The sequence below is a fragment of the Chenopodium album genome, chromosome 5 (genome assembly GCF_948465745.1).
Source record: "Chenopodium album chromosome 5, dcCheAlbu1.1, whole genome shotgun sequence".
NCBI lineage: Eukaryota > Viridiplantae > Streptophyta > Magnoliopsida > Caryophyllales > Amaranthaceae > Chenopodium > Chenopodium album.
The window spans coordinates 8,153,325-8,415,202 of record NC_137838.1 but is presented as its reverse complement, the minus strand read 5'-3'; the positions used below and the strand labels follow the sequence as shown (position 1 = coordinate 8,415,202).

Genomic DNA, 261,878 nt, shown 5'->3' with positions numbered 1-261,878 from the left:
TCAAAATTTAATAGGACATGTGCACGATTCATTGGTCCAAGTATGATGTATCAACCTAATCTAACACGATACGAGAGCCAAGACGTACATGAGCCGGCCTAAATGACACCTACTTGACATGGCACGATTGTTTCTTGGCTTGATACATGCAAATAATACGCTGGCCTAACAAGTGGACTTGCACGGGTTGGCTCGTACACAACTCTAATCAAAGTCACTATTAATTAACCTTTTTTTTTTTACACGGTAAGATACAGGGGGGACCCTTTCTATTACAGGAAGGAGTGGGGTGAGGATTGAACCCAGGTCACTCTTAGGAGAGATAGAGGTACAAATTGTCCCCCAACTCCATGATCCTCAATTAACTATTGGATTTTACGCGTAAATGATACTGTAGTTGTTAATAGACTATACAATAATCCAATGTCTGCACTTTCTACAAATCTAACAAAAGAAGATTCCAGTTTTCTACCACTTAGCCGACACTAACAGACTGAGGCCTCATCGTTGATTAAATGTAGTGTACTCTGTAGTAATTATGATACTAGGTGCTGTACCAATTTTATGTTTGCCCCATCCTTGAGGGAATAAAGACATTTGGTACGGTATACACTCCTGCTACTGGACGGAGTTAATTACGCGTTTCTTAATGTCCGTTTGTCAATGTAATAGTTTAACCATTATTAATAAGATACTTATATAAAACGAATTGTAACCTGCCTATATATATTATAAAACGAAGTATATAATACTATAATAGATTAATAGCATTATACTATATTCTTTTTAACAAAAGTGGATGATTTAAGTTTATAAGCAAGACTCAAACACGTAACCTTATTTTCTTACACTAGTGTCTTACCACTATGATACTCCGTACATCATATATTATGTTCTCTTTTGCTATCTGATCTTAGTAAACTTCCTTTCAAACACTTTTTAATACATACAACTATACGTATAGATTGCTAATATCATGAAATGATACAAGGCATGCTTCAAACCTAAATACTACTTGTAGCTAGTTTTATTTTTTTATTATTATTTTTTTTTTTTAAAAGATTTTAAAGATAAGTAGATAACACACTTTAGGAGCAAATAAAAAACGTGATTTTCACTAATGACTAAGATATAAACAAAATTCGATTTCCAGGGATAAGTGGATAACACCTCAAAATTTACCAAGTAAACCAAATTTACCAAGTCAATTGTTGAATGAATCATCCTTTAAAAAAAAAAATATTGAATATTTCTTTTATTGTTTTGTGTAGCAAGAATAAAAATACAACTTTAAAAAAAAAAAAAAATCTTTAGGTGCTTAGCGGTGACTTGATAATTATTAAAAAAAAAAAATATTTATATTGTATATTTATAAACAAATCATGCACGGACAGAAGGCTAGTTCAAGTTATAATTTATACACCAATATTGATTACTCCAAATATGAAATAACATTCTAGTTCGAACCAAATTTGAAGTAAATTGCACCAAATATGAGTCAAACCAAACCCGATTTAATCCGTACTAATTACCCCATTATTTAAAAATCTTGATTTGTGACACAAAAAAAGAAAGAGTGGGGGCAAAATCTGTTGGCGGTAAATAGTTGAACAACAAATGCAACAACAACAACCGTTGAATCGTTACACCAAAGCTAGATCTAGAGTCAAGTCATCATTATCAACATTATGATTTAAGAAAACCAAACAAAAATTATTGTGTATTTTTACAATTACAATACAATTTCCAACCAATTTCTTCTTTTTCTTCCAAATTCCTTAATACTATATCTCTCTTTCTCTCTCCTATCAATCTCTTTCTAAAATTAATTGCACTCTTTCTCTCTCCTCTTCTCTCAAAGCTTTTAGTGTGAGGGTTTTTTTAGATCCCTCAACTTCTGCCCCAATTCTTTGTGTCCTTTTCTTGAAAGGTCGTTTTATATTTTATTTATTGAATGAATTTATTTTTTATGCATATTTTTGTACCTAACCTAATAACCAAATAACTTGCCAAATTTAAGGTAAAGTTGATTTGAGCATACTGGGTTTTTGTTTTTCTGCATTGATATCCTCTTTTAATCATCTGGGTACTTGAAATTCTTCATTTTTGATGTAAATTTCAATATTTTTAGGGCTATAATTAAGGGGTTTTGGTGAATTTGATCTGGGTTTTTTGTGGGGATTTTAGTTTGTTCATGGCGATATTTTGGTTTATGATTATGGTATTTAATCAAATGGGTACATGAAATTTCTTCCATTTATGTAAGAATTTGAAAATTTTGAGGTTTTGATTGGATTGGTAAAGTGAGGGTTTTTGAAAATTTGAGCTTAGGTTGTTAAATTGTTGGTTTTACAATGGATTTGAATGGTGAAGAGTCAAAAACTAAGCCACTTATTAGTAGCTTGAAGCCTGAAAAGGAAGCTACAGAAGGTGTGGAAGAGGATGATGATGAATCAAAGAGATTGTTATCGCCTCGAAATGGCGAAATTGCAAACGGTGATTCAAAGATAAAGAAAGTTCAGTGGAATGATACTAATGGTGGTAATAAACTTGCTGAAATAGTGGAATTTCAACCAAGGTAGTGAGGCATTTCTAATCACTTTTTATCTATTTATGCAATCTTATGGTTTTACCTTATGTTGTTTTTGGATAATGTAAATGATGTGATAAGCTTGTAGAATTGGGATTTCGATTTTCGGCCTAGGTAGTGCATTGATAATCTCTTTATGTATATGTTTGTGACTATGATTTCGATTGAGGTAGTTATGCATTGATGATTTTTCTATGCCATTCAGTATCTGTGATCTTATGCTATACAACTATACAAGTATATGTTTTTGGTGTACAAGTGTTTTTTTTTTTGGTTTGTAAGCTTCGAATTTCGCCTTAAAACAGACCTTTTGGTCTTGAAATGGAGGATAGGAATCGTTATTGCAGTTTTTTCAAGTAATAAGACATATAAGATGAAAGATCAGAGGTGTTAGCCTTGTGCTGAGATTGTTGTCACTACTTAATTTCGAAATTGGGATTGAATTATCGCTTTGGCTGTTTTACAATGGATATAGATGGGATTTTAGTTGGGATTTGTGTTTAGTCCATTTTAACAATTATCCCTAGGCTTATCTGCTGCAGGTTTGGTTTATCCAAAGTTCATTGTTTGTGGAAGAAGATTAGCTAAAATTCATACCTTACAGGAGTTATAGATATGAGTATTACATATCAGACAGACCTCTAGCAAAGATTGCTGTAGCAAGCTTCGTTAAGTGGATAATGGATTGGTTTTGGTTTGATTTCTGTTAAATTAAAGTGGATACTTTAGGTGGTAAAGTTGGAATTTTTATTCGATGAGGGATTTTGCTAGCTTAATTCTTCAATTGCTGTAGCAAGCTTCATCAAGGAGGAACTAGCTTGTGTTTTAAAACATATTGAACCCGTAATTCTCATCAAGTTGTATTCTAATACGGAGTACTCAAAGTTAGGAGTTTGTCTATATTGTGCATATCAAAAATTAACTTTTGGTTGAAGAAAGTGAAAATGAATAAGTATAAGCTTGCTAGGTATAAAATTAGATGTGTGAAATAATTCTTTGATGTTGTGATTATTGCGAATAAAAGTTTTAGATAAATGTCTGGACTTAAAGCTACAATGCCTTCAAGCAAGGAAAAGGATTAATGTTAGCTTTAAGTTTCACCACCTGCTTCATATCACTCAAAACAGATATTACAAGCCTATGAACCCAAAGATTTGGTTACTTACAAATAAGACAACTGATATCAATCAAATGATAACTCTTTTCCTCTTGGCTAATAGTAGGGAAAAAAATATATATAGTGCTGATATTAACCAAGCATTAGCAGCAGCCCTTTCAAATCATTGGATACTGGAAGTTTGTTGAAAAATTATATGAGTTTATGACTGTTATTTCATTGTGTAATTGATATTTTTGGTCTGGCTCTACACTATAATTCCCTTGACTTGATTTATATCAAAAGAGGGACATAGCTTAACTTGCGATATTTTCCTCTATGTTTGGTAGTAAAGCTAAATGCAATATATGCAAGCATGTGTTTGATGGTAGGGTTGCTGAACTGGGTGTTTGTCTGGAAGTGTCCAATCAAGAAAATCTGAATTGACATCAACAGCTCATCAATAACTTCTAGAGGATTTTATAGCCACTATTTGCATTGCTTGTTTCTTGGCTGGGTGCTTATCTGTTTGTTTGTGCTCATGATCAAGAGCATCGAATAATCTATGATGCATGAAGTAATATCTGCTAGTTTCTTGAATGACATTTTGCTGCCTAAATTTTCTAAAAGTGTTGCTTGAGGATTTCTTTCTATAGAAGTCCTGTTGGAAGTTATCTAAATTATTTCTTAGTCTTTATGGAAATTTATGTCAAAGTATTGTATGGTAATATAACGTTTTATTGCTTTTGAATGGCAGATTTGTTTTGAAGATTTGAACCTTCCATTTCCAATCTTTTTACCTGGCATTATGTAAACTTTTCAAAAATCATCAAAATTTAACTTACTTTTGCAAATTGTATCACTATTTATTGACAAATGTTACTTATTTAGTTATTTACTAAATATGAGATATCGCTAGTAAGTGTTTAATCGCCTGTAATCTAGGGAAATGAAGGGCACATAAGATTATAAGCTGTATACATTCAACTATTTGCACCAGCTAGTATTTAGGTGCAAATTTAGCTTTTTATCGGTCTTTATATACATTAATAGTTGGGGGGACAGATTGTGAACAAGGCAGGGTGTGGCAACTGGAAAGGGACATCTTTAATCTGCCAACTAATGAAAAATCATCCTCATAATTTCAGTAGATTGCAATTACCACTTTAGACCATTGTTGCAGATGCAAGGTTTTTTTTTTTATAAATAAGAATTATATTGCAAGTGCAAGTTATATTTACGTGGGTTTGATGCTGAAAAATTATGATTATGCCTATCTTAATCTTTGATCGACTACTGAATACTGATCCAGCTTTTGGCTGCTGATCTAAGAGAGACTCTGTTCTTGGTTATTCATTAATATAACTACGCCCTCCCTCTGCCTCTTTTTGATTGTCCCATTTCCTCGTAATCACTTTAATAAGGCTTAGGCAGAGAAGCAAAGGGGCACCCTAAAATGGTATACGAGTATATGGGGACTAGCTGCTTGGCTATTTCATTAATTGTGATTGATTGGACCGACTCATGTTTAATGAAGAGATTCTTTAAGTTGTGGGTGATTTAAGTGTATTATTATTGCCCTGAATAATTTGCTTTTCTTCAAGACTCGGTTTTGCTAAATATATATACGCACATAATTTAAGATTCTGTAGGATTTCTTTTGTTTGAAATATTGTTAATAATTGATTCTTCCTCGTGTTAAAGTGAATTGGAATGTGTATGTTGTACATGTCCTATTTTTTTTTAATGATTATTGATTTCATTGGAGGATTTTTTTTTTTTTTCTGGTGCAGTGATGTAAGCGACAGTGATGACGATGAGGATTCAGATTCTTGTTTCTGTACAATAATGTAGATTTTACTTCAATACCAATACCAGTTTGTAGATTCTTACTCATTAGATGTTATTCTTACACCCACCATGGGCACCAATCTGCAATATTCTGCTGGAATATTCCACTGAGTTTGTCATTTCCTAATTCTGATTTTTGAATCATGAAATACAACTTTACTTGACTGTACTTTATCTTGAATCTTGATTTCAAGATCACTGAGTTTGGGAAGCATTCTTTTGCCCATGGAAATTTTTGCTCATAGGCATCAGCTTGCGCTTGCGACAGTTGTCTAGTTTTACAGAGCTTAATTAACTTAACGGGTATTGAAGACTGATGCAGAATGTAAGAAACCACGACGACACTTGCAGCATGCCCTCCTAAAAGTGAGGTAGATGCAAAAGATGAGCTTTTGTAAGTTTAAGAGTGTTTATTTTCCTTTTTTTTTTTTTTTTTCTTTGGTTTGTCAGTGAAAATACTTTGTACTTCTGTTACTCTGAAACAAATTCCAATATATAAATCTTTTGTTCTGGTTGTAGAATGACACTAACAACTTAATGGATCTCAAAGTTTTCACTCTGCTTTTTTCTTGTGATTATTGTTAATGCTCAGAATTTTATTTCCCGTTCCAGATTTTGCTGTTACATTATCAGATTTGCCGACATTTCCTCTGTAACATCTCTGTTTATAGATAATTCTGCTAAAAATTATTTTGAACATAAGATCGTCTTAAGTAAACATAATCATTCGAGATGATTCTTGGTAATTCTGTAGCATGAGACTCGGTGCTCTTCTCTTGTTGCAGTGTGTAAAGATGTTTTTATAGCCGAGAGCATTCCCTGGGCTATTATATAGAAAATGTAATCCTTAAGTCAGATACTCTGATTCTTGTTAGCATTGGTTAGCTGTTCTGGTCTCATGGATGAGAGTGATGGGAATGATGTTGCCCATCATCTGACTACGTAGTGCTGTTTTCGTGTTCTATACTGGTATCGGTAAAGCTTTGGAATTGTTTTACACCCAAAACATTATTCTTTCAGGCCGAAAATGATCTGTTGATTACAGGAGGGGAATACTGGCTGTATGTTGATCAGTAAAAGTTGGCCAATACACAAACACACAAACAAAATAATCATTTTGTGAAATAGGAAAATGAAATCATGCAAACACTCACACTCAAAACTAGCATTTCCTTGTTTTGATCGTCTTCCACTGAGAAAGGTTCTCTATTGGGTTCAGCACTGGTACAATGTAATGGCTCCTTAGTCGAGCGTTTGTTGCAGAACTGATAAGAGGCACAGAAGAGCAATCGCGAAGTTCATCAGTTACTTTCTCATTGTATCTGCTCTGTGGATCAATCGTGCAACTATCATCATCTTCATAATCATTATCAATGTCGTCATCATCATCTTCATCATCACTTAGCTGACCATAATCATCATCATCCTCCTCAACCTCGTCATATTCATCTTCACCATCATAACAACAGTTGTATCTATAGTTTGATGTTGAAATAGTTTTACTGAGAGGTGCATAGACTAGACAGGCTTCTACTGCTGCTGCTGCTTGATCACTTTCTTCGTCGCCTCTTTCTTCCCAACTGTTATTATCATGTTCATCCTCCTGTGAGCTCAGTGGTTCATAAGTTACCACCTCCAAATTAAACCTCACTTTCTTTCTGATCCTTGTCTTTGTCTCATCTTTCGGCTTCTCCCTACATTATAACAAACCATTACTCCGAAACAATTCACCTAGGATTTCTTACAGCATTTGAAGAAAAGAACATGAATAACCTTGTGCTGCTGAGGGTTTGTGATGCATCCAGCTCTTTAGAATTATCCGACTGCAATGGTTCATATCCTCGAATTCTCTGTAATAAACCAAATGCAAATCAAAACATATACATATCTGAGTTTCAAACGGTTAAAAATCTTGGGAAAAAATTGAAAGAAAGGAAGTTGAGATAAGATGTTTAACTCTTCTGGTTTTGGAGCCAAATTTAGAGGCTGACTTAGGCCGCTTTCTCTTATTTGTACCACCAAAACATGCAAATAAGGTCCACCCCATTACCCTTGTCAACTCTCTCGAGCTCGCTTGCTCGAACGCTTGATCCCTCTCCTGCTCTGTAATGGAAAGAGGGAGCTATGTGTGTTTTGTGACTATGATCAAATGGGTGATAGTAAAGGTAGAACAAGTGAAGAATAAGGGGTTAGTTGGGAGTAAAAGTGACACGGAAAAGTGATGTTATAGAAAGGAAATTTGGCTCCATTACAATTTGGTTTTTGAAAATGGGAACGTTGGGATTTTTGGATTAAATCATTGCAACAACAATTAGTTTACTTTCTTCTTTATTCCAGACTGACAAATTGGACAGCTCTTTCTTTTTTCTTTTTCTTTTCTATTCCTTCCCCTTCTAAATCTCCCTTATCATCCTTTTTTTTTTTATTCGGCTGTTGTTGTTAGATGGTAAGACACTTCGTATGAAACTCCTACTATGTTGAATTGTTGAGCATGAGATCAACCAAATTGGTGTGGGAAACGAACAAACTTTACTAACTAAACTACTCCGTATTTAGCTTTTAACGTACGTGTGCCTAAAAATTTACTTTCGAATTATGATATTTTTTTTTTTTTACGGTTTTCTTGATAATAGGTGATAAAACAATTTTGAAATTTTTTTTGGAGGTAAAATAAAAAAACCTTATTAGTTTTGGTGGTAAAAAAACAATTTTTTGATTTTTTTTTTGTTGATAAAAAGTCACAAAAATCCTTAATTTTTAGAATTTATTTTTAGTCTTACTAGTTACTTTGTATTTACTTGGTTCTACTCTTGACCTTTGGCGAGCTTCACTTTTGCTACGAAAATGCACAATTGGCTATAAATTCTTGGCAAGGAGGTGTTCTTTGTAAAGGGAGAAAATAAAGGCATCTGGCCATTCCTTCCATTCAGATGAAAAGAAACAAAATCAAGAATCAATGAAAAGGCGAGAAAGAAAATACGAGGTGTTGAATTCAAAGAATCCATGGCTACGAAACGATATGAAATAAAGAATTCAGCCAATCCATGGCTACGAAACAATATGAAATACACCATATAATGACTAATCAGTCTTTCCCATTTCACACCTACAGAGTACTACACCGATGTAACATATACGAACAGGTAGTGTCAGTGTGGCGTGCGCAGAGTCCCCTAAGAAACCAACTATGAAATATCCAATTACCAAATAAAAAAGCTCTAGATAGTGAGGCGACCAGCTCTTAAAGAACAAACAACTAATATAAGTTTGATGAGAGAAAAAAAGTGAAAACATGATCTCTTTAGTATGTGATTCAAAAGGTACTATGGATGATTGTAATCAATCAATCAATCAATCAATCAAAGCCTTAATCCCAAAAGTGGGGTCGGCTAACATGAACCAAATTTGATTATTCCGTGTAGTCATCAACATAAATCTTTCTCCTCCATCCCTTACGATCCAAAACTTCATCCTCACGTAAATCCATGCACTTCATATCCTTCCTCACTCCTTCCAACCAAGTCATCTTTGGTCTCCCTCTTCCTCGTTTAATCCCTCCATGGTCCCACTCTTCCACTCTTCGCACCGGTGCACCCTCGGGTCTCCGTCTTACATGTCCAAACCAACGCAGACGATTTTCCCTTAATTTATCTACAATGCCCGCCACACCTACTTTCTTGCGAATAACCTCATTTCTGATTCTATCTCTTAAAGTGTTTCCACACATCCACCTTAACATGCGCATTTCCGTAACCTCCATCTTTTTAATATGCTCTTTCTTAGAAGCCCAACATTCTGTACCATAGAGCAACACTGGTCTTATGGCAGTCCTGTAGAATTTTCCCTTCAACTTTAAGGGAATGCTGCGGTCGCATAACACTCCCGTGGCCGCTCTCCATTTAAGCCACCCTGACTTAATCCTGTGGGTCACGTCTTGATCAATGTCACCATTCTTCTGGATGATCGACCCTAGGTACTTAAAACATTCACTCATGGTCAAATCCTTTCCATCCAAACTCACCACTTCATTGCTTGTCCCCCTCTGAGTGCCAAAACGACATACCAAATATTCAGTCTTACTCCGACTTAGCTTAAACCCTCTAGATTCCAACCTTTGCCTCCATTGCTCCAACTTGACATTAACCCCATCCTTAGTCTCATCCACCAAAACGATATCATCTGCGAACAGCATACACCATGGAACCTCATCTTGAATTGGTCTAGTTAATTCATCTAGAACCGTTGCAAAAAGAAAAGGGCTTAATGCAGACCCTTGATGCAATCCGATTGTAATAGGGAAATCTTTTGTCAACCCTCCGCATGTCCTCACATTTGTTGACACATCCCGATACATATCCTTAACTAGGTCTACATACCTTCGTGGGATACCTTTCTTCAACATTGCCCACCAAAGTATCTCTCTTGGCACCTTGTCATATGCCTTCTCTAAATCAATAAAGACCATATGAAGATCTTTCTTCTTTACCCTATAAAACTCCATCATTTGTCTTATCAAATGGATTGCCTCCATAGTAGATCTCCCAGGCATAAAACCAAATTGGTTATCTGAAATGCTTGTGCATGCCCTCAACCTTTGTTCAATCACCCTTTCCCACAACTTCATAGTATGGCTCATAAGCTTAATTCCTCGATAGTTAGAACAATCTTGAGCGTCTCCTTTGTTTTTATAAACCGGGACCAAGGTGCTCTTCCTCCAATCTTGTGGGATCCTTGTAGCCGTCCATATCTTGTTGAAAAGGTTTGTTAACCAATCAATACCAATCTTACCCAAACACCTCCACACCTCTATCGGTACCCCATCAGGGCCAACCGCCTTCTTAGGTTTCATCTTCCTCAGTGCAATCTCCACCTCTACTCTCCTAATCCTTCGCACATACTCCATGTTGATTTCTTCATCACTCATAGAGGTATCTCCTATCACAACTCCATTACTTCCATTAAATAATTCATCGAAGTACCCCTTCCACCTGTCCTTGATGCCCTCCTCTTGCACTAGGACCATTTGGTTCTTATCTTTGACACACTTCACCATGCCAATATCCTTCCTTGCCTCTTGTCTTCTCTTTGCCATCTTATAAATGATCCTTTCTCCCTCCTTGGAATCAAGCTTTTCATAAACCTCCTGATATGCCTTTTCTTTTGCTTGGCGAACAGCTGCCTTTGCCTTACTCTTAGCCTCCTTATACGCTGCAAAGGTTTCATCACTCCTACATTTTCCTAAGGCTTGATAGCATTCCCTTTTTTGCTTAATTACTGCTTTCACCTCTTCATTCCACCACGAAGTATCTCTCTGTACCGAAGTTCTTCCCCTTACTTCCCCTAAGACCTCTTTGGCCACTCTTAGGAAACAGTTCTTCATTCGTAACCAAGTCTTGTCCGGATCCACCTCTCCATCCCAATCCGCTTCTTCAATTACCTTTTCTGTAAAAACCTTAGCTTTTGCATCCCTTAGGGTCCACCATCTTATCCTTGGTTCTTCTTGTCTAACTTTTTTCTTCGCCTTCTCTTTCAGACGAATAGTCATTACCAATAGCCGGTGTTGGGTGACCACACTCTCCCCTGGGATAACCTTACAGTTTATGCAACTTTGTCTATCTATGCTCCTTGTGAGCAGGAAGTCTATTTGAGTTGCATTTGCTCCATTCCGAAAAGTTATCAAGTGTGAATCCCTCTTCTTAAACCAAGTATTAGCCAAAATTAAATCATATGATTGGGCAAAATCCATAATAGCTTCACCACCGGCGTCCCTCTGCCCATACCCAAAGCCTCCATGGACACTCTCATAGCCATCTCGGCTCGCCCCAACGTGCCCATTTAGATCCCCTCCAATATATAACTTCTCTGAGTGGTGGACACCCTGCACCACCTCGTCTAGGTCCTCCCAAAATTGTCGTTTCTCTTCTGCATCTAAACCCACTTGGGGAGCATAAGCACTGATAACATTCACAATCTCCTTGCCACATAGCAACTTCAGCCTTATCAACCTATCGTTCTTCCGATAGACCTCGATCACCTCTTTTGCCAACCTCTCATCGAGAACCACACCAACTCCGTTCCTAGCTCCACCATTCCTTGTTCTGTGGCTCGTTTCTTGCCCAACATACCATACCTTATACCCCAAAACCAAGCCTCGAGCTCCTTCTCCTGTCCATCTTGTCTCTTGGAGGCACATGATGTTCACGCGTCGTCTTTTCATTACTTCTACCAATTCTGCTGATTTTCCCGTAAGAGACCCCACATTCCAAGAACCAATCCGCAAACTAAATTCTTTTCTCCCACGCTCCCTCCTGATCCCAACTCCAAGCCCTTGATTATTTGACACCACAATTGGGCAATATGGCGCGTCGCTTCTGGGCGACGACCTAGCAACCCTTACATACTTATCACTGCACCCGGGTCTGGGAAGTGCAGCGCGTCGCTCAGTAGGGAACGCCCCAATGGCACGCCCTTGCTCATTTGACACCACACTCGGGCAATGTGGCGCGTCGCTTCTGGGCGACGACCTAGCAACCCTTGCATACTTATCACTACACCCGGGTCTAGGAAGTGCAGCGCGTCGCTGAGTAGGGAACGCCCCCACGAAAATATCTGTTTGGCTCATGTCATGGGATGTGACGAAGTTTTATACTGGCTGTCACTGGCCTACCGTAACCCTCCTCCTTTATCCAGGCTTGGGACTGGCAGCGGGAAACCCACTGGCAGCGGGAAACTATGGATGATTGTAATATGCTCTGCATATTCTTGCTAGCAGGGAAACTCTAGTACAAACTCTAACTTGGCTTAATTCTATGTTCCTTTCTACCAAAAAAATGTGATGGAAAAATCACAAGAAAAATCATAATACGCTATGACTGAGTTGAGAAACATACACCCACTTAAAGAGTGGGGTAGACAGGAAGAAAAAAACAGCCATCGTAAAGGATATTAAAGTGTAATCGTTGCATATCCTTATTTATGAGGGATAAGGACAATGTGACAATATATTCCTCAAGTTCGGAGTATAATGCATCAAAAGACTAGCTATCGACAAGAGACTAAAAAAATTAAATTTAAATTTTAATAAATAAAACAAGCTCTAATGGAACTAATCCGTACTAACTCACTACTTCAAAGAGAGAAAGACTACTTCAGCAGGACAAAATACTAACCCTACTTCATAAGGGCAAAGGCCCACTAGCATCTGTATTGACTATATGTGACAAACTATACAGAGAATTCCTCAAAATTATTCTATACGACACATACTTAGCTTGCATCGTCAAAATTTCCTACTAGGATAGACAAATTCCTCCACCAAATGCGAGGAAGGAAGGAAATACCCTAAATTAAACTCAACATACCAGATGGAGATCAGCTTAAAATTCCCACCAGCCCACCACACGTAGACACTTGACAGAAGATTGGAACAGAAGAGACCTTGCTTGGGTTGATCAGTCCCATGAATTCATTACGCCATCAGAACATACTCACCATAAAACCGATTGCATGTTTAAGATTCCACCGCAAACTTGCATTTAGCTGTGTGAAGCCCACCCATATCAGAACTTGAGCACCTCTCCTGTACAACAAGGGCAAATACAGGGAGAAATTGATTATTGCCAGGAGTTAAAGCTTCAACTACCACTACGTTATCTCTATCCATTACGAACTGATCAACCCAACTTTGTCTACAGCTCCAATCTCTACCAGTACGAGAAGCTTCACTAAATCTCTGTTCCTACTTCACAGGTCAAACACAAGGTAACTACAGAAGATTTAAGTTCATAGACACATGCATTCATAATTACCTGCTTACCTGATTTATCAAGGCTACTACAAGGAACAAGCAAATCGATACAGTGCTAAAAATATACCAACCAAATAAACGGATTCAATATAAGCTTATACAGCTTAATCACTAGTGCAGTAAAAGTGTAATAGAGCAGCGGTAACAGCAAATAAACATCAAACAGCACGCCAGATACCAAACTAAACTCAAACAAAAACAATAGTAAAAAGAAGCAACTAGTACTCCAAAAAAAAACAAAATTATTATTAAACGCTAGCAAGATAACTACTGCAAACTACTGGGAATAAAGCAAGCCAACCAGTCCAACAGTATGCTTGAGATCGAAATAGGCTATCCCCCAGCAACTCCGAAGGTCAAACTTCTATGGTCCATGATGAATCAGTTGAAGCAGAACTATGACTACTGCGCTTGTCTAGCCCCACCATATCCACCGCCATATCCCATTTGAGCACCATGAGGTCCATTTGCCTGAGCTCCATAACCTCCAGCCCCATATCCTCCATGACCATTGGCATCACCATAGCCCCCTTGCATCTCTCCGCCACCACCAGCAGCATTGCTACCAGGGGCACCTCCAGCACGATTACCTACGCTACCATATCCATCGCTTCCACCATAATTACCATATCCATAGCCTTGGTTTCCATACCCAGAGGCTCCACTTGGAGATTGACCAGTTGGTCCACCACTTCCAGCACCAGCGGCCCAAGGACCTGCACTTCCATAGCCAGCTGCACCGTAACCAGAGGCTGCCTGCGCAGCATTCCATGAACTTCTTTGTGCATTGGCATTGGGGTTTCCATAAGCTGCAGCACTGGCAGGGCCACCATAGCCAGGATTTGCACCTCCGTATCCGGCATACCCACCATAGCCCATGCCAGTATTGGCAGGACCATATCCATAACCAGCTGCACCATAACCAGAAGAACCATAACCTGGAAACGCACCTCCTGCACTCTGAGATTGCATAAAACTATTAGAATCCATTCTGCCACCATATGCATTTTGGCCACCACTAGAATTATAACCTCCACCGCCACCACGACCACCCATACCAGGGTTGGCATCCTTGGGTAGAGCACGCTTCACCTCAACTTGCTTACCATTTAAGTCATGGAAGGTATTCTGCAAAACTCTATCTACAGCATCCTCATTGTCAAAAGAAATGAATCCAAAACCTCGGGGTCTCTCTGTATTCTGGTCATACATTATAACTACATCAGTTACTTGGCCATAGTTCTCAAAATACTGTCGAAAACCATCGTCAGTCAAAGTAGGAGGCAACCCCCCAACAAAAATCTTCTTGGTTCTGAAGTTTCCTCCACCACCTCCGCTTCTACCACCATTGTTGTTTCCGGTTCTACCAGAGCTCTGTTGCTCCTCTCTCGACATAGCTCGCTTCGCCTCAACCTGGATTAAAGAAGAGCATTTCCCAAAAATTCAACTTACCATAGCATTCATCACATGCATTCATACATTTTCGTTACACAATCCAATAAATACAAAAAATTGACTTTAGTTTAAATATAAGCAAACCCAATACAATAGATCAATACATCCAATAAAAAATAAAAAATAAATAAATAAAAAAAACAAATCTGGATAAAACCCTAGGGAAAAAATTATGAATAAAACAGCAAAAAACATCATTCAGTACCAAAAATCATACAAAACCCATATCAAACAAGAAAAAATCAACCCAAATACAACAGTAATCCCAAATGAAACATCTGAATCCAATTAATCATAAAACCCTAAAAATCAAAAATTAACACAATACACAAGGAATTACACAAATTAAAGAAAACCCCATAAAATAAATGAAAAGAAAGAAGAACTTACAGGTCTACCATCAATGGTATGTTTATCCTGAAGAACACGATCGAGAACAGAAGGATCTGAAAAGAGAACAAACCCAAAACCTCTAGGTCTACCAGTAGCTTTATCTCTCATAATATTAACCTGATAAACATCACCATATTGTCCAAAATAATCTTTGAGCTTTTCTTCAGTGGTTTCCCATGAAATCCCACCAACAAACAACTTCCCTTGATCTGAATCCATTGATTTAAATGAATACCCTTTAGAGATTTGCACCCCACTAATCTCTTTTCCCTGGAAATAAATTGATGGGGTTTTTGTGAAAAAGGGGGATTAGGGATTTAGGAGAGAGAAAGTGGGGTGGAGAGAGATAAGGGTTTGGGGTGAACTGGTGAAGGGTTTGGAGGAAGAGAGAGAAAGTAAGTGGTGAAGGAAAGGGCGGATTTTGGGTGGTTTTTCAGAGTACGTGGGAAGTTGATGGGTGAGATTTTTTCTATTGACGGTCACGATTCTATGCTTGTTTTATTTAGGTTATTTTGGTGGATTGATTGATAGAGGGTGCATCCGTGCATGTATGCAATGTTTTAGCTGGGTGCTACGACAGACTGATAATTACTCCTACTTTGTAGACGATTAGGGTTGTACACAGGTTTTAAAACGGATTGTAATTAACTGTGTGTTATAATTAGGTGCATAGTAGACGACTAGGGTTGTTTGGACTGGCATTGACATGATAGTGGATTGATTGATGGAGGGTGCATGTAAGCAATGTTTTAGCTTGGTGCTAAGACAGACTGCTAACTACTCTGTACATGATTAGGGTTGTACACAAGTTTTAAAACGGATTGGAATTAACTGTGGGCTATCATTAGGTGCATAGTAGACGACTAGGGTTGTTTGGACTAATATTGACATGTTGGTTAGCTATGGATTATAATTAGGCGCATAGTAGACGACCTGGGTTGTTTGGACTGACATTGACAAGTTGGTTAGCTATGGTTTATAAGTAGGTGTATAGTGGACAATTGGGGTTGAGCACATATTTAAAATCGAATTGGAATTGACAATGATGGTTGAGTTTTAGCATTGGAATCGACCATAAGAGCATAGCCAATGGATGCCCAAGCTAATGGTGGTCATCATATTTTTTATTACTTTCTCTCTCTTCCACCTCATTTATGCCCAACTCACATGCCCATACACTCACATTGGTTGCCCTCCAAATTTGTGGGTATTGATTCTCCTTTCCTTCCATTCCCACGTGAGTCTTCATCAATTGAAAAAAAAAAAAACTAAACCTCCTCTCTTTGTTGGACAAGTGGCGAAATACCACTAAATGCCCACACTCAACAAATGGTCATGGCCATGACCTGGTCATGAACCATTTCTCACCAAAAGTACAAATTTTTCATTTTTTAAGCTTTTTTAATTTTTCTCTCTCTTCATGCCCACCCAAAATGGGCAACCATTGGCTATACTCTAATAGTTGATTGTGTAGCATTAGAGTCGACCATGTTGGTTGATTGTAGATTATTTATTAAGTGCATACTATATGACTAGGGTTGTGCACACATTTAAAATTGGGCTGGAATCACCATGATGCCTAACTATGAATTGAACCAGAAAAATTATCTACTCGTAATGGTTTGGTGTAGATGAAATTTATATGAAAATTAGGGGTTATGCAATGTGTATAGGAGGAGAATAGGGGTTGGTGGATACCTACCTTTTTCGACAAGTAAGAGTAGTTGTTATGTCGTGGAGTAAATTTCCCCTGTACGCTTTTTAAATGTCGTGGAGTAAGGTATTTCTCTCAAGCATTGACTTGTATAGATAGATTGTGTTAACTAAACTATAAGGGGTGCTAAGAGTGTTTGTAATATAGCATGTATCAAAGATGAAATTTAATAATATAACAGAACTTTAAGACATCACTTTTAATTGCATTTCTATACTCATTTTGAGATAGTAAGATATACGAGTAGATAAAATTTCCCTTCTTACCTAGCTAGTATTAGCGAAACTCATTAAGGGGTCGTTTGGTAAGATCATTTGGCATTGGTTGGAATGAAGTTATAATCCATTCCATCAAATTTTTTTTGTTTGGTTGAGGTTTTTAGTAATAGAATCTCATACATGAGGGGTTCTAATTTCCTTCCCCCTATCCCTCCTCCTCCTAAGATTCACAATAATCCATTCTAACAATAAAACCAAACAACTTTCCCTCCTCCTAAGATTCACAATAATCCATTCTAACAATAAAACCAAACAACTTTGGACTAGTATGAGTTTTAGAATCAGTACGAGTTTTAGAATCCACACCTCTCTATGAGATTTCAAACCAATCAATTCCAACTTGATGAACCAAACACCTCCTAAAACTCAAACCTATTTAGGGGATGAAGAAGAACAACTTTACTCGTGATTTGGTGTTGTTTTTCTTCTTATTGCTCTAGTCTTTAGTTCCAAATACCCATGACTAAAGGGCGTGTTCGGCACTAGCTTTTGATTATCTTTTAGGTAGCTTTTAGTGGTTTGACTTATTCAAACCACTACATAGAAAAAATTATGAATGTTTGGGAATGTAGTGGTGGGGGTACAATTTAGTGGTTGAAGTAGCTTTTGTGAAAAGTTAACATTATTAACTTTTATGAAAAGTTAGGTACCTGTTGAATTTTCTTCTATTTTTTTAGAATTTTACAGGTAACACCTAGTTTACCAAACACTCATACTGAATTATTTATTTTCACAGCTAAAAGCTAGTTGACAGCTAACAACTACACATCACACCTAACAGCCACCATCACAGCTAACAGTTACCTCTACAGCTACATTTTGCCTAACACGCCCTAAAGCTGAAACCGATTTAATTTTGAATACGTACAACACCGATTAATTTTATTAAAAACAAGTCATTATATTTTTAATACTCATGTGTATATATACAACATATAACCAAAAGCAAAGTTAACTACATTGTTATCGACGACGTGGAATTTATTGCTTCTCAACTTTGTTTATTTATTACTCTGTCATATACTATGGGTCTGTTCTGATTTACTGAATTGATCTGAACTAAACTAAATTGATTGGAGCTTAACTGAACTAAACTGAGTTGAAATGAATATTTTATGAGAAAAGAAAATTAGGAACTGAATTGAACTGAACTGAAATTAAGCTGAAGAAAAACGACCCTATATCACAAATCAATCAACAAATTTACCAAAAGGTGGGATGATGCAATTTTTATAATAACATCAATAAATAGTCGATGTATCAATTGTTCAAACACAATCAATACTCCCTTTGTTTTCTTTTATTTTCATCAGTTTAACCGACATATTTGCCGAGATGCAACTTTGACTATTAATATCTTTAATTGTTAATTAGTAAAAATTATAACAAAATTATATTAAGAAATTAGACATTATGACAAATTTAATGATATATATATAATGGCATTTATTTATTTTATAGAGGTGAAAAAATCAAGTCAACCATAATATGTGAATAGTGCAAAAATCAAAGTGATACATTAAAAAAAAAAAAAAAAAAACAGAGGGAGTAAAACATAAAGCGCTAAGAGCAAGTTTAGCCCCAAGTCTTAAGACTTGGATGTAGCATCATTTTTGGTGGTCCCCATTGAAGATGATGTCATCAAATTCTTGTTAAGACTCACTAAGACTTACACAAATTTATCACTTTAGCCCTAAGACTTAAATATTTGACATATTATATATATACAAGCGAAAAATAAAGGAATAATAGAAATAAAAGTGAAGTGGGTCCCAATATCAAGTCTTAAGTTGAGTCTTGAAATTTCAAGTCTCAACTTGAGACTTGCTTAAGATTTTTGAAGAAAAATGAAAAAAGTCTTAAGTATAAATCTTAAGTATAAATCTTAAGACTCAAAATAATGATGTCACCCCAAGTCTTAAGACTTGGGGCTAAACTTGCTCTAATATTTGAGATAAATAAACACATGAGTTAGTGAGTTACAAAGAAACAACAAAGCACTAATTGACAATTGATTGCAAACAAGCTCAAAACTTGTATCCCATGCTTGCCTAGACTCCAAACCCCAATCAAGCCAATATTTTTGGTCGAAACCAAACCAACTTGAGTACTTGACCAAGACCACAATTTCACCCTCATTACTTATGCATACGATAAATAAATGTAATCCCTCCGTTTTCAAATACTTGCTCAATTGTTTTTTTTCTCGACCGTTTTTAAATACTCTCTCCATTTCTTTATTTGGAAAGGTTTTACAATATTTAATCTATTTCTTCCACCTAGTGAACCGAACATAAATCATATTTTATTATTTTCATAATCTCTATCCTTTACAGTTTGTTTGGATAAAGAAAGGGGAAGGAAAAGAAAGGGATGAAAGAGAAGAGGAGGGGATGAAAAGGAAGGGGAGGGAAGAATGATGAGTTTTCCTTCCAAATCTCTCCATTGTTGGAGGGATCAATTTCCTACATTTTAATCCTTCCATTTCTCTCCCCTCCAATTCCCTCCATTCCTCATTTGCTATCCAAATGAAAGATACTCCATCTCTCCATTTCTCTTCCCTTTCTTTTCCTCCATTTCCTTCAATCCAAACACACCGTTAATTCTCTCCACTACTTTTGTTTTTTTATTCTTTCACCTACCCCACTATCTCCATATTTTATCACTTTCTCTAATTTCTCCTAAAAGTTCACGTATGGAGAAATAGGAGAAATGGAACAAATATTTAAAAATGGATAGAGTATTTCAAAAGTTCGCCTCACGTGTAATCTCGTGAAAATCACGTGGGGGACACCAGTCAGCAACGGACTTCGACCTCCAGCTGTCTTAACTCGTAAGCATCAACTTCTTCGGTACAAATGATTTTTATATTGCAATAATTTAACCCCTTAAACAAAACTAACACATTTATTAAAAAAATAATAGTAAAAAATCTTGACCGTTAAAAAAAAAGAAAATGAAAAAAAAAAAAGAGAATCTCAGTGAATAGCAAAAACAATACTCCTTCCCCAATCCCCTTTCCTCCAAACCCTCCGCCTTGAACTCTTATCTCTCCTCCCAAACCCCCCAATCCTCTCTCTCTACTTTCTCTCTCTAGAAATTCTCCTCCATTTTCACCCAAAATCCAATTTTGATCAGGACCCATTAATTAATTTGAAGGTAGGAGAGAGAAAGAGGGAGAGGGGGGCAAAATTTTCATAAAAAAAGATGGATTCAGATCAAGGGAAGTTGTTTGTAGGTGGGATTTCATGGGAAACAACAGAGGAGAAGCTCAAAGAGTATTTTGGGCAATATGGTGATGTTTTTCAAGCTAATATTATGAGAGATAAAGCTACTGGTAGACCTAGAGGTTTTGGCTTTGTTCTTTTTTCAGATCCTTCTGTTATTGATCGTGTTCTTCAGGATAAACACACCATTGATGGCAGACCTGTAAGATCATTTGACTCTTTTTGATTGATTTTGTTGGTGTTCTTAAGATTAGTTGATTTGGGATGTTATTTCTTGTGCTGAATTTGATGGGTTATTAAGGGTTTTATGATTTTGATTTGTTTTTGGTCATTTTGTTTTTGGAATATTTTTGAAGTTGCTATACTTAAACTTAGCTTGAAATTTTGGCGTTTTATAGTCTTGGGTAATTGAATTAAGTTATGATCTCAAGTTTGCATGAAATTTTGTTGTTTTAGTATATTATGATGCACATGATGTTTGCTTGAGATGGTTCGTTGTATAAGTATTTGGGGGAATGCCTTTGTTGAATTCAGGTCGAGGCGAAACGAGCTATGTCGAGAGAAGAGCAGCAGAATTCCGGAAGAGCTGGAAGCAACAATGGTGGTAGAAGTGGAGGTGGAGGGGGAAACTTCAGGACTAAGAAGATTTTTGTTGGGGGATTGCCTCCTACTGTAACTGATGAAGTATTTAGGGAATATTTTGAGAATTATGGCCAAGTAACTGATGTAGTTATAATGTATGATCAGAACACACGTAGACCTCGAGGTTTTGGATTCATTTCTTTTGACAGTGAGGATGCAGTAGATAGGGTTTTACAAAATACCTTTCATGATTTGAATGGTAAGCAAGTTGAGGTGAAGCGTGCTTTACCAAAAGATGCTAACCCTGGTATGGGTAGTCGTGGTAGTGGCGGTCTGAATGCTTTTGAAGGTAGAATGGATTCTAATAGATATTTGCAACCTCAGAATGCTGGAGGTGCATTTCCACCTTATGGTTCTTCTGGTTATGGTGCAGCTGGTTATGGATATGGGCCTGCTAGTGGCATGGGTTATGGTGGGTACGCCGGGTATGGGGGAGCAAATCCTGGGTATGGTGGTCCTGCAAGTGCAGCTTATGGAAACCCTAATCTTTCAAATGCCCAAAGGAGTTCATGGAATGCACAGGCTGCCTCTGCTTATGGTGCAGCTGGGTATGGAAGTGCAGGTCCTTGGGCTGCTTCTGGGGCAGGAAGTGGACTAACTGGTCAATCTCCTAGTGGAGCGTCTGGGTATGGATATGGTAATTATGGTGGCAGTGATGGATATGGAAGTGTAGGAAATCGTGCTGGAGGTGCCCCTGGTAGTAATGCCTCTGCTGGTGGAGAGATGCAAGGGGGCTATGGTGATGCCAATGGTCATGGAGGATATGGGGCTGGAGGTTATGGAGCTCAAGTAAATGGACCTCTTGGTGCTCAGATGGGTTATGGTGGTGGATATGGTGGGGCTCGATAAGTGCAGCTGCAGTGGATTTGCTCCAAGCTGAATCATTGAAGCTTGCCCTTCCCAGTGGCAAGGGGATAGCCTGTTCGGATCTCAAGCATACTGTTGGACTGGTTGGCTTGCTTTTATCCCAGTAGTTTGCTGTAGATTATCTTGCTATCCCTTTTTTTTTATTTTTTTTTTTTTTAAGTAATAATTAGTTTTTCGGAGTACTAGTTACTTCTTTTAACTACGTCCATTTGAGTGTAGTTTGGTATCTAGTGTGCTGTTTGATGTTTATTCGGTGTTACTACTGCTCTATTATTTCTCTAGTTTTTGAGTTGTATAAGCTTATATTATGTCTGTATGTTATTTGGTCGATATCTTCTATGCAGTTAACTGAGTTGCTAGTGTCTTTTACTTTCCTGAATGAATCAGGTCACCAGGAAAATATATGTGCATGCATTTCAAACAAGAATTAATCCTTTGTAGTTACCTTGTGTTTATCCTGTGAAGTAGATATCACAAAGATTTAGTGAAGCTTCTCGTACTGGTAGAGATTGGAGCTGTAGACAAGTTGGGTTGATCAGTTCGTAATGGATAGTGATAACGTAGTGGTAGTTGAAGCTTTAACACTGGCATAATCACTTTCTCCCTGTATTTGCCCTTGTGTTGTACAGGAGAGCTGCTCGATTTCTGAAGCAAGGTGGCTACATGCAGCTTAAAATCAGTTTCTGCCAGAGCTTTAAAACTTGCTGTCAGTTTTATTCTGATGAGAGATTGCATTTTGTGAGACTGATCAACCCAAGCGCGTGCTTTGTGGTTCTAATCTTCTATCAAATTGTGGTGAGCTGATGGAAATTTCTAAGCTGATCTCCATCTGGTATGTTGAGTTAAATTGAGGATATATTCTTCCTTGGTTTATCCTATTAGGAAAATTAGATAATCAAAGCTTTTTTTTTTGTCATATAAAATAGAAAAAGGAGTGTTTTACATGGTTTATAATCCAAGTATATAGCTGCTTGTGGCAGTTGAAGTAGGATACAACCCTTTTCATCTGAGGAAGTCTCTCAAAATAGTTGATTAATATTAATTAGTTCCATAAGAAACTGCTTTGTCTTAGCGTTTTCTTTTAGTTTTCTGCAGATTGTTAATTGTTGAATCCATTGGATCTTCATGGTGTTTCGGATCATCATATATAATATATTGATGTTTCACATTACATTCATTTTTTCAAATTTATGTAATCAATTAGTTCATAGATTAAACCATGCCTCATAATTAAAGTTCCTTTTATTTTGGTTGATTGGAAGTTATATGAGGTATCCTTCATAGATCTTAGTAGCTAAAGCTGACGTTTATTGGTGTGATTGTGGCCTTGTGGGTAATATGAATGTGTGATCATGATCTGGGTAGATTAATGAATGATTTTGGACACGTATTATTTAAGCAGTTACTTAGGCTTAGTATCCGGACTTGAGAATCCCAATATGATATCTGTATGTGGAATGATGTCTGGAATCGTAGGTGATATGAAGACTGGTAACCTAATGTACTTACTTTGAGATTGTACATGTTATATTTAGAACTTTCAATATGTCGGGGTTGTAAGGGTAAATACCTTGAATTTAGGGTATTGCAATACGTCTTCTGAAGTCCTGTCATCTTCTGTTTGATTAAGTCCTGTCATCTTCTGTTTGATTGGGTAGAGTTGATGAGAGACAAAGTTGACATACCAAAATGTAGTGGTTGTGAGTAGGGGTGTGCAAAAATTCAGGTTACCTTGACCTAGAGCTGGAACTTGCTAGGAACCTCATGTTCCGGGTAATAAAATTGAGAATCTGGTGCAACAAGTTTTGGTTTTTGGGTAATAAAATTTTGGACCCAGAACCTTTAGGTTCCCTCTAGGGTACATGAAACCGGAACCTATCATTGAAGTCCAAATATAAAAGCCCTATACCAAATTTGTATAAAAGTCGCTACTTACCTCTCTCCCTCCTCTTATTCTTTTTTCATCTTATTCTCAAAGGTTAATTTTGTATTCAATATTCCTAGACAATTACGTTATATTTGTAGTACTGTATTTAAGCTGTAAGCTTTTATTGTGAACATTTTTTTTTTTTTGGTAACAATTTATCAAGTAACTATTAAACATACTTTGAAATACAGGATCGGAATCGAAACTTGCGGTTCCCAATTTTTAGGAACCTGTTGAACAGGTTTCGATTCCGGTTTTTATTTTTAGGAACTTGTTGCAACAGGTTCTAGTTCCGGAGATTTTTAAAGGGTATCTTGCTACGCTCACCCTAGTTGTGAGTGTAAAGTGGCAGTCCTTACGGTTACTGTATTGGGCAAAACTCACGTGGACAACCCAAAAAGAAAATAGAGGCAAATCAACAGAGACGGAAGGAGTACTACCTATGAAGTGATGCAGATTGATGGCATTAGGACTTGGTTATAGGCCTTATAATTAAGGTGATAAACGTCATTTTTGTATAATTAAGGTGACTAAATGAAAACTGATAGAGACTTGTGTCTGATTTCTCCCATTAAACACAACAAAATGACGTTGGATAGCAGTGTAGTGTGTTATAGCTTACGTAGTTTATATTGATAATCTAGTGTACAGTACTACGTAAGGACTAAGCTTAAGAGATAATGTAATTTACACACTTCCAAAGTTCTTTTGTCGCCTAATAACTCAAATTATGGTTTTCTGTATGATTATATAAGATGCAATCAATTCAGATGACGTAATTGTAACTAACACTATCATTTTCAGTACAATTGATGAATCCCATCTCAATAGTATATTTAGAATTGTCATCGTGACATACATTTTGTGGTTAGGTGACACATTGATCATATCATAACAACGACCATTCTAAATATTCATACTCTTATTTTTTTATCGTACTTTTACTTTGGTTAAATTATTTTTTGGATTTTGTTTACTACCTCTGTTTCACAGTTGTTGCAAATTTGAAGGGTGCACGGACTTCTAGGCAAAGTTTGTTTGTAAGTTAAAGAGAAAAATAGAAATGCATGTGATGAAGAGAGAGATAGAGAGAAATGATGAACTAAAAAGGAATAAAATTTTAGGTAAGTAATTTGAGCTTGTTCATGTGTTTGAATAACAAAAGCGAGTAGCCTAAAATTTCTGGGTTTTTTTTTTTGGCTCGATTTAGTTCAGCTTACGACCTTTAATTGTTCCTTGTGTTTACCCTTGAGTAACATCTGCATAATCAATGTATGCAGTTTCAATCTTAATTGATGTTTGAATGATCATACACTGATATTTTCAATGTACAACCTCATTTGAGGAAGCTGTGAAGCTCTCTTAAAAATTGAATCAATCAATGGAACTAATAGAGTGCCAGGAATTCTAGCAAATGGTAATGCAATCTCAAATGTGAAACGAAAAATGGTCGACGCTAAGGGTGTTCTGCATGATCTGATGAACGCTTGTACCGAGTTCAATGAGGTAAGGGTGTGCCTGCAAATGGATCACCAAATGCAGCGAGATTTCCAGGTCGCGAAAATACAATCTGCAGTACACCAGACCTCAAGTTAATGATACATTTCAAAACGGCTCTTTGTTAGCATATCAGCAAAATAAAGGACATGGTATGTTCTTTCTTTTACCTGGTAATTCCCTAATGTCCGTGTCTTGAATCCTGCTGCACAATAGTCAAAATAGTACTCCCATGTTCTTATGAATTTCTCGTCGAAGCCAAGTGAACGAATTTTGCTGGAGATCCAGAAGTAAAAGTAGTTTAGCAGTAATAGCTAGTAGAACAAAGGCCGGAGTGAGTAGAGGTGACTGACTAACCTCTGATGCTCTAGAAAATTTTTTCGCCAGCATCTTAGTGTTTGATAGTAGTGTATCCCAATGTTTTCTATGTGCTCCACACTACAAAGTAAGCAGTTTTGAGTATACACAATTGGTTTCTTTCTTTGTTTTATCACATATATCTTAAGTTTTCGCTAGTTTGCACATACCAAAGTCGAGAGGCAGCAGCCATTGCTGATGTTACTCTGCTCAAGCAAGGTAGACATCCGCCTGGGAATATGTATTCTTTAATGAAATCTGAGCTTCTCCTGTATTCATCATACCGGTCATCCGGTATAGATATGAACTGAAGAATAGCAACTGCATCTCTTAGCAAGATAAATGAAACAAGCAGGAAGTTCTAAGAGGCTAACAGATAACATGATCATCTTCTCTATTGAGCTCATGTGTGCTATTACCTGAAGGACAAGAAGACCGTTAACTGCCAAGATGGATTCGGAACAATGGAAAAATTCCTCCATGAATTCATGGCCTACGGCTTCAAGCATCTCACTGTGCAATATGTAGCAGCATATAAATTTTTTTCAAAAAAAATAAAGATGATACTAACCAACAAAGAGCTAAGCCAGGAAGGGCTTAAGGTCTTACCAGGAGATAATTCTGTCAAATTTATGGGTGCCTGGCAATTGACGATAATCACAGAGCAGAAATCTTATACGATCCTGTGAAAGCTCATGTTAGATTGAAGCAAGAGAAAGAAAGCATAGTATACACTATACAATGTAACATGTTAAAGATGCAATTGACACATTCGCCACTGCATCACTGAGGTAATATCCTGGTGCTAATAACAGACTGTATTACCTGTAAACCAGCCTCTTTCACCCTTTGTTCTGCATATCTGAGTTGTTCTTCTGAAAGAGTAATGCCAGTATATCTGCATCCAGTTCTCTTCACCACTTCGATAGCTAGGCTACCCCAACCACAACCGATCTCAAGCACCTCATGATGTTTCTCTACCCTGGCCTACATCGATGTACTGATAAAATTTAGCTGATGGACAAAGGTTCATGGAATAATTATGAAACTGCAGGAGACGAGCTTATTACCTTTTCGAGTAAAAGAGAGATTTTCCTCATTTGTGCAACTTTTAAGTCTTCATTTGCAGACTATTAAATATTGAGAATCATGGGAAGAACAGTTATAAATTGGAGACACTTATTAACAACACACAACAGAGTTTATGTTTTGATACTAAACACTGATTGTGTTGGAGACTTTAGTTCTGACCTCAAAGACAGCACAAGAGTAAGTCATTGTCTCGTCCAAAAAGAGGGAAAACATTTCGTTGCTCTGATATAAAAAAATAGATGAGGAAACATTAGAAGCCGATATATGTTGCAAGCTAAGCATGATCATGTCAAGTACAAGCCTCAATAGATTGGCCAGCTTCTCATACCAAGTCATAGTGGCGAGAAATATTTCGACGAGCTTGTGTTAGTGTATTTTGCCTAGAAACATGATAGTAGAAATACTTTGCAGATGCAATACCAGCAGTGAAAAGCATTGGTGTCCACCAGCCCCTGAAACCGTTTCATCATTGAAAATTTTAAACCAAAGTTGAAGTATATAACCTGTTCAATGATACCTAAAGATGTAGGCAAGGAATTGATCATGCTTCCATTTAAGCAGACTTACCTCTTTTTGCTGATTTGTGAAGCTGAAGAATTTGAATCTCTGTTGGCAATAAAGATCTGCATAAGGAATTTGGAAAAAACTTAGAAGGAACCGCAATAAATGCAGTATGGACTATAGAGTACTATCTTGACACGAAAACAGAAATGGCTATATTACCATGAAAAGGTTAAGAAGACCATCATTTTTGTCAACAAAGGAGAAGTCTCCATTAATAAATGCATCTGCAAGGCCTAAATCTGCCTGTGTAGCTACCTGCAAGAAGATATCTGAGCTCATCAGTTCTGTATATAGCTACTGTCTGCTCGATTAAAAGTTAACATATACGCAATACTATTTTAGAATGTCCGAATGGTAAATTAACATACTAGTTTATGTTTTTCTCCCTACTCTGTGTAGTACAGCAATGGTTCGGAGGGACTAGACATGAAACTCAAGAAGCATACCTTCCAGTAAAACTGAGGGTTGTGAACTCTTATAGCAACTTTCAAAGGACATCTTTTGCTCGAGCCTTCAAATTTCAAAATAGTGCCACCCTCCTCCAATAAACTGTCATAAGACAAGCTAAGGTTATTAAGAGCAGAAACAAGAAGATAGCATTTCAGAACTCCATTTATTGTAACACTTATTTTGTTCAACCTCAATCAGACGATCATTTGTAAGCCTAACAAGAGCAAGTATTATACTACAAGCACAAGACAAAACGATAACAGATAGAGAAATGGATGTGAAATGTAGATTAATGAACTTACATCAAACAGCCAGCTGAAATAAACCCATTAAGGAATCTAGTTACAAAAAGTCTAGCAGCTGTTTCTGTCAAAGAAGGCACCATCTGTTTCGGGTTTGTTAGAATGTTGAAGCTTTTTCCAAGCACACCTTGTGCAGCAACCATGCCAGCCTAAAAAATAACACCTTACATATCTTCAGAAACTCAACTAGTTCACCTATGTATAACAAGAACAACATTGTGTTATCCACTCTAATGTGATCTGCCTCGTTTAGGAGAGGGTAAGGTAAGGTGCTCACTGCCTTAACCCTGTATCAAATTTATTACGCAAATTGTTCTCGAGCAGTACTAATTATGTGAAAAAGAAAAACAGAAATATACCTTCAATCCATCCTCATGAAAGCCATAGCCTGAAATAAAGAAAAAGGAGTAATAAGAACAATTGATTTGAAATTTATACAACCTTTTCCGGTCTAGACTACTGTAACAATTTTTCGAGGCCTCACCAACCTTGATATGCTCCACAAAACCATATTCCTCTTGTTCCTTGAATATTACCAAGGTCAAGGGAAGCCTTTGTTGCCGCGACAGAGGGTACAGGATGACCAGTTGTCCATTTAAGCAACATATTTTCTGGTTGATGAGGTGGATTAAGAGTCACAAGAAAAGGAAGGCTGGACTCGATATTCTGCATAGTTAAAAAACCAAGGAATGAATCCTAGGATGATCATTACAAAACTTACTCACTCAAATATCAAAACTGGTACAGGAAATAAAACAGAATTATATGTACCTGTAGTACATTTAGCCAGTATGTTAAACACAATTTGTTGTCAATGGTCCCAAGAAAATTCCACGCGCTCCACGCTGCTGGATTTTTGGGCATGAAATTTATATCACGATGGAGATATATATCACTGTGAATATGAAGTCCAAAACCATTGATTTCAATTAGTTAATATGAAAAAAAAAAAAAAAAAGTTCAGCTTCAACATCTTATACATGATCCACACTTCATCAGAGAAAATAGCGCGATCACAAGTGGATTTATCTTAATAACACAATGTCATTCATCTGTTTAAGTCGAAAAGAAAAGGAAATTGAACCTGTAAACATATTGGAATGCACCCAATATACTTCTTTCATCATATGTTGCTTGGTTTCCTAGCATTTGTATGGCATCTGGTGCATGAACCGCTATGATGCATCTGTCATATACGTCTTTTGAACCATCACTACATAACAAGGTACAACCTGCAAAAGAATTAATCCATGAATTTAAAATTAAGGCTCTGATAATTAGTCTCAAGTATGAGCTCAATCTGCTGCTGTTAGTATGAGTTACAGTCTTTAATAACAAGAGTTGTATTAAGCTAGATATAGTTTTGTTCATGTGACAACTTTAGAATTCGCGGATGCAAATCAAGACACCAACTAGACAGACATAATCTTAATATACAGATCACGGTAATGAGTGATTTATTTAAGTCCTTAAAACGAAAACTGCAATTATAAACTGTTAAAACACAGGATCACCATGAATTTCTCTGTTTTAGTGTGGTCGCGGACTTAATAATGATGTGTCTACTCACCCTCATCACTCGTTGAAACATAAATCACCTCACTACTGGTTTTTACTTGAACTCCTTGATTCTCTAGCTCCTCCCTAATCTGTAAGAGACATCGTAGATAGCATACCAATGATTACAAGCATTACAAGAGAAGGGTTACACCTTTGGTTTATAGATTAAAAGCTAGAATGAGACCTTATTTACATAACAATGTGAGCGCCCTTTCACAGTAAGCCATTGTGGACGGCCAAATAGCTGTCAGAAACAATTGTTCAGCTTATCAATGAGAAAGGCAAAAATGTGCAATAGTATAATAGGTTGGAGAAATGAACCTGAAGCAAGTGGTGGTTACGACAGAAGGAAAGTATGGAGAAAGCCGAAAAGTTCATCACTGTCTCTGAAGGGCAAGACCAGATTGAAGCACACATTGGAACCTACAAATGTTAAGTAACAGGTCTTGATGAATAATGCATACAGAACACTGACATACACAAACAGAAATCGCGATGAAAACTTTTGTGAATCTTACAAGATAAGCCTTCTGAAACAACTCAGAGTAACCTCTAGACTTGATAAATTGGCCAAGAGTTTGAGTCCGATCCATCTCTGGGTTATTTTCAAGCTCTTCTAGGTACCTTAAGAGAAATTTGTCAATGCCATAAGTGAAAGCAATACAATAACTCATTTACTCTACAATGAAGTGCACGCCGCCTGTTATGGCTAGCTACACATAAGGCCATGTTTGATTCACCTGCAGAATTGAACTGAACTGATGCAAGTAATACTGATATTTTTTTTTAATGATCACAACTGATTTTTATCGATTATTAATCAATTGACATTCATATTCTTCATAAAATTCGGCTTACTTAAAAGGAGTCATGTTGAAAAAACACAATGGCTTACATGATCACTTCATTCTTGAACTTGATGATTTCCTGGATCATTTTCCAAAAGTATGGATTTACTGCATTAGTTTTCTGAGCAAACAAACCACTTATACCATTTCGACTTCCCCATTCACATCCGCGGCCTTTATCTAAACTAACAGAAAATGACATATCAGAGTCCTCCATTTCAATGCCAAGGCTTTCAAAGAGCTCCATCATATTTGGATATGTAACCTGTTCAATGATATCATAATTTCCAATATTAGAGAATTCAAATCACATCATCATAGTTGATTAAACCATAATTTACTTGTCAAATTAAATTATCATATCAATTTTTCCTAAGAATCTTAGCATGTTGAACTTAAACTTTGTGATTGTAACCTTACATTAGATATTTAGTTCATTTTCCCAGCAATTCTTATTTCTTAAGAAGGAAGTATTAAGTTAGAGCTAGATGGGCCCAATTTATTTGAATTTGGGTTCAAATTTGGCCCAATTGGTCATGCCACTTTTAGAGACTTGACCCTAATTGATTTTTATTAATAAGAACAACTTATTGTAAGCTTTAAGTAATCGATCAAATGATAAGGTTTGTACTTTGTATGAATTATATATCCTATATGACTTGATCTGGGGTGAGCTACCACTCTCAATGAATATGATTGACTACAAGAGTGTCCGTACTTGACTAGAGAGACTTATAAAGTAAAACTATAAAAGGTCGGGTCAAAATCAATTGGATCATTTATTCATCTTACATTCTTATCAACTTTTTTAAAAAAAAATTATAAACATGTTACACGATCGTCCAAAGGACCCCATCGAGTGAAGTTATTTTTAGCTTATTGTCAAAAATATTTAATTTACGTTAAGTCACTTTCAATATCTCTTTCTTTAGTCCAATAGAGAAGTTGATTAAGGGGACACAAAGAAGGAGAAAAGGGCACATAAAAAAGAAAAGGACTTACCCGATTAAAGACCATAAAACCTAGGTCCAAGTCAATGCCATCAAAACGAACCGTTTTGGCATGTCCACCTAAATAATCTTCTTTCTCATACAACACCACATTTATTCCTGTTTTTGCAACTTCATATGCTGCTCCTAGTCCACTTATTCCTCCACCTACCACTGCAACTCTCATCTCTTTTTCTTCTTTATTTTCTGATTTTTCTAATTTTAAAAAAAAATCAAATTCACAAATTAAATCACCATTAGTATAATAACACATTGGCAAATTAAGATTGTTACACATAGCTATTGCACCTTAATTTGGTATGTAAGCACAATTAACAATTGGAAAACTCGGGGGGGGGGGGGGGGGGAGGAAGATTTGAACTCTTGACCTATTAATTGGAGCAAATTAAAACTAGCTAGTTATACAATTTCACCAATGGTTATATTATGATGGTAAAAAAATGTGTAAGGGTTAGGCCACGGATATCTCTTAAAACTTCCACCACTAATGAGTAAATTTTATATTATAATAAAAGTGAATTTGTCGAAACTAAAAGTACATATAGATATAGGTAGTTACGAGTCTTACGACTGCTTAGAAAATTAAAAAGTTGTAAATTGTGATTAATGTATACAAGAAAGAGAAGAAATAAACTTGAGACATCTTTGGATCAATACTTTCATTACAAAAATGAGAATTTATATGAATTCAACTATACATTTGCATTTATATATAAAATGAAAAATAAAATATCCCAAAAAATAAAACCAATGTAAATTACCTTAAAAAGTTGTAGTAACTTCAAAGTTTAAGCGCAAACAACATACACCAATTCTGTAGTTTGGAATGAAAATGGAGTGTGATTATTGATTAATAATTTTGAAGGATAAGAAAAATCTTTGTGGCCTGCAAAAAACTTTAGAAATCACAAGAATGAAAGAAATATATACGACATATAGTGGGAAAAGATAAGCCAATAAGGACATTATTCATTGCATTGGGATGGGTCTACAATATTGCGATATGAAGAGATAGTAACACTTTTAATGTGCTCATTTATACTTCTCACGCGCTCATGCCCAAATTTTAAGGTGTAAGTATGGTCGATCAGGTTGGGTTCAGTTCAACCAATGTAAATTTTCAGATTTGAATTGAAGTGATTTATATATGTACGGAGTATGTTTGTGTTTATTCGTTATAGTGAATACAGTATAAAATAGCATTTATCTTGTTCGGTTTTATTTTATTTTTTATTTTTTTGAACGGTTGTTTGGTTTAATTTATACCAGTGCAAAAAATGTAATTTGTATAATTTTGTCTTTAATCAATAAAATTAATTGTGCAAGTAATCAATTGCAATCAATTATAATCAATGCTAATAAATAATACGGAGTACTCCATATATTTGCAATCAATAAATTAAAATTACTTAAATTTAATTTGAATAATTAATTTCATTTTAGTAAGAATAAGTTACAAGTAATTGATTATGCACTATATATACTTATATACACTAGACTAGTAAGGTAGCATACGTATTATAAAAAGGAAAAAAAAAAAAATATTTGTTCATAATTTACTTCAAATCAAATACAAATAAAAGTACCATAAAATATTGATACTCCTATTATTTAGGGTTATTATGTATTTTTAAATGTTAACAAAAAAAACAAAGTTGCTTCTCGTTATTAAAAAAAAAAAAAGTTTACTTCTGGCTAACACATTGAAATTTTTTGACGTCATTCACCTCTTTGATTCTTTTTGTTTTCCTTATTTAGTTTTTTTTTTTAAAAATAAAATTAGTGCAAAATAATTAAAAAAAAAAAAAAAACTGAAGGAAGTAATATTTATAAAATCAAATACATTGTATTGTCCGTACAATATTATTGATGAAAATGTTTGATAAATAATTGTATTATGTATGATTACTATTTACGGAATACTAAACAAACATCAAAATTGAACCAACTCGTGGCATGAAACGAAGTCTAAAAAATCAGTGACAAATAAAGCACCACGTAGGGCTTCTCTTATCCGATCCTATTATTGCCTACAAAGTACAAACTATTCCAAGATCCAAGTTGGTAGAAATGGTTGATTATAGAACTTTCCAATAAATCACAACGTTATTATTATTATTATTATTATTTTTTATTTTTTTTATTTTTTATTTTTTTTTTGGGTTCAAGTTCTAATAATTGTGAACACATACATAGCAATTCAACGTGGTTCACGAGTAACCCCTTACGTGACCCATCCACGACTATATTATTTCCTCCTTATTTTAGTACTTGTATATTTTAGAGTTTTACATTGTCAATTTATCACATTCTCTTCTTAAACTATAATTTGTGATTTATGGAATAAAAAAATGTAGACATTTAAAGATTACCAAGTATTCCATTGAGTAGTTGTTAAGGTATACCCTAAAGCTCAAAACTGTTAAACGAAGCCCAAAGCTATGAAGATTCGGGTTTCAAGTTTGAGTCGAGTGAAACATCATAATCACATTTCTTGGCTACTAGTGAACTAGTCCGATACAACTCATACAAGGTACTCTTGTACTCCCGTAAGTAATTAATATACAAGTAGTTACAATACAATGTACTCACTCAATCCCTTAAATTCGCCCCTTATTCCAACGTTCACTTTGATAACTCTTTCAAGTATGTGACAAGAAAAATAGGTTGATGCGATTCTATTGACAACAATTTAGAGAGGGTGGTGTGATAGGGTGATGATTGATCGAGTTGATGGTAGGATTGGGCTTGATGAGTCCTCCCCTTCTTGGGCCCTTATTTACCTCTAGACTTTTCCCTTGATCAATAGTACGATCAAAAAAGACATTTTTTAAACTAAGAGTGTATATCAACTTCCTTTATGATTTTAGGGCATGTTCTCATTGACTGAATTGAATTGAACTGAAATGAATTGAGCTGAACTAAACTGAACTGAAATGAATATTTTATAAGAGAAGGAAATTAGGAGTTGAACTGAACTGAACTGAACTGAACTGAACTGAACTGAATTTCAACGTATGAGAAGAGGCCCTTAAACTAAGAGTGTATATCAACTTCCTTTATGATTATCATGATAAACTGGAGTTTCCTCAAATATGGGAAAATCTCTTACATGTATGTGGGTAAATTTCACTTATAGTTAAATTAAATGTGAAAATAGTAAGATTTAGAAGTTTACTAATCATTTTAGAGGTAACATATATATTAAACTAAAAAATTGGTGTTATAATTAAACTTTTATATCGGAGTCTTTTTTTGGATTACTTACTTTTATACTATAATATAATGAAATCTATATTTCAATTACTACTCCATATCAATTTTTAAAACCGGCATGTCTTGGACATTATTTAGTAAGAGTATAATTTTTGTACACACTATATGTAACTATTCTTTTCATACCTAGAAAAATTGAATACACATGTTTAAAATATTGCTGTACTTCGTATCAGTATTACTCCATCATTTACTACATCCGTTTCATATTATTTGCAACGATTAGATATTTTTCTCTTTACTTTATGTCAAATCGTTGCAAATAATATGAAACGGAGGTAGTATATACGTTTTCATCATGTTTATTGATTGCTAACTAATTGTTACCTCAAAAAAGAAAGAAAAAAAAAATGTTCCCTTGTTCTATCTATTTCTTCTTTTGCTACTTGACCTTGCATTGTATGTGTTTGCGTGAACTCTTTTGAGTTAACATGAAAGTCCTAAAAATATATCTATACTTTTTCCACTTTTGCAAAAAAAATGATAGTTACAATGTTGCAATATAATATTCATATTATAATGAAAAGCATGCATAAATCTTGTTACTATCCTACATTTAAGGAGAACAAACACTTGGATTTCTTAATGAATTTGCTATGTATGTCAACATCATAATTAACACCTTTACTTTCCTCATTTTCCTCAAAAATTCAACGTTGTTTTATCATGTCAAAATTAACCATCAAACACTTGTATGCTAATCTCTCTTCCCATAATAATGTCTTTCTTTGTCCATGCTCAAAATTGTTGTCATATCCCACAATACAGCTAGCCCACCCATATTTTTTCATACACACTTTTTTTAAGGGAAATGCTCTATCTCTTCCTCCCCTTTTGTCACGCCGGATAATTGACGTCGATTCGTGTTGTTCGAGTCCGACTACCACCCCTCGAGTCGGTCTTGTCCCACCCCACCCCTACTAGACCCCCCATTGATGGGTTACCAAAGCCGCCGCGACTCCCAACCAAATCTACCCTCTCACCAACGCCAAGGATCATCATGCTCCACCCAAGACCTAAACGTTGACCTTACATGGCCGTTTGGAAAGCTCAATGGGGTCGATAAGGATGACATTCGTGAGACTGCCTACGAGGTGTTTTTCACCTCGTGCAGGTCTTCCCCCGGGTTTGGGGGAAGAACTGCCTTGGCATTCTATTCACATAACAACAACAACAGCAACAGCAACAGCAACGACCATTATGATAATAATAATAATGGTCATGTTAATAATAATAACAATGGTCCAGGGTCACCAAGTTCACCAGGGTCAACCCGCGGCAATGGGGTGGGGATGGTGACAAATAGTAAGATAAAGAGGGCGTTGGGATTGCGGACTCTTAAGCGAATGCCTTCTAGGAGATCATCCCTTGGCGGAGCCGTTGGTGCCACGGGGTCTAACTCGGGTGCCGGTCCATCTTCACCTCATGCTTATGGACATGTTGTGCATTCACATAGTGCTAGTATCCCCGGGATTTCATTCACCGTGCCTAGTAGAACGTCTCGAAAACCTCTAACATCCGCGGAGATCATGAGGCTACAAATGAGGGTCACTGAACAAGGTGATAATAGGCTTCGTAAGACGCTTATGAGAACTCTTGTTGGCCAAGTATGTACTATATTTATCTATTTTCTTTACATTATTCACTCTTATTCACCAACATAATAAATTAATAACATTGCTACCCCTTTTTCTCTTTCATTTTTCCAATTCTCCCTCGTTTATAATAAGTAGATATGTTTATCAGTGGCGGAGCTAGAAACTTTCATTAATTATATAGACACGTTTATGTGTAAAGGTTCAAATCTCGACTATATGTATTGCTAAGGATACGTATGTACACCTTTTTTGACCCATTACATACTATCTAATAATTTTGTCAACAAATTAAGCTAAATGTTTTTGAAATATTCCTAATATACAAAGGAGTATACAGTAAACTAAAGAAATTAATTCCATGTACAATGAGGCAATCAAATTTCTACATTTATTAATTAGGACTATGATTGTGTATGAAAGTGCATTTTAATGCTTGTTTTGACATGGATGAGAAACAAATCGGGACTATAGGCTATTAAAATACAATCTAGAAAATTCAGAGCATGAAAATGTATTATGATCAAATTGTGTTACATTAGTTGTTTAACACTTTAATGTAAGCTATGTATGTTAAAAACTATGGTTGAATTGAATTTGTAACAGATGGGCAGACGAGCAGAGACAATAATCCTTCCACTTGAGCTACTTCGCCACTTAAAGCCATCAGAATTTCGAGATCATGCAGAGTACCATTTTTGGCAAAAAAGACAGTTAAAGATTCTCGAAACAGGACTAATTCTCAATCCATCTATCCCACTTGAGCAACGTAACTCTTGTGCTACGAAATTAAGAGAGATCATACGACTCAATGAAGACAAACCTATTGACACAAGTAAAAATTCAGAAACAATGAAACAATTATGCAACTGTGTGTTGTCCTTGGCTTGGCGTGGGGCGAATGGCAATACTACTGATGTATGTCATTGGGCTGATGGACACCCACTCAATCTACACCTTTACATTGCATTACTACATTCGATTTTTGACATTAAGGATGAAACTGGTGTTTTAGATGAAGTCGACGAGTTAATGGAGTTGATGAAAAAGACATGGACTACCTTTGGGATTACTAGGCCTGTCCACAATTTGTGCTTCACTTGGGTACTTTTCCAACAATACGTCGTAACAGGGCAGACTGAACCTGATCTTTTATGCGCGACATTAACTATGTTGGTTGAGGTGGCTAATGATGCTAAGAAGCCGGGAGATAGAGAGGAGGCTTATGTGAAAACATTGGCCTCTGTAATGAACTCGATTATTGGATGGTCAGAAAAGAAACTACTTAATTATCATGAGGGAGTCTGTAAGAGTAATGCTCATGTAATCATGGAGAATCTACTCCCTTTGGTCTTGCAGGCGAGGAAGATATTAGATGAAGATGTATCCGCTACCATTGCTGCTAGGCAAGAACAAGGAGAGGGGACGAAGGAAACACATGAGTTGTCTGGTAATCGAGTTGATTACTATATTCGTTCCTCACTACGAAATTCATTCTCAAAGGTACATAGATTTCTATTCAGTAAAAATAATTTCAGTTTAGTAAATTAATTTCAGTTCAGTAAATAAGATGAAGAGAACAGGGTCTTATTACAGTCATAACTTAGTAGAAACTTATATGCAAGCTTAACATATTATGACATGCTTCAGATAGCAGAAGGCATGGATATAGCAAACATGCAACTAGAGGGAGAAAAGGAGGTGAGCGAAGCGCTAGTAGCCTTGGCACAAAAGACAGAGGAATTGGCTGCAAAGGAGAAGGAAACTTACAGCAACACTTTAAAAAGGTGGCACTCAGTATCAGCATCAATAGCAGCAGTGACATTACAAAACTGTTACGGCGCTATATTGCAACAATATTTATCAGGGGTATCGATGCTCACAACGGAGGCAATAAATGTCCTTAATAAAGCTGGAAGGCTTGAGAAAGTTTTAGTGCAAATGGTGGTTGAAGACACTGTTGATTGCGAAGATGGAGGGAAGTCCATTGTTAGAGAGATGGTCCCTTATGAAGTCGACTCTGTCATTATAAGGCTTTTGCGAAAGTGGATCGAGGAGAGACTACAAAAAGGGAGAGATAGTATTCAAAGAGCCAAGGAAACTGAAGTAAGTTCAAATACACATTCAAAGATATATACTACTACCTCCGTTTCTGAAAGTTCGACTCATTTACTATTTATGTGGTCAAAATAAAATAACTTTGACCACATTTTATGATTTTTACAATCAAAATAAATTAACAAGTTTGATCTTATTAGACTCCCTTAATGATAAAATTTTCAAATATCAACTATTTAAAAAGTTTACTTATACATAGTCAAATTTATTAATGGTTAGTTAAAGAGGTTCATTGGGGATCATGCAAATGCAAAGTGAGTCGAACTTTAAGTAACGAAGGGAGTAGTTTTTTAGGCCAAAATTATACCCTTAAGTTCATATTCAATTCAAAAATTAGTAAACTTAATTCCTTAATAAAAAAAATTTAACATTAAAACCTTATGTAACCTATCATTAGAGTTACTAAATCAAATTTTCTTTTTCAAAAAATTAGACATGGAATCCAAAGTCTAAAGCAGAGCCATTTGCACAATCAGCTATTGAGCTTATGAAAATAGCAAAAGAAACTATTGATGATTTCTTTGAGATTCCAGTTGGTCTTTCTGATGATCTAGTCCAAGATCTTGCTGAAGGTCTCGAACGTGTAATACGAGATTATTCAAGCTTTGTTGCTAGTTGTGGTAAGAGCCTTTTTTTTTTTAGTTTCATTCAACAAACATGAAATTCATTCTTTGTTGTAACAACATTTTGTTAACACTTATGTTTTTTCTTTTGTTTTATTATGACAATCTCAATATAGGAACAAAACAAAGTTATATCCCAACACTCCCTCCTCTAACTAGATGCAATCGAGATTCAAAATTTGTCAAACTTTGGAAAAGAGCAGGTTGTAGTGTTGGTATGCCAGATCTCCACCATTACATGGCTGCTATCGAAGGTCATCATGCACGCCCATCGACTAGTCGAGGCACCCAACGCCTCTATATCCGCCTCAACACCTTACATTACCTTATGTCTCACCTTAACTCCCTTGATAAGACACTTGCCCTCTCCCCGCGAGTCAATCCTAATACACAAAAGCGTTATCCTAATAGTCGGAGAAACTTGGGAAACTCTGCTACATACTTTGATCTTGCTCGTACCTCAATGAAAGGCGCGATACAACATGTTGCTGAGGTTTCAGCCTACAGACTAATCTTCTTAGACTCAAACTCCATTTTCTATGAAAGCCTTTATGTTTTTAGTGTGTCGAATTCAAGGATTAGGCCTGCTTTGAGGATCCTGAAGCAGAACCTAACTCTATTAGGCGTGATTTTGATTGATCATGCTCAACCACTAGCAGTAAAAGAGGTGATGAAGGCATCATTTGAAGCATACTTAATGGTGTTTCTTGCAGGAGGGTGTACAAGAATATTTTGTAGGTCGGACTTTGAGATGATTGGAGAGGATTTCGAGAGCTTGAAAAGGGTTTTTTGCACTAGTGGTGTAGGACTAATAGCCGAGAATGAAGTGGACAAAGAAGCCGAGGTGGTGCAAGGAGTGGTTGATCTTATGGGACAGTCCACAGAGCAACTAGTGGAAGATTTCAGCACCGTGGCTTGTGAGAGGAGCGGTATGGGAATGAACGCGACAGGGAAGAAACTACCAATGCCACCAACAACAGGAAGGTGGAATAGATCAGATCCCAATACAATACTGAGAGTATTATGTCATAGAAATGATAGATCAGCAAATCATTTTTTGAAAAGAACATTCCAATTGCCTAAAAGAAGATGATAACAACAACAACAATAATGTTTGTAGCTTGGTGAGATGGACAATTTGTAAAGTCAGGTGGTGTTTACATGAACATTGATAGAATAAAAATTGTTGTTCTTTTAAACAATTTTGCTGAAAAAAAAAAAAGATATAGTTTCAGTTTGCACCAGATTATTGTGAAGGAAATTCAATTGTACAAAAGTTTATTATATCAATTATTGTTGATCAAGTTTCAGAGCATTAACCCTCCTATATAGTTAATTTTATATTTTTCGTGATTCTCTTATGTCAAGGATGAGAAGCTCAATATTATCATTGAACATTAAGCATATTCAATAGTCTTAAGCAATAAGCTAGGATTGATAAAACCTTGTAAATATATGTTGAATTATCTCTACTTTTTCCCTTTTCCTTGCAATTAATAACTATATTTCATTAATTGAACTTATGCATTATACTCAACAATATATCAAAAAAGTTTGCGTACTATATATACTCGTTTGATGCAGAGTATCATATATAATTTAAGGGTACTTGTAGTAAACATAATACGATCCTAAAACCAAACAAATACCTTAATTTACAATTTTAAGCTAATTATATATTGAAGTATTAATCTTTAAGTACTTCCATGGAATTGGAAATTTCAGCCTTATAAACATAGCATCTAGCTATAACCAAGAAAAGGAAGAAATTTACCACATTAAGTATTATGAATAATCCATAGTAATAATCAAGATGAGAGGCATTAAGGTTGTTCAAAATCCATCCTTGATGTCCATGTTGTGCTGTGAGGCGCGAAACTGTTGATAAGAGAAAGCTGCTTAGATAATTTCCTATACCAAGAGTTGTAGTTGAATAGGCGGTTCCAAGGCTCTTCATTCCTTCAGGAGCTTGATCATAGAAGAACTCGAGTTTGGCCACCTCAAGGATTGCATCGGCGACCCCCATGAGCATGAATTGAGGAAGCAAAATAAAAATTGACAAAGGAAGTTGAGCACCACTCTCAACCAACCCATGTTCCCTTGCAACACTTAGCCTTTTCCTCTCTACCAAAGATGATATTGTCATGATTATTATGTGAACGATTAGTCCTAGTCCCATTCTTTGAAGCAATGAGATCCCTCTTGGATTTTTGGTCACTTTTCTCATCAATTTCACAAAGATTTTGTCATAAAAGACAATAAAGATGAGCATTGAGATCGTCATAAACCCTGTTAGGCTTGCAGGGGGGATGTGAAACTTGCCTATGCTCCTATCTAGGGTAGTCCCTTGCTTGATGAAAAGGGTGTGTACTTGAGCTACCATTGTACTTGGGACAAAGGTAATGATCAAGATTGGAATCATTCTTAGCATTTGCTTTGTCTCCTCCACTTGTGTAACCGTGCATAGCTTCCAAAGGTCTTTTGAACTAGTGACCATCGCGGCTTTGTTAAGGAACCTACACAAAGTTAAGGAATCAAACATTCTTCTCATTATCCATCGATATAGGACTTAGATTGTTACATGTATTCGTTATGTCAACTAAGATTATGTATCATTGCTATGAAAACAAGTTAAGTAAAGGCGGATTAGATTGTTCACTAACCTCAAGGAAGGAGTTAACTCGATTTTGAACTTTCCATGCTTTGCATACTCATCCAAGTCAAGCTCATACAATTGCTTAGTAAAAGGCGCTTTTCGATTTCTTATGGAAGCCACAATAACCTTAGCCATCCTTGTAACAGGACTACCAGTAGGCAATTTATGCCTATAAAATGGAGTTCCAGCTAAAAAGATTGAGATTGATATTGCAAGCCCAATAGTAGGTAGTCCATATCCCAAAGCCCAGCCCACATTATCTTGGATGTAGACTAGGATTGTGTTAGCAAACAAGGTTCCAAAGAATATGCTAAACATCCACCAATTGAAGAATGATATTTTATGGGCCTTCTCCTTGGGCTCAAAATCATCGAATTGGTCCGCCCCAATGGTGGAGATGTTGGGCTTTGTACCACCAGTCCCAATTGCTAGAGTGTAGAGTGCACCATAGAACACACCTAGTTGGAGTGGCGACGCCTTCTTACAATTGGACATTTGGGCTTCGTTGCACGGGGGTGGTTTTAGTCCATGGAGTGAAACCGCTAGGGTTAGTACCGACATTCCCTAAACAAAGGGAAAAAAAAAACGAGTAATAATATATATGTTAGTCAAGTAACAATTATAAAAAAAAACTGAGCCTTAAAATCTAGTGGTTGAAAATAGTGATCTTACTATACCGAGAGATAAATGGCACAAGAAATAAGGAAAGTCCAATAACGTCCAAGGTAAGCATCAGCGACATAAGCACCTAAAATGGGAGTCATCCAAATGGTACCAACCCAGTTGGTAACATTGTTGGCTGATTGCACAGTTCCTTGATGGAGTTTTCTTGTCATATACAACACCAAATTTGATGATATACCATAGAATGCCATTCTTTCAAACACCTCATAAGCTGCCCAATCACCATTAACCAAAGTCAAAAGTCAACAATTGTTAGCCATTTCTCCTACCTACCTACTCAATCATTATTACTTTAATTAAGTTAGTATTAGTATTCAGCTTCGTCTATGCATCTTATGTAGTTTTAACTTCTTATCTCAATTTCTACGTGTCTTTAAACTAAGAAGTGCACAAAGTAATGAATGTAGAACTGTATGACAAAATCATACATATGTCGATCCTTAATTTAACTTAATATATTCACATTTAACTTAGTAGTCCGTATATTTTTCTTATTTTTACGTAATAATCAGTCAAAATAACCCCACCCCAATCACATCCACCAATACATAATTTGTCAATTGGTCAATGGTTATAGTAAATGCGTGCTTCTAATTTCTAACTACGAAGAACATTCCAAAGTTATTGTGGTAGTGGAGTGTGGACCAACTTTAAAATTGACTAATCGCAGCTTGGTAAATGCACAAGAAGATAAGTCCATAAAAAAAACAAGTTAATTGGTGGACGGTTAGGAAGATTATTCAACTTGATCAACAAGTTTGGAGAACTTAAATGGCATCAATCACTCAATTAGACAAGAATAATAATTTTATAAATATATACTCATTTTTAATGTAAAACACCTTATGATTCTCTTATATATTTAACAAGAACACATTGGATTGTATCTGGTATATTTAGCAATATAGTATTCAAGATTATCATGCACCAAATAGAATAATATCTTCCTATCATTTGAATTCCGATTACATCAATTGAGGCTGACCATAAGAGGGTGACTATTTAACATTGTCCATTTTAGTGGGGTGAAATTTCGCCGATCAACGACAGTAACTTCAGTACTCTTTTTGAAGCTTAAAGAAAATATTACAGCTACTTAATATTCGGGTCATCTAATAATATAGCACAAGGGAAATTTTATACTCTATATCTATCAAAAATGCAATATTGATTTTTACATTTATATGTACTTCTACAAAATTATTGCCTTATTATACCATAAATTATTGCCAAAATGAAAAGGTGAGAAGAAATTTCGTTTGATTGATCAAACCATAAATTTAACCCATTATACCATATTAGCAACCATTGTTTCAAATTATATACTCCGTATGTATGAGCTATTTGAATTAATAGAGTCTTTATATATCTAAATTATATGAAGATTTATGGTTTGTTTGGATAGCAAAGAAGGAAGGAAAAGAAGGGGAGGGAAAATGGAGGAAGGGAAGGGAAAAGAAAGGGAGGGGGAGGTGAGCTTCATTTTCCCTCCAAATCTCTCTAATTTTGGAGAGATTATGGTTATTAAAGAGAGAGGGAAAATTGATCCCTCCCTCTCCTTCCCCTTCCTTCCCCCAATCTTTTACCTAAATAAGAGATTTTGTCCCCCTCCATTTCTCTTCTCTTCTTTTCCTTCCATTTCTTCCTATCCAAACAAAGTGTTGAGGTTGAATATCAATTTCATCGATCTTAAGTGACACCCATGCCCTTTGCAACTCTCTATACAACATAACACATATCATTAATCGTTTGATTAGTGTGACTTTTGAACTATATACTCCATAATATTTAGTCATTTTCTCTCCTATCATACATAGATTCAATATTCCAAAGAAATAACCAAAAAATTATGTGGTACAATTTAGCTTGCATGAGTTTTGAATAAGGTAGTACACTAGTACAGTTTGTCTTAGACTACAATTTGTTATCAATACCCAAACAATTTTAAAATACACCAATATTTTTTATGAACTCAAGGTTGAAGACAAAATCATGAGAATTAGATAAAAACTAGAAATTCATACACTTGGTTACTTCGTACTGTATTTACCAAGAAACAATCCTACACATTTCAAGATTTATTTATTGTTAAAAAATCTAAACAAACAATAAAAAAAAATTAAAAAAAAATAAAAAATAACGTACCAACAACAAAATAACAAGCTTTCCAACCCCCACGTTTGGATCGACGAACAGGGTTTCCTCTAAGATCAAATGTTCCATCCTTGGTGTAATCATCATCACCGGCTTCTTCCACCGCCATCGTCGCCGCCGCCATTATTGACACTATTAAGTAGTGGCTAAACTAGCGTAATAGAGCTAGTAAATGTAAGTTTTTGTGTACATGTATTTTGTAAGTAATTTCAAAGTCGTGTGTTTGTTTTTTTCTAGGAAACTCGTTCATTTCATGGTTGTAGGAGTTTATCTCTTGCTATTTGTACTCTTTTGGCTCTTAGTAGGTTTGTAGCATCTACGTACGTCTGTCTACATACGAGTACATCCACACTGTACATGAAATTAACGCCCCTGACCCACCTATTTATAAGTCTAACACACTTGCAAAACCTTAACTTTACATACCCGACTATCTATAGAAAATAATATTTCCGTACTACTATATATAATCCATATAACATATACGGAGTATTGAGTTGGTGGGGCTCGAACTTGTGACTTCAAAGTCACAAGGTTGAGCCCCACCAACTACAAAATGTTGAGAAGTAGGGGGATTCTCTTACATCCCCATCTACTCTTAAGTGTCGGCGTGTGGAACTGGGCTGGCTAAACCTATGAAAGATGTCAGATTAGTTGGATCTTTCATCTTACCTACCAAAAAATAAAAATACAAAATAAAATGATTTCTATGTACAGTATATTTTATCATGGTCAAAATTATTTTTGACTACTGTAATCAAAGGATGTGTTGGCCTTGCTACGCCTACAATAATGTGTATTTAATTATATTATACTATTTATTAGGCTTGTATATCAAAATTTTACTACTACATAATTAAAGATTATTGAGAGTGAGAAATAGCTTAAGTGATTAGAACTCCCCTTCTAATTCCAAGATCTTAGGATCGATTCTCATCATCTATCTAAAAAAAAAAAAAACAAAGACTATTGATTAATTTCACATTTTCCTTATTTATAAAGCTTTCCGAACTTTCGAAGACTAAAATAAAATTACTATGTCATGTGTATTAGATATTTCACGTTAATTTGGCTTAGGGAATCAGTTAGGCTTAAATTAAATTGCCTAAAGCATATTTTTCTTCTTTTAGTCAACAATTCAGTTCACAAGGGAACAATGTGGAGTGGAGTTGGGTACAAAACCAAGTAAAATATCATCGATGTATGTCAACGACTAACTTAGTTTATTCAAGTCTTTACAGATAGTGTTCAATTCGTTAAATCAATTCTTGTCTACTTGTACGTCAATTATTTTTTTTAAGTAAAATTCTATAATGTCGATTTCAAATTATGTGAAGGCAATTTACATTTCCAAATCCGGTGTTTCAATAATTGTCATGAAATAGTCGTCATTGATGCAATTCATCTCTAAGCACGTCCAATGAATCGGAAATTTCAGCCCTATAAACATAAGACCTAGCAATAAGCAAGAAAATGATGAAATTTACCACATTAAGTATAACAAAGAACCCATAATAATAATCAAGATGAGAGGCGTTAAGGTTGTTCAAAATCCACCCTTGGTGTCCATGCTCGGCTGTAAGGCGCGCAACTGTTGATAGGAGGAAACTACTAATGTAATTCCCAATACCTATAGTCGTAGTTGAATAAGATGTTCCAAGACTCTTCATTCCCTCAGGAGCTTGATCATAGAAGAACTCGAGTTTTGCCACTTCTAGGACTGCATCAGCAACCCCTAAGAGAACGAATTGAGGGAGTAAAATGAAAATTGTTAAAGGAAGTTGTGCACCACTTTCAACCATACCATGTTCCCTAGCAAAACTAAGTCTTCTCCTCTCTACTAATGATGAAACTATCATGATGATTGTGTGAAGGACTAGGCCTAGTCCCATTCTTTGAAGCAATGTGATCCCTCTTGGATTTTTGGTTAGTTTTCTCATGAATTTTACGAAGATTTTGTCATATAGAACGACACAAACGAGCATTGAGAATGTTGTAAACCCGGTTAGGCATGCTGGTGGGATGTGGAACTTGCCTATGCTCCTATCCAATGTGGTACCTTGCTTGACGAAATGGGTTTGTCCTTGTGCTAACATGGTGCTTGGGATGAAGGTCGTAATCAAGATTGGAAGCATTCTTATAATTTGCTTCGTCTCTTCCACTTGTGTAACCGTGCATAACTTCCAAGGATCCTTTGAACCAGTTACTACCGCGGCTTTGTCTAGGAACCTACAAACAGCCATGTATTGTTATTTGCAATCATAGCCAATATTTCATCTACATAACAGTCCATCACACAATATGGTACGTTGAATATAATTGTCATAGTATATAACAACTTAATGCTACAATAACACAACTTTATAATTACATGCTTACTTAAAATTGAGATTGAATTTCAAGTCATTATTTATAATCACTAACCTTAAGGATGAAGTCGATTCCACTTTGTACATCCCATTTTTGGTGTACTCAACCAAGTCAAGCTCGTACAACTGCTTAAGGTCACTAGGGAACGACGCGTTCCGGTTCCTAATGGCAGCCACAATAACCTTAGCCATCTTTGTGAAGGGACTTCCAGTAGGCAATCTATGCCTATAAAAGGGACTTCCAGATAAAAATATTAAAATGGAAATGGCAAGCCCAATAGTCGGTAGCGCGTACCCAAGAGTCCAGCCCACATTGTCTTGAACATAGACTAAGATTGTGTTAGCAAACTAGGTTCCAAAGAAAATACTAAACTCCCACCAATTGAAGAATGAGAGTTTTTGGGCCTTCTCTTTGGGCTCAAAATCATCAAATTGGTCTGCCCCAATTGTTGAGATATTGGGCTTGGTCCCACCTGTCCCAACTGCTAAGATATAGAGTGCTCCATAAAAAACAGCTAGTTGAAGTGGTGAGGCCTTCTTACAATTGGATAATTGGGCTTCATTGCAAGGAGGTGGTTTCAGCCCAGGAAGTGAAACTGCTAGTGTTAGAAGTGACATTCCCTAATCAAAAAAATGATGTTACAAAAATTATTATTTTATGATCTCTTCAACTGAAATAAGATAAATTGATTGGAAATTTTTCGAATGTTTGGTATGTATAGATGGTCTAATCTGATAATTTGATTGAACTTTGACTATATTTGTACGGTTATGTTATAATAAAGATGTTATCAAGTGGGTTAAGACTTTAGAGATTAGAAAGTTATATTACCGAAAGATAAATGGCACAAGAAATGAGGAAAGTTCGATAACGTCCAAGGTAGGCATCAGCGATATAAGCACCGACAATAGGACATCCAAATGGTGCCTACCCAATTAGTTACATGGTTGGCTGACTCCACTGTTCCTTGGTGAAGTTTTCTTGTCATGTACAACACCAAATTTGATGATATTCCATAATATGCCATCCTCTCAAACACCTCGTACACTGTATACAGTGCATAATCATCACCCATAAATTATCAATTGTAAGTAATTTTTCAAAAGAAATCTTCATATAAACAGAAGTCTATTAAACAATTCCCTAGCAGATTTGAACCTGTGGTCTTACAACTTGACTATCAAAGTATCAATCACAACAAGATACGTAGTAAAAGCTAAGGATGTCACTTGATATGCTAGTTGTATACATTGTATGTATATCATTAATCATTTGCTTTGGTAATTATCTTTAATTTTAGTAATTTGTTCATTCTATCCTTCATTCCTATCCCTTAGGTAAAGATATCAATCAATATAGCTGTAATCGTTGCTTTAGTCATAAACTCGATAATTAATAAATGAACTTGAGACATCAAATGACCAATTATTCACTTATTTCAGTCTTAATAAGTTCGGTTCACATAATTAAAAATCAGATGAATAGAACACACCTGTAAGCTTTTAATTGCATATTTATTAGCGTATACTCCATATAATTTATTTCCAAATATGCAATGCCAACAAACACCATGAGAAAGAGAGAAAATTTCAAAAGAACTACTTTCTCCGTTTCATATTAATCTTACTAATTTGACTAATTATATTTTCACAAAAAGATTTCAAATAGGAAGAACAATATGAAACGAAACGAGTAATAGACATATCGTTTTGAGAGACTCTTTTCTCTTTGCTAGCTAGCTTGACTACTCCTTATAAATGGATTATTCGCAATAAGAATAAGATAATTAAGAGATAAATTGAATACAAAAACATACCAACAAAAAAGTAGCAAGCTCTCCAACCACCACACTTGGATCTACGAACAGGGTTGCCTTTGAGATCAACTGTTCCATCTTTTGTGTAATCATCAATTCCTGCTTCTTCAATAGCCATTGATAATAGATGACTTTCAATTAATTGAATTATTGGCTGTCTAATTAGTAATTAGCATATTAAAACAAACTAGGTAGCACCGTAGCAGCTAATGTGGGGATACTTAGTTTTTTTTTTTTTTTTTTTTTTTTTTATAAGATGCTTACGAGATAGCGAGTATCATGGGATTCCTAATACTACTAATCTACTATTAATGTTTTTGAACGGATGTAGCTCCTTGGTTTGTTAGACTTAGAGGTTATATACTATATTATCATTGTTAGGATTTTTGTTTTGATACTCTCAATATGTGTGCATTTATTTATCAATTATTATATCACAGAGTCACCTCATTTAAAGCACCTATTTACGGTTTATAAGCTTATGACACGTTTAGTAAAAGAACAAGAAATAAAGATAAGCAGATGAAATAAAATATAATAATACTGTTGTAAAATTAAACTAATTGACATGAATTATGGTTCGAATGGCCTTTCATGACATAGATTTTATGACATAGTTCATGGCTTTGAACACCATCATTTCTATTCATTGCCACTTATTGTTTTGGAGTTCATGGTATAGTCAAATTGGTTTAGTTAGTTTATGTTTGTTTCCTCGATTTTGGGATGTTTGTTATTATCATAATACAAGTAGCTCCTCAATAATACAATTAATAAATGCAGTTTTTTTCTATCTTTTCTCTCAAAGCTCCTCAATTATGGCTGCTCATCTTCTTCTCTTCTTGCTTCCTACTTACTCAGAACATGCCATAAATGTTATTAGCATACTAGCGGTAAATATGTTGTATATATATGAGCATATAATTTACTTGAATGTGATTTATATCCTTGTTTCATTACGAGTTATGACCTATAAAGTACATTCTTTTATGAAACGGCAAATTGAGTTAAGTTTACATTGCTCGATCTTTTATCTAATGAATACATCTTGTTAATTTGAACTCAACCCTTTTGTGTCTAAAGTTATCGGGATGTCGTTTTTAAACGGTCGCAACACGAGTGTACAAACCAAACATTGGTCAGACATAGCTTTCGTAGTAATTTTGATAACTATTCCTTGACATTTTAGAAGCAAGAGTAGCAAAATTTATTACACACACAATCACACTACATATATACTCGTTATCATCATTCATACTTTCATTCATTCATCTTCACCATAAATTGGTATACCTCAACCTCATCCAATAACCTCACTAAACCCAACAATGGCGTCTTCAGCATACACCTTATCAGTAGTAGAGAAACTTCAAGAAGCCAAGAAAAAATCTGGAAAATCCTTCAACCAAATTGCTTCTGAAACTGGTCTTACCAACGTTTATGTAGCCCAGCTTCTTCGACGCCAAGCCCAATTGAAGCCCGATACTGCCCCTAAACTCCGGGCTGCGTTACCCGAATTGACTGATGATCATATTGAGCTTATGATGAGACCTCCTTTCAGATCTTATGATCCTGATTTGACCCAAGAACCCGCCATTTATAGGTCTTTTTCTCTCTCCTATTGTCATGAGATTTTGAAATTTGGTTTTGATTTTTCTGGGATTTTAGTTTTATCATCTGGGTTAGTTTTAATTTGTTGATTATTAAGGGATTACTGATTAAGTTGGTGGTTATTGAAATTTGGGTATGGTTTTTCTGGGTTATTAGTACATCTGGGTTATGGTTTAATTTGTTGATTATTAAGTGATTATGTTGTTGATATTGAATATTGGTTTTGGTTTTGGTTTTTCTGGGTTATTAGTAATATCATCTGGGTTATGGTTATATTTGTTGATTGTAAAGTGATTATGTATGTTGTGGATTGATTAATTAATAGCCCTATGTAATCCAATTGCATTAAATTATTTGATTTTCTAATTAATTTTTCTGGGTTTTTGTGTTGATTGTATGTTGTACTACCACTACTGATATCCAATTTGGGGTTTATTTTATTTGGGGTAATTTTGATTGGTTTTGAAGGATTAATCAATTGATTTGCCCAAGTAGTAGTTATATGGAGGTATATATGCTTAATTTTTGTACAATGAAGAAATTTTTGAGAGAGATGGAAAGTTATTTGGATGATATTTTAGTATGTGCTCCAATATAATGTGGTCATGTGGTAAATTTGAAGTATTCATGATGGATTGAAGAAGTTTGAATTGCTCTATAAAGTTCTATTTGTTTGAGCTCCTGAAAAACATTTGTAGTATTACTATGCACCCGAGTTTGGCTGATGAAAAGTTTGGCTGGAAGTTTCATTGAATGTTATAGTTTGTGCTACTATTAAGCATGGCTTTGGTGGTGTTTTGGCTTTATTGAATGGAATGTTTTTGTGTTGTTTTATTCAGTTGGTTACTTGTTGGTATATATATTATTTTCTGTTGCCGCCATAGAAAAGCAAGCTTAACCATGCTAAACATGTACTAGCTAGAATCTCCTTTCTCTGGTGATCTTGATATCATTAATATGCCTGTGGTTTGGAATGGGACGATGAAATTCCTTTGATTATCTTTGATAATTGTTTGCTGGGTGCCTGGGTCTTGCTGTAATAATGCATTACCCAATTACCCTATGGACTTTTTCTCTACCACTCCCTCTTCCTCCAAATATATAAAAAAATTCCTACTTGTTTATTTTAAGACTAATATGATCAAAATTCTTGATAAAATATAAAAATATTGGTGCAAAACTTTGTTTCAATCTTCCTTTTAGTTTGTTTCCACTATATAATGCATTGGTTTCAGTAAATTCTTTCCTTTTTAATAATGCCATGTCTACAGGTTGCATGAAGCAACCATGCATTTTGGTGAGAGCATAAAAGAAATAATCAACGAGGAGTTTGGTGATGGCATGTAAGGATCTAACTATACTCTTGCTCTTAGTTCATATATACTAAATTTGTGCTCTATCTCTCTTCTCTTGATTGCTATATTCACTCTGTTCAGCTTATCTTATTGAGGAAATTTGAGATGTTCGCGTATAGTTGACTATCCACTTTTTCTGTTTCCTTTGGACTTATGCGATTGTAAAACTATCGATGTTTAATCCTAATTGCTGACTAATTTAAGCTCCTCCAAAATAAGAGGGTTAGGATACGAGATAATTCATCCCTTATTGTAATTTTAATTATCATATACATCGTTTTGCAACTAGCCAATGGTATAACCATTATTACTTTTGGGCCATCTTGCAGACCTTTTTTTTAGTCTCTATTTTAGATTAACACAGGCTCATTCAGCAATTCATGTTCACTAATCATTATACAATCAATTGAACTCTTAATATATTCTGCATCCACTAGACATGCTAATCTATCATACCTTATGTTATATCTGCAATGTACAAAGTGTTACCCTTGCTCTTAATATGGCTCAGGATATAAGTTGGTCATTTGTTGTTGGCTTGTCATTGATTTACTTATATGCCATGCTTGTTTTTTGTTTACTGACATTTTGTATTGGTTGTTCATTTGACTCTTGTTTAGCATGTCAGCCATAGATTTCTATTGCTCGGTCGATAAGGTTAAAGGCGTTGATGGAAAGGACAGGGTTGTGGTTACTTTTGATGGGAAGTATTTGCCATACACTGAGCAGGTCAGTTGGATTTATCATATTCACTCTTTTTCTGGATAAAAAGTTCCATTGTAAGTTTGAACATTCTAGTACCTTTCTTGTTGTAGCTTGATACTAAATTTTTAGATGGGAACACCCAAGCACTAATTATGTACAAAAAGTGGTTTAAATGGTTAAAAAGTTGCAAATTTGGCCATTGTAATTAGATTCATATTAGAGATTTAGCTAGTTGGGAAAAAGGTAATGGATTTTTTGGTTGTAATTTGGTGTGGGATCTTTCATATGGATGTCACTACCTCGCTATCTTAGGATGTCTAAGATGGTGCTTTACTAGCAACGTCACTTTGGATTTGTCGATATTCTTCAGCGATCATCACCATTAACTCCTGTATATTTACCTGGTAATGAGTTATAATGTAATTAATGAAGGAAATGCTTCCTTCATAGTGGTGATACCTCTTCTTAGACCTTCATGCTAGGATTAGGTCGTATTACGCTATTTTTTTTGTCGCTATTCCCTGATACAGAGCATATTATTACCTTACTCCAAACATACTATCTCTATTCCAGTTTGCTTGAATTAGTTTTGTTTAAATGTTGTTTGATATCTACTCGAAGTTAACATGTTTGCATTTCTCTCGCTGCCAGAAGTCTGAGCACATGCTATCAAGACCAAGGAATTGAGGATGATGAAGAATCCTTGTACAAAATTGTTCTGCTCTGTCATTTGATGTAAATGAAGTCATATTCATCAAGAACGTTGCAAGTTCTGCGAGTACTTAATTGCTGTACCAAAAACATTGTTGTGTAGTATCTACTTAAGTTATTTTTGTGTAATATCATTGTGTCAATAATGCTATTGCCTATTGGAAAACACTCATGCAATAAAAAAGAACTCTTGTTCGTACTTGTTCCTTCTGGTCTTGAAATTAAAATGGTGTGTCAATGGTTTTGCCCATGTCAATATGTCATGCTCCCTTTTGAAACAAAGGCCTTGTTTGGTAAAGAGCTTTTAGCTTATTTTGCCCAATTTAAAAAGCTAATTTGGGTGTTTGGTATAGCTTATTAAAAGAGCTTTTAAAGCTCAAAAAACTCTTTTAGAAAAAACTCATTATAAGAGCTTTTTAAACAATTAGTTCTTTGGCTCTCAAATACACTAAAACAGCTAACAATTAACAGCTATTTACCGAACACTTTTACACAATCAGCTAATTATAGGCTTTATAGCTAGCTAGTAAAACAACTAAGATAACTGGGCTAATACAACCAGTTATATCAATCAGTTACCAGCTAATTACTAAACAGAGTCAAACTCCAAAAAGCTACATTTGAATTACATTTTGGTTGAAAATGTACACCATAATAGGTTATGAGACTCACCCTATACACGGTAAAATGATCAAAGTCGAGTTGGACCAGATCATGATTAAAATAAAAATGGTCATATTTGAGTTTTTTTTTTTTTTTTTTGGGTTAAGAGAAGGGTCCTATTAAGTCGGAACTTTTCATAGGTTCTCCTGACCCATCTAAAGGATAAGGGAATCCCCACCCTAAAATGCCTCTAGTAAGATTTGATCTCACAACCTTAATATTGTGATATGCAAATCTTAACACGAAGCTATATGTTATTATTTTTTTTAGGAAACACGAAGCTATCTTTTTTTTTTTTTTTTTTTGAGGAAACACGAAGCTATGTTTGGTACTCCTATATTTGAATATGGTTTTGCAAGTTTTGGATGAAATTGGGCTACTCATACTCTTGTTGATAACTTTACCTCCAGAAGCTTTTAAAAAAAAAATAAATACTCCGTAATAAAATAAAATAAAATCGGGTCGACCCGAATCCAATACAGTACGGAAATGTTTGTTTCTCATTGATCCCTGAAACCCTAAAAAAAGCGCAGCTATATAAGTTCTCCCCTTAAACCCTTTCTCAATCAGTCGTCTTAGCTATCTTCATCTTCTTAGCTCACTCATCCCTCTCTTGCTTAAACTAAATCCAAAACCCATTTTTTCTTCTTTAAAATCTTAGCTTAATCTTTTCAATTTCTTCAAAAATAATTTTTGGTATGATTAAAAAGATAGATCTAGTCCATCTTGGCAAAGCTAGTCGGCCTTTGGCGATGACTAATTTTGAATGCTAATGGACTTACATTAATCTCAGATTTTTACATCTCCTCCCTGTTCTGATCTTCTAATTATCAAACGAGGTTTCCGATCATTGGAGATGATACATTTTTTATTTAAATTATATTTGGGAAATGATGATAAAATATCGTATTTAATCTGAAGCATTAGCTTTGTTGATTCGTATTATTTGCACGTCAGTCTGATCCCTTTTTTTTTGTAATTTTATTTATTTTTACAAAAATGAAAATGAAAATGAAAAAGTCCATTCTCAGCAAAGCAGGAAAATTAAAGATGAATAGCTTTGGATTAAAATGGACTAATATTACCATGTTCACTCTATAACTGTCCTCTTTTTCTTTTTTTCTGTGAATCTGTTGGTCAGTAGAGTTGATACATTTTTTTTCTTTTTAATTGTTGAATTATTAATGCTAATTTATAAATGGGTGTTTTTAAATAAAATTGTTTTTACCTAGTTTGATTAAGAAATATGCATTTCAAAATTTGGATGAATGTATTGGTACTTTCATAAAATTATGATAAATTATGAGAACGAAATTAACTTATGACATACTAGTACAGTGGATTGGCATTGATGGACAAGCACAATAAAGAGCGAAATGAATACAAAAAAAATAAACTAACAAGATTGTTAAAGAGACCTAAAAAACCACATTTTCTTAATATGTGATGAGAAATTGATATGTGAATAATGTGATGAAAACCAATACTTCACTTAATTTCTATTGGAAGATATAGCAAAATTACCAAGCAATGGAGGCCATGATTGTAGGAGTTGTATAACTTGTATTGGTTGTAATGCAAATCAGAAGCTTTTCTTGTGAGCATAGCTTACTTGATAACCTGGATGCTCGCATTGTTGTGACAAGATCGAGCTATAGTTCACAAGCGATATATATATATATATATATATATATATTTTTTTTTTTTTGACAAAGGATACAAACAGATTACATATTAATAGAAAAGCTAATAAAGTTAATCATCGCTTCTGTAGCTATAAGATGAGCTCTTTGAACGCGGTGACGATCCGCCTTATACACAGTACAGGACTGAAAGGATGTGCCAAGGTGCCGAATCTTGCGGATGAGCCATAGGTAATCAATGTTACCCTGACCATCCCCCCCCCGTAGAAGAGAAACGAGTTTACATGAGTCAGTGAACACCGTGAGAGATTGAAACCCACTATCAAAAGCCCACTATAACCCGTACAAGCATGACAATGCCTCTGCATGTAAAGCTGAAGAACAAACCCCGAAGTTACTTCCACCAATGATCCGATCATCCAACGGATCCTCATTATCCACGCACCACCCCATCCCGGCATGTCGAGACTCCTTGGACCAAGACCCATCTATTTGCATAGACCGTAAAGAACTCCCTTGAGGATTCATTCCAAGCTGAGCTCCGAAAAAACCAGGTGGAAGAGGGGAACCACCATCAACCCGCTCATCAATTGGGAGATTAGCAAATGCTTCCGAAGCTACAAAAATTGAGTGCGATTCCATGACCTCTGCGAAGCGAGAATCAAACGGGCGAGAAGCGGACGAATCCATAAAGACTCTGGAATTCCGACATAGCCACAAACTCCAAAGTGTACCGACAAAGGTACCTAAGCGAGTACTAGAAGGCCCATCCTGACTAATAAAAAGTCGGATATAATCTAGGATCCAATCTGAGAGAGAAAGGTCTCCATAAAATTCTGAGCGGATACCAAGGCATCCACCCCTCCAAACCAATCGTGTTGTAGTGCACATTCTGAAAAGATGCTGCAAGTCCTCTGGTTCTGAACGACAGAGGTCACAGAACTCATCGTGAATCGGAACACCTCTGTTATGGAGCTGAACCTTAACTGCTAGAGCCCGATGTAGCAGTTTCCATAAAAACAACTTCCACTTAGGTTGTATCTGGAGAGACCACAAAACTTTCCAGAATGAATCAGTACTAGAAGGTGCAGAAACAGGAGAAAGTTGTTGAAGCATTGCATACCCTGTTTTCACCGAATATGTTCCAGATGGGGTGCGCGCCCAGAACTGGAAGTCATCCTGAGTCGTGTCTGGTACCTCCATTGCGAGGATTGTTGAGGCGGCCATTGGGGTAAACCAGTCAACAACCTTAGTAGTATCCCACAAGCGATATATTGAGTGCTAGCATTGTTGTTGAAAGGTTGAGCTATGGCTCGCAAGTGAGCGAGCGATAGCTCTAAAGCATAATTGCTTGCGGCAGGCCAAGATATAACCCACAAGCGAGCGAGTTGGAGGATAAGTTTTTTATTGGGAAATATAGCAAATTAGCACCAAGACTTTAACTCTATGTTCAAATTACCCCCTTAACTTTTAATTATAGCAAATGGACCCCAAAACTTAACATATCGTGCAACGTACATCTGAGCATCATTATTTAACAATAAATTCATCAAAACATGCTAATTTTTTGTATTAATAATAAGCATTAAGAGTATTATACATGCGTTATATTTCTTACCATTTCAATTAAATGTGAGCAATTGAAGAGATTAATCAAGTATGATGGTTTGCTAAATTCAGTTAATTTTTTCGCCCTTTGTCATATTTCAATGTCGATAATTTCTATATTTTATAGTATGTATTTAATATGTATGATAATGTATATGCACAATATTTTGGATGTAATTAATTTTTTTTTAACTTTTTTTTGTCTTTTATTGGAGTATATTTTATGAAATTTATATATTTTAATGTGATTTTGCTCAAATTTGATGTATAGGTTTTGATTGCACAATTATATTAAGTTGTGGGGTTAATTTGCTACAAGTAAAAGTTATGGGGTTACTTTACACCTGCAATAAAAGTGTTGGGGCTAATTTGCTACTACACCCGTTTTTTATTTGTTTCCTACATTAATTCTCTTAAGTCTCCAATCTCCATATGCATGATGCGAAAAACATTGAAACCTTAAACACACTAAACACAAACCAACCTATTTGAGATTTGAATAGTTCTTGTAAAGGTTCCATCCTTTGACTTCGAGTACACGTATTAAGAGAGGATTGGCGTTAAACTTGGGAAGGGTGCATTACTAGGAAACTTGTACTAGTGGTGACGTATTTCACTTCTAGGCATTTAATTTTATTCCGCAACGAGGCTATGGTATTGAGATCTTCAATCAAGTTTTTCCCTTTCACCATCTTTTACTATTGGAATCAACAAGTTCCTTTATTATTAAGAAGAATATTATAACTAAATAATACAGAGTAATTAAAAAAAAACATATAGTGAAAGAATAGGATCAATTTTTTAAAAGAAAATGATTAAAATAAAATAATTTGGAAAAAGAAAATTTGAAATTTCAAAAGGAAACCTTGAATTATATATAGTTGAACATAATTATACATAATGAAATTATGAAAACTGAATATTTTTGAAATGATTTGACATTAAATGCGTGGTAAAAATCAATTATTAATTATCTTCTACCTTTTTTCACAAACTTTTACATAGAGATAAGTTGTGTTCTTTAAATTTTAACGTTGTGGTTTTTTATAAATTCATAATGTTCGTTACAATTATAAGCCATGTTATTTCTGCTCAATCCGGGTGTACCATGCACCCAGGTGCATGAACCACCTATTGCATGCATAACACACCATGTTGAATTGGGTAGATCGAAAATAGGCTATTAAGTTATTTAATATAAGGGCTCACCCTATGTAGTTGTATAAATTTATTAATATTGTTGGCACAATGCTAAGTTGCACAATGATTCCAAAATCAAGCCAATAGGAGATAGTTGGGTGTTGAGAACCCAATAATTAACCGAACGTTGATGGATAAGCCATAAAATCTTTTATAATGTTGTATTGTGTACCTTTTAAACCCGCCCGCACTTATATTTTTGAACAATTTACTAACTTTGAAATGAAACGAGAATAATCATGTTATAATTATTCATCAAAAATTCGATTGAAGATTTACTTCAACTTTCATATTTTGAATCAAATAAGGCTTTTTTTAGTTCACCTTAGTTCGGATCTAATAAGTTGATTTCAAAAAAGTTTTAATAAAGCCTAATAAGTTCAGATAAGGTTAAATAACTTCAGATAAAAAGTTTAAATATTACGGTAGGTATTTTTAACCTTAAATAAATTTGAAACACGAAAACAAAGATTAGTACGAAGTAAAAATTAGAGTTATGATAAAGATGTCGATTAAACGATTGCCTCTAACTCGAATACGCGAGACAATAATAAAATCCCTATATCACACGAGTTACCCTATTGTAAGCCCTCTTAAGTTCTTAACACAAAACCCGAAACCTCCGATAATCCGATCACAAAGTTGGTGTTAATAGGATGCCCCATTTTTAAAGCCCCACCTTTCAACATCCATCTCACCGCAAACACAACACCCCATTTCCTACACTGCCCAAACCCACGCCCTCTTTTTCTCTCTCTTCGCCGGCGTTCGTCCAATTCGCACCTCTTTCCAGCTTTCCGCAAGGTCAGTTCTTCAGTTTTCCTCTAAATTCTAATTTGTTTTTTATAATCATTTAACTCCAACCTCTAATTTGTGCATTATTTTGTTGAATTTATTTGTGTGATTAATGTTACATTTCAATTGCAGAATGTTGGGTTGATTTTTAAGTTGTGGGTTAATTTCATGGGTTAGGGTTTTCAATTTTTGACGCTGAAATGCAAATTCTTGAATGGGTTTCTGTTGATTGTATGATTATAGCTGACTGATAGGTTTTTCGATTACTTTGAATTCAGTTTTTGGCATGTTCTTTTGTTGAATTAGCTGCAATATAGGTTATTTGGCAAATGAATTGGAGCATGCGATCTATTTATTTTACTTTACTGATTTTGGGTGAGCGAATGATGATTACTACCCATCAATTTTACTTAGGAATTAGGATAGGGTAGTTTCTGAATTATTTTTCCTAGCAAATTATCCCTTTGTCTGATACGAATCGTAACGTTTTGTTCGATGGAGAGTTCCCTACATGTTAGAGGCCATAGAGGGTTATAAGAAGAAAGAGAAGCATTAAAAGAAAAAACTGGTCCGTGCCATTTTCCGAAGTGTTGAAATTTACATGGGACGTGTAAAAATGGGAAGTGTTGCAATTTACATGGGACGTGTGAAAATGGGAAGTGTTGCAATAAAGATGGGACAGGGAGAGTAACACATCATTTTATAGGTATATAAACCAGGGTAGTTGGCATATGTTTGAAGTTTGAATAATGGTGGTTATTTGGAGTTTGCTTTTTTTGCAATGAGGAATTGTGTTGTGTGGGTGCGTGTGGTGAATATCAGACTATCAGAAAGAGAGCTTCTGATGAGACCGATGTAGGTTGTTGCATACTGGCATTGTAAAGGTTTGAAGGCATTATATTTGACCCAATATCTTATGTTGTCCTCCTTTGTAGGCTTTTGAATTTTATTATTGTTAGTGTTCCTAGAATAGTGGGTTTTGCTTGATTGACTAGAGCTGAATTGGCTGATAGTATGATTATTTAGAGATGAGCAGTGTCATACTTGATTCTCTGGCATTCAATTGGCTGTCACTTTTTATCATCTTATAATTTATCTAATGATAAGGATTTTTACATACTTCAGGTTGACGGTTGTTGTAAAAGAACTTCACTGTGTATGATGTTGATTTGAGCAAGATGAGTGGCTCTACTCGGCGAAGGTTAAAATCTGCAATCATTTGTGAACATATAGTTGATGATACGAGCGAGGAATCATCTGCTCGTACAAGACCTTTAAGCTATGATGAAATAATGCTTAAAAGAAAAATTAAGAAGGAAGTTGAAGGTTCTGTTGAGGAAGCACATGAAGCAGAAACTACTAGACATGAAGAAACTGTCAGGAACCCTGATCGTCGGAGCAGGGATACAAATGGTGCTGCCATGAAAAATTCACGTGATTCTCAACGTGAAGTCAGCCCCCAAAAGAAGGTGCAAAAGAGTTCAAGGGCAGAACATACTCATAGTAAAAGTGACTTACAAGATTCTCAACGGGAATTCAGCCCCAGAAAGAATGTTGAAAAGAGGTCCAGGACAGAACATATATATAGTACAAGTGATTTGCTAGATTCTCAAAGGGGAGCTAGCCCCATAAAGAATGTGGAAAAAAGTTCTAGGACAGAACATACTCATAGCAAAAGACAGGAATTGAGCCCCAGAAAGAATGTGGAAAAGAGGTCCAGGACAGAACATATATTTACAAGTGATTTGCGAGATTCTCAAAAGGGAGCTAGCCCTATAAAGAATGGGGAAAAGAGTTCTAGGGAAGAACATACTCATAGCAGAAGTGATTTACGGGATTCTCGACGTGAATCCAGCCCCAAAAAGAGTGTGGAAAAGAGTTTCAGGACAGAACATATCCATAGTAAAAGTGATTTGCGAGATTCTCAACGGGGAGCTAGCCCCATAAAGAATGTGGAAAAGAGTAGGACAGAACATACTCATAGCAGAAGTGATTTACGAGATTCTCGACGGGAATCTAGCCCTAGAAAGAGTGTGGAAAAGAGTTTCAGGACAGAACATATTCATATTAAAAGTGATTTGCGAGAGTCTCAACGGGGAGCCAGCCCCATAAAGAATGCTGAAAAGAGTTCTAGGGCGGAACATACTCACAGTAGAAGTGATTTACGAGATTCTCGACGGGAATCTAGCCCCAGAAAAAATGTTGAAAAAAGTTCTAGGATGGAACGTACTCATATTAGAAGTGATTTAAGAGATCCTCAACGGGAATCCAGCCCCAAAAAGATTGTGGAAAAGAATTCAAGGACGGAACATATGCATAGTAAACGTGAGAACAAGGAGAGGCATGATGTGGAGAGTAGATCAAAGCATAGACATGAAAATGATGTGAGGAATGATGCTGAATCTAAAAATGACAGGCAAGGTCGCATAAAAAGCAAAATAGAGGAACATTCTAGGGGTGATGGTAGGTCTAATCTAGAAATTAAGCATAATAGTGATTCTGTTGCACAGGATAGAAACATTGAAAGAAATGGAGGAGCATATGAAAGAGAAAACAAAAGGAGAGATAGAAGTGGAGATGATGAAAAACATAGAATGAGGGATCCTGTCAAAAAACTTGACAGTGGAAGTAGGCGCATCTCTGAGATTTCAGAGAGAAAGGAGAAGACGGAGCTCCCACGCTCGCAGCATGAAGAAACTAGATCCAAAAGAAGGCGGTCTAGAAGTCAAGAGCGTACAAAGGACAAAGCTAGGAGGTCCAGATCATCCTCACCTAAGGCACGGAAAAATGTGTTAGATCCTGTGCATGACCATGGTGAGCTTTTGTTACGTTCTGAAAGAGACAGGTCTAGACGCCATTCTGATGTTGACCGGAGCAAGATTCCCATTGATGGTTCCAGCAGCCATCATCGACGACATGGTGGCTCTTCTAGTGGGCTTGGGGGCTATTCACCTAGGAAAAGAAAAAGCGAAGCTGCTGTTAAGACTCCTTCACCTATTCAGTCACCTGAAAGAAAAAGTGCTGGGTGGGATCTTCCACCTTCTGGGGCAGATAAAAATCTCAGTACTGTTGTTTCATCTGGGGCACACCTAATTTCTCAAACCAAGCCTTCAAATATGATTGAGTTATCAGCTGGTTTTTCCGTTGCTCCTGGCATGGGAAAGCCCATATCTTCAATTTTGTCCAACAGTCTATCTGCATTTAAGCAGGCCTCAATAGACTCGGTTCAACTAACACAAGCCACCAGACCTATGAGGAGGCTCTACATTGATAATATACCAGGCTCTGCCACTGAGAAAGATATTATGGAATGTTTCAATTCTTTTCTGCTCTCTTCTGGCTCCAATTATATCCGAGGCACAAGTCCATGTATTAGCTGCATGGTAGGTGGCTTATATATTTATTTCATATTGTCTGCAGCACTTTCTTGCTCTTTAATGCATGGGATTTATGCGATAGAATCACGCTTAATAGTGTTGCTTGATTTATTGCAGATTCACAAGGAAAAGGGGCAAGCATTAGTGGAATTCCTTACTCCTGAAGACGCCTCTGCAGCGCTGTCTTTTGATGGCAGATCTCTCTCTGGGAGCATACTCAAAATCAGACGTCCTAAAGATTTCGTTGAAGTGCCAGTAAGAATTGACTACAATCTCACTTTTGCATTTCTCGTTTGAAAATGCTACTTTTCTACTCCTCCCGTTAAATGAGTTGTCACTTTTTCTGTCATGGATCCTTCTACTGAATGTGTCAAGTTACATATGTTATTAACTGTTATTCATTGCCTTCTTATGCAACCCTTTTCTCTCCTCAGAGCAGAAGTCAAATTAGTATTGAGGTTTATCGTTGAACCTAGATCATTTTTACATATTTTCTGTTGATTGTTGATGATATGAACTTCTACTATGTGGCCAGATTATGCTAACTTGCAGCATTCCATTCGTATTGTTTGCTTGTCTTTCTAATATAGTGAGATACAAAGCTGTGATTGAAATGGTGAAGTTTTAAATGCTTGCTTACTGCAGTGCTGATTATACGGCACCTCTTGTATCTTAGTTTTATCTTCTGAATGTCATAAATTTGTTTTTTAATATTTTGACCCTATTTCTAGATTTGATAAATTTTCAATTTAAGAATCAGCAAGGTTTAGGATTCTTAGTTTCTGAAATAACTGAATAAGGTTTGGTAGTTGCCTTTGTTGCTGTGAGGTATATATCTGTTATATGGAATTATGTTGCTGCGAGTGTTCTATTGTTGCTTCTCTATACTAGTTGTTTGAGTATTATCTCCTTTGTAGCCTGCCAACAATTGCTGTCCTTTTTCTGTCCATATTAAGTTTACCCCTTTTGTGAGTCTTGGTAATGACGTAAATTTTAATTGGTTATTAATATTATTGTTCTTTTGTTTGAGGCAGCATTCTGACCACATGTCAATTTGTCACTACTACTTCCCACTTGGTCCTCTGACCCTTTAGTGCCTTTCTTTCTTTCCTGTAAGATTAGTGTTATCTGAATACTAGACTTGAGCAAGATTAAACTGGCATCATTTTCTGTTAGATAGAGAGATCATGCTTTAGTGGGGCCTAATTGAAAGAACTCTGCTGATAGGGTTGTTCATTTATTACATCCTGGTCCATATTTCTTCTGTACTTTCAGTGTGGTACGGGGGTTTTTTTTTTAAATTAAATTTTAGCAGAACTAGGGAATTTGTATTCTGTAGTTTTCATTGTAAAGATAACTTCGTTTTCTTTGTATGTTTAGTTTATATTGACCAAGAAACTATCACAATATCGAGAGAAATTCAAGGGAACCCGCTTTTTGGTCTCATTAAGCTTTTAAGTTTCAAAATCTCACTATTGCTCACGACAGTTATCCTGTTGCACATTGTATGAGAAAGCACAGTGCTAGGCAAATTGGGTACACCACTTTTTTGCTAGGCACATTTAAGAAGCAAACCTTGAAGCCCAAAATGTTTATTGTACTCCAAAAATTTCTGACTTTATTAAATTGCGCCTCACAGCCTCACTTTAAAAAGGCACACGCAAGGTGCCTTTAATTTGATGAGGCACACCCAGGTTGTGCCTTGGCACGGCAGGCCCCTCATCACCTCAGTGCATTTTGGATTTTTCAATACATTGCTGTAATAGTGATTCATGTCATTCTTTATTTAGTGCCTTTATTGGGGTTTTGGCATCTTTGGCTTTGTATATCAAGAATCTCATGTAGATATGGTATTGACATACACCGCTTTCACTGTTTCATTATATTTATTCACCATGAGAAGTGGCTTGTAAATCGGTAAAAAGAGGACTTTAGAAGATTTTTGGGATCAGGTAACAGGATTGGTAATATATCGAGGTCCATAAAATTTTATGGATGATAGTGATTGTGAAAAGTAAAGTATGTGGGAATATATGAAATGGAAGCATCTTGAGTATTTTAAACAAACCAAGAAAAGGAGCAAAGTAAAGTAGTTCTGGACTTAATCATAAATTATATAAATATCTGAATTCCAAAAAAATATTTTTTTTTTATATCCTATCAAGACTAAAGACATACTGCAAGTTAAAAGAATGGGCTTGTGAGAAATGGGGGGATTGATCATTGGTGAAGCTATTTTCATTATTCTGTTAGTTAGAATGGGCTTGTACATGTTTTTCTGAGAGTGTTGACTGATGAGATACAGAAGAAATCTGAAACTATACCATTGTGAATTTGTGATTGGATGGAAACAAAGATGAGGCAGGATGTACTAGTGCTCACACTGCCCAGGATAAAGTGGTTTTTATCTGGCTATTTTGACTTTTCTATAAGATATTTAAGATTTGGATTTTTGTTTGTTTGGTGGAGGATATGAACACTAATTGGGGATGGTAAATAGGGTTGAGCCTATTATGATGGAAGTAGAGTGATGAGCCACAGATATGGGGTAAAGACTAGAGTGGCATATTGTTATGAATGTTATCTATGGGAAATAGTATGGATTTCTATGATTCTATCTCGCAAGAGACATATTAGCAAGAAGGCTAATTGAGAGATATTTATGAGGCACATAATTTTTTATTAATCTTAAAGGAAGGGAGTAATCTAATTTCTGCTTATGAAAGGCTTACCTTTAGTGTGTTTTTAAGCTATCAAGGTTTGTGTTGGCGGGCATTATCTTCCACTATGTATCAAGGTTATGTTTTAATGAAAGAAGTGGTTGCATTAAGGCTCTGTATAATAAGTTACTTTGGGCTCTTTTGCGTCGTAAATTATGAACTCTCTTAATTCTTTTTTTGTACAATCATTGTTAGATGTCAATGCGAAGTCTGTCAGACAAAATTATAAATTAGAGGTAAATCATTTTAAACTTTAATACTGGAAGTTTTTAGTAAAACATAGAAACGGAATTTTTAATTTATAGAAGAAAATGAAATGGAAACAAAGTGTTTTGTCTTGCATATACTAGTATTGTAATTTTACCAATCATATATGTCTTGCATATCCATAATCTCTATGCCTTCTTGGATTTCTTGATTTAAAAAACCTTATTATATTTATGGGTTTGAAGAAGTATAAGTCTGGGAAAGCACAATTGCATAAATCATGAGAAATTCTAATTGAAAAATAAGTTACTCCTGTTACCATATAGGGAGCTATTGGATCTATATTTTGGGGCATAGATATAGATGCTAACTACATACTGAAATCAAGTCGGTTATGTTGTTGATTTATGGATTCTTGTAACATTATTATATTCCATTATACTCACTCCGTCCCCGATTGATAGTCACTTTTGAAGAAAAATCACGGGAATTAAGGAGAACTAAAGAAAGTACATTGAAAAAGTAAATTTACATTGGGTATGCAAAAAAGTAGAGAGAGAAAGTAATTAAATTACATGGAAAAGTAAAATTTACATTGGAAAGTTAAATTTGCACAAATATTTTTGCAAATGTTAGAGAATTTTAGTAAAAAAATAATATTAGTGGTACTTGAAAAAGGCAAATGTGACTAACATTTTGGGTGCCCAAAAATGGCATAAGTGACTATCAATCGGGGACGGAGGGAGTATTAATTGAAGCATTATGTACTAGTGTACACTCTTAATTGCTTTGAATGCTTTTGCAAATGCTGAGGCCTGAGGGGATGTATGGGGTATGAGATGGAAGGTATTGGAATTGAAGCTGATTATGGCAAAGGATAAACTTTTGGCTTGTGAACTGACTGCAAATGGACAAGCTAGGAGAGGTGAACAGTTGGGAACTATGCTTTTAAAAAGGAGAGAAGGCCAATAAGGAATTCAAAAGGATCAATTAAGTGTGACCCTAATTAAATTTCTTAAAAAGGGCATGTTTTGGATGGCCAGAATGGCAATGAAGAATCTTTGAGACTAACTTCTTTTGGATTTCATCCCTATTCTTTCTAATCCTCTTCAGTTTAGTGTTTTAGTCTATGCAATTTTTAAAATGGACATTTTTTTGTTTGTGCTTCTACTTGTGGATTTTCAGTTCTTTTGCTTGTTAAGAATCTCTGTTGCTCACTCTTGATTAGGTGGGTCAGTCGCCTCTGACTCTCAATCTTGCTGGAACTAGTGTAAAGACTATAACTGTGAAAAGTACTATGGGAAGACTAGGTTTCTTGGGATTTTTTTTTTCCTCTGGATTCTTTTGTTGTCTTATGCTGTCTTTACTTTTTGTTGTCAAGTATGAGATAAAACAGCCCTCTCCCACAACCGAAAATATTAATGGTTAATATAGATAGAGCTGCTTATTTGAAAATAAGGATTGATGGTCGTTAATCTGACTGTCCAACTTTACTTGTTGGCATGCTGACAATCTTGTGAGTATCACAAAAATTTGAAAATAAACTCCATTTATGGATTTGCATGATGTGCCTGATGTTCTGTAGTGTTTTTGTGAATGTAGATATGAACACAATTACGATATGTTTTTTAAGAATGTATTGTGCTTTTAAATTGGTGTTTCTACTGATTGTGCTGTTAATGTTTTCATAAATGGTTGATGCTTTCTTTGTGGTAACTTCAAAGAATTGCTTATTTTACGTTCCTATGTTCTGACTTACTTGTTGGAATCTTTCACATAGGGTTTGTATCTTGGGTGTGTCGTTATTCACCATTTCATCTAAAGGATGGTGAGGAAGCTGATTCATAATTAAGAAGACTCCAGATGTAGTGACAATTGACAAGTCTGACATGTTTGCAGCTTTGTTCAGCAAATTGTGGGGCCCCTTACTGGACTTTTAGAAATATTATTCCATTTTATTACGTATACTAATATTAATATTCTTATTTGATGCTCAAGGCTTGCAATATTGTGAGTCATATCATTTGGTGGTCGTGGCCGACACAAGAATTACTATTTCATGGCTGACGCAAGCTTAGCTTGCATCTGATAGTAACAATTCCTGCAAGTGTCTTCTGTTCCTATTAAGAACTCCAATTGCGAAACTTAATGATGATTAAAAAAAAAACCACAGCATTGAAAGCTGATTTATGTAGAAGTGGTTACCAATTATTTTTTCTGACTACTAAAATGATGAACTTATTAATTAAAATCCATACAGTTTATATAGAACTTTGTGTTTATATCCACTCTATAAACTTTGTGTTTATATCCACTCTATTAACTTTGTGTTTATATTGACAAAAAGAGTCTTAGGCCTCAAAGCCTCTATCTCTCTCTTTCTTTTTTTGACTGGTTTTCAGAAGTTGTTTAGACCTTCACCGACTATATAGAACTTTGTTTTAAATTTGGTTTCTCAAATGTTTAGTCTAATTTGCTCAGGAAAATATTTTGAAATAAAAAGATCATTTGATTCAATAAGAGAAAGGTGGATAAAAATAGATAGAGGGAGTAGAAAAGTGGGTGTGTGTAAGAAAAAAAAAGTAAATGAAGTGCTGGTAAGGGGGGTAAGATGGTAAAAGGCTTTTTGTATTAGCTTGGGGTGCATATTTATCTTAAGCTCTTGTTTGGTGGGTTTATTTCATGTTTTAGCTACCGTGAAGAATGCTTTAGCTGCGTGACTTGACAGTGAATTGATTGTTCCAATTGCTCTGACCTGTTATGATTTATTTCATACGAAGTATAAGTTACTTATTGCCTTGGTGTCATATGTTTCTTTTATGGTTTCTAATAGCTCCTTTGCACAACTTTGAGCAAGAAAACTCTTGTTTTGTGGTCCTATATCCTGCCCCTTCTTCCATGGTGTGTGACATTACTTCCATTATTTTCTTAAGTTGATGCTGTTCTGTTTTAGACAAAGTGAAAAACATGCCTGAATTGGAGCCTGCTTCCAAGCACTTTAATAATATTGATAGCTTAGTTGAAGTCAATTCCCACCATCTACAGTTAGTTATCCTTCTATCACTAGTTCATGGCAAGATGGTGATTATGAGTCGATAAAAAAAGAACTCTTTAGCTCGGTGATAATCTTAGATTCATCCATTATATATTTGTGGAATACTGGAATATGTTGGCATCTCTTAATATATATATATATATATATATATATATATATATATATATATATATATATATATATATATATATATATATGTATATATATGTATGTATAATGAGAAGTAAAGATGTATATACGTATTTGGCCAATCTACTTGAACTGTGAAATGAGCATATGACACAGCAGCAATATGCTCTTTCAGCTCTTAAGTCTTGTCTGCAGTTAGGTCCATGATGGGAGGGGAGTGCTGTTATTTTTCCATGTAACTTTTGGTTCTGTTACTCTTCTTTGTCTTGCTCAAAATGTTTTTGAACGTACCTTGTCATTGTATTCTGGGTAACAGATCCAATAGAAGAAAAAGAGGGTTCCAGCACCATCTTATATTTCTGAACAGATTTTGGGGCTTCTTGGTGAAATTATGTATTTTAAGATGAAGTGGTTCTACTACTTTTGCAATTTCTGAGGTATATTTTGGTTATCATTCATGAAGCAGGTTTTCAGACAGTTGCTATTTTCATGCAGAGTGGATCTTCAGAGACTTCTAAAGCTGGAGCCGATTTGATAAGAGTTGATTCAATCCGAGGCAATTCAATCAGGGGCAATTCAATCAGTGAAGTTGGTATTCAGGCCATAAGTGATTTTGTGCAAGATTCTCCACACAAGGTATGCAAGTGACGGCATTTAGGCAGTGTAATCTATTTTCATTCTTTGTTTTTTCTTATCTTCTATGGATCAGTGGGTTTCTATTAGCCACTGCTTGTTGCTTTGGAGGTGCAAGACCGATTGTAATTTGCATTTTTTTTTTTTTGATTTCTGAGAAGCCATTTTAATAATGGTGTTTGATTACTCCTGGATGATAACACATCTGAGATGGAATTTGAATGATTTGGCCTTGTGGAAATATCTCTTAAAGTTAGGTTTGAAAATCAAATCTTGAAAAAAAAATAAAATTCAAGCTTTTATTTCCTTTGAAATGTATGAAGCTTGATAGAGCCTTCTCTTTTGTCAAACTCACAATTGGTCATTAGATGTGTATTCTTATATACTCCCTCAAAGTCCGACTCATTTTGCATTTGCATGGTCTCCAATGAACATTTTTGACCATGAATAACTTCGGCTATGTATAAGTAAAAAATTTAAGAAGTTGGTATTTGAAAAATTTATCATAAGAGGAATCTAATAAGATCAAACTTGTTAATTTATTTTGATTGTATAAATCATAAAATATGGTCAAAATTATTTTATTTTGACCACATGGAATAGTAAGTGAGTCGAACTTTTAGAAACGGAGGTAGTATATACAATTGACAATTGTTTATTTGAATGGTATTGGAGATTTGGAGGTAAGTTGCTGGTTTATCTACTACTTTGTGGATAAATAAAAATCAATAACTTGCTGATTTAGAAACGGAGGTAGTACATCCTTTCATCTTTTTGCATGATTGTGAAGGGAAGGACAGTTGCAGATGAAGATAAATGCTTCTTTCTAGAGAAGATATCGATAAATAAAAATCTTTTCATTAGGTTGTTAACATGCTGCTTCCTTATTCTCATAATTTGATGATGACATAAGCTTATATGGAATTAAAAAGCTAATTGTCCTTCCACAGGCAAAGGTTTCAGCTTGGTATATTGTAAATGCCTTTCTTGCTGGACAGTATAAGTGATCCATGTTTTTCATTTGTACTTTGACTATAAACTAAGATGCCTTTTCTAATTTGTGATATATATGGGAGATCACAATCATCCATCTGAATTTTCATTGCAGAGTTTGCTTGTGATTCTTTTATGCTATATTTAATTGCTCTTTTAGTGTATATGATGTTTGTTCAGGTTTTAAATATTAATAATAGTGTAGTAGAAGTTGCATTAGTACTCTTTTGCTATTATTTCTTTTAAGTGATATAAACATTTTAGTAATATGAATAGCCCGACATTAGTAAAATGTTTCTATTACTACTGAATCTTATGCTCCAACTCTATCAAAGTTAATAGATGCATACTTTGATTATTCTTTGACATCTGTTGTAGTTTCCCTTTTCCTTTTTCTGTGTGCTCTTTGTATTGAAATCCTCTCTATTAGTCATTAAATAGTTAGTCGTAACACTGAGTAAAAAAAAAAAAAAAACACTTATTTTTTTGTTGCAGTAGGATAAATTTTGGGTTGTGATTTTTATTTTCAATCTGTTTACTCAGTATACTTATCTTTGGTTATGGTAATGCAGATCTTTGTTGGTGGAATTGCTGAAGATCTTTCTTCTGAAATGGTAATGAGCTCCAGCATTGGTCTGGTGCTGTATCTTTATGCATGTTTTCAGAAGCCAATTGTCTCCTGGATCCGGACTTATAAGCTTAATAATTTCTTCTCAGATTGCAGAGATTGTTAGTGCCTTTGGAACATTAAAGGCATACCGTTTTGAAGTCAATGCAGATCTCAAAAAACCATGTGCTTTCTTAGAGGTATTCCTTGTTTTTATTGAAAGTTGCTGCTCACTTTTTGGTAATTGACTGTCTGCTTTTGTTTTTCTATGTAAATTCCTTGTATATGACCTTATAAGAAGTTAGATTATATGTTTTCTTTGACACTTGTTGATTGCCAAAATTGGCATTCTCTAACTTGAATTTTCAATTTCCTTGCATTTTTGGGGTCCATTATATGTTTGGAGAGTGGATGGAGAAGGGGGAACTTTTTTTTTCGATGGGTTTTTGAATTGCTGTGGTGGGAAATTGGAGTTCAGTGTTGCCCATCACTTTGCCTGAAATTACATTAAAGAAATCAATTATATAATTCGTTGCAAACTCTGCCCTGTCACCTTTTGCTTTGACACAGGTCTTGTGTTAGGGGTATCCTTTTTTTTTTTTTTTTTTTTTTTTTTTTTTTTTTTCCTTTTTGAATCTGCAATTTTGTTGTAAATGGTTTAGCATGAGCAAAATGGCTTTGTACGAAACTTCTTTTTCTGAGTGTCTTTTGATTAGAAGTCAGGTTCATCTATATCCGTTTCCTGTGATTGATACCAACAAAGCTACACCATTAATGCTCAAATGCCCTCTCTAGTTGAATGTGAATATATTCACTTATGGTCTTTTCACTTTTTGTTTATTGCAGTATACAGACCAGTCTGTCACGTTGAAAGCTTGTGCTGGCCTGAATGGCATGAGGTTAGGCGGGAGAGTTCTGACTGTAGCCCAAGCTGTTCCTAACACAGAATCAGTGGTATATAATGTGTACACTATACTACTTTAGATTGCTTAAAACTATCTTGACATTGAGCTAATTTTTTATCTGCATTCATATATATACTCTTTAGGGCATATGCCTTGTTGGTTGATGAAGATATGTTGATGTTTTTCCAGGAAAGCTCAGGAATGTCCCCATTTTATGGAATACCCGAGCATGTGAAACCCCTTCTTGAGATGCCAACACAGGTCCTCAAGCTAAGCAATGTGGTGAGCTCTGTCTTTCAACTTGACTATTTATTCGATAACCTTATGATTGGTAAGTGTTCAATCTTCTGACAATCATTTTTTTCTCTCATATTATTTCCATAGCTTGATCAGAAGATCATGGATTTGCTATCTGAAACAGACTTGGAAGAAATTGTAGAGGATGTACGATTAGAATGTTCCAGGTACTGATCTGAGTTCACACTCATTTAATTTGATTCTTGTTTGTCTGTGTTGTTTGACCTCGAGGATACACACTAGTACAGTCATGCATTAAGATACCGCTTTCCTGTGTTCTGCCTGATTTTGGTATTATTGAAGTATCCTACTTTTGTGTGATCATGTTTTGTTGTCCAAGCCTCCAAGGATTGAATCTTGGTAGTTGGATTGGAATGAAAGTCCATGCTACGTTGATCCTTAATTTCTTATGTTGTGCAATACTTCTACATATCTAATCGTATCATCTTTACAGGTTTGGCTGTGTTGTGTCCATTAATGTCGTAAAAGGTGGCTACACAAATACTGCCATTTCAGAAGCACAAGAGGTTGCAATTAATGTGAATACTATTTTGCCTCCAGAAGAAAGAAATCACCATTTGATTGAGGATCCAATAGAAGTTTCTACTGACCATGATGACAGGGATGGTAGTAATGAAGAAGCTCCAACCAAATTCAATGAAAATCATGCAATGGATGGTGTTTTAGTTGATAAGCATGAACTAGTCTCTGCAACTACTAACCCAGTTTTTGAAGGAGCTGCTGAAGTAAGAACTGTTGAAGAATCAATAGAAGCCGATGAAGACTTGCCTCAAAATGCCGATGACAAACCTGATTTTGACCGACTAGAAGCTGTTGTGATTGGTGCTTCTACTATTGATGACATGGAAAGTGTCAATGATTCTAAGGGGAACCACCAGGAGTCCATCCAGGAGAGTGGTGTATCTGCCGAGTTAAATTCAGATGGGAGTATGGTTATTGAGAAATCAGGGAAGGGTGAAACTCTGTGCGCTGAAGATGTACCAGAGTTGGACAAAACTAATGACACACTAGAAGCTGTACCAGAGTTGGACAAAAATAATGACATGCTAGAAGCTGTACCTTTGCTTACCATTCCAGGAGCTACTGAAGGTCTCACAAATGAATATCCTTGTGATAGGGGTAATAACTTGTTTGAGGATGGTTGTGTATTGGTGGAGTTTAAGAGGACAGAAGCTTCATGTATGGCAGCACATTGTTTGCATGGACGTGCCTTTGATAACCGTATCGTGACAGTGGAATATGTATCACTGAAGGCCTACCGAGAAAGGTTTCCAAAGTGAAAATATGGTTCAATATACGGAATGGTAGAATTGTAGTCTTAAGTTGGCCATCAGCAGGAGAAATCCTGTTCTGTCTCAGCATGCAGTATGATTCAGGGATCGTTTTGAAATCCCCTGTATTTATCTTAGTTGATTAGTTCTCCAACCCTCCAGAAAGAACTTATGAAGAAAATTTTCTTTTACGAACAGAAGGCGTCAAGGATGTATGGCCATTGTTATGAGCATTCATGTTTCAGCAATGTGCTCATATATTTTTTGCCAATGCTGTTAACAGAATCTGCTTACTCATTAACCTGTATACCAACAATGGATTCCTGGCGCTCTAATATACAAGTACTAGTTATGATGAGTTTAGTGTATTGGTAACTTCTATTTTACTGTCCTCTTTAGCAGTCCTTTGTTCCTTTCCCTTTCTCTGTTTTCGCCCTCCAATTTATATTGATTTGTCGAATGAGTGAATGCTACTCAGTTTCTGTAGGAGCAATTTTATGATAAAAGTAAAAGTGGCTAACAGGTGAGCTTGTTCTTTGCTGAAACTGAATTCCTGGACAAGTATTGTTCACGGCCTGTATAGATCAAATTTTGAAGGGAAATTTGCAAGTGTAGTCAAAAGGTTTTTCTCGCTTTCTCTTCTTTAATGGAGTATTTTTTTTCTTCCTTGATATCTCTTGTGAACTCTCTTCATCTCTTTTAAAAGGAAGTATTTACCCAACCTAATCGTGGTAGTTTTGCATCGATTGCAAGGTGGGGATATGGGTGTAGATGCAATCTGAAGAAAGCGAAAGTAGTTCATTAGAAGGGAAAGGAGAAAATGGAGGTAATTTGAAGAACAAGGAGGATTGTGATCTATGTTAAAAAAGACGGAAGAGGAGGTAGACATATTACAATGTTCTTTAGGGTACAAAACTAAAGTGTTTTTTTTTTTTTTTTTTTTTTTTTTTTTTTTTTTTTTGAAAGGAACAAACTCACTCTTAATGTACTACGTATATAAATACTATGAGAGGATTATAAAACAGAAATTCTATACACCAATTTGGTAAATCCACGTGTTTATCTACAATCTCTGTCCCTAAATACTTGAAACACTTGTGTTTGTGTGTAGTTTCTAAAAGACTAGCGAGTAATAGCTATAAAATGACTATATTATATGCAATGTGAATTTCTTTTCCAATGGGGTTAGTATAAATTAGTGCAAGTGACATTAAGACAAGTACATTATAAAGTGTTTAGAGGCCGAAAGACACAAGTGTTGCAAGTATTTAAAAAACGAGGAGAGTTACGGTGCTACCCTCCCTTAACTAGATGGAAACGACCGAAACAGAGCAGTTTTACACTTGAACATCATCCACCTATCTCAATTTCCAACCTTCTAAAAACAGATAACGAGACACTGAAAGTTTTACAGGAGAGAGAAAGATGGCAGCAGCTTCAGGAATGTTGATAAGCAACCCAACCAATGTGTGCTTCCGCAAACCCCAATTCTCATGCTCATTGAAACCCAAATCAACTGTTTCTGAGCTAGGGTTTCTCACTTCCCAATTGAATGGCATTCAAATTTCTCAATCTCCATTTCTCACCACCATTAACAAACCCATTTCTGCTCCTTTCAAACCCTCGCTTCAACCTGTTGCTCGTAAGAACCCTTTTCTCACTTTGTGATAAATTCTCTGTTTTTTGAATTAATTATGGCTTTAGCTTTGTGGGTTTTCAATTTTTCTGAGTTTTGTTGCTTTTTTTTTTCTTAGGATTCTTTTGGGTTTCTGGTTAATTTGTGTGTCAATCTGTTGCATTTTCTTTATCTTAGTGTCTGCTTGATTTTATAGCTGTGGAATATGTAGCATTTGTTAATTTGCTGCAAAAAAGAGCTGAAATTAAGAGCATCATCTTCAATTTTGCTGTAAAGAATGGAGTTTAAGGATATTATTTTTGTAAGTTGAAGATTTTTGGGTGAAGGCTGCTTTAAGTAGCTCAAGTAAAGGTGGGGTGTTCTTGGTTTTTGCCAATTATTGTGGGTTGAACATGTTTTTGATCTTGGTCTGATGCTATTGCTCTACCATAACATTAGCTTTACCATCAGATTGTGATAAACGTTTTGCACATAAATTATGTTTGGATAACTTCATATTGTTGTATAGATATTTTCTCGAGTATTGTTGTATCGCCGTTATCTGTTTGAGTATTGTTGTATTGGAGAACAAGAAGAAAGATTTTGTTATCTTTCGAGTTTCAGCAGTGTTGTTGGATGAACAGTATGGAATATGTAATGGATGATGTCAATTGAAATTTAGCTGCCCCAGAAAACTAGGAAGGAGTGAGTTTTAACTTTAAAACCTTTGTAGATTCGCCCCATAAAGACCTGATAGAAGTAAAGATTCTTTTGTTCTATATCTTCCTATGCCCCCCTTCTGTTGCTCGAGTCTCTACTTGTTATTGTAATCTTTGCCGAGGCATTAACATTGCAGAATTTTGATATTGGAGAGAAATGGAGACTAATGTCTAATTTAATAATGGGAACTTTTTCTCTCAGAACTTGATTTGTCTAGCCTATGAAACTACTCTGTTCGTTTTTCCTTATCTCTTGTAAAATTGGTCAATTACAAAATGTTATTGTTCAGCTATGTCTGAAATCAGTTACTGTGGAAAGCTAAAGCATCAATGTCCAGCTAGGTACGAGGCAATAGCTGGTGGAAATGATAATAAAATTATACAGAGCATATATTTTTGTAACTAAGTTATTTAAATGTTATACCAATGTCTATAGTATTACTTGTCCACCCCAATGTATCCCTTTCTCTTCATGGATTTTCATTCATGAAATGCATTACTATGGGCATTGAGATGGAACTTATCTTAACAAAGTTACATATACAAAGTATATTTACTGTTATTGCAATCATTCATTGTCGGCAACAAAACTGTCCGTAAATGGCTGTGGCAGAGGTAGTAGTATTTGAGCCCATGAAACTGGATGGTATATGAAGCTGAACAATTGTTGATCAAAGATCAATTGCTTATTCATTCCCGGTTTTAATATCATTTTATCTTTACATTGGCTGTTGAATTTTGAAGTATCTAATATTTGTGACTCTTTGTACCTACATTGAGGTTATTAAGTTTATGAGTTAATTGCTTGTCAGGCCGAGTATGTCCATTCACCGGAAAGAAATCAAACAAGGCAAACAGGGTTTCTCACTCCAACCACAAAACAAAGAGATTGCAGTTTGTGAACCTGCAATACAAAAGAGTCTGGTGGGAAGCTGGTAAGAGGTTTCTCAAACTTAGGTTATCTACCAAGGCTTTGAAGACTATCGAGAAAAATGGATTGGACGCTGTTGCTAAGAAGGCAGGGATTGACCTTAGCAAGGCATGATAGAACAGAAATGTTTGTAAAGCAATGAGAACGCTAATTTTCTTGTTTTGTAATCCAAAGTTTTATGGTTGTCTTATATTGATTACAACTTTTGCCCTAGGTTTTTGAAATTATTTGTAGCATATTGAGCAAATTAATGAAAATGCAAAATCCAAAAAAAGGAGGTTCATGGTGTTACAATATCTGTTTATCTTGGAAACTATTCATGTAGTGCTAATATTTGATAGAACTCAATAATGAGTTATTGGCCTGTGAAAATTGTTCTGCATAACATATTGCATTTCTCATAAACATGTTTCCATTGTAATCATATAACCATGTAAAGCCAGGTGCTTTTCGTAAAACGGACTCCTAACTAAGTTCTGTTATGGCGGATTGGCGGTTCTTCTCCATGGGAACTAACTAATTTATGTTAGACCGGAAAACTAAGTCAAATTTTCCCTACTTGTCCCTAATTCTGGTGAAGAATGGGTTAATGGGGGGCCTGATCTATGCTACATATGCAAGGTTGACTTAAGTTAACAGGGATGTACAGTTGCAGAACTTCATCCTTGTTTCTCTGCCGCATGTTAAGACATAGTGATGAGTGTATGTTTTGTTATGACTCCTTAAGTCTAAATGGGAGTTACTTAAAACCATTTTCTGCGATCTAGGAGGTTAAAAAATGTCTGAACATCAATGGTTTAGAAGACTCGTATGTATGGATCCTCAAGTGCACAAATAGAGCTTAAGTATGGTTGAGAATGGGACAAAAAGGCTCTCAGGAGGCCTGCATGTGTCTGGAACCATCTTATTATGCATTGGCCCACTCCTCGTTACCATGTCTTAAGATTTCTTGCCTTTTGTTATTTTGTCTTGTCTTGGCCTTTTGTGTTGCTTTACCTTGGCCCTAAGATAAGCTATGACACTACTCTCAATGACCAAACTCTTTCTTGAGACATTATACTTCATAGACTCAATAATAACCTTAATATGGTTCCAAACCAACTTTTATGACATCACGAAACACCCTCCCCCATACTCACTTCAATTTTGGAAAAAAAAAATCACAAAATCGGTCCAAAAGCGTAGATTATAGCCTTTAATTTTTGACAATACACAACTTTTTCGAGCTTATTCATGAAATCAATCCAAAAGCATATATTACAGCTAGAGCTGTCAATTCGGGTAACCGGGTAGGGTTTGGGTCAGATAAGAGTGTGTCGGGTCAACTCGGGTTGGGTCAATTCAGATTAATTTCATAACCTATGCGGGTCGGGTTTGGGTTGGGTCATGCTTGAGTCGGGTCACGTCGGGTCATACTTCTTATCGGGTTTTGGTCGGGTTTAGGCCGGGTTAATAACAGGTCGGGTTACATTCGGGTCGGGTAAACAATAGGTCTGGTTTAATTCGGATTTTCACGGGTTAAAACGGGTTAGGGTAATTCTCGGGTTCGAGTCGGGTTTGGTTCAAGTCAATAATTTGCGGGTTAGAATAAGGTCGGGTTATTCTCGGGTTTGAGTCGGGTTCGGTTCAAGCCAATAATTTGTGGATTATAATCAGGTCGGGTCATTCCCGGGTTCAAATCGGGTTCGGTTAAAGTCAATAATTTGAGGGTTATAATCATATTGGGTCATTTCCAAGTCGGGTCATTCTCGGATTCAAGTCGGGTTATGTTCAATTCAACAATTTGCAGGTTACAATCAGGTCGGGTCATTTCCAAGTCAGATCATATTCGGGTTCAACTAACTATAAATAGATAATCATCATTTTTTTCAAGCTAATTATTTCCTTTGAATATAATATATATGGCTATATACTAGAGAACTATAATCTATAATTTAGGAAGATAATTATCTCCTTTGACTATACAACAAATATATACGAAGTACTATATTTAACACTTAAATTTGAGGATGATGCTCCTTTTTTTTGCTAGCCTAGACCGACTTGGTCTCCCAAGACAAAATGCTTTGATAAACAATAATAAGGTGGTCTAAATTGCATTTAAGGTGATTTGAAATCGGGTCAGGAACAATTTGGGTTGAATTTAGATCGGGTCAATAACAAGTCGTGTTAATTTCAAGTCAGGTTAGTAACAGATTGAGTTGAATTTTTGGGTTAGGTTAGTAATACGTTTGGTAAAATTCGGGTTGGGTCAATAACAAGTCGAGTTAAATTTGGGTCAGGTCAATAACAAGTTGGGTTCATTTCGGGTTGGGTTAGTAACAAGTTGGGTTAAATTCAGGTCGGGTTAGGAACGGGTCGGGTTGAATTCAGGTCAGGTTAGTAACAAGTCGGGTTAAATTTGGGTTTTGACGGTTTAAAATGGTTTTGGGTCAATTTCTGTTCAAGTCGAGTTCGGTGCAGGTTAATTAAATTGGCCGTTGTAAACCGGTAAATCGGTGCAAAATGTAAACCGATAAATTGGCCGTTTAAAAGCAAATTAAATGGTTCCACACACCCAATTGGACTCCTGGAGGGTATTAGGGATAATGGTAAACATTTCGACAATTTTTATTTCCAGGCAAAAAATGTCAAAAAATTCCAAAATTGAAGGCTAATATCCACGTGTTTTGAGAAATTTTAGAGGTTTCGAGGTCCGATGTCGAAAAGTCTCGAAATTCTATGGGATACATCTCAGGGTCATATAATGCCGTTTGGAACCTATATGATCATTATTTGTTGTCATAAATGTTCATGGTAGGCTTGAATTAATGAAATTGGTGCAAGTTGTAAACCGGTAAATTGGTCGTATAAAGGCAAATTGGATGGTTTCACCCACACAATTGGATTCCCGGAGGGTATTAGGGACCATGGTAAAGATTTCGGCAATTTTTATTTCCGGGCGAAAAAAAATCAAAAAATTTCAATATTGAAGGCTAATAACCACGCTTTTTGAGAAATTTTGGATGTTTCGGGGCCCAGTGTAGATAAGTATTAATATTTTAGGAGATACATCTCGGGGTCATATAATGTCGTTTGAAAACATATATGATCATTACATGTTGTCATAAATGTTCGTAGTAGGCTTGAGTTAATGAAATCCGTTCAAGTTGTAAACTGGTAATTAAATTGGTCGTTTAAAGGAAAATTAAATGGTTCCACACACCCAATTGGGAAGCCGGAGGGTATTAGGGATAATGGTAACATTTCTGCAATTTTTATTTTCGGGCGAAAAAAGTCCAAAAATTCCAAAATTGAAGGTTAATATCCACGCTTTTTGAGAAATTTTAGAGGTTTCGGGGCCCGGTGTCGAACAGTCTCGAAATTCTATGGAATACATCTCGGGGTCATATGATGCCGTTTGGAACCTATATGATCATTATTTGTTGTCCTAAATGTTCGTGTTAGGCTTGAATTAATGAAATGGGTGCAAGTTGTAAACCGATAAATTGGTCGTATAAAGGCAAATTGGATGGTTTCACCCACCCAATTGGATTCCCAGAGGGTATTAGGGACCATGGTAAACATTTCGGCAATTTTTATTTCCGGGCGAAAAAAAATCAAAAAATTTCAAAATTGAAGGCTAATATCCACGCTTTTTGAGAAATTTTAGAGGTTTCGGGGCCCAGTATAGAAAAGTATTAATATTTTAGGAGATACATCTCGGGGTCATATAATGCTGTTTGGAAACATATATGATCATTAAATGTTGTCATAAATGTTCGTAGTAGGCTTGAGTTAATGAAATCCGTTCAAGTTATAAACCGGTAATTAAATTGGCCGTTTGAAAGAATATTAAATGGTTCCACACACCCAATTGGACTCCCGGAGGGTATTAGGGATAATGGTAAACATTTCGGCAATTTTTATTTTCGGGCGAAAAAGTCCAAAATTGTCAAAATTGAAGGTTAATATCCACGCTTTTTGAGAAATTTTAGAGGTTTCGGGGCCCGGTGTCGAACAGTCTCGAAATTCTATGGAATACATCTCGGGGTCATATGATGCCGTTTGGAACCTATATGATCATTATTTGTTGTCATAAATGTTCGTGTTAGGCTTGAATTAATGAAATGGGTGCAAATTGTAAACCGGTAAATTGGTCGTATAAAGGCAAATTGGATGGTTTCACTCACCCAATTGGATTCCCGGAGAGTATTAGGACCATGGTAAACATTTCGGCAATTTTTATTTCCGGGCAAAAAAAAAATCAAAAAATTTCAAAATTGAAGGCTAATATTCACACTTTTTGAGAAATTTTTGGAGGTTTCGGGGCCCAGTATAGAAAGTATTAATATTTTAGGAGATACATCTCGGGGTCATATAATGCCGTTTGGAAACATATATGATCATTACATGTCATAAATGTTCGTAGTAGGCTTGAGTTAATGAAATCCGTTCAAGTTGTAAACCGGTAATTAAATTGGCCGTTTAAAGGAAAATTAAATGGCTCCACACACCGAATTGGACTCCCGGAGGGTATTAGGGATAATGGTAAACATTTCGGCAATTTTTATTTCCGGGCGAAAAGGTCAAAAAAATTCCAAAATTGAAGGCTTCGGGGCCCGGTGTTGAAAAGTCTCGAAATTCTATGGGATACATCTCGGGGTCATATAATGTCGTTTGGAACCTATATGATCATTATTTGTTGTCATAAATATTCGTGGTAGGCTTGAATAAATGAAATGGGTGCAAGTTGCAAACCGGTAAATTGGCCGTATAAAGGCAAATTGGATGGTTTCACCCACCCAATTGGATTCCCGGAGGGTATTAGGGAACATGGTAAACATTTCGACAATTTTTATTTCCGGGCGAAAAAAAAAATCAAAAAATTTCAAAATTGAAGGATAATATCCACGCTTTCAAAAATTTCAATTGGACTCTTGGAGGGTATTAGGGATAATGGTAAACATTTCAGCAATTTTTATTTCCGGGCGAAAAAAGTCAAAAAATTCCAAAATTGAAGGCTAATATCTACGCTTTTTGAGTAATTTTAGAGGTTTTGGGGCCCGGTGTCGAAAAGTCTCGAAATTCTATGGGATACATCTCGGGGTCATATAATGCCGTTTGGAACCTATATGATCATTATTTGTTGTCATAAATGTTCGTGGTAGGCTTGCATTAATGAAATGGGTGCAAGTTGTAAACCGGTAAATTGGCCGTATAAAGGCAAATTGGATGGTTTCACCCACCCAATTGGATTCCCGGAGGGTATTAGGGATCATGGTAAACATTTCGGCAATTTTTATTTGCGGGCGAAAAAAAATAAAAAATTTCAAAATTGAAGGCTAATATCTACGCTTTTTGAGAAATTTTGGAGGTTTCGGGGCCCAGTGTAGAAAAGTATTAATATTTTAGGAGATACATTTCGGGGTCATATAATGGCATTTGGAAACATATATGATCATTACATGTTGTCATAAATGTTCGTAGTAGGCTTGAGTTAAAGATATCCGTTCAAGTTGTAAACCGGTAATTAAATTGGCCGTTTAAAGGAAAATTAAATGGTTCCACACACCCAATTGGACTCCCGAAGGGTATTAGGGATAATGGTAAACATTTCCGCAATTTTTTCTTCCGGGCGAAAAAAGTCAAAAAAATTCCAAAATTGAAGGTTGTAAGGAACATTTCAAGCATTATCCCAAACTTGAACCCCGTTGTGATCATACACTAAAGTACGGTGGCGTCCAAATGGAAGGAAACTAGAGCAAAAGAGTCGCCAACAAGTTTTAGGAACTTGTAAACCGTTCACAGGGTGAAGGTTACACCCCTTAACGATCCAGGAGATCGTCAACTCCAATTGGTCTGGAACCATGACTGGTAGTTCGGGGATGAAGGTACAAATTCAACCTAAAAGAGATTGAATCTGCCCTAATAATAGACCTCTACTTTATTCTGATCGTATTCATGTGCGCTTTCTGACTAACATGCAATCAATAGGTTTACCCTAAACCTGTTTATCTATGTTGGTTGAATATTAATGCACAAATAAATCTATTATTGGCGATCACTTGAATTATAATCATATTATCCTTAAACAAGATTATTAACTATCTTATTAAGCGTGATTATAAGTACAAATTCCCTTTAAACATGCATAAAAGGTGTGATCAAGCAATAACAATAAATATCAAGCAACATAATAATAATAAATCATAATAATAATAATAATCATAATAATAATCATAATAATCATCATGTAAAGTATAATAATAGCAAGATCCTAGGCATGATACTAACAAGATTAATTACAAACCCTAGCATGTCACTAAGCATAAAAATCAAAGCTTTAACCCTAACATGATACTAACATGAATATTAGGAAGAGAATAGGAAGCATCGCAGGAATCACAATTGTCATATTTGATATTATAACCTTTTCCCTAAACATAATACTAGAAATCATTGTTGTCATATAAAACATCAAGCATTTTAACATGATACTAGGAATCATAATAACAACCTAGACATGATTTCTACATCATAATATCAATAAATCAATTAAAGTATTTACTTGGATGCCTCGTATCTCTTTCTAATAACAAAATACACGCGTTAGCAACTTCAAGGAAAATAATAATCAAAACAATTAAATTAAATAATTGAAATAAGGAATTAAAGAAAGTTTAGACTAGATTTGGGACCAAACCCTCAAAAATTCACTAGTAGAATAAACGTGATGGGAAGCCCCAATAGGCAAGCGGTTTTAAAAATCCGCTTGTCATTCACCCTTTTTTTTTTTAAACCTGTAATATGAAATGGCAAGCGGTTTTGGCGCGAACCGCTTGCCAATATATGTAATGACAAGCGGTTTGGGGTTGAACCGCTTGCCATTACATATATTGGCAAGCGGTTCAACCCCAAACCGCTTGCCAATTAAAAAAAAAAACCCTAAAAGCGCTTACCCCTCCTCTCTTATTTCTCCTCCTCTTGCTTACCCCGGGCTGCTCTCTCTCTCTCTCCTCTTTCATTTCGCCCCTTTCTTCTTTCATTTCGGCTGCTCTCTTCTACTCTCGTTTTCCCTCTCTCTCCTCTTCCCTCTAACTCGCCCTTTCTACTTTCATTTTCTCTTTTCTTTGTTCTTTCTCATCTCATCAAATTTGAATATAATTGGGTATTTTCGAGCTAATTTCGAGGATAATTTCAACCAAATTTCGAACAATTTTGAACAATTTCGAGCAAATTCGTGCATGCATGTGGGTGTATAAGTTTTTTAGGTCAAATTCGACCATGAAAACTCTAGATCTAGAGTTTTTATGGTCGAATTTGACCTTTAAAACCATAATTTGAAGCCAAAATCGGGTTAGATTGATGGTTTTTTTAATTTTTATTTCGATTTTAGTTTTATTTTTTATTTTAATTTTAATTTGATTCGTGGTGGGTGGTGGTCGTGGGTGGAGGTCGTGGTGGGTGGGGGTCTAGTTTGGGTTAGGATCGTGGGTGGGTTGGGGTCTGGTTTGGGTTAGGGTCGTGGGTGGGTGGTGGTCGTGGGTGGAGGTCGTGGGTGGGTGGGGGTCTGGTTTGGGTTAGGGTCGTGGGTGGGTGGGGGTCTGGTTTGGGTTAGGGTCGTGGGTGGGTGGTGGTCGTGGGTGGAGGTCGTGGTGGGTGGGGGTTTGGTTTGAGTTTTTAGCTTTAAAATTTTGTTGTTTATAATTTAAGATCTGAATTTTTTTTTTTTTTTTTTTTTTTTTTTTTTTTTTACACAAAAGATCTGAAATTAAGTTACTTATTGTTGTTTATTTTTTCAATATATAATGTTTGTGTTTCAATTTAACCACCACGGGTTAAGGTGGTTGGTGGTGGCGACTGGTGGCGCGTGCGGCTGGAGGTGCGCGCGGCTGGTGGTATGTGCACGGCTGGTGAACAAGAGCAGCTAGCATCAGTTGTTATATGCTCGAATTTTTTTTTTTTTTTTTTATGAAAATGTAATATTACAACAATTAATTAATAAAAATATTAATGTTTTTGCATATATTATGTTTATGTTTCAATTTAATTGGAAAAACTGAAAAAAAAAAAAATTATTTTTTATACCCATAATCGGCAGCGGTTTGGCGCCAAAACCGCTGCCCTTTCACTACAAATGGCAAGCGGTTCAGAACCGCTTGCCATTTAAAAGGCTAATGGCAAGCCCCCCAATGGCATGCGGTTCAAAACCGCTTCCCATTAGGGGGTTTGAACCGCTTCCCATCACGTTTATTCTACTAGTGATTAAAACCTTTCACGTCTAGGGCGAAGGCAACTTCGAACTTGGTTAGGTGTGTTTAGTGCTAGTTGGTTTAGAAAGAGAGAGAGAGAATCAAGAAATTCTTGATAAGAGTTGGTGAAAGAGAGAATTAGAGAATTGATGATTTAAAAAATGGGAGATATGACTTCTATTTATAGAGAAAAAAGAGGGTCGAAGAATAAGAAAAGAATCCGAATTCGAAACGAAATAAAACTCGATGGACAACAGTTTTTGTGGATTTTGTTTTTATCATATCTTTTGATCTAGAAGTCCAAATAAGGCATATAATATGTAGTTGGAAAGCTCTTAAAGTCTAATTTCCAACCCAATTGGAATCAGATTAAAATCTTTTGTAGATAAAAAGATATGCCTGAAATAGTGAAAGGGTCTCAGTTTTGGATAAAGTTTCATATCTCATTCATATCTTTTTCGTTATAGCTCGGATTTAATATTATAATATATCATTGGAAAGATAATTTCAAGATCTATCCAACCATATAAAATTTGGATAAATATTATGAGGCATAAAAATAATATTTGACTGTCTTTGAACATCTTTAAATTCGAATAGAATTAGGATTTAAAACAAAGAACTAAAAGGAAAGTTTTTATTTAACTCAAATTCTTTAATCTTATCTTTTCAAAAAGGATAATTAAGATCTTTTAAAAATTTATATAAGCTTCTAATTAATCCTAATTAGTTTAGGAATAGGATTAAACCTTTGGACCCTCCACATGATCATTGGGTCGTAGGTAAAATCCGGTTTGGGCCCACTTTAGTATTTTGGCCATAACTTCCTCATTATTCATCGGAATTGGGCTTATAATATATCGTTGGAAAGGTCTTTTCAAATATCATCCAACTACACTGTTATTGGACCCATATCATGGACCAAACTAAAATGTAATGCACGTTTTTCAAAAATAAGGTAAGAAAAGAAATATTTTCAAAAACAGAAAGAAGAGATATTTTAATAAAAACATCTTCATCACTAGATTTTTCACACTTTCGCTTTGTTCGATAATCAAATGACATGAAAGGTATTCATCACTGGGTTTGGTTTTGGGGAGACAAAAATGGGTGTCTACAAAGGCTAATATCCACGCTTTTTGAGAAATTTTAGAGGTTTCGGGGTCCGGTGTCGAAAAGTCTCGAAATTTTATGGGATAAATATCGGGGTCATATAATGCCGTTTGGAACCTATATGATCATTATTTGTTGTCATAAATGTTCGTGGTAGGCCTGAATTAATGAAATTGGTGCAAGTTGTAAACCGGTAAATTGGTCGTATAAAGGCAAATTGGATGGTTTCACCCACCCAATTGGATTCCCAGAGGGTATTAGGGACCATGGTAAACATTTCGGCAGTTTTTATTTCCGGGCGAAAAAAAATCAAAAAATTTCAAAATTGAAGGCTAATATCCATGCTTTTTGAGAAATTTTGGAGGTTTCGGGGCACAGTGTAGAAAAGTATTAATATTTTAGGAGATACATCTAGGGGTCATATAATGGCGTTTGGAAACATATATGATCATTACATGTTGTCATAAATGTTCGTAGTAGGCTTGAGTTAATGAAATCCGTTCAAGTTGTAAACCGGTAATTAAATTGGTCGTTTAAAGGAAAATTAAATGGTTCCACACACCCAATTGGACTCCCGGAGGGTATTAGGGATAATGGTAAACATTTAGGCAATTTTTATTTTCGGGCGGAAAAAGTTTAAAAATTCCAAAATTGAAGGCTAATATCCACGTTTTTTGAGAAATTTTAGAGGTTTCGGGGCCTGGTGTCGAAAAGTCTTGAAATTCTATGTGATACATCTCGGGGTCATATAATGCCGTTTGGAACTTATATGATCATTATTTGTTGTCATAAATGTTCGTGGTAGGCTTGAATTAATGAAATGGGTGCAAGTTGTAAACCGGTAAATTGGTCGTATAAAGGCAAATTGGATGGTTTCACCCACCCAATTGAATTCCCGGAGGGTATTAGAGACCATGGTAAACATTTCGGCAATTTTTATTTCCGGGCGAAAAGAAAAATAAAAAAATTTCAAAATTGAAGGCTAATATCCACGTTTTTTGAGAAATTTTGGAGGTTTCGGGGCCCACTGTAGAAAAGTATTAATATTTTAGGAGATACATCTCGGGGTCATATAATTCCGTTTGGAAACATATATGGTCATTACATGTTGTCATAAATGTTCGTAGTAGGCTTGAGTTAATGAAATCCGTTCAAGTTGTAAACCGATAAATTGGCCGTTTAAAGGCAAATTGGATGGTTCCACCCACCCAATTGGACTCTCGGATAGTATTAGGGATTATGGTAAATAATTCGGTTTTTATTTCCGGGCGAAAAAAGTAAAAAAAAATTCAAAAATTAAAGGCTAATATCCATGCTTTTGAGAAATTTTGGAGGTTTCTGGGCCCGGTGTCGAAAAGGCTTGAGATTTTAGTGGATACATCTCGGAGTCATATAATGCCTTTTCGAACCATATATGTTCATTACATATTGTCATAAATGTTCGTGGTAGGCTTGAATTAATGAAATCGGTGCAAGTTGTAAGCCGGTAAATTGGCCGTTTAAAGGCAAATTGGATGGTTCCACCCACCCAATTGGACTCCCATAGAGTATTAGGGATCATGGTAAACATTTCAGCAATTCTTATTTCCAGGCTAAAAAAATTCCATAATTGAAGTCAAATTCACGCTTTTGAGAAATTTTGGAGGTTTCAGGGCCCAGTGTCGAAAAGTTTTGAGATTTTAGGGGATACATCTAGGGGTCATATAATGCCGTTTGGAACAATATATGATCCTTATATGTTGTCATAAATGTTAGTAGTAGGTTTGAGTTAATTAAATTGGTGCAAGTTGTAAACCGGTAAATTGGCCGTTTAAAGACAAATAGGATAGTTCCACCCACCCAATTGGTCTCCCAGAGGGTATTAGGGACCATTATAAACATTTCGGAAATTTTTATTTTCGGGCGAGATAAAGTAAAAAAATTCCAAAATTAAAGGCTAATATCTATGTTTTTTGAGAAATTTTGAAGGTTTCGGGGCTGATGTCGAAAAGAAATGAGATTTTAGGGGATATATCTGTGGGTCATATAATGCCAATTTAAACCATAAATGATCATTATATGTTGTCATAAATGTTCGTGGTAGGCTTGAGTTAATGAAATCGGTACTAGTTGTAAACTGGTAAATTGGCCGTTTAAAGGGAAATTGGATGGTTCCACCGGACTCCCGGAGGGTATTAGAGACCATGTTAAAAAATTTTGGCAATTTTTATTTACGGGCAAAAATAAGTCAAAAAATTCAAAAAATAAAGGCTATATATCCACGCTTTTTGAGAATTTTTGGAGTGTTCGGGCATTGTGTCAAAAAGTTTTGAAATTCTATGGAATACATCTCGGGGTCATATATTGTCGTTTGGAACCATATATGATCATTATTTATTGTTATAAATGTTCGTGATAGGCTTGAATTAATTAAATCAGTGCAAGTTGTAAACCGGCAAATTGGTTGTTTAAAGGCAAATTGGATGGTTCCACCCACCCAATTGGACTCCCGGAGGGGATTTGGGACCATGGTAAACATTTCGGCAATTTTATATCCGGGAGAAAAAAAAGTCAAAAAATTCCAAAATTGAAGGCTAATATCCACGCTTTTTGAGAAATTTTGGAGGTTTTGGGTAAAGCTGTCAATTCGGGTAAACGGGTCGGTTTAGATCGGTAAGAGTGGGTTGGTTCAACTCGGGTCGGGTCAAATCGGATTAATTCCATAACCTATGCGGGTCGGGTTTGGGTTGGGTCATGCTTGAGTCGGGTCATATTTTTATCGGGTTGGGGTTGGGTTTAGGTTGAGTTACATTCGGGTCGGGTGAACAATAGGTCGGGTTACATTCGGGTCGGGTTGAATTTTTGGGTTTGGTAAGTAATAGGTTTGGTAAAATTCGGGTCGGGTCAATCACAAGTCGGGTTGAATTTGGGTCAGGTCAATAACAAGTTGGGTTGATTTCGGGTCGGGTTTGTAATAAATTGGGTTAAATTCATGTCGGGTTAGGAACGGTCGGGTTGAATTTAGGTCAGGTTAATAACAAGTCGGGTTAAATTTGGGTTTTGACGGGTTAAAACGGGTTTGGGTCAATTTCGGTTCAAGTCGGGTTCGGTTCAGGTCAACAATTTACGGGTTACATTCGAGTTGGGTCATCTCCAAGTCAGTTCATGTTCGGGTTTGGGTCTCACATACTCGGGTCTAGGGTTGGTTTCAGGTCGGGTTAGGTCGGGTTTAGGTCACCATTTTTTCGGATTCAAATGATTCGGTTAATAATCGGGTTTGAATTGGTATTTTGGGTCGGGTTAACTTTTGACAGCTCTACTTACAGCCTTCAAATTTTGACAATATTTGGCTTGTTCGAGCCTCTAAAAAAAAGAGTTAGGGGTGCTTCCTGCAAACCCCACGTGATCCTAAGAGGTCATTTGAGTGGACAAAATCATCCAATTTGGCTTTCAATATTGATTCAACCGACAAGTACACACTTCCCTATTAACTCGAGACTACCGCATGCCTTTATGTGATTGACTAGTGGCCATATACAGTTCCAAACAATTTTATATGACCCTTGACTAGTGACCATATACGATTCCAAACAATTTTATATGACCCTTGATGCATCCCTTGCCATAATTTGAGATTTTATATACTAGGGCTCGTGTATATAGCCTTCATATTTTGGCTCGAGAGAACATTTTTGAACCTGGTAAATGTTCCCTGGATTTTCCAAGGGGCCTGAGCGGACTACTTGGTACCCAAAACTATCTTACTCATTCTTCAGCAATTCAGCCCACCTCTTGTTATCCAGTTAAGAACTACTGCACCTTCAATGCATACCAAATCAAGGTGCATTCCTCTCATGACCCCTGTGGAATATGTGGGATTTCATAATTGGTTGCAGAAAATAATCAATCAATAACTTAATACTAAAAGCGAAACCAGTGATGACACATGTCATTCACTGGTTAAAAATTTTCCCTCCACTTTTATCTTTCCTTTTTTCATGAAAAATATTTATAGCTTATAATAATATTTACTTTCCATATTGGCGATAATATTTTTCCATACGCACTCAAACGGAATTTTTTATATGTATATATTTTACAGTAATTATTTTTCTATTATTTTAGTATATAATTGTTATATTAATGTTGTAATTTAATATGTAATTTATTAAAATCCGTGCATTGCACGGGACTTTAACTAGTATAGTATCCACAATTGTAGCATTTTTTTTAATAAAGCGTATTTCGTCGCCTTTTTCAAAAAAAAATTGAGATTCATTGTCATCTATTGATCTATATTCACCTAAGGCTGCCCTAGGAAATTGCTTGGGACTTCATCAAAGCATTGAGACTTTATTAACATGCCTTTTATGTCAAGACTCCAGCAAATATGATTTGTAGGCATATTGTAGCCTTTCAAGCGATGAACCTGCGTTACGGACAACCTTAAACACTACTATGGATCAGATTAAAATCCTATAATTTTCTGAAATTTCTATTCAAATCCAAGATCTCATTACCAAATAGTAAGGGTATGATTGGTATAAGTGATTTATGATATTCGACCACTGCACTAAAGCCAGTCGATAGATATCCTAGGCTATGCATATCAATCAAAATACGATGCATATCTAAATTACTTGCAAGTTTGCAACCTAATTGGGGCAATTGCTATCCAAAACTGTGGTTTATGATAGATTGACTTTCAACTGTGGTTTATGAATCCCTATGTTAGAAAACCTTCCTGGCCCGAGAGCCTGTGAGTTTCCTGCAGAAAATTTTCTATAACAATAAGACCTGTACAACAGGAGAACACCTAACTGAACGGTTCAACAGGAGCAGTTTCTTGAAGAAGAGCAGCAGCCTCAAAACATTCAAGAGCTTCAGTTGTTGCTGCACCTTCAGGTTCAGATCGATGTAGCAGCCCGAGAATGTGCCAGGCTTTATGATTAGTCCTGTCAAGACGAATTGCTTGCCTAATAAAGGTTATGGCAATTGGCAGGGTTTGATCTCCGAATTGCACGAGACTTTGAGCCATGGAAATCAAGCTAGGAACATGGTTGGGATCCTGGTCCAGCGCATCCCAAAATGACTTCTGAGCTTCTTTTTCAAGTCCCTTTGCTAGGTAAAGTAAACCTTGTGCACAATACATTATACACACAAGCATCAGTACTGATGACAAAATCAATCACAAAGCTCGTCAAATGACAGGTAAGTACAGTGAAATAATTTTTGAACAACTACATGTTGGACAGCCACAATCACTACTAATGGCTTTGGACCTGGCCCATCTATTCCAGCTGTTATGGACAGCCAATTAGAAGCACTAGCATATGAGGGGGAAAGAGAATAAACTTCTCTAGCTATGCTTAATGGTACTGGTACACAATACATGTGAAGAAATTGTGGATGAGATGAGGGAGGCAATTTTCAAGCCTGGACCCTAACTCACAACAACTAACTGCAATCGTTATTAGATGCTTAGACTTTGTAAGACATTGGTCCTTACAGTTCACAAACAAAAACCTAAATCTACAGCTAATGGCTCCTTGTGCTAAAGATTTTTGAACACACTACTCACATGCCACTCAATGCTAGTTGCTCGCTTGCTCAGTCTATCAAGCAGTTAACAAGGGATTATGGATTATGCAATGGTATCTAAAGTAAGCATATAGAAGGTCATATTTTCATTATCTGCCAAGCATCCAATGGAAAAAGACGAGGTTCTTGTCTCCAATCAGTCCAACCAAATATGAACATACAGAAGAGAGGGGCTGGGGAGGAGCTACGTCAAAGGAATGGTAAAAATGGCTGCAAAAAGTAGGTATCAATTCCTCATTTTCTATCAAAACTATCAATGTGGGCCTGCAAGAGAAATGATGGACTTGAATATATCATTTACCTCTGGAATGACATCTAGAAGCAGAATGAGGACATAGTGCCTCTGATTTTGAGAGGCAGACCTCAGCATCTCGCCATTGTGATAGGCTTGTGTACACGTTGGCCAGGTCATGCCATGTCTCCATCTCCAAGATTTTATCTTCCTCCTTCCTCTGTCATCATAATTTCAATGTATAGTCATCCCACTACGTACCTTACCAGAGCAGACACTATGAAGATTTTCAAATAAATGGTTTATCTTATATGCTAAAATTCAATTATGGTGTCTTGTCAAAAAATAATATGGTGTCAAAACAAAACAACAAAGCTTAACAAAGAACACATCAAGTACATTGACTTGCAGTTCTTTTGGTACAATCAGTACAAAAATGTCAAGTTCTTATGCTGATCATTATTCTTTTGCAGTTTAGAATACTTGTAAAAAATATGTAGGCAGAGAGCACAATAGTGGCCAAGTTATAGCTCTTTAATCGCAATCGTCATGATTTATGAATTTCTTATTTCAGAGTGATTATCAAATTTGATGATTTACAACTGACAAAAATAAATATTTTCTTACAAAAATAATTACGAACCAAGAATAAGGATCTGACATTGTTTGCAATGAATATTCAGAAAATCAATTTGGACTATTGAAGTTATCCAGAATAGAAAGGAGAACAGTCACTAGGAAATGGAGTTAAATAAGCAACAGAGAAATTTACCTCTATAATCTTTTTCTTGATGCCAAAAGGCCCGCTACTTTTCTTCCGAACTTGAAGAACTGCAAGAAGATGAGTATATGTCTGTATGGCAATCTTAGTTTTGCCTTGGGCAATTTCGAGTTTTGCTCTGGTTCTCAATAATTCAGCATGTTCCCACTTCCCAGTTTGTTCCAAAGCAGCATTGATTATAGTTTCTGCATCAATGTAGCGCTTCTGAGCAGAGAGTATACGACCCAGAAGAACCCATCCTGCAGTACCTGAACTAGCCTCCAGTTTCAGCAACTTTTTTGCATACGAGAGTGCGATATCCAACTTCCGCTGCTCAGCATTTTCTAAGGCAAGATGATATATGACATTTGCGTCTGTTTCATTCGTCATTGCTTCAGCAGTTCCCAACAGGTCTAGAGCTTTAGATTGCATCCGTGCTCTTTTAGAGTCAGAAGTAACCGATTTGGATTGTGCTGATGACAAAATACCTAACAAGCAGGTGGCTTTACAGGACAGTTGTTCACAGTCTCCTTCCAGTTTCTTGATCGCTTTTCCAGAATAATTGATCCCTTCTTCAGCGAAATTTGAATCTTTAGCACAGATTTTCGAAGCAAGTAATAGTTCATGCGTGCAGTTGTGAATTTCGCGGTCATTAAGAAGATTCCTCAGTAGGTTTAAGCTAACCTTATCTTCTCCTAGTCCATGATAACATAGCGCAAGGCTGCTATAATTCTCTTTCCTGTCAATGGCACCAGCAGGTAATTCTTCTAATTGACGAGCTAGGATGCTTAAATCTCCAGATGTAGATAGCGCAAAGGAAAGATGATCCACGATTGATGGATCCCAGTCAATCCTTCTCTGAAGAAATTTCTTCAGCAAGAGCAAAAGAAGTAGAATTGCCTCTTCTATATTGTCACTAGGAACATATGCCCCTTCCACTTGAAAACGAAGTGTTGGGGGGCTTGCATCAGTACCACTATACAATAGAAAAATTGCAAATTCTTTTTCAAGCCTTGCTTGAGTTCCCATGTCAAGATTCCAATTATAAAGTAATGCATGACGATATGATGAAATTGCTTTATTGGGGCACAAAGCAAGTTTCCACAACTCAGGTTGCAACTCCACTGTACTTTCCAAGGTCTCTTGCATTTTACAGTGGGTGGAAAACCGTCCGTTCAAACCCTCTGGTATTGCAGACTCTATAGTTTCCACAATCACCTGGCATGATTGAGCAGCTTCTGCAGAAAGATACAGATTACAAAATTAGTCTTTAAACTAATTCTACAATCATGAGCAATTGTCTATTAAATTATGCCACGGGGGAAGCCCCACAGGTTTATAATACTATGCTACTCAAAGAACAAGCACATTCACATAATGCTATTTTAAATCTATTAGAATCAAGCATGTAGGACCTAGTGAAGTTATCTTAACCACATGATCATACTGAGAAACAAACTCTAAGCAACGTGAAAGAGCTTCACACTGATTCTGATGCGCATGTTGGGGTGGAAATCGGCAGAGTAAAAGGCAGTCAAAGTAGTTAGAATACAAGAGCCACAGCAAGTCTGTAAAATGGATACATTGAAGATAATCCTGAGCCAATTATGTTCTATTGGCATATACTCCCTTCATCTTGATTTAAGATGAAATTTCCCATATGATAACGTCCCAAAATTAATTTAACATCTGGTTTTAACATATCTTTTACTCTACTCTTTTTCCAATGTTAAAGCTGGGTCTCATACCCACTTTACTTATTTTTCTCTACTTTTTCACCCTCCTTAATCTCCATGTAAAAGGTAGATGTTAGCTTTAAGATGGGATGGAGGATAAGTCTAATTTCTTGCTCCAAGTTTTACATTGTTAGGACTATGGTCAACTTGACCATGGATAGACTCAAGTTTTTCAACTTCACAACATTTTATTCATGCTACTTGATCTTTTCTTTCTTTGAGTTTCTGAAGAGCATTGTTATTCATGGACTTTTAGTAGTTCATGACATGAGATTTCAAAAATATACAAAAGTTTATGGCTGAGAAGATATTTTGAATGGCATGACAGAGTCAAAAATATGATTTCTGTGAAATAACTCATGCCTTGGGTCATGTGTATGTGGGTTTGTCATCAACCAACCCAAGCACGACACATAGCATTAGATATTAGCCCATTACACTATTAATTTAGGGGTTTTTTTTTGTCCAAAAACAAATAAATAAAGAAACTTTTTACCAATAGTCATAAATTTTTTAGGCTTCAAACATATCGGTATATTTGGGACAAATATGCTGAGAATTTGAGTGAAAATGGAATGGGGGTAATTGTCCAATTGGGAAAGAGTAGGAAGGAAAATGATGACAAAAAATCTTGTCACAAATAAGGTGAATTTATGTGGGAAAAAAAAATTTGCCACGTCAAGAATGATGTGGAGGATTGAGAAAGGGGTATAAAGAGAGCCATGAACAATTTTTCTAGGTTAATGGTTGTGCATGCTCTAAGTGAGATGTTTAGGATACTTTAATCATATAATATGGCAATTGAGTATTTATATGGACCAACTTAACCCAAAATGTATGCAATGTAGATTCTTTAGATCCTAATTTAGGTGCAAAGAACTATTCGTCATATCCAGCATCCTAAATCCTGATCCAGATCAATTCAAATCATTACTGAAGCATACCTGCATTGGCTGCATACTTATATGAGAGCAGTGGAGCAATTAAGGTAATTATCCATCAAAAAACCTGTTCATCCTAATAAACTTATTTTAGGGAAAAACAATTTAAAAAAAGGGCTGACAAGTTTAAAAAAGTTTGCTTAAGTTCCAAACTTCCAATAAAGGCTACCCAAGCTCATTTCACAACTACATTGTATTCAGATAAGCTGTTATAAGTGGATTTCAGGAGAAAATAACACACTATACCTCATAACAAGCAAATCCTCTTTCCTAATGTACTGCCTATCATATGAACATAAATCTTTTTGTTTCACGTCCGTATTGCATCTAAATCAACCTCTAAATTTTAGGATGTATCCAAGGTTCCACCTTACCCTCAAGCTTTTACATACAAATAAACCATTGAGTTGCTTAAATTAAACCCTTAACATTTCTGTCCTAACTCCTGAGTCCCTCATTTCTCAGCAATGATACATCTAGATGCCAACAAGGTAAAAAATCCAATAGATACCCAACCATAAAAAAATTCAAACTTTCCACGATCACTTTGAACCTAATGTACCATCCCCAACCCATCAATCAAAAACATCATGACATGAGACTTCCCTACAACAACCAAGCAAGAAAAAGGCCAACAGGGTGCCAGGACAGATTTCTTACAAATAAGTTATGAACATGTTGATCACCCCAAACTAGCATCTGAAGTCCAAGATCATAAAAGTATGAGAAATAAGAAGAAAATAAATTAATAAGTACCTTCAAACCTTTCAAGGGCCTGCAATGACTTTGCTTTGAGAAATATTGCTTCAATAAGGATACTAACAGCATGCATTGACATGGGCAGCACTACATCACTCTGTGAATTGCGTCTTTGCAGATCACATCTCCCGGCTAATGAAACTTTGATATTAGGCATAACTGCATCAATGTCAATACCTTCAAAAACGCGAAGTGCTGCTGCTATGTTTCCCTTCTGGTACTCAAGCCTTCCTAACAAAGCTCTGGCTTCCTGTACATTGTAGCAGCACTCATGAGACATTGCAGCAATTTTGTTTTCCAAGTCTAATAAAAGCCCAATGTAGAAAATTATTATGTCAATGAGGTATTTAAAGATAAAAGAAAATTCCTGATTTTTTTTAAAAACAATTCTGTAAATCAGCTCCTCAAAGTCTTGAGACGGTGTGCATAAAGATGATTTTCTTTCCTTCCTTTCCAAGATTTAGTATCCTCTCTTTCTTTGTTTAATAGAAATGAATAGATCTATTTCGAAAAAAAAATGTGGGAAGGAAGGAGAGTGATCTAATTCTGCAACCAATAAGTACCAACCAGGTCTCAAGTTGGTCACTATATGGAAATTTCTTCTGTTGATACAACGGGGGGATTTCTTTCTTGTTTAATTATACAAACCAACAGAGCCTAATAAAACATAGTTATACACAAATCCTTGAAAGCTTTTTCATAAAAATATGATTATACCAGAAGACAAAGTGTTATTGTCGTAATAACTCCAGATGGAGGACTGCTGCTTTTGTGCCATTGGGCAAGAAGGGGCATAGAGGAAAAACAGTTCAGGTAACTTTAACATAGTATGGGTGTGTGCAATAAGATAGCCCAAGTCCACCCATGCCACTAACTCGCTAAGAATCACCCCATGTTACCAAGTCCGACTATATACGACTAAGAATCACCCCATTGTTCATATTGCATAAGAAATGAAGTCTCACCATCCATCATTTATAAGACCTTCTCTCATGGAAAAACTACAAAACCATGGTCACAAGTTGCAACAATTCACTAATTTCACCCAGATGTGGGTCAGCTGATAGTTCCTACTTCACAGTATTTAATCAACAATAAAGACTCGATGATTAGAATAATTCAGATTAATTAGTCCTTCAAAAAGTAAACCATTGATTTTAATGTTCCTTGATTTTCACTATCCAAGACTTATGCTCTAAAAAAAGAAGCAATATGGTTATCAATCAATCTGCTTTCCCTCTGCAAAAAGAAATGGAGAAAAGTGAAAAAAATATTCTAGCAACTGGATTTGGCTGCAGTTGGGTACATAAGAACTAAGAAGCACCTTATAAGCAACCAGATATGCCATCACGAGGAGCTTAGGAGTAGGGGAGCAGAAAGATTAGGATATCCAAGAATAAATGGTGATTATGTGACCTTTACAATTTCTTTTTCAATTAACAAGAGCTTCCTACTTCCACTACACTTTTTTCAATATTGGCTTTTATGGCATTTCTCACTCTAAGCTTACATTGGAAAAGCAATGTATCAAAAATGTAATCTCTTGTTTCCAATCGCCACATAAGCATCTTGTTCATGCGGCTTTACAATCTTTAACTGGCTTACTTTATTTTATTATTTTATAATTTTTTAACTCGTCTACTGACCCTTTCAAAGATCTCCAAGACTGTCATCAAATTAAGATTCTCTGATTGATGTAGAATCTTTTAGATTCATCACTGCTGCAGCCAAAGTTAACTATATAGCACTAAACTGAATCAGTCCCTAATTATCTCGAGAGTCCCTATCTATCAAGGCCGTTTCATTAGTATCATTATGCATAACTTATCTAAATTCTATTTAAACCAAAGTTAAAAATATCATTCAAGTAGCAACAATATTACAAGCATAAACAGAACTTCCCACCCAATCTCACAATCACAGATAATACTCCAGAAATGAAACACCTAAACTAAATATTTTCAACATATAAGCATGCCAAACAGTCATCTGCATGTTAGATAAAGTGTTCCTGAGACTTTAACCATAGGTAGTTTCAACACTGCCTTTTGGGCAAGAGCACAAATTCTGTCATAAATTGCAAAGTCCTGCATTCTAACATGTGAAAGAACTCGTATGACATGAGAATTTTACGCGAGAGCTCAGTAGCCAACCACGAAACAAGGGGATTTTCTATAATTTGAAGATAACTTACAGTAATGTAAGCTAAACCCTTTACATTAAAGTAAGCTAAAGTTTGAAAGGACGGGCAGAAAAGGACTCCCTTTATAGAGATAGGCTATGGCCACATTGTAAACAATTAACAATATTTACTGTTATCTCTTACTTCTATTACTCCGAGAGTGAGGGGCAAGGGAGAGGAGCAGGCGTCAAGTTACCAGTGGGTAGATTTTTTACTTGTAAGCCTCAACATGTAATGCAGGAGAAAAGATATTCCAGGGATTAAAAACAGCAAATTAGGACTAATTTCAAGAAACATCCTGCTTCTTCAACCAATTTATTCTACTCTTTATGAACACTTCTAGCTTAGATGCAGGTTTAGATTCTTGAGAAGCTTCATACTTAATTAGCATTCCAAAAAACGGTCTTTTGTAGTTATAATAGCTGAGTACAGATATTTGGACAGCCAGCCTAATTATTACTCATCAAACAATAAGTGATATACAAAGTTCTACGGCAAGAGACAATTTGACCTTTTACATGGTTATAAAGCTTCATTGATAAAACTAAACAGTGTCTCTACCTTCTTCCTTGATCTTTAAGAACTACAATGCTACATTACTTGTTAGAACTATCCACATATGCAAGATTTGTTTCATATAGAAATTAGAGACTCTGACCTTCTTATTCACAGTTGCATGCATAATAAGTTTAGATGAAACCCTACAGGCTACAACACCATCAGGTCAAATGACTCCAGTAAAAAAGAAGAGTGATATAATAACTAAGTAATCATACCATAATCTAACTTCAAAAAGTGAGTTTTTAGCAAATCAGGAATCGAAGAAACCATTTCAAATTTTAGAAAACTTGAATATCTTAATAATTAGCTTAACAGAACAAAAACGGATGATGTATCATACACAGGTTAGCAATGCATAAGCTGAATTAGGTATAATCTATCAATTAAAACCTCTTAGATTTCATCATTACCCCAAAATAATTACGAATAAATGATTTGATACTTAGAAGAGCATTGATAAGCTACCTCATAGTTCAAGTAACCACTTGCACGAAGAGATAGTTCAGCTTCTTCAATGGTGCTCATATTCGGCTTTGGGACAACCTCCCCAGCTTGACCTGAAAAACCACCGCTGGCTGAATAATCCCTGGTAGCTAAGGAAGAATCTGATGATTCAGCTGCTTCATCTTCCCTAACTTGCTTCCCTAAGAAAATGCACTTCATCATCTTCTTTAATCCGCCTTTACCACCGTTTCTCCGACTCTTCCTCGAAGGTTTGGCTTTCATATTACACACAAATACTTCTTTACCACCCCGAATACACATAATAAAAAACGTCAGATGAAAAACTTAAATGATGCTGATACTATATCTCTCCTATAAATATACAGAACATACAGAGTTTCTGCAAACTTTGGCCATCTACATTGAGATTTTTCTAACCTCATAACAGAAAGGCAAACTTATACAAAGATGTTAAGATTTCAACCATCATAAACAATTAAAAATCTGGAGAAAATTACAAAACTGCAAATTTCCACATTTTCCAAGAAATGGACAAAAATTCTTCACATTACATTTTTAATTCCAAAAACCTTAATCTTATATCATAAACCTTGAAAATTGAGCACATTCAAACAAGCTTCAAATTAATCAGAAATCAATAAAATCCAAACTCCAGAAACCCAGTTTCTCCCCCAATTATTAAATAAAAATAAATTAATAAATAAAAATAAATTAATAAATAAAAAATAAAATTAGAACATAAAAACCCACCAAACTGAAAAACTCAATCAACACCCATTAATCACAATGAAATGCAAAATTAAGCATCAATCACCAACAAAAAGTCCTATAATCCAAAATTCAACATCAAAAACTCAATTAACACCCATTAATCACAGTAAAAGCACATAATTAAGTTATCAATTAGCAGGAAAAAGCCCCTGAATACAGTACTAAACAACAACAAAACACTACATTAAAGCAAACAGTGAACTGAATAAAAGTAGGAATCAAAGTCATAATCATAGGAATAAAAAAGAAAAAAGAAAAGAGAAAAGTATACCTGCTGTTGATTGAGAAAAAGCAAAAAATTGTTAGACCCAGAAAACATTTTAATCCTCTGCAGTATATAAAGCCTCCAAAATGCTAGAATTGGCCTATAATCCACAGACCCACCAACCAAATTGCCTCTTTTCATATTACACCTTTATTATACATGTATAATATATGGTATGAAATCACAATTTAGCAAAAAGAAATCTCTAAAATAGCTAACAAATCAAACTTTGGTATATATTAGAGTAAATAAGAGGTTGGATAATGAAAATATATTCTAAAATTACCAATAAAAATTAAATTATTTTCTGGGTTTCTAAGCATGAGACTGTCAATTGTGAGAGTTTTTTTTTCATAGATTTTTTTTATTACAATAATTTTAAGAAGAAGAAGAAGAATGTCCTGTATTTTTGGGGGTCCACTTTAGTCAAATATGAGTTCTTGGATTGTCATATATGGGTCAACTACGTGCTAATTGACAATGATTTGTTTAATTTTTCGAGTTTCATAATTATTTATACTTCTTAATTTAATTATGAAAATGATTATCCAATGTGAAATTGGCTTGGAACTTGGGCACTTATGCGTAGTCTTTTTTTGTACAAACATCATTTTTTTATGTTTGTGACTTGTGAGCAACTTGAAAAAATTGTGATGCATTTGAGAAAAAGACATAAATTGTACTTGTAGCAAATGATATAATTATCGCGAAAATTATAGATTTGTAAGGAGTGCTATTAGCCCTAATTTAAACCCTTAATTGCATAATGATTGTTATAATATGGTTTTAAATTGCCTCTCGAATGTGATTTTCTAAAACAAATACTTGTTAGTGTCATATATTCAACTCTTAACCTTGCAAATAAAACATACGGACTTAACGAAATGTATATAGAATAACTAATCAAATAATAATTTAGAAGGTCGTTCCTCTCCTTTGTCTAAGATTAATTACGATAATATGATTAATAATTAATAAAGTAACTATAAATTGAGTTCTTGCTTGTCGTCAGCTGACAGTAAACATATTGACAAACCTTGTAACGAAATAAAATCATATCATAGTTATTTAAAGTGGAGATAAAATACCATAATTAGTTTAGAATATATTTGAGCTTTGTTTAAACTGTTTTTTCAGAACGTGTATTTACCAGTTAGAACTTGATTTCACGTTGTCATGTATACAAAAGGACTTAAACAAATGGAGTAGTGGTTGAAGTGTAATAAGTATTGCACAAACATGAGGCAATAATTTTGCACACAAAAAGTCATAAGTTATAGAATTCACCTCAAAAGAAGTTAATAAGAAGTTGGTGAAATCATTAGTACATGTACATGAATTGTACAAACATGCATTAATTATATATATTCATCTTTCTTTGCAATGTGAAGTCATGGATATTGACATACTATGCTTCTTTGCTCTGATTTTGTCATTTTCTTCATATATTTTTGTTTTGTTATGTGTTTATTTATACAACTTCATATGAAATCCTTATCCTCTTTCTCCCTCTCTTCTAACCACAAGCAAACTAATACAACTCGACAAATGTTACATTTTTTCAAGTTGTTTGGATCTTCACGGTTTCTTCTGCTTTGTAATTTTCCATCAACTTCTAATCCTAGTTGGACAATTTTAAATAGTACGGATTGGTACAACGGAAGCAATATATTATAACGTAATTTCTCTTTAAGGTAGCAAACGAGTTGTTTAAATTGGAGTAGAATAATCTATTTTTTATGAACTTTTTTATATTGAAAAGATTTTGTAATACTCTATTATGTTATCTATTTGATGCAAAAGTCAAGACTCAAAAGAGAAATATAGTAAAAATGTATTCCTACCTTTTATTAAGGGTTGAGAAGAAATATCATTAGTCATAAATATGCAATTATGATATGAGCAATGTCATATTAATTGTAAAATAATGACTTAAATAATGCTACGTATCATTTAATTTTTCGTTTGACTTAATGTTGTTTTCTTTGTTTTTAAAAGAAAAATACTCCGTATTTTATGTACATTAAATTTTAATTTATACATTGTTAAAATCCGTGAAGACGAGATACAAATTTCACATCAACTATATTAAAATGGATATGATGTTGGTATCTCAATAAGACGAGATTATTATATTATATCCTTCGTAGTTATTGAATGTGTATGTCCTCGGCCTTTTTACCCGTTTTTCCAAAAAAAAAAATGTGAGAAATGAATTATTATTGTGGATTTGATGAGATATATAGTTAAATAATGTTAGTTTACGTGTAAAAAAAAATATTAGTTTGAATATTTAAAGGATCAAACTTAATTTTACCATAAGAAAATATTTAAACGGTTTTTTTTGGCATCCTACGAGTACAAATGAATATGCATGGAAATTAAAAATTAGACAAGGGAATATGCAAGTATCTTAATTATAAGCGTAAAACATTTTTTATACTCCCTCCGTTATTACTCGCAACAAAAGGGTATTATTTTAAAGACATAAAATATTCCTTTGTTACGAGTAGCCGAGTAATTTGTAACGGAGGGAGTATAATACTTTAAAGTTATTTCATATCTTCTCATGTAGTCATACACGAGTAATAGGCGATTAGCTGGTAAGCAATTAAGGAAAATTAAAGTTAATCTTTTTTTTTTTTTTTTTGACGGGAAAAAGTTAATCTTAATATGTGAAAACTTGAAAAGCTTTGAATAATTGATAGAGAACACATTAATTACTTAGCATTTAAAAATTTGGGGCCAACAAGGGCAACAACTTAAATATAAAATTGACAACTAGTTCACTGATTATTTAATCAATACAACAACACATTGAATCCGTTATGATCAGCAGTACAATTGTAGTAGCTACTGGAGTATAATTAAAAAGAAATTAAGCAAGTTTATCTAGAAACTATAGAATGAGTTACACCAAATAATCAACAAACCATGCTTATAGATAATGATAAATAAGAAATACAAGTACATCTTTTACTTAGGCTCTTAATTGGCAACAATACCAATTCAGCTCCATGCATGTATATGGTCGCTCATGCATGGAATTCTCTCTCGTGTAGCATGCGGTTGATTAGAAAATGAAGTCTCTACCTTAGTAGTGTCCTCCAATCCCGCCGCCACCACCTCCACCACCTCCAAATCCACCACCACCACCAAAGCCGCCACCAGAGCCTATTCCTCCTCCAAATCCACCACCTTTACCGAATCCTCCTCCTATACCACCACCTTTACCGAATCCTCCTCCAATGCCACCACCTTTGCCGAACCCTCCTCCAATGCCACCACCTTTACCAAATCCTCCTCCAATACCACCACCCTTTCCAAATCCACCTCCGACTCCGCCCCCTAATCCTCCACCTTTTCCAATTCCACCACCAATACCGCCACCCTTTCCAAACCCACCTCCGCCTCCAAGTCCTCCACCTTTTCCAATGCCACCACCTAAACCACCACCCTTTCCAAAACCACCTCCACCTCCGATTCCTCCACCCTTTCCAATGCCACCTCCAATTCCACCTCCCTTACCAAAACCTCCTCCACCGCCTAGCCCTCCACCTTTCCCAATTCCTCCACCTAATCCACCACCCTTTCCGTATCCACCACCAATGCCTCCTCCTTTTCCAATTCCACCACCAATGCCCCCACCCTTTCCAATTCCACCACCTAGTCCACCACCCTTTCCATATCCACCTCCAATACCTCCTCCTTTACCAATTCCACCACCAATGCCCCCACCCTTACCAATTCCACCACCTAATCCCCCACCCTTTCCATATCCACCACCAACTCCGCCACCAATTCCATGGCCACCACCAACTCCACCACCTAGTCCTCCACCCTTTCCATATCCACCACCAACTCCGCCACCAATTCCATGGCCACCACCAACTCCACCACCAAGTCCTCCGCCCTTTCCATATCCACCACCAACTCCGCCACCAATTCCATGACCACCACCTAGTCCCCCACCCTTTCCATATCCACCACCAATCCCGCCACCAACTCCATGGCCACCACCAACTCCACCACCTAATCCCCCACCCTTTCCGATTCCACCACCAATGCCGCCACCTTTACCGATTCCACCACCAATTCCATGGCCACCTCCAATGCCTCCACCAATTCCATGTCCACCACCAACTCCGCCACCGATTCCATGGCCACCTCCTAAACCTCCTCCACCACCACCTCCTAATCCACCACCACCGCCGCCACCTAGTCCACCACCACCACCGGCACCTCCACCAAATCCTCCTCCACCGCCATATCCTCCGCCACCTCCAAATCCGCCACCTCCTCCACCGCCACCACCTCCACCTCCACCGCCACCTCCGCCAAACCCTCCACCAAATCCACCTCCCTTACTAAAAAGAAACTTCTCGTCCTCATTCTTCGTTGTCTCCAAACTTCTTGCACTCACACTTGATACAAAAACATGAAAGCAAACTAAAAACAACAAAGAAAGTCTCTTAGTCCCTCCCTTCATATTGGAGATAGATAAATCAAAATCAAAATGTATCACAAATAATAATTAAATGAGGAGGATTTTGTTTTGTTTTATGTTGAGCAAAACATACAAACTTTGAGGAACTTTATATAGAGTTTGTAATTGGCTAATATCATTACAAGTGCATTAAATTCTATCAACAACCAACTGTTGTACGTAGTATGGTTGATATTATTTGATAATTTTACATTATTTCTAAATTATATTATCACCGATTTTATTCATTATCGTGCATTTATTACTTTCAAGGAACGACTTCTTTTTTTATGCTACTACTTTTAGCACGGAATTGAAAATCACAGCTACTTGTACTGTTGCATTGTTACTGATTTTGATTGCTAACCAATTAACACCCCTTTTGTTGTATACTACATACGATGCATGAAATTTGTGAAAATTCACTACAACTAGTTTCTATTTATCTCCTTTTAGTTTAGGCAATTGCTTTTTGGTCAATTCATATTATGTACCAACATGTTAATTTATTAGACCACGTCTTATCATAAAAAATTATAATGCACCACACTAATAAGACGCTAATATTGGTGAATCATGAATGGTGTTACCGTACTATATGTTATAATATTGATGTAGAATATTTTGGGCTTGAATTGCATGGTCACTTTAGAATATGTGAATATCAATGATCAATGCAATATAATTATCAACAGGCTTATATTCAATAAGTATATGTGTAACAATTTATTAATACTAGTATATGGTTATATATGAACATACATAACTTTAAAAGATATTTAATTTAGTGGAGATCATTCTTATTAATCAATATATTTTTTTCCTATGTATAAAATCTCGATCCTAGTCTTGATTCCGATAATCCCATTATCGAAAAACTTGAAATAGTTTTTTAAACGTAATTAATTGTTAGTTGATGACAGGGTATGTAATTAATGGCCTGCTTATAAGCTAATTAGCATGCATGCATGAACGACCTGAGCAGTGGATTTTTAAGTACACCTAACCATGCATGTTGATGTTAGTTACCAAAGATAGGGTTTTACATTATTCTCTTACAAAAAGTACCAAAAGTAAATAAATTACAGAGATAGATGAAAGTTAAGAGCCTGTAAATTCGTTATATATAATTCAATTGGAAGAAATAAAATTACAGTACTTGAGTTAATAAAAAGGTTTTTACACTCTTACAAAAAAGTACCAAAAATTACAGTGTTTGTGACAAAGTAATGAGTAAAGAGTAATGACATAAAACAAATTACTCCGTAATTATTACGAGTATCTTTAACAAAACCCTCAAGCTAATACATACAGTATATCACTAATTGTTTTATTATCTAAGATATGTTGATTAGAATTAATATAAGTAATACTCCGATCTGTACTAAATTATGAATACATGTAAAAACTTCAAAAAAAAAATTACATGCTCGTTATTTTGTACGTTAAAAAGGAATGACTACAAATGGATTTTATAAAGTTATTAATTTGGATGTCTTAATCAAATTACTACTTGTAGAGAAGGAGGAAACAACAGTGATGTTGAAGCTAATTACCCTAATTGTCCGTTAATTATTAGAAGGTGTTTGTGCAATCCAGCTAATCAGGAAATGTTCAACTTCACTTCTTCTCTGTAAATTTTATTACTACTCCCGTTAACTTTTAGTTGCAACTTTGGAATATTTTATACCTCACAAATAATACCCCAAAGTTGCAACTAAAAGTTAACGGAGGTAGTACATCATCTACCATTAAGAATATTAATATTTTAATAAAATTATCTATATTATATTTAATTCATATACTAATAGTGAATTGACTGAATTCTTAGTAAATTATGGCATCGCCCAAACAAAAAACTACTAGTATATTAATTTATATTATGAGCTACAATTAAATTAGATTTTTGCTTTTCAATTAATCAGGTGACTTTATATATGTTGGAATAAATTTCCAACATTAATGTTATATGTGGATGATGAATTCTCCCACGTGGAAAAGGTAGTAAGTGGTTTATATACTAAACCCTTGAATATTTCCTTCAAAAAAAAAAAAAAAAAAAAAAACTAAACCCTTGAATATGAGTTATAAAATGGGCTTGAGTGTGGTTTATGGTATTGTAGAAAAAATGTTGATCTTGTTCGGAGAAATTAAAATTAAAACATCAAGGAATAAAAATGAAAGAATATAAATTGAGAACTTCTTTTTTGAACTAGTATACCGAGTGAGCAATTGCTTGTGACTTGAAATATACTACATAATTAAATATGAATTTATACTAACTTATTTTTCTTGAAACTTAACTATCCTTATTAATTAATACTATGGGCCTAATCTCTTCAGCTTATTTTCAGTTCAGTTCAACTCTAATCAGTTCAGTTCTTTATTTCCTTTTCTCATAAAATATTCAGTTCAGTTCAGTTCAGCTTCCATTCCATAAGTTCAGTTCAGCTTCCATAAGTTCAGTTCAGTTCAGTTCAGTCAATCAGAACAGGCCCTACGTACATCATTTTATTTTGTTGATTGCTATTGAATTAGCTATACAAACCAATGATAGCTTGAGACTTTGAGACAAGGTGTTTGTTATTAGTTTGTGTAACAAAAAGTACACTAGAAAAGAGAATGAAGCAAGTGTTGTTTTGGTAAAAAGTGCATGTTGTAATAACTTTAGTCGTTTGAAGAGAAGCTTTAATAAGAAAATTCTAAGTATTTTGGTATATAATTTTAAGTCGCTTCCTTTACTTTCCTACCCATACTAAATCATGATACATATTATATACGTAATTATTAAATCGAGTACATTAAAAGTTTGTTTGTTTTTTCTTGGATTTCAATTGATTAGTTCTTTTCAAACAAGCTGCGAGAACCTTCACCATGACATTCTTCCATGTAGTTCGTTAGAGTATAAGGTTTGCCTAAATTCGGATTGCTAAATGTTGTATGCTTTAATTTATTAATGAGTATGATAGGAGGATTTGCCAACCCTAGATGACTCATGGGCAGCTCACACCATTATTATTATCATTTCTATTTTTGAAGAGGATAAGTCTCTTACTTGTCGATCTCAAAGAACTTCTTCTAGGAATAGTACGAATGATGAGGTTTAATATTAAGGTGAATTTCTATAAGTTGAACATATATAATAACGCGTCAAAAGTCAAAAAATGGTCCCAAAGAGTTAGATTGTCCATAATTATTAATAAGTTGACTTTGTTTTAAGTCTGAAAGCAAATGAAATTTTATACAATAATGTTTGCATGCATCAAGTTAGTGTTGCAATCTTAATCTTCTTTAACAATTAAGAAGGGGTTTATCTTGAAAGTTGGATATAGACAAAACATAATTAAGACTTTTGATTGGTTGAAATGTAACCATTTTAAGTGTTCTTTGCCACGAAATACTTCACATATCCCCCATTCGCTATATTTAATTAATCTACTACGGAAAAATGTGATTCAGCCTAAGCTACCAAAAAAGTTTAGCCACTCTCCCACGACAGACATGCACATGTAAATAAAAAGTTATTCAAGGTAGCTTGTATAGAATAAATAAATAACCTTCGATAGAAACTATATCACTCTAGTAAGATATACGGTATAAATTAAGGAAAAATCAAGTCCAACACTCATTTATAATTTCAACTTTCGGCTGATTAAGATTTAGATCAACCATTTATTCATTTATTCGTACAATAATAATTGTAAGCTATAGCTAAATTTGCTAAAATGAAACATGAAGAGAAAAGTTTGCACTTTAATTTGCCATAAAAATTGGAACCCTATGCATTATTCGTTATTGCTTTATGATATAAAGAATTCCAATTTAAGAAGATAGAACAAGTATACTTACCATCCATGGACCAACTAGAGGTTTTTGGTTGAATAACATTGAATGCAAAAAAAAAAAAAAAAGGATTATTTTCAAGATCCATATTAATTCTATATCTACCAAGCACATGAAATAGGACCCCACTATCATATTTTCTTCATTGTTTCTACTCGTAAAGTAGTTATTAATGAATTGATCTAGTTAGCATTATTTATAAAGTTGAATGGAACACTTTTCTCTGGTTGAATGACTGCATTTTCTGGTTCATTAAAGTCTATTACAACGCGTATGTATAATGCAAACGTGAGGAGTTGAGGTCCTTGAAGGTGCATGTGCTTGTGTGCTACCTCTTGTTTCATGAGTGGGTCATGGTGCAAAAAGTCTTTGCTAAATGCTCATCATCAATGATCATATTTGCTTATAATGTTCACTATTGGTGAGACTCGATTTGGATCTCAAAAATCTTTTTTTATTACGAATTTACTTGTTTTTCGGTATCAATATTAAAATTGAAGAATGATTTTACAACTTAAACTTAATTTTTAAATTATGTGGTGTACAAATTTTTTCTTGATTTTGAAAATTGGTTTGATTCTGTATATAGAAGCTGAAAAATGAAAGTTGACTTTCACAAACATATGTAAACACTATGGTTGTGGACTTAATTGTGTTAAAAGTAGTCTTAAAAACCCTTTTTATCAACAAAACATCTAGTTACAGTAGTTAGCGATATGGGTCTAGTCAGCCCCAAGAAATGTGAGTTGAGTGTTTGACACAAGACACGACTCAACACGACCCACAACCATCTTTAAAGAGTAGTATAAAATTAATTCAAGAAACAATATGTGTATGTGACGTGTATGTAGTACTTTATATTCTTTAATTACCAACAATTATACAATATTCAATAATATAAGTCCTTTTGTCAATAAGGTTTTGATTTATAAGCTATTTTAAGCCAGAAATTAAATACCCAAAATTTCTATTAAATTGGGTTTTTCCAACTATTTTTCTTGATTGATTCTTTTTTTTTTAACATAATTGTTTGAGTCATTTTTTTTTTTAGGAAAGCACATATGGGATTATTGTTAGTCAAGTTTTTTCAATTAATATTGTATAACAAATGTCAAATTCTTTGCTCACTAGTCACTACCAACAGAATCAAACAACAATCAAATTTAAAGCTACAACAAATCACAAAAAAAAAAAAAAAAAAAAAAAAAAAATACATGAAAGGCATAACAATATATTGTGAAATAGGAAGGGCATGAAAAAAGAGATAAAAGTCTAAGGCTTGTAATAATTGTGTACAAATTATAGGGTTCTTGATGTAATTAAATCGTATCTAAAGCTTTAGCCTGTTAATATCAGTCTTTTGTTTTGTGTTAAAAAGGAGAAAGGCCATGACTGAGACCAAGTCTTCTAAAAATAATATCGTCAGACCTAGTATATATCGTTTATAATTTAATTTTATTAGTGTATTGTATCCGTCAAGGCGTCAATTAGCATATATGTTAGCTTAGCTTTCTCAAACAACCAAAGCAACCAATCAAAAATTAATGTTTTTTACTTCCTCCGTTTTTTTTATACATCAATTTTATAATTGAAAGTTTCAATTTAGATGCATCATTTTTCTTTTTAATCAATAAAGTCTCTCTATTTCTCTCATATCACACAAGTCCTTTTTATTTTTCTTTTCTCTAAACTTCAAAAAATTGCCTATGAATTTCACAATTCAAAAGTAATACAGTAATAAGTGTAGTAAGACTTGGTTTGGAACAAAAAAAAAAAAAAAAGTATAGTATGACTTCAATTACAATTTTATTTTTTTATTTTTTTTTTCAAATCTTGTTAAAGCCCAAAAGTAAAGCTTTGTTGAGCCCAAAAAACAACCAATATCCAATCCTAAAGTTCAACTCCATTTGAGCCCAAACCAAATCAAATTAATAAGTCCAACAAATGCAAATACCAAATTAATACGTCCTAGTTGCATAATAAACTAATAACACTAGTCACAAATATCGCATTTGAGATTGTATGGGAAGATTGGGAACCCTTTAATTTTTTGTCAACAAATACAAGATTTGATTCGTTTATTATTAGTGATAAGTCATACAGAGTACATTTTATATTGTTACAACACTAACAAGAAATGTGTAAATATCCGCGTGTTTAGGTTAGTTACTTAACATTATTAATGCGGAAGAACAAGTTCTTCATAGTATAGTAGTATAGATTTCATTTATTTGTTTATGTGAAAAGAAAATGTGTAAATCATTACAGTTATAATCGGGTCAAATCTCAATGGTATTCCTCAAGTAACTAACCAAACAATGATAAACTTAGGGTAAGTTTATCCTTAAAACATAATTCTTAAAACGAAACATAAATCTTTATCATCAACGATTAATAAAGTTTCATTTTTATTTTCTAGTGCATGTGTGCATCAAAAAAAGTAACGATTGTATGTAGAAAGATCAACTAGAGACGAAGGGAGTACCTCGTTATTATCAGCGAGATTTCAGACTCTTATCACCGCAGCATTATCAATTTATCATTGATCAAATTCCTTCTACTGAATAATACAACATGTATTAGTAAAAAAAAAAAAATTAAATAGGAAACCTAAATGAAAACCAACCAAAATTACTGTAACTTACAAATTCCAAATCTGAAAATTAGGGTTAGTATACGATAACATCAATCCATCTATAAATGCAACCAGATCGATTTAGAAAAAATATATATATGATGGTAAATTGAAATTAAGCAAAGTTTCACGAACTCCATTGTTTTCGATTTCAAATTCATGAGTTTATTTCATCCAACCACTGTTTTGCGGATTAAGCCTCTGCCAATGATTTCTCCGATTCCCGTAATTTTAATTTACCCCCATTTTTAAACTCTACGCTAATGAGTTGAGTATAGTTTCGAAATTTCGTGTAAATGTGTAATTGTATTATTAGGGCTTTATAAGCGCAAATAAAGGAATGCTAACAAGAAATTATAATTTAAAGGGTTTGAAAAGACTTGAATTTGAATTGCAAGATAATAATAATTTGTATCAAGTATCAACTTTGGTTACAAATTTATAGATCTCTATCTTTTGTATTTTTTTGGTTTTGATATGATATACTCGTATGTTTCAAAAAAAAAACTGATTTACTCACTCTTTGTCGCCATTGTGAGCAGTTTGTAGAAAAGTGAATGATGAGGGGAAACAAAGCAAGAGAATTAGAGTTTAAAAAAATGTAATTAAGTGTTAGAAAAAGGGGTAAATAATGTAAGATACACTGAGCGGTATAGTGTCAAAATTAATTACTCGTTCTTAACCACTCCAAAATAGAAAGTGAATCAAATTTTTGGATGGAGTATATCAAGCATGTTTGTACTAGAATAGATTGAAAGTTATTGTGATTTAGGGTCTGTTCTCATTTACTGAGCTAAATTGAACTGAACTGAATTTATTAGAGCTAAACTGAACTAAATATTTTATAAGAGAAGGAAATTAGGAAGTGAACTGAAAATAAACATATGAGAACATACATATACGGAGTAATTGATGTGAGTCATGTGACACAATAGCAACCTCGACAAGAGGTTTGGTTCAAAAAAAAAAAAAAGAGTCAAGTGGTCATATTGCTTGGTTGAAGTTTTGAAAAATTACATATCAAAACTTAGGATCAAATTCTACATTTCTACCGAAATCATTATTTTTGCGGCTTAAAACAATGATTAATTTTAACAATGCTAAAATTATTTATAAAATAAATTTAGGATAATACCAATGTAATATAGATAATGTCACATGTTTAACATTTTCTTTCATTTACATTTTCAGAAAGCAAGAAATTGATATTATCCAAAATTCCAAATACATCCATCAATCATTCAAAATGTGCAAAATTAAATGTCAATTACGAAGTATCATTTTGCAATCCGCCAGGCCGCTATTGAGGAAAGGACGAATGACGAATGTACGTAATGACATTGGGCTTGGGCCAGTCATTTACAAAACTGGCTACAAGTGCAGTGCACAATAGACATTTCTTTTGCCAAACTTTTATACAATGGTGTACTTAATACTTCTATACGTACCATGAGTATAACTATTTTCCCAGATTTATATGAAACTTAATTACAACTATGTAAATACGCATGACAAATGCTCAAATGCAATGCCATTTTTTTTTTCTCTTTAATCCAATTCCACTTTAATACCTCCATTTTTATACCATGACGAATTGACAATTATGGGTTGGCGTAAATTTATTTCAAGTGAAGGAATTCGAACTAGCCATCATAAAATATATACTATAGTCGTCAATACAAACACGATGAAAATAAGATGCATATAAAAATAAATTGGTGCTTATACATAAAATAAAAGTGACTAAAAGAAGAACCCAAAAATATTAGTTCGAGATTCTTTTGTTTTTAGATAAAGGTAATACAGTATGAAATATTGAAAAGCAATAAATTAGACTTTAGACTGCCCTATGTCTAGAATTCTGGGTAGAATCTAATTCTCATTTCATAAGATAAAACTCTATGCATAAATAGATACACTCTTCCTCTTTGTCTTTTGTTACACTTTAGATTTTCAACACAATATCCTACGGAATACCTTTAAGTTACTTTTAATTACACATAATATCCTGTTTGATTTTTGTTCCTACAATAATAGTGTAAGGTATTCTTTCAAAAAAAAAAAAAAAAAAAAAAAAAATAGTACGTGTAAGGTATGTAACATAATTAAACAAGAACGAATGAAATTACAACTCTACAAGTACATACGGAGTAATATAATAATGTGATAATAAAAAAAACAAATGGCCAAATTAAAAAAATAGAAACAAATAATTAAATACAAACAACATTGGTAAGTTTCGATTACTTATAGTTCTACAGGACTACGGGCCTGTTCACATTTACTGAACTGAGCTGAACTGAACTGATTGGAGCTGAATTGAACTGAACTGAACTAATTGGAGCTGAACTGAACTGAACTGAGCTGAAATGATTATTTTATGAGAGAGGGAAATTAGGAGCTGAACTAAACTGAACTGATTGGAGCTGAACTGAACTGATTAGAGCTGAAATTAAGTAAATGTGAACAGTCCCTACGTCTAACTAGGTCTAGTACTCTGTTTTCAATTTGTCATTAAAAGAAAATCTTTTATTTTGAGTTTCTTGACAATAAAACAATTTTTTGGGCTTATAATCATTAACTTTTATTATTTATTTATTTATTTATTTATTTATTTTTAAAAAAAAACCACAAAGAGGCTACTCAATTAATTAAATCAGCCGAAGTATGTTCATCAACAATAATACGATTAGGGATTACATTCGTCCACATACGTTGGCCAACCTCTCAAGGTTGAAGACGATGAGCCAATTCATGGGTTATTTCAATATTTTGTTCCCTTCTCGCTTAATAAAAGACTAAACAATTTTGGCAAAACTCAAAAGCAAGACTAAGGGTCTGTTCTCTTCATCTTAATTTCAGCTTCAATCAGTTCAGTTCAGTTTCTAATTTCCTTCTCTCATAAACAATTCAATTCAGTTCAGTTCAACTCCGATCAGTTTAACTCAATTCAGTAAATTAGAACAGGTCCTAAGCTAAGCTCTAAGATATCAGCTAGCAACAAATGGAAGGAGCTAAACCATGTACGTAGCAGCATCACTAATACGTAGAATCTAAACAAGAATATATGATAATGCATTCATACAAGTATTTTAAACAACTTAATTAAAAAAATAATAATTACTGAAGTTAAGTAGTTTAACATTTTGGAATAGTTCGGAATACTTATACTCCGTATGAATCAATTAAATTTACAATACTTTGCAAACATTAAAAAGATCAGCAGTATAATACCAAGATAAAGAATTAACAAAGATGATTAGTTCGTTGTAGCATAAGTATTGGTTAATTAGTACGAGTACGTAGTACTTCGTATAAGTCACTCTACGTGGAAAATGTAGAATAGCGAATAGTTGTGACTTTGACCTCCTCCTTCATTTTCCACGTACATTTTAATTTGGATTAGCTATAAAGAACATCATGATCATTCTGATCATGATGATTATGATTCTACTGCAGATAATCAAGCTGAAGATGACACAGCAGCAGTCTACCCTTTTGTTCAATCAGAAAATGAAGATGAATCAGGCAGCCTTTACTTAGCTGTTCTTCTTTGAGTTTTGGATCGATGAGCTGGCAAATTCTATTACAAGTTGTATGAGCTGGCATATTCTGTTATTACAAGCATTCCCACGTTTTTAGTGATGTATAGAATTTGTTAGAGATTCTGTTATAAACAAAAGTGCTATATATAGCATCTTAGCTTGTAATATGTAATCAGTTTTTACAATCTAATAAAAATCTTTCATCTTCTCTCTATTTCTTTTCCTGTTTTTCTCTCTATTTTTCTGAGTTCAAAATGAAGAACTCGATTATGGTATCAGAGCAGGAGTTTTTCTGCTAAAATTCCGCACAAAATTTCAGTAAGATCATACAATTTTTCTGTTGAATCAAATACTACAATCTGTTTACAGAATTTTTCAAGCCAAAATTCAAGAAGTTTTGAGCAAATTTCATTTTAAAATTCAAAGAATCTGAACTCAATCTTTTTCTTATAACATCAAAAATGGTGGAATCAATCAATTCAACTCAATCAGTTACTTCAGATCCTAATTCAGTATATTACATTCATCCAAGTGAAAATCCAACAGTTTCACTGGTTTCAGAGAAGTTCAATGGTGACAATTATGCTGATTGGAAGAGAGGAATGGTTTTGGCGCTCTCTATGAAGAACAAAATGGCGTTTATAGATGGATCCTTGCCTAAACCAAATGCTTCAGATCGTGATTTTAATGCCTGGACAAGATGCAACAACATGATCATCTCCTACCTCCTGAGGTCACTGGATAATACTCTTGCTAAGAGTGTTCTTTACTTTACTACAGCACATGAGATCTAGAAGGATCTGGAAGACAGGTACTCAATTATTTCTGGACCTCAGTTGTATTCTCTTCAACAATCACTAGGACAAATAAGTCAAGATAATTCATCAGTTGCTGAGTATTTTACTAAAATCAAAGGAATCTGGGATCAAATTAGTGCAGCTAATCCTATTCCAATTTGCTCTTGTAATGGTTGCTCTTGTAACTTGACCAAGAAGTTTCTGAAGACTCAACAGGATGAAAGATTGGTTCAATTTCTTATGAAATTAGATTCTAAACATTCTGGTGTTATAACTAATATACTGATGATGAATCCTCTTCCTACAATATCTGTTGCTTATAATCTGTTGATTCAAGATGAAAGGCAGAAAGAGATTACAGATGTGTATAATAGACACTCTGGCATGGCTTTTGCAAGTGGAGATAATCAGAGGTTCAATCAAGGAACAAGTTCAAATCAGAGGTTCAATCAAGGAACAAGCTCAAATCACAGTTCTCAGATGTATACAGGAGGTTACAAGAAGAATAACTTGTGCTGTGATCATTGCAAAATGACTAATCACACAATTGATAAGTGTTACAAGCTCAAAGGCTATCCACCAAGATCTGGGTATGGAAAGTTTACCAAGGGTAAACGAGTTGCAACTGTTGTTTATGGAGATGATGATTCAGACACAGATGAATGTGATGCAGCTCATATCTCTAAAGATCAGTTCAGCCAGTTTCTGACTTACATCAAACAGAACAAAGCTGATGAAGCTGAAAAAGTCACAGGCATGGCAAACATGGTAGGTATTAACACTTGTCTAATCACTTGCCTAAATTCTAAATGGATTATTGACAGTGGAGCTACTGATCATATTTGTTCAAGATTAGATCTATTTGATTCACATGTTCCTTTTGATAAATTGCCAAATAAAATTACTGTGGCTGATGGAAAGAAAGTTGAAGTGCTGAATATAGGAACTGTAAAGTTTGGGAATGGAATAATCTTAAAAAATGTGTTGCATGTCCCAAACTTACAGTTTAATCTGATATCCACACACAAATTATGTAAGGATATGAACTGTGAAATCATTTTTACTCATGACAAGTGTATGATTCAGGATTCCCAGAAAAGTTCCCTAGTTCTTGGTAACTTGGAGTCTGGTCTTTATGCTGTTGATAAGGATCATGTGGAGAGCAGTTCTTCTGTGAATTTGGCTATAACTGAAGAAGCTAAGTTGTTACACCTAAGACTAGGGAATTTGCCATTCAATAAATTGCATTATTTGAATGCTAGTCTTCCTACAAAGTGTTGTATAGACACTGTTTGCCAGATTTGTCCACTGGCTAAACAAACTAGGAAACCCTTTCCAGTTTCTAGTTCTAAGAGTAATAAGTGTTTTGATTTGTTACATATAGATGTTGGGGGGCCTTATAAGGCTATGACTCATGATCATTGTACTTATTTCTTGACTATAGTTGATGATATGTCAAGGCATACTTGGACCTTTTTAATGAGAAATAAAACAGACTCAGTTGATATTCTGGAGTATTTGTTTGCCTTGATTCATAATCATTTTGAAGTTCAAGTCAAGTCTATTAGAACTGATAATGCCAAGGAATTATGTGAAGGCAGAATTTTATCAGTTTATGAAAAGTTTGGGATTTTTCACCAAACTAGCTGTGTGGACACACCACAACAAAATGGTGTTGTAGAAAGGAAGCACAGACATCTCCTAGAGACAGCAAGGTCTTTTTTCTTTCAGTCAAAATTGCCTGTAAAATATTGGGGAGAGTGTCTTCTTACTGCTACACACTTGATAAACAGAATGCCCTTGAGTAGCATTGGTTTTGTTTCACCCTATGAGAAATTGTATAATACAAAACCCAATATTGATCATTTAAGGGTTTTTGGGTGTCTTGCCTATGCAAATACCTTGAAAACACATAGATCAACGTTTGATCCAAGAGCCTCACCATGTGTTTTCATTGGTTATCCAACTGGTCAAAAGGCTTACAGGCTTATGAACCTTAAAACACACAAAATCTTTGTTTCCAGGGATGTTACATTCCATGAGAAACACTTTCCTTTCCATTTTTCACATTCAACCCAAACACCTGACCCTATTTTCTTACCTGCAAACACACCCTTTAACTTTGGTACAGAATTTGATGTACCTGATATTTTTGTGCAAAACACAGACACTGACTCAGGAACAGGACAACTTGACTTTTCTGAACTGAGTAATTCTACTCCTGAAACACCTACACAAATTTCAATCCAAACACAAAACCTTACCCAAACACAAACCCAAACACAAAACAATAACCAAACACAATATTCAAAGCCTACAATTCGAGAAAGACAGTCAACTAGACCAACTAAAAGACCAAGTTGGATGGACAACTATATATGTGTTGTTACTGGTTCTCCTCATTGGTGTAATTTGGTGAGTTTTGAAGAGCTCCCTACTCCCTGTAAAGCTTTAATAACAGCTTTTTGTTCACACACTGAGCCTGCAACTTACTTTGAAGCTTCTCAACACCCTGAATGGGTAGCAGCTATGAACAAGGAATTAGAGGCTTTAGCTGCAAATGGTACTTGTGAGGTTACTGATTTACCTAAGGGGAAGAAAGCAATTGGTTGCAAGTGGGTGTTCAAAATAAAGCTCAAAAAGGATGGAACCATTGAAAGGTTCAAGGCAAGACTGGTAGCCAAGGGTTACACACAGAAATATGGGTTAGACTATGATGAAACTTTTTCACCTGTAGTCAAAATGGCTACTATTAGATGTCTGTTGGCAGTTGCAACAAGCAAAAAATGGCCTCTACTTCAACTGGACATCAACAATGCCTTCTTACATGGCACCCTTAATGAAGAAGTATATATGAGAATGCCTCAAGGTCTTCCTAATCCTGGCAACAAGGTCTGCAGGTTACTAAAGTCTCTTTATGGACTTAAACAAGCTAGCAGGCAATGGTTCACAAGATTAACCTCAGAATTGCAGAAGAAAGGATTTATACAAAATAAGAATGATTATTTTTTATTCATATACAAGTCAGCTACTGATCTGTGTGTTGCAGCTGTCTATGTAGATGACATAATCCTAACAGGAACAAATGTCTCTATTCTGGAAGATCTGAAACAGCATTTGCATGATGTTTTCAGCATTAAAGACTTGGGTGAGCTTAATTTCTTTCTTGGGATAGAAATAACTAGAGTTTCTAATGGGATCATTCTTAGTCAAAGAAAGTTTACAAAGGAACTCTTGGAGAGCTGTGAGTTTGATGTTTCCAAAACTGCAAAAACTCCCTTGCCTGTGAATTTGAAGCTTTTTGCAGAAGAAGGTACTTTCTTTGGTGATCCTAGCAGATACAGGTGTTTAGTTGGGAAGTTGAATTTCCTAACACACACTAGACCTGACATTTCCTTTGCTGTCCAAAATCTCAGTCAATTTTTACAATCTCCTAGACTTCAACATGTTCAAGCTTTGATACATGTCTTGAGGTATATAGCTGGTACTGTTGGACAAGGAATCTTATTGTAGTCTTCTCAGCAGCTCACTCTCCAGGCCTATTCAGACTCAGACTGGGCAGCCTGTCCTAACACTAGAAGATCAGTAACAGGGTATCTTATGTTGCTTGGTAAAAGTCATGTTTCCTGGAAATCTAAGAAACAGTCTACTCTCTCCAAGTCTTCTACTGAGGCAGAATACAGGGCAATGGCAGCAGCTTCCTATGAGATTACTTGGTTGGTCAGGCTATTGGGTGATATAGGAGTGGATGATCTAAAACCAATCAAGCTGAATGTCGATAATTTGTCAGCAATACACTTGGGTAAAAATCCTATTCATCATGAAAGAACCAAGCATATTGAGCTTGATTGCCATTTTACAAGGGAGAAAGTGCTGGAAGGTTTGATTGAACTGTCTTATCTTCCTACAAAAGATCAATTGGCTGATCTTTTTACTAAGTCTCTGCCTTCTCCTCATCTCAAAGAACTTCTGTCCAAGCTAGGGATGACTTCTCAGCCACCTCCTAGCTTGAGGGGGGGGTAAAGAACATCATGATAATTCTGATCATGATGATTATGATTCTACTGCAGATAATCAAGCTGAAGATGACACAGCAGCAGTCTACCCTTTTGTTCAATCAGAAAATGAAGATGAATCAGGCAGCCTTTACTTAGCTGTTCTTCTTTGAGTTTTGGATCGATGAGCTGGCAAATTCTATTACAAGTTGTATGAGCTGGCATATTCTGTTATTACAAGCATTCCCACGTTTTTAGTGATGTATAGAATTTGTTAGAGATTCTGTTATAAACAAAAGTGCTATATATAGCATCTTAGCTTGTAATATGTAATCAGTTTTTACAATCTAATAAAAATCTTTCATCTTCTCTCTATTTCTTTTCCTGTTTTTCTCTCTATTTTTCTGAGTTCAAAATGAAGAACTCGATTAAGCTAGAATATAGTTAAGTCATATTTATTCATTCTCTTATTTTCAAGCTGAAAATTTTCAATTTCATTGAGAATATACACAATTGTATCTCAAACCAGGGTCATTTTAAATGTTTTAGAGGTCTTGTACTATTAATAAAACTGAATGCCTCAAAGCCCTCCACGAATAAAATAAAATAAAAATTGAGACGATTACAACTTTTACAATCATTAATAATTAGACATATGAACAAAAGAGTATAACTTTTACAATCAAAACAAAAAGTTTTCTACATTCTTGATACAGGTAATACTCTACCATTTTAAGCTTAACATGAGCCGTGATTTTCATTGATTGTCCAGTAGGATTTAGATTTCTAGATATACTTACATTAACAATAAATAAATAAAAAAGTAAAGCGATGGATGATTATATGTCTATGTATCAAATTAAAGTACGAACGTGCGTGAAATGTTTTGAGGATTATCGATGTCTTAGACGATGATGCTTTTTTTTTTTTTGAAGGGACGATGATGCATATTGAGATGTTGTATAAAAGAAGTTTGTTGTATTGTGGTCAGAATCAATATAATGCATGACTCATGTACTATGGATTACCTTTCAACTGTGTAGGTAATTAAGACCTACCATTTACTATTTATGACTTTGACTAGGAAACAATAAATCTACACAATCCATTTTAAATTAGAAAAACATTTATTTAAATGAGATTTAGAAGGACCTAAAAGACACTCATAATAGAATCACTCTTATTTGAAAACAAATAGGATCACTAAGGGTCTGTTCACATTTACTTAATTTCAATTTAGTTCAGTTCAGTTCAGTTCAGCTCTTAATTTCCCTCTCTCAGATCATAAAATATTAATTTCAGCTCAGTTCAGTTCAACTCCAATCAGTTCAGTTCATCAGTTCAGTAAATGTGAACAAGCCCTAAGTTGTAAATATTAACACGAGTATAAAGTACCATCAAATAAATAAATTATACTTCCTCCGTTTGTTATATTAATAATTGCAACACTTTTCTAAGAAGAAAATATCACAATACTTGCGACACGCCATAAATATTAATATGAGTATAAAGTACCATCAAATAAATAAATAATACTCCATTTAATATTATAGTGGTATAAATAAATTTCTAATGGTACAATTAAGTATGTAAATCATCAAATATTATATATCACTGTGAGATAGAATAGTACTACTATGACAATTTATAATAACGAATTTTATAATATACATGCGTAGTTACACAAAAAGTACCATGGTAACCATAAAAAGTAACATTATCAATGTCAAATGATCATTTTATCCTCTTATATGCAAAGAAAAAATATAGGCTTTATGCGCTTAGAAGGACTCTTTTTTTTTTTTGAGAACCTCCTAGAAGGACTCCTCATAATAACTAGGGTAGTTAATTCGTACGCTATAGCTAGTCATGTCTAAAGATCTATTTTGGTTTGACCTTTATGCCACAAATGTAGTTATTGGCAAGATTATTAAAAAGGGATATTATGTAAACAAATACTTCCTCTGTTTTTTTATAGTTGACATCTTTCTATTATCACACTTGCCAACGCATGTTTTCAATGATTAATATCTCTAATTATTACATTTTAAAACTATAAAAAGTGGATATTAATAAAATCACATCGATACGATTCAAATAAGATCCACATGAGTATGTTTTATCGTATCTATAAACCACAAAAGCGAGTCAAAGCGTGTTTGTGTGAATAGTGTAAAAGTCAAACGGTGTCAATTAAGAAAAAAAAAACGAAAGAAGTATTGTTTTTTGGGTATAAATGTTCAGACACTTATCTTAAGAGTTGGAAATAAAGAGATAATTAGCATTAATGAGGGCAAATAAGTAAATAGTTTCATTGTTCCGACTCCCGAATAGCTAATACAGTCAAACTTTGCACACATGCTAATGCAACAATTTGACCTTATTTTATGTACTCCGTATAGTTTGGAAAAAAAAAAAACAATAGTCATCAAAGTTAAAATATGAATAGTGAAGAAAGTTAACATGTCAATTATTGTAGGATGGAGGGAGCAAACATTTTAGAGAATATAATTGTCCAAACAATATTTATTAGAGTTATCTCAAACTTTGTTAAGAATTTTAATTGTTTTTGCAAGAATAATGATTGTAAATTTTGCTATGGTAAATCAAGCATCTCAAGTTCTCAACAGTAGTTGAGTGGTCATTGGTAACACCCCCTTGAAATATCATTGCCTTTTTACAAACATTGAATTTGAGAAAAAAAATTAATCTAATTAAATTATATGGTTTAAAATTTAACCAACACAAATAAGTATAATTCAATAATTTGATCAAATAAAGATGAATCTATGTATTTATCATACCTTCAATTCATATATAATCACTCCGTAAGGAAAAAAAAAAAACACATAAGAATAGCGGTAAGGAAAAAAAAAAATATATGATAACAAAATTGCTGTGAAACACTTACGGGGCATTTGGTAGGGGGGGATGGGATTAAGTGAGAAAAGGACGTGGGATAAAAAGGTGGAATTAATAGATGAGATTAGGATATAAAGGTGTATTTTATTGTTTGGTATGGATTTGGGTTAAATTTGAATAACTAATAAAAATACAAAATTACCCTTACTATCCCTTCTTCACTCTTTTCTTCTTTCTTTTTCATTAAAGGTAGAAATGTCTTTGTAGTTATTACTCCGTAATTTGGAGGGATAACTCCATATTTTATCCCCCTCCTAATCCTTATCCCTCTAAACAAACAAAAGACTTCTTTAATTCCTCCTCTTCTACCCTATCCTCCCTCTTCTATCCCTCTAACCAAACACTCTCTTATATAATTGAAGATTTTACTCAGCTCCGTCCAAGTACATAACAACTATAAATCAATTTACATATTTAGAGTTAACCTTAACGATTTTTAACTTGCAATATTACATGTAATATACTAATACTATAGCAAATCACACCTTAAAATTCACTTATTGTAATCCAACAACCCTAATTTGAAAAGCAAACAAATCATATAAGATCCACCCCCCCAAAAAAAAAAATCAAAGAAAAAGGTGAGTGATTTTAATTGGATATATCTATGATATCCCAAATACAAGATTCGTTTCAAAATCATGTCGTTACCAAATTATCACATTCATATTGGATTGGACCACATCTAATTTGGGCCTAACTCAAACAACATAATAAGGTCAATTTCGTCCTTTTGTCATCATACAATGGCATTCTCGATATTTCTTGAAACAACAAGGTCATTTAATTACCCCATCTTGTATAAATACCCCAACCTCTTCCGTGCTCACATTCTTTCTATTCCCCTTCTCCCAATCTTTTCTCTCTTCTCTCTCTTCTTTCTCTCTCCTCCCCCCTCACTCTTTCTCTCCCCCTATTTTCCGGCAACATTTTGTTTTTCTTTTTTTTAAAAAAAATATTTAGGTTTTTTTTTTTTTCTTAAAAATAAAATTAAAATTTATCCTTTTGTTTTTTTTAAATCGTTGTGAAATTACGGTTTTATCCAAAAAAAACGCCATTTCCCTGATGTAACAAATACACCCCCTATTTTCTTATTTTAAACCACTACCCTCCAAAAAAAATTAAAATAAAAAGGGAAAAATCTTTCGAGGTGAAATTACTCTTATACCCTTGAAATAACGGACGGCGAGGATGAATCACACGAGTCGTAGCGTGGTAACAGCCACACGAAAGCGCAAAGATAGAGGAGAATTAGATAATTCATCCTTTTACAATCACAAGGGTAGTTTCGGAAGTTCACACAAACCGCTTTTAGTGGGTAATAATAATAATAATAATATTAACCACAACAGTACGACGTCGTCTTCACCAAGAATGGCCGAACCGAGTTCGGGTCAGGGTTCATCGAACCGGCTTCTGGCGGGTTACATGGCCCATGAGTTTCTAACCAAAGGGACCTTATTCGGGCAGAAGTTTGACCCGGCCCGAGCCGAAGCTGTCCCTGTTTCAGCCGCTGAGCCCAAGAGGAAGCCGGGTCAAACCGGGTTCGGGTCGGGGGTTAAGCCCAACCGAAGCTATGCTGACGTGGCGCAACTGTTGAAGAGTGATGGGACCCATATTCCTGGAATTGTCAACCCTACGCAACTCGCTCGGTGGATCCAGATGTGACCCGATTGATTGACCCGGACACGTGGAGGGTTTGCATTGGTCTGTCACGCTTTCTAATGACACAGGCAGGTGAGGGAAATTCAAATTAACCCCCTTCTCCATTTTGATAAACTTCAACAACACTAGTTCAGTGAGATTCCGGTCGCCGGAAGATGATGACGTCATTTTCCGGCAGTTTTTTTTTTACCTTTCTCTCTCCTCTGTTGTTAATATTTATAAGAAACAGAGACGTAGTTTTTTTTTATTGTTTAATTAAATTATAAGCTTGTTGTTGAATCAATGTTACATTCATCCATTATCTATCTATATAATGTACTAGTTAGTTTTTTTTTTTTTGTTATTATTATTATTAATTTTATGTATTACATTTGTGGTTTCTCTGTTTTATTTCAGTATTTACTGAATAATTTTGGGTATTTTAATTTATTGATTTGTTTATATAATTAATAAATGATTGGTTAATGCATGTGGAATTTGCATATTTTAATTGTAGAGATGATCGATGGTGAAACAATGCATGGTACATGCATGTGTTATACTATTATGTAGGTGATTACGTTTTTGATAGTGGGAGTAAATCAGCTTATTTTGGGTGTAATTCAATATCGAATGTCATGTACCTTCTCGGGTCCAACCCGACTAGATTTAAATTACACTATCAACGTGATCACGATAATATTGGGGCGGTTTGCGATTTTGATTTCATTCACGTCTTTCGATTTTACTAGTTAATAGTTATAATGTTGCATGTCAGGAATTAAAGCTAGTGTATAACTGTATAAGTTTGTAGAACGGTGATGATTAGGTTGGAAATTTGAAATATGGAAATGCAATTTGATGACTAACTATAAAAAGAATGGTAATTGGCTATATTTTAGTGATTAAATTGCTAAAGTATAAGTTCATGTTTTATTGGTGTATAATGTGATGATTAGTGATTAACCATGGTGGTTATCGATAGGACTTGGGAAGTTGGGTTTTTGCGATTTCAAGACATTGTCAATGGTCTCATATATTAGATTTTTTTAAAAAAAAATTAACGATGATGGTATGATTATGAAGTAAGACTAGAATCAATTGATTGGTATCTTACTATCTTAGCTTAATTTCTACTCTTTCTTAGATAATTTTTAGCTTGATGCATGTCATAAGTTATGGTTTCTATTACTTTCTAAGGCAAATGTAATTATTGTACCTTTGTTTTTTTATACTTCCTAATTATATGGTTAGGATTTAGGATACTTTGATAGGAGAACTATATTGGATTATTTCGATGAAAAGCGTTATATAAATATAGAGCATAAATGAGTGACATAATATTTGTAATTTCTTTGTGGCTCATATATAGGACCATCATAGTGTATCTAGGTTAACGATGCATCCTGATACAAGTGTGCACATCACAAAGAAGTCGTTGGTATGTACGTGATGACATTGTGCACAATACACCACAAGCAATTTAACGTTCATGCGTCATGAGTGCATCACACAAATGTTGCGAAAGTGTGTGAAGGTGTGATGTATCCTTATTCATTTTTTTTCCGCTAGTTTGGTTTAGTCATATGATAAAGATTTAATTTTAAAAAATGTTATTCATGATTCTTAACAGTAAATTTAAAACATGCTCAATTGAGATATTACTTTTCTTTCAACATTAAATTTGTAAGTTTTTAATGATTTTTTTTACCTAATTAGGCGGATGTGAAGAAGATTTTTATTTGATTTATATTATATGATTTTTATTTATATTATATGATTTTTATTTATACTATTCACAATTTATTTCGGTGATAGAAATAGTTATGTATGATATTATTAAATTCTTCTCATTGTATATTATAAAAATATCACTCGATTTAGTTTCGTTATATATAATTATAAACTTCGTATCTATTAAAGGTTGTAAATATCCGTTGTCAAGTGCAAAAACAGAAGCTAGTATTTAATTGAAGTAGGGATATTTGTTGTTATTTTAGCAAACGAAATTTGGTGAGACTCATGCAAGGTTAGGTTGTGAGGTCATTGTTTAAAATCAAATATGAAGACTAATTTTTATTTTTTATTTTTTACTCCGTGTTACATGATACAGCCCATACAGGTATATAGTTTGGGATTATCTTACTCAAAAGTCTCAAATATAAAACAATATTTTTTTCTTTTACAACTAAATAATTCGTATAAAACATTTTCAAGAATTATTTATATATGTTCGGTTTTCCGGGTAAGGCGAAGAATCCTATTGAACCATCACAGTTCACAGATTAGTCACACCATTAAATAGATCAACTCTTAAAAGTAGGAGTAGAAAAGAACATAGAATAAGTGAGAAAATTCTACAGAGTATATCATCAAGAATTGTCAATCGTAGTACAAATATGGAAAAAGAATAAATAAAAAACTGAATAAATAAAAACTCTCATGCAAGTGACAAGGGAGAAGAAATCCAACTATACACAAAAAACATAAAATAAAAAACAAGTTGTTAATGACGTTTTTTGGGGGGATTTATGAATTATGAGGGATGAGAAGTTATTAAAAACACAAGAAGGAATATGTCATCATCCACCTTTGGGTCCTTTGCCAATTTAGGTGTATTGTTAGACTTATTTTCCTCCACTCTGTTAAACTAGATTTTAGAATAAATGATTGATACATCTATAGAATGTCTTAGACGATGCCTTGAGTTTCTAGTGATCGAAGCAAAATTAGCGTGACGTGAAAATGAATTGCATGATATTTGAAAAGAAAATAAAGGTTTGAGAATGAAAACTTAAAAGTTAAAACTTCAAAGTTAAAACTTCAAAGTTAAATCTTATAATTAAAAAAATCTTTTTAGGCCAAGTCCATTGTCTAAGTCTAGTGACCTAAAATTCTAAAAATATCCCTCCATGATCAAGCCCATCATTAACCATTGGAGAGTACAGATTTACCCCTAATCTGTCCAACTATGTACAATTTTGCCACCTGAAAGTACATCTATAAATAGCTCTTCAATCGTTAATGAAAGGGATTTTACTATCAACATTTACTAGGAGAGGTTACTGAAAGAGGTTACTGAAAGAACTAAGGTGAACAAGAGAATTCTTTAGGCCCTAATTCTCTCTTTGCTCTCTCTCTATAAGTACACTATCTCTACTTTCTCTCTCTAGAAAGTATATTTGCTGACTTAAATATCGGAGGGGCTTTCTTGAGTCACACCCCTGGGGCAGCTAACCTTCTCTGTTTGGCAAGCCTAGCTCTCGTACATACCTATGCAAGGCGGAGCTCTCAGACATACCTTGGCTAGGTGGAGCCGAAGGACGTTTGGACAATAATTGGACTTAGTTTCTAGGACATCTTAGTACCCTTACCCTAACACCCCGAGGAGTATTCTGTTTCCAAAAACAAAACCTACAAGATACAGAGTATATTATAACTTAAAACTTTAAACTAAATGTTATGCAGCTTGAGCAATACCTCAACGCATTAAACTAGTCTCACCGGAATAATTACTATAGGTGTATAGCACCTATATGTTTGCTACATATAGGATGACCTTCTTGAAATTACGTGCATAATAGTACACAAAGTGTATTATTAAGACAACTTCTACTTAAAGTTACATTATACATGCATAATAGCACACATGGATGTACCACTATAGCATAATAATACACATAAATATACCACTGTAGAAAAAACATCAAATGAAAACCCCAAAACGCCCTCCTATATACATGCTTATAAATAGGTGCTATGCACCTACATAATACCCCTGAGGTATTGACTATTCCACGTTGTGCCCCTCCCTTTGAAAACTTCCACGCTGTAACCTCAAGGTTCCAAAAGTGATTAAACTATACCCTTGCCGTTATCCCTCCGTTACATGTTGCCGTTAGTGGGGCCCACTTTACACCTATTTATTTTTTTCTCGATTTTCGTGCTAAAAAATGTCCCATTAAAGATTTTAGGGGTTATTTTAGGTTTAAAAGGACCAAATTGAGCTCAGATTTTGCAAAAAAGTAACATAAAAGCCCCGTTTTGTGAATTTGAATTCTCATAGTTAAATTTAAAATTCATAAAACGGGGCCTTTACGTTACTTTTTTGCAGAATCTGAGCTCAATTTTGGACCCTTTAAAGCTAAAGTGACCCCTAAAACCTTTAATGGGAAATTTTTTAGCACGAAAATTGAGAAAAAAAATAAATAGGTGTAAAGTGGGCCCCACTAACGGCAACATGTAACGGAGGGATAACAGTAGGGGTACAACTTAATCACTTTTGGGACTTTGAGGTCGTAAAACTTTTCAAAGGGAGGGGTACAACGTGGAATAGTCAATACCTCAAGGGTATAATGTAGAATTTTCCATGTTTTATTTATTTTTTCAATGTGCCCCACTTGAAAGCTACAAACGGTACCATATTTATTTTTTCTTACACAAATTCCACTTGCTACATTATATCTCCTATTTTCCTACTCGTACAATAGTTTCCTTGTACATGCAAACATGCCCCAATTGTTACACTCTTTCCTTCCTTCTTTAATTTTTGTTTTACTTCACCTAATTGTTAAGACACTTAATTGCAATTGAAATCTAAAGATGTGCATTTTTAGCTACAGAATTCAGATCTCACTCATCTCAGCTTTCTCAGGAATACATTTTTACCAGCAGGAAAAAAAAAAAAAAAAAAAAAAAAAAAACTGAGCCAAAAATAGAATTCAATCAGACTGAAAAATTACTAAACTTAGAATAATTTGTTTTATGTATGGTAGTTACAAATTACTCAATACAAATACTGTAGTTTTTTGGCTCCCCATCAACTCCTGTCCCCTCATGGTCTTACAAAGCTCACATCAAGTTTATCCCACATGAATAGGGTATTTATTTGGAGACAGGCTAACAAAATAGAATTACAAATCATTGCCAATAATACAAGTATAATTAAATTCATGATTCCTGTACTTATTAGCTTCAATTATTCCTGAACTTCTAATTAAACCCCGGAGCTACTACCGTCGATTGGTTTCTAACTTGAGAAACTGATGAGATGACTGTAAGGAAAGGACGAAAGGTAATGAGACTGATCCGTGTGTATTGTCTAGGCCTTCTTGATGGCGGTAGATCTTGCTTTGAGGTTAAGGAAGATTGCCCTGCAGGTAAGCAAATAGTAAAACTATGTGGAATTGTGGATATAGTCCATTTTAGAAGCGCGTAACCTTTTTATCTGATAGGTGAAATCGAGCTTTAAACATGGGTATGAGCACGCAAAATATAGGAAAAACACAGTGTGATGCATAGTATGCATGAAAATTAATTTTCCAATGGGATTCATAAATCATGTGTGAGAATTTAATTTAAGGCATGTTCAGTAAGACAGTAATACTGATTATTTCAGATTTTGATTTTGGGACTTCAAAATTTGATTAAAGAAACCTCTTTGTATAGGTTGCATGATGAACTTAAATTTAGTCCTGCATAAACTAGTCATATTAATTTACTAATTGACAATAGAAAATTGGAAACAATTATTTCAAGTAGACTTTTTTTTTAATCTAAATCTAAAAAAACCTTTTAACTTGTAATGATAAAAAATACAGTGCTAATTTCAGGCATCCTCAAACATGTACTGATGTACCCTAAACTTCTTATATGTATTTATGTTGTAAAGAATAGTGTGCTTACTGCTAAGATATCTTACTCTGCTAGCTAAATCAATCAGAACAAGATCAATACAGACCATATGTCTATGTATCAATCATTCAACTTTTGGGACTCAATTATCTTGAAAGGTTCTCTTATGCAGAACTCTAACAAAAAGGTAAGAAGCTTGCAACAAGGAGAAAAACAAGAAAAGAAATTCCATAAGATCAAAGAGTAACTAACCAGCAAGAGGCAACAAGGCTGTGAAACAGAACACGAAGTTGCAAAGGCATATATTGATAGTTCACCCAGTTTATAATTGGCCAAAACTGCAAAGGACCCAGAATTTATCAGAGCATCACAAATGCAAATCCATATCATCAGCATTTAAGAAGATACCCTAAAAAACTACAATATGACAATAAAATTCGCAAGGATAACTCGTGAAAAGAGCATCAAATACCTTCCAAGAAGTTCGCTGTACAGGAGGGTAGTCATTCTTGATCTTAGTCTTGACCAGTGGCCACGTTCTTCCTGTTAGAAGTAAGTTTTTAGTGAACTCGAATCAGAATTGACATAATGCAACAAAGTTACACACTTTTTCTCAAGTTTATTTGGGTACAGGCTGCATATTCTTTCCTCAAGTTTGTTTGAAAAGGAAGGCACATAGTCATACACAATCCCTGCAGCTCCAGAAAAGCAGTATAATTTTTCTAGCTAAAAATGGAACTGTAATTCAATGAATTGCATGCTGCCATATTCAGGTTTTACTTTCTCTTTTAATTTCTTTTCCTACTGGCACTTTATTGAACATTCTTCCACGAGTGCATACTCTACATAAGAAGAGAGATTTACAAAACACAATTGATTGTTATAGAAGACCTAGCCTCTCTACATGCAGTAGGGAAACTATAGTTGGTAGGATTTCTGCTATTCAAAGACAGAAAAAAATTGCTAATCCTACAACAAAGATGTCTGTAAGATTAAGTGTATAGTCAAATACTCAAATGTAGTTCTTGCTATAGATCTTATTTTGAGTAAGAGAATATTGCTATGCATATTCTTAGGAAACAGTTTACAGATTATAGCTTGAAATTAGGCTATATGTTTATTCTGCATGACAGGCATATTAGGCACTTTCATTTTCAAGTCTCCAAATTGACCTTATAGATGATTTATAATTAGAAGCCTTTCTTGATCAACTCTTCAACGAGCATATTCTTGGTAATTCAACAAGATATCATAACCCAAAAGTGCAAATCGATTGCAACATACTGTACATAATGGATTAATGGGTTCAAATCATAAGATCCTCAATATGGATCCTTACATAAACAAAATACGGCATCCATATTCCTAGAGCGTCCAAAGCTTGATAGACTAGACTAGGGACCAAATTTATTAGTCGAATGTCATTAATTTCAAGCAACACCAAGAAATTTTCAAGCAAACCAAGACTCCTTAACTCATAAAAACAGTAAGAATCCTCACTCAATAACATTACAGGTAAGTCAATAAGATCTGGCACCATGGTACAGCATAGTGATAATTCTGATAAACCATTATAATAAGCCAGATGAATCCAAGAGGATAGCAATGCTTAATCAGAGAAGAAAATGACAAACCTTCAACCACAAGACCATAATACATCATGAAAAACAAGTTATTCCATGGACTAGCTGTTAATTGTTCCAGTATCACCTTACAAAAAGAAGAAAAGACAAAGCATGTAAAAAGAAAAAGTCAACCCTCAAAACATCAAAATCAAAACCAAGAACAGAATTACAAATGGGTTTTTATACCTTCTTTCCCACAGTTGTGCTTCCTTTCTCTCCTTTAAAAATCTTGTCCATAACTTTGTGCAAAAAATGCCCAAATGGTCCAGAATAGAAGAACCCATATATCTATAATCAGCAAATTCAAAATCAGTAAATTTAATGGTAACAAAAACATGATCTTTGATAACAAAGACAATCAATCAAAAAAATCAAAATGATTACTTACCATAATAAGGAATAATCTCTTAAATTGAAGCTTTTTAATCCCAGAAATTTTCTGGGCAGCAAAATCACTGCACCCAGCAAGAACCCCAGAAGTAATTGCCTAAAATCATCATAAAAAAACAGAAAAACTAAATCAGAATAAAACCCATATTAAAATTACAACAAAAATTGCCAATTTGAATAACCTTAGTTCTAAGGGGGTGGATTTGAAGCTGCAAAAGATACTTCTTCCAAACTTCAGTAACAATATCAGACATGGCTGATCAAATTTGTGCTTCTCAAAGATGCGTACTTTGTGTTTGTAGAAATGCCGCAGAGAATGAAAAGCATGAGAAGAGTGAACAGAGATGGGTTGACCGAATGAAAATGAGAGAGAAGTTTAATGGTAGATTATTCAATGCAACGGTGTTAGGTGGAATCATGACTGAGAGCAGTGATGAGAAGCTCAATTTTTTATGTTTTTGTATTGACCTATTATTATTCAGCAATACCTGTGTTTTTCCCTCCATAAACTGCACTCTAAGCAACTCCTGCCAAAAATACAATTACTCCCCCAATCCCTTATTATCTCGACTTTGTATTTTAAAATCGCAATATATCCCTACTTGGTATTATTATATGTACCCTAGATTGAAATGAGTAAAACAAAGCTACTTAAATTCTTTCGACAACAATATAGGCATTCTTTTGACAACAAATAGGCATTCTTGACTACACATACATGGTTAATTGGTTAAGTCCTAAGCGGGAACATGCATTATACATACATATGACTGATATGAGTGAGGCTCACACGTATGTGTTTAATTACGCTCTTATATTACAGCTTACAAAATAACTACATAAGCACCCTACTCAATGCTAAGCATATTGTATACTTGTACTCCATAACTTTTAGAAAATGCTAAAACCTATCTCAAAGGAGACAACCCTACTTCAAACCTATTAATATTTTCTAGTTCACTATTTTACGATTAAATAAAATTGTACTATTAATTGTTGCTAGTTTAGCAATTACCATTTACAGTTTTCCCCAATTTTGAGAGGAATATACAATACGGAGTACAGGGGAATGAAAAATTGAGAGAGAAAGAAAGAAAAGGAGGGAAATATGGTGAGAATTTAGTTATTGGCCCCTACATAACATCATACTTCAGTTCAAAGGAAATAGTTGTAGGTGATATTGTTAAACTAAGGTCATGTTCACTTCACTTTAAAAAAAAAATATTAAGTAAAAATAAGGAAATTTTGTTTTTTACCACCTCACAAAAACACGAAAATCTCTTTTACCACCTCCCAAAAAAAGTATTTTACTTTACCACCTCATAAAAAACACGAAAATAGGTTTTACCACCACTTAACGGTTTCCATCCAAAAATTCCGTTAAGTGTGGCCCACAGTAACACGTGTCAGCATTTTATTTGTTAAAAAAAAAAAGAGAAATTAAAAAAAAAAAAAACAAAAATCCTAAAACTACTCCAGCCAACACCGCAGCACCACCCCCGCGCCACCGCCGCCTTCCCCCCAACTCACCGCACCCCTCCCCGAAACCACCACCCGCGTCGCACCACTAGCCCCAACCCACCTAAATCCTCCCCCTCCCTTCCCCACAACCGTATCGCCTCCAAAAACCACCAAACCCAAAACTCATCCCCCCAAAAACGACCACGAATTTGACCTTAAAAGGCTGAAATCGGCCGATCAAGGCCACTGAGCCCCAAAACCGGCCGATTTCGGCCATTTGTGGCCAGATTCGTGGCCGTGGTGGGGATCTAGGGTTTTGGGTTTGGTTGTTTTGGGGGCGACGCGGTTGTGGGAAAGGGAGGGGGAGGGTTCAGGTGGGTTGGGGCTGGTGGTGCGACGCGGGTGGTGGTTTCGGGGAGGGTTGTGGTGAATTGGGGGGAAGGGGGTGGTGGCGCGATGGTGGCGCTGTGGTGGTGGCTGGGTAGTTTTAGGTTTTTCTTTTTTTTTTTTTATTTTTTTTATTTTTTTTCTTTTTTTTTTTATTTTTTTCTTTTTTTGGCCAATAATAACACGACACGTGGCTTTATGGGCCCACTTAACGGATTCCTAAACGGAATCAGTTCAATGGTGGTAAAACCTATTTTCGTGTTTTTTATGAGGTGGTAAAGTAAAATACTTTTTTTGGGAGGTGGTAAAAGAGATTTTCGTGTTTTTGTGAGGTGGTAAAAAACAAAATACCTTCAGTTTAGTAAAAATAAGTTTAGTTCATCTATACTTAGATAGTATTTAAAAACTATAACCAAAAAATTAAGAAAGACACATGTGCCCATCCATTCTATTACACTTCTCTAACCATAGTGCCACATGTCATCTTACACTATTAATTTTTTATTACACCATTTTTTAAAATTCTTTCATTAAACTTATACTTCATCTTTCATACACACTTTATCTCTCACCTTTAATTCAACATTTTTCTATTCTCTCTTTAATTTTAGCCCTTCCACCTTCTATTTAAGCCTCTTTTTCGATTAAAGTTAAAAAATTTTAATCTCTTTAATCATGTTTTCGATTACATATTATACCCTATAATGACTTACTGATATTTCCTCACTTATCTCTCAATACAATTTTCCCGATTACATATTATACCCTATAATGACTTACTGATATTTCCTCACTTATCTCTCAATACAATTTTATATGAATAACCCGTGCATTGTCCGGGCCAGAAGACTAGTTAAAATTAATTTAAGTTCAGTAAAAATAATTTCATTTCAATAAAAATAATTTCATTTAAGTTCGGTTAAAATTCAGTTTTCTTAAAAAAAAGAATTATAATACAAAATCAGTAAAAATAATTTGAGTTTAGTAAAATTCAGTTTTGTTAAAAAAGAATTATAATACAAAATCAGTAAAAATAATTTCACTTCAGCAAAAATAATTTTGTTTCTGTAAAAATAATTTCAATTCAGCAAATATAAGACTAAGTGAATGGGCGTAAAAAAAATCATGAAAAAGATAAAACCTATTTTCTCCAAAATGGAAAGACAGCAACAAGAACAAGCTCTGCTCATGCTCAGAAACAGGTCAGTTCTTTTGTTCCTTTTTCAAAATTACAAATTTCATTCTGCATAATTACATTATCATATATTGCGATGATTTTAATATTATTTATCTAAGAATTGTAGTTTATTGCAGTGATTTCCGAATATTGATATCATATGTTATAATTTGTTTAATTTTAGGTTTGATTTCAAATGATGGGGAATTTGTATTTCCCCCTTCTATTTCTGATAACCCTAATTTTCAATTGGGAAGATAGCTACTTGATGATTGGGCCTGAGGTAATATCAGAATTATATATGATAGCTTTGGTATTTGTTTGCATCGATTATTTATGTTGTTGAGTTTAATATTTGAGTTGGTTGGTCTTTCTTTACAATTATTGGATTTAATATTTTAATTTATTCCTGCTTTTGAGTCAATTGTATTATTAATTCTATTATATGAATTCATAGTTTGGAGTTGTTTTCTGCATTTTTGTTGTTAATTTAACAAGCTAGTTACAGTAAGGCAAGTTTGTCGGTTAGAATTAGGATGTTGATTTTAGTGTTATTCAATCCATAATTTAGATAAAGGAAGGGTGTGTTGAGCCGAGTTTCCGGTAATTGATGTAACATAAGATTCCCTAAGTACTGTGATTGTTACCTTCAAGATGCTTTGTCGTTTTAATCTCATTGTGTCTTTTGCTTTTCTTTTTACACTCGTGGAGTCGTGGGATTGAATTTAAGGATTCGCGCTATAGTGGCTAACTGGCTATTACTCTATTATTCATAGATTGGGAGGATTTTTTTGGTTAATTTTAATCCTTTCTTTGTTGCGAATATGTATCATGGCGGGTTTATTCTTGTGCATTTGTTACTTTGCTAGCTTAAAGTATGTAGGTTGAATTGGAATTTGTGTAGCATGATTGTCTAGGTTGGAATAGTCTATATTCTTTAAATGACTACTTTTTTGTTTTTAGGATAAAAGCACCATGGTAAGATAGGAAACTTTGATAAGAAAGTAAGCAAATTTGACTAGGAAAACTAAGGCCATGTTTAGTTTCACCTTATTTTTACTTATTCACATCAGATCGGAAAAAAATTTAGATCAAATGAGAAAAAATAATTTCTAACATACTCCATTGTTTTATGTGCGGCTTTTTATCGCTTAATATCAATAGTTAAGAATTACATGTTGAAATACACATTGTTACGAATTTGACAGGATCTCACTTGATATTTTTCCTTATAGTTTAGGCTACGTATAAGTTCAAAGTTAAGTCAAATAAGACAATTTGATCAGGTCACATCAAGATCAAATTAGAAATAATAAGCCCAAATGAAATCAAATAAGAATTAAACATGCACAAACCCTAAGTTTACATAGTTAAGTTAGGCCTTATTCAATCTGCTTGATTTTTACTAATTTTAAAGTTTGAAATTATATTCATTGATTAAACTTATAATTGACCTTTACTTATTAAAAATTGATTTTTAGGGCCTAAGCTACACACTAGCTATGGATTAGATGAGGAGAAGGGTAGATAAGTGTTAGCATGAGGAAAGAGAAATGGAAAAAGTAGGGATCTCTTTGTCATATACGTAGTAATAGTGTGCAGAGTAGAAGTTTCAGGTGAGTCTAGGCAGCAAGAAAAAGGTTGTCGCCGATTGATTCTTAATCCAATATGCGACGCCTACCTTCTATATTACATTGTAATATACAAGTAGATAAATTAAACAATTTGCAATTAGTTTATTATTATACCAAAAGTCAAAGAACATTTTTTTTATAATTCTCTCATAAATGGAATTGTTGTGTATTTGTGTGATAAAGTCTCAATCACATATCAGAAGATCTCTTGGGCCAGAAAATCCTTATTGTATGATGAAATTATCTAATTAGTGTAGAAATTTATAAGATTTATACAGTAGGTGGTTGAAGTACAAGCTGATTTTGGAGGTGTTAAGAAATATTTAAGATGTTACAGGCTGATGTTTTGATTGAGTTTTTCTCTGGATGGCAGCACTTCTAGTTTTTCATATAGAAACATATGAATTTTAGATGTTGGTTTATTAAGTACTCAATATTCTTGAGTTATGAATTAAGGTAGGATACTGAGGGCTCAATCTATTAACCTTAGTCAGCATTGCAGCAAAGCTGACCAGATATACGGTGCTTGATTAACATTGAAGATTAGTTATTTTTCCTTGTAGAATAGTTTGCAAAGGTGTTTTAGTTTATGAACCTTGCTTGTCTGAAGGCTTGATCTAGGTGTTGGAAAGTAGCTCGAGTTTTGCTAAACTATTATGAGTTTTGCTGTTTAACACCTTTCGTTGGCAATCATTATTTCTTGAAAGAAGCTGGATCATGTTTGTGGTCATTGGCTAGAAGCGAAGCATTTTATGCATTCATGTTGAACTTATAAGGTTATCGCTGAACCCCAGTTGTGATTTGTGGGAAGACTTGTAGTTTATTGATCTATGATTGGTGTAAGACAGTTGTGGTGGACTTGTAACTTTCCATAAATGGTTTAAGTTTGGCCTAATCCATGATACTTTTTGGGTGCTGGTGGACCTTCAGACTACAGGCCCAGCAAGTTGACAATTTATGGCTACTTGGATGCCCAAATTTAGCTGAAAAATTCTAAATAGTAGGTGTTGGACCTAAAAGTCTCATTTACCTTGGGCCTATGCTGATTTTCTTTCACTGGCTGCACTTTAATCATCAAATTCACTCCTTTTCATTTCTGCATGTGACACCTATATAGACAGGCAGCTGAGCATAGGTTCCCTCACTTAGCTTAACATGTTACACTTCAAAATATCAAAGATATCGCACTAAGATTTCCATGGTAGTGAATATATTATTTGAATATGGCCTAATTAGGAATTAAAAGAAATATTTGGAATTCTGTCAAGTAAACATGGTGGGTGATTTAACTTTAGCAATTACTGGTTGAAGGCATTAATTATCAGGAGCTATGTCTAGTATCATTGAAAGCTGTCAACTGAGATTTGCATTGTGCTCCGCATGTGTTATGAAAGAATGGTAGAGCGTATGGAATTATTTCATATCTAGCTTCTAGGATGAAAGAACATCACCGTCTATGGAGGCCTAGAAGAGGAAAGGGGGTCATAGAATGACATCTTTTTTCTCATTTCTTGATTCAGGATGAGAAATCAACGCACGAAAAGTGATTCCAAATTTGGTTTAAAGGATAAAATTTGTTGACGTTACACCTGCTTTGAGTAGCTAATATTCAAAGGATGATATGCTAATACATATATGACTCGTTTGTCATCTATGCCATAGACCTCTTAGTTATTAGAATTACTCTTCAGATTGAATGTATGATCCAGAATGTGGAGGATATCAGAGTGTAACACTCTTTTTTCTATGTCGGATCATTCAGGTACAGAGTAGGGTTGTTTAGGATCCCATATGATGCTAAATAGGATCTTTTGAGGTCTCAAAGCTTCTTGTCTTTCTTGCTTTGCTTATCTGTTGGTTTGCTTTTAGAAGATTTTTTTTTTAAAAAAAAAAAAATTCTCGGTATATCTATTTACAAAATTGTCTAATAAAAATATTTTTTGAATAAACCCAATCCTTATGAGTATTATACCAGTCTAAAGTAAAAAATTTAACTCTGACAATCTTGATGTATCCAGTTTGAGTTTGTCCATGAGCTGCTAGAATGATTGTGGTTCTAAATTTTGTGTATAGATGTGAAGTGTAGTCACATATATAGAAATAAGCTCTTACTACTAGCTCTTATATGTGCTTTTCATTGACCTATCAAATGATTACTTTCAGTGACAAATTTCTAGACTAAGCCATCGTGTCGTAACTCTTATGCCAAATTGGTTTATTATGTCTGATGTAACATTTATGGTGTTGGGAAGAGTAAGTTATTTATAAATGTCTAAAATAGCCAACTGTATCCTTTTCTTAATTAAGGGGGCCTAATTCATGGAACTACCTAAGTATTCAACTTCTTAGTTTTATTGTAGACAGTACATGTTACTGCAGTCACTCTTTTGGTTTAATCTTGATTGGCCAGTCGGCCAGTGTCTTGATTGACCCACACAGAAAAGGATCTACAGTAACCAACTTCAATACCACTAATTTCTTTGTTTCCCTGTTACGTGGTTGCTGTGCTGGTAGTGTCTTTGTCAATGTTATCTTAATTTAGTTGCATGATAACAGTTTTCCCATTAGTATTGTAAAACTACATCTTCTAGCTCTCTGCTGTTGCCTGTAGCGGCAATGATTTCCCTCCTCATCACTTTTTGTCTTGCAACTCTTTTTAAAAGGTAATATGGCTCTCTGTGTAGGTGGTACATCTTGAACCACTTAACATTCTTTCAGCTCCCAACCATCTAATTTTCTATGTTTATTTAGTTAGGCTTTGCCAACTTCAACCAATCTATTGTTAAATTACCTAGCAAAAATGGAACTTAAAATACAGAAAAGGTTAAGTAGAAGAGAAGTGCACAAGCACTTGCTTTCCAAACAAAACTCGTGGAAAGGGTCTCTTAATTGCTTGATAAATTATTGTTTTTTCAAATAGGCCAATTGTTTCTCAAGTAGCAGTTAGGTTGCTTCATTTGTGATGGTGATGCTAATGATAGAACTTTGAGTCCTTATCTCCTTTTATCAATTGTGTAAATTAATATGGTCCTTGGAATTCATGGGTGCACTGAAAGTAACATACTTCACTGTACCCTTGAAGTCCCAGTGGACTATCCCACTTGGAAATTTGAAGCATAGAGCAGAAATTCGAAACCTACATAAAAACATAGAAGAATATGCCAACACCTGGCTGCGGCTTAGTTACCTATAAAGGGTGGCAAGAGATCATTCAAGGTGCTATAACAATTAACTGAATTGTTGTTCCTGAGTTTAGGAATACTTTACAAACTATTCCTTCAAACTTTTGTCTTGTTGCAAATGAAACTATGCTCAGTGACTTACTGTTTACTATTCATTGAATTAAAGTAATAGTTGACTTATCTTGATAACAATTTATATCATAATCAAAGCTACTGGTTGATTTAGAAATATTCTTTATTATGGTATCCTTGCTTCATACTAAGGTGAAATTGACATTGTCATGGTGGGAGGTCAAATAAAGATAGTTTGACATATTGGCCCAAGACCTGGTAATCTTTGTCATATGATGGGAAAAAAAAATAAAAATAAAATTGTTTTCTTATTCCCACTATTTGTTCACAACCTAATCCCAACTGTTGCTTAATCTAAGCAAAAAGAGTATGTTATCTCTTGTTTTAAAACTTTTTGAACCCTAAACCAACTAGCTAAATCAGCTTGAATGGGAGAGTTCTGGTGCTCTATTTGACCACAGTAACTTATTAGTTCTAGTTTGCAAGAATTTTGTTTTTGGCAAGATTCGGAAGGACACTATACAGCCAGGAGTATGGGGCATGTCACAGAACCTGAAAATGACAATATACGGAAGTAAGAAATTCAAACATGTGTCTGAGATGGGTCAATGATTGCTTGTGGAGTGTAGGACATGCCTTTTTCTTTAAGTTTTTGTGCTACTTGAATTATGACAGAGGAACTAGTGGCAAAAGCTTTCAAATTATTCCAGAAGGTGAAGAGTTTCTGATACATCCTCAAGCACAAAAGTATCTAAGAGTGAGTGTATAAACTGCAGTTGCTCTCTAAGACCTGTTAGTCCATAATTTGAGACTAATGTTATGAAACGCGGTCTTTATAATATTTAGGCTCTGAAAATATTGAGCTTTTCAAATTGATGTGGCCACAAAATTTGCACAAGGATAATTATTACATTTACTCCATTGGCTGGACAGATTGCACCTGTGATTCAGTATTGTTATCATTGTTTTGATTCAGGTGGTCAACTTCATTGGTTTTAGCTGTGTAAACTGTAAAATATCTTTTGCTTGATAGTTGTGTTGTGTGGACCTTTTGAATAGATATTTGTAATTTTAATGTTGTGACTGACAGAAGTTTTGGTTATCTGTTTCTGCAGGCGATACTCTGATAGCCTGATACATCAGGTAAAAAAGTCATTTGGATCTCAGGGTATAATACCCCTTTTCTTTCAGTATTGTGGTTTTTTGCTATGAATCCTCTTTAACCTTTTATGGTAAGTATCAATTCATTTACTTCTTTTCCATTCTTGTTAGCTCAGATATGTATCTGTTGTCTGAAAAAAGTTTAGTGTGCCTAATTAGTGCTTTTCCTTGGAATTCATGTGTGCACTTGGTAGAATCTTAAAATTTTCTGTAGTTGGTCTCTTATTAATGTTATTATTGGATTATTGATGCATACTGTGAGAGTGTGAGTGTAGTGGACAAGGTAATGGTGGGGTCATGATATGAAAAAAAGAATTTAACTTTACACTAATGGCATTTCATTTTATAGGATATGATCTGACCCTTTCAAGGTTGAAGCCATTATTACCGTTAATACTGTGCTGATGTGTGCTACAGCTATTGGCATTGTTACTTAAGACGATTTGCTAATGAACTCTCTTTACGTTTTAGGAACATGAACATCTCCTACCTGTTCTATTCTAGATGTATTCTGTAAAAATTTTCATGAAATGTCGTGTATCGCACTGATGGCTAACGGTGTGCTTGTTTGGCACTTGTGCTTTATCTGTTGATTTTAAAGCTCTTGGTCATGCTTTATCGGCGGCCTTGTGAAAGCCTGCCTAATAACTAATTACAAGTATTTAATTATTTAGAATCAGTTAATTAAATAACTAATGTCATATCGGATTTCGTTTATCCAAATAAATATGTCGAATGAAATTAGTTGAGTACTTAGATGGAACTACCACCAGATTTATTTGCTGAATAGATATACAAATTCTGAATATAATACTAATACCATAGTACTCATTTGATAATGCATTTTATCCACCTCAATGTCCATATTCTAAAATATTGGGCCCGTCAATATCAGTTAATTTATTTGTAATCTCTCTTTTATTTTCTGCATTTTCTATTTGATTACTCTTGACCTTGGTGAAGCATGCTAAAATGCTCACAGGAACTTTTGATGTGTCTGCGCAATGAACTTGTCTACGCGTAATTTCTTAATGACTTAATTAGATTCGTAACCTGAGATCCTTGGGGGTAAAATATACTTGATCACTTTCTTGCAGGAAAATGTGAGTTTTTCCTAATATAGGCACTAGTTGCAACTGTTTCTATATATAATTTCTTGATGACATAGATCAGAAAACTTTCTTAACAGAAATTGTGTTTGTTTCCTGAACTATGCAGTATATGCAACTGTATCAGACCCACTACCTGGTGAAAATTTGGAGCAGCCAATCCTGTGGGGTCTTCATGGTCTCGCATTGCAGCTATCGCCTTTTTGGTGAGTCATATTGCAATATAATTAAATGGATTATGGACCACTTAGTGTCTAATTATCTTTCTTAAACTATCTTTGTGGTTTGGATTATGCTAATGGATCGTGGATTAAGATAAAGATACGGCATTCCAGTCATATGAAGAATTACATTATTACCCATTTGCTTCTGTTTTCCCCCCTGGTTTTAACTGGAAAGTTGTTGGAAACACCCCTGTTGCAGAATTGGAATTTTCTGATAGAAAAATAACTGTTGTTTTCAATGGAAAGATGACATAGATAGTAAAAGTGATAGTCAAACAACAATGGAGGATTTATTTTATTCTATTTTATTTATTTATTTATTTTTAATTAATTTCAGGAGCTGGATTGAATGTATACAACTACAACAAAGCCTTAGTCTCAAAAAATTGGGTTCGGCTACATAAATTGTCATAAGAAACCGCCCGAGAAGAAAAAAAGAGCATATAACAAAATAATTGGCTGAATTGAATGTATATACTTTTATAAGTTTATTTAATTCATGTACAAGTGTAGTGTAATTTTGTACTGAGAGCTGACATTTGGTTAGCTCTTTGTTTCAAGAAGGGTCATATGATCCCTATCAAGTTTTTTGTGGTTAAATCCACTTAAGTCAAAAAGGGCCCATTGAATTGCTTGCAGATTTAGTCTTTAATTACTAGTATTTGTATTATCTACCAGCTTCATGGGGCTGCTTCAACAATTTAATTTGCCATTAATTTCATGTAGTTGTATTAACTTTTGCTCGTTTTGTTGTAAATTACACGATCCCTTATCTAATAGACCACATTTGTATTTTTGTAATTTTTTAGAGTCGTTTGGTTGACAAATTCAAAAAAAATATATAGAATTTTGTCTTGTTGACAAAAGTACATGCTGTAAATGAGAACATAAAAGTAAACTGTATAATCTACTTGCTAATTTGCTATGAATTTCATTACTTGTCTTCTTCATTTCCGGATAGCAATTGCCACCACATTTTCAATGAGATCCGAATTGGGACATTGTAAGTGAAAAATGGAGCAATGTAAAGTTTTATCATGAGAACGTCGGACCAATGCATTTATCACGCCCCAACTTCATATAGCATATGTATCGTGAACAATCCAACAACACAAATTCTTATATGTGGCTGACCACTGTTGCCAACCATTAATTATAAAGGTTACTTCGTTAGAGTAAAAGGAGTTACTTGGTCAGTTTTAAAGAGGTTACTTTGTCAGTGTTATAGGGTTACTCGATCAGTGTTTCATAGGGGTTACTCGTTCAGTGTTATAAGGGTTAAATAATTTGGCAAGATGGTTCATACACTCCTCGACCCTTGAAGAGCAACTTAAATGTGTATATTTCGAGTCATCTATTTCTAATGTACAAGTGTATTAGGTTTTTTTTTTTTTTTTTGAGAACTACTACTGTATTAGTTGGTGTAGCACATACATACTATAATTAATTAATTAGTGAAGAATGCATCATACAGCCAAACTATCTTTAGAATAATAGAGAATAAACGATTGGTATCAAATAGTTCTTGGTCCCCTGCCCAAAATCTCATATAATGGAAACCTTATACTACATACACGTTACGCAAATTATGAAACTATACACTAATAAATCACTAGTTAAAATTTTATTAGTGGAGAATAATGTATTTAATGTTTCCTACGTCATGTTCACTAATCAGAAAAGGTGTTGGCTAATATTTGCTCTAAAACACTTGCTTAAACCAAGCAATTTATTCCCCACCACATGCCTATCTACCTTTTTAATTGCACTTACATCATTAGATCAACAATGAAATAGAATTATCAAAATCATTTATATTTATTTCTTCCTTGTTTTTTTTAAGTAGTTTATATTAGTAAATGGTCTCCCCTTTGTAAAAGATAATATATTAAAAAAAAAAAAAAAAAAAAGTATTGTAAAATGATCGAACTTTGTATAATGTTTTTGGTGTGTAAAGACTAGAGAGAGCTTCAAAAGGTGAATGATGTAGACTTAATTTGATCATAAGTCTCATGCCAAACCCTAACTGTACGTATTATATAAACTTATAATTGTATGAAGTTGGTTAAGATGAGCTTACATAAGTTCATTTTAGCTTTTGAGTTCAGTTCAATTCAATGCACTTTAATTTTATTCAATTTGTTTTGTTTAATCACTATGTATCATTTACGTATGTATTTCTTCTATACTCTAAATAATACCACAACCTTAATGATGATAATTGTAGCCCTTATTATAGCACTATTAAAGATTATACTAAACCATAATACTAGCTACTCTTCAATCTTTATATAAGATTCTTGCATGGAAGGTTTTGACCTAATTATTAATAATAATCAAGGTGTGGAAAATACTATATATTACAACTTAGGGTCTATAGTTTAATTGTTGTATGTATCACCTCTTAGATCATCCCTTTTCATTTTATAATATAAATAAGTAATTATTTTATAACCCATTTGCTTAGTGGTGAGCTTATAGTATTATCTATATATTGTGGTACAGTACAATTTACAGATCAAGCAAGTTAATAAGTAATTGTATATTATTAGAAACATTAATGTTCCTCAAAACTAATAAATTAGTATAAAAAAATTGATTTAATTTACAACTCATTTGCACATACTACTGTGTATTGTGGTGAGCAACTCTCATATACTTTTTATCAAAGATTCTGAAAATTCTTTGGTTGGCAAGGGTAAAGCTAGTGTATATTCTGTAAGCTAAGACTCTTGAAAGAATCTTTACACGTGAAAAATTCCCATGATACTCTCGTCCCTTTAATTTGACGATGTATTAAAATACCTTAATCGTATTAGTTGTATAATTTTTTTTAATGAATAGATAAAGATATTAAGGAAATTTTGCGAATAACTATCATTTAAATAACCACTTCTGAGAACAACTACCATTTAAAATTTTCATTTGAAAAGACTACCACAAAAACACAAAAAGTTTGAGTAGCACTACCACATTTATTGTTTCCGACAAGAATCTCCGTTTTTGGGGCATATTTTATAAAATTTCCCTCAAAAAACCCAAATTAAATGATAATATTGCACTACATTAACCCTTAATTGGATTATAGACTTCAATTGCCCCAAATCCCCCAATTTCGTAAAGCTCTTAATTCAATTTTTTGACCATAAACCCTAATTCTAAGATTTAATTGAGAAATTAAATAAACTATAATGCAAAATTAAAGATAATTGACCTATAATTGTGTTTTACTATCGAAATATCTTGTTTTCTATACCACAATTGATTGAAATTTTATAAACTATGCTTTCTCAACCGGAAATTCTTCCCGGAAATAAAACGTGGTAGTGCTACTCAAAGTTTTTTGTGACTTTGTGATAGTTTTTTTAAAAGAAAATTTTAAATGGTAGTTGTTCTCAAAAGTGGTCATTTAAAAGGTAGTTGTTGGTAAAATTTCCATATATTAATGACTAAAATTATATACCGTGCACTTAGAATTGATAAAATGACGAGATTATTATGAGCATACACTACATTAAGTAGTTGTTGGCAAAATTTTCATATATTAATGACTAAAATTATATACCGTGCACTTAGAATTGATAAAATGACGAGATTATTATGAGCATACACTACATTAATGATCTAATTTAACCGCGTCCCATAATAGTAATATTGTACATTGCCAAACCTCCTTAGGCATACCTCTATATCCTAATTGTGGGTATGTTTCATGTGCACGTACACCGCAAACACCCTAATCGTGCACAAAACTTATAGGTACATGCATCATAAATCCACATATATAATATATTAATGTGTAATATGTATAAGATTATAGGGTTTACATCAAACAATCATCTTGTTAACTCCTAAACGGAGTTTCCTTAGATACTAGTGTGCCATGAAGCTTATGAATTTTATTTTTTATTTTTAATCTTTTTATTCACAAAGAATTAGAGAATAATTTTAACTAGTATATGTATGCCAAAATTAACAAGCATACTATAATCAAGGGCCATAATTGGTGTCAAAAATAGATTTCTTTTAACAAATGATGAGTTTGAAGAATGCTTTAGATTAAAGACCTTATCTTTCTCCTTTTTTTTTCTTTTTTTGTTTGACGGACTTTTCCTCCCTTTTTATTGCATAATTTAGCTTTTTGGAAACAAGTCAAAATGAGTACTTTGGGAGGTTATAATCAATTTCACTCCAATGAAAGAAAGGATTTTTTTTTTGGGTAATGCTATATGCAGCCTTTAGGGCTGCATATAAGCATTTAATATACTTCTTTTTTTAGTATTAAGTTGGGAATTTATCGACAATTCACGAGTAAATCGGTGTAATAAATGTTTATTTATTATCAACTCTTTCCATTTTTAGCTCCTTAGTGTCTTAATAAGATAAATATATAATGGGATCAATGATTATCAAGAAATGTGAAAATATGTTATGAGACATTTTTACAATAACTTATTAATGTAAAACTAAGGTAATTTTTACTATATTTTAGGAGTGAATTAATTAAAAATAATATAATTTTTTCGAATCATAGTGTCTTGACTTAAATGATGCAACTCACACAAGAATGCCTTGTTCTTACATCTTTACAAAAAAAACTTATTTTTTCCCTCATTAAGTCTTTGATTATTACTGTACATTTATATTGTCCTTTAAGGCTTTATATAACTTTCTTTTATTTCTTACCTTTATCAAATCAATACCAAATTATTGTGCACATACAATGTATCATGCCATTTATCATGCATATATACTTTATTCTATGAGTTTTATATGATTAAGTTAAGCACTTTTGTAAAACAATTACATGGTATTATTTTTAAGGGACAATTACATGGTATTAGTATCACGTGAGAGATTTTATATACATTAAATAACAATAAAAATATATAGTACCTCTAATAAAGGCTCTAGTATGTACATTTTCGCCAAACAAAATTTTTAGTAATTAATTATTAATTCTTGCAATTATATATATTTTCCATTTGTTGATTAGAGCAATTGTTCTAAAGAGCTTTAAAACCGAGTACGTATTAGTCATAAGACTCATAACTCGATCATAAAGCATATTGTGACAATATTCGTATGAATTTAGTGGATAAAATTCTTTCTATTATTATATGAGTGACCAAAATAGACTCAATTGATAATATAATAATGTTGATAATTTGGTAAAAGGCCATTACATGTGGCGAGTTGATTATGTGTGGTGATTACCTTGGTAATACAAAGTAATCCCAAATTGGAGAAAGAGAAAATAAATAAAGTACCACGTCGTAAGATTGAGAAATTAATTACTTTACTTCTACTATCATTAGACCTATTGGTTTTAGTATGGTACATCACCTAATCGATAAGTATAGTAAAACCAAGTACGTATATCTTTGTCACTGTTTTCTCATTTTATGTTTAAACACGGTACGTAATTTGTTGTCTAAGTTCCGAATAATCGAAACACCAAACCTACTACCCTTCTATTATTCATAACACCCATAAAGGAGATCAAGCTAGTGCAATGGTGCAACTTGATAAAGAAGAGACATAAGAATGATTAAATAGTTGATGAATTGAACTATACATCTCACAAAGCTTAGACTTAATCTTTGAAATTGCTGTCTTATCCTCCACTTTGTATTGTTTCATAAGAATAATATTCTTTCCTAGGGATATTCTTTCTAAAGATACCAAATTCCTTAGTTATATGCTAAACCATAAATTTGCATAATGTTACACTATACTATGATTGTGTCATGCTCTATCTATCGGGTCCTTATCTCATGATTACAAATCTTATAACAATTTGGCTAATTTACTGTTTTCGTTAGTAGATTAGACAAATGATTTTAATGTTCAACTATTATATAATTAAGTAATCCACTGTCATGCATACATAATTATAGTATATCTTTTTTTGAATAGCATATAATCATAGTATCTAATATACTATGTCACGTTTTATAAATCCAATCAATAGTTTGTTATGATACTACATATGTACATGTATGTGTCTATGGGGAATGTTGTGTTGACCTTTACGACTTGTTTGGTAATTGGTATACGATAATGATAACGGGTTTAAATGTATGTCACTATGTATGAGAAGTCCATGATATGTATATATAGGGTGATATTAATTAGTGAACATACAATAATGTTTGTTTACAAACTCAAATAGACTCAATTCCTCCTATAGTAAGTTGTGATTTTATATGATTGTTTCATAACTAGATGATCTTACATGCACGCATGTATATGATTGTTTTATAACTTATTTACGTTTTTTATTTGGAATGAAGTTTTTTTTTTTTTTTTTTTTTAAAAATTATTGTTTACATAGGATCGGTTTGAAGTTAGTTATTGTACAAGAAATTAATTATATAGAATTAATATTAATTTTAGTACGTGCTCTTTGATTTATGACTATGGTATATATCCAATAATAATTAAACTATATATTCAAGTAATACAATCATTTTATTCATATAGCTAAATGCTTTTTGTTTACGTTAAGGAAACCTTGGGCCGAAAATGATACCTAGTTGGTAGGAGATTTTATCCATAAAATCTTATTTATTTTAAGTAAAGATCCATCGACTAACCTAATGACCTCTTAATTAATCAATTAAGTTTTTCTCAAAATAAAATAAAAAAATAAAAGGTTAGGCTTTACCTTTATTCTAACATTTTTATAATCTAAATTATCAAGAAAATTGCATGATATCAAAGTGGAGTTAGCTTTCCTTTTTTAACCTTTTAAAAAATAAATTGGCATGATACGCATCTATATTAATATAGTATTATATTATAGAGGGTGGGACAAATAACCTCACAAATGTAACGGATGAAGGCAGCCTCTAATTTTTCTTTTTAGAAGACCAATTATGAATCGATTAATAATTGTAAGATGGATTATCTAACAATGATTGATGCAATTAAAGGTAACACAAATTAATTGTTTTCATTGTTTTTCTATAAAGGGAGTAGCACTAAATGGATATGTATTGGTTTAATATATAAATTTTTTTAATTAAAACACATTTATCTTGTTTTTAAATATCGGTACAAAAAGTTATAAATTTCCCCCTAAATTTTTAAAGTGAAATGTCTTGATCTACTGACAGATCTCTTGGACCGGTAGGGAAGCTCTAATCACTTAAGCTATCCATTACTCTCTCACGAAGTATGTGATAGTTGATAGTGTTTTATAAATTTTTGACAAATTAATCATTCAAATCAATTAAAAACTAAAAGGTTATACTTTGGATCTGTTCTGATTTACTGAACGAAACTGATTGGAGCTGAAATAAATTGTTTATGAAAGAAGAAAATTAGGAGCTGAATTGAACTGAAATTAAGCCGAAGAGAACACGCCCTTCGTGTATATGGATTTATAAAACCAATGTCAATTGAAAAAACAAAAAAAGCAAACAAAGTATGTATGAACGAAGATTGGATTCTATTTGATGGATTGAGCCTTACATGGGCCAAAAGGCCTGCAAGTAGAGTTACATAAAAAAGCACGCACGAAACAGCCTAACGAAAATTAAATTAGGCATGTATTTCAACACTTTAAGCCACACTACAAACAAGTAAACAACTCTCACGTTTGACATTTGTTTTACTGAATTACGACCATATTGTCATTCCCACTTTCATATTGGTGTTCATTTGTGAAGTTTGGACTAGTTTCCATATTTGTTATATATGACATAACACTACGTATAAATCTCCATTCACGAATTTACCTATGATAGACTAAATTTGATCCAAACTCATTTTAATACAATTCCATCATGTAAAATTAAATGTAATGGTGAGATTCAAGACAAATTAAAATCAAATAAAGAAAAAGGGTAAGGATCGAGAATAGCTAAATTGAAGAAATTAGGTCATTTTCGATCTAAGAAGGCAAATAGGGAGAGGGAAAGGGAAAGGCGGGCATTTGGGAATAGGTATCACTAGCTAATTTATGAGATGGTCATTTGTCAAATGGTGTGATAAAACATTGTGGTTAAGCCAATTCACTTAATTTACAGAGTGATTGTATATTTTAACTTTAACTACGGAGTATTTATTTGTTTGGCTAGTACACTTGTTCTAATAAAAAGGAGTCTATTACACCGTTTTTACATTTTAATGTCTTAATACTACACATGCCCACTTGACTGGAAAACACTACACAAAAATTACATTGCAAAATGATGCAAGGCGGCAACAGCTTCTATATGGGAATGAAATTGGTCTAAGACTTGGATACAACAACAAAATTGTGGAATGTGATGCCTACAATGTGGTGGCTGTTACTAACAAGGAAACAGTTGCCTTTACTCCTTGATCTATTTCTGTTTTATGAAGACATTAGTAAGTCCAAAGCTTTGTTTATTAATAATTTTGGATGTCATCATGTTGCTAAGAGAGCTGAAAACAATGTGGTTCACCTTCTAGCTTGATGGGATCCGGAGTATTAGATCAGATAATGGTTATGAGTCAATCCAGCATAAACCTGACATGACACACAAGAGGTGCAATTTTTTTAGCCCGCTTTAGGCACACCTTGCTTAAGCATGAGAACACAATAACACGTCACTTGAACCTACACGACACGAAATATTTCCGCCTTAAATTCCCTCAAAGTATCATCGCCTCGACAATAGTTAATTAAAAAAACTTTCCAATTTAAGTTTAGTTTAAATTAATGCCTTATTGTTATTTGCCTTCTCTCTAAAAGTATTCTACATAAATTATTTATTTTTTAAAAATTTTTTTTAATAAAATCTTTCCAATTTAAGTTTAGTTTAAATTAATAAAAAACCCCATATGCCAAAAAAAGTACAAGAGTACTAGCCCCACCAAGCACCAACAAACTTTTCTTAAATTTTTCTCCACTCTATATATATAAATAAATCTACTAAAATTCTCTAATGCCATCTTCTTCCTCTTTCCTCCCCTCTCCTCTTCTTTGTTTTCATACAACAAAGAAGAAAGAAAAAACAAAAAAGAGGGGCTAAAATTTCAACCAAAAAAAAAAAAAGATGGTTAAGTTTTCAAAGGAATTGGAGGCACAACTTATACCAGAATGGAAGGATTATTTTGTAAACTATTGGCAGCTAAAAAAACATATCAAGAAAATTAAACTCTCCCTCAAACCAAAACAAGCAGCTCAAGTTTACACTTCCGGCCATTGCTCCAGCTTCGGTCACTCGGTTTTCGATCCCGTTCGTTCCTTCGTCTCCATGCTCTCTAATAAACTCCATGTTGGTAGCTCTTCTTCAACAGGTGATAATGAGGTATACATAACTCATTTTCGAGTTTTCGAAAAAACGTTAACCATACTTACCATATTTTTGGGGTGGTGTGGGAGGGTTAAGGAACACATTAATCTTGATTATTCACGTGGATTTTAAGTGATTAAAGGCTTTAAGTTAGGATTAAAGCATATACTTTTTGATGATTACTTTGAAAAAAAAAAACTTGCTAATGTTTTTCTTGTTCTTAATATTAAAGGACTATTTCATGAAGGTTTTTTTTTTCCCCTCTTAAGTAACGTTGCAAAATTGAACAATATAATATTAGTAGTCATTTACATCTTTATTTAAACATAAAAAAGAATTTAATGTTTTAATTATTTTTTTACATGGTGGTTATAACCTTCATGGTATGTTACACTATATATATCCATATTTTCTTTTAAGGCATCAAATTAGTCACAGAGCTGGGATAACATAAATTACAAATGGGGGCGAGACAAAATACGTGTTAGCTACAGTTTAAAAGGTCGTTTTTTAGAATTTGGTTTTAGGGCAAAGTTTTTTGAGGTATTCATTTCATTAGTTTTGGACACAATTTTAAAACATAGCTAGGTGGTAATGATTTTTTTTTTTTTTTTTACTATATATTGTTATACTTGAATATCCCGTAATCTCGTGTTAAAAAGGAATATCCTTGTCATTTGTGGTGGCCACCCGTATCTAATTTGTGGCAAGGAGTAAATATGAGTGTTTAACTTTTGTTACCTAAACTTTTGATTTTAGATGCACAAATAATGATGTATTATTGGTGTAATGGCTTTTTGGTGTGTGGGAAGTGGGGACACATTTTATTAATCAAGTTGAGTATATTAATGGCATCAATTACATAATACTAAAAGCGAATCTGAGATGACACCTGTCATGTTCTGATTAAAAATTTTCCCGCCACTTTTTTCTTTCCAATTTTTTTCTTTTTTGTACAAAATCTTCATTACTATTATTTTATATATCCTATGATATTTAACTTTCAATTTGGCAACTATATACGAAATATATTCTATATGCATATCTTTCAAATTTTTTATAATAGGTATTTTTGTATAATAAACAAACACATAATAAGGTAATATATTAGAATAATAAAATGTACTACTCCCGTACTTCGTATCATTCTACAACGTATTTTTTCTTTGAAAGTTTTTTTTGCTCTAACCAGGATTTGATACTTTAGCTATTATCATTTTTTTTATTTTTCTTTTTTTATAATACTCCATTCGTCCCCTTTTGATAGTCCCTTTATGGACATTTTTCACGGGAATTAATAAGTACAAATAAGAATAGTAAAAGTACATTGAAAAAGTAAATTGACATTGGGTATGAAAAAAAGTTGAAAGAGAGAAAGTAATAAAAGTACATAGAAAAATAAAATTTACCTAGAAAATTTAAATTTACACAAATATTGTTGCAAATTGGAGAAAATTTTGGTAAAAAATTAATATTAATGGTTGTTGGAAAAAGCAAATGGGGTGAACATTTTGGGACTAAAATTTGCCCATAAGAGACTATCATTTGGGGACGGAAGGAGTAATAACATTACAATTCAATAACTATAAACACAAATATAAAACAAAATGAAAAAATCATGATTATTAAATATTATAAAAATTAGTCAATTAAATTTGTAAAACATTGTGCCAGTTATAGTATGCTACTCCGTATAAAATATTGTGCCGGTCAAAACATGCCAACAAAATAGGGACATATGGACATATAATTACATTGCACGAGTTATAATTATAAATTGCATTCTCATGTAAAACACTATAATCATTAAATTTTTGTGTTTTTTTAATGTTTAATAATCAATAACTTTTGATAACAATATAATATTAATTCAAGTTTTTTTTTTTTTTTTGAAAAGAAATTCAAGTATTTGTTTCAATTAAAAATATTGTTTTTTTTTATGGAAAAAAAAATTATTGTTGTATTAACATTATAATTCACTGATTCATAATTTGATTAAGTAAAAACCGTGCGTTGCACGGGATTTAAACTAGTATTATAATAAACAAGAAAACAATCTTTTCCATTTAAATAACATAAATATTGCGAGTAGAAAGTTATAAAATTTAATTATTTATATAAAAACTTTGGAGTTTTAATATATTACCGCACATAATTATAATATAAGAAAAATATAATAAAAATGAAAATTTTTGCTTTTATAAGTTTTTTTTATTTATTTTTTATTTTTTTTTTGGTTGAAAATAACAATTTTTTGTGAATTAGTAGTGTTTGTGTGTAACATAACTAACATCAACATACAATAACATTGATTATAAAATATTTTATATATCAAATCTTAGTTTCATTTGTAGTACCTGATGGAGTTTACTTCTATTTAGAATATTCTTTCAATATGAATGATGTGATGAAAAATATAGAGGTTTTAACATTAATTAACCAATAATTAAAAAGAAATCCTAGCTTGTTCTTTTATAAAAAAAAAATAAAAAAAAAATAGAAAAAAAAAATCCTATGTTTCTAATTAAAAAAAAAAAGTGAGAGAATAACATCGTCATCTAGAAAAAGCTTTGTAAACATGTTTTCTCCCCGTTCATTGGACATAAAAAGAAAAATAAAATCGGACCCTCTTTTATTTGTATTTATTAAGGTAAAAAATATATGTTATTAAGCACTAGGTAGCTTAAAAATGCATTCCATACCTTTCGGTTTCTCTTTAAATTTTTGTATGTTGATAGCAAGCAAATAGGTCACTTTCTCTTCTTTTTTAGAAGTTGATGTAAAGACCAAAATTTTGTCCCTTTAAATGTTGTCTGTTATGCATGATTATGGGGCCATTTTTATGGTATAATAACCATCATGCACGAAATCATCGTGACATAAAACTACTAAATCATGAAATTAATTAAAGCAATATAATTTCCTTTATTTTATTTTAGAATTTAAAAGAGTTACAAGTATAACAAGGTAACAAAAATTTTTACAGGCAGTGAAGAGAACATCTATAGAAGAGGAGGATGATCAAGAAGATCAATTACGCGAAGAAAATGAAACAGAACTTTCTCAACTCTTCTCAGAAGAAGATGAGGTAAAACGATGTAACTCTTCCTATTAGAACATTTATTGTCATGTATATTGTATCGAACTGTACCTTATAGTCAAAGGTTTACCATGATCTTAATTTTTTTAAAAAAACCCTAACATAGAGATCGATAAAATTAATGATGATATAGGTGAAGATGTTTTTTGATGTGTTGGACGAGGAATTAGAGAAGGTAAATCGTTTTTACAGTGCTAGGGAAACTGAGTTCCTAGAGAGAGGAGAAGCTCTTCTTAAGCAACTACAAATATTACAAGACCTTAAACAAATCTTAGAACAACGTCGTCGAAAGAATTTCTCATCACCAAAATCGTCTTTTCATGGAGGATTTATGTCTCGTTCTAATTCTAATTCTACGCGAAATTCGGACACTTCTGGTAAGTTTACGTACAATAATTTTTCATTTATTATGAATGTTATTAACATGATTTTGTTACATAATTACACTTGTATCTTTCTTGTTAACAAAATTGACATGAATCTTATATTTAATAATAATAAAATAACGTTAAAATAATTATCCTATTGACTACTCTTATATCATGCATGTTAGTATATGTCTTTTTGTGTGTATATATATATAATATGCATTATCAAACTTAAATATGAATATGTTTTGATCAAGACCTAACACTAGTTCCATTAACAAATTAAACTTTGCTTACGACACTAATCCAATTTTCCACTAACTTTCCTAAACATGATAACTTTTTTGTGAGATAATACATAAAACTTTTTGAAATTTGGCAACCAAGCACAAATAATCCATTCAAATAATTTTACTTGATCGAGAACAAACGTCTTTTTACTATGAAAAGTTATACACAAATCATATTCCGTAATTATATACTAAGTGTACACAAATGTTTACATAGTCATAAGATACATAGGATAGAAATAAATATCGAAATCGTTTACATCACTACCTAAAATTATATGTATCTTTTGACACAACAAATAAGTCATAAGATTATAGTAATATATAAGATGACCTTGAGTAGACGTACATGCATCATGCATGAGTACTAAAATTTCAGTGAAGCACGCTTTTATTTTTTGCTTTGAAGTTTACAATTATAGCAGTAATACGAGGTCATATCATTTCTTAGCTTAATAGCTTTCTCATATTTTTGCCTAATTTCTTGTTTCTAATATCTAATATAATACTAATGAGACCCCATTAGTTTTTAATACTATTAGATTATAGAGATTAATTGTTCCACATAATTACACATATACAAAATAGATTAAAGTATGGAGTACTAATGCAAGTATGCAACTTAGTTTCACTTCTTCAAAATTCAAGCCAATTTTGTAAGGGAAATGTTTAGTACTCGGTAAAAACTTGTATACAATGTACGTGTAGACGTGTAGTATACTTTGATCCGTTTATATTCAATAACTCTATATCAAATACAATTAATTTCTTCAATTGAATAAATTTGACTTATCAATTATACCCAATACATTTATTATACAAAGTATACAAGATCCATGCAAATAATTACGTGCCAAAACAAACCATTAATTAATATAACACTTTAAAAATTAAAGAAGCAACTTCAAAATTAGCGGACTACGGATGGTTTAATTATATTATTGACCCTACATAAAGTAGTGTCCAATATATATTCATATATATAGCTACATATAGTGGGTTGTTAGTTGTTAAATGCTTAAAAACAGTAAGTAATAGTGTGTCTTTTGCCATATGATAAGAAAAAAGAAGTTAGTGGGATACGACGACTCTCAATAGCAAAACAAACAAAAATGGCAACTTGAATAGATTAGTGGCAACTACTAATATTAATTACAAGTACTTAGTATGTTATTTGTGGTAGCTAGGTTGGTAGCTGGTTGTTTGTACATGAATTATAATTTAAGAAAAAACGACGGTGCAAAACTCATCATGTAACTATAAATTTGAGGTCACAAGTTCAAATATCACCATCTCGGTCTACTAGCAATGATGTTGGTTAAGTAGGAATTTTCTCCTTACAAAGTAAATGTTGTAGATAATTAAATAAGCTTGGTTAGATTATAAGTTCGATTATAATTTAATTAAGTATATATTTATAGTGGCAGACACCTGAGTACAGTGCCCCTCAAAATGTTACTATATGGTCCAATATAACATGGTTGCTTATGTAATGTAGGACATTATCATTAAATTAATTCATTATCATGGACTTTATAATAGGATCTCCACTATACTCTTTTTAGTCTTCATGTCCTCTGACTTTTTATGTTGACCTTCTACTTTATTATACTATTCCTTTTGTTATGTTATTGGTTAGGAATCAAGTGGATTATTTTCACCAAATTTCTCATGCAATTGTGGCCTCTAATTTAATATTGCCACATCTATGTTTTTAAATTCCATATATCAGTATTGTACTATTATAAGTACTCCGTAATACTTTGTACTACCTCCGTCCCTTATCTAGAGGGCTATTTAGATTTTTTTTCACAAAATTTAAGAAAGTTGTAGATTTTATAAAACTAATGATTGGGAGTACTAAAACACATTTTTCAACAAAAGTTTTAGAAATGAGCCTCTGAGTACTCCTAAATCTACACACCCGAGTGTATGTAAAAAATTATATGAAGTATATCCTTAAGCCTATTTAATTTTAGTTTCGCATTTTTAGAACTAATCCATTGATCCTATTTACATTTCACCAATTCACATTGCAATTTTTTTTTCTTTTTCTTTTCTATAATTGGTTAATAATTACTTTGATTATTTTAAAGAAAGTAAAAAAGTAGTACATGTCATTCATACAAAGTATGAACCCTAAGAAATCTCTACATTCTCCTAATTTAATTTGACATTTGTTAAGAAAAACACAAACATAATAGCAATCGTGTGGAACTCTAAACAAAAATTCACCTAGATTTTTTAGGGATTAGACACCAACTAATTTAATTGCTCTTCACCCACAAAACAAAAATCAACTGTCTTAATCAAATCTTATTTCTTTTGTTTGTCTCACCACTTTTGATTACTTTTCTAGTATAATCTAAAGTTTCCACCTTTTTTCCTACTTACCCATCAAATGTTTTCCAATGATCTTTGTTAAAATTGATGTAATATGTGGTAATTTTTAATTTCTGGGATTTGATTTGGTGGGTTTTATCTGGGGTTTCGAGTTTTGAAATTGCACACAAGGTGTTTGTTTTAATTCCTCAGAGAAGTATCTGAACTTGGATTTAAGGACTGCTTAACTTTGTTGTATTACTTGACGTTGAATTATGAGAAATTTCATATTGATTCTACTAAAATGAATTGATATAGCAGTGATTTGTTAGAAATTCTATACTTCTTTAACTGGATTTGATTACTAAAAGAGGATGGAAATCAATAATTTGCAGAAAACCTGTCTGATGCCAATGAGGGTACAGAAGCCTCATCACAGACAGATGAGGTAGTAGCAGCTCTTGAAAAGAATGGGTTGAATTTTATTGGGGCGGCTAACCGGTCTAAGACCAAGAAAGGGAAGCCAAAGATGGCCCTGAGGATTGACATTCCAGCCACCACCCCAGCTCGGACAATCTCCGCTGTAACGTCTACATTATGGGAGGATCTAGCCAACAGTACTAGCAAGGACTGCCCTAGGGAGATGATTAACAGGAAGAAAATTCAGTGTGCTGAAAAGATGATCAGAGGGGCTTTTGTGGAACTTTACAGGGGTCTTGGCCTTATAAAAACTTACTGGTATATATATGAAACTTATGGAGTTTGTTTTTATTTCTTGTTTGATTGCCTTATTTCGATATAGCTGGTGCATATGTAATGATATCCAAATGCTAATTGTGGTCTACCATTTGACAGTACACTGAATTTGGTAGCATTCACGAAGATTCTCAAGAAGTTCGACAAGGTATAACACTGATTTAAATTATTATGGACTTGTCATCTAAGTTCTAACAATCTAAGAATGGTTGGTTGCTTAGTCACTTTCATGTGTAAAAAATGATGGATTAATCGTTATCCTATCACCATGCTGGAGTATGTAACAATAACAGCTGCACCCACATATCTGAGCTACAATTTACTAGTTGCATCAATCATGTGGAAAACAGAAACACTTTAATTCTTCATCCCAATATCCATCATAAAATGGTGTGGAACTTTTAATCAGCATTTTCACCAAAGTAGTTATTGGATTCCTTAATTCGGACAGTATTCTACTTGGGAAGGACACTAAAAATAGATACCCCTCTGCTAAAAAAAAGGTATACTCGCCTTTTCTGTTAGAATGTCAATATGCATACACTGGGGTAAAGAGACATTGTGGTAATATTGGTAAGTGTACTTTCAGAAAGTGCAACTGGTAGCTCAATGGATCCAAATTGCTTTTAGTTATCCAAATGGACTTTTCTTACAGTTGTTCTTGGAATAAAATCTAAGCTAGTGGCTTCGTTAACCTTTTTCCTAGCAAAATATGCTTGTGTAAATTTGTATGGTGAAATAATTTTTCTTATAAGGTAAGTTTTGATCAGTTGTGATTAATGTGAGAATTCTCATTTGCTTGAACAGGTAGCGAATCGACAAGCATCTGCTGGTTATCTGAAAACAGTGAAGAGTTCCCATTTCATGAATTCTGACAAGGTGTGGAAATGATTTTTTTTTTTCCCCCTCTATGTGAATCATAATTTGCTTTCTGTAGTTTCTGAAATATTCTAGCGTATTGGTTAATAACATGTAATGCTTTGAATTGAGTCCCTTAAACGCATCATTTTCCACCAAAATGTAGAGGAAAAGTAGATTGAACTTGGAATCTTTCGTCGTAAAGTTGGATAGTCTGAACATTATGAATATAAGATTGCAAGAGCAATAGGCTATAGGAAGGATTCAAGATCCTGTTAGGCAGTGGCTGCTGTAACTTTTGAGAGTTAAAACATTTTGTATTGCCAACTTGTTGATTGTGCAATTGAGTTTATGTTAAAAAAAAGTTATCTAATTGAGTTGCTATTTTTCATGGTGGTGTCATAAAGGTGGTTAGACTAATGGATGAAGTGGAGTCCTTATTCATCAAGCACTTTGCCGACAACGACAGGAAAAAGGCTATGAAGTTCTTGCGTCCTCAGCAACAGAAAGACTCCCACATGGTTACTTTTTTTGTTGGTAAGTTTATCTTGCACCTAATGCCCAAGAAAAAAAAAATAACAGTTAATTATATTTGACCTCTTTATTCTTAGATAAAATGTCATTCTTTCATATCACAATACACTCTGCATATAGATGTTGTTGACAATGCTGCCAATGATATAATTGATTCACAAGTTTGTTTACCGCTTGATTAAATTACATACTTTTATGTTTGCAATTAGCATTAATATAACCAATTAGCCTTTAGTTGAATTCAATTTTGACACGTAGTTTTTCTTAAGTGGGTGGTTGTATCACATGATTAATCATTTTCCACTACCATTTTAAATTAAGTTAATAGTATACTTCATATGTGTTTATCAATTATGAAAGAAATTGCAGTTATCTATTACTCCCACAAAGACCCTTCTTTTCTCATTCTTTAAGCTCCATACTAACTGTTTTTTGCTCCACATTAGTTATCAGTTTAGAATACCAATGCACTATTATTTGTTTGATTTGAATACCAATGTGATCTCAAATAACTCTCACTAGTCATAGGCAGATGAACTGAAACTGTTGTGTCAATGATAATGATAATTTGACTAACATGATAATTTAATACAAATATATGATGAGAAAATTGTCTATAAGATTGAGCAACTTATTACTGAATAGATATCTTTTTGAACCCATGAACCTCAACAATAAGAAAATTTCATGATTTTTAGCTGGTTCATTAACTCTTTTTGGTTTGTTTGGAACAGGGTTGTTTACGGGCTGCTTTGTGACCCTTTTTGTTGTATATGCTATTTTGGCACATATTTCTGGTATGTTTTCGCCTGGAAGCAAAGATGAGTCTGGTTACATGGAGACCGTTTATCCTATTTTTAGGTAATCATCAAATCTTTTCTTATATTTTTCAAACTCTTATTGCCTTTGCCTTAGCTCCCTTGAGAATTTAATTATTCATAAATCATCAGGTTGTCTTGAATATATTTCTTAAACCTCTATTTATCTATCTCTAATAGTGCGTTGAGTACTTGGAATTGAAACTCTAATTGAAGGTCTGGGATGGTACCTAGAAACTTACTGTTTATTTTAATTTCTTTTGACATTGGAGGCCCAAAGGGCATTGGTGAGACTATCAACCCTGTAGCATATATCATAGGATGTGTCACATAGGCTTTATTGTCCTTGATTGTCCAGAGGGAACTCATGCATAATGTAGGTGAAGTACAGCCCAAGGTCACCTAAGCGAGCTAAGAGATTAATTCTCTGAGCTAGATTCTGGCCTGTCCAACTAAGACAATCTTCTTCTTGTGTGGTTCATAATGACCTAAATCACATGACGTCCTTTTGCCAATCTTAGACTTTATTGACATATGTTAACTGTGGAAAGCACTTCCAAAGTTCCAAGAACCGCATGTGAGACTTTCACCCAAGACTATGAAGAAAAAAAAAAGGGGGGGGGGGGGGGGGGGGGGGGGGACCTTTGTAAAGAAAATGAAAGAAAATGAGAGAAATAAACTTATTTCTTCAAGATCTATACTTATTCAGTCCTGCAATATTTGCAAATTTTGGAAACTGTCACTCACAAAATCATGAATCATAAACTCCAAAAGTTGCAAACATTTTGGGACGAAGAGTGCAAAACTGCAAATATACGCCTCCTATGCCCATTGACAATAGTGTGGCAAAGGACCATGGAATTCCCTAGTGGTGTCAAGCCACTTGGTTGTTACCCTCGGCCCTTGATGGTCCCAAAATTTATTTCTGGAGTCCTCAGGCCCTAAGGGGTACCTTCTGTTGTCTTTTTTTTTTTTTTTTTTTTTTTTTGGGGGGGGGGGGGGGGGGGGGGGGTATTGTTTACACTTTTGAATGATTAATATCCCTCTAAATTATTCTTTCATCAACTTTGTGGTGCAGCACATTTGCTCTGCTGAGCTTACATATGTTCATGTATGGATGCAACTTGCTTATGTGGAAGGCCACTAGGATCAATTATACATTCATATTCGAGTTTTCACCGAAGACAGCTCTCAAGTACAGGGATGCCTTTCTTATATGTACTTCCTTGATGACTGCTGTGGTCAGTGCCCTGGTCATTCACCTCATATTAAGATCTAGTGGTTTTTCTGCACAACAAGTTGACGCCATTCCTAGCATACTTCTCCTGGTTAGTTATTGTTACAAATATTATTTTCCTCCGTCTTCTACTCTTCTTCTACTACAATCATATTATGTGCAATTGTGATGGTGCAGTGACCACATATGGTCAGAGGAAGAATATAATTTTATTTTACCTTGGATTTTCAGATCTTTCTTGTAATCCTAATCTGCCCCTTCAATGCATTTTATCGTTCAACTCGATATAGCTTCCTCAAGGTTATACGTAACATAGTGTTCTCTCCACTGTATAAGGTAATATGTTTAACTAATTTATGCTTGCTTGAGATCTTGCTATATGGCTGTTCTTTGATGTAATGACTTACAAAGTAGGTATATAATTTAAGCTGACCAGTCTGTTTTGGAAATCATGTAACAGGTTTTGATGGTAGATTTTTTCATGGCTGATCAGCTGACTAGCCAGGTACTTCTTGAGAGTGGAACCATGATGTTATCAGCTTAACTATATTATTATCATTCATGAGCCCAAATACTAATCAAATGTGTATTTTTTACAGATTCCGCTGCTTAGGCACATGGAAACCACAGGTTGCTATTTACTTGCTGGCACTTTCAAGACACACCGCTATGATGTATGCAAGAAAGGAACAATGTACAGAGAGCTTGCATATGTCATCTCCTTTGCACCATATTACTGGCGTGCAATGCAGGTACCTAGTTCAATTATTAATGATTTTCTGCTGAACACATCATAAGTGCTTTCCATACTTGTCCTTCTGCTCTGTGTGATGCAAAGAGCAGTATTTCCTGCTCTAGCACCTCTTGAGTACACAAGAGTTTAAATAAATTGTTAACCCCCTTTTTTCTGTTTTTGGTGTCTTCCCTTTTCATGACCTTCAAGTGTGCCAGGAGATGGTTTGATGAATCTGACCCTAAGCAGTTAGCTAACTTGGGCAAGTATGTTTCTGCCATGGTCGCTGCTGGTGCTAGGCTAACATATGCCCAGCAACAAGAACCTACGGTTATTAGCACAATTCTAGTCGTGTTGACTTCTGTTGTGGCCACAATATACCAGCTATATTGGGATTATGTGCAAGACTGGGGATTTTTCAATCCCAATTCCAGAAACCAGTGGCTAAGGGATGATCTTGTTCTGAAGAAGAAAAGTATCTACTATATTTCCATTGTAAGTTCACATCTTGCTCTTTCCCCTTCTTTTCTTTTTTACATGTCAAAAAGAAACCAATTCAAATGGTAACTTTCCTTGTAGGTTATCAATTTGGTCCTAAGAGTTGCTTGGGTGGAGAGTGTCATGAGGTTTATAAAAGTTGGAAATATTGAAGCCAAATTTTTAGACTTTTCTTTGGCTTCTCTAGAAGTAATTCGTCGAGGACATTGGAACTTTTATAGGTAAGCCCTTAAAGAGTAGCTTTTCTCACTTGTGACATTTATCTCAGAATTGTAACAGGCTCCTAACCTTTTGTGACTTGGTTTTTCTTATCTTCTTTCAAATAACAGAGTGGAGAATGAGCACCTAAACAATGTGGGCAAGTACAGGGCTGTAAAAGCAGTTCCTCTGCCATTCCGTGAAACAGATTCTGACGGCTAAACTGTCAGCTGAAATCTTGTACAGATATCTCAAGTTCTTCAGTGGTGGAAGAAATGCAATTTTTTGTTTGTCTTCCACAGAACTTAAAAGAGCTGCGCTGAAGTATCCGTTACAGGTGAAAACCTCTCGCTCATTATGCATCTGAATATATACTCATGCAACCTGCAAAGCCCATTTCTGTACAGAAGGTGCACCATTGAATTCAGTCTCCATAAACTTGGAGATTTTGTTTCAGCAATATATATTGACCTAAATGTATGTTTATTTTTTGTAACAATGACATACGATTTCTTAAATGCAATAAATTTTTGACGCATTTGGCCGAATAGATTTCTGGATAAGTATCATCTGAGTTGATCTTATGTTCTTTTTTCTGCTTTTATCTTGTGAACCTGTCACCTATAGGCTATAACATTGGAATATAAGAATGCATATTCCAAGTGTATTCATGATCAGATTGTATGGCTGTCAAATTACGCTGGTTCATGATTCTGAGTTAGATTTTGGAACTGCTGTATTGGTGAAAAATAAAACAGTTTATCTATTGCTCAACATATTGATCTAAACTTCAAAGAAAAACCACACAGTTAAAAAGCAAGAGTTTACTCATACATCCCTACTTCTATTTGAAACAACCTCTCCTAATTTTAAATTTATTAGTAAGTTAGAAATACAGATTACAGATCGAAAACCTATCTAGATGTTAAACTCCCCATTCTTTAGAGATTCGGCAAGCTTCTTTGCAATACAGTAAGCAGTAGATTGTATAGTGATCATAGGATTAACACCAACAGCACTAGGCAGAACACTTCCATCACATACAAACAATCCTTCTGCTTCCCAACTCTCCCCATTCTCATCAACTGCACCTTCATTTTCTCTCCTTCCCATCCTGCAACTTCCCATCTGGTGGGCCGTGCAGTAAACTGCCCAGAAACGAGCTGTCAAAGGCCCTTTGGTAGCAGAAACTGATCCTAAAAATTCTTCTATTTCATCCTCACTCTTTCCTTTACACTCTATTCTCTGCCCATCACTCCTATAAGTCCCAACCTCAACAGCACCAGCTGCAATCAGAATCTTCAAGGCTCTCCGAAGCCCTGCTGTCATATTTTCTCTGTCCTCTGCACTTAACCCATAGCTGATCCTCTGCTCTGACCGGACTTCTCCAGACCCTTTGTCCCTCACCATCACAAACAAATTGGCAGTCCTAGAATACCTTAACATTCTCCTCTTTATATCACTGCCTGACTCCCATGGGCAGAAGAGGGCAGCACAAGCAGCTGGCCCTAGGGCAGGTGTCTCTATCAAGGCCCTCGGCATGGAGTTGGACATTTGATCTGGTGCCACTTGATGTGCAGATGTGATCAGCCCACCTTCATAGCTCTTTCCCTCAAATTGTGAAGTGGGTCCCTCTGGAAAATATCCCCACACCATCAGGGATGGATGGAGGTGGAGGTTCTTTCCAATATGTCTGTTCCTCAGTCCACTTGAGATCAGTAGCGGAGGTGTCAGTAATGACCCACAAGCTGAAATGGTCACTTTGGCTTCAAGCTCAAACTTTCCCGAGATCTTCTCATTTAATGATCTCGCTAAAACTCCAACACATCTTTTCTCTCTCTTGTGGCCATTTTTTGTGAAGAGAAGCCTCTCGGCTTTGCAGCCAGTGATTATCACTGCTCCTAAGTTGACAGCATCAACGAGCCATGTCACATCAGTCCCTTGCTTGTCCGCAGTCCTGCATCCATAGTAGCAGGATCCACAGTAGTGAGCCTCAGAGGAATTCCGTGGGACTTGGTCGACCTTTATGCCTAAATTCTTACACCCTTTTCTCAGGACCTGGTTCTGAAATCCTTCCTTCACACACTCAGTTGTAACACCAAGCCTTTGAGTTACACTCTGCATGGCAAACTTGTACTGTGGACTACCAAACAAGCCTAACCCTTGTTCGTCAGCCCACTCTTTTAAGACAGGGTCTGGAGTGTTCAGGGCAGCAGACCAGTTGACAGCAGTCCCTCCCCCAACAGTAGACCCTGCAAGTAGCATGACAGCCCCATCAGTGGTAGGGATCATTCCTCCTTTCTCCATGAGCTCGTTCATCGTGGGGCCTTCAAGGGAGGAGTAGTCAGGGGCAGTGTAGTAGTTTCCTTTTTCGAGGACCACCACCTTTTGGCCCGCTGCAGCAAGGATTGCAGCTGCCACTCCTCCCCCACAACCAGATCCCACAATGACTACATCACACTTGATCTTGTAGAGGTCATCTTTGGGATCCTCTCTGACATCGAGCCCTTTACTCGTGAGAGATTGCAATAGGGTTAACGGAGTTTCATAGAGGGTCTCGACAATGCCACTTTCTAGAGGCCGCCCTTGGTTGTTTGCTTTGTTATCTGTGGTGGTGGTATCAGGTTCGTAGTCTATTGCCTCCCATACCGCGTTATGAGAGTTATCATCCACCTGTTCATCATGAATAATCAGTATTGCATATTCTGATTTGGTATGCTACATTATAACACAACAAGCAATGTATAGATCTAAAACGATTTCAATTCACCCAAGACTTGCTCTTTACATTTGGACGGTAAAGTTGATAAATGTTGTTCCATCAAGCTAATTAACGTACTATGCAAATAAATTACTTGTACAAATTAGTACTCCGTACTACTTTAAAGAACCAACCAATTATTAGGTTTTCTCTCCTTCCTTACTTTCTACTTCTAATGACATGCAACAGTTAACTGAATGTAGGTAATAATGACGCGCACGCATACGTGATGTATATCTCTGTAAGATAGTTTTTCACAATAGAACGGAATAATCAAAATTGATTAATATCACATATAAGTTAGGCTATGTTCAGTTCGGCTTATGTAAGCAAATTTTAGTTTATATAAAAATGACCAAATTAAAAGAGACCTTTTCTTTTCACTATTAGTCTTTTTTTTTTTTTTTTTTGAAAACACTATTAGTCTATTATATCATAATAAATTATTAGCGGTGCTCTAAAAGTTCATTAAATATTTCTTTTAAAAAAAAAAGCTCATTAAATATTGCAATGAACTTGCTTGACTTATCTATATATAATAACCATCAAAATTTACAGTAGTAGCTAAAGACAGTTGACCAACTTAGGATTTTTTTTTCTAATGAAAAATTTATCATTTTCAAACTTCTTTTATTTAATTCCTTACCATAAAATAAAACCGAATAGTAATTGGATGATTAGGTACGTTTCTCGTCCCTTCCCAAAAATCATAGAATACTGTTGGGAATGTGTGATAGAGAATTAAAGGGAAATTTTCAGCTAGATTAGTGATTTTTATTTTGAAATTTTTTTTCCTAATTATTTATTTTGTTTCCTAGCTCATGTATTATTATACTCTTATGGAGGAATTGGACCATGCACGAGAAGAGCCCTATACGATAAAACAAAGAGAAGGGACAAAAAAATATGGCACTTCCTCAAATAAGTAAATTCCGAGCACTCAAACTTATTATTTGTAAAACTACATTCCATTCTATAAAGTTTACGGGCCAAACAAAGAAAAATGAGAAAAATAACATCTTTGAAAATGATTATCTTTCGGACCAAATATCTACTCAAAGTCGACCTAAGTAGATTTAATAGTATGTCAACCCATGTGAACACTATATTTTCTTGGAACACACAAACAACATAGAGTATAATATTTCTTCCAATCTTCTATCCCGCGCTAATTAACTTTACACTTTTTTCGTTTTTGTCTATCTCAAAATACTATTTTCCACATACTACTTATGGTGTTTCTCTATCTTTAATTTACTTTAATCACGTATAACTACATGTAATCTTTTAACAAGTGTACATCTCGAAAGTATAAAGATAAAAACAACGTTATATTCATCATGATTTTGATTGACAAACAATACAATTATATATCTAATAATCTATTTACTACAACAAGAGAAAGCCAAAGTTATAGTAACTAAATGGACTAAATCCTTAAGCAACATTCAAAGCTTATTATTGTATGACATAAATATCTACTATTTGTATATCATTTAAATAAAAGGCAATCAAATAAACTTATTAGAAGTATATATACAGAAAAAATAATTAAGGATAGAAAGATTAATTACCAAGGAAAAGCAGAAGTAGAGGCACAATGACTTGAGAAAAAAGAAGACCAATCTAAGTGGACTAAAGAACTTGTGACATGACCAATTCTGTAGAATCTTCTCTCTTCTTTCAGTTGCTAAATGAGAAAACTTTGTTATGTAAGGCCATTCTTTACCAAAACAAAGAGATCCACATAACAAAAGTGTCCCTAATCTTGTTGATAGTAACCATAATACTACCCTTACCAATAACACTGCCTCCGGCAATCCTCTATCTTTCATCACCCCCGCTACCTAAACCACAAGAAAAAAAAAAAAAAAAAAAAAAAAAAAAAAAACCCTGATAAGTTTACACTATCAACGTGACTATAAAATAATAGACAGAGAGGAATTAAAGTATGTACGTATATGGTAATTGATCATTACCTCGAAAGGTATGGGTTTTTGAGATCCAGAGGATCGATAGAAGGATTTAGTAGAGTTATCGATTGGTTGATTATGATCGAGTTTAGAAGGAGGATCAAGTGGAGGGAAGAGAGCTTCACAAATACTTGTTAAGGAGTCCATTTCTGAGGAAGAAATTATCTGTTCATAGGTTTTATTCTCCCATGATTTTCTTAATCTAGGATGACTTTGGTTTACCTTCTTCATTTTTTTTTTTCTTGTGAAAATATTTGTTTGCTAAAGTGTGTGTTTTGAAATGTGTATGGTTTGTTTGCTTGTATGCGTGCGTATTTATAGTATTAGAAACTTCATATAAGATATAACGGTTGCAAATAGCAATATTATTGAATTTTTTTTTTTAATCATACTAATTAAGTTTAAGCATTGTTCTAATCATATTTATCACAAAATAGACTCGACAAAATTGGTCGATAATTAATTGCCTAATAATGCATGTGGGACTTTAAATATCATATCTCAACGCCAAAAAATGAGGACGAGATGTAACTTTTATAAAAGTATCTACTAATAATTTTGTGAAAAAAGGGGTTTGATAGAAAGTACTTAATGGATAAGATAAAGATAATTAATTTCTAAAAATAAAAAGAATTATCCTAATGTGAAACGTCACACTTATGGATGGACTTAGTAATGATGGCTTAAATATAAAAAATATGAAGATAAGAGGATTCGAACCCAAACCACTTATAGTAAAATTGACTATTTAGGCCCTGTTTGATTCACCTTAATTTTGCTGAACTGAAATTATTTTTACTGAACTGAACTTATTTTTACTAAACTGAACTTATTTTTACTAAACTTAAATTATTTTTACGGATTTTCTATTATAATTCTTCTTTAAGAAAACTGAATTTTACTGAACTGAACTTATTTTTACTTAATATTATTTTTTTAAGGTGAAGAGAACAGGGCCTTAGCCATCTAAGCTAATTATCAAACACATTATATATATATATATATATATATATATATATATATATATATATATATATATATATATATATATATATATATATATATATATATATATATATATATATATATATATAAACCACATGATTTAATTATTTTTTAAAAAAACACATATTTATTCAAAGAAAATTAAATCATAAATTACAATGTATATTAATGATAAGTTAGTTTCATATACTACGTATAATAATCTGGGGCATTGCCCAGGCCCAAAAATTAGTTTAGGTGAAAAGAACGCACCTTAATGACTTGATCCTCATAAATTAACCTACTAGGCTCTATGTCGAGTGTGCAATCAACAATCTCATATACCCGTAAATAAAAAATAAAATAAAAACTCTCATACATGCATAATGTACACTTTTTTTTTTTTTCCTTTTTTTTTTTGGTAATTGTTAATGTACACTTACTATACTGTTAATCTGTCATACACACTAATTTTTCAATATATTGAATTAGGTGCTTAAAAATTTTCTCATATAGAACTCGATTAATTAATGGATGTAAATTATTAGTGATGATTTTCAGGATTAAAATTTGTCTAGTTAATTTGTCAGCAACAATTCAGACATATTCAGGGAAGAGCAGTGAAATTAGTTTGCTATGTTCCGTACTTATACATTGTTTGATTGCTTAGTTTCAGCTTTAGCGTGTTATTCGTGAGCCTATAAAACGGGCATTTAATTTGTTGGCATATGTTAACATTTAATTTGTTGTAATATGTAATTAACACACTTGAATGGCATTGATTTATTTTGTTGCAGCACATACACACACATAGAATACGTGCTTGTGTAATTTATCCGTTTGGGAATATGCTAAACCTAGCTATGTATACACCATAACGGTCGTTCTAAGGAAACAGATCTATATCTGGATGATTCGGAGTAGAATAGCCGAGAGAGCGAGGCAACAGACATAGTTTGTTGCCTGATTTCCTTCCCAATAGATATGTCGTGCATGAATGCTCGAAAAAGAATCCATATAGATAGCCTTGACATCCGCCATAAGAAGCTGAAGTTTCCATGGTCAGCTAGCTGATAAAACGACCCTGTAAAATATTAATAACTGTGAGATTATCGCCTTTAATAAAAAAAAAAAAAAAAATTTAAAAAAATAAAATCTTCAACAAGAAGGAGGTCATTGCTAAGGGCAATGTGCCAATAGCTTCTGCAAGGAACGTCAGACAAGAGCCTAAATTATAAGTTCGGAGTTAGGAGTATGTAGTTATGTACTTTTAACTTAATAGTATAGTCTCCTTGTACGCAAAGATTACACATATAGGAACCTATCTCCATCATTTTGACTAGGCTTATCTGAATAAGTACTTCTATAGCTAGAACACTAAATGAGTTAGTTGTTCACATGCATAGTAGAATCCATGATATTATTTAACACAAATTCCGTTGGCTTGTGACCAAGATGAGAGCCAAAGTAGTATGTTTGTGAAAATAGAAACTGGTTTTTTTTTGTACATTTTAATTGCAATTTAGTTTTCTTGCTTAAATAAGACATGAATACAACACAAATAATGCTTTTTTCTCACCTAATAATTTATACCTCTTACCCCCACATTATTGAATTTTACATACTTCACAACGCATAGTTATGTACTTGTGTCTTTTATAAGGTTCACTCATTTTCACTATAATTACATTCCTCAAACAAAATTGGTATTAAAGGTTGACGTGAAGATTTACTATTTTAGGAAATTATGAATAAATGCATTTTATGCAACCAACCACTAAAATGTAACATCAATATCTTTTTTTTTAAGGACATGGATTTATTAATTTGTTGTCCTTAAAATTTATGTTTTTTTGAAAAAAATTTATGTTTTTTTGAAAAAAATTTATGTTTTTTTTAAAAAAAATTTATGTGTTACTTCTATTATATGGAATATCTTAAGGGTAAAGCAAAATCTGAAGTTGGAAAGCAATAATTAACCAAAAATAAGGCTAATCAAAGATTTTGTAGGCTAATGGAATGTGCATGAATCTTCTATTGGTTGGGTTAGACCTTAGATGATATGTTTGTTTTAGTTTCTCTAGGAGGGTGATGTGTTCATTTTCAACTAAACTGTGATTAATTTCTTAATTATTGGATAATTCTACCTTAACACTTGTCATTGGATCGATGATTCTACCTTAACACTTGTCAAAACACCAATTATTCTATGGTTGAGTCTAGAAGAAATTGCATGCTACATTTGAACAACTCATGCACTATATGCGGAAGTTTAGGTGACCAAAGAAGAATTTTTTTTATTAGGAGACAACTAAACTGTGATTAGTTCCAATCTTATTTGTAGTATGTATGATATTATTCTTGTATGAGCATTGACTTTATGTTTAATTAATTAGTATATTATCAATTAATGTAATTTTGAATTTGGAAAATGTTATTGGGTTAATCTCAATTAATGTATATATTCCTTTTTAAAATAATAATTAGTTTTTGGCCTGGACGATGTCCTAGGTCATTGCTTGTATTTTAGTTATAGTAATTTTTTTTTTTAAAAAAAAAAAAGTTGTCGATGTGATTAGACATTAGAGGGACGAAACTAAGAAACTTATGGTGGGAATATTTGATGTTCTAACAAAATTTCAATGGGGAATCAAAGTTGAAATTAGTGAATGGGTTTCAACACTCGTACTCGTATTAGTGAAAGACGTGTGTTGACAAGTATATATTATGAAAGCCAAAGAGGTTGTATTGGAAATTTGGAATAAGGAACATATACGTAGTATAAGAATATGATTTTAAAATTTACACAAGTACGGAGTACACAACATTCTTTATGTATATATATGGTTCCTACTAATATAAGCTTGATTACTGTAAAGCTAGTAAACTAAATTACACAACATTTTGTACTAGTACATATGTTCTGCCAACAAGTAGTGATTATACTACGTATTTTACACTTATTAACGCTTAACACCTTACTATGATACATATAGATACATAGATCGATTTGATCAAGAATTCCGTGGCTGAATATGAGATACGGCATCAGAAGAGTTCGATTGTGTGAATTGTGGTAGAGGAGGGACAAAGGACATAACAGTAGGTGTAGCCGGTGTAGGAACAGTGGTAGACAAATATTGTAGAGGGCATAAAATTGATCCAAAAGTACCCGGAGTTGGAGTCTGAGTCTGAACCTGAGGGACGGGTCGAATAGGCACGACACCATCACACGGGGGTGTAACCATGTACGTATAGCCAGAGGATGACATGTGAGAAGGCCACGTACCATATCCGAGTCTAGGGACCATTGTGGGTTGCATCATCATTTGAGGTGCATATAAATTTTGGAGTTGGCTTTGTCCAATTGACCTTGACATCATCTGTTGCTAGTTGCAAAATTAACAAAGTAAACTTTAGATTTTGTTACAAGTCTAAAAGTTAAATGATTAGAACGTTAAAGTAAAAAATGGGATAATAAGGTAATTGGATTTTTTTATTTTATTTACATCAATTTGAAGCTTCATGGATTTGATGTACTTAATTGTATGGTCCAAAATGGACGCATGATCTCCCTGCATATTAAGCCACAAAACTAGTTTTCATCAGTAACGGAAATACTCATAAAACAATTTTCTAAGAAACACTTTTTTTTTTTTTTTTTTTTTTTTTTGAAATATTTACATCCAAATAGGATAACTTTACTTAATTAAATACTATTTCACGCAATTGTTGGTTAATAATAAATAAAACTTCTAAAGGGGTGTTTGGTTTACATAATTAAGGTATAAGGTATGGGTTTGGAATGATTTAAACTCATACTTTATGTTTGTTCTATGATTTTATGAGTTTCAAACCCATACCTCAAACCCCCAAGGTATGGGGTTTAGAAACCTTGGGGGGGAGGTGGGTTTGGCTCATTCCCATACATTTAGGCATTAAATAAAAGAAAAACATTGCATTCTATAATCATACCAAACATATGGTATTAAGAATCAAGTTCCAAACCCATACCACTATGGTTTCATTCCTGATTCCAACCCCATACCAGTTTGCGAACCAAACGCCCCCTAATTAATTTACAGTCAAATTAATTTCACAATTAACATTCCTAAGACATGGATCAAATTTAATTAATAATTGATCTATAGTCTGATCAATTTGAAATTCTTTAGACATAGATCAGAATAAATAATTAATATGTGAGTTAGGATTGATTGTCCTACCGTGATAAAGGAAAGTTGACGACTACCATAAGGTATAGAATCCTACTGTCATACCTTGCCATATATATATTCCCTCCGTCACATACTACTCACAAACAAAAGAATATTTTATGTCTCACAAATAATACCCCTTTGTTGCGAGTACTTCGTAACGAAGGAAGTATTATTGATTGATTTTAGAAATCTATTATAAATATTACTCCGTATTAAAACAAAACATTGCAGACAGCATTCCTACATATGTATCATTTTCACATTAAAAGTTTTCCTTCAATAATGATTAATGTTTTTTATTTTTATTTTTAATCTACACTTTTGACTTCAATACACAAGTGTATAAAAAATTCAATAAATCAAGCCTCTCTCCTAAATTATAGTTTCACATACCTAATTTGTTTGATATTTGATAGTGGTTTCAATTTTTATTACTTTCCTAGTTTCTTTAAGTGTAAATTATTTTTAAATCTGATTCTAATCTTCATATATATACAACGTAATGAAAGTGAAATTAAATTATAAGTTAATTTTAACATAATCTAGCATTTTGATTAATTTAATGCTTTATTTTTTTTAATAATAAAGGATCTTGCTAACGAACGCCCCCGGGGCGTTGGATAAACATTTAAAATATTACTTAAATTGGTATTAATTTGGGAAAGCATGACAAAATCACGCATCGATCGGTGTAATTAATGTTAATTTTAATTTGCTTATCCAACACCCCCGGGGCGTTCGTTAGCATGTGCCAATAATAAATCATCATGTATAATTTTTAATCGATTTGAATACCGTTCGAGTCGTTTTAAAAGGCAAAAAATATAATACTCGAGCAGTGGCGATTCCAATATGGGTTCAGTGGGTTCAGCTGAACCCATACTGGAAAAAAAAAAAAAAAAAAAAAAAAAAAAAAAAGGAATAGGTTTTTTTTTTTTTAAAAAATAGGGATAAATATTAAACTCCGCATATTATTTCACTTATACATCCCGCGTTCTGGTGGTGAATGCCCTGCCTTTTAGTACAGGGGTCAGGGGTTCGAAACCCAACCCCTTTATTTCCTTACTTTTTTTTTTTAACTTATCCCCATTCCCCAATTCAAAATGGTAAAACCTGAAACAGAACCCTAACTTCTTCTTGAGTTCCTGACTTCCTCTCCCCTCACTCTCATTTAAAGAAGACGCCGGCACGCCGCTCTCTCTAGGTTGCAATCCGCCGACGGCCGACCGGTGTTCAACCTTCTCCAGTTCTCCGAGTTCTCTCTCTTCGACAGTCTACAGGTTAGTTGTTTATTAATCTTTTTTTTTTTTTTAAAATTGTTAATTGAAATTGTGATTTCATTTACTTGTGAATTAGTGAATATGTGATTATGTGAATGTAATGTAAAATTGTAGAATGTTAAATTGTTAATTGTTAATTGAACATGTGAATATGTGATTCATTGATTTCATTGTATTTTACAAATTTACAGTTTGGACATGAAAGGCTTAGAATATTTTTGGAAAGAATGTGTGTCAAAATCACAAAAATCATCAGCTTGGTCATCCCCAAATTCTATCCCAATTGATGAACCACCTCAAAATGAATCTCCAACACCTCAAAATCAATCCCCCACAGACCCTACTACTGCATTGTCACTGGTGTTATGATTGTTTAGTCACATTTGTTGAGAAAGAAATGTTTTTCCTAGTTAAAGATGATGATGTAATAAATCGCTTTCAAAACATGAAGACTCGTCGAGTTCAATTGTAATTTATTTGAATTTTATTTTTTATTTTTTTTTGTTGTTGTTGTAATTGACATGAATTGTGCATTTGTGCACACCCTAATTTTATTTTGAATTATGATATTTTATATCCTTCAATTTGTTTGGAGAGTCCAAACCCATAACGAACAAATCCTGGAATCGCCACTGTACTCGAGTGGGTTTTATCCACCTTTGTGGTTTGATATTGTAGTTCATAGGTGGCTATAATATAAATCTCTATGATCATGGTTGTAGAGTTTTCACAAAGGACCCACGAGGTCATTTAGTTGTGATTCGGTACTACTAATTTGATGTGTTTGCATAAGGTATATTTTAACATCTGTCTAATTTTACATATGGAGTGTTAAAAGAAAGCTTGGTATGTGTAACCGAAAAGAATAAAACAATGGTTTCACGTGATTTTCATACAATCTTCCAATAAACTTGTTAGTTGTTACCTTAAGAGGCCGGCAAATACAAGTCGTTTATCTCACCGGAAAGGGCATATATATAAATATTATATATTACTTTGTAATATATTATTAATATATATTTGTAAGCACAAATAAATTTGTATTTGGGAATGAAACGAATTACTGATTGGATAATTGAATAGTTAAATAGTTATATATGAATATTATTTAATTAATATAATAATCTACTAGTGTGAACTTCAATAGTTTATAATTTTCACAATATTAAAACACTGTGTTTTAACAATTTTTAATATAATATTTTATCTATTATGCCTATTAGAGACAAAAATGTATAGTCTATAATAGTACTATATGTGCAAATATTTGTATGTACCTACGTGTGCAATTGAGATAGATGAAAACATATATTCCAAATTTATAACTAACAATCTTTCAGTGAATTGAAACTTAGCTTCTAAAATTATTCCCATGCTTTTCAACAATACTTCATTCTTAGTACATATTACTAGCTCCTTAATCCTAGATACATATTACTAGTTCCTTTATCTGAGGATGTCATGGGAGCACAATGATCATACTATACCCCATTCAATCATCGCGTTGAGGTGAGTATAGAATCATTCAAACTAGATTAAAATTGTTGTGGAAGACTACTTGTATTGTACAGTAAACTTGAACATTACATCATGTGTGTAGTGCTAGAAATAGGTGTATGTATATAAGGGGTATTAAGTGAGTTCATTCTCGCATCATTTGAAGCAAATTTATATTCTTAATATATATGGCTAATTCTAACTTTATATATATATATATATATTTCATCATCAATAACCCCTTAAAATTATAATGTGTAGTAATGAGCGTTGGCCACATTGTCTGTTGTGCAAATATAAGTTGTCTCTTGTATAGTATTATAAAAGATAGAAATAATGAACATGTATACTTAAGAATTATCTGGGCTTGGCCCACTTGCTCACCAAAAAAAAAAAAAGAATTATAATATAATCGTCTAAGCATTAACTTTATGCATGCAACTTTAATTTTTTACTTTTGGCCGATTTTTTTTGCATTATATCTTTTTGCATATACTAAATAATTTTAGTTTTAGTTTTAAGATGTTGTTGCAAAATTCAATCATAAGAGGAAAAAGAAAGGTGAAATAAAGACATCTTACCTTGTCACAAGTTGGCACTAAAGCTTGAATAACTTTCATCTTTGCATTGATGCGTTCCCTTCGTTTGTGCTCATTACTTCGTCTCTGTAAATTTCTCTGTTCATGTACAAATTTACCAAGTTACAAGTAGTTGGGAAAATCAAAATAAACCCATCGATAAATATATAATAGTTTGAAATTTGAGTTATTTAATATGGGAAAAACAGTATGTAAATTCATAATAATATATCAATTTAAATTACACATATTTATATATATACACATACAACACAAGTACAATATATGTGCAATATATGATATGAATTGTTTTAGAATTTTAAGCCATTATGACTAAAAGTGTGTATAAATATTTATGTAATGATTTAAAATAATAAATTTTATTAAATTATAAGAACTAATTGATTGACTAGAACTCACCCATAAAAATGCTAGTTCTTCAACTATGACCTAATATGTACTCCGTATTTTATTAGTTGTTACTTGATACTGACTATATATTTATTTCAATTTTTTATTTAGTTTATTTGCTGACCATAAATATAAGAAGATCTAATCTTATAACATCATTATTCTTACTTTTGACGAACCATACTGATGCTCAACTTGCTTAGACTCTGGAGGTTGTTTTCCTTTTGAATGTCCTTTGATTGCTTTGACTACATTTCAGTTGATATCCCTAACCTTTTGTTGTACCTTAATCCAATTATATGCTTCATATATATTTATACTAAACAAAAATAATAAAAAGTTATTTGTATGAACTAGATAGAGCTCTAATTTTGTGTAGTACTGACAATTAAATAAATTAAACCAAAGTAGTAATTAATTAGTTCATCTAATTAATAAGGACTTAAGTGTCCAACTACCAGCCTCTATTATGCACATGTAGTAAATCAATAAATTATACTCTCTCCGTCCCTAGAAGAATGACCTTAGAGTTCTATTATGCACATGTAGGGTACTTGAAACGAAAATATAGCATACTAAAATTAGATAATTGATATAATACTAATACTTCTCTATAACAAAGCAAAGTTGACTTGATACTAAGTAGCTATGGAGTACTTTATGTTCTCAAATGAGATTGCTACAGAGTACTTTTATATTGTCAAACAATAATCTTTTACTATTACAGATAATGTAGACATAATTAGAAGAAAAAAAATAATTATGTGTAATCTTATTGGATAGTATTTTAATGTGAATTTCAATAAATCAAATTTTATTCTTAGATTCCATTCGGTTTTACATAATGTAATTTTTGTATGAAAGAAAAAAAATCACATAATTGCAAATTAGTTTTCCTTATTAGAAAAATTATAATAAAATATATAGGAAAAAGGGAAGTAAGGTGGAGAGAGGAAAATAGGGCTTTATCAATCTCCTTCTAGGAAAATAAATATTTGTCACTATTGGGAAAATTGATTTCTACCTCTTCACACACAAACAAAAGAAAATTAAAACATTTTACATCAAACTAAACACATTGTTAGATTATAAAATATACGAGAACTAAACCAATTAAGTAATATAGATCAAAATCCAATTGACTTACTAATTAGAAAACCCTATTTGATTCTTACCAAGTTCGCTCGGCTTATTAAGATACCTTTAAATTTCATAATTTGGAAATTTTGTAAAAAAAACTACCTATTATAGTCCAAAATTTGCGAGAAACTACCTATTAAAAAAAATATTGTAATTGAATACCTAATTTTTGAAATATGTTGTAATTTACTACCTTACGCCGGATTATGAAGGAGTTTGACCAAAATTCTCCGGCGTTGACTCGATCACGTGACCATCACGTGACACTTAATGACCCTTTTCTTTCCCAAATTTTCTCACAAATTTCCCATGTGATGGTCACTAAGTGTCACGTGACCAAGTCTACGCCGGAAAATTTTGGTCAAACTTCATAATCCGGCATAAGGTAGTAAATTACAACATTTTTCAAAAGTTAGGTGGTCAATTACAACATTTTTTTTAATAGGTAGTTTCTCGCAAATTATGGACTATAATAGGTAGTTTTTCACAAAATTTCCTTAAAAGTTCAGTAAAAATAAGATGCGGAAAAACCTAAACTCAAATAAGATGAAGGTTGTAAACTTGCAATATACTCACCCTCAATGGATCGTTATGCACATATTTATCATCTTGATGAAGAGGTATACACTCAGGATTCAGAGGTTGTTGCTCTCCCTTCGAATGTGGTTTGACTACACCCTTAACTTGTGGTTCCTGAATTCAATGTTCTATCACAAAGTATGAATGGATGAAAACACAAAAATTTGCACCAAACAACTTTCCAATACTTGCATTCCAATAAAGAGTTAAGGGTAAATGATTTGTTGTCAAATTCAATTCAATAAGTCTAAGTTACAGTAAGAGTCAAATTTATCTTTCTTAGTTGATGTTTGTTACAAAGAAATGTTTGTCATGTTTATGTTTGTTACAGTAAGAGTCAAATTAAATTCAATAAGTATTTCGTTCTCAAAACTTCGACCCTTTTGGGTTGATTGCAGTTATTAAGAAACTTAAATAAAAACATATTGGAAAAAAAATTTACACGGAGTTTGTAAAAAAGTAGAGAGATAAAGTATTAAAAATACATTAAAAAAAAAAACAAATTTTTATATGGAAAAACTAATTTTGCACAAATATTGTTGTAAATTGGTGGATATTTTAATGCAAATGGGTCGATAATTTTGGAACTAATTTAGGCCAAAAAGGTCGAAGTTTTGGGGATGGAGGAAGTACAAAGAAATGTTTGTCATGTTGATGAATGCGTGTTAGGTGGCTAACATGTTATTTCGTGCAATACAACTCTTTACAATTAAAAGTTTTACATAGTATTTCCTCTGGGGGTTTTTTTTTTTTTTATTTATTGATGTATACATTATTCACATACCATGTTTGACTTTTTTTTTTTTAGCTATTATAAAACAAATATATATCTCTCTCTCTTCACTTTGGATGTAATCAATGATATTCTCTCAATTGAAAATTATTGCGCCATTGAGGAAACAACTGAAAGTTATACTAACACAAAGTAATGCAACCTCTCTTGATTTTATTGTTTTCAAGTTTACTTCCTATTGAATGAAATAATTGTTGATCGTTGAGGTATTTAGAAATTAAAGCAAATGAATTGGCATGGTAAAGAGAAAACTTGGAAAATTTTCATCAATAAATGTGTTCATGAAGATATGTAATTATGTATACATTTTTTTTAATACAAATTGTACTATATATTACTTCGAATTTTAATTGGCATGTGTTGTGCACGGGTTAAATTTTTTATTAGTAGAAGTACATACATTTTTTCAAGGAAAATTTTATAAATTTAAATAATTATATGGTTAATAGATGATTAATTATGAATTATACTCTTGAAATTTGTATGGTTTTAACCTCATATCTTGTTGTATCAAAAGATAGCTACAAAGGGGAAGTGGCGAAAAGTTTACTCTATAATTGGTTAATTTCCTTTTTGTGTACGTATTTGATAATTAGTTATCATGATTGTACTTGACTACTTGTACTAGATAGCATACGTATATCGATCACAAATTCTTATATATGGCTAGTCATTCGGTGTGATCAACCGTCATATATACAATTTACTTTGTTAGTGTTATCGAGGTTATTTTATATATGAAGAACACATTGTATTTTGTCAATTGTTAAATTATGGAAATAATAATTATTAATCACTAATGGTCTTGTGTATATTATCTTTGTGATCACTTACCCCCTGTGCGATTAGTCTCATCATTTTAATGTTATACATAGCCCTTAGGGCTACATATAAGTATTAAATTTACACTTGAAATTCGTAAAAAGTTAAGAAATTATCAAAATATAAACACTAATTACACTGATTTACGCGTGTTTTTGTCGTAAATTCCTAACTTTATACAAAATGCATAAAAAAGGAATCGTATGATCCATTTTCTTAGCTCATTTATCAAATTTGGTTAAATTATTATAGAAGTAAAATGCTAGCCAAAGCCATTCCCATCCTATTCCCATTTTTTCTCCTCCCTTTAATTTGCCTAATTAAATTAATCTAATTAAAAGATCTATTAACAAAAAAAAAACATAACCTTCTAGATCTACAATTATTATTTCTTCAATTAATTATTTCTTGGGCTCCTCTTTCTAAAGTTATCTTTGATCAATATATGGATTTACTAGTATAAATATATGAGATTGTTCAATTCATCAAGTCTAAACACTTCATCACTAAGCGGTTCCATAAAATAGTTTGTTGACGGTTCAATTAAGAATAATAATAGCTATATAAATTGAACCATCTAACAATTAATCACATGATTTTCCTTATTTTGAAACATGTACAAGAATACTTACTAACCATAGTTTGATAACCTTGTGCAACCAACCAAATGATTAGGCTTACCTCCAAGTGACAATTGCCGACTTGGGGCGGTGCCGGTGTCGGCGTTGGTGGTGGCGGTGATGTTGCCGGTGCATGGCCAAGAGGAACTTGGGATAAATGTTGAAAAAAATCATGCAATGAGATAAAATTATCAACCCCTATGTTTCCCTCAAGGGAGCAAGAAGCAAGACTATCATCCATAAAACTTATCAAATTATTATTGTCATCATATAATAAAGTTGAATTAATGGAAGACGTGCTCATAATAGGGGTGCTACACACCAGCTGATTTTTCATGTTTTTACTGAATTTGAATTGGGCTAAATTGTAAGTTTTATTTAATGAAAAAACCCTAACCTTATTATATATATGGGTATTCGTTTGCATAACAAGAGAATATAGGTGCATGCACATTAATGTTTTTATGGTTTTTAAACGTAGTGTTGCCACTTGGACGGCCGATTGACAATTTTCGCACTTACATGAGGGGGAAATGACACTTGCACCTTGTGCATTGAAATTTTACTTGGCATTGCATCTAACTACACAAGTTTGTGTCACAAAAGAGTCTGGGCACTATAAGTCTCTTAAAATGTTATCATCATAAAATCAATCGCTTGGTGTATTTTGACAAAGGATGATATATTTCTTTCCAAGAAGTCATACGACATCTATTAAAACATTACACGACAATCGAATTGAATCAAATAAAAACACTAGCTCTTTCAGCAAAACCACATTTGTAAATCATACATTTATTATACCCTCGTTCATATCGATGTAATTTACAGTCTTCTTTAACGAGGGGGTAGGCTATCAATTTGTTGTTTCCATAAAAAAATATATATATCGTTTAATTTATCTTATTGTAATTGAAGGATTAATCTCTTTTTTTATCTCGTACAAATCTTATTGATGAAATAACTTAATAAAAATCCCTCAAGTAAAAATGCAAATCCTCCGTGCCTCCACTACAAGAAAATTACCTTTTCGTAACGATTATTCTAACCTTTGGTATTGATTGTAATTGCTACAAAAAGTTTTCCTAATATTCGATACATTATCCGCCGTTACCATAACCTTTAGTATTAGTTTCAATATCGTCATTGGGGTTGCCCTCAATAATCGATACGAGAAAATACATCCAATCTTGAACATGCAACCTCAATAAGTGTTTTACCAATAAGTTATGACATATATTATGTATTTTTTGTCAAACAATATTTATATATCTAGTCTTGAAAAGACTTTTCGTATCAATTTTTGGGTTTTTGTGATGATTGTAAATGATAAGATGTCTCATAATTTTATAAATATGAAAAAAAAAGGTGGATATTTATTATTGTGTTTTTCGTATCGATTTTATATGGGATTACCTTGGTGATTGTAAAATAATACGATTTTCTCTACTGTTACTTTCACAAGCATATGTGCATATTGTAGCGAATGTACAATTAGGACTGTGCATTGGTCCAAAATCGGACCGGACCGAGATTGAAACCCGGAATCACCATTTAAGGACCTGGATGGAACCGTAATCAACCGGTTCGGGTTTCGAACGAACTAGGCCTATTTATTCCGGCCTGGTCCGTTTTGGACCGGAATGGACCGGTTATTATACATCGTTTTTTAACATCTTGTTTTTGTTTGTGTGCTCTCCTATTTTACACCTAGAATTTATAAATTACAAGTTTTATACCTAATTTTTTTAGAAACTTAAACATAAAATATAAAATTTTCACTTAAATAATAAGAAAATACAATTTTCGGACCGGAAACCCGGAATCAACAAAATGTTAGGACCGAATTGAAGACCGCCATATTCCAACGATTAGGTTTGGTCCCGGCCTGGTTTCCGGTCTCGATCTTTTTTGCACACCCTTATGTACAATCACTACAAAATAATCGCTACGAATAAGCTATTTATTTTCTTGTAGTGTTCAAAAGAGAGAAGAATAATAACCCTTTCTTTTGAGGGAATAATATTCGTCAAAGAAGCAGAAGAGTTATTATAAACTTAAAAAAAAAAAAAAAAAGCGCACAAGAAACAAAGATTAAAGCTTTCCATCGGTAAGAACCGATGGAAGCCCCTCCAAAAGTCAACAGCAGATGCCAGGGTTTTAGTGAGAGGAGAGAGAGAGGCTTGGGTTTTTTTTCAATACATACCTTCATATGGTTAATTAAGTTGAACTCATTTGTAGATACTCTCTTAATTAACACTCTCGGGATTTCAGCATGATGAAGTCAAATAATCTTTGTTAGGGTAATCAATTTTGATGAGGCATTTGATCCATGTAGCTAGCTTAGACCAAATTCGAATAATACTAGACTCACTTTTTAATACGTAGTATAAATTATAGGTCTATATAAAATCTCTCATGATTTTATGCATAGACCCGTGTTAGAGGAAAATTCGACCATATACAAATTCAACATGATCTTACCCTAAAATCAACTGTTAAATAATGGTGGAGCACGCACTATCCTACAAACTTATTTGTTAAACTTTGATGTGTGTTACGTTCTTGCACTAAACTTAAGAATGATATAGCTTTTGGCACTTATAAGAGGCTAAGAGCCATGCATGGTGCTATTTTATCAGAGGACTTATCTAAGTTGAGTGTCATATAATACAAGCAAAGCTTAGCTTTTTTGGTTGTGAACTTTTTTGGTTGTGAACTCGTTATTCGTGTTGTTTGTTGCTTTATTTATCTAAGTGACACCTAATATTCTATATACTTTTTTTGAGAGAGAATATTCTGCTACGTATATATATAGTTGTATAGTTTTCCCTTCCATTTTAAATACTTGTTTCATTTCTTCATGCGTGGAGAAATTAGAGAAAATAATAAAATATAGAGGTAGTGGGGTAGAAGGAAGAATATATATATATAAAAAAAAAAAAAAAAAAAAAAAAAAAAAAAAATACACTTTATTAATCCCAACTTTGGCCCATTTTCACTTGTGTTTTCTTTCTTCAATCCAAAAACCAGCAACCTGCTGAAAAGGTTAATTATTTTTTTTAATTTTTTAATATGCCACGTGTCAAGCATTAAGTGGTCTAAAAATGAAAAAAAAAAAAAAAAAAAAAAAAAACCAACAAGCCCCTCCCTAAATCCCTTTACCAGCTCCCAACGCGAACCTCCCTCCTTCCCTGCCAAGGATTTCGGCACCTCCACCAAATGAGCCGCCTCCTTGAACCAACCACCCCCAGCGACCCGTCTCCACCACCGGCCGACCCCCGCTGCAACCTTCCCCTCCCTAAACCCGAACCCCGACCCGCTGCAACCCTAACCTTCTTATTATATCCGCTGCAACACTCAGAAAATTCATCAAAAATCACTCAATCCTCAGATGAAGAGAAAGTCGGGAAACGATAATCGATGATATCCTTCAACGACGATGCGATGTTTGATTTGGAGTGGTTTTCGATTGGTTTAGGGTGACGTGGGTTTCGATTTTAGGTTGAAATCGAGTGGGTTTAGGGTGGGGGTTCGACTTTGGGGTGGTTTCGAGGGCGGGGCTGGGTAAGGGGGGTATTCCGGTCAAAGTGTTGTGGGAGGAGGGTTGTTTCAGCGGTGGGGTAAGAGGAGGAGTGGTGGTCGGAGAGGCTAAGGTTGGGTAATGGGGTGGCTGTTATGGCTGAGTTTAATTTTTCTTTTCTTTTTTTTAAAAAAAAAAATATTGTGAACCACTCATATGTTGACACGTGTCAAGTAACCTACAATAGTAGGTTGTTGACTTTTGTTGACCGGTTTGGGATTGTTGGAAGAAAACAGAGTTGAAAGTTGGGATTATTGCAGAATAATCAAAAGTTGCGATTTTTCAAAGTAAATTGGCCAAAGTTAGGATTATTAAAGTGTATTTTTCCAAAAAAAAAATTATAAAAGCAAAAGTAGTTGAGAGAATTGAAAGAGCGAGAATATGAAAAAAAAAAAAAAAAAAACTTCGTATAACTTATGTTGGGTCAACTATGTGAAAGAAATAAATTATACTTCGTATATTGTAAAAGGTTTTCAAATAAGAAAATGAAGCAAGTATTTAAAAATGGCCAAAAAGTAAAGTAAAGCAAGTATTTAAAAACAGATGGAGTATTAGTTAATTAGTTAATTAAGAATGCTAAACTCCGTTACACTGTCAAGTCAAAAAATACCGTTACACTAGCTTAGCTAAATTGGTGTTTGTTGTGCAGCAAATTTGTCTGCACTCCCACAACAATGTATAGAGGCGAGTATTGGATTCTCCTCTTTAATATCGTCTCTTGAGTCTTGACAGTTGCTGCTTCTTGGGATGTCGGTTTACAATTGTTTTGGAAGATTTGGTCAAACACTTTTACAGTACTTTTAGAACCATTCATACACGTGGAAGGTAAGGAGCAACAACAAAATTAGTGAACTAGTTCAATGCAATCTCCATCCAACATACACATGTTTTACATCCGCGTTATTCTTTTGATATGCTCATGTGTATAATTTATGTGTTGGAGACCGGAGAGTGTTAGATGATTTCGTAATCAAAGAGCATCAACAACAATGAGAATATCGTCTTAGCTAGTGTAGAAATAAATTATCATAAACTCACCTCACTTCACCTCATCTCAAAGCGCGTTTTATTCATGACAATACTACATGTAGCATATCATACTAAAGAAAGTGCTACTATTACTCTCATATGGATACTACTTCTTCAAATAGGCCCTACCAAATTGAAAGTTGGTGTCTCAATTTTCCGGAAATTAGAGAAATGGTTGAAACTACTTGGAAGATCGGGTTTCATGGTTCGTATATGTTCCAACTCTCTAGGAAACTAAGTATGGTAAGAAAAAATCTCCAATATTGGTGCTTGGAAAATAAGAAGAGTTGGGGTATAAATTGGAGGAAAACAACGAATGAACTTCGAAGCACGGGTTTGAATATTGGCTCGGTACAAGAAGGGGATGGTTATATTCACCTAATTAATCATCGTATTTCGGAGGACAAGTTAAGTTTTGATTTTTGGAAGCAAAGAATGAAATCAAATTGGGTCAGGTTTGGGGATTGCCCAACAACTCTAATGTATAGAAGAGTGAAACAGCGACAATTGAGCAATGAAATTTTAACTTTGAAGGATGATAATAGTAATTGGGTAGATAGACATGGAGAAGAAATTGATCTTTTGCTAAGACGAATGGATATTCCCTCTATCTCATTGGAAGATAGGCAATGGCTTGACAAGCCCTTCACTGACCAAGAAATCAAGAAGGCGATGTTCAATATGCATAAGTCAAAATCTCCAGGGCCGGATGGGTTCACGACTGACTTCTTTCATATATACTGGAAGGAGGTAGGACAATTGGTGACAGAGAGTGTGCACCAATTTTTGAGATCTGGTAACATGTTGAAAGATTGGAATCAATCTCTCCTAGTCCTAATTCCAAAGGTCAAAGTTCCGGAAGTGGCTAATCATTTCAGGCCGATCAGTTTATGCAACACAATATACAAATGTATCTCAAAGTGCCTCGCCAATAGGATCAAGGTAATTCTTCCAAATCTGATTTCCGAATATCAACAGGCTTTTGTTCCAGGGAGATACATGGAGGACAACGTCCTACTAAGTCATGAGCTTATGCACCTTATAAACTCGAGAAAGGGCTCGAACTACATTGCAGTAAAGATTGATATGTCAAAGGCATACGACAGGGTAGACTGGACTTTTCTTCTCAAGGTGTTACAGGCATATGGTTTCTCTAGCCACTGGATCAGGATGGTATCGCAATGCATCTCGACAGTAAGTTTCAAGGCAATTATAAATAGGAAAGTCTCAGGTCATTTTTCTCCTAATTGTGGGCTGAGGCAAGGGGATCCTTTATCCCCATACCTGTTCATTTTCTGTATGGATATCCTTTCGAGAATGCTAACTCTAGCAGAGGAAATAAATCAATTTAAGGGCTTAAAGGTTTCAAGAAGGTCCCCTTCGATTTCGCATCTTTTCGATGCCATGCTTTTCTTTAAAGCAACAGAGGAGTCGTGCAACTGCATCAGAGATATCCTTCACAGGTTTGGTAGTGCTTCGGGCCAACAGTTGAATCTGCAGAAATCCTTTGTCAAGTTCTCTCCAGGCTTTGATTTAAGCTCCCGAGTGTCTCTAAAAAGGATTCTCTCGATGGATGAAACAGACAATATGGGGATTCACCTAGGAGCGCCAATCGACATTAAAGGGAAGAAAAGCTCAGCTTTTCAATTTTTGGTTGACAAGGTGTCAGAGAAGCTGGTCTCTTGGGCAACTTTAAGCATTTCTCAAGCTGCCAAGCTAATTCTGATTAATACAGTCTTGGTAAGTATTTCAGCCCATGTCATGAAGTGCCTAAAACTGCCGCAAGGAATTGCAAACAAAATTGATTCCCTTATAGCAAGGTTTTGGTGGTCAAATAAAGGAAATAAGGGTATGCATTGGGTGAACAGAGCAACAATTCAACTTCCTAAGAGTATGGGAGGTCTGGGCATTCGAGGTATATCAGACCTAAATGATGCCTTGTTATTCAAGCAAGCTACTCGGGTGCACCTCAATCCACAACTTCTGCTTTCAAGAGTGCATAGAGGTTTTCAACCTTGTGGGATTTGTAATTTATCGAAGCCTTATAAAAGGGTAGGGTGCCCCTCAATGGGAAGGGCAGGTCTGCAAAAAGTAACTGACGTCTTCAAGAGAGGGTTTGCTTGGAAAGTAGGGAATGGGGAAAGCATCAAGGCTATTGGAATGCCCTGGGTCAATGGAGAGGTACCTGTTGCCAATTCAAGTCAAACATTGGGAGACTCTTTAAGATGGAAGGTTAAAGATTTTATTGATAAGGATCTGGCGGCTTGGAAGGTGGGAAAAGTTAGGGAGTGTTTTGACTGGAATAGTGCAAGAGCAATTCTTGCAATGGAGCTTCCATGCTCTATGGATGATGATTTCCTATATTGGAAATACCACCCGTCAGGTAAATTTACCGTCAAAACAGGCTACTACTTCCTTATGAAAGAACAAGGAAATGAAAAGCTTACCCTTTCACTAGATGAGCAGAGATTTATAAAGCTTATCTGGAGAATGCATATACAACCCAAATGGAAAGTGTTTATTTGGAGGGTTTTTAATGATGGTATTGCAGTAAAAGGAAATCTGGCTAGAAGAGGTATACAAGTAGAGGAGACTTGTGAGTTTTGTGGGATGGAGGAAGAAGATAGCCAGCATCTTTTTAGACTATGTTCGCTAGCAAAGGAGGTCTGGGAGGAAAGCTCCCTGGCAATTTGCTCTGATTCTACTGGGTTTGACTCTTTGAGAAGGTGGATCCAGCACTATATCCTGCTGTTTTATAGCGAGGATGGTCAGTATGGTACCCGTAGCATTAAATTTATAGCTACCTTGTGGGGCCTATGGAAGACAAGGAATGCTCGAAACTTCAATGGGGCCAATGGGGGAGGAAGCCTTGCCTCGGAATTTATCAACCTGGCAATGCGTGATCATGACAACTATGTCCAAAGGGATGAGACAAGTAATAACAATAGGGATCACAATGTGGAAGATCCCTACATTCCCCCGGGTTTCAACACTGTGCAATTAGGAAAGGAAATGAATGGTTATGACAGTTTCATTGTGGGAGTGGATGGCTCGTGGGACAAAGGGACTACAAGGGCAGGAATCGGTTGGGCAGTCATGGGAAGTATCCAAGGTAATGAGGATAGTGAGGGAGGCAAACATGGTGTAGCTACCTCGGCTTTACATTGCGAGGCCTGGGCTTGCCTCGAAGCAATGAAATGGGCTAGAGCGAAAGGTAAACATGGAATTCTCATCCTATCGGACTCAACTGTGCTAATTAACAACCTTCAAGAAGAATCAGGTAGAGAGGTTTCGATAACTTGGATGGTAAAGGAAATAAGGAAAGTGGGAGCCATGTTTCAAAGGTGCACAATCCTAAAAGTACAAAGGGACCAAGTACAAAGGGCAGACGAAATCGCTAGAAAATGTCGTCTTACCCTTTCAAGCTATGTCTAATTTGCTATGCGTTGTATTTTGCTATTGTCAAAAAAAAAAAAAAAAAAATTACCTGTACACAAATTAAAGTATTGAGCCTCACCCAATACTTGGGAGACGGAACCACAATAAACCCAGCCAATTCAATGTCTTCAGCAAGAAACGGTTGAAGAATATATATCTCTCAAGTATCACCACACGTAAGTGTCCCAAATTGATTGAAGAAGAGATTTATAAGATTAAATTAAGGGGCTACTCCTTCTATAATCATATGGTTTTGGAATGGAGCCTTTATTAGACTTGTGAAGTGAACTTTCTTTCTTAATTTACGGGTGCGGCCCAGACCTCTATTTAACATAAATCATAAGATCTTTTCTTATTACACGTAAGTTATTGCCAGTTTATCTCAATTAGTCTTGATACTTCAATTAAATTAATACTCCGTAACTCATAATTTCAGCCATTTTTTTAGGCTAGTTTCTTGTGGTATTCATTCAATCATTCATGAGGACCTTTCTTCATCCTTATCATCATCTTTCTTTTTCTTTTTTTTTTTTTGTTAAAAGACTAGTACGTGTTTCTTGAAAAATTTAATGTATTCCTATAACTTTTGACTACCACAATTATATTTTTTAAAATAGACGGCTGAGATTTTGAGTTTTGATTTATTTTTAATTAGTAATACACTTGTCTATGTTGATGATGTCATCACGAGTCACATGTTGACCAGCCGAAAAATTAAACCAACCAAAATCCTTCTTCACATCCTCACACGGCTTATAAGGCCCTTTCTCATAACATTTGTCTTAAAAGGTCCTTATTCACAAAGTCGACCTTTTAAAAGATCCTTTTTCACTAATTTTTCTAAATTTTTTTCCGCCTAAATGCAAGGATGATGTCATTTTTTTTTTTGAGTTACCATATTTAAAAATGTTGAAATTTGAATATTAGAAGGTTCTTCATTACAACTATAACATACTCCGTATCAATTTATCTTTTAAAAATAAAACAATTGTAAATAGTACACTAATAAATGGACTCTTACATTGAAATACTAGTATGTATTAGACGACGTTAAATCGGTATTATATCATAATTTTGATGAAAATCTAAAACTACAAAATTACAAATATTATTGTACAAGATTCATAATTCTTATTTATAATAGTTTAAAAAAAAAACAAAAAAAAAAACAAAAACAAACGGGTTCTAACCTAGTTGTTTATAATACAAATATTTTTTTAAAAAAAAAAAAGTTATAGGGAGTATCATTACAGTGTATAAACAGGTATCTTTTTAATTGAACCAACGTGAATTAATTACGGAATCTACCCAAATGCCACTAGCATCCAAATCAATAAACTTCTACACAATACAACTAAATTAAACATGTAAGCGACACTTTACCAAAGATTAAGCTAGACAACATTTTCAATGTTTCAAGTTCAATTTTTATGGCAACTCTTGCACATTCATATTAACGGTAAAATAGTAATTCCTCCATTCTTTTTAGTTGACACAGTTTGATTTTTGCATTATTTACGAATTACACTTTGACTAGCTTTTGTGATTTATAACTAAAATAAAACATAAAGTCACGTGGGATAGATCTTATTCGAACCTTCTCAATTTATATATTACGGAGTATATATTAATATCCAATTTTAAAATTTTACAATGTTGATTCCTTAAAGATCGACATTAACCATTAAATTGTATATGAGAAGGGTGATAAAAAAAAAAAATTGTGTCAACTAAAAAAGAACAGAGGAAGTATATGCGTAGTATAAGATATATCAATAGTGCCAAACCTTAAATGTTTCATGTGTATGTAAATGTACAACACGATGGCAACAAATTGATCACGAGCCGAGGTCACCAATTGAGCCACTTATTATTTATTACTCGTATAAGCTATATATATATCTAATACGTAGTATAATCCTAACTAAGTGCAAAAGGTACGTACTCTTGCAGGAAAAAAAAAAAAAAACAAAAACAAAAAAATCAACTCCTAATTCATCCTAATAATCTAAGGATTCTTTCCGTCCCCTCTATCTATTAGGTCAGCTAGGCCTCGGAATCGACTCTGCTGGGGTGGTAGGAAGAAAAACCGGTGCAAACGAGGTGGTGGCAATGGGGGGTAGAGGGCATAACATCTGTGTGATTGTTGGCATTGGTTGTGCACCAACAATTGCATTATTAGGAGTCATAGTTGCACCACCCAATTGTACGTACGGCCTCATCATCATCGGCATATATGTTGCAGGTACGTATGCAGCTTGTTGGAAGTGTCTCATTCCTCTCCATGTCAACATTGTCTGTGTCAAATTAATAGGCTACGTAAGATAATGTACACGACCTTATATTTTGTATGCAAACTGTTAGAGGACCAATTCAACCAAAAGCTTAAGCTCATGGTTGAAGCCCAGGAATATGTTTTATACTCTATCACTAGCTCCCCCTCACATGAAAGACCCTTTGGGCTTGAAATGTGAATGCAATACAGGCCTACCCATACCTGGTGCGAATTAATTCCACTTTGTCACGCTGGCTCTGATACCATGTTAGAGGATCAATTCAACCAAAAGCTTAAGCTGATATATTTTATACTCTATCACAAACGGAGATATAATGAAAATCAAAGTAATATAAAAGTGAAGAAAATAATGCAAAGAAAATTTTATATTAACTCTGTTTCATATTATTTGCAACGATTAGACATTTTTCCTCTCTAGTTTATGTCCAATTGTTGCAAATAATATGAAATAGAAGTAATATATGATGATTTTAATTACCTCAATTTGATGTTTCATGGAATTGATGTAGTCAATTGCATCGTTAAGAATGGATGCATGGTTTCTCTGCAATAGGTCATGATGATTAAAAAAAAAAAAAGACAAGTTAAATTAATACCCGAAATTAAATAAATTCTATTGTCTCATGTTGAAAAAAAGAGGAGTGATTAACTTGCAAGTTACAACTTACAAGTCTAGTTAGATAGATAGATACATTACTTCAATCTACCTATTACTATACCAATTGGTTTAATGATAGAACCCTACGACTTGTGTGTGGTCTAATTAGATCATATCTACCTCCGATATGGGCTTGATTTAGCATCGTGAACATATATCATTACATACTTAAAGTTTGAACTTGTAGCGTAACGTGAAGTATGAAATAATTAGGTTACCTTATTATCAGGTTTTGGGATTAGTTTCTGCAGAGCTTGTAACTTCTCATTGATTTGCCTCCGTTTCCTTCTTTGATCCCTATTTCGTTTCTGTTTATAACAAAAAAACACACACACACACACACACAAAAAAAAAAAAAAAAAAAAAAAACAAAAAAAAGTTGCTGCATCAGATTTAATTCAAGATGTTCCAATTTTCCTATAAAATTAGTAGAGAAATAGGAGTTGAACAACCATTTAATTTATAAATATAAGTGAAGATATCTGCTGAACCACATGATGTAACAAAGGCGGGCCTTAAGCCTTAAGGTGTACCCTTAATAATAAGGCCCTGGCCTTATGCCCAATAAAAAGTTGAACAAGGGTCAAGGGTACGGTGGATCGATCATGGTCCGATTCACTTACCAAGTCAAGACAAATGTATTACTCCCTCGATCCTTCCTAGCTTGTCTCATTTTAGATCGGTGTTTGATAATCAAAAGTTATTAAGATTAGGATTTTTGTCAGAAACTACCTAATAAAACTCAGATTAAAAAAAAAGTTGCAATAAACTATCTAATTAAAGGTTAAATGTTGTAAAAACTACTTGATAAAAGGTAGAATGTTTTGATATACTACCTATGTCGGATTTCCACAGTTGACCAACCTTAAAACATCCCCAAAACCACCTTTTTCATCCACAAAACCCATGCAACCTGCTTGAAATAACCTCCACCACGCTGAAACCACCACCTCTAACCCCAAAAACCACCATCCCAATTCCCAAAGCATGAAAATACTCTTACCAGCTCAGAATTATCCTCTAACCACTTCGAAAATAACCTAGCACTTTGAAAACCAACCCCCGCGATGGTTTCGAGTGTGTTTTGAGGTGGCCAACACCGTAAACTTAGGTTAATTTTGAAAATTCGACCAAAGGTAGTATTTTACAACATTTTACCTTTTATTAGGCTGTTTCTCACAACATTTTTTTAATTAGGTAGGTTCTCACAAAATTCTCACAAAAACTTAGGTTTTATTGAGTAGTTTATGACAAAAACCCTCAAGTCAATTGTAGTGGCAACTTTCAAAAAGGTTGTCAACTAAGATGGTCAGATAAGGAAAATGAATATATAGATTAATGTAGAATAGAGATCAAGAGAGTTATTTTAAATATTATTTTTTTTATTAAAAAAAAAAAAACTTTGTAAAAATAATCACATAAAAAATGAACTAACCAATTCAAGTGATGCACGCTGAATTTCAAAGATAAGTTGAGAGGAGCATAGCTTGATGTAGACTAGCTTTTAATCTTGTTATTCATCATACATGTGCACAAATGCTTTCTATTCTTCAATACAAATGTAAGTAATTTAAGTTAAAATTATAAATACAAAGAAAGTTGATCAAGAAAGAGCTAAAATTGTATAATGTCTCACCTTAGAAATCTTCTTTGTAGCTTTATGATGGAGATGATCATTACTAGGTGAACGTCTTTGTTCAGTTTCCATAACTAGCTCTTTTCCTTTCGATTTGTCAACACAATCAGCTTTTTCTAAGAGTTTTGCTTCCTGTAACGTAGCACATTACAAATTTACAATTCAAAATTACTTGCATATACTTCGTAAGATGAAGGGTCTATTGGGCTGAAACCCCGTCCCTCACGAATCAACTTGAAAGTTAGACACTTTAGGAACATGTCACGTGTCTAATTAAGGGTTTAAGGTCTTGTTTAATAAAAAGCTTTTTAAAGAGCTTTTAACTTATTTTGCCCAATTAGATTTTTGACCAATTAGAAAAGCTGATTTTGGTGTTTGGTAAATAACTTATTAAAAGAGTTTTTTTGGCTCAAAAAGCTCTTTTAGAAAAAAACTCATTATAAGAACTTTTTAAAATTAGCTTATTAAACAATTAGATTTTTGTCTCTTAAATACACCAAAAACAACTATGTCCTCAAAAAAAAATACACCAAAAACAACTAACAAATAAAAGCTATTTACCAAACACTTTTACACCATCGACTAATTATAACCTGCTAGTCAAACCAGCTAATATAACCCGATAGTCAAATCGGTTAATATAATCAATTATATTAGTCAGCTACCAGCTAATTACCAAACAAGACCTAAATGTCATGTGTTTAAAATTTGAATATATATGTGTTACATAGTATCATGAATGTCCACTAATACAAATTTTATTTTTTAAAAACCAGTTAAATATATTTGTAACATTTTGACAATTTGCTAATATAAAGTTCAAACTTCAAAAATCTTGAATTGGTGCAAGGAAAAAAAAAAAACATACGTCATTGCATACCTCAATTGGCAAATGAACACCATCCAGTTGATGTTCCTCAACAATACATGGTGGTAACGTGTATTTTTGAAGTTCGAGTTCGGAAATTAATAGGAAGAGATCATCATCAGGCAATAGTAAACCTTCTTCATCAACATTGCTTTGATCAACAAGAAGGTCGTCAACAAATTGATCTTCCTCCCTACGAAGATCACCAATAATGTCGTCGTCCTCAACACGAGCCACGACCTTGTCCTTTGTAACGATCTCTACATTCGCAAAATCAGCTCTAGGATTAAGAGAAGATGATGAATTATTCATAGCAATTGTGCTGTTAGTTCCCCAAACGCATGGCATTTGTTCACTCATATTATGACTTGTATCACTATTGTGAGAAATTAAAAAAATTATAAAAAAAAATGACACGGAAAAATAAAAATTTGACAACTGAAATGATCATGTATAAATAGTCCTATAGAATAGAAATATGAAATGGGTCGGTCCAATTATTGCTTGATTTTAAAGGGTCTGTCTTATTCTAGGAAAGCGGCTTATGTACATTTATAAAAAAAAATTAAAAAAAAAAAACATATTGTATAAACATAAAAAAATAAACTTCGTCATTTAGTAACATAATTTTATGGCCCATAAGAAATTTATTTGCCATAAGCCCAAAAAAGCACAAGCCAATCTTATTGCAGCCTAGGAATCAGACAATCCGCACATACTTCCTTGTTAAGTTGTTAAAAATATTTTAGTACATGGCAGATTTGAGAAGCGAATCCATGTTAAGGAACTATAACATTTTTATTTTTTTCTTCTCTCTCTCTCTCTCTGACGTATATGGATGCAAAAAATTTATTATACACAGATATGTATAGGAGATAAGTAGACCGCGTGTGACGAAGTAGAACTTGGTCTTCTGGTTAAGATTCAGCCTATTAATCTTAAGGGTCTGTTCACTTCAGCTTAATTTCAGTTCATTTCGCTTTAATTCAACTCCAATCAGTTCAATTCAATTCACTTCAGCTCCTAATTTCATTCTCTCATAAATTCATTTCAACTCTATTAAGTTCAGTTCAGTTTATTTCAGTTCAGCTTTAATCAGTTCAGTTTATCTCCAATCAGTTCAGTTTAGCTCCAATCAGTTCAGTTCATCTCAATTCAATAAATGTGAACAAACCCTAATATTAGGGGTATAATATTTACTAATGGAAAATTTGATAGAGTAAAGAAATCCAGTCGAAAAAAAACTCAAAACTTTGATTAGATTTATATTAACACCCTCTTTCTTTCATATGACTATATGAGCGAGCCTACCTTTTCTTACATTTGTACATGTTAGCTAAGACAAATAATAGATTGAGATATATAGCTTTATATATAAAACCATGAGAATTTTCAATGGGCCTTATGATACACGAATTCTTCATTTAGGGGTCTACATTTTCGTTTTCATTTCAGTTTTTAAAACTCAAAAAGCCGTTTTTAAAACTGCGGAATAAAACATAAACTTGCATGATTAAAGCTAAAAAAAATGTTATGCACAAAGATTCATATCATTTTCGACATTAAATCTCTTAAATAAAGACCAAATTTTGTTCTTACTCTTTGTATATCACTTCTAGTAAGCAAACACATACGCAGAATTCTCTAAAATCAAAAGGGAAGGTTTAACCAGGCCACCTGAGCTATCCGATCCGTGATAGATTAAACATTTACCAAAAAAAATCAATACTTGACATATCTCTTTTATTAACAAATCTCTATTATAAATTTATAACATAACTTATTCAAGTAACTAAAACAACAACATATCGTACGTGAGCCAATGCGTGAGCTTTATGTACAAACAAACAACTACTTAAAATTAAATTAAATGGAATTTTGTCAGAGAAAAATGGAATTTAAATTTAAATGGTCTAGATACCAACGAGGCAACGAATGTGATGATGATATACATGAAGTTATTATTTAGGTTGGTGCACAAGCACAACTGCATAATAAGTCCAAACCCCATGCATCTTGGAGGATACCTTCTGAAAATCTGTAACCTTTTTTTTTCAGCCATATATTAAATAAAATGCATGAATTAATTTGGCATTAACAAAGGTAACAGAGAACGTCACTTTGAAATAAAACTTGGAAATTGAAGCAAAATACTCCATATAAAAATGTTAGGAAATAAAGGTGTAATTGTGTTTAATTAGGGTCTGTTCTCATTGACTGAACTCAGCTGAACTGAACTGAACTGAGCTGAACTGAACTGAGTTGAAGTGAACTGAACTGAAATGAATATTTTATAAGAGAAGGAAATTAGGAGCTAAATTGAAATGAACTGAGCTGAACTGAACTAAATTTCAACATAAGAGAACAGGTCCTTACTGCAGAACAAGTCAATGAAAATAAGAACGAAAAAAACAATAAAAAAGATAAACAAATGACACAAGGATTTGCGTGGTTTGGTCAAATTAGACTAAATCTACGGGTGGGGGATACGAGAGCTTTTTCACTATAATAGAGAAAGAATGAGAGGATGATACAAGGAGTCCTAAATCTAATTGCGCAAAAGGTATGATCTAATTGATCAGCTAAAGGGTCCTTTTATAACACAAGGAAACCCTAACAAAAACCTTAACTTGTTCCGCAAGTCCTCATAGGGTCGAGCTATAGCTCACTCGCATAGAGCTATAGCTCGCCCGCTTGTCGCAATTTTCTAACTTTGTCAGGTTTTCGTAAAACGGCCATAACTTTCTCATTGCTTATCGAAATTGGGCATATGACTTATTGTTGGAAGCTCATGAACCAAACTATCACCTCCAACTTTAATCATCTCAAAATTACTTGTAGTTTGAGAGAAATCTGCATTGAAAGTTTGCTCTACTAGATTTCGAGTCACAATCTAACAAATAAATAATGTGACCAAAACAAAACAAACATCAAATATGTTATACAAGCAATTATTTTAAGTCCAACAATTGTTAATATTATTATAAGTATGTCGAAAGTATGTAGCTAAATAAAGATTTTCAAACAACTTAAACAGTATAGATATAGATAAATTAGTGCAATAGTTATAGGTGAGACACGTATTAAGTATAACATTGATTTAAATCTCGAGAAGGTATTGCGTCATTCCGAACTGACAACATGTTTGGTTAATCCAACGGATTTTTAATATCTTATATTGGATAGATGATATCCTCTATTGAATGGATGATATCCTCTATTGGCTATATGATATCATGGCTGGATAATATCATATAACCAGTAGAGGATATCATTCAGTCATGATATCATATAGCTAATAGAGGATATCATTCAGGCAATAAAGAATATCATAGACACAATCATAAATAATATCATATAGCCAATAAAGGGTATCATCCAACTAATAGAGAATATCATCTAGACAATAAAGAATAGCATATACACAATCATAAATGATATCATATAGCCAATAGAGGATATCATCCAACCATAATATCATATAGCTAATAGAGGATATCATCCAGATGATATGTATAAATGATTGGAGGATATAAATTATTTGGAGGATATGAATAACTTGTTTGAGGATATATATAATTTGTTTGAGGATATATATATAATTTGTTTGATGATATGTATAGTAATGGCAGAACCTCTATTGAAGAGCTCATTTCTCAACCAAAATACATGCATTTGTCATCAAAATGCTCACAATTCAATATACAATCATATGAGACAAACAACTTCAACAATTATACATCACATAATAAAGGTCAATTCGATTTTTTAGGCATTTTTCGAAAAATCCGAGAATCAAACATTCTCTCTATTTCGCCATGAATGACCTCGCTTCTCTTCTTCGCCATTAATGTCGTCGTCGTCATCGTCGCCTACAAAGAGATAAGGAGATTCACCATTGTTGTCGTCATCGTCATCTCCTTCGCCACACGAACTATTTGGTCAGTCTTGACTGACCCAATAGTTTGTATTAAATCTCAATCTAAAATCATAATTCTGATATTTGGAAAAAGTTAGCACAAACATCTATCTCGTTATGTATTATGGATAGACTTGTCAGTTCAGATCAACGGGTCGGATTCGGGTCAAATTTTGGATTGTTTGGGTTGTTTGGATCGAGTGGTTTGGATTGATAGGATCATTACAAATTATGATAAATTGATCAATTAGGCTATTTCAGTCATATGGGTAGGATCGGGTTGGATTTGGGTTCTCTCTCAGTAAAACGGGTTTAGCATCGAGTCGGGTCAGGATTTAACAAGTTTAACTATGGAGCCATGTGCTTACCTTGCATGCTTATCACTAACTAAATTAAGTAATAAGAAATGAACCTATGTATTATTTCCCCGTTTATGTAGTGATATACTTTATTTGTTTCACAAGTATTGCAATAATGATGAAATTACGCATTTACAAAACATATTTTATACAAGAGTAAAAATTATAAAAAGTAGATATTGTGAAAGTATTTTACGAAAGGAATCTAACAAGACCACATGTGACTATATTTTACTTTACGATTAAATCTTAATATGTGATCAGACAAGTGTGATGTGTAAAAATCCAGTTGTTGCAATATTATATATTAAGAATCTGTTCTAATTTACTGGACTGAACTTATTCGAGCTTAATTGAATATTTTATGGGAGAAGGAAATTAAGAACTAAATTGAATTGAACTGAATTTATTGGAGCTGGACTAAGAATAAGATGAAGTGAACAGACCTTAAATACCTACAAAATGTAGATAAGAATTCAAAAAATAGAATATGAGCGGATCATAAAATGAGGTGGAACAGGCGAATAGTGTATCAATGTCAAATTTCCAAGACTCGCTTGTACCACATATATACATGCCCAAGATTTATTTTGTTCGTTGTTAAACAACCAATTCGGAGCTTTTGCGTCACTGAATCCCCGTGCCCAACTCCCAAGGATTCTTTTTAAGGTTTATCTCTAGTCTCTGGTTTCCTTGGGTTCAAGGCTTCTTTTGGACGGTCGAAAAATACACGTAGCACAAAGTTTTTTTTATTGTTTTTTCATTTTATTTTATTTCTTTCTCGTTACTATACTCCCTCTATTTTTTAATATTTGTTCTACTTTTCTTTTTCGATCGTTTTTAAATATTTGTTCCATTTTTTATTTTAGAAAGCTTTTATAATATTTAATTCATTTCTCACACTTAGTGGACCCAATATAATACTCTCTCTCCTCCTATTCTTCCACTACTTTTGCGCATGGAGAAATGGAGTAAGTATTTAAAAACGAAGGGAGTACATTTTACTGCTTCTGTTTTCCTTTATTTGCATCAGTTTGACCGGCACATTTGCCGAGACGCAACTTTGAACATTAATATCTTTACATGTTAATTATTAAATTATAACAAAATTATAATATGAAACTAGACATTATGACAAATCTAATGATATTTTATATAATAACAATTATTTATTTTATAAAAGTGAAAAAATTAAGTCATGTGAATAGTGCAAAAATCAAAGTGATGCATTAAAAAAAAAAAACAGAGGGAGTATCATTTTCATCTTATAAACGTTTTATCATTTAGTGCACATTAATACAATTATACAAATTTTTTGATATTTTATTTAATAATATTTCATTTTACAAATTATTGTACACTTTAGATAAAACTCAGAAATCTGATCAAATAAATTAATACTACCTCCATTACAGGTTATGTATAACGATTTGACATAAAACAGAGAGGAAATATTTAATTGTTGCACATAAACTGTAACGGAGGTAACAAGATGAGATGAGAAAATTCAAATCAGATCAAATATGTAACGTGTGAATATCCGTACGGAATGATCGGTTGGTGCTTGGTGTCGTTGGTGAGGGTATTAGGGCCTTAGGGAATGACTAACCTAAGATTCAACTCATGAGTCAAGAGTCAAACTTTCACAAGAGTTTTTTATTTTATTTTTATTTTTTTATTATTATTTTTTTTTTTTTAGGAAGCAAAAGATCAGTACTTGCATTATTAATTTATTTAATTTGAGGACAAAACACGAGCACAACATTCTCATCACAATCAAACCGAAGCAATACAAAACAATAGAATATCAACAATATCATAACCGAACCGTTAGCAAGAGCTCAAGACAGCCTCACCTTGAGCAATATCAAGCACCGCATCTTCCTGGTAGCACCAAACGATACATTTCCATTTCCATTCTTCGCCACAGCTCCGACTCCCACCCATCCATCCTCGCGCAAGGAATCTTTGCAATTCACTTTAACCATACCCAAAGATGGTGGCAGCCACACCTTGGAACTCTTACACATACAACTACTTACAAATCCGAAGATACAAGGTGCGTGTATTAGCACAGCCAGGTACTCAGTTCTATTCGCTGCTTAATAGTTAAAACTTCATACTATTGAATTACGTATTTTGAACAAAAGAAAAAACATTGTTAACATAAAATAGAAAAAAATGAGGTACATGGCAAACATTAAGGGTCGGAGGGAGTAGAATATAGCCTAAAGCAAGAGACTTGCCCATGTAGAAACTCGCAAGAAATCACGGTCGGCATCTCATTTATCCATATCAAGCAGTTCAGCTGATTAAAAAACACTCAAAAACTGATAAGTTATAACACACAATAATTAACAAAAATACACTTTACTTATTTTACATGAAAGAGCGAGGTGCTCCTTAGCTTATAATGAGCATCGTATCTACGACAAATGCCTCCACATTGCTGGACGGTCTCTTGAGATCAGCAGAACCTGGGAAGATAGGCAATCAAATGAAGGAGAATACAAGTCGTCCGGGCCAATAATTTCCTTGGCACTCTGTGGACTAGTATAGTCGCTAGCAAATGAAGGCAAACCATCATCTTTTAAAGCATCAAAAACAAACAACCCAAGTCCACAAACGGCCATAACCATGTTTCCGTTCCCCCAAACTTGGGTCAGCGCTTTGTGATGCGAATGAGCGTTGGATTCAGGTAAGGTATAGGTGTTCACTATCTTCTGCTTACGTAAAGAGAATTGTTGCACCTGTGAATTCACCTGCTTCTTTACAGCTGAGACAACACTACTGCAGCCAAGAAACACGGAATCTCCTCGAGAAGAGACAGATTGAACAGTTACACCAATCCTAGGTATCTTAAGTCCGATACCAGATGGCTGACGGAAGTCAAGGACGTTAATGGAATCAGCAGTGCAGAAGACACCATCATTTCCTTCTGCGTCTGATGAACTTGCTCTGTACATCAAACAGCAACCAATTTAAACAAAGAAAACTATCACATGCTCTTATCTGATCAATAGGTTTGTATAATTTTTCTTATCCCACTATACTTTCAGCAATACACCCCTTTCCCCCACCAAACACACACACCAGCAGAAACATAGAAGATACTCATTAATTTTCGCAAATTTTAAATCATTGCATTGCGAGGATGAGTTTATTGCTGTTAAAAATGATTAATTCCATAAATCCACTGATACAGTAAGGCATATTTCGTAGTTATTCATCTTTCATGGCACCAAATCAGTAATGTATAAACCACCAGCATTACCAAACACGAGATGACATTATAGACGTATGTGTATGGAGCAGGAAATGTGCACATAGCAAGAGAGAAACTAACCTTTGTCGGACTCCTCCACCCAATTCAGCATCAGTATTATTCACATGAAGAGCTGATATCCTGCGACCTGAGGTAGAAACAGATAACAATGCTCGGGGATTTAATGAGTTGACATCCCACAGAGATATAGCATCTGCTTCTGCTATAACAGCTTTTCCTCTGTTTCTCCACTGCAATGGACTAGAATAATCCATTGGTAGCACAGGCTTTTGAACATCCCACCTCATAATTTGCTCGCCATCACGGATGTCAAATACTTTAACAGCTTTCTGGCAACTAGCAGTGGAGATAATTAAAGGTCCACAGGGTCTATACCACCATTGGAGGTTTTCAGAGGACATGATATTAGATGGAGCATTCCTTCTGTACATAATGTTATCACGTAACCGACCAAGAGCTACTCTTGGGCTGGTTGTATTATCCTCAATGTGAAAAGCTCGCACATCTTTGGTATAAAAGTCCCATGAACAGAACCCTGAGTCCATAGTATTTCCTGCAGAAGCAGCCACCACATACTTTCCAGAGCAACCATCAGCACTAGGGGCGCGAATTATCCAGCAGTCCCTCCATATGTTTTCTGAAATTCCTGCCGGTGGCCTGTATTCAGCTTTCTCCTGGGAAATTGATGATAAATTAACATCTCATATATTGTCCAATCCTAATAAGGCCCAAATAAGGAATACTTGAGCAATTCTTGAGTTAAGGGTCTTGCTTAATGTTGAATTGCAGAAAGAAGGTAAACAATGGTAGATAGTACTCCATAAAATTTCCATCAAACATGACAATTTTCAATTGACAACAGTATATAGGAATAAAAATTACCGAAAGCCATAAAGACTCAACATTTCAACAAGAAGTGAATGCACTTTGACTATATGCTGCACTGATACAGTATGTTATCAAAAGTAATTTGCATCTCCCAAAGACTCTTATGTAGTATGTAAGTATGTAACTGGCAAATTTCAAATTGAAATGCTAACAGAATTCAGAATTTGTAATAAAGAACATACCTCGTGGTTCGCAATATCATAGAAAGAACATGAACCATCATCATGAGCTAGAAGAACTGATTCTCCTTCCGATACAAACCATCCTCCAGTAGAAGTCTTGCGCCCAATTTCTATCAGCTGAGTAATGGAATTGTCATCCATCTCTTCATCAACTATCATTTTTTGCTTATTCTCTTGATCATCAAATTCATCAAGTGTCTCGTCAGCTTCCAAATCTACTTCCGCAGTACTTTTTCCACCCAATACACCTGAGCTCCGCCGTGTTGTTGAAGTTTCAGCATCATCTGCTTCATGAACTTTATTAGCATCCAAAATAGCTTCTACATCTTTCATATCAACCTTAGACTGTGTCTTAGTTAAAGAAGCCAGGAACTCCATTGCTATTGGATCCTCATCCATAGGACACTCTGCGTCATCTTTGGAATTAGATTCGTTATTGGTTTCTAACACATGGGTTCCATCACTTTGAGAGCCATAATCTGCCACTTTCATTGTAGTCCAATTTCGCAACAATTTGTGATGAGGGAAAAGCCTAGCTTCTAGCTCTTCACAACTCAAGCTTTTCACTGATACTTTTGAGGAATCACCTTGCACATTTCGATTATCCTCTTTTATTCCGTGTAAGCTATCAATTTCAGTGTTCTTTAAATTATCCGAATTACTAGAACTATCAGCAGTTCCATGTGATTTAGATTCACTCATCACATTGCCCATGGCTTTCTCAATTCCCGAAATCTTCTCCTGAATATCCGAAAGTATAACCTTAGACGCATCGGTATTGTTCATATCAAGCATCTCCTTCGTCTTCTTTATATCGGTAGCAATTCTCTTCACCTTCCCTTCCAAATACGCAAGCTTCTCGTGCAACTTACTAGCGTGCTTGTTCCCAACACGCCCACTCGTTCCCTCCTCGATCACACCCTTTTCTTTACCACCATCCACGCCCTTTGAAGCACTCGAGACTCTCACACTCTTCTCCATATTAGAACAACCAACATTAGCCTTCAAATCGACAATTTGATTCACATTTTTCAATTCACAGGGATCAAATCCTTGAACTTTATTAGTCTCATTAACACACCCATCACTTAAATTATTAACATTTACCTTTACAGAATGAACAGAAGATAAATTATCATCTTTTCTACCACTAATTTTCCCAACATTTGCAACTTCTTTTCCATCAATAGAAACCCTACTTCCACTAATTTTCTGATTCAAATCCCTAAACCCCTTTTTATCCAAAACTTTAAACCCACTAACCCCCTTCAACCCAGAAATCTCACCCCTTCTAGCAGAATCACTCCCACTAGCAACCCTAGTTTTTCGCATATCAGACAAAACTCGAGTAAAATCAGAGGGATTAGAATTAGGGTTAGGGTTAGGGTTAGGGCTAGGACTCCTCCTACCTCGAGATCGAGACCGTGTTTCGACATCAGAAACTCTTGGCATTGACCGAATCACAGGCTTCTGAGCTCCGCCGGAAACCCTAGAAACCGATCTAGGGTTAGGGTTTTCCTTGCCGATTGATTTCCTTCCACTAGTAGCTAAAGAGGGTTTTTCAGAAATTGGGGTTAGGGTTTTATTGGGTATTGAAGATGCAATCTTTCCGACAGATCCTCCCCTTTCTTTGATCCGCCGAGTTGATGATGACGACATTGATTAGATTTAATTGATTTTGAATTTTAGGGTTTTTGAATTTTGTTTTTTTTGGGGGAAGTTTTGATTTTTGAAGAAGGCGGAAAATAAGAGGAGAGAGAAAGAGATGACGAAAAAAAAAGGTAAAATTTGAGAGGTGAGCGGGAAAGAGAGTGTTTTTAATTTTTTATGTTTTTGAGTTTGAATTTTGTTGAAAAATGTGTTGCGGTTTTTTTTTTTTTTTTTTTTTTTTTGTGGTTTGGGTTTTTGATTTTTTTTATGGTTTCATATATGGTTGTGTAACTTGTGTTTGATGGGGGAACCAATTTCGTCTTTAAGGGCCCACGAGCTTTATTTATGATTTGGGATTGTTGTGTGAAAAAGGGGAAAAAATTTTATTAGTTCAATTCAAATACTTTGTATATGATATAAAAAGGATTTGATCCGAAATCTTAGCATTATCCCTAGAACATTAATCAGAGAATCAATTTCATCTTCAAAGTCCCACGAGCTTTTTCATGATTTGGATTGTTGTGTGAAAAATGGAAGAAAAAAAAAATGATTTGCTCAATTCAAATACTTCGTATATGACATTAAAAGGATTTGATCCAAAATCTTAGAATTATCCCTAGAACATTAATCAATTACAGATTAAGGGTTTGTTCTTTTCAGATTAATTTCAGTTCAGTTCAGTTCCTAATTTTCAATTAAGCGCAGTTCAACTCAATTCAGTTTAGTTCACTTCAGCTTGGCTCATCTCAGTTCAATTCAGTAAATCAGAACAGACCATAAGTCATATACAAAGAAATGATAAGGTTATGATCCATATAACTAATACTCTGTATAACATCTCAACCAGAAATATAAACAAGATTATAACATATGGCTATTTAATAAGCCTAACATCAAAGCATTTATCTGGATAGATGCAAATAAATATAAGTCCAGTATCATAAATTCATGACTAAAATCTTAAATCATTTTTGGGTTCTCATCACAGACAAGAGGAAACTCTAATAAGTACACTCTTTGAGTATTATAATTGGAAGAAACATATAGTTACCACCAAATCGGGTAAATGTAAGCAACTCATTCATTTATAAGCATCACAATAGTCGTAGGAATTTGGCTAAAGTTTTGTTTTTAAAAAAAACCTTAAATCATTAAATTTGGTTAGGTAAAGTTTGTAAAAAAAAAAAAAAAAGGTTATATAAAGCGATTTAGAACGCATAAAACACCCATCAAAGTAATAGGATGGTTATGGTGAGAGTGGTTGAAAATTTCAACAACATTCATAATTAATCACCCAAACTAAACTTCAATTATATTTAATTTGATCTATAGTTTGATCATAATTCATTATAAAACTCTTATTTTTAAAAGAGAAATTTATCAATCGCTAAAAATTGTTTTAAATTGTAAATTTCGCTAATGAAATAATTTGTTGTTTAGATTATTTAGAAATTGTAAACAAATTTGAAAGTTGAACGAGGAAAGATCATGGTGAACATATCATTACAACATAAAATCATGATCCAAAATCGTTGTAAATGGTTTTTAAAGTTTTTCAAAAAAGTTAGGGAAGATGTCACAAACATTTTCAATGATTCAAAAATAATATATATACACGTGTCATGCTAAAGGGATAAAACCCCTGAAATTAACCATTTGTTCATAAATTCAATTCATTGTATTTGGATAAGGTGTATTGAGAATTAAGGTAGGGGTAATAAGCAATTAATAATTAAATGGTCATTGGAATATGGAAGTATTTTTTTAAAAAAATAGTATATGAAAGTATAATATTTATCCTAATTTAAAAATTAAATTAAATCTAATATATATATAAATAAAGTAGGCATTTTTGGAGAGCATTGAGAGAGTCACATAAGAAAAGGTATATTTTCGACCAATTAAAAATTAGATTTCTATTTTATTTTAGAATTAAAAAAATCACTCGCCACCTAAACAAAAGCGACGAATGAAATTTTAAATTTTTGCCTAGGTTAAAACAACGAATAGTAATTTATTAGGATTTTAATTATTTAAGAACACTAAATTTTATCATTTTTATTTGTTACAAAACTAAAAATTATCTTTAGATATTAGGATTTATATTATTTAAAAAACTAAAAATTATATTTTGATATTTAAAAAATATAAATTATCATTTGATGTTAATGGTTTTATGTAGATATCTAATAATATGATACTTTCATACAAAATTTAAAACTTATAAATTATAATGCAAGAAAAAATTAAGAGATCACCAAAAAATATTTATATACAAAATGTATATAAAAATTCGTGCATCGCACGCCACATAAGCAAAAGTAATATTTCGACCAATGAAAAATTATATTTATATATTAATTTAGAATTTTAATTTTCAATTTCCATTTAAAAAAATTAACAAATGAAATTTGAGAATTGAAAACAAAAAAAAAAAATAGTAATTTAAGATTTAAATTATGAAAAAAAAACAAAAATTATCTTTTATATTATCTTTTACATTAGGATTTATATTTCCATAACAAATAATTAGAAATTAAAAAAATATATTTTGATTATTTTATCTAACTATCCGATGAATGAGATAATATTTATTTCAATTTATAAATTCAAGTTCTATATACGTTAAATTTGAGTAAGAATAATTTAAAACTTAACAAAATATTTTACCTTAAATTAAATGTTAAAATAATAGAATAGAAAATAAAAACAAAAAAATATTAAGAAATTACCAAAAAAAATATACAAATTGAAATATTTAAAAACCGTGCATCGCACGGGCTTACATCTAGTTGTTATTAAAACTAGACAAAAGATGAGGTTTTAGCTCAAATAATTGTTAAAAAATATACAAATAATGAACTTTTATTAGATTTTTTTTAAAAAAAAAAATTTATATATTCCTCCATTAATCACAATTGACTATTTATAAACGCAATTTGTGAATTGTTTTTGCTAATGAATTATGATATTAATTGCTTTGTTTAGCTACTTATAAGCTAGATCAAGTGTAGCATGTAGCCCGATATAAGTTAGGTTAATTTTAAAAAAATAATAAGATATGAATGTTAGACAATTAAGAATTTTTGTATTATACCAACACAATTATGTTAACATTACATGTTAGTATGTCACCATCACCCCTTAAAGGCAGCTCGTGAACAATGTCGTGTTACAACGTGTTTTGTGCTCAAGTGTGTCATGCTTGAAATGAGTCAAATAATCGTGTTGTGTCAGCCTTTACAGTAATGACTTCGAACACCTCCTCTGAGTTTTAATCTTGCGAAACTCATAGATTGAGCCCATGTACGGCACAGTCTAGATGTCGCATCATGTCAAGATCAAATTTAAAGGGTCAACACGCTTACGCGTTAAACGGCCCATTGTGCCAAATTAAAATATGACGTCTAGCCACAATTAATGTCTCAACACCCTCTTGCCGGCGATCTAGCTCTATGTCCGCCGACCATCTTTATTATGTAATCACTACTTATGAGGTGTTTGGTTCATTAAATAAAAATGGATTGATATGGAATCTCATACAGTATTAGATAGAGTTATAGATTCTTAAACCTATACTAGCCTAATGAACTGTATACATTAATAATAGAATGGACTGTGAATCTCAGGGAGAAAGGTAGGTAAGAGGCTATAAGAGCTTAGGATGGAGTTAAAATCTTTTAGGTATAAGGTTCCTTAGCTTGCTTATAAAGCCCAACTGAAAAATAAAAAAAAAAAACAAAAAAAAAAAAACTAAATGGAATGGATTTCAATTCCATTTCAACCCATTCCAAATAATTCAACTAAATAGCCTCTAAATACCATACTCGTACAACCATTAAGATGAATCGAGATACGTATAGAAAAATGAAAATTAGGGCCTATTCTTGTACGTTGAAATTCAGTTTAGTTTAGTTCAACTCGGTTCAATTCACTTCAGCTCCTAATTTCCTTCTCTTATAAAATATTCAGTTCAGTTTAGTTCAGTTCAACTCAGTTCAGTTCAGCTGAGTTCAGTCAATGAGAACAGACCCTTATATCATCCTCCGATTCCACCAATTTAATGATGTAAGAAGAAGAAAACTCTCCAGAGTAGTAATCCATTCCTTTATTCGAATCATTACATTACTATACTGTAGTATCAATCGGTTGGTTGGACTCTTTACCCCTTGGATATGGTTTTTTTTTTTTTTTTTTTTTTTGTTTGTAAAGACTTTGAGAGGCAACTTCTCCTTGTCTTTAAATAAGACTAGTTGTTGGCCCGCGCGCAACGCGCGCGGTCCCCCAACGGTGATTTTGCTTTGGTGATTAGTGTCTAATTAGCCGCTGTTTATCCTTTAATGTAATTCGCCGTAATTTGATTGTTGGTGGGTGTTGTTTTCTTAGACTATTTAACTCAGATTATCATCGTATAGATGGAGCAGAATCATCATTTTGCTAATATTGTATTAGAGTTTCGTTTGTTATATTTGTTAAAAAATAGAGAATCATCATTTAAACCTGTGTTTCTCTATAGTCCATTCACCTCACATAGATTTTTACTAATGATTGCATTTAAGTTTTAAAAAAAAATGTTGAACATTATATATAAATGTTCCCTATTAGCTTGAAGATGAGAAATTATGACAAAAATATATGTGAAGTACGAGTTGGTGAAGTGGTCCTGATTACTGGATCTGTAACTTTCAAACTAATAATATTTCTAAATTTAGGAACTCACCAACTAATAGTTACAATATCATAAATAATACATTAATAATAATGGTCACTTGCTCATGCTTTAAGGAATAATTAAAAAGGAAATCAAACTTAAACAAATACATACCTACTGACGTATGCAAAGCATTACTTTAACTTTATTACAATTAATTAATTAATTAATTAGTTAATTAATTAATACACTTTGCTACTAATAGTTAGAATAAAGGACAGTTTAATTTTTTAAATATTGATTAATTAATACACTTTGCTACTAATACATTGTAACTATAAGTTTGTCTATATTGTTAGAATAAAGGACAGTTTTAGCTGTTCACTTCTTAATTCACGCGATTAGTTCTTTTATATATAGTTAGCTACTAATTTACAATTTATATATAGACAAATAATTTTCTGTACCAGTAGTATAGTGTTGTAGTGGAATTTTTATAAACCTTTTGTATGTATCTACCTTGGTCATTTTTTGTAATAGTAGATCCTTTTTAATTTTTCTAGTGAGTAATTGCTTCAAATATTTCGTTTATTGGTGGAATGATCCATAAAAATAGCTTCATATTTATTATGATTTTCAACAATATTAAAAAATAATTTAAAAGTATATTAAATTACATTTATTAAGTAATAGTAATTATATTACATGGTAATATCGTGACTTTACACTATATACTTTGTAACACCCCAATAATTCTCCCTTTTTAAACCACTTACTTTAAATAAAAATAGAGGAGAACCATTGGCATGTTACCGCCACGTGTTAAAACGTTAAGGCTTTATCAAAGTATTGCAGCGGAAATCTAACTTAAATCTTAAAATAATATAATTTAGAAAACCAATAAGTCAAAGCTTACAAATTGGAACCATAAAGACCCTTATTTAAAAACCAATAATCAAAATCCCAAAACATAATTAGAATAGTAAAACATAAATAAGTTTAACACAAAGAACGAATACTCTCAATCACACCAATCCCTTGACAATGCGTATGTCAAATCCTCGAACTTCACATCATCAAGCTAACCTGTGCAATACTGCTCCCCAATAATACAAGTGTAATAATTGGATCATCACAGGGTCATTGAAAGGCGAAGGCCATGACCAAAAGAAAACACACAAAAGCACGCAATCAGCAAAGCTGAGTACATACAAGCTACAACGCACAAAATCTAGCATGATCAACTAGTTAAAGTAAATAAATATACAACTCGAATTCATTAATCAAGACTCTACACTTAAACAATTCAAACGACTCAACATACTTGCTAATAAATTCCAAACACTTGACTCTTTATACTTAATTTAATTAATTTAGTTTGGAGTAAGCAATAGACGAGGTTGTCCAATCCACCAAATCATTTTGGTCCCAAATGACCATTTAAAATAAAAGTTTAGCGCGATGCAAGAATGGGCGCGACTCCATTCTCACAAAGTTAGTCTAGGATCCCATCTAACTTTCATTATAAAATAAAATGTAAATACCAAAAGAGAAGAGGACATGTTGATCAAACAAGCCTCGAAAAGCCACGGGCTACCACCGTGTACCCCAACCCATAATTGTCAATACTCTAGAAGTGCACGCTTTCTAGAGTTTTATTGCACATCCATGTTTCACTTTACGTGATTACAATTTTAATTTAATAGCCGACTCAATCAAATAGACCATACATAAAAATCATACATCAATTTATTTTTAATCTTATTTAGGACAATGGTGATCACATCCCAAATTGACCTTTAATTCCATTAAACTTCGAAATTATTCAAAATTGTTGAACATAGTCAACCCACCTAGCCATTTCGGCTTAATCCACCTTTACTCAACATACTAACAAGTCATGATTGAGTAATAAATAAAATATATAACAACCTTGTGGAATAATTAATAAATTCATTCCACTTAAACCATTCAATTCCAATCCTTTAATAATCCAAATGTGGTTAACAAACCAATCCAATAAAATTATGCTTGTGTCAACATTCCATGCAAACAATTAATCCAATATAATTCAACATGTTTGCATCCATAATCCCATACAAACATAATCAATTCACCAAAACATGTCTCATAAACATAAGCACATGAATTAATTGAATATATAACCAAGCAATTTTCATCCAAGTGTTCTCTAATCATAAAACTAAGTTCTTTTCTTTGGTACCTAAACATGATACTACTTACAACGAAGTAGACATGTACGTACCTCGTATAAACAATTCGGTTGGCCACTTAAAAACTAGAAATCACCTTCAATAAACTCCTCTCCTAAACCAAACAATAACATCTCAATCAATACCCAATCAATCAAATTTACAGCAACACTAACTTACTATAAAACCTTCAAAATCCAAATCAAACAACACTTTAAAACCCTCCCTTTAGTTAAAATTAAAGGCTTATATATAGTTCTTTAAATTTTCTTCATAAAAACCTTAAAATACACTCTTATACATGAAATTACAGCAAGTTAAAAGTCTAATAAAAATCTGAAAATTATTTAAAAACCCCTAATAATCTCCCTTTTTAATGGGTGATTAAACCCTCTTTATAAAACATCAAAAGTAGTACTTAGAAACTATTTCCAACACTTAAAAATTCAATAAAAACATATATTTATGCTTAATTAACTTTAAACATAATTAATTTTATTAATCAAACTCAAGGATAATATTTTAAGTATAAAAAAACTTCGTTAAAATCAAAAACTGCCCGAAAATCATATCTAGAGGCTGAATTTGGCCACGATAGGGTCGTGAGTCTTTATTAAAACGTTGTTTCCACATGGAAAACACTACTTTTTTGTCAAAATCGGATGAGTTCAGAACCTAATCGGGATTAAAACGGGATTAATATTAATGAACGAAAATCTTAAAATTAAAACACGAATTTAAGTGTTCAAAACAATCTGGAATTAAGTTAAACTAATTAGTACTTATAATCACCAAAATTTCAAAACATCAAAACTATAAAAACCCTAAATCAATTGTTCATAAAAACCCTAAAATCATGATTTTCAATAATTAAAAACCCTAGGTTATAAAATTTACAAAATCTGAAAATTATGACACTTATAAAATCTGAAATTATAAAGTTTAATCATCAAAATACAATTTGATACTAATTAAATTAATTTCAAACAATAAAATCAAAACCCATAAATCAATAATTATAATTACACAAATTAATAAAACTAAGGAGAAAGAAAATAAGACTAACCTTTTTGTGTGGGAATTTTTTTGGGGATTCATGGGGTATTTATAGGAGAGAATTGTAGGGTAAATAAGAAGATTGGGCCTCATAAAATTAATGGGTCGATTACAAATGGGTTAGGCTTGTGTGATTGGACATAAATTGTAGAATAAAGGTGGATAAAATAATTTGTTCTAATAAATTTCGACCCACATTAATAATTTGAAACTTTTGAAATTAAATTATGAAAAATAACAAATAAATATTATAAATAAAATAAATTTTCATTTATAAAATATTTAAAAATACGGGGGATTACATACTTTAAGATACAATTTTTTTCTAATGATATGTAAAACTTTTTTCGCTATTAGCCATCTAACGTGTAAAATCCTCCAAAATGAAGTTGGTCGGTTGGTGTTGATCTTCTATTATGGAGTTTTCTTCCATCTCTTTCATGTAAACACCAACACCATTGGCTTTACCGGCCAATTTGGATTCTGTTTAGGTGTTTAGTTGTCCATTTTTTAGTGATTTTATTTAGTGACAACTCACCTAAACAGATATATATACGTGTACGTAATATGAAAAATATCTAAAATTATAGATTTTCTCATATTCGCACACTTCTCCCAAGTTTATTTGTTGGAGTTGGATTCATCTGATGGAAATTAATTCCATTTCTTTGACATAAACACCCACTCCATTTGCTTTAACATAACTTGGGATTTATTTATACACTTTAATATTAATATGTTACTTCTGCAGTGAATTTAACCACCAGCAACATAATTATATTAAAGTGCATTTTAAGGGAATACGTTACCACCAACTTTGGTGCTGATTCCCTGTTTTACCACGAACTTTGTTGCTGATTGTGTTTTTATGTGTAGATGTAACGGTATTTTTATGTAAGCTGAAATTGTTTTTTGGTTTATAATAGGAAGGGGAAGTCGATATATTTTGGTAGTTATTGTTTGAGGCATTTTTTAAGTTAGGATGATAAGGAATTTGTGTTTTTCTTTTTGTAGAGAATTTTTGGTTTCTATTTGGTTTGCAATGTGTTGGAATGAAGTATTTTGTGTTTGCTCATATTCATGTTAAGTCCTATTTATAGTAAGAAAATGCTCCTTTTTATTATTTTTTTTTACAGGTAAATTTTTTTTTTAGGTGAGCACTTTATTTTGTAGTGCTTTCATTATTTCTTTTTATTTGATTGCATGCATGTATGAACGGCCCACCAATATCAAATTGCTAAGCAGCATGATATTCTTGTAAAAGAACATCATCTTAATACAATAATGTAACAATTACTAAAGAAATTACATACTTACAAGTTACATTGAGAATCTTAAGCATTTGGAGAACCACCATGATACGAAGTTTGTTTGACAGTTATAATCTATGTGATTGGTCTGTTAATTATATCACTTTAAATAGATTTTTAATTATAAACCGCAGAAATGTAAGCCAAAATGCTTAGACTATCCAACAAAACAGTTGGGAGAAGAATTAGAGCAATGATTACTATGAAGCATGATTTGCCTTCGATTGGGATTCCAAATACTCCAACTGAAAATTCCGGGAATACCTTGTTTAGATTATCTCCTTCCGAGATCATGTAACTTGTAGTAACCATATAAAGTTCAACATAAAGAACGATTGATACGATTACTTTATCAGCATTACCAAAAGTATACTCTTGTTTAGCATAAGTAATTTAGCTTTACTTTAACAAGCAAATGAATTGATAATTTGTTCAAATTAAATTGAGCAAGTTTAAAAGTTCAATGGCTTAAAAGTACTACGGCTATTCTCTTTGAAAAATTGTAGCTTTAAGCATCACCTTTATTTTGATAATACCTTACATAGTGCTTCTGCTTCATAGAGATATTTTACAATGCATTCACTTTAAGCATCACATGGCTACAGCTGTAAATGAATGGTGCATGATAAATTGCAATTGCTGTCATCTCTGAATAAGTGTCATGCATGCTTGTTTATTTTGCTGCAGTATGAACATGCATGCTTCTTCACAATTTGGAATTAATGATGCAGCTTTGTTGTCAAGATTCTGCAATGTTGAGTCTTATCTTGAACAAATTATATTGCCATTGCAGTTAGCTATGTTGTATATTTTGGTGGGATGTTCAAATGTTGTGAATTGTTTTTAAGAGTTAACTATACTGAGGGTTTTAAAGGTTCATTTAAATTGGGTGTAAGATAAGACTTCAAAGGATAATTGAGAAATAAGAAAACAACAATTAAGACATTACATTTCAAATTAAGTTTTGATTTCTAAAGAATGTTCAGCGAAATTGACATACAGCCATAGGTTATATCTATTACGCATGAAATGGACTCCGTCTATACTTTATTCATGTTTCAGTTTACTTGTGGTTTAATATATTAGTGTGGTTGGTATAAGGAGAGATAATAACAAGGATAGGATGATTATATCAGAAATCATATAATCACTATTACCTATCAAGATCTGATATCAAGATTAATCAGTGTTTTTGAGGAGTGATACTGTAGTAATTTAATGTTTATAGCTCAATTCTGATTATGGGATCATATGAGCTAATTGAGCTAGACTTTTGATATTTAAGTATGAACTTCAATTAAGTGATTTTGGTTGTTTGTATTGATAATACATGCTATTAACTGGGTAGTTTGAGTGGGATTTTTACTTTAATGATGTGTCCTTTGTAGTGTACCTGTGTCCATTATTTTTTGGCTCTTAGGAAAAAAAATTGGTCAATTATATGGGTATTGAATTAACTATCATGTAGTGTAACATTTCAGTATTTTTATACTGCCTTGCTAAAATTTTGCTTATTTTTCCAACTTGATGATGATTTAATTCATAAATGTTACGATCATAGATATATTTGGGATTTTATAAAATTAAGGTATGAGCTTCTTAAATGTTGATTACTGAATAGTTCTTACAGGAACTTGGCAGAATTGGATTTAATCTGAGTATGGAAGCCATTGATTTCTGCTTATCGAGCATAAATTCGTTTGGAGGACTTCTTGATGGTAAAGGGATGCCTCAATCTCAGCTACTTGGTATTTAGGTCACTTAGTCCCGATCTCATAAGACAATTAAGTGAGCAAAAGTGATTGATTTACATTGCAACTGACGGCCTTAAATATGCTGTGGCAAAGGAGAATTTGACGTTATCATACCATCGGAAGTTTTAGCACCCAAAGGTGCAGCCTACTTTTTGTTGTCCATATTGCTCACCAAGATCTCATCCAGTTTGCAAACTTCAAGCTTTTTTGGGATTTTTTTTCATTAGTTTATTCTGACAATTCCTTACTGGGTTTATTTAATTACTATGTATTACAAACTACAATGCTACATTGCTAAAATCAGGGGTTTAGCCTCTGTTCTGAGTTTTTATATATTTATCCCAATTTTGGTTAAAGTGTTATAATTCCTTTGTCTTGTATAATATTTCAAAGATTTTTTCCAACTTTAAATCTAACTGATGCCATTTTGATAGTCCAAGTTGCTGCTTTAAACTTTAACATTTCATATTGCGACTCTAAAGCTTTATTAAGGTCTGTACTGTACTAATTTAAAGAGCATCCATCAAATTCTTGAAGGAATGGTGCTACTACCATACATGGTTAGCTACACTAATGTTCATGCTATGTCATATTATGACTGAGACTCATCTAAGCAACTACCCTGGATAGGATTGAAGGCTGTGTTTTTAATCCTTAGTTGGGTGATCATCTGAATGAACTTCTAAACAATTGTCAAATATAACAGCAATGCTAGATGGTTTATTATTGTATGACTTATTTGAGAATATACATGTGTGTGGATTGATTTTAGATTGTGTACATCTCTTATAAGCTTTTGTACAGTGATTTGATTTCATACTGCAAAGCTGAAGTATTTGCAGTCCATGAAGAGTGCCTTCTCATATTTTGATTCACATGGCTACAGTTTTTATCTATTGTACTCATATAATGTACAATGTACTCTTTATCTTTTAGTAATTGTAATTACTATGTGATGCATTATCTGTTATTTGATAATGTCTTTTATTATTTTATGAGGATTTAAGCTTAGTTTATAGCTATTGAATACTAATAACTGTTGAGTTTATATACATTTACTGCTGAATTTGTTTGCTTTATTCATATGCTAGAACGTTTTAAATATTGCTGATGATGCTGCTTTTGTTTTGTAGTGGCTGAATTTTATTACTTGGCTTTATATAGAGCAGTAACATTAATATTTTAATTTGAGTATTTATCTTGTATTTATTTATCAGGCTGCACTTTGATAAATTCCAAAGGAGTTATTGTATTTGTGATTTGATTAATAGGTATGTAAGTTTGAAATTCACTGACCAATTTTCATATATATTAGATGAATAGTCAAGTTTTCTATTATCTATTTTCAATGCATTCAATTTATAGTCAATGTGAAGGCCTTATTCTTGATAAAGTTATACATGTGTTTAATATATAGTTAATAAGCCGTTATAAATGTGGTCAATATTTATCAATATTATCTTTAATTGGAATTACTGTCAATGAGATGTTTTTCATACACAGTTTACTATATATGCAGTTTCCATTGTAATGTGCAAGTAATTGAAAGAAAGATCGTGATAAGGTGTATGAAAGGCTTGATTATTTTATATTTTTTGTATTTTAGTATGTTTTTTTATGTATATTTTTACAAAGTAATTTACTGAGATTGAAATTTGTTGAAATTTCTTACATTTTGTTTCTGTAAATGTTTAATAACATCTTTATTCTATTTGATATATATGCTTGCATTCTAATTTTGAATAAATTCTTTTGATTACAGGAATTATGAGTCTATACACAAATTTACCTTCTCATTTGCTGTTTTTTAAAGATGAATATCGTAAAGAGTTGGTATGAAAAAAACGATTTGTTTAATTTTTTTTTGTTTCCTGTTCTTGGATGTTTATCTATTATAATTTTGTTTTTCGCTGGTGTTTTTATTTTTTGGAATTAGATTTCAATACAATTTTTAATTTATTTTGTAGGAGTTACCGGAGAGTTGGACATCTATGTTAACTGGTGTATCCAGTCCAGTGGAAGTCATTCGTGGCAGCAATAGTCGTGTATGGATAGTTCAGTTGCTGAAAGTGACAGAGGGTAGTAGGCAATTTATGCTATTAGACTTTGGTTGGGAAGGGTTTGTCAATGATAATCATATTTGTGAAGGTGAAATTGTTATTGTATATTATGGTGGGAATAGGAGATTTTATGTAAGAATATTTTCATCGTCAATGGTGGAAAGGTTTGGTTCTCTTGAACCTCTACATAGGTCTATGTCAAGTGGTGGAAATGGTTCTTCTAATGATGATTTTCTTGTTGCCCTAGGAATTGGGAATCAGCCATGTTTCCCTTGGGTAATTACACTAACATGCTATGAAGAAGATACTTTGATTAGTATCTTTTTCTATTTATTTAAGTTATGAATATAAAATTTTAAATAAGTGATCTTATTGTATCTAATGCATTTTATGTGTTCATTTGCAGGAAATTCCAGTAGCCTTTGGTAATCAAGTGTTTGATCATGTCAATATGCGGACTGAAATTCAAATGCGATTTGGAAATAGAAGATGGGATTCTGTTGTCGAAATTTGTTCCCGATTGAATGGAAACATTCATAGTAGGATAATGGGTGGAATTTCGCAAGTGATTGTAGATGTTCAGTTAGAATATGGGAAAATCGGAATTGTTTTTTTGCAGAGCAATGATCCGATTGTGCTTGAGATTGTGTTTCTTTAGACGTTGTTTTAGTGATAGGTTATTGCAACGCTTGAGAAATGGAGCTGTAATAATAAATGAAGATTTGAGATCTTCTAAAATGTAATGTTTTTTATGATAATAATCTATGCAGAAGGTTATTTTAACTTCCCTAATAAAAAGATTAGTGTATGACAATTTATGTTTGTTGTTTCAGCTTTTGTCATGCCATTGAAACCTTTATAGCATATCAGCTCTTATTTTTTTTTGTTTGCTTTAACAATATCAGCATATCAGCTTTTGTTTATTTTTTAATTCTAAACATTAGTCTAGGTTTTAATATTTTTAATAACAAATTTTATGTGTTTTCTTTTTATTTGTGAATTTCTCCTTTATTTCTTTTTATTGTTGAACTTTATAGCTTATGCGACTTATCTGTATTGATGTTTTATAAATTAAGTTTGAATTCTCATAAGATGATTATTTTCTTTATCTTGATCTCTTTTTTTTTTATAATTTCACTTAGTTCTTTAAAAAAACAGTATAATAATAAATTTCAAATAAGCCACATATATAAACTACTATATTTTTATAGATATAATTTAACATCCGTTGTAATATAGCAATACATTAGACCTTGATCTATTTATGGTGTTTGCCAGGAACACTAACTGTTGTTACTGTTCCTGGGAAACCCTCAAAAGAGCAACTCCTACAGCATCTTACTTCTATATACATGAAATTTTGAAAGTAAGTTGAAGATTAAGTACTACACGATGCTGGAGTTTTATATAAATACATGGGCAACTATATATTGTGCTTAGCATTCTAAGGAAAAGAGAATTTCTTATAGTTGTCCATATATTTGTAATCTAGCAAAATATTTAATACTTAGATGATGTGCAGGTAGTGCACCTTAGATTGTTGTTCTACAGTACTCCATTAGGCTATTATATATATTTTTTGTAGTTCACCACCTTATCATTTGTCGTGGCAGATTTGATGGAAGATTATTTCGGCTTCTCAGACTCCACAGTTACAGGTTTGGCTTGCTTCTTGTCAGTTTTCAGGGGGACAGGTTCATCTTGAGCTTGATCCTTTCTTGGTGATATCTCTGGTCCTTGGGCTGTCTTGTTATTCTCTGGAGTCATTCCGCCGAAGCAAAGTTTCTTTTTTGCATGGAATTGTGATAGCGGTGGCTCGGATTCAGTTTCCTCATCTTGGAATTGGACAGGAGTTTTCCCTAAAGCTTTCTTGCGCTTAAGCGATTCGATATCTCCCTGAGCTAACTCTAGTGTTTGAGTGAAAGGGCTATCTTGTGTATGTTTTTCTGAAGAACCCTTCATGTTTGGGGTTGGAATGACTAGTTCTGGATTCCCTTGTTCCATAGTTTGCCGTTTTTCCTCTTCATTTGCATCTTTTGCTTGGTTGGAGGTGCCATCAAATGGTTGCAAAACTTCTGGTGTCTCAGGATCTTCCTTAAGTTCTATACCCTTGAGAGTCCATTTTAGAACATTGTTCTGGCCTAAATGCGATGTAGGGCCTACTTTAATGTAGAACGGTTTGCTGCTAAGCATGTCTTGAATAGCCTCGAATGCATTGTGGTCATCCTGCATTGTATTTATCATCATGGCAAGTATTAGTATTAGATCAAAATTTGTAAACATTATAATATATATCTTTGACCGTGTATTACACTAATATTATCTAATTAGATGACTATATTTCTTTTCTGCTTTTTTTTTACCTTTCTTTTTTATTTATAAATCTTTCTAGGCGGGACTGATTAGCAACATTACTCAACAATTCATTGTCAATTGAGGCATGGCATTTTCACCGTTGACAATTTTGCTAATAATGGTTTTTTTGTGTTCTTGGTTTCTAAGGCATAAGATAAGAGTGCTTGACTTTTTCAAGTCTACTGGACCTTTAAACATCTCATGGGTGATTGTCTATTGGAAAATCTATATTCTAGATTTATCTTAAGCTTATCTAATCTTATTAATTTTCTTACTTATAATTTTAATTTTATGAAGTAAGAACTTTCAAGTATTCTTTGGAAATTTACATGGCATATATAAACTGTTTCAAAAATTAGAAGGTAGGTACATGGTAATTGTAATTTACCGCTTCTTTTATGGCATAAATTTCAGCTGCACTTCTCCTAAACAGTCTTTCTGTGCCATCGTTGAAAGTGGTGAATGCCATAGTTCCTGTGCCATCGCTAGCCTCAAACTTAAAGGTTGTCCTGGCATGAATTCATAGGAATTTTTGTTAGGTACAATATTAACAGATAAGGTTGGTGTTTAAAAAGAGCTAGTGTTATACCTCTCAGTGCATATGCATTCTTTCTTATAACAAGAAGTGCAAGAATAACGCTTCTGCAATGGAAGGTTGGTTCGTTTCCAGCAGTTTGAACAACTTGTGTACGCGTGCACTTTTTCTAATTCTGCATTCTGAATGGTTACCTCTATCCATAGAAGTTCTTCCTGTATGGTGTTGCTTGGCTACACATGTATTATAATTCACAAAATATCAGTTAGAGCATGCACACTTAATTTTTAGTGAGTTGTAAACCTTGGAAGAGGTTGTAATGAATTATATTTCACCTTTTTCCGTCTCAGTTCAGCAATGGAAACAATTTTTTTATTTTCACCTGGGTACTTAACCTCTAATACTCTAGTTTGCCTATCTAATATCTTCTGGTGGAAGAGGTTAGCCTTGCACATTGTTCATTATAGAGATGATCAGCATACTGTAATGGTTGTTGTTTTTGCTAGGCTAAGTTTTGGTGATTACCAGTCAGACAGCTCACGTGCTCGATCCCCTTCAAGTTTATAGATTATTCGAGTAGACATACCAGAATTAATTGAAAAACCTAAATAAAACAGATAGTGTTAATTTTGTCATGGTAAAAAATCACCCAGGATCTAAAGTACAGTAGTTTTTGTCTTACCACGGCGAGTATATGGTTTAAGAGCCCTGAAACCTATAACCTGGAATGCTTCTGCCCAATTAGGTAATTTGTCGAAGAATTTGGGTGCTGTTAGATCATTCCACAATGAGATGGTGAGCGGTTGATCGCAACTGTTACATGAAATACTTATTGTTAGTGATTTCAAAATGTAATATATATCAAATATTATTTTTACTAATCCTGAACATTTAGGTGATCTGATTTTAACCTTTCATCAGTAACGACTATTTCTCGTACGAAGCTCTCTCGCTTTCCATCTCTGGCTTCAATTTTCCTTGGCTCTTCTTCAACATATAACACCACACCCATGATATCTATGAATTCAGATAAGTTTGTTAGTGTTTTTTTAATTGTATTTTTATGTGAAACTGTTATGTGAGTGTAATATACCGTATTTCTCATCAGGATCAACTGTACGAGGTATACTTGCAATGGGTTGATAGTTAGGCAGAATTGGTCCGAGCTCTGGATGAACTGGCTGGATCACAGTTCTACTACCAAAAGCCATTTGGTACGGAAACTGATCAAGTTCAGTTCTCCATTTTTCGTCAATGAATTTAATAGGTGCAGCAGAAATGTCGTATTCACCTAGGTACTGTAATGCTTCTTCAAATGCTTCAATTTGATCGCCAAATAAAGTACCACGCATCCTATTACCCTATAAAGCAGAAAGTGATAGTGAAACAAGGTGAGCTTAATAACTATATTATAAGGTCCCTTAAACTTATTAATTATATATAATTTGCTATTAGATATGTAGAATAAGGCATCTTTTGTTTGAGATATAATTAAAGTGCCACAGAATATGTGCTTTATTTAACATTATTTTGGCTAAAACAAAGTGATTTTAACATTGATGTAGTTTATATTATAGAAGTATGAAAAGGTCACACAAAAGATCTATGTATAATAAGCTTTGTAGAATAGCATACTTACAAGATGTTTTAGATTTTATTGTAAAATAAATCTATATACATTATATTTCACTTGAATCCTGAACATTCAGACATAATTAGGACTGCATTATATTCTAGCTTTATGTGTACTATATTTAACTAAATCTTAAGCTGACCAAGATTATAACATAAGTAAAAGTATGATTATAGCATAAGCATGATTATTTCAAGAGTAGTTAATGTAATTTTTGTACTGTCTACCATAACTCTTTAATCCTACCCTAATGCTTGATATGATTTAGATTACAGTTAGGAATATTCTTTTTGTTGCATCATAATTGTAATAAAGCTAGTGTGATATTTACATGTATAAAGTAATAAATGCATACCTTTTCATCCCTTAGAAGTAAAGTTTGGAATCTAACTGTTTTTTTGGAAGATAGTGTGTCCCTTCCTTTTTCAGCAACAACTACTCTTACTATATAAGTCTTGCTTTCTGCATTTAACTGATCCAAGTACACATACTCTGGCTTCTATCTAGCTGTTTTGTATTTTTTATCTGTGTATACAAATGTTTTTCTTGTTATTTTGTATAGCAGTAGTTTTAGATGATAATGTAAGATGCTAGAACATTTAATATTAAATATTAGTTAATCAAGCATACAATCAGGAATTTATATAGGAAAAACATTAACAATAATTGAGCTAAAGGATAATGGAAGCAGTGTGTAAAAGAAGGGACCATACCTGCCATGGCTGAGTAAGTCACTGCTATTGTGTTTGATTTCTTCTGTGAAAAAAACGAAATGTCAGAGATGAAACACTTTTTATATGAGTTAGTACAAATTTTAAAAATAGGAAATAGCTAGAATACAGTAATTGGGGAAGGTTCTGGTAATAGTGTTTAGAATAACTATGGTAATTTTTTTCTTTCTTCTTACTGTTTGCACTGTTCATTCCATACTTTAGGTAAAGAATTCCAGCTGCTCATTGTACTTTTATATTACTTTTTAAAGATTGCAAAAATTTATTGTTTTTATAAGTAATAAAATAATAATATCTTGATTTTATATAATAGATAACCGTAGCCTAGAAAAATGTTGGAGTACAATTTTCCTTTTTTTAAGGGATTGGCTTATACAATCAGTCATAATCAAATCAGACCTATATATATATATATATATATATATATATATATATATATATATATATAGAAATGTGAAATATTGTATAGCTTTTAATATTAACTTTTATTTTATGCTAGAAAGCTTAATTTAAACAGTTCACCTTAGCAGGCTGTAATTTAAGCGTATATGGTTTTTTATCTCTTTGTTGTCACATGAATACTGATATTTGTCATCAACCTATATAATATAACAATTCATATACTCACTAAACATGATCGAACAAATCATAAAAATACTTAAAATCAATGCATAATCAACTTTTATCTACATGAGATAAGAAATTATGATACCTCTCCTTTAATGTTTGGTTCCACAGGGCTTGTCAACAGAACAGCCTCAGGACAAAACATATCATGCTTTGTTACTTAAATTTCTTCTAATTAATTTGGTTTGCCGTGAAACCTGTCCAAAGAAATCAGTTTCTTTATACCACTTTTTATTGAGCTTGAATGTGATCCTAGTTTCACCCAAGCTGAAGCCCGGTCAATCTTTCATATGCTCATAGATTGCATAGGTATATGACCTGGATGAGCCATGCAGCATTATAGACCTAAAAGTTTAACGATTATTGGTTTAAATTACATTATTAACATGACAACTAATTCAAGAGAGAGGGGTACTAATATATAAAGGAGGAAGTGTACTCTATAAAAAGTAGAAGTTTATATAATATGGTGAAGATTAAAGCAACTACCTTTTATCAATATTCAATGGGAATAACTTGCCCTTGAGTGAAGGATCCCACTGTCTACAAAAGAAAACTTCCACCTTATCATCATCTGACATAATCACCTGAAAAGTTGTTGCTTTAATCTTGCATACAGTTAGCAAATAGCCTTAGTCAAATCTGTAAAACAAAGCCTAAAATTTACAAGTTTATCCATTTAATTTTGGTAAACTAAGAAAGAAAAAGGCGAGAGGAACAAACATGTCAAATGTCCCTGGTGTATTAGCATCATTCCAAACAAGATCCCAATACATGCATACATAACACAGTTAAATATATCATTAAACAAGCGGAAAAAATAAAAAATTCCACATGTGATGATCAACTTTTCTTTCATTATCTTGAATTTTGTTTCTAGATTGTATATAGAGACTGATTAAAGTATTGATTTCATTAAGCAAAATGACTGTACAAATCTGATTATATAGAATGTTTACCCTCTATTGTCCTCAAGATTTCGAGATTCAAGCAAATTGTCAATGCCATTATAAGCTAGTCCAGTAACAATTTCTCGTGGTTTAGATATTGTCACTCGAGCAATGCCATTGTCTAATACTACCTGCAAGTAAATACTCCAGTTTAAAATCCATGCAGAAATATAAACTTTTAGAGAACTAAGGTTGAATATATAATACTCCATGTCAATATGTCATTGAATTCATTGAATAAATTCAAATATATGAATCCATAGATTTACGAACTTGTAGACCACATGATGCTATCAGCATCACATTTCTTAAGGGCTTCAATGGTTCCAGAGCTCAGAAATCTGAAAAAATATATACTCTCTTATTTTGTTCAGCTCTTCAAACTATTGCAGCAACCTACAAGCAAACATACCAGTACTATGAATAAGCACACCATCGATCACTCTACCCAAGCATTACAGTACAAGTTCAGTAGGTCTAAAATAAATTCAATATATTTAAACTTTTAGATTCTACCTAAGCTACCTGTTGAATTTGAATTCATAATTGTCCTTTATCCGCTTGAGGCAATGAGCTGCAATTGCTGCCTTAGTATTAAACTGAAAGAGTGAGACCAGAGTTCCAACTAATCAAAACCAGATATTTTAGTTGAAAGCCATATGACCATTAATTGTATAAAAATAGAAATAAAGCACCAGCTAACAATTAAAATAGCATTATGAATTAACTTATTCAGGAATAAAAAAATGAAAAATAAATAAAAAGAAAGAAAGAATGATCATGAATAAAAATGATGTATTAAGGGAATAAGAGCAGTGACCTTTGAAAAATCACTAAAACCACTGACCTGCTTATGTCGTTTGCTGATTGACGTTGATCCATGAAGCCTAACAATAAGGGTATATTCTTGCACGACAAAATAGAGCAAAAGAGATCAAGGGTTTGAAATCACATTAGATCTTCAGTTAAATAAATAAATCAGAAACAACCATTAATTATTCTAATTGCTCTTACAACCAATAATGTTAAATAGTGAAGCAAACATATTTTAATTTCAACCATCAATCATTCTAATTTCTCTAAACAATACCAGCTATAATCAAAGGAGAATTATTATTAAAAGTATCGTGTCCACTATAAGTGTATGCTACATCAAAACATGTAAGGCGAAAGCTTGACAGAAAACCAATTTATGCATGGTTTGCCTGATGATCAAGAAACAATTAACAAGATGCTTATACATTTCTTTTCTAAACCCAGGGTCTGATGCTTTAGTTATCACAAAACCATGCCGGCAAAATTGCTGTGGAGGAATCTTCTGAACTGTTGAAGGACCTGAAATCAAAATATATGGCATTAATATTTAGTACATCTGAAGACCTGTAATTGAATATTCAGCAATAAATCCTGAGTCAGGTTTTTTCTGCCAGTAGACATGTAATAAAGTCCAGACAGATTTTCTGTTCACTCCTTCCTTGTGATGTCAGAGCCGGAAAACCCAATAGCAATTTACTCAAAATTAAACACTTATTACTCTCCAAACAACAACTCATATAATACAAAACACCTATTTTAAAACAAGTTATTATCTAGAGTAATAAATTAACTGTCTACATTTACTAAAAGTAATCTTTGCTCATACGCTATAGAATAAAGCCCATAAAAGAATTCATTGAAAAAAATCACATGTATTAAAGTTCAGAATGCATAATTGGAATCAATTAGCATATTAATTTATTACAGTAGTCATAAAGCTCTGTTAAAACAATCACACACACACATAATATACAGTAGCAATCTAAAGCAAGAAAGATATGACCCACAATCACTAACCAACCATTATTGTCATTAAATATCACCCATAGTTAATGCCATATATGAATTAGTATATTCACATTCAAATGGATTGCAGCAAAATAGAGTATATTAGTATGAAGCAAATAGGGGAAAGAAAAGGCATACATGGAATTCAACATTGGACCACTGCTAAAGTGATTGCACATGACTTAGCTTATTTTAGGAATGATCTAACAGCACCTAGATTACTCCTGCAAAATAAGAGAAAAACACGAAAATTAGGACTGCCATTATATATTTCGAAAAATCAACTTAGTAAGCTTAGTCAATGTATAATCACCTAAATTACTCCTGCTAGCTTTAGGACAGCATAAGATACGACATTTTTAACAGAGTTTTCTGAATGCTGTAAAGTAGGAGCCATTGATACAACTCTCACTTTATCTGCAGACCGTGCACGTGAAAGAGCCACATATAACTGACCATGTGAAAAACACGAACGAGGGAGATATATTAACACTTGATCTAAAGTTTGCCCCTGTGACTTGTTTATAGTCATTGCAAAGCTGAGCTTGATAGGAAACTGGTTCCTCTGAAATTGGAAAGGATATTTCTGAGAACTTGATGGTCTGAGTTTAATTCTGGGTATAAATACATGTTCCCCTTGATACTGTCCGATAGAAATCACGCACTCAATTAAATTAGGGAAAAACCTTTTACATATAAGGTGCGTTCCATTGCATAAACCAGAAGATGGCAGAAGGTTTCTAAGCAATATTACTGGGCAGTTTTCTTTGAGCACAAGATTGTGAGGGCTCATTCCACCTGGACATAGTTTATTCAGGAATTATGTAGGATATACGCTGCCACTATCATCTAGGACACTGTCATAGCTTATATAAGATATGGCTTGTCCTGGGAATCTCTCAATCATGAACGAATTTATAGTATCTACATCGTCATTTATAGGTGTTAGAACTGCCCTTCTTGAAAAGAATTGAGGGTCCAGAGCACCCGAACCAAGTTCTGGAAAAGAAGATTCGAGTAACTCATCTATTGGATCAGCATCAGGCTGGAAAGTCTGCACTATCTGTGGTGGCAACTCAACAAAATCACTTTCCATGGTCTGCAGTTCACCGTTTCCCAGTGCAAGTAAAAACTGAGAAAATGAAGGATCTTCCCTAGCTCTTAGATTTTCAGTTAACCTGAATCTCCGCAAATGCTGCCATATATAAGAACTCACTATACTTGCTTCTACTGCTTCTCTAATAGTCTTGTTAGGAACAACAGGCAACACTTGTCGAAAGTCTCCACCGAAAACAATTACCTTCCCACCAAATATCACATCCCTATCACATATGTCTTGTAATAAAAGGTCTAGAGATTCTAGATTTTGCTTGTTTGCCATAGATGCTTCATCCCATATTATAAGAGCTGTTTCTTTTATTAACGCTGCCAGGCTACTTTGCTTAGAAACACTGCAAGCTAATGAAGCATCACTGTCCAATGGAATTTTGAATCTTGAGTGTGCTGTTCTACCTGATGGAATATTTGCTGCAGCTATTCCAGACGTAGCAGTAGGTAAAACAATCTTATTTATAAGGCGGATCTCAGCATATAGTGCATTATATAAGAACGTTTTACCAGTTCCACCAGGACCATCTACGAAAAATGCCCCTGGTTTTCCTTCTACGATATGCTGCATAATACAAGTAAAAATTTCCTTTTGTGCGGTATTAAGCAAGCCACAACTTTCTATACAATTTTGAGGAATCAGAGCATCTAAGGCATCTTGAATGTCTTTTGTTCTATCAATCTGGTTATCATTGTCTTCCATTAAAACAGCCAGACCACAAGCAGATAATGACTTGCCCATGGCCTCTAAATGTTGCTCTACTGATCTGACAGTTAATCTTTTAACTTTGTTTTCAACACCAGGGTATTGGCGTGCAAAATCTTCTGATAATGCAGAATAATATTTAAACCATAATTCTTCAGGGTTACTCGGCTGACAAAATATAAGAACAGTTGCAAATAGCCGGCGTAAAGCCCGAGGGAGCTGAATTTCAGTTGCTTCTGCCAAACAAATGCTTGCAACATCGTCCTCTTCCAAAATGCCAGCTCTTAGACATGCTTCTTTGAAAGTTGCACACACATAACCTTCAACTGTGCGCAAGTCTGTGAAAGATTTTGGACTTTTGACATTCAGTAATAGAAGCCAAAGGTAAAAGCGTTCACCCTCCGAAGGAGCGACAAAAGCTAATCGCCCTATCATCACTTTTTTATTTTGCCGTTTGGACCATGATTTTGCTGAAGCATCCCACTTATAGTGTTCAGGAAATTCTACATATGAGTAACCAAGACCATTATCAGTAGCTGCATTCATACGGAAGAACTCAGTTAATTGAGTCCTACCATAAACACCGCTTGCAATACCAACATCCAGACGTTCATAAGGGCGTACACAAACTATGTTCATGTCTGGAATATGAACTGACAAAGGTAAGACTGGTGGATGCATCTCAAATAAATCAAATCCAAAAATTCTCCAAGCTGCCTCACATGGCGACACCCACCTCCCCGACTGAAACTGAGCAATTTCATCGTTACAATTTTTATCTTCAGCCAGAATATTGAAGGCCACTCGATCGTGTCCCTTGTAAACATACTTATATAAATACTTCACTGCTTTAATAGTTGAACAAACTTCTACGTTCAAATGACAATCAAAGAGTGCTGTGAGATAGGGGTTATAAGGGACAATCCATCGGTTATCTAACTAAGCATTTCTGACTTTCAATTGTTCTCCAGTATCAGTTCTCTTATAGCAAGGATAGCCATCTTTATTTGTTGTTGTTTGTGCGTTGAATTGTTTTGGGTACCCATTTTTACAAGAAACAACATTATCCTTCTTTCTCATACAAGGACACTCTGGATTTAAGTGGCCACATGGTCCATGCATCATATGCCTTAACACAATTTTACGCAGCTCAGGCTGAGTAACAGGAGGTATTTCTGTACAGACATATTTATCATAATCAGCAGGACACTTCATCTTATGTTGTTGCTCTAGAATCAATAGGAAATGAGCATGTGGCAATCCTCTTTTCTGAAATTCTATGACATATATCATTGCTGCCACTTTACCAAATACTTCATCTTTTTTTATTTTGTTTTTCAGAGCAATCAACTTTGCTCGAAATATACGAGCAACTAATTCTGGCCGGTCTTGTGCGGTCTCACCAGGCTCTAGCTCAGCTTTTATCTCTGGCCAATTTGCATTGCAGGTCATAGTGACAAAGAGATCAGGTTTCCCGTATTTCTGCACAAGAGCCATTGCATTCAGATATCTCCTTTTCATATCACGAGGGCCTCCTATAAATGATGGTGGAAAAATGAACTTATGACCAACATTAGTTGCACTTGTCTGGCCACTCTCTACAGTGTCTAAAATCCCTTTATAAAGATCCGCTCTTATTGTATCTTGATTTTGCCGAAAAAAATCTAACCTTGTGTTTTCAACTTTGATATACATGTCTGTGATATACTGCAAAAATGCACGGCCTGCTCTTAACAACATGTTTCCTGGTCTAATTTGAAGCTTATAGCAATAGTATTCCCTTGCAGAGATATTCTTATCAGCTTTGGTATGTTTTCCAGAAGCTCCTACAAACATTAAAGTCCAGAGAAAATTCAAATTAAGCATACGATAAGGAAACACAAGCATATAAACAGCTTTAAAAAGAATACCATTGTTCTTTTAAGAACTTACGAGCAGCCTCTGCATCTAGAAAATAAATCTGCCGGAGTGTGCACTGCGCAGGACTGTATCGGATCAGGTTCGGTTGCCACTTGTCTGTCTCCACCATAAGAAGTTTTCTTTAAACCCTGATGCCAACCACATTCACCTCTTGGGAATAGCAAGGGATACTGCAAAGGATCATAGCACCCATAAAAATGAGCAATCCGATGAGATTTTGAAGACTTTGCTGTTACAAGAACATGTGGCCATGAACTCTGACTTGACGAAACACTATCAGGCCAGATAACAGCAACTTCATCTGAAGTGGGAGCATTATATACTCTTTGATCCGGTACAGTGTTTGAATTTATTATAATGTTAGTACGCTCATCAACATTTACTTCTTTCAAAGAGCGGAAAAATCTTGCATATGGATTATCTTTAGTTACTTGCATTAATTTGTCAATAACATCTTGTCTTAATTCAGGAAAGCAGTCTATTCTGTGTTTCAATTCATTTTGCCCATCATAGAAATAAAGTTGCAGATACTTTGGACCATTCTCATCTGGTAATAAGTCTGGTACAGAATGATATATTTGGCCATGCAGTTTAAAGACATATATACCTTTGTATGTTTCTCTATTAGTTTTACCTCCAATTGAACTAAAAGCAAATAAGTTATTGTATAATCGTGCATATTTTCTAAAATGGAGAGCATCTTCATCTCTTGAAGTAAAAAGCCTCATTAATTCAGGGGGATATTCATTTTCAGCTATTTTAATATCACCATTGCCACATCAAAAATGTAGAGTTTCAAACTCAAACTTCTTAGCTCCACACTTATCACAGTAAGTAGGTGGAGATAATTCTAGGGGATGCCTAGGTAATGGTTTTCCTATAGTTGCCGCAGGGGTTTCTGTAATAGCATTAAAGGATATTTGAGATAATTTGATTGTGCAACTGTGTATGTGTGCTAAATAGATAAACTGATGAAATTACTACTAAACCTTACTTTTAGCTGCATCCCTTAGCTGTTTTGAACTTTGGCCTTTTTTGGTGTAGATATGTGAGTCGAAGGCCTCTCTGTAGCATGACCAAAAAGAAATTAAGCCAGATCTTATAAAAAAAGACTATATATATATATATATATATATATATATATATATATATATATATATATATATATATATATATATATATATATATATATATATATATATATATGTATATATATATATATATATATATATTCACTTTGGTAACTCAATGTAAGGCAAAGGACCCACTTTCAAGTACAATATATTTCGAAGGTCTTGATTTAGGCTTTTTCGATTTTGGTTGTTCTGCTTGACTGTACAAAGAATAAAGAACCTATGAATTTAGTTCACCAAAATAATAATTTTATTATTTTAAATCATCTATTTTACCTAGTAGAATTATGAGTTGATACCAAAGCACTCATTCGCTTTGATTTTCGACCTTGAAATGATGGTCTCTTAAAATTAATAGGTGCATCAGCTATCATATAAACAATTAAAACAATAACTCAGGAACTCGAACATAAAATAAATATCATAAATGAAGATAGCAATGCGTATATAAATAGAAAAACTTATCATAAGCATCATGCAAAATTTTCAGATATACCCATATTACTTTGCTGTAAACCAAGTCATGTCAACCATTTGCATGCACATCTCAACAATTTGCACAAGTTATTAATGATCCCAGTTTATGTCATTAACTGTAAAAAGAACATATATAGAAATACTCAGAAGGTGCAGTTAGCAAGATGTTTTTTTAATAAAAAACAAGGAGCAATTTAAAAGGCTCTGCAATTTAAATCCTCACAAATTTGATGAATCTAATACACTAACTTGCATATCTCCTTCAACTCAAGCAAATGTTTACCTGTTCCAATATTTGTTCTGCGTAAACTTCTGTGATTAAAGCCAATAACAATAATTCCTGAATTTTACACTGATCTCGAGTTGAAATTGCAATATCCCCTTGTTTTCACTACCACAAAACAAAATAAATGAATTATACTAATCTACTACATTATTTTGTACCTTAGTAAGAGCATGTGCATATCATTAACAATACTTGCTTTGTATTATTTTATAAAGCCATTGAAGCTTGTCATTATCTCATCTTGTTACTTCCTCTAACTCTAATCCTACTTTAAAGATTTCCTTTTCTCCCTATTCCCTCACATGCTTATATACATACATGAACTAAGTTATACAATCGAAATTTGAATATCAGTATACATACATAGCTACCATTTACCGCAAACAGAAAAGCTAATGCATAATTAAAACCCGTATTTACATTTTCCATGTAGCTTCAAAAAATAAAATACTGAACATATTTAACACCAAACATGAAAGAGCATTGTCAAATTAAGAAGACATACAATTAACAATAAAATTAATCAAAGAGCAATATTAAATTAAGAAGTCATGAGAACTACAATAAAAAGTTAATCCATTCATTACTCAAGATACACATTACATTATATTTCAATTACAGCCTTCAAGTCTGTTTTCTAATGAAAAATTTCAGCCATTACTACTCATAGACCTAGGCTCTAAGACAAAAGGAAAGATAATAAGCATATATATATGCTAAATCTAAACACCTATATCCAGGCATACAACTTTCTACCCAAAATACTAATGTAAGTCTCCATATAGGCTAAACAAACTTTGCCCGCTTCCATACAGTCTCTAATTCAGGTATGCCAGAAACCAAAGGTTCAGCAACTCTAACAGTAGAAGAAGATGCTGCATCTAATGCTGTAACCGAACGTCTTTTAACTGGAGCAGCTGGAGGCAAACCAATTTTAGGGATCTGAAACCTCTCAGAAGTAGGAGTCAAGCATTCATCAGTAGCAAAGTTTTCCTCTCTGGCAGCCAAATGCTCCTTTAATTGGTAAAACCTTCTCTTTAGAGCACTGCAAGCAACATGCTTCTCCGAAATTGCACCATAATTAGCATCAATGATCTCTAGATTATACTTAGTCACCAAGTAATGAATAGTTCTTTTGGCAGCCTTTTGCCTCGCATCAGCTAACTCAGGACAAGCATCACTATATATGCATTCCATTTCACCTCCATTATGTGGGCAAGACACAAAGCCCAAATTTTCAACCCAAATAGTCTCTAATGGACTCACCTCTGCTCCAGTCCTTGTAACAACAGCTCCTAAAAAGCCTACAAAGTCAATCGTCACATGAACAACATCACCAGATGGTTTTTTGCCCAAAATCTTCTGTGCACCAGGCATCACTATCCCTTTTTCACTACATAACTCAACCACCTTATGCTTAAAAAGCTTACTGCATAGCTGATACATCCTTTCTCTATCGGATGTAAAATCATTCACCCGCACCCCAAACTGGTTCATCAATTTCTGCACAACTTTTTGAGCTGCTCTCTCTTGGGACTCCTCAACTGTGTTAGCTTCCCCACCGAAAAATACAAATTCAGACTTCCCACATTCAGTCTTAATACGAACACAAGCATTATTCCTATCCCTATCTATGAAACCATAAACCGGTTTAGGAAAATTTAAACAATCAATCAATTGACCTAAAAGAGGTCGAAATGGAATGGCAATTTAGCTTTGACTGAATAGCCATAACCTGTAACCGGGAAAAAAAAAAATTTTAACATATACATCCTCTAAACTTAAACTACAATCAAAGTGCAACAACTAAGGTAACATATGTAAGAAAACCAAGCCACCTTATAATATTCCAAGTTAAATCACTAACAATAAACTTACCACCAGTAGCTGCAATTAATTTTACCAGCACAACCAGCTCCAAGTGCATACACCTACAATTATTCTTTTTTTTCCCTTTTTTTTTATCCAAAAAAAAGAAAGAAGAAAAACAAAAAACACAAGGGCAAAAAAAATTAAGCTATGTAACCAAATTGAATGCTTCAGAAATAACACAAATGCATAAACAACTAATTTCAAGTAATTGTTCTAATTTACTTTCCTATAAAAAATGTATAACTGTAAATTCAAATATTGTACATTAATGTATGTCCAGGAAATTATGGTGTATAAAAGTTCAAGATTCATTAAGTCAATATCCAATGTTGTCTGTACAAATGAGATCCATAAGGAATTAAACCCATGATATTATATTTTTATCAAAATCTAATTAACCAATTACCCCAGCAAAGTTTCACATACAAACCTTTTCTTTCAGACAGAAGATAAAGAAGAAGCAAGTCAGAAAATTGAAACAAACCAAACATGCAGAACACATATATAATAAAGAATAAAGCAAAGGACATATCCCATATATTTTATTAGCCAAAAAAACCAGACCATATAAATTGTTCTAGTACATCATAAAAAAATATCTTCTCCTCAAAAATTATTAAATAATACATTGCAACCAAAAAAGACATCTGAAATATACTCTAGTTTATTTTTATCATTATTATAGTAAAAAAAAAAAAAAAAAAAAAGGTATTTTTATCTCTTCAGAAAAAAAGGAAGTTAGTACACACTAAAACCCCTCTATAAATTTTTAAATACACATAGATACACATTACAGCACCAAACTCTCCAAAAGCAATTTCCCCTATCACTGTAGTTTCTGAAGCTAAGTTTATATTTAAATAATAAACTAATAAGACAAATTTACAAGAGATATCACTGTATTTCGTTCATAATCTCTTTATAAAATCCTTAAACAAAATTTATAAGAGAAATTAATTTTTATTACACAATGCTAATTCTAATTTTATTTAAATTAGCTAACTCATGTTTTTAATCAATGAGATACTACAGGTAAATTGAAATGGTACTAATGCAATAATTAGATTTGCTTAAAAACACTTCTCACGTCTTTATTTAATAATTGATATTTTGATTTTGAATTGATATTTTGATTTTGATTTAACAAATTTCCTACTGACAAATACTCAAGAGGAGAATACCTTATAGCACAAAACAACCAGATCCAAAAAAATACCACCACCAGGTCCTTCAAATTGGGCATATACACCACCATCAGCTCCTCGAATTCGCGCAACAAAACCACCATTAACTCCTCGAAATCGCGCAACTACACCACCACCCACTCCTTGAAATTCCGCCATTGACACAGCCGCTGCAACACCCACACACAATCAAAAATCAACAATTAATTTACTAAGAAAGAAAAAGGAAAAACGAAAAAGAAATACTCTAGCCATATAAAAACAAACGAAAGGAAGAAAGACATAGCTAATGGGAAAAGAAAGCAGGAAAGAAAGAAAGAGAGTAAGCTGCAGAACACCGACAAAGAAAGAGGAATTGCCACGCGTCAGCCCACTGAGACCACATGCAATGTCAAAGCAAAAAGACCGAAATAGCCCGGTCAACTTGGTCAACCAGAGAAGGGTGCTAAGGGGTAGGGAGGGCAAAACCGTCAATTTCCTGTTCATAAGGAACAGTAAAATTGCTACAGTCTTGGTGCTTGGGGCTTTTATAAGGGTTATAGATTACTCCTTTCCTATGGAGTATTTGTAAAACTCGAAATGCCTTGATTTGTTTTTTTTAAATTTTAAAAATACCTTTATTTCTTCCTTGTCTACTCTTTCTCGAACTCAAATGACTTACTTTGAACGCACTATTAGGACTCATTCAGACTCTCTTGAGACTAATTCAATTTTGACCCCATCTCCTATTAAATCGTTCATGCATGTAGCTTGGTCCCCTCCCTCGGTTGGTGTTGTTAAAATTAATTTTGATGGTTCTATCTGAGACAAATCAGGTGTTGCATGTATCGTTATTAGAGATCACTTTGGCAATAACGTTTGTAGTTGTATGTTTAATTTAGAAACAACTACTCCTCTAATTGCTGAAACTATAGCTCTCCGAAATAGACTCCTCTTGGCCCGTGCCCCTGAAAGATTCAATTGTTGATGAATGACGTCAACAAGCTTCTTTGTCATTTATGCGGTGTGGAATTCAAATACGGATTATATTTTAAGAGTAGGCAGTCGAGCAACAGATTATGTTGTTTCCTTGGGTTATTACATCTAATTTTGTCTTTGTTTTAACTAAATCCTTTACACTTTTTTTTTAATGATTAAAATTAAATTTTGTATACTCCTAACTATATTAATGATCCCTATCGTTTAATTTACAACCAATTTTAACGTATTCAATCTTGTATCCTATTTAATATTCAATACTATACAAATTCATAGTCAATAATAAAGTACACTACGACGATTTTTTTTAGATATGAAAATTATGTGATGTACTAGATGAACAATAAAAAAAAAAAAAAATTCCATCTTGTATGGCTAAGATTTTCAAAGGTCTCTAGCACCCCCCCCCCCCATGAGATTTTCGAGGGTCTCTAGTACCTCCTGGCTAAGATTTCCGCCGGGGGTCTCCAGTACCCCCCGGATAAGGTTTCCGGGGTCTTTAGTACCCCTCGGATAAGATTTCCGGGGGTAAACAACATCCCCGAAAAACATATGCGGGGGTACTTATAATGAAAATTACGACAATTCAACAAAACAAAAAAAAAAAAAAATTAGACTGGATGGTTTATGAGCAGTGAACAACTTGTTCGTCTCTAAGGCTCAGATTGAAGAATTTGAGGGAAATGGTGAAATAAAATGAATTGCCAAAAAAAAAAAAACATGGATTTTTCACCATATACCACTGAGTTAAAGCTTAATTCACCATATACCATAGAAAACTTTCTAATTCACCATATACCATTTAGTTTAACAAATGTCACAACATCGTTAGTCGTTAAGGCTAATAAGGCCACGTGACAACATATATTTGGTTTCCTTTTAAAATACTTAATTTAAAAATAATTCACTAAGTGAAAAAAGTGCTTTGGCAGCGGTTCAAACCCGGTCTAAGGCACCGGTTTGAACCGCTGCCTATGTGGGGGGTGCCAAATACCCCCCTTTTTAGCACCGGTTCAAAACCGGTGCCATATACCCAATTAGGCACCGGTTAACCGGTGCCAAAAATGAACCAAAATATTTATTTCATTGGTTTTGGCACCGGTTAACCGGTGCCAAAACTGCCCAATATATATATATATATATATATATATATATATATATATATATATATATATATATATATATTTTGCCTTTTTTCACTCAAAAATTAAATCAACTAAAATAAATTAGAACAAGCGCAAAAGACAATGAAATATAACAATATATTAAACTGTTATTGTACAATACAAAAAAAAAAAAAAATAATACAATGAATTATAATCATACAATAAAATTCAACGTTAAATTGATATTGAAAAATACAAAAAAAAAAAAATACAAATAAAAAATTAGAACATCAAAAACAATATTCCAAAATCAAAGTCTTGAATCCTTGTGCATCTAACATCTGCATCAATTAAAACCCAGAAATCAATAAAACTCACAAAAAAATGCAAAAAAAAAACCCAGAAAACTCATGCATCACTTGTGAACTTAGAATATAATGTACGAACTCAAAAATCAAAATAATTTAATAAATAAATAACCAAAAAAAACCCAAAAAAATCGAAACACAATTAACCACAAAATTTTTGAATGTGTTTTAAATCCCAAAATTTTCGAAGATCAATAAATTTCGAAAAGCAATTAAACCCCAAAATTTTCGAAGATCAATTAACCCAAAAAATTTCGAAATCAATTATTCCCAAAATTTTTGAAATCAATTAAACTCAGAACCCAGAAAAATTAAACGCAAAATTTTCGAAATCAATTAAACTCAGAACCCAGAAAAATCAATTTCGAAAATCAATTAAACGCAAAAAAAATTCAAAATCAATTTCGAAATCAATTAAACTCAGAACCCAGAAAAATCAATTAAAATTATTCCCAAAATTTTCGAAATCAATTAAACTCAGAACCCAGAAAAATCTATTAAAATTATTCCCAAAATTTTCGAAATCAATTTCGAAAATCAATTAAACGAAAATCACAATCGAAAACAAAATATATTAAAATCTAATAAACAAAAATCGAAAAAAAAATCAAAATTGAAAACGGAAAAAAAATAACCCAGAAATCGAAAAACAAAAAATCAAAATCGAAAACAAAATGTATTAAAATCGAATAAACAAGAAACAAAAATCAGAAAAAAAAAAATCAAAATTGAATTCGGAAACAAAATAACCCAGAAATCGAAAACAAAAAAATCAAAATTGCTATCGAAATAAAAACCCAGAAATCGAAAAAAAAAAAATCAAAATCGTAAAAAATAAATCTATTAAAATCGAGTTAAAAAAAACCAGAAATCGACAAAAATAAATCAAAATCGCAAAAAAAAATCCTAAAGTGAAATCGGAAAAAAAAAAAACCAGAAATTGAGGGAGAAGGAGACGTGTTCGTGGTGTTGCATGTGCTCGTGGTGGTCTCCGTGGTGGTGTTCGTGGTGGTCTCCGTGGTGGTGTTCGTGGTGGTCTTCGTGGTGGGCTTGAAGGAGAAGGAGACGTGGTAGTCTTGAGGGAGAAGGAGGAGATGAGAAAGGGAAGGAGGAGATGAGAAAGACTGGTGAGCGAAAGAGGAGGAGAGGAGAGAGAAAGAGAAGGAAAGAAGAGGAGAGGAGAAGCGGCGAGAATGAGAAATAGGGTTTGGGGGGTTTATATATGGGCGGGGTTTTTTTTTTTTAATAATAAAGTTTAAGCGTTTTTTTTTAAATTAAGAACCGGTTCAATTGGCACCGGTTCAAACCGGTGCCCTTTTAGATATTGGCACCGGTTTGGTCTGAACCGGTGGCTTTTATATTTGTGTAAAATGGCGCCCAAATTTGGGCCGGTTTAGGACACCGGTTTGGCCTGAACCGGTGCCTTTATGGGGGTGCCTTATTGTATTTTTCTACTAGTGATTATATAATTAATTATAAAAAAAAGGAAAAAAATAAAAAGAAAAAAAAACAGCCACCCACGTCCTTCCGGCCAGCCACCACCGGCCGGCGCAAAACTCGACAATAACCCTCGCGCCGGCGTGACCACAACCCCCGTACTGGCCTGAAATTCGACGAGAAAACCCCCGTCGGGCCGCGCGAGCTACTCCCTTTCTCTTGAACCACTGACGAAATCCTACGAGAACAACCAAATCATCGGTCGCGAAACAACCCATCTCCCTCGAAAAACCTTTCCCTTACCACCAATCGGCTCCCAAACCACCCTCCCCCGCGCCGACGAATCGATTTCGCCCATCTCAATGCCATTTCCACCCCAAAGTGACCACCACGTACGTTGAAACCCTAAAACCAAATCTAGGATTTTGAATTTGGTGTTTTAGGGTTTCGGGGTGGTGGTTTTCGGCAAGTTGGACGGCGACAACGTGTGGGAGATGATTTAGGTTGTCGCGCAAAGGTGGTGGCTGGAGATTTTGGGAGGTAGAGGGGTATTCGTAGCTGGTGCTGGGGAATTCGAGAGGAATAGGGGAATTCGCAGGTGATGGCTGGGAGTTCGAAAGGGAAAGGTGGTCGGGGTCAGGAATTTCGCCGGCGGGGAAGGGGGACGGTCGCCGGCCAGCTGGGGGTGGGGTCAGGGCTAGGCTGGTGGCGGCGGTGGCTAAGGTGGTGGTGATTTATTTTTTATTTTTTAATTTTAAAAATAATTTCTCTAAAGTTAGTTTATTAAAGAAATAATATTAATAAGAACCAATTATAGGTTGCCATGTGGCATAATTAACGTTAATGACTAATTGAGTTAACGAAAAAGGACATGTTGTGACATTTTCATTAAAATGAAGGTTGTATGGTGTATTAGAAAGTTTTCTATGGTATATAGTGAATTAAGCTTTAACTCAGTAGTATACGATGAAAAATCCGAAAAAAATGTTGAATGAAAGAAAAATTTGGCGAGTGAAATGAATTGCAAATAAAAAATGTACTTGTAAAATCTAAAAGCCTGGTGAAATGGCGAATCATTTTTTTTTTATTTTTAAATTTTAATTTTGGGAAAAGGGTATTTTAGGCTTTTTTTTATTTATTATTTTCGTATCATTAATTAATTTCTGCATTTAAGTTATTTTGTACTGCATTTAAGCCTTGTTCTCATAGACTAAACTCAGCTGAACTGAATATTTTATAATAGAAGAAAATTAAGAGCTGAACTGAACTGAGTATTTTAAAATAGAAGAAAATTAAGAGCTGAACTGAAAATAAACACATGAGAACAGACCTGCCCTTGCGTTCATTAAAACAAAAAAAAAAAAAAAAAAAAAAAAAAAAAAAAATCCAAAACAAAATTGAATAAATTAAAAAATAAAAAATCAATACCCACACAGTTCACATTTTAGTGATTTTACAGAACCAGTAACAATGGCTTCCCTCCTCCCCTCTCCTGTTCATCATCAACCTCGTCCTTCTCTCTCATCTTCATCTATTTCTTCAAGAAATTTTCAAACTTTTGGTGCAAAAATCCAATCTTTAAATCTGGGTTATACCCAAAATGGAAGAATTCTCTCTCCTAAACTTCAAGTCTCTACAACTGACTATCCTCCTCCTCCTCCATTGCCATCTCCAGAGTTCAAGGAACTTATTGCTTCTTTAAAGCTCAAATTGTTGGTAATTTCCCTAATTTTGCACTAATTTTATGCTTTTCACTCAATTTAATTGTCTTTCCTACTTAATAATCTAGAAGTTCTGAGTCTGAATCTTTGGTGAACGATTATTGCTGTGAAATTAGAATTGTTTTTCTACATGATTAATGAATTCGATTAGCTTAGATTGTGAAAGCATTAGTAAAATGGGTGGTACCCAAAACCCCAGATTGAATTTCGTCCACATAGTTGATTTGTGCCCTTTATAAAACAAGTTCAATTGTTTAATCATGTTATTCTGCAAAATTTTATTTGGTGAAGTTTTTGGGATCCTACCAACCGCCAAACCTGGGTCAATTCAGGTTATGTGCATACTGAATTCAAATATAAAAAGAAAATTCTGATGCCTTATGTTCCTTGGATGCTTGGTGAGGGTTTTGTAGATGCAATTGATTGTTGTTTGATATGGGTCTGATTTTGAGATCATTTTACAGTTTCCATTGCTTTGTGCAACTTATCAAAAACCCAATTATGTATACCTGTGTTTGCTATAGTTTTGCTGGTTTTACTTAATTATATGGCACATCAATCAAAGATAAAGCTTTTTAAGGCAATTCTCTTAGTATCCTTCACGTCTTATGCCAACACGATTTGTCGAAGATAAATTAAATTGAAAGAAGAGTGATTAAGCATGATGTGGGATAGACACTTCTAGAACTATAGAAGGCTATGTCAAAGATGGTAATTACAGCTGTTATGAAGGCAGATAAACTTGTAGGAGTTCTATCTTCTTGGTACACTGCTTGTCTATAGAACAAACTCTAATATTATTTCCAAGTTGCTCTTACTAGAAGTCTAGAACTTAGACCCAATTGTTTAACTTTTCCTCAATTCTTGATTCATGCTCCTAGAGTACAAACTATGCAATTTTGATAGATCATGATTAAAGGGTTAGGCAAGCCTCTAGGTTAAACAAGCCAAGTTCAAGAAAAATTTCAAGAAGTTTGGTAATCCTAAGATGTTGCTATTAAATCTGGTTATAATAATGAACAATAAGTTCAGGTACAAACTAATAATAATTAAGTAGCTGTTGATAATTTTCCAACAGATCGAATGGTAGTATATCCTTGAGCATTCCTTTGTCACTGGACAAAATAGTACAGCCATGGGATTTGTTGAAACCTACTTGCTTTACATGATCTCAAATTTATTAAAAAAAACTATAGTATTTAGTTTCCAATTTCTTTTCGAGTTAGGTGGTCTTGACTCTTGTTTTATGTTCATCCCCTTTCGGTTCTCTGAAAGTGGCCTTTTGACCCATTATTCATAAGCTTCTCAACCTATTGGCTAATTCAATTGGAGCGTAAAGTTTATTCTGTACAAGCTTGCATGATGACAGCATGACTGATTCTTTCCTCTGGATTTACTGTCATCCTTTCCACCTCAGCAGTTGAGATGCTAAATTCCGCAACGCCCAATGTATTGAGACTATTGACCATTAGCTAAGTACCTGTATCGGCTGTAGATGTTACTAAAATAGTGGTTTGAACTGCTCCAATAATTGAGTCATTTGTATCAAAGATCTCTGAATACATTGCTAATAGAATGTCAAAGTAAACCTACAAAAGAGACGAAGACATTGGTCAATATGGCCTTACCCTATTGGACCAAGTGGAAGCCATGGTCTTTGGATGGTAGACTATGTTAAAGAACCCATATGAAGATTGTGAACAGCCTCGTATAATTGGAAAGAGGATCTTTGTAACTGATTAATTGACCATGAGTGATTAAATTTTGGTTGATGCAGCTGATCCTGACCTTTACTTCTTTTTTTTTGTTGTGAACCCTTCACACATCCTCTCTTATATTGATACATTATATTTTATTGCTTTATTTCCCTTTCTTCCTATTTGTGCATGAGTGCATAATTTGAATACCGAAAGATAGACCCTATGTTTTGTTGGAGCCTTGTACGCTAGGTGGTTGTCAATAGTATGTATTCAATTTCAGGAAAAAACTCTTAACTGCATCATTGATACCGTGCTTAATATCCTATTCAATTTGGTTGATTTACCACAGAGTGCTGTCTCTGGGCTAAACAGAGGTCTTGCGGCTAATGAAGATGATCTAAGGAAGGCAGATGATGCAGCACGGGAGCTTGAAGCTGCTGGTGGACCTGTAGACCTCTCAAATGATCTTGATAAACTCCAAGGAAGATGGAAATTATTATATAGCAGTGCTTTTTCATCACGCACTTTGGGAGGGAGTCGTCCTGGACCTCCCGTAGGAAGGCTTCTGCCAATTACTCTTGGTCAGGTCTGCCAATCATTCTTTCATTCTATAATAAAATGTTACTTCCAGTTGAATGAAAGAGCTCATCAATGATGATTAAGTTCTGCACTTTGCTAAAGATCTTCGGAATATTACTTTTGAATCTCTGGTAGTTCTGTTCTAAGTTTTTATCTGTTGATTGGTGCTCCTTCCATCTATAATTGATAGGCCACCTTTCTAGTCGATCATCTTAAATAAATCTTTGTGCTGTAGAGTTGTACTTGGAGTCAAAAATTTGCTTGTGCTGTGCATTTACTATTTGTTGTTCGGCTGTTTTGAACAGGTGTATCAACGAATTGATGTTTTCAGCAAAGATTTTGACAACATCGTGGAGATTGAATTAGGTGCTCCATGGCCCTTACCACCTGTTGAAGTAACTGCAACGCTAGCACACAAATTTGAGATCACAGGTTTGTCTCGTCATAAATTAATTTTCTGTAGGTTTGATTTTCATATTCATGTCTAGAAAATATCTCCTAAAATCACATTCTGTTTTCCATGTGATCAGGTTCTGCTTCGGTTAAGATCATATTCGAAAAAACAACAGTGAAGACAACTGGAAACTTGTCGCAGCTACCTCCTCTGGAAGTTCCTCGGATACCAGATTCACTCAGGCCTTCATCAAATCCTGGAAGTGGTGATTTTGAGGTCACATATATTGATGCAGACACCCGTATCACTAGAGGAGACAGAGGCGAGCTTAGAGTTTTTGTCATCTCTTAATCTGCATGACAGATTTCTCGCCATGGCTTATATATACATATATATATATATATACGAAGTATATGAAATTATAAAGAGTGATTCTTTTGACAAGGCCTTTTGGACTCTGGATCACCCCCTCCAAAGAGAAACTCTGGTTTTCTGCCGATTCATATGTATAATACATTAATACTGTATAAGATGAAGATATACAATATATGGACTATAATTGTACAGAGGTTATTATGATATGAGATTCAAACAAGATTTCGTACAATGTTCTTAAATTTGTTGTTCATCTTGGCTACTGATTTTACCCAACTTCGGGTGATTTTGCTTGTTTCCATGTCGTTATATTCCTTCGTTTGGCCAAAGCCACCTTAAGAAAGACGATGTTTCAATCTTTATATTTAGACCATGAAAGCTCTTGTGATTTTAAGGCTTAACAGGCACCAGGATGGTTAAGCCATGTATACCGCGGAGAGACTGGTGGCATCAAATTGAGCCTCATAAGACTAGAGTCTCTTTTGGAATCAGAAGAAATGGGTTTATGTGAAGCCCTCCGGTGGCTCGGGGATCATACGAAACTCCGGCGGCTCATTTTTTCAACTGCCTTAACGTTGAGTGAAACTGTTAAGGACTTTTTGATCTTTGGTGTCTACCTCGTTAGAATTGGTTGTTCCAAGTCTTCAGCTTGGAGCGTTGATTTGTTTAAATTAATTTCTTTAAGCAACTTAATCACAATAAGCTGCAGTAGCATATTGACAAGTCTTTATGTTTGGATATCAAAAAAAAAAAAAAAAGTCTTTATGATTGGATACCAGGTTTGAATCCTGGCTGCAGCAATTAATTTTTTTTTTTAACAAATTAATTTTCCAGAGATAATAGCATTTGTTGAAGGATAATTGTTGTATTTTACTATTTTTACTAAAATTCCTTTTAAATAATTTTTTTTTTTGGTGTTCTACCCGGTTCACCCTTTAGGCTAATCCGGATTCGGGGATCAGTTTTGGGTGGTTAGGTTTCAGTCCCCTCCCAATTGTTGTTGCGGGGGATGGAACACGGGTCCTCCCTACCAAGTGTAGTCCCAATCACCACTACACCAACAACCAATTGGTAAATTCCTTTTAAACAATAGACATGTTCTATTCACTTAATTGAACTTATTACACCTGAAATAAGTGAAAATCAGGTCAACAAAAACAAACCTTAAATACACATTTTTTTTTTAAAAAAAAATTCTTCCTTCCTAAGACTTAAATAATGTTATGCTCCCCTCTTTGTCGTCCCAATGTTGTAGTTTAACAAATATCTACGTTTCATATTAAATCCAACAAAACTTTGATACAGATTTGTGAGTGTAAAAGAATTGATAACATTTGTTAATTACACATAATGTGAACTTTTCATTTTTAGTAAGTAATGCACATCATATAATCTAAAACGAAGGTTGTATTTAAAGATCAAATTATATGATAAACAACAAACTTCATTGATTTAAGTAATCTTTATCACTTAAAAGATTATCACTTATATTTATTTTAAAATAACTAATATTTTCTTTAAACATATTTTAAGAGGTAGTTTCAGTTAATCAATTTATTATTTGTTTATTAAATGGCAAAATGGTAAATAAAACGACATACATTTTCAATCATCATGACATTTTCGTAAATAAATCAACAATAATGGGACCCATATTTAATACAAAATTGTTAGTTTATTTACAATTTTGCCATTTAAGAAATAAATTTTATTTATCAAATTGATTAATTGGTGTTTTCTGTATTTTAACATTCAAACATTTACATATCACACATGTACACTCCCTCTGTCCTAATTTATTTGCAACATTTTGACTAGACACACTTGCTGATACATATGTTTGACCGTCGATATCTTTTAATATATGTTTATAAAAACTATAAAAAATATATTAAGAAACTATACATTAAAATAAAGCCAACAATACCTTACATAATTACATTGACTTTTATATAATAGTGTAAAAAGTCAAAATATTGCGAGTAATTTGAGGCAGAGGGAGTAATTTTAATAAAATCTCGGTATAATAGTCGAGCCGAATTGAGAGAGTAGCCACCCTTTTGAGGCAGAAGGATGATGGCCTTCATTTTAATTTACTCGCCGGGGTGTTGTCTCATCACAACCAAAGATCACCAAAAAAAAAAAAAAAAAAAAAAAAAAAAGACGTTAGGGTTCCCTCTCTGTAACGGCTAGTTCCAATTTCAAAATTCACAAGAAAATCATTTCCCCCAAAACCCTCATTTCTTTCTACTATTGCAAAATTTCTTTCCGTTACAATCACTTCCTCTTTCCCTCCTTCACGCTTCCCAGCTTTCTCTCTCTTCACTCAGTAATCAATTCTCAATCTTTTATTCAAAGAAACAATATTTTTGATTGAAATTTCAAGAAATCTCAATCAAATTAAGCAGCATTTCAATAAAAAAAAAATCTTGAATTCTCAAATCAAAAGAAATATTTCCCAACTTTAATTACTCTGTTTTTTGGATTGATTTTTGATCTGGGTTTCTGTAATTTGAACTTCAAAATCCATCAATGGCTCCAACCCCATCTTCATCTTCAAAATCAAATCATACCCATTTCAATATAATAAAAACCCCACAATCTAAACAACGTCTTCACTTCAATTCTTCAAGAATTCCTCATCCTTCACCAAACCCTAACCAAAACCCTAATTCCCAACCTGCAGAACACCCAGTTGAAGTGATTGGAAGAATCAGGAATCTTCCAGAACCAACAAAAGATGATAAACCCATTACTAATCTCTTCCAAATCATCCCAGATCAGCAAACAATTAGGGTCAAGACCGAAATCGGATACCGCGATTTTACCCTTGATGGGGTTTCTTCTTCTGAGGATGATGACCTTGATGGATTCTACAAGAAGTTTATTGAAAGTAGGATACTTGGGGTTAAAATGGGGGCTAAATGTACTATAATGATGTACGGTCCAACGGGTTCGGGTAAGAGTCATACCATGTTTGGGTGTTTGAAGCAACCTGGGATTGTGTACAAGAGTTTGAAGGATATTTTGGGAGATAAAGAAAATGGGGAAGAACAAGTTGGGATGTTTGTTCAAGTTTCTGTGTTGGAGATTTATAATGAAGAGATTTATGATCTTTTGTCTTGTGATAAAAATGGTGGATCATTCAATCTTTGGTCCAAGGGCAGTGCTTCTAAGGTATAATCATTTCAATATTTTTGGTTAATTACCCTTGTTTTCTGTTGAATTATTGATTTATGCTTTGTTTAGGTTGATAATAATGTGTTAATTTAGCTTATAGTTGAATGTTGTGTGAATTGTGGTTGCGATCTATGGTACTCGGACTATTCATTTCACTAAATTTTGAGTTAAGTTTATGGAAAAGTTTTATAAATTAGCCGAGTTGGATGCTTGGACATGGACTCGAGTCCGAGTAACAGGTTGTAATTTATTTTGTTTGTCTAATTTATGTATTGTTCCACTTGATCATATGCAATTATGCAGTTGGTAATTTAGCTGTTGGGTTGTTTATCTTCCTTGTTTCTGTTTCAATTAGGTGTTAGCTTCTCTAAATTGCCATTTTATATTAGATCAAACCCTAAATGAAGGTTCATCATATAGAAAATGCAGGTTCTTATTTATTTCAACTTAATTATGGTATAATCATTTAAAAATAAAGTTCAAACCCCTCATTCCAGGTAAAACTAGAAGTGATGGGAAAAAAGGCTAAAAATGCAACATTTATATCCGGAAATGAGGCTGGAAAAATTCTGAAGGAGATACAGAAGGTGGAGAAGAGAAGGATTGTTCGAAGCACGAATTGCAATGACAGAAGTTCCAGGAGCCATTGCATGGTATGGATGTTTTATATCTTACTATGACAACATCTATTATGTGATGTCTAGGCTTATGAAGTTTATGACTTTATGTCTATCTTTTGGATTATGGCAGATAATCTTGGATGCTCCAACCGTTGGTGGAAGGCTGATGCTCGTCGACATGGCAGGATCAGAGAACATAGAACAAGCTGGTCAGGTTGGCTTTGAAGCCAAAATGCAGGTAATATAAAGCAAGGATTATAGAAATCCTTCAATGGCTCAGTTTAGGCCACATTTTATTTGGAGTTATACTTATGAGTTAATATATACTTGGAATACATTGGGTTGATAAAGATAAAAATGTGGTTTATTATACTAGGATGAAGGATGGTTGACAAATGGCAATAACAAATATATACTTGTTATGATCTAATTTTACTTTCCTCTGTACTTAGAAAGTGACCAATTATTTTGGGACGATAAAAACAGAAACGTGGTTTATTATACTAAGAAGGGTGGTACAATAGTAACGAATATGTACTCTCTGATCTAATTTTACTGTCCTTGGTACTTATGCAGACCGCAAAGATTAATCAAGGTAATACAGCTTTGAAGAGAGTTGTTGAGTCTATTGCTAATGGTGATTCACATGTACCATTTAGAGACAGCAAGTTAACTATGCTTCTGCAGGTATACAAGAATTTCATGTTTTTATATCCAACAAAATTGGTTCAAGTTTTCTATAAGAGCAGTTTTCTACTGCTTTGTTGACTGTTTAAGAACTTTGGGTGCTTTTCTTCCTGCTATGTCGTTGTAGGATTCTTTCGAGGATGACAAGTCCAAGATACTAATGATCTTGTGTGCAAGTCCTGACCCAAAAGAGACACACAAGACAATCTCTACACTTGAGTATGGAGCAAAAGCGAAGTGTATTGTTCGTGGTCCACATACTCCTGTCAAAGATAAGACTGGTGAGGATTCAGCTTCTACTGTGATTCTAGGATCAAGGATCACAGCAATGGATCAGTTCATTCTGAAGCTACAAACAGAGAACAAGCAGAGAGAGAAAGAGTGCAGTGAGGCAAAGAAGTTGCTTCAGAAAAAGGAGGAAGAGGTTTCACAGTTGAGGGCAAAGCTGGGGCAAGTGGGAGGAGAACATGTGTCAGGTGCTAGTGAAGAGGAGATCAATGAGAAGGTCAATGAACGTATGCAGACGTTGAGGAAGGAACTCGAGAAGCAGCTAGAAGAGTGCCAAAGAATGGCTAATGAGTATGTTGAATTGGAGAAAAGGAGAATGGAAGAGAAGGTACAAAGACAACAACAAGAAGTTGAAATGCTGAGGCGAAAGTTAGAGGAAATGGAGATTGAGCTATCTCGTTCAAGGGATGGAAGTAGTAGTGATGGAAGTGGAGTTGAATTAGATGGCATTGGTCTTGTGAAAAGGCTAAAGGAAGTGTATGCTGATGAAGATCCTGGAATGGAGAAGTCGATGGACTTAGACATGGGCGATCAAGATTCTTATGCTCGTGAAGTAATTGTAGGCCAGTATCCTACAAATCTGTTCAGTGGGATGCAGGGTTCTTTCACTCCAATACTTTCTGAAAAAACATATTTGAGCACAGTTTTTGAGGAGGAAGAAGCAGAAGCCGAGGATGAGGATGAAAAGGCTAAGCTGGAGGATGACGAGGTGGAAAAGAAAGTTATAGAGGAGAAGAAAGTCTCTACATCGCCATTGTATGATGTTCAACTCACTCCATCCTCCAGGAAAACAAGGATTCAGAACATATTCACCTTGTGTGGAAACCAAAGGGAGCTTTCACAACGAACTCCTCAATGTCCTGAAACTCCATGTGATCAATCAACAGTCGAGCAAAGTCCTATGACACCACCTAATCGTTCTCAACTTTCTTTTGCTGCTACACCAGAATCCCTGAAGAAAAACTTCAATCCATCCCCAAATGCCACACCAGAGCCTATGAAGGAAAACTTCAATCCATCAGCTAACAATGAAGAAAAAGGTGTTCTGATTGAAGTATATGTTAAATGGGAGGCAACAAAGGAAAATCCAGGAAAGTTTATCAACAAACTTAAGGTTGTCAAAGATGCAACCTTGGCTGATTTAAGGAAACTCATTGAGATTCATCTTGGTGTCGATAAGCAGGATTTTACTTTCCTGTCACTAGGGGTATGTATATAAAGTTATTGCTGATTTCTTTCACTACATAAGAACCAATCTCATGTTTATAACTTTATATGTCTATGTTATGACAGGATCCTACTGGAGCTCCAATCTCGAAAGAAAAGGAAGATAGTTTGCTTGCGAGTAAACTACCAACATGCAACAACCAACTAGGAGGACACTTAGCATGCTTGAGGCCAGCCAAGGGAGCTCAAAGTCCTAATGTTGTCCCATTCACTCCACTGGAAAACAAGCTTTATACAACTCCAGTTTCTTGTGCAAAGAAGCTAGTGAATGACTCTTCTATATCACCTAGCCTAGACTCTAGTCTGGGTTCCACTCCCTACATTACTCTTCGTCGATATTAACAGGGGTACATAAGCCTATGTACTTGTTTGTTGTATGAACAACTTGACTTTTGTATCACTGACTAATGTGAAGTGGAAGTGTAATGGTATATATATTCCTTTTGTCTAACCTTTCGATTACACTTTGTCTTTCATTTCATTTCTTGCTGTTTCTACCCTTGATCTTTATGCTGTCTACTCTCTCTATACAGTTGCTGCATCAGCATCTCATTCTCCATTCTCTAGCTAGTCTAACTTCTCTAGTTAATAAAAAATGATACGCGTTTTCCCTTCTATGTGTTTTCAGAATTATATAGAGAATCAAAGAGAAGGTAATGATAGAGATAATATCATAACAAAGGGCTGCAATTCCGAAATGAGAGGAAAAATCATGCCTAAGCTGTAAGTTGATGCTGCTAGAAAGTCATGATTATTATTGCCTCGAATAAGAAGTATACCTTCAAGAAAATTGTTGTCTAAGAAATTCTATTCATGTGAAAGATACTTAATTAGCTAAAACAGTTATATGTAACTCACTAAAAATCACATTTTCCAGTAGTAAAATTGATTATTATCCTTAAAACACTCCATAAATGAATATAATTTGTTCAATGTTAGACTGGTTGAAAGACAATTCAAGCCGGTAAACAATTTTGTTACATGACAAATTTCAAATAGATGATTACTTGTACTTCATTTGTTTGACTGCAAGCAAAGAGGGCAATGATAATTTAATATTATTATTTGATGTATGCAACTCTACTAGTAAATTTTTATTTAATTTTTATATCGAGTTACCAAATGCAAATACTCGTAATACATAGTATAAAATTTTATCTCAAATCTTAAATAGTACTTTCAGCAGTCGTCAAATACTTTAATCAATTAACTAGTTGAGAGTAAGTTGACAACCTTGATATCCATAGACCATTAGATCACAATGAGTGTATTTGAAGGTGGGTTATAAACTTATAAAGTATTCTCTTTGTCTCTATTTGTTTGCCCATTATCTGTTTGTGAATCAAACTTTAAAAAGTTTATCAATAATCAAACACTTTAATCAAATTTTGTTACACTTTAATACTCCATACTTTGTATTTTACAGTTTATGTGTGTATATAATAGGCGAAATTAATTGTTTAATTTACTCATATGGCATATGTTGAAGACTATTGCGTCTTCCTAAAACAATCATTAAATCTTTGGATCAAATTAACCGTAATTTTTTTTGGAAACAATCTCCGGATAAGAATGGCCTCCCCATGATTTCTTGGGACAAAATTTGTCAACCCAAAAGTCAAGGAGGTTTAGGTTTAAGAAAAACGGAAGCAATCAACTCTGCTTTCCTTGCCAAATTAGGTTGGAAATTAATCTCGGATCATAATAATTTATGGGTTCGTAGTATTCGGGCTAAATATTTAAAACATAGCTCTTTTTTTGAATGTAAACCCCACGCTAAGGACTCCTGGATTTGGAGAAAAATTTTACAAGTTCGCCCTCTTCTTCTTAAGGGGCTGAGATGGAAAGTTGGTTCGGGCTCTAATATTCTTTTTTGGCTAGATAATTGGTGTTCTTCTACGAATTTAATTACTTTATTAGATTTAAATATTTCTGATATTCAAAATCTAGACCTTACAGTTGATCAATTTATTACTGAAGATCATTCTTGGGATATTGCAGCTCTATCTTTAGTGGTACCTCCTCACATAGTTCAGACCATTAAAGGTATTCCTTTGCCAGTTAATGATACTTTTGATGAACCCTGTTGGGGTTTTTCTGGTAATGGAGAGTTTACGGTAAAGTCAGCAACCTGGTTAGCTCATAACTTCAATTCTCCTGCAAAATGGGAATTTTCTTGGATTTGGAAACTTGATATTGCTCCAAAACTAAAGATATTTATTTGGCAACTGCTACTTAATGGTCTTCCAACTAGAAATAATTTGATTTACCGTAATATTAATGTCCCTCATATTTGCCCCTTTTGTAATTCACATGCTGAAACACAGGATCATCTGTTTCTCAATTGTCCATTTATTAGACAGTATTGGGATGCAGATATCGTTAGTCATTGGATGAGAACTCAAGTTAATACCCCGAATCTCCTTACTCTTTTTCGGGACATTCGTCATAATGTTAACCTTCCTGTAAAAAAGATTATTGTTTCTTTATGGAGTATATGGAAAGGTCGTAATGCTCTTATTTTTAGTCATATCCCCTCTACTATTATGAGTATTTATTCTAGAGCTTTCAAAATATTTACAGAATGGAATATTCGTTCTCATCTTGATTCTTTTAATGACATTGTTCCCAAGACCTATTCTCCTCTTTACCATAAAACCATCCAAGTAGCTTGGTCCCCTCCTGCCCCTGGTGTTTTCAAAATTAATTTTGATGGTTCTGTTTGTAATAACTTTGGGTCAGCCGGAGTTGTTATTAGAAATTATACAGGAAATAATGTTGTTAGTCGTGCTTATAATCTTGGTACCTCGACTCCTATTATTGCAGAAGCTACAGCTCTACGTAACAGTCTTCTCTTAGCTATTGAACATAATATACGAAAACTTTTTATTGAAGGTGATAACCTTTTAATTATAAATATTTTGCAGGATAAAGCACGCTGTCCTTGGAAAATTCAATTGCTAATGAATGACATTAAGAAGTTGTTGGCTCACTTTGAGGTTGTTTCTTCTTGCCATGTGTATCGAGAAGCTAATCGTACAGCAGATTATGTTGCAACTATAGGTCATCAAATTTCAGGCTATGTAAATATTGACCCTAATGTAGATGCTAATTTTTCTTATTTTATTTCTTTAGATATGTTAGGGTATAGTCTTGAGAGAAGACTTACCTAACTTTTGTATTTTTCTTATAAAAAAAAAAAAAAAAAAAAAAAATGTTGAAGACTATTAAAAAAAATAAAAATAGAGACAAAGAAGTAATGACAATAATGTGGGCCATGACTATGAGGGCCTAGGGTCATTTTTTAAAACGGTAAACTAAGGGGAAAAGAGCCCCACCTATTATAGGAAAAGAGGTGCTTTGAGGAATCGAATCCCTCCATCTCCTCATTCCTCGGGTAATTAGGAATTTTGGGACCACACTAGATGCACTGTTTTGAGTAACTTGATTTAATATTGAGCATTATTTGTCTATTACTCCATAACTTTCATGATAGATGCAACATTTTAATAACTTAGTTCATTATTCATCTTTGAACTTTGACTACATGACTACACTTTTTACAAAATATAATTTATAATTTTTTTGAGTAAAATATTGTTGAATTAACATACCTGAGGAGGCCTTTTTTCTTTTTCTCTCTTCTCTCTCCTTTATCTTCTAGGGTTTTAGTTTTCTTGACCGTTTAGGTCGGGAATGGTCTAATTTTCTCTTTTTCTTTAATTTAATTTATTTAATTTTTTTTTTTTGTTTTGCTTTATGTTTTGTTTTATTTGTTTTGTTTTGTTCTCTCCATTTGTGAGAGTCTGTCCCAATTTTCTGGGATTTTGATTTTCATTTATGGATGAGAATTTTATTTTTAGGGTTCTTATAATAATTGGGAAGGTGATTTGGTTCATATGGGTATGGAATTTGTCATCAACTGGTCGATCAAAGCATCAGTGCGGACTGCGGATGTCTCAATTTGGAAATATGCAAAGACATCAAAAATATTGCTCTCGTCAAGCTTGAAACGGTGGAGTATGAGCTATGCCAAATATGCAAATTAGTAATGATTTTGATTGTAAAAGTTATGATATTTTATCTAAATTTGTGGTTTACAGATCTTTATTATTGTAGATGCCGTATGACTATTATTTAATGATATTATTACTTCTCGTTAAAAAAAAAATTGTTGAATTGATATCTATGTATGTTTTCAAATTATAATTTATAATTTTTTTTTATTATGTAATGTACTACGTTTATAAAAATTAATTTTAAAAATGATGTGTTTTTATTAAAAAAAAAAAAAAAAAAGTCAAAATGTTACCTCTATTGTAAAGCAAAGGTATTAGTATGATCTGGGCCTCTGGGCTCAGTTTTTGGATTCGGAGTTAGATAATTGACCATTAGGTGTGATTTATGCTTGATTTTGACCCCCTTTTTTTTTTGTTTGGCATCTTATTAGACAAACTTCTATAGCTCTATGTGATTTTCATATCATTTTTTAGCTGGTTTTCTTAATTTCTTACCTTATATATAGAGAAACTTGATTGGATGAGCTGTCATTAAAGTTGGACCTGATTTCTCACCTTAACTGTTAGGGAGAACGATAATTTTTTTTTTTTTTTTTTTAAAAAAAAGGGATAAGACAGTAATTATTAGATTAGAAATTAGATCAGAAATTATTTTTTTTTGAAAAATTAGATAAAAGAATTAGTTCATATCATACTTTATTGGTTTATGTATGACTCTTATCGCTAAATATCTTTAATTTCGTGATGAAAAAATTATGAAAATTACATAATTGAAAACACACATTAATTTAAATCTAATAAAAAAATATTTGATATATTTTCTCCTTATATATTAGCTTAAGGTTAAATTTAAGATATTAAATCAGATTATCATGACAATTAGATTAGAAAAAAAGTTCAATACTGTACTTCATATGAAATAGATTTTTGGCCGCTTGGCCAATACTGAAGTCAAGAGCATAACATTGTCTTTGATATAATCAACACTCGTATAAGAATAGTAATTAAAGATCATAAAATAAGTTATTTGGTTAAATAAAGTTAGACCGATAAAGTTAGAAATAACTTGGGCGGAGGTGTAAAATAGGGTTTCATTGCATGTATAATTTTTTGTATTGGCCTAGTTCCAAAGCATATTAAATAACAACAACAACAACTAACGAATCACAACCGTCTTTTAGTTAAATTTGGTAACAAGAAATCATAAATAGAAAAAAAAGTAATGAGAAAAATAAACGTACGGGGGATATGATTTAGACCGAAGCCTTCGAGTATCATATGTTCTCTATATATAGGTGGAATAATGGACGTGTCATTTGATCTCACTTGATTGTCTAGAGATCCATTAAAAACTTCTCTATATACAGTCCGGCCTTTTGAATTGATGATACCGCTTTTATGTGCCCTAATAATGTATATTAATTTGAGTTTAAATTGACACGTAAATTGATAGAAGTTCTAGCTCCACGTACAGCTTTCATAGGTACCACCATTGATTATAATATCTACTAGAGTACTAGTAATTAGGTATTTTTAATGCATGTATGTGATAGATTTATGATCGATCAAGTTGTAAATGGCTGTGCATGTATGTTCTTGTTATATTATTATTATTTAATCAAAATATTGTGTATAATTATATTTAAGAGTTTCATTTGTGCTTTTACTTTGATTATGCATATATATTGTTCAATTCCTGATAATAATCTTTCTTTATTTTATTATATGATCAATTATACCCGTACATTTTATGATCTAATGTAGTAGCTACTAAATATGTCTATATAAATAAATAAATAAATTATTGTGTGCTTGTACTGTTCAAACTAGTTATATATTTCTATGCTGCATGTATTTAATTAAATGATTTCTCTACATGCCTAATTCTTTTTGATTAAGTTATTTAGCTAAATTCCTCAAACAAATTAAAAAAAAGTTATTTAGCTAAATAGCACAAGTACATTATTATTTTATGTTATTTCAATTCCTCGTATTTCCTAAAGTTTATGATAAACATTAAACAAGCTAGTACGATCATCACTTAACCTCATAATTGAGATTTCTTTTCATCAATTTCTCTCTATATATATTCACCGTACTAATGTTTGCAATTCGGAGTAATGCCCTAAATAATTCAAACAAGTTGACACTAATTAATTAAAAATACTACGTACGTTATTGTACGTAGTAGTTATAGTCCGTACTTTCACCCATACTATATATGTACACAGTACATAAAAAGAAAAAAAACACGTTAGGTTAATTGAGGGCCTGTTCTCTTACGTTGAAATTCAGTTCAGTTCAGTTCAGCTCAATTCAGTTCAGTTCAATTCAGTTCAGTTCAGTTCAGCTCAACTCAGCTCAGCTCAGCTCAGTTCAGTTCAGTTCAGCTCCTAATTTCCTTCTCTTATAAAATATTCATTTCAGTTCAGTTCAGTTCAGCTCAGTTCAGTTCAGCTCAGCTCAGCTCAATTCAATTCAGTTTAGTTCAATTCAGTCAGTTCAGCTGAGTTCAATCAATGAGAACAGACCCTGAAATACACAAAGTACTCCGTAATAAAATAAATCATACTCGTTCTTAATCTGACTAATATAATTGAGATTATTGTATAATCAGACATAGGAAATCAGAGATGATATCGGATCAAAATGGATCACAATCGAGGAGTCCAGCCCAAATATCATGAAGATTATTTATTTATTTATTTATTTTTGAAGAAAATCATGGAAGATTATATTATTGCATGAGATTATATATCCTACAATAATTGGTGTTAATTAATTAAATTTGACCAAAAAGTTAAATAATTAAGTTTCAAAAAACTGGATAGAATTAATAGTAATAGAGTCACACTAAAGAGCATTCTTAGGTTGTTTACATTTCACTATAAATAACGTTCAACCCCACTCCTTTTGTCTCACACCACCTCTCTAATAATCTCTTTTCTCTAAAATAAAATTGGTTTTGTTATCGGTGTTTGTTCTTACAGCCGCCACCACCACCACCGTCACCATGGTTGCTCATCGAGACGCTCGAGCCCGGAGTCCCGCTAATGCTATCTCTGCCTATTCTACTACTGATGAGAACGATGGCGATGAGGTTTATCTCTTGTTTCATTTTAGCACGTACTCTTTTTATTTTAACACTCGATCATCATGTTTTTTTTTATTTATGTTTGTTTTATTTGTTTTTGTTTTGTCAAAAATGATTTTTTTTTTTTTTAAAAAGAAAAGAATTTGTTTTTGGTTTGGTAAGTTGACTCCTCGTGCAAAAAAATATAGAATCGATTTGACCTTTTGTTGAATCTTGATGTCATTTTTTCTTGATTTTTTTAATCATTTTTATTTTTTTATATATAATTGTTAAGATGAAATCATTTCTCTTGATTTTTTTAAAATTTTATCATTTATTTAACTTTTATATACTACGGTGTACGTATATAGTTGTGATGATGAAATGAAAATAAATGAAGGGTGGAGAATTAATTTCCATCAATTTTTTGTGTATTAACATTTATTTCAAGAGTGTCTTCAAAAAAAAAAAAAAACATTTATTTCAAGAGTAATTTTTATAGATCTTTAATTGAATTGATTAAAAGTTAAGGTTTTTTATTAATCAATTGATTAAAATTAAATATCATCATAAATTAATTTTTACACATGTTTTTACCCTCCATCTATATGAATTTTTGGACGTTTGATTTTAGATTAGGGGTTTTTGGTTATTATAGGATTTTGTTCTTTTCTCATATAAATCAAATGTAAAAATCAAAATTTTATGACCTTTTAAGTTTTGAAATATATAATTGTCATTCTAGCTTGATTACAGTTTTGAGGGCCTATTCGACATTTTAGGGTGTATAGAGACTTAGATCTGACCCCTCATTGGAGCGATCCAATAGATCTAGCCTTTCTCATGGAGATCAATATAGTCGATCTTCATTTGAGAATCCATTTAGCTTCTTCCTTTATTTTCTTTCATTCAATTTTTTTTTTGAAGGGATTTTCTTTCATTCAATTTGGGGAAGGGGGGGGGGGGGGGGAGGGAATTTGGAAAGGGTGAAGGAGGGAACGAAGGCGATAAAGAATCTATTAATTGTGTATATAAATCTAATTTATATAAATGTTTGTGTTTTTCGAGGACCCAATTCATCTATTGATTTTAATTTGATTGTGAAGCATTTTAAGGCTTCTATTTAGTGTACGAGAGAGTTTAATTTCACATTTTATTCACCCTTTTCCTTTCATTGGGATTATTAGAGAATCATTAATTTCAAGGAGAATGTAGTAGCTTAGATTAGATATTTGGAGAGGTTTAGAACCCAAATCATCTAGTAATAAGATTGATTTTAATTTGATTGTGAAGCATTGAAGCCTTTAATTTCACATTTTACTCACCCTTTTCCTATCATTGGGCTTGAGAGAATTGTTCGTTTGAAGGGGAATGAAGTAATCTAAATATTAGGGAGGTTTGGAACTCTACCTTCTATCATTTATCCCATAAAATTAATTGAAAAGATCAATTCATTAACTACATGCTTGATTGTGTGTCAATTGTTAGCTTCAATCCCTAGAATTGACAATCGTTAAAGATGCATAAAATTGCATGGCTGATCAACGTAATTCACGAGATTTCTAGATGATTGAATGTGTGCGCAATTTTGCTTATTTATGAAATCTCTTTAATAAATAGCGAGATTACATTATGTAATTAACCGTCATATTTCTTAGGTATTAAGATAGGTTGATCTTTTCTCTCACCGGTAATTTTTGGTAGATTATTAATTGCATTATATTGTTTAGATCCGTTACTTTTTCCTAATATATATTGCATCATTTATGATTTGTCGCCGTGTGTTACACATGTTGTTCTCATTCTAGAATAGATATTTTTTGTTAAGAGTTATAGTTACTCAACAATTAAATTTTAACATTTTAAGCTTGAACTTGATAAGTCCAAAAAAAAAAGGCTTGAATTTGATGAGTTATATACCATGTATCTTCACATTAATTAACTTTCCCATGTAAAATTTAATAAACTACTCCGTAGTAATTTTAAGAGGTGCATCCAAATTCGCGGTATGTTTCCTAGTTCTATGATCATTGTTGTAGGACTACCTACACTCTCAACAACGTCCACCATGTCCTCTTTCAATCTGTTGTCACTAATATAATATGTACACGAGAATAACAATGGCGATACATATATTTATATAGACCGATTTAATTCTGTTTATATGTTTAAATTATACTTACTTATTTTTCTTTAATTTCGCTTTTTTTTTTTCCTTACAGCTTAACATTAGCTTAAAGATCAAAAGCACAACACCCTTCAAAGTGAAGAAATCTGACAAAACCAAGAAGTTGAAAGAGAATTGCGTCAAAGCTGAACCTCAGGATGAGGAACAGACATTTGCCAACAACAACAACGTTAGGAAATTGCTGATCAATGTCCCTACCAACCCTGAGCTGGACATGATTGTCGTCGCGAATGCCGGTGATACTGCAAAATCTGTCAAATACATGATAGCCAACAAGCTAGGATGCAACCCGTACAGCTACGATCTCATGCACAACGGCAGGCTACTTCCTCCGCGTGCAACCCTTGATATTCTCGACATCGATACTAATTCGACCTTGTTCTTGGTCGATATCCCTCAAGATCTTGTGTGGATCTCAGTTTACACCCCGAATAATGGGAAGCTATTCTTTCAGCTCAGGAAGCTGCAGACTGTTGGTTATGCCAAGGTTGTGATTGGAAGTATGATAAACTCGAGAGTTGCTGGATCTGGACTTCTGTTGGGTGGAAAGGCGCTCGAGGATTCGAGGACATTGGCTTCATACACCAATGATAATCATATTGTTCTGCAGCTGATCTACCCGTTTCCGGTGTCTTTGAAGATGTACATGGGTAGGACGGTTACTCTGAATGTCCTGGCTTCGGATGATGTGGGTAATATCCATCAAAGGATGCTTGATCAGCACGGAATTGTTCCTCCTTCCTGCCAACACATCTCCTTCCAAGGGCGAAGGCTCGTGGTTAGATACAGCCTAGCAAGTTATGGTATCAAGAAGGACTCCCTGCTCAAAATTGGGCGTCCTCTGAAGCGTACAGTAGTACAAGAATGATCATGAAGTTGCTTAGCTTGATGAGGGTTTTATCGTCGTCGTCGTCGTCGTTGTCTTTGTTGTTCTTGTTAGAATCAATTCTTATTGGTGTTGCTGTTGTTTTTCTTCTTGTTGTGTCGTCGTTGTCTGTTACTAGGCAGATTTTACATGTAACATACCAGAATCTCTCTGTTATTCTTGTAGTAGTAAACTGTCTATTGCTTTCTATTTGTTGAGTCAGTCCATGTTATAAGTTTTTATGTTGAATCAAACTCATCAAGCTTTAATTTTTATGGTTTAAGAAATGTTGTGTTAAAGTTTGTTGGATACTTTATCTCAGTGTTGTTAGTTTAAGTTTAAATGTTTGATTATATCATGTAGTTTTGTATTGATTGTTAAGTAGTTATTGTAAATGGGTTGTCTAAATCGGATCATTTTGTTTGGGGACGAGTTAGATCAGGTTTATTAAGATCTATCGTAAATTAATTCATTATGTAAAATAATCAATTTTAATTACAAATTTTTTCTGAACATATTTGGTGTAGTAGTTCAAATTCGAGTAAATACTAACGAAAATTCTACTATGGTCCACTTTATTTGGACCATCACTATATTGAATTATCATTGGCTGATTTTTTATTTATTTTTTTACCTTGGTCAAACCTTATTTTTAGTTATTTCCTTTTTTAATTCTTTTTTTATTTTCCAAAATTTAATTACTGAATTTACGAAAATCATTTTAATTACATTTTCGAAATTTAATTATTAAAATCAGATTTTAATAAATTCAAAAAAACGATTAAATTAAAAAAATCAAATAAAAAAATTGTTCATCAATGTTCTTCAAGTTTTTTCATTCATGGATGAGATTAAACACAAACACATGATCTATGTCCATTAAATTCACTTGCGCATCGAAAGCGAATAACAATATATATGGATCGATTCAAAAAGCAAATGCGAAATTTTAAGATATCAAAAAGTTGTAGTCGTTGCGAATTTGGGCAGCGATTTAAATCTCTAAATAATAGGTTTGGATTGTACTAAATCAGTCAATGTTTGCAAAAACGGTGATTTTATATAATCGAAATAACAATTTTTAAGTTTTACGATAATCGGGGTTTGTCATGAACATCTGAAAAAGAAATCGCATCATTATTTTTTCGAAACCTTGTTTGATCCAAAAAAAGGGAAATCGAAATTGAAATCTTGTTTGTGTAAAATGTTTTAACCAAATAAAGGATAGGACATTACCTGTTATGAAAATTGTAATTATTAAAAACATATGATGACATCAAGTTCTTTTGGACATTACCATTACTGATTTATAATTCATTAATATCTTGTTATTTTCTTAATTCGGTAATCTACTTTCTTCAAGATAATCTAATTAGAAAATGTATGATTTTTCTTCGAAACACTGTTTGATCCAAAAAAAAAAGGAGACCGAATTCCAAATCGTATTTGTGTTTAAGGAATTTACCTACATACGGATTGGACATTACCTATTATATACATTTTAAATATTAAACAACTATGATCATACGTTATGTTAGAAATAACCAATTATTTTAAAGTACTTTACGACCTTTGCAAAATATTTGTAGCTAAACATGTACAAAAATTAAAATGAATCTATTTTAATGATTATATATATAAAAATAAATATAATGGAATCAATATCTTTTAGGATATCTTTTAACATTAGAAATATTATTTAAAAAAATTTCAATCACCAATTATAATAAGGATATTTTTCTAATTTCTTATCTTATTATTATTGTATAGAAGATTTTAAAATCTGTATATTTTTCAAATTTCAAAAGATTATATTCTAATATAATCTAAATATTAGAATATATATCTTATTGATTTTGTCGACATATCTTATGATTTTGTAAAATTATTGATTTTTATCACGCCTAGAATTATAGTAATATATATTTTTAATAATGCAATAAATCTGGAATGTTTGATAAACAATCGTGTAAAATGAATTTAAAAAGAGGATAAAATTTAGTAAATGGAATATTAATAAATCTTAGGATAATAGATGATTTACTTTCCCTCAAATTTTAGATTTTCCTGAGATTTTGTTATTTCTTCACGCAATTTGATTAATAGAATCTTAACAAAATCTTAGGATAAAAATTAACGTACT

The 261,878-nt window shown here is 33.7% G+C and overlaps 22 protein-coding genes, 3 long non-coding RNA genes, 1 other non-coding gene and 1 pseudogene across 31 annotated transcripts; 14 read left to right on the top strand and 13 right to left on the bottom strand.

Moving 5' to 3' along the window:
* The first annotated feature begins 1,739 nt into the window (after positions 1-1,739).
* Positions 1,740-6,096, top strand: LOC145631780 (uncharacterized). Of its 2 annotated transcripts, none has more exons than XR_014112424.1 (2): positions 1,740-2,578; positions 4,444-5,446. It is a non-coding gene; the product is annotated as an uncharacterized LOC145631780 (long non-coding RNA). The 2 variants fall into 2 exon arrangements; XR_014112423.1 differs by lacking the exon at positions 4,444-5,446 and adding an exon at positions 5,480-6,096 and having other exon boundaries at positions 1,755-2,578.
* A 447-nt stretch (positions 6,097-6,543) lies between these two features.
* Positions 6,544-7,943, bottom strand: LOC145631779 (uncharacterized). The gene is made up of 3 exons (XM_081683955.1): positions 7,495-7,943; positions 7,311-7,387; positions 6,544-7,231 (listed from the first exon to the last, which is right to left on the bottom strand). Exons 1-3 carry the CDS (start codon positions 7,582-7,584, stop codon positions 6,700-6,702), a joined length of 699 nt encoding a protein of 232 aa, XP_081540081.1. The 5' UTR covers positions 7,585-7,943; the 3' UTR covers positions 6,544-6,699.
* A 5,465-nt stretch (positions 7,944-13,408) lies between these two features.
* On the bottom strand, positions 13,409-15,661 carry LOC145631778 (heterogeneous nuclear ribonucleoprotein 1-like). The gene is made up of 2 exons (XM_081683954.1): positions 15,190-15,661; positions 13,409-14,757 (listed from the first exon to the last, which is right to left on the bottom strand). The coding sequence occupies exons 1-2, from the start codon at positions 15,409-15,411 to the stop codon at positions 13,747-13,749; spliced, it is 1,233 nt and encodes a 410-aa protein (XP_081540080.1). The 5' UTR covers positions 15,412-15,661; the 3' UTR covers positions 13,409-13,746.
* Positions 15,662-20,189: 4,528 nt separating this feature from the next.
* LOC145631777 (heterogeneous nuclear ribonucleoprotein 1-like) lies at positions 20,190-23,091 on the top strand. Its single transcript, XM_081683953.1, has 3 exons — positions 20,190-20,613; positions 20,946-22,003; positions 22,550-23,091. Exons 1-2 carry the CDS (start codon positions 20,392-20,394, stop codon positions 21,900-21,902), a joined length of 1,179 nt encoding a protein of 392 aa, XP_081540079.1. The 5' UTR covers positions 20,190-20,391; the 3' UTR covers positions 21,903-22,003; positions 22,550-23,091.
* A 1,980-nt stretch (positions 23,092-25,071) lies between these two features.
* On the bottom strand, positions 25,072-32,545 carry LOC145631775 (uncharacterized). Of its 2 annotated transcripts, XM_081683950.1 has the most exons (25): positions 32,289-32,545; positions 31,520-31,722; positions 30,565-30,782; positions 30,188-30,293; positions 29,991-30,092; positions 29,854-29,913; positions 29,680-29,758; positions 29,194-29,341; positions 28,881-29,004; positions 28,598-28,775; positions 28,469-28,497; positions 28,110-28,258; positions 27,804-27,906; positions 27,517-27,612; positions 27,361-27,416; positions 27,122-27,245; positions 26,953-27,015; positions 26,772-26,831; positions 26,527-26,688; positions 26,311-26,384; positions 26,121-26,214; positions 25,872-26,008; positions 25,702-25,782; positions 25,515-25,620; positions 25,072-25,417 (listed from the first exon to the last, which is right to left on the bottom strand). In XM_081683950.1, the coding sequence occupies exons 2-25, from the start codon at positions 31,691-31,693 to the stop codon at positions 25,346-25,348; spliced, it is 2,595 nt and encodes an 864-aa protein (XP_081540076.1). In that variant the 5' UTR covers positions 31,694-31,722; positions 32,289-32,545; the 3' UTR covers positions 25,072-25,345. The 2 variants fall into 2 exon arrangements, with proteins under 2 accessions (XP_081540076.1, XP_081540077.1); XM_081683951.1 differs by lacking the exons at positions 31,520-31,722; positions 32,289-32,545 and having other exon boundaries at positions 30,188-30,282; positions 30,565-30,700.
* A 3,193-nt stretch (positions 32,546-35,738) lies between these two features.
* Positions 35,739-40,373, top strand: LOC145630312 (protein unc-13 homolog). Its single transcript, XM_081682562.1, has 6 exons — positions 35,739-36,021; positions 36,052-36,410; positions 37,005-37,901; positions 38,049-38,504; positions 38,950-39,136; positions 39,256-40,373. The coding sequence occupies exons 1-6, from the start codon at positions 35,739-35,741 to the stop codon at positions 40,230-40,232; spliced, it is 3,159 nt and encodes a 1,052-aa protein (XP_081538688.1). The 3' UTR covers positions 40,233-40,373.
* A 308-nt stretch (positions 40,374-40,681) lies between these two features.
* On the bottom strand, positions 40,682-44,891 carry LOC145630313 (protein NRT1/ PTR FAMILY 5.2-like). The gene is made up of 4 exons (XM_081682563.1): positions 44,625-44,891; positions 42,473-42,690; positions 41,803-42,359; positions 40,682-41,655 (listed from the first exon to the last, which is right to left on the bottom strand). Exons 1-4 carry the CDS (start codon positions 44,755-44,757, stop codon positions 40,827-40,829), a joined length of 1,737 nt encoding a protein of 578 aa, XP_081538689.1. The 5' UTR covers positions 44,758-44,891; the 3' UTR covers positions 40,682-40,826.
* A 1,127-nt stretch (positions 44,892-46,018) lies between these two features.
* Positions 46,019-48,976, bottom strand: LOC145630311 (protein NRT1/ PTR FAMILY 5.2-like; annotated as a pseudogene). The gene is made up of 4 exons (XR_014112033.1): positions 48,820-48,976; positions 47,835-48,050; positions 47,058-47,623; positions 46,019-46,862 (listed from the first exon to the last, which is right to left on the bottom strand). The product of XR_014112033.1 is annotated as a protein NRT1/ PTR FAMILY 5.2-like (transcript).
* A 1,067-nt stretch (positions 48,977-50,043) lies between these two features.
* LOC145631774 (cyanate hydratase-like) lies at positions 50,044-53,428 on the top strand. Its single transcript, XM_081683949.1, has 4 exons — positions 50,044-50,422; positions 51,702-51,773; positions 52,406-52,514; positions 53,142-53,428. The coding sequence occupies exons 1-4, from the start codon at positions 50,148-50,150 to the stop codon at positions 53,175-53,177; spliced, it is 492 nt and encodes a 163-aa protein (XP_081540075.1). The 5' UTR covers positions 50,044-50,147; the 3' UTR covers positions 53,178-53,428.
* Positions 53,429-54,746: 1,318 nt separating this feature from the next.
* Positions 54,747-54,833, top strand: LOC145633592 (small nucleolar RNA Z122). The gene has a single exon (XR_014112902.1). It is a non-coding gene; the product is annotated as a small nucleolar RNA Z122 (small nucleolar RNA).
* Positions 54,834-55,840: 1,007 nt separating this feature from the next.
* LOC145632530 (uncharacterized) lies at positions 55,841-56,734 on the bottom strand. Its single transcript, XM_081684899.1, has one exon. The coding sequence runs from the start codon at positions 56,732-56,734 to the stop codon at positions 55,841-55,843; it is 894 nt and encodes a 297-aa protein (XP_081541025.1).
* Positions 56,735-58,958: 2,224 nt separating this feature from the next.
* LOC145631772 (uncharacterized) lies at positions 58,959-74,279 on the top strand. Its single transcript, XM_081683947.1, has 10 exons — positions 58,959-59,119; positions 60,236-62,493; positions 62,605-62,742; positions 69,094-69,234; positions 70,797-70,838; positions 70,942-71,031; positions 71,678-71,785; positions 71,926-72,018; positions 72,121-72,200; positions 72,488-74,279. Exons 2-10 carry the CDS (start codon positions 60,289-60,291, stop codon positions 73,332-73,334), a joined length of 3,744 nt encoding a protein of 1,247 aa, XP_081540073.1. The 5' UTR covers positions 58,959-59,119; positions 60,236-60,288; the 3' UTR covers positions 73,335-74,279.
* Positions 74,280-74,652: 373 nt separating this feature from the next.
* On the top strand, positions 74,653-76,886 carry LOC145631773 (large ribosomal subunit protein bL28c). The gene is made up of 2 exons (XM_081683948.1): positions 74,653-74,967; positions 76,472-76,886. Exons 1-2 carry the CDS (start codon positions 74,751-74,753, stop codon positions 76,702-76,704), a joined length of 450 nt encoding a protein of 149 aa, XP_081540074.1. The 5' UTR covers positions 74,653-74,750; the 3' UTR covers positions 76,705-76,886.
* Positions 76,887-90,436: 13,550 nt separating this feature from the next.
* Positions 90,437-100,531, bottom strand: LOC145630310 (protein NPGR2-like). 3 transcript variants are annotated; one of them, XM_081682560.1, is made up of 6 exons: positions 100,196-100,531; positions 99,154-99,431; positions 95,943-96,195; positions 92,522-93,747; positions 91,819-91,969; positions 90,437-91,052 (listed from the first exon to the last, which is right to left on the bottom strand). In XM_081682560.1, the coding sequence occupies exons 2-6, from the start codon at positions 99,412-99,414 to the stop codon at positions 90,733-90,735; spliced, it is 2,211 nt and encodes a 736-aa protein (XP_081538686.1). In that variant the 5' UTR covers positions 99,415-99,431; positions 100,196-100,531; the 3' UTR covers positions 90,437-90,732. The 3 variants fall into 3 exon arrangements, with proteins under 3 accessions (XP_081538686.1, XP_081538687.1, XP_081538685.1); XM_081682561.1 differs by having other exon boundaries at positions 99,154-99,407; XM_081682559.1 differs by having other exon boundaries at positions 99,154-100,531.
* A 2,425-nt stretch (positions 100,532-102,956) lies between these two features.
* LOC145631771 (uncharacterized) lies at positions 102,957-104,773 on the bottom strand. Its single transcript, XM_081683946.1, has one exon. It carries the CDS (start codon positions 104,676-104,678, stop codon positions 103,284-103,286), a length of 1,395 nt encoding a protein of 464 aa, XP_081540072.1. The 5' UTR covers positions 104,679-104,773; the 3' UTR covers positions 102,957-103,283.
* A 23,942-nt stretch (positions 104,774-128,715) lies between these two features.
* LOC145630309 (peroxisomal membrane protein PMP22-like) lies at positions 128,716-132,342 on the bottom strand. The gene is made up of 7 exons (XM_081682558.1): positions 131,888-132,342; positions 131,704-131,802; positions 131,502-131,603; positions 131,325-131,400; positions 130,163-130,233; positions 129,943-130,028; positions 128,716-129,209 (listed from the first exon to the last, which is right to left on the bottom strand). Exons 1-7 carry the CDS (start codon positions 131,957-131,959, stop codon positions 129,158-129,160), a joined length of 558 nt encoding a protein of 185 aa, XP_081538684.1. The 5' UTR covers positions 131,960-132,342; the 3' UTR covers positions 128,716-129,157.
* Positions 132,343-134,687: 2,345 nt separating this feature from the next.
* Positions 134,688-142,909, top strand: LOC145630308 (uncharacterized). The gene is made up of 5 exons (XR_014112032.1): positions 134,688-134,755; positions 134,915-135,013; positions 140,734-140,850; positions 141,998-142,094; positions 142,450-142,909. It is a non-coding gene; the product is annotated as an uncharacterized LOC145630308 (long non-coding RNA).
* Positions 142,910-151,144: 8,235 nt separating this feature from the next.
* LOC145631769 (phosphate transporter PHO1-like) lies at positions 151,145-163,630 on the top strand. Its single transcript, XM_081683943.1, has 15 exons — positions 151,145-151,399; positions 154,371-154,472; positions 154,618-154,861; positions 157,860-158,202; positions 158,320-158,368; positions 159,028-159,099; positions 159,486-159,615; positions 160,347-160,473; positions 161,509-161,758; positions 161,899-162,003; positions 162,128-162,172; positions 162,267-162,419; positions 162,611-162,895; positions 162,980-163,119; positions 163,228-163,630. Exons 1-15 carry the CDS (start codon positions 151,145-151,147, stop codon positions 163,316-163,318), a joined length of 2,391 nt encoding a protein of 796 aa, XP_081540069.1. The 3' UTR covers positions 163,319-163,630.
* Positions 163,631-163,850: 220 nt separating this feature from the next.
* Positions 163,851-168,061, bottom strand: LOC145631770 (long-chain-alcohol oxidase FAO1-like). Its single transcript, XM_081683945.1, has 3 exons — positions 167,837-168,061; positions 167,432-167,704; positions 163,851-165,769 (listed from the first exon to the last, which is right to left on the bottom strand). The coding sequence occupies exons 1-3, from the start codon at positions 168,059-168,061 to the stop codon at positions 164,015-164,017; spliced, it is 2,253 nt and encodes a 750-aa protein (XP_081540071.1). The 3' UTR covers positions 163,851-164,014.
* Positions 168,062-173,995: 5,934 nt separating this feature from the next.
* LOC145630307 (uncharacterized) lies at positions 173,996-174,883 on the top strand. Its single transcript, XR_014112031.1, has 2 exons — positions 173,996-174,314; positions 174,506-174,883. It is a non-coding gene; the product is annotated as an uncharacterized LOC145630307 (long non-coding RNA).
* A 10,963-nt stretch (positions 174,884-185,846) lies between these two features.
* Positions 185,847-188,801, top strand: LOC145632529 (uncharacterized). Its single transcript, XM_081684898.1, has one exon. It carries the CDS (start codon positions 185,847-185,849, stop codon positions 188,799-188,801), a length of 2,955 nt encoding a protein of 984 aa, XP_081541024.1.
* A 1,773-nt stretch (positions 188,802-190,574) lies between these two features.
* Positions 190,575-194,991, bottom strand: LOC145630306 (uncharacterized). The gene is made up of 5 exons (XM_081682557.1): positions 194,275-194,991; positions 193,395-193,526; positions 191,977-192,066; positions 191,579-191,644; positions 190,575-191,101 (listed from the first exon to the last, which is right to left on the bottom strand). Exons 1-5 carry the CDS (start codon positions 194,620-194,622, stop codon positions 190,847-190,849), a joined length of 891 nt encoding a protein of 296 aa, XP_081538683.1. The 5' UTR covers positions 194,623-194,991; the 3' UTR covers positions 190,575-190,846.
* Positions 194,992-200,791: 5,800 nt separating this feature from the next.
* LOC145630305 (KIN14B-interacting protein At4g14310-like) lies at positions 200,792-204,649 on the bottom strand. Its single transcript, XM_081682556.1, has 3 exons — positions 202,897-204,649; positions 201,887-202,500; positions 200,792-201,498 (listed from the first exon to the last, which is right to left on the bottom strand). Exons 1-3 carry the CDS (start codon positions 204,553-204,555, stop codon positions 200,967-200,969), a joined length of 2,805 nt encoding a protein of 934 aa, XP_081538682.1. The 5' UTR covers positions 204,556-204,649; the 3' UTR covers positions 200,792-200,966.
* A 22,416-nt stretch (positions 204,650-227,065) lies between these two features.
* Positions 227,066-230,706, bottom strand: LOC145632528 (uncharacterized). Its single transcript, XM_081684897.1, has 3 exons — positions 230,127-230,706; positions 229,013-229,884; positions 227,066-228,874 (listed from the first exon to the last, which is right to left on the bottom strand). Exons 1-3 carry the CDS (start codon positions 230,704-230,706, stop codon positions 227,066-227,068), a joined length of 3,261 nt encoding a protein of 1,086 aa, XP_081541023.1.
* A 9,531-nt stretch (positions 230,707-240,237) lies between these two features.
* On the top strand, positions 240,238-243,820 carry LOC145631768 (plastid-lipid-associated protein 6, chloroplastic-like). The gene is made up of 4 exons (XM_081683942.1): positions 240,238-240,535; positions 242,590-242,826; positions 243,125-243,251; positions 243,350-243,820. The coding sequence occupies exons 1-4, from the start codon at positions 240,290-240,292 to the stop codon at positions 243,562-243,564; spliced, it is 825 nt and encodes a 274-aa protein (XP_081540068.1). The 5' UTR covers positions 240,238-240,289; the 3' UTR covers positions 243,565-243,820.
* Positions 243,821-245,711: 1,891 nt separating this feature from the next.
* LOC145630304 (kinesin-like protein KIN-10A) lies at positions 245,712-249,989 on the top strand. Its single transcript, XM_081682555.1, has 6 exons — positions 245,712-246,765; positions 247,266-247,421; positions 247,519-247,626; positions 247,965-248,075; positions 248,203-249,570; positions 249,657-249,989. The coding sequence occupies exons 1-6, from the start codon at positions 246,121-246,123 to the stop codon at positions 249,930-249,932; spliced, it is 2,664 nt and encodes an 887-aa protein (XP_081538681.1). The 5' UTR covers positions 245,712-246,120; the 3' UTR covers positions 249,933-249,989.
* A 6,633-nt stretch (positions 249,990-256,622) lies between these two features.
* LOC145632527 (polyubiquitin 11-like) lies at positions 256,623-259,738 on the top strand. The gene is made up of 2 exons (XM_081684895.1): positions 256,623-256,709; positions 258,905-259,738. Exons 1-2 carry the CDS (start codon positions 256,623-256,625, stop codon positions 259,736-259,738), a joined length of 921 nt encoding a protein of 306 aa, XP_081541021.1.
* The last annotated feature ends 2,140 nt before the right edge of the window (positions 259,739-261,878 follow it).

Excerpts from the sequence above, each read along its gene's own strand:
- LOC145630313 (XM_081682563.1), bottom strand. The coding sequence starts at position 44,757 with ATGGCGGCGGCGACGATGGCGGTGGAAGAAGCCGGTGATGATGATTAC. Across the intron at positions 42,691-44,624 it reads AGCTTGTTATTTTGTTGTTG|CTTATGAGGTGTTTGAAAGA; the intron begins GTACGTTATTTT and ends GTGATTGGGCAG. Across the intron at positions 42,360-42,472 it reads CTTGTGCCATTTATCTCTCG|GGAATGTCGGTACTAACCCT; the intron begins GTATAGTAAGAT and ends CCCTTTGTTTAG.
- LOC145631775 (XM_081683950.1), bottom strand. The coding sequence starts at position 31,693 with ATGAGAGTTGCAGTGGTAGGTGGAGGAATAAGTGGACTAGGAGCAGCA. Across the intron at positions 26,689-26,771 it reads TCTCTCTTTTACTCGAAAAG|GCCAGGGTAGAGAAACATCA; the intron begins GTAATAAGCTCG and ends ACATCGATGTAG. Across the intron at positions 26,385-26,526 it reads TGAAAGAGGCTGGTTTACAG|GATCGTATAAGATTTCTGCT; the intron begins GTAATACAGTCT and ends GAGCTTTCACAG.
- LOC145630312 (XM_081682562.1), top strand. The coding sequence starts at position 35,739 with ATGGGTTACCAAAGCCGCCGCGACTCCCAACCAAATCTACCCTCTCAC. Across the intron at positions 36,411-37,004 it reads TGAGAACTCTTGTTGGCCAA|ATGGGCAGACGAGCAGAGAC; the intron begins GTATGTACTATA and ends AATTTGTAACAG. Across the intron at positions 39,137-39,255 it reads AAGCTTTGTTGCTAGTTGTG|GAACAAAACAAAGTTATATC; the intron begins GTAAGAGCCTTT and ends ATCTCAATATAG.
- LOC145631772 (XM_081683947.1), top strand. The coding sequence starts at position 60,289 with ATGAGTGGCTCTACTCGGCGAAGGTTAAAATCTGCAATCATTTGTGAA. Across the intron at positions 69,235-70,796 it reads TGCAAGATTCTCCACACAAG|ATCTTTGTTGGTGGAATTGC; the intron begins GTATGCAAGTGA and ends ATGGTAATGCAG. Across the intron at positions 71,032-71,677 it reads AACCATGTGCTTTCTTAGAG|TATACAGACCAGTCTGTCAC; the intron begins GTATTCCTTGTT and ends TGTTTATTGCAG.
- LOC145630310 (XM_081682559.1), bottom strand. The coding sequence starts at position 99,453 with ATGTGTATTCGGGGTGGTAAAGAAGTATTTGTGTGTAATATGAAAGCC. Across the intron at positions 96,196-99,153 it reads GTGGTTACTTGAACTATGAG|GAAGCCAGAGCTTTGTTAGG; the intron begins GTAGCTTATCAA and ends TACAATGTACAG. Across the intron at positions 91,970-92,521 it reads TCAAGAAAAAGATTATAGAG|AGGAAGGAGGAAGATAAAAT; the intron begins GTAAATTTCTCT and ends TTATGATGACAG.
- LOC145631779 (XM_081683955.1), bottom strand. The coding sequence starts at position 7,584 with ATGGGGTGGACCTTATTTGCATGTTTTGGTGGTACAAATAAGAGAAAG. Across the intron at positions 7,388-7,494 it reads TTGGCTCCAAAACCAGAAGA|AGAATTCGAGGATATGAACC; the intron begins GTTAAACATCTT and ends GGTTTATTACAG. Across the intron at positions 7,232-7,310 it reads CAAACCCTCAGCAGCACAAG|GGAGAAGCCGAAAGATGAGA; the intron begins GTTATTCATGTT and ends GTTATAATGTAG.
- LOC145632528 (XM_081684897.1), bottom strand. The coding sequence starts at position 230,706 with ATGAGGCTTTTTACTTCAAGAGATGAAGATGCTCTCCATTTTAGAAAA. Across the intron at positions 229,885-230,126 it reads TCCCTTGCTATTCCCAAGAG|GAGCTTCTGGAAAACATACC; the intron begins GTGAATGTGGTT and ends TAATGTTTGTAG. Across the intron at positions 228,875-229,012 it reads ATACTGGAGAACAATTGAAA|GGACACGATCGAGTGGCCTT; the intron begins GTCAGAAATGCT and ends TATGTTTACAAG.
- LOC145630305 (XM_081682556.1), bottom strand. The coding sequence starts at position 204,555 with ATGTCGTCATCATCAACTCGGCGGATCAAAGAAAGGGGAGGATCTGTC. Across the intron at positions 202,501-202,896 it reads ATGATATTGCGAACCACGAG|GAGAAAGCTGAATACAGGCC; the intron begins GTATGTTCTTTA and ends TCAATTTCCCAG. Across the intron at positions 201,499-201,886 it reads GGTGGAGGAGTCCGACAAAG|AGCAAGTTCATCAGACGCAG; the intron begins GTTAGTTTCTCT and ends TTTGATGTACAG.
- LOC145632530 (XM_081684899.1), bottom strand. The coding sequence starts at position 56,734 with ATGGCCGCCTCAACAATCCTCGCAATGGAGGTACCAGACACGACTCAG.
- LOC145631770 (XM_081683945.1), bottom strand. The coding sequence starts at position 168,061 with ATGAAGAAGGTAAACCAAAGTCATCCTAGATTAAGAAAATCATGGGAG. Across the intron at positions 167,705-167,836 it reads AAAAACCCATACCTTTCGAG|GTAGCGGGGGTGATGAAAGA; the intron begins GTAATGATCAAT and ends CTTGTGGTTTAG. Across the intron at positions 165,770-167,431 it reads TCTACTTCTGCTTTTCCTTG|GTGGATGATAACTCTCATAA; the intron begins GTAATTAATCTT and ends CATGATGAACAG.
- LOC145630309 (XM_081682558.1), bottom strand. The coding sequence starts at position 131,959 with ATGTCTGATATTGTTACTGAAGTTTGGAAGAAGTATCTTTTGCAGCTT. Across the intron at positions 131,604-131,703 it reads AGAGATTATTCCTTATTATG|ATATATGGGTTCTTCTATTC; the intron begins GTAAGTAATCAT and ends TGCTGATTATAG. Across the intron at positions 130,234-131,324 it reads TTATGGTCTTGTGGTTGAAG|GAAGAACGTGGCCACTGGTC; the intron begins GTTTGTCATTTT and ends TACTTCTAACAG.
- LOC145631774 (XM_081683949.1), top strand. The coding sequence starts at position 50,148 with ATGGCGTCTTCAGCATACACCTTATCAGTAGTAGAGAAACTTCAAGAA. Across the intron at positions 51,774-52,405 it reads GAGGAGTTTGGTGATGGCAT|CATGTCAGCCATAGATTTCT; the intron begins GTAAGGATCTAA and ends ACTCTTGTTTAG. Across the intron at positions 52,515-53,141 it reads ATTTGCCATACACTGAGCAG|AAGTCTGAGCACATGCTATC; the intron begins GTCAGTTGGATT and ends TCTCGCTGCCAG.
- LOC145630306 (XM_081682557.1), bottom strand. The coding sequence starts at position 194,622 with ATGAGTGAACAAATGCCATGCGTTTGGGGAACTAACAGCACAATTGCT. Across the intron at positions 193,527-194,274 it reads GTGTTCATTTGCCAATTGAG|GAAGCAAAACTCTTAGAAAA; the intron begins GTATGCAATGAC and ends GCTACGTTACAG. Across the intron at positions 191,102-191,578 it reads CCATGAAACATCAAATTGAG|ACAATGTTGACATGGAGAGG; the intron begins GTAATTAAAATC and ends AATTTGACACAG.
- LOC145632529 (XM_081684898.1), top strand. The coding sequence starts at position 185,847 with ATGTATAGAAGAGTGAAACAGCGACAATTGAGCAATGAAATTTTAACT.
- LOC145631778 (XM_081683954.1), bottom strand. The coding sequence starts at position 15,411 with ATGGATTCAGATCAAGGGAAGTTGTTTGTTGGTGGGATTTCATGGGAA. Across the intron at positions 14,758-15,189 it reads ATACCATTGATGGTAGACCT|GTTGAGGCGAAGCGAGCTAT; the intron begins GTAAGTTCTTCT and ends TCTTTAATCCAG.
- LOC145631777 (XM_081683953.1), top strand. The coding sequence starts at position 20,392 with ATGGATTCAGATCAAGGGAAGTTGTTTGTAGGTGGGATTTCATGGGAA. Across the intron at positions 20,614-20,945 it reads ACACCATTGATGGCAGACCT|GTCGAGGCGAAACGAGCTAT; the intron begins GTAAGATCATTT and ends TGTTGAATTCAG.
- LOC145632527 (XM_081684895.1), top strand. The coding sequence starts at position 256,623 with ATGGTTGCTCATCGAGACGCTCGAGCCCGGAGTCCCGCTAATGCTATC. Across the intron at positions 256,710-258,904 it reads ATGAGAACGATGGCGATGAG|CTTAACATTAGCTTAAAGAT; the intron begins GTTTATCTCTTG and ends TTTTCCTTACAG.
- LOC145631771 (XM_081683946.1), bottom strand. The coding sequence starts at position 104,678 with ATGAAGGGAGGGACTAAGAGACTTTCTTTGTTGTTTTTAGTTTGCTTT.
- LOC145630304 (XM_081682555.1), top strand. The coding sequence starts at position 246,121 with ATGGCTCCAACCCCATCTTCATCTTCAAAATCAAATCATACCCATTTC. Across the intron at positions 247,422-247,518 it reads GTTCCAGGAGCCATTGCATG|ATAATCTTGGATGCTCCAAC; the intron begins GTATGGATGTTT and ends GGATTATGGCAG. Across the intron at positions 248,076-248,202 it reads AGTTAACTATGCTTCTGCAG|GATTCTTTCGAGGATGACAA; the intron begins GTATACAAGAAT and ends ATGTCGTTGTAG.
- LOC145631773 (XM_081683948.1), top strand. The coding sequence starts at position 74,751 with ATGGCAGCAGCTTCAGGAATGTTGATAAGCAACCCAACCAATGTGTGC. Across the intron at positions 74,968-76,471 it reads CTCGCTTCAACCTGTTGCTC|GCCGAGTATGTCCATTCACC; the intron begins GTAAGAACCCTT and ends ATTGCTTGTCAG.
- LOC145631769 (XM_081683943.1), top strand. The coding sequence starts at position 151,145 with ATGGTTAAGTTTTCAAAGGAATTGGAGGCACAACTTATACCAGAATGG. Across the intron at positions 159,100-159,485 it reads ATTTCATGAATTCTGACAAG|GTGGTTAGACTAATGGATGA; the intron begins GTGTGGAAATGA and ends GGTGTCATAAAG. Across the intron at positions 162,420-162,610 it reads ATTACTGGCGTGCAATGCAG|TGTGCCAGGAGATGGTTTGA; the intron begins GTACCTAGTTCA and ends ATGACCTTCAAG.
- LOC145631768 (XM_081683942.1), top strand. The coding sequence starts at position 240,290 with ATGGCTTCCCTCCTCCCCTCTCCTGTTCATCATCAACCTCGTCCTTCT. Across the intron at positions 240,536-242,589 it reads CTTTAAAGCTCAAATTGTTG|AGTGCTGTCTCTGGGCTAAA; the intron begins GTAATTTCCCTA and ends GATTTACCACAG. Across the intron at positions 243,252-243,349 it reads ACACAAATTTGAGATCACAG|GTTCTGCTTCGGTTAAGATC; the intron begins GTTTGTCTCGTC and ends CCATGTGATCAG.